At 43.0% G+C, this 277,506-nt stretch overlaps 2 protein-coding genes and 1 long non-coding RNA gene across 4 annotated transcripts; 1 reads left to right on the top strand and 2 right to left on the bottom strand.

The window, feature by feature from the left end:
• Positions 1-37,718: 37,718 nt before the first annotated feature.
• Positions 37,719-66,577, top strand: faxdc2 (fatty acid hydroxylase domain containing 2). The gene is made up of 9 exons (XM_084320679.1): positions 37,719-37,835; positions 38,678-38,706; positions 41,900-41,997; positions 42,596-42,699; positions 45,996-46,117; positions 54,319-54,524; positions 58,504-58,609; positions 62,004-62,170; positions 65,510-66,577. The coding sequence occupies exons 1-9, from the start codon at positions 37,808-37,810 to the stop codon at positions 65,664-65,666; spliced, it is 1,017 nt and encodes a 338-aa protein (XP_084176805.1). The 5' UTR covers positions 37,719-37,807; the 3' UTR covers positions 65,667-66,577.
• Positions 66,578-66,755: 178 nt separating this feature from the next.
• LOC311233685 lies at positions 66,756-69,216 on the bottom strand. The gene is made up of 2 exons (XR_014620029.1): positions 67,616-69,216; positions 66,756-67,528 (listed from the first exon to the last, which is right to left on the bottom strand). It is a non-coding gene; the product is annotated as an uncharacterized lncRNA (long non-coding RNA).
• Positions 69,217-88,010: 18,794 nt separating this feature from the next.
• Positions 88,011-261,617, bottom strand: larp1 (La ribonucleoprotein 1, translational regulator). 2 transcript variants are annotated; one of them, XM_084320915.1, is made up of 21 exons: positions 260,983-261,617; positions 159,226-159,290; positions 157,128-157,193; positions 145,154-145,348; positions 140,929-141,079; positions 136,601-136,741; positions 130,500-130,649; positions 125,632-125,794; positions 119,370-119,514; positions 115,115-115,289; positions 112,080-112,240; positions 109,135-109,236; positions 108,358-108,672; positions 100,498-100,621; positions 99,503-99,708; positions 98,576-98,682; positions 95,599-95,756; positions 95,150-95,294; positions 93,777-93,886; positions 91,461-91,588; positions 88,011-90,638 (listed from the first exon to the last, which is right to left on the bottom strand). In XM_084320915.1, exons 1-21 carry the CDS (start codon positions 261,395-261,397, stop codon positions 90,405-90,407), a joined length of 3,456 nt encoding a protein of 1,151 aa, XP_084177041.1. In that variant the 5' UTR covers positions 261,398-261,617; the 3' UTR covers positions 88,011-90,404. The 2 variants fall into 2 exon arrangements, with proteins under 2 accessions (XP_084177041.1, XP_084177042.1); XM_084320916.1 differs by having other exon boundaries at positions 109,135-109,221.
• Positions 261,618-277,506: the final 15,889 nt, after the last annotated feature.

The following is a 277,506-nucleotide window of genomic DNA, read 5'->3' as shown; positions in this document are numbered from 1 at the left end:
TGTTATGATTAATTGAAAATGGGGGACCCTGATGTAAACAAGACGAAAGTCTTTCTCTGGTCTGCATCCCCTTAACAATTGTGTGTATTGAGCTGTAGGCCTACTGTATTGTACCCATTCTGCAATCTGTTAATACAATTTTCAATCAATCAATCACGTATTGATCCCAAGCGAAGAAGATAGACCTCTTTTCACCACCTGTATGCTTTCTCAAATGAAACCATTGCTTACATAACTAATACTTATTCAGTATTATTGACCAAGTTATATTGTTGTCAGGCAATATCAACGTGTAATGGACTTGCTTGAATCACATGTATTTCTAATGTGCTCACAAGAGATAGCTTACAAGTCTGCCAGGTTCAGTGTATGAGAACATGTGGGCAATTTCAGGTAGACATGGGGAGCCTTGCAGCTGCCAGGTGACCCTTGAGATGATGAGTTGAATAGTAAATAGTCAAAGTAATTGAAAACAATAATGAAAGAATGCTTCACTCAGGTTAAATGGAATAAAGATGTACTTACTGTAGGCTATTGGAGTATGTCCAGACCGTCCAGACGGCACAGCGATGATGACAGGCGGATTGGTTATCATGTCTCCTGTGAGGGGGGGGCCCTGGAACATCTCCTTGAACATGGGAGCCTTGGGGGCAAAAAGGTTTAGAACCATGACTGTTCTGTTTTATGAGTGCCTTTAATTTTGATCATCCTGTTGTTCAAGTGTGGCCTCTAGGACTGTTCAAGTGTTGCCTTGAGGACATATTTTACAGCATTGTACAGTACTGTGGCACATTCTCCAGCATGGCGTCGAGACGATCTTATTGATGGAATGGCCTGTCTTTCAAACACTCCACCCCAATAGATGTTCATTCCATTTCATCTAGAGCTGGAATTTGATTCAACTTGGAATCACAGTTCCATTTCATCATGATTTCTTACACTACTCAGTCAACTCAAGTAGCCTAATTCAATCATCAAGCCCCCCATAACTATTGCCACATCAGAAGCAAGAATGATCTCTGTGTCCTGCGATAGACTTCGAATAATGTTGGCTACTATTAGGAGTTCATTGATATTGTAGGATCTCCAATGGCCGAGTTTGGGTAGGGAGGTAGGAATGATTATTTTAGGTTGAGGGTTCATATGGTTTGGATACAAGGTTGTAGTTTTTATGCTGTGTTGTTTGCTTTTTATTTCTTTAATGTCTCTCCTCTCTCTCTCTCTCTCTCTCTCTCTCTCTCTCTCTCTCTCTCTCTCTCTCTCTCTCTCTCTATGGCCACCCCTTGTCTGACTGTAAAAACCGGCAAGTCTTGCTGTAGCTTATATAATATTTATAGCCCTGTGACTGCTCAGTGCTGAGGGAACTGAATGTGCCAGTGAAAGAGGTGTGTGGAAAGAAAAAAATACTGGTGCAATAAAAAATACCCCCACTAGAGGTCACACCTGAAATGATTATTGAAACTTCAGTTAATGTGGCCAAAAAAACTAAACAAACAGACATCAACGGCTAGCAATTAGAATTGTATGTATTTCAGTTGTTGAATCCTCACTCTGTGTTCTGACAGAGATTAGAAGTCTGCATATATGGGAAAACATTTGGTTACCCTGTATGTAAACCTTGTCCTTGTATGATGCAGAATAGAATAGAATATAACCACAGCCACAGGAGTTCAAGCCCATGACAATGTTAAGGAGTTAGCCAGTGGCAACAGCTGTTTCAGATTCAGTTAATTTTTACATTTTGCACAGTTTAAAAATACTAAAGAGCTAATAATATACAGTGCAGAGAGAGGCACAAAACCCAATGGGCTTAAACAATGTTAAAATGCCATGGTGTTTTAAAAAAAAAAAAGGTTAGGGGCATCATTCTGTGCTTAAGGCGAGCACAGAAAGACTCAGAAGAAGCTTCTATCCCCAGGCCATCAGGCTGCTAAACGAACAATAAACACTATGCAACAACCATCAAATGCACACAGCACACACACCCACACGCACACACTCACTCAAACAAACAACACACTGCAGCACCCACTCTCCACACTTTAGATCACACAAACACACTTTACACTTTATATTTATTGATAAAGGATTTGCACTACAACTCGTACACCTACTGTGAATTGTACCTAAATTGCACCTCGTCCCATTTCTGCCTTGCACTATATAGTATTGTATATTAGTACACTGCACAGTATTGTATATTGTATGGTAACTACGTCTATTCTGCATCGAACATTGTACATATGTCTAAACTGAACACTGTGACCTCATTTTTTTACTTCTAATTTTACTATGTTATTTTATTTCATACTTATCTTGTCTTGCACAGTCTCTGGAGCGTAACAGTAAGAAGCATTTTGTATAAAAGTATTCTGTACTTCTGTATGACAAATATTAAAGAAACTTGAACTTGAACTTGAAACATAGCAAAATGCAGATTTACCCTGTTCCAAGCAAACTTGAGGGACCTTAATGACCAGCAAGTCACTAGAACGAGTTCCATAGGTACCAAAATTCCATTCCAATAATGATGATAATAATAATAATAATAATAATAATAATAATAATAATAATAATAATAATAATAATAATAATAATAATAATAATAATAATAATAATAATAATAATAATAATAATATTAATAATAATAACCATCATAATCATAATCATAATAATCATAACCGTAATAATAATAATAATAATAATAATAATAATAATAATAATAATAATAATAATAATAATAATAATAATAATAATAATAATAATAATAATAATAATAATAATAATAATAATAATAATGATGACCGAGGCCATGGATCAGCTTCTTACCGTCTTCTGTCTGTGGTCTGTCAACGTGGTTTAGACGTGGAGTTCATTGCTGGGTTAAGTACTTCTATTCTATTCACATAATATGCTTACTACATATATCTATTCTATTCATATATATGCTTACCACTTGTATCTATTGCTATGTCCGCCCATCACAATTACGCGAACTGTCTAACGCCTGTCCCGTCTCCCTGTCTCCCTGTGAGTGGCTGTCTCGGAGTGATGACCGGAGTGTTGGACGTCCCGTGATGATGACCTGGAGGATGTGACCCTCTCTGCGCTGCCCCTTTGCCTCAAATAGATCCGCCATCAGCTGGGAGTGTTGCATTTATTTAATCTTTTTTTTACTTTATGGTGTTTTTGTTTAGTTCTTGATTTATTGTGATGTTTCTTCTTGACTTGTTTAAAGAAGACGTGTCCGGCCCATGGGGACATTAACGTGTGTTGTCGGGCCTTACAAATACATTTGATTTTATTTGATTTGATTTATGATGTAGTATAAGGAGGTAGCTTACTAGTAAGAGCCCTAAAATTGAACAAATACCAGTGTTTGTTGCGCCTCTCCATCAGCGAGGCTCAACCAATCTTCTCACAAAGAACACAGTGATAAGTGTCATATCTATTAGTGATGAATCTGAAGGCAGAGTGATATACAGAGTCCAAGGATTTAAGGGTTGAGGCTGCAGCATGCCTATAAATTACATCACCATATAAGGACTGATAAGAAAACTGCTTTTGACAACTCTCTTCCTACTGATACAAAGAAAGCTGGTTCTGTTTCTGTATAGGAAGGCAATTTTCTGTTGCAACTTGAAGGCAAGGTTATCCACATGGAATTTAAATGTAAATGTCTCATCGAGCCACACACCAAGATATTTATATCCAGTGACTCTCTCAATGCTATAACCACTTGCCATCATATTCAATGTTTTTTTTATATAAGTATTTTTATTGCACATTACTTTAGTTACATTCCATAATGATGCACACATGCAATCTTATTTTTCTTCTTGTTCAAAAACAATTGTACAGCGGCATATAACAAAAAAGATTAAAAATAAAGCGGTCAGGTGGCGTAACGGAGATTGCGTTCGTCACCAACCCCGGAGCGGCTGGATTCGCCTAGCTCACAGCTCCGGGGTTGTCACCAGCTTGGCTGGCCGTTCACACTAATACAATTGGCAGTATTAGAGGGTGGGAGAAGCTGGCAGGGTGGGTCCGGGTCGTTGTAAACAGCGACTCCTACAGTTCGGTCGGGGCGCCTGCTAAGCGCGGATAGGATCTAAGTGGGATAGTGTGATCCTTCCACACACTACGCCCTCTCAGTGAGAATCCGCGCTGCCAGGTGAAAAGAAGCGGTTGATTGGCTGGACGTGGTAGCCTCCACTCTCCCAGACCGACTGTGGGGGGTAAGTGCGCAGTGACCAGGAAGGGGATTGGGAATTGGCATAACGACTAACATTGGGATGGGAGAAAATCGGAGGAAAAAAGGAGGGGGAAAAAGATTAAAAAAATAAAAAATAAAAATAAACATTCTTTCATTTGGCGGATTTATACATACAAATAAACAGGATAGTTAAATAAGCTAGATTCTTGCTGGGAAATAAGAGAGAGATCAAAAAATCAGAGCATTAGAAAAAGGCCAAAAGCCAAGACAAAACAGAGAATATACCTTCAGACATGACTGTAATAAGAGTAACACCTCATCATCATCATCATCATCATCATCATCATCATCATCATCATATTCAATGTTGCTGCCTCTAGAAAACAGCATACATTTAGTTTGACTAATATGTATTAAATATTACATAAATATTGTATATATATATTATATAAAAATAAAATAAAAATGCATACCCGAGCCGCTAGAGGTCGGCTAATTGGTGCGCCGTTGCACGTTAAGATGTTTAGATCTATTTGTACCTTATTTTTTAGCACTCGCTTGTATTTAAATTGTAAAATGTTTTAGTTAAGTATTGTGTGATTTTGTGTGAAGGGTGGACTAGCAAAGTAAGATTTTCATTGTACGGCAAACTGTCTGTTTAACTGTGCACATGACAATAAACAATCTTGAATCTTGAAATGCAAGACCAATTTAATTCTGGCTAGAAATAACACAATCGTCAACACTAATATGGGCGGGTAGTGAATTAGAGGTCTTGTTTTTCTTTAACTTAACTGCCTTCCAAAACTGAGCCGGGTTTGTGTAGAACTTGTAATTAAATCTAAATAGTAATCTGATTTTGACTTTCTCATAGCTGTGGTACATCTGCTTCTGAATTGTTTGAAGGCAAGCCAGGTTTGTGGATCATCTGAGCGTCTAGCACGCGACCAGGCCTTATTCCCGTCATTAAGCAGAGTTGACAGCTCATGCAAGAACCAGAGTGCTATTCTATCTTTAATTCTGAGCCTTTTAAGAGGAGCATGTTTATTTTGATCAGAGAAATAAAAGGTCAAGCCCGTTTGTGAAGAGGTCAAGGGTCACCTGAACATCGGCAGACTCTGCCGTGCAGTGGATGTTGCTATGCATAATATCATTCATGAAAGCTTGTTCATTTAAACATTATAAATTCCTTTTCATGACCGTATGTGACCTAATCTTTTCAATTTTTCGCACTCCTCACACGCATGCAATGAGACAGTGATCACTAGTACCTAGATCAAAAACACCAGTGGCCACAATTTAGTGTGGATTTTGAGCAGTCTAATTTGGGTCTATAATCACATTCATGGTCAGATTTATAGGACCAGTAGTGCCATCACAATGGATCAGACCCACCCCACTTCAGGCACAGAATGACTTGGCCGACCTAAGGGCAAGGTCTGGTTGATTGATTGATTGATTGATTGAAAACTTTATTAACAGATTTCAGATGTTTACAGGGGCCAGTTTCTAATTGCAGCCACCCATAGGTACTCTTTGAGAGCGGTTTTGAAGGAGGGTAGGGATTCACATTCCTTTACGGCTGTGGGTATGGCATTCCACATTATTGTGGCATAGTTGTGAAATGTGTTTAGTCCCTTGTTCTGGGTTGAACGTGATTTGTGGAACTCCCTCTGGTGTTGTGGTCGTGGATTGAAATTTGTCCACGTACTGTAGGGGATGCCTGATGAGCAGCAGTAACCAGATGTGGAGGCTGCTAAACATGGCATCCCCAAAGCAGGGAGAGGGGAGGGGACCTGAGATGATGACTCTTGCCAGAGTCCAAGAGAGCATTGCGGAGCGTTATGAAGTCAGATTTCAGACGTTCTGATTGTCAACAATTCTACCGTGGATGATAGCAGTGTTTATTAGGGGAATTCACCAAGCAGGAGGAATGGATGACATTGTTTATGTCCAGCATCTTTGCACCAGGGTAGCAGCAAGTCTCGGTGTTAGGGATGGTGACATGCCTGACCATAGAGGACCCCACCACAAGCACAGAGGGCCAGATGAGACAGTGACCTGGGAAGAGGGGTGTTTACTCACCGGCTCCAGCGCCAAGGTGCTAAACATGTTGGGGAGCTGTAGGACCTCCTTCAAAGGGGGTGGGGCACAGCGGGAACCCCTCTTCCTTCTTACAGCAGACCAGCCCTCTATCTGCACAGTCAAGCAGGCCAGCGCCTGTGTACCGCTAGCACAGTCACCACTGTCGCCAGGGAAATGTCAAATGTACTCAGTTTGAGTAAAATGTACTCTGTGAAATGTACTGTGTAACAGTTAACTGGAACCTGGGAGGCAGTATATGTTCACAGTGGTGTCCATGGTAGAGTGGGTTTATCCTCATCAACAGAGTCATAGGAGGTGGCGATGATGTATGGTGCAGGCTGATGAATTGAGCTGGCCAGATTGTCCAAGAGCTCTTCATCCTCTTTGATTTGGTAGAGGGGTTGAGATTGAAGTGGGCTCAACATGTTTCAGAGCCCACCGTATTTGTTTAACCTTTATTTACCCAGGGTAGGTTCGCTGAGCACAGATGCTCTTTTTCAGCTACGCCCTGCTTCACATTCACACAGTTCCATTCATACCTGGGAGCTGCCCAGTACAACCACAGTCTGACACCATTGGCCACTGAGCAACTCCACTGGAGCAGATGTCTCGTTAAAAAATACACAGGCGTTGTATGGATGTAGCTAACAGCTAAATAAAGGAGCAGATGAGCGGTGTGACTTTGATCGAGTTGCAATCCTAACAAAAGGTTTCTGGAGGACCAATATTTTGTGCAGAGTAGTAGAAAAAAACTATATTAGAATATGAAAGATAAGGGCGGCTGGGTGGCGCAGCGGAGATTGCGCTCGTCACCAATGCGAGAGACTCCGGTCTCTAATCCAGGTGTCAGCATTGCCACCGGCTTGGGCCAGCCGTCATACTAACTCGTTTGGCTGAGTTAGCGGGAGGGAAGTTGATGGGTGGTAATCTGGCGTTGTGGACAGCAACTCCTACAGGTCAGGTCTGGGCGCCTGCACAGCAAAAGACAGGAAGTGGTGAAGGCAGCGTGACCTCCCACGCGTTACACTTCACCAATGAGAGTCCGCGCTGTCAGGTGAAAAGAGAGCCGCTGGCTGTCTCCGCATTTGTCGGAGGAAGCATGTGGTAGACCTCAGGGCTCCCTAGACCGACCAGTAGGGAGCACATGCACACAACGACCAGGTAGGGGAGGGGGGAATTGGCATAACGACTAAATTGGGATGGGAGGAAAAAGCACAGAAAATCAGGCGGAGAAAAAGAGGATAAAAAAAAAATATATATATATATGAACGATAAGGATAGGGGGGGCTCCAGTAGCTCACCGCATATCTCGGCGCTATTTCTGCGTCGGGGAAAACCGTGCTGCGTCACGGATCTGGTGGACTCCGAGTTCGATTCCCGGACACGGCGTCATTTGCCAGAATGTCTTCCCCTGCTCTATATCCCGTTTCACCCTGTATCTGTCGGTCATGCTTGACCAGAAACTAAACTGGTTGGCGCGGCTAAACCCTCAACCTGTCTGTTTGACCCTCTTCCAGCAACTCTCATCAAAAAACTCTTCCCAACAAGTAGGCCCTGCCCTACTCAATATCTTCAACACCTCCTTGTCTACTGGCGTGGTGCCCCTGGCCTTTAAATCAACCGTCATTAAACCACTACTTAAAAAACCGAACCTCGACCCTCTAATCTTGAAAAATTACAGACCTATCTCCAATCTTCCGTTCCTATCCAAAGTGTTAGAACGGATCGTCGCAACGCAACTTACTGACCATTTATCAAACAATAATCTTAATGAATCTTTTCAATCTGGCTTTAGAGGGGTCCTACTAATCACACCAAAGTACCAGAAAATACCCCAAAATACCCCAAAGTATACCCCAAAATACCAGAAAATACCCCAAAGTATACCCCAAAATACCCCAAAGTACCAGAAAATACCCCAAAGTATACCCCAAAATACCAGAAAACACCCCAAAATACCCCAAAGTACCCCAAAATACACAGAAATACCACAAAGTACCCCAAAATACCCCAAAGTATACCCCAAAGTACCAGAAAATACCAGAAAATACCCTAAAATACCCCAAAATACCCCAAAATATCCCAAAATACCCTAAAATACCCCAAAGTATACCCCAAAGTACCAGAAAATACCAGAAAATACCCCAAAATACCCCAACGTATACCCCAAAGTACCAGAAAATACCAGAAAATACCCCCAAAATACCCTAGAATACCCCAAAGTATACCCCAAAGTACCAGAAAATACCAGAAAATACCCCAAAATACCCCAAAGTACCCCAACATACCCCAAAGTACCAGAAAATACCAGAAAATACCCCAAAATACCCTACAATACCCCAAAGTACCAGAAAATACCCCAAAATACCCTACAATACCCCAAAGTATACCCCAAAGTACCAGAAAATACCCCAAAGTACCCCAAAATACCCCAAAGTATACCCCAAAGTACCAGAAAATACCAGAGAATACCCCAAAATACCCCAAAATACCCTAAAATACCCCAAAGTATACCCCAAAGTACCAGAAAATACCAGAAAATACCCCCAAAATACCCCAAAGTATACCCCAAAGTACCAGAAAATACCAGAAAATACCCCAAAATACCCCAAAAGTACCCCAAAATACCCCAAAGTATACCCCAAAATACCAGAAAATACCCCAAAATACCCCCAAAGTACCCCAAAATACACAGAAATACCCCAAAGTACCCCAAAATACCCCAAAATATCCCAAAATACCCTAAAATACCCCAAAGTATACCCCAAAGTACCAGAAAATACCAGAAAATACCCCAAAGTATACCCCAAAGTACCAGAAAATACCAGAAAATACCCCCAAAATACCCTAGAATACCCCAAAGTATACCCCAAAGTACCAGAAAATACCAGAAAATACCCCAAAATACCCCAAAGTATACCCCAAAGTACCAGAAAATACCCCAAAATACCCTACAATACCCCAAAGTATACCCCAAAGTACCAGAAAATACCAGAAAATACCCCAAAATACCCTACAATACCCCAAAGTATACCCCAAAGTACCAGAAAATACCAGAAAATACCCCAAAATACCCCAAAATACCCAAAAGTATACCCCAAAGTACCAGAAAATACCAGAAAATACCCCAAAATACCCTAAAATACCCCAAAGTATACCCCAAAGTACCAGAAAATACCAGAAAATACCCCCAAAATACCCCAAAGTATACCCCAAAGTACCAGAAAAGACCAGAAAATACCCCAAAATACCCCAAAAGTACCCCAAAATACCCCAAAGTATACCCCAAAATACCCCAAAGTACCAGAAAATACCCCAAAATACCCCAAAGTACCCTAAAATACCCCAAAATACCCCAAAGTGCCTGGAAATATACCACTAAGTACCACAAAATACCTAAAATGAAAAACTAAAATGTGCACATTTTGTGTAATAGTGTAATAGTGTGTAATAGTGTAATAGTGTAATAGTGTGTAATAGTGTAATACTGTAATAGTGTGTAATAGTGTAATAGTGTGTAATAGTGTAATAGTGTGTAATAGTGTAATAGTGTGTAATAGTGTAATAGTGTGCTAGTGTAATAGTGTAATAGTGTGTAATAGTGTGCTAGTGTAATAGTGTAATAGTGTAATAGTGTGCTAGTGTGTAATAGTGTAATAGTGTAATAGTGTGTAATAGTGTAATAGTGTAATAGTGTGTAATAGTGTGTAATAGTGTAATAGTGTGCTAGTGTAATAGTGTAATGGTGTGTAATAGTGTAATAGTGTGTAGCGAGGGTATTTTGGGGGTATTTTCTGGTATTTTCTGGTACTTTGGGGTATACTTTGGGGTATTTTGGGGTACTTTGGGGGTATTTTCTGGTATTTTCTGGTACTTTGGGGTATACTTTGGGGTATTTTAGGGTAATTTTGGGATATTTTGGGGTATTTTCTGGTATTTTCTGGTACTTTGGGGTATACGTTGGGGTATTTTGGGGTATTTTCTGGTATTTTCTGGTACTTTGGGGTATACTTTGGGGTATTTTAGGGTATTTTGGGGGTATTTTGGGGTATTTTCTGGTACTTTGGGGTATACTTTGGGGTATTTTAGGGTATTTTGGGGTATTTTCTGGTATTTTCTGGTACTTTGGGGTATACTTTGGGGTATTTTAGGGTATTTGGGGGTATTTTGGGGTATTTTCTGGTATTTTCTGGTACTTTGGGGTATACTTTGGGGTATTTTAGTATATTTTGGGGGTATTTTGGGGTATTTTTCTGGTATTTTCTGGTACTTTGGGGTATTTTGGGGTACTTTGGGGTATTTTGGGGTATATTTTGGTATTTTGGGGTATACTTTGGGGTATTTTGGGGTATTTTCTGGTACTTTCTGGTATTTTGGGGTATACTTTGGGGTATTTTCTGGTATTTTGGAGTATACTTTGGGGTATTTTGGGGTATTTTCTGGTACTTTGGGGTGATTAGTAGGACCCCTTTAGGGTCTTACACTCCACCGAAACGGCGGTTACCAAAGTCACAAATGACTTACTGCTCTCTCTTGACTCAAACCTCACTTCTGTGCTCTTATTGCTTGATCTCAGTGCAGCCTTTGACACTATCGATCACTCGATTCTTCTAGGTCGGCTTGAGAATCATGTTGGCATTCGGGGTCTCGCACTAGCTTGGTTTAAATCCTATTTAACTGATAGAACACACTGCGTGGTCTATAATGATTTAACATCTGAGACCCTCCCAGTGCAATGTGGTGTCCCACAAGGCTCTGTCCTGGGCCCTTTGCTATTTTCGATTTACATGCTACCCCTCAGCGATATCATACGCAAATTTGGCATAAACTTTCATTTTTACGCTGATGACACCCAATTATATATACCTATTAAGCCAAATGATTCCTCCCAACTACAAAACCTTGAGGCCTGCTTGCTTGCCGTCAAAAAATGGATGTCGCAAAACTTTCTACTCCTTAATGCAGATAAAACTGAGATGTTAATTGTTGGCCCCCCAAACCACAGAGGCCTGTTTCAGGACATCTCCCTCAACTTTGATACCTGTCATGTATCCCAGAGCTCCACCATAAAAAACCTCAGAGTCATTTTTTATTCCTCCCTCTCATTTAATGCACACATTAATGTCACCAAAATTGCATTCTTCCATCTTCGTAATATCGCAAAAATTCGCCCCATTTTAACTCTGGCTGATGCTGAAACCCTGATTCATGCTTTTGTCTCATCACGTCTGGACTACTGTAATGCACTTTTTTCAGGCCTACCTAATTCAAGCATCAAAAATCTTCAACTCGTGCAAAATGCGGCTGCACGGATACTAACTAGAACTAGAAAATTTTATCACATCACACCAGTTTTGTCCGCCCTACACTGGCTTCCTATCCAAGCCCGATCTGACTTTAAAGTGCTACTCCTCACCTACAACATTTTAAATGGGCTTGCACCGCTCTATCTATCCGATCTCATCTCCCGATACTCGCCCGCTCGTGCTCTGCGCTCACAAAATGCGGGGCTTCTATCGATCCCTAGGGTTAAAAAGAAATCCGCCGGCCACAGAGCCTTTGTCTACCGCGCTCCCTACCTGTGGAACAAATTACCTGCCGTCATCAGGGGCGCCTGCTCTGTCGAAGCTTTTATCCCTGCTTAAGACTCATCTTTTCTCTCTCTCCTTCAACCTACCCTGATCTCACCTGGTCGGGGACTGACCTTTAGATTAATCTGTCTAGTTTAGTTAGGGTACAGGGTACTACATGGTACTACAGGGTACTACATGGTACTACATGGCACTACAGGGTACTACATGGTACTACATGGCACTACAGGGTACTACATGGTACTACATGGCACTACATGGCACTACAGGGTACTACATGGTACTACAGGGCACTACAGGGCACTACATGGCACTACAGGGTACTACAGGGTACTACAGGGTACTACATGGTACTACATGGCACTACAGGGTACTACATGGCACTACAGGGTACTACATGGTACTACATGGCACTACAGGGTACTACATGGTACTACATGGCACTACAGGGTACTACATGGCACTACAGGGTACTACATGGTACTACATGGCACTACAGGGTACTACATGTCTGCTCTTTTGCAGCACCACAAACATGGGAACTCTCTAACTCCTCCCCCCCCCTTCCCCCCCCCTTCTCCCCCCCCTCTTCCCTCCCCCATCTCTCTGAGTGCCCGTCTCCTAGCGCTGACTAAGGTGATGGATGCCTCGGGGTCTTGGCCAAGATTGCAGTGACTGCTCTACATGCACCACCGAGGCCTTGGATCAGTTATCTACCATCGTCTGTCCGTGGTCCTGTCAACTGATTAACAGTATTAACAGACTGTTAACAGATTAACAGTCAACGCGGTTTCATTGCTGGGTTAAGTACTTCTATTCTATTCACATAATATGCTTACTTCATATATCTACTCCATTCACATATATGCTTACCACTTGTATCTATTGCTATGTCCGCCCACTACAATCACATGAGCTGTCTAACGCCTGTCCCGTCTCCCTGTCCCCCTGTGAGTTGCCGTCCTGGAGTGCTGACCGGAGTGTCGGACGTCCCGTGATGAAGGCCGGGAGGTTGCGACCCCCTCTGCGTGCCCCCCTGTCTCCGGAGGTCTCGTAGTGGTGATCGGAGTGCCGGACGTCCCGCGATGATGTCGGGGAGTTCGCGACCCTCTCAGCGCCGCCCCCTATCTCCCTGTCTCCGGCTGTCCCTGAGCAATGACCGGAGTGTTGAATGTCCCGTGATTAAGACGGGGAGGACGCGACCCTCTCTGCGCCGCCCCTGTGCCTCAAATAGATTCGCTATCAGCTCTATCTTCAATCTTTCAAAATGTTCAGTTGCTATTGCATGCACTCATCTGTGTTTCACTACACACTTGAGTGCATGCTTACCAACTGTCCGTCTGCAACACTACTATCACCGACATCTAAGAAGGGAGATCCCCCCTTGAATGGCCCTTCTAAGGTTTCTCTCCTCCACACTGCCTGTGGAGCATTTTTACCTATTGTTAGGTTTTAGTGAGTTTTTCCTTACCTTCACGTGGGGTATGTCTGGGAGTGCTTGCATTCTTTCATTTATTTGCATTTATTTTAAATTTGTTGGACCTTATGGTGTCCTTGTTCTGTTCTTGACTTATTTATTTCTTTTTTTTTGATCCACTTTTTCTCCCATTTTCTATATTTTCTCCCATCCCAATTTCGTAACGTCCAATTCAACCCTCCCCTGTCACGAACGCTGTTTCTTGCCTCCCACAAGCCGGCTGCAATGTGGACTAAGTCATACATAGCACAAGTCCCCTCCGGTACTTGAGGTAACAGCAGTCGCATCTTTTCACCTGCGCAGCTCGATCTCTCAGTGGCGAGGAGTAACGCGTGGGAGGCTCACGCTGCCCCCGACACTTCCTGATTCTACTGCGCAGGCGCACCAACCGACCTGTAGGAGTCGCTGTCCACAACGCCCGATCCCCACCCATCAGTTTCCCACCCCCTAATACGGCCAATGTGTATTAGTATGGACGGCCAGCTAAACTGAAAGCAATGTGGAGCGCTGGGCTCGAACAGGCAAGCCCAGCGTCTCCGTCATTCGTGGCGAGCGCCTTGCCCACTACGCCACGTAGCCGCCCTTTCTTGACTTATTGTTATGTTTTCTTCTTGACTTGTTTAAAGAAGACCTGTACGGCCCATGGGGACATTAACGTGTGTTGTTGGGCCTTATAAATAAATTTGATTTGATATGATAAAGGTAATTGCAGCCACAAAGTTTTAACGTACAAGGTACATTGTAATGAAACGCTCCCCCTGTCCGAGCTGTAAGCCCTGCATGTAAATCAAACTCATTTGAATGTAATAGCGTAACAAAAAAGAGCCCAAGGGTCTGCCACCAATTCATTGTCAATGGACAAAATGTCACTTGATTACATCACAAATTCAAGTCTTGATGCTCTGATTTCTAGCTTAGGGAGATAGTCTGTATTTATAGATATTGACTTAGCTATCCTAGATCATTGAAATAGCACAATATAAATTATTTTTAAGTCACCTACTAGCTAAGCGGTTAAGAGTCAACGCAAAATTTGCAGATATAACTACCATTAAAACACAACAAGGACTTGTTACAGACCCTAAAAAAATCAACGAGACATTCAAAGAGTTCTACTCCAACTTGTATAAATCAGAAACCTTTGATCAAAAAGAAATGGACACATATCTTAATCAAATTAACCTCCCTAAACTATCAGAGGATGACGCTAAACAGTTAGAGACACCCATCACACTAGATGAACTTAAGGAGGCCATATCTGAAATGCAAAGTGGCAGGGCCCCTGGAAGAGACGGTATCCCACCAGAAATGTACCTCTCATGTTGGGACGTAATTGGACCCCTATTACTTAATATGATTTTATATTCAATCAAGGAGGGGAACTTCCATAAGAACGACAATATTGCACTCATAACAGTCCTCCTTAAAAAAGACAAAGACCCCACCGATTGCGGTAGTTATAGACCCTTAAGCCTCCTCGGAACCGATATCAAGCTGTACTCCAAGGTATTAGCCATCAGACTTCAAAAACATATGACGTCTTTAGTTCATCCTGATCAGACTGGCTTCATAAGAGGCCGCTTGATCACGGATAATATAAGACAGTTACTACATGTACTAGATGCCAGCAAGGATGACACCACACCTAAGGTGATGCTGTCCCTGGATGCGATGAAAGCTTTTGATAGGTTGGAATGGTCTTATCTATGGGCAGTATTAGAAAGGATGGGGGTAGGAAAAGGATTCATTGATATGATTAAAGTATTATACAAAGACCCATCGGCCATGATTACAACAGGTATAATCACCTCCGAAATCTTTCCGGTATCACGCTCTTCTAGACAGGGTTGCCCTCTTAGTCCCGGACTATTCGATTTATCATTAGAGCCTTTAGCACAATATATAAGACAATCCCAATCCATAGAACCAATCGCAATCAAGGGCACACAACATAAAATTAGTTTATATGCGGACAACGTAATACTGTTCATGCAAAACCCTAACACCTCAATACCTCATCTTCTCAAGTTGATTGATGACTTTGGCAATCTATCAGGATTTAGGATAAATTGGCCAAAGTCGGCTTTCCTTCCACTTAATGCCCCTGCAAAAAATACATTCCTTCCAGAAGAAATACCAATGGTTAAACACTTCAGATGTTTGGGAGTTGAAGTATTCCCTACTATAAGCCAAACGGTGAAGTACAATTACATAAGAATCCAAGATAAGATCAAATGCGACTTTGACAGGTGGTCAAAACTTAAAAACTCAGTACAGGCACAGGTATCAATAGTTAAGATGGATGTCCTACCTAGAATCAACTTCATTAGCTCAATGCTACCTGTTCTGAAGGATCAGATTAAACCGAATATATATATTTATTTATATATATATATTTAATTGTATTTGTATATCCCCTGATATTCCTTGTATATTCCTTGTAAATATGCATTGAATATCCCTTCTAGTCTACTGAACATCCCATAATAGTCTCCATTCTACCATTGGACGAGACCTTGGTGCCAGGTCGCCATACCCCTCAGACCAGGTTCAATCGTACCGCTCAACATGTATGGACAAGTCCTAGTTCCGCGTAGGAATATGTCTACCGCACCACTAATGGTACTATTTGTTCATAGTGCGTATATATACTGCGCTATTAAAGTAGAGCTTTCTTTTAGTCCAGTTCCTTACCCTCCAACAGAGTGACAGACGCAAAAGCCTCCCCGCGAACCACGTGTGGGCAGTAAGGCCAATTCGGCCCAGTATCGGCATTGAGACATCGTGTATATTAATATTTGAATAGTCATATTTGGCACTATATCGTCGAGTTGGACGTATTCTATTAAGCTAATAATAGTCTATTCATATATAGTGCCTCGTGCGGTAAGAGTTCTATAGTAATCAGCACCCCCATCGTTTCGGGCATCAGCTGGACGCTTATCCAGGGTGGTTGACCCCACGTGAAGCTGCACCCGAGGAGCTCCAGGCCAAAGAGCGAGTGGACCTGTATATTGGATTATTCTACCGACGACGGCTAGCCTTCCCCGGCTTGGATTATGCTTTGAGTACTTTGATTATTCTATGGATAAAGGCCAACACTGCGGTGTGTTGGAAATACCCCCCCCGGAGAGGACGACAGGTGAGACGGCGCTCTGCACAGTGAGGTCGCCTCACGTCTCTCCGTCGTGGACCGGAGGACGCCGGCCACAGAGGGTCCAACTGCATTCATCTGTGGATCGAGGATCGTTGGGCACCGTGTCGCACAACTGTGGACTCTCCCAAGATACCCTCGGCCAGACGGGATCCAGCCAGTGACTCTAACCCCCCCCCCCCCCTCCAGCTGTCCTACAAGCAGTCGGAACCTTCCCCTAGTGTATCCAGCTATATAATCATTCAAGTATCATTGTTATTGTTCCCTAAATATTCCAGGTTGTATATTTGCTTCCTGCGCAATCAGAGATTGGACATTCGATATTGATCTACCTACGAATACTCATTTGCCATAAAAGTGCATACTATTTCAAATCATAAATGTAATTAAGTGATCGTTGTACATACCTTTTGCTATGTATTAAAACTCAAACTTTCGATTTGGTACATTTGTGTTGGATCCGTTTATCAGGTGGGAGTGTTCAACATATTCATACCTAGTACTGGGTGGCCAGAGTCTAAAGTACAAGAGGTAGTGGTAGTAAGTATCATATCTAACCATACAGTCAGGGAATTGTACCCCTCAGTTACAATTGGTCCTTCGAGCCGGATGGTAATCAGTGTAATATTAATATAGTGTTATTAATATTAAAATGGCCTATGATGAACACTCCACGAAACGATCCTCCTAACCAACAACGCCCGCGGCGCAAACGACAGCTCCCTCAGTACCTAGAGGCTAACGCTGTCAGTCAACAACCTAGTCTTCTACCAACAGTAAACGCGGTAAAACTAGAAAGTAAAATTATGTCTAACCCTAACGACCAGGCTACCCCGACCATAGAGGCCCCTATGGGTTCTAATGTAACTGACCAAGCTCACGGTGGGGACCAGGGGGAACCAGACATGACTTTACACCCCGCCAATACCGAAGAAGTAGTCCCCGACGAGTCCCGGGAGGAAGACAACACTACCGAGACAGAACTCGGCACGGAAGAAGATGAGGAGAGCACCGTGGAGATAGAGCTCCAAGACTCCGCACGGAGTACCCCAAGGGACGGCTCCCCTATACAACCGTCTTCTCCCAGCGAGGCAGAGAGGACACTACAGCAGGCATTCCTCGTCAGCCTGAAAGCCTCTACTGAACGCGATAGACTCCAGGGTGAACGCGATCGATTGCAGATACAGCAACGGAGCGAAGAAGAGCACATACGCCTGGAAATAAGACGCATTCAGATGGAAGAGAATATGGCAAGAGACCGGGCCGACGCCCAGCGCGCCGCCACCGGTGCCCAGAGAGAATCGGATCTCACCAAGCGCGAAGCCGAGCGCGACAGAGCACAAGCGCAACTAATAGAACAGCTGATCAGAAGGACAACACCCCCTCCCTCCACCAGAGGCTCCAGGAACTCGTCTAGACATCACTCCAGGGCGGCATCCCCTAGCCGAGTAAGCGACCCTGAACTTGACCAACAGACGAGGTTTATACCCCCCGCAGACCCCCTTCCCCAACCGGTCCAAGCGAGACCCAGCCACCGGGAAGGAGCAGCATACACTGCGGAGAGGCTAAATCAGAGACTACAAGCCCTGGATGACCTAACGGAAGACGAAGAGGAAGAGGAGGAGAACCACGCCCGACGACAGCACAGTACTCTACCGGACCAGGAGGTCCAGTACAGCCCAGGCTATACCCCCGCGGAGCTGCGCTACAGACCCCCGACGCTATTCACGGGTGAGCACGACGCACGACCCGCACCGAGGAACAGCACCTGGACCAGCGGGCCATGGTACACAGCCGGTACCAGCCCACGCCAAGGAGCAGGAGGAGACTCGCCTAGGAGGCCTCTCCCCCAACGCTCGCCGATGTATCAACAATCCGCGTCATACATTGGCACACCTATGGTACCAGACTTCACCCAGGAGAACCGGGCCCAGTATACGGAGCTCCGCATGTGTCTGGAGACAATGTTGGTGGATGTCATTGATGAACGCCATAAATACGCGATACTACTGAAGCATTTAAAGGTACCCCGCGCGCACAACATAGCGCTCGCCTACGCCACTTCCACGACCCCATACACCGCAGCGCTGGTAGCGTTGGACCAGAGATATGGACGTATATGGGATTACGTGATCCAGGAGATCAGGCACATCGACCGCCTACCCCCAGCAATAGACAATCGAGCACTGGACGACCTGTCCATCAGAGTGCAGTCCCTGGTAGGGATGCTGGGAGCGCAGAGGGAAAAGGGTAGGCATGAACTATACGCCAACTCAAATGTAGAGAGGATCTTGGAGAAGCTACCGCCCGCCCGACAGGAGCGCTTTAGGCGGCAGAGAGACCACCGAGACCCTAATGGCCCCGAACCGAACCTCCTCGATCTAGCCGACTTCCTGGCGAGAGAAGTCAGCAGCTTACGGCTAGATACATTCGGACGGAGCACCCCTGGCTCCAGAGAAGGAACCAGGAGACTAAATGATGGAAGAAGATCGGTGACTGTCATGCACCAATCGGAGTCAGTGCCAAGCAGTAGGAGCCACAGTACCCCCTCAAGAAAGGAGAAGTGGAAGATAGTGTGCCCCTACTGTGAGAAAGAACACTGGCTGTCACAATGTGACTCATTCCCCAAGATGAATGCGGAGGAAGCGAGTCAATGGATAAAGTCCAACAGACGCTGTTTTCGCTGTGCGCGATCACACATGGCAGCCGAATGCCGCTTAAAGAAAAAGTGCAGTCGGTGCGATGGAGCCCATCTGGACATACTCCACGACAGTAACAGACGGCGGCCTCCACCCGCACCATCAAGCAGCAAAGCAAGCGTCATGTACATCGACCCCGCCAGCAGCAGCGGAGCCAGAGTGCTCTTAAAAGTAGTCCGTGTGACATTGAGCTACCAGAATAAAGTCATGGACACTTACGCCGTCCTTGATGACGGGTCAGAGAAGACCCTTCTGCTCGCGTCCGCTGCGGCCCAGCTAGGGCTGCGGGGGAGCGAAAACCAAATGACAATTCGGACAATAAGAAGAGATTTGAAAACGATAAAGGGCGAGAATGTCTCATTCTCTATCGCAGCAAGCGGCCAGCCCGAGCGACGGTACAGGATTACAGACGCTTTCACCAGCCAAGAAATAGGACTGTCGCGGTACACATACCCCGTAGCCAAGCTGATGGAGAAATATGTACATCTACGCAAGCTACCGATCCCACTCATAGACGGTGCTACCCCGACACTGTTGATAGGCTCCGACCATGCAGACCTCATTGTCCCGATAAACCGGGTTCATACCGGACCCAGAGGCTGTCCTGCAGCAGTCGAGACCCGCCTAGGATGGACTCTCCAAGGCCCACTCGCCAAATCTCTCAACCGAACCACAGCCACTAGCTGTCTCCACTCCCGAGTCACAGAGGGAGACACCGCACTCCTGCAGCATGTAGAGAGGCTATGGACCTTAGAACAAATGCCCTTTAAGAACGAAAAGAAAGACATTCGCTCTAAAGACGACATCTACGCCATTAACCTGCTCGAGACGGGAACAAAGAGAGTCCCAGTCAGCGGCGTGTTGAGATACGCCACGCCACTCCTGCGGCGGGAAGGGATGCCTACCTTTCACGCAAAGAAAGACGCCACAGAGCGGTACCTACTAAACACAGAGCGGCGCTTAGCCAAGGACCCCGCCCAAGAAAGTGTATACCGCGCTGAGATTGAGAAGCTCATCACAGCGGGACACGTCACAAAGATTGACATTAAAGAGGCCGACCAGACGACTGAATCGTGGTACGTGCCCCACCACAAGGTTCATCACAACGGCAAAGACTGCATCGTGTTTAACTGCAGCTACCAGATCGGATCCCAAAATCTGAATAAAGAGCTATTGCCCGGTCCTACACTCGGCCCCTCCCTACTAGGCGTACTACTCCGCTTCCGCCAGGACAAGGTGGCTATCAGCGGGGATATCAAAGGGATGTTCCTGCAGGTGAGATTAGTAGAGGAGGACAAGCCCCTGTTGCGGTTCCTATGGAGAGAGAGGCCAGGAGATGAGCACCCAGCCATCTACCAATGGGAAGTCCTCCCTTTCGGAACTACATGCAGCCCATGCTGTGCTACATTTGCACTACAGAGACATGTCGCAGAGGACCCAGCAGCGGACGAAGAGGTCCGACACAGTGTGAAGAACAGCTTCTACGTAGATAACTGTCTACAAAGCGTTTCGACCCAGGGAGAAGCCGAGGCTCTCCTACTTAAACTCCGCGCCTCTCTGATCAAAGGCGGCTTTGATCTCAGGCAGTGGGCCAGCAGCGATCCGCACGTACTGCGCAGCCTCTCCTCCGCGGACAAGGCAGCGAGCAGCGAGACCTGGATGGCCACAATCCCAGGAGAAGCCCAAGAGATGACACTAGGACTAGTGTGGCGCTTCAAAACAGATTCGCTCCACTATAGACACAAACCCCTGACCACGGAGCAGGGAAGGTCGACGGCAATACCGACCACCAGACGGAGTGTGTACAGAACACTCGCCCGACAATATGACCCGTTAGGATGTATACTACCGTACACCACCAGGGCAAAGATGATTGTACGAGCATTGTGGGACAAGGACCAGGGCTGGGACGACACCATTCCCGCACACCTTGCATCCACCTGGAGAGAGTGGGAGATGGAACTCCACTCACTCCCAGGCGTTAATATACGCCGAAGCTACTTCCCACCCACGGTGAGGCCAGAGACATGTAAAATGGATTTACACGTCTTCAGTGACGCCTCCGAGGTCGCCTACGGATCAGTAGCCTACTTGCGGGCCCAAGAAGAGGGGGGAGAGATCTACACAGCATTCATCCTCGCCCGCTCAAGAATAGCCCCACGCAAGCAACAGTCTATCCCACGTCTAGAGCTCTGCGCAGCCCTCGCAGGAGCGCATCTAGCCACGCTCATCCAACGTGAGCTCACCATTCCGGTGCATAGAACAATCCTGTGGTCAGATTCCACGACAGTACTCGCCTGGATCAAATCGGATTCATGCAAATACAAAGTCTTCGTGGGAGTCAGAGTCACTGAGATTCAAGAGTTAACCGGAGAGTTAACCGGAGAAGCAAACTGGCGCTATGTTGATACAAAACACAACCCAGCTGACGTCATCACCCGGGGAATGTCCCTAGATGACTTAACCCGTCATAACATCTACAGTGACGGACCAGCATTCCTCAAGCTCCCGGAAGGAGATTGGCCCACGCCCACCCCGAGGGAAGCAAGTGACGAGGAGGCTGAGAATAAGAAACCTATGTTCTGTGGATTGAGCACTGTTGTCTCCGCAGACCCCAACATAGACGATTGCATTACCATAGAGAGTGCGCAGCAACGGACATTCCTGCGGCACCACCCAGAGATTCAGTCCCCCGCTGATATGTCAGCAGCTGACTACGAGGAAGCAGAACTGCTTCTACTGCAACGAGCCCAGAGAGACTCGTTCCCCGATGAACTAGACTGTCTACAGGGAGGAAAGCCCGTCCCATCAGACAGCAGATTGATTCATCTGGCCCCCGAGAGTGACACACATACCCTCATCAGAGTGGGTGGTCGCCTGCGGAGAGCCCCCAATTTACCGGATGACATTAAGTACCCGATCGTATTGAACAGCCGACACAAGGTCACAGAGCTGATTATAAAGAAATACGACGAGGATGTACACCACGCAGGAGCAGAGAGAGTCTTCGCGGAGATCAGACGTCGTTACTGGATACTTCAAGGAAGAGAGGCGGTGCGACGCTTCCAGCGAACCTGTCTAGACTGCCGAAAGTGGCGCGCGCAGCCCAGCATACCACGGATGGCTGACCTACCTCCATGTCGCCTCCGACTTGGCGACAAGCCATTCCACTCAACAGGCATGGACTGTTTTGGCCCGCTGCACATAAAGAAAGGAAGAGGCACCGAGAAGCGGTGGGGTATTGTATTCAAATGCATGACCACCAGAGCGATACATATCGAGCTCCTTCCGACCATGAGCGCAGACTCATTCCTTATGGCCTTCCGAAGATTCACATCACGGAAAGGAAAACCGTCTACATTATTGTCCGATCACGGGACAAACTTCAAAGGCGGAGAAAGAGAGCTGAGGGAGAGCTTCCAAGCTATGGGCCCAGAACTTAAGACCCACCTCGCTCCAGCCCAGATTGACTCCAATTCAACCCCCCAAACGCACCCCACTTCGGTGGAACTTGGGAACGAGAAGTACGTTCTATAAAGACAGCCCTGTACGCAGTACTTGGGGCCCAGACTGTGGCGGAAGAAGTCCTAATGACAGTCCTCACGGAGATTGAGGGAGTATTGAACTCAAAGCCCCTCGGTTACGTCTCCAGTGATGTAGCAGATGTCGACCCAGTCACCCCCAACACCCTCCTGATGGGGCGGCTAGATCCCGCGTTACCCCAGACAATGTACCGGCCTGAAGAAGCAAACGGCCGACGAATGTGGAGGTACAGCCAAGTATTAGCCGACAAGTTTTGGAGCAGTTTCCTACTGCACTACCTACCGTCTCTACAGACCCGCCAGAAGTGGGTAAAAGAGAGAGACAATTTGACGGAAGGAACAGTCGTCATGATTATTGACCAGTCACTACCCAGAGCTATGTGGCCGGCTGGCCGCGTAAGCAAAGTGATCACCGGTGCCGATGGCAAGGTCCGAGCAGCTGAAGTACTCGTCCAAGGGCGCATTTACACCCGTCCTGTGGCGAGGCTCATAGAACTGCCCCGACTCCCAGACACAATCGATGATGACCATGACCCTATGACTTTGTGAGTTGACTGACCCTTACAGCGAACCCTTGAGTGGTAGACAGTGCGGTTAATCTGTCTCTGCTTAACTAATTAGGTTGGGACCAATTAGGGGGCGGCTGTTCTGAAGGATCAGATTAAACCGAATATATATATTTATTTATATATATATATTTAATTGTATTTGTATATCCCCTGATATTCCTTGTATATTCCTTGTAAATATGCATTGAATATCCCTTCTAGTCTACTGAACATCCCATAATAGTCTCCATTCTACCATTGGACGAGACCTTGGTGCCAGGTCGCCATACCCCTCAGACCAGGTTCAATCGTACCGCTCAACATGTATGGACAAGTCCTAGTTCCGCGTAGGAATATGTCTACCGCACCACTAATGGTACTATTTGTTCATAGTGCGTATATATACTGCGCTATTAAAGTAGAGCTTTCTTTTAGTCCAGTTCCTTACCCTCCAACAGAGTGACAGACGCAAAAGCCTCCCCGCGAACCACGTGTGGGCAGTAAGGCCAATTCGGCCCAGTATCGGCATTGAGACATCGTGTATATTAATATTTGAATAGTCATATTTGGCACTATATCGTCGAGTTGGACGTATTCTATTAAGCTAATAATAGTCTATTCATATATAGTGCCTCGTGCGGTAAGAGTTCTATAGTAATCAGCACCCCCATCGTTTCGGGCATCAGCTGGACGCTTATCCAGGGTGGTTGACCCCACGTGAAGCTGCACCCGAGGAGCTCCAGGCCAAAGAGCGAGTGGACCTGTATATTGGATTATTCTACCGACGACGGCTAGCCTTCCCCGGCTTGGATTATGCTTTGAGTACTTTGATTATTCTATGGATAAAGGCCAACACTGCAGTGTGTTGGAAATACCCCCCCCGGAGAGGACGACAGGTGAGACGGCGCTCTGCACAGTGAGGTCGCCTCACGTCTCTCCGTCGTGGACCGGAGGACGCCGGCCACAGAGGGTCCAACTGCATTCATCTGTGGATCGAGGATCGTTGGGCACCGTGTCGCACAACTGTGGACTCTCCCAAGATACCCTCGGCCAGACGGGATCCAGCCAGTGACTCTAACCCCCCCCCCCCCCCTCCAGCTGTCCTACAAGCAGTCGGAACCTTCCCCTAGTGTATCCAGCTATATAATCATTCAAGTATCATTGCTATTGTTCCCTAAATATTCCAGGTTGTATATTTGCTTCCTGCGCAATCAGAGATTGGACATTCGATATTGATCTACCTACGAATACTCATTTGCCATAAAAGTGCATACTATTTCAAATCATAAATGTAATTAAGTGATCGTTGTACATACCTTTTGCTATGTATTAAAACTCAAACTTTCGATTTGGTACATTTGTGTTGGATCCGTTTATCAGGTGGGAGTGTTCAACATATTCATACCTAGTACTGGGTGGCCAGAGTCTAAAGTACAAGAGGTAGTGGTAGTAAGTATCATATCTAACCATACAGTCAGGGAATTGTACCCCTCAGTTACACTACCGTTACCCCCTCCAGATGGTTACTGGAAAAAATTACACTCTACCGCATACAAATTTATTTGGAATAACAAACCTCCACGTATAAAAAGATCCACCGCACAGAGAAACAAAGCCGATGGAGGTATGGCATTTCCAGATTTCTACCACTATTTTAAGGCGTACACTTTAAGACCACTGACAACCTGGTTTGATTCCCAAGCATCAGTATCCTGGAGAAATTTAGAAGTAAATATAGTAGCACCACATAAACTGCAGGACATAGTATACACCAAATTATCAATTAAGCAATGCGAATTGAAATTTGGCCCCATTATTACTCATGCGATCCGGATATGGCGTGAAACACACAAAAAATATTCTAACCCACATAAATGGCATAGTCATACTCCCCTATTCAATAACAATGCACTCCTGATTGGAAAACGACCTATAAGATACCCTAAATGGGAAAAGCAGGGCATACACACATTAGGAGATGTTTTCAACAAACAGGGTTTTTGTAGATATGAAGACATACATAAAAAATTTAATCTCACCAGTTCCACATATTATTTTTACGCACAGTTATTGGTATGTTTGAAGGCTCATGGAGTCCCATTAAGGATACCAATTGAACACCACAGATACCACAAATTCTTCTATGAAAGAGAATCATCGAGAGGTTTTGTATCAGACTTTTATCATCAATTACTAACGTCCTCGTATGGAATCCTCCCCCTAGACTCAGTCTGGAGGAGGGATATACCAGACCTGGAAATAGATTTTGATTGGCAAGAAGCCTGGGCAAACGTTCGACTTGCGTCACGTAACCCGGACCATCAACAAATTAATCTCAACTATATTCATAAGACATACCTGACTCCTATAAGATTGAACAGAATGGGACTTAAACAAGACTCCAGATGCTCCTTATGTACAAATGGGGATGAGGGTACATTTATACATGTACTGGGATTGCCCACCAGTTAAGATATTCTGGAAAGAAGTGTCCCAGCAATTATCAAATTTCTTAATTCTGAATATACCTGTACACCCCTCTGTATTGCTGTTGAATGATGTTTTTGAGTTTGCAGTCCCTATACAGCTAAAGAGATTAGTTTTATCTGGTATCACAGCGGCTAAAAAGCTGATAGCATCAAGATGGTTTCAACCGGAAAAAATGTGTCGGAAGGTTTGGGTTCTTACATATCTCGACGTGATTTATCTAGAAATATCTACAGCAAGAACTCTAGGTGTCAGTGAAACCAAAATTGCAATGTGGTTAGAAGTGGTGGAGAGAATAAAAGCTAGCATATGAATAGTAGTGCCTGGTTAGGAGTGAATGATAATGGATGGATTATCCAAGTGGGGGTCCGGGGGGGGGGAGCGAGCGAGAGCATATGTATGTAGGGTATTAGATAGCAAGTATTAGGTGTATATCTCGTATGCTACATTTTTTTAAATGGTAATTCATTGGATGTGTACTGTTAATTAATGCTTGTATATCTAACTGTATGTTATGTTTAAAAAATTATACAAAAATAAACACAAAAAAAGATAATTTTTAGGGTGAATTTCCATTTTAACGTGCCAGTTCTTGGCATCTCTTTGTCAGTTTTGCATAAAATTTGGTTTGTCTTCCATATTATGTCCTGACAGGTGCATCATATTTCAACCTCTGTCAACGTGTTTAAAGCCACTCCCACACTGACCAATCACAACCAAACATCATGTGTTGACCAATAATCAAATTTCATATTTATTCAATCAAGTTTACATCTACATTTTGGCAATTATGGCTCCCCCTATTGGTCAATCTTTCTTTGTGTGATTCTCATAAAACTAAAAAACGTGAACTCAATAGCTTGTCTAATTATGACAACATTTAAAGTGTGTTGCTGCTTTGTTATTTTGTACTGGTATCAATATATATTAGTTTGATAGATGCCAAACCATACGACCCCCAGATCCAATCAAAAGCTGTAAGTAATGACAAAGTGGGGAGATTGTGAAGCCTTGGCTGAGGTCTGCACTCTACTCAGTATATCCTTCTAGTTTTATCCATGAAATATACAGCTTTTTCAAGCTGAACTAATTGAAATTCATAGTAGCCTGTGGATTACAGTCGCCTACATAGTATCAGATTGATGCAAGTTATAAAATAGGTTTTCAAATAGTGTTTTGTCATTATAATGTATTGGCCTCAAGGTGATCACCAACTGGACTCCTAGAACCCACCTCACCCCTGCCCACTTTGACAACCTAGGATGGCTTAGAGTAGACGACAGAGTACAGCAACTTGCAATGGGCCTGGTCTACAAGATACACTACACCACTAAGGTAAGGTACCCATGTACATGTCAAAATACTTCCCAAAGGTCAGTGAATACCATTGTAATTCCCTCTACTGCAATGATGACGCAACACGTTCTTGATATTACTGATTGGATTTATTTCAGTCCGAACCGAACCGCTTTCATCCGAACCGTGAAAACTGTGAACACATACATGAAATACAATAAATCACAGATCAAACCATAACAACATACATCCCTATTATCTCTACTTGTCTCGGCGTGGCATGTTGTTAACCCACTGAACTTAACCTACAAGCACATTACGGCCGTCAATCCTTGATGCGTAGCGAGCCTTTAGCTACATGGTACTACATGGCACTACAGGCCGCACTACATGGCACTACAGGGTACTACATGGTACTACATGGCACTACAGGGTACTACATGGTACTACATGGCACTACAGGGTACTACATGGTACTACATGGTACTACAGGGCACTACAGGGCACTACATGGCACTACAGGGTACTACAGGGTACTACATGGCACTACAGGGTACTACATGGTACTACATGGCACTACAGGGTACTACATGTCTGCTCTTTTGCAGCATCACAAACATGGGAACTCTCTAACTCTTCCCCCGCCCCCCTTCCCCCCCTCCCTCCCCCCCTTCCCTCCCCCATCTCTCTGAGTGCCCGTCTCCTAGCGCTGACTAAGGTGATGGATGCCTCGGGGTCTTGGCCAAGATTGCAGTGACTGCTCTACATGCACCTCCGAGGCCTTGGATCAGTTATTTACCGTCGTCTGTCCGTGGTCCTGTCAACTGATTAACAGTATTAACAGACTGTTAACAGATTAACAGTCAACGCGGTTTCATTGCTGGGTTAAGTACTTCTATTCTATTCGCATAATATGCTTACTTTATATATCTACTCCATTCACATATATGCTTACCACTTGTATCTATTGCTATGTCCGCCCACTACAATCACATGAGCTGTCTAACGCCTGTCCCGTCTCCCTGTCTCCCTGTGAGTTGCTGTCCTGGAGTGCTGACCGGAGTGTCGAACGTCCCGTGATGAAGGCCGGGAGGTTGCGACCCCCTCTGCGTGCCCCCCTGTCTCCGGAGGTCTCGTAGTGGTGACCGGAGTGCCGGACGTCCCGCGATGATGTTGGGGAGTTTGCGACCCTCTCTGCGCCGCCCCCTATCTCCCTGTCTCCGGCTGTCCCTGAGCAATGACCGGAGTGTTGAATGTCCCGTGACTAAGACGGGGAGGACGTGACCCTCTTTGCGCCGCCCCTGTGCCTCAAATAGATCCGCTATCAGCTCTATCTTTAATCTTTCAAAATGTTCATTTGCTATCGCTATTAGCTCTATCTTTAATCTTTCAAAATGTTCAGTTGCTATTGCATGCACTCATCTGTGTTCCACTACACACATGAGTGCATGCTTACCAACTGTCCGTCTGCAACACTACTATCACCAACATCTAAGAAGGGAGATCCCCCCTTGAATGGCCCTTCTAAGGTTTCTCTCCTCCACACTGCCTGTGGAGCTTTTTTCCCTATTGTTAGGTTTTAGTGAGTTTTTCCTTACCTTCGCATGGGGTATGTCTGGGAGTGCTTGCATTCTTTCATTTATTTGCATTTATCTTAAGTTTTTTGGACCTTATGGTGTTCTTGTTCTGTTCTTGACTTATTGTTATGTTTTCTTCTTGACTTGTTTAAAGAAGACCTGTACGGCCCATGGGGACATTAACGTGTGTTGTCGGGCCTTATAAATACATTTTATTTGATTTGATTTGATTTAACAGCTGCTCTTCACTAACCTTGATTGGAATCCCAGTGATTACCCCCTTGCAACCACCATCCCTTTTCTCCCCTACTACCACTACTCTACAGACATTCACTTTGTCAATGCTCTTCATTTCCCTTGCCTTCTCTACCTGCACTACACTTACACACCCTATAAACAAGTTCCCATCCCCCAACACCTTTCCGTACCTCACCTCTCCTAACTGTGCTCTAATGAGTTTTGACAGCTGACCCGGCTCTATATTCCTAACTCCTTCTTCTCCCTCAAAGCGCACCACTACATTCAACCCTTCTGCAACTTTCTTCCCTCTACCCTCATCCTCTGAACCACTCAAGCTATCTCCCCTCACTTTCTTCCTCTTACTCCCCTTTCCCTCACTTTCCCTACTCTTCTTCCCCACCTTTTCCCACCCTTCTCTCTCACTCTCCTCCCCACTATACTCCATTCTGTCACCACCCGACTCCTTCCCTTTGCCCTGGCTATTCTCACCCCTATCGCTGTCGCTCCTCCCCTCCCTGAGTGCTTGCGCCTCCTTTTCTCTTCTTCTTCTTCTTCTTCTTCTTCTTCTTCTTCTTCTTCTTCTTCTTCTTCTTCTTCTTCTTCTTCTTCTTCTTCTTCTTCTTCTTCTTCTTCTTCTTCTTCTTCTTCTTCTTCTTCTTCTTCTTCTTCTTCTTCTTCTTCTTCTTCTTCTTCTTCTTCTTCTTCTTCTTCTTCTTCTTCTTCTTCTTCTTCTTCTTCTTCTTCTTCTTCTTCTTCTTCTTCTTCTTTTGAATTTCCGGCAGTGTAGACGCATCGTGGCGTATTACTGCCCTCTGCAGTTCTTTTGATGAGCTCTTCTTCTTCTTTTCCCGCAGTCTACTGGAATCCGTCATCCCCTACATTGTCCATTGGAGTGCAGCTAATGCTGCTACTTCCTGTCTGAGCCCCCCTCTGCGAGACACTCCTTGCCCTCTGCGATCTTATTCTGGACTGCTTGGTCCCTCTCAACCCCCTCATCCAATTCCCTGACCACCTCCTCCCATTTCAGACCTTCCATTCCCAAATGTTGTACCGCTATCCTAACAATCATCTTTACCCTATCTGTTCTACCCTTAGCCTCTGCCGTACCATTAACTACCCCTGCCACGAAGGCCACAATATCAAATTTCTCCTCCCTTACCCTATCTCTATCCTCCTGCTCTACCCTCTCTGCCAAGAGCCCTTCTCCAACCCCATGCACCCTATCTTGACTTCCCTGTCCTACCCTGCTAGCCGCCTCAGCATACGATAACTTACCCTCCCTTCTCACTCTCTGAACCGCGACCTCCCTCTTCATCACCTCACACCCCCTAAATGCTACACTATGCTCCCCACCACAACTACAACACCTCAGCTGCACTCCCTCTCCACACTTCCCATATTCATGTTCCCCGCCACACCTAGCACACCTCTGCCCCTTCCTACACGTAATAGCTATATGGCCAAACTCCTGGCACCTATAACACCTAAGAGGACTCTGAACAAATTCCCTAACCCTATACATCCTACGCCCTACAAACACCTCACTAGGAACAACCCCACCCACAAACACCTCACTAGGAACAACCCCACCCTCAAACTTCTTCTTCTTCTTCTTTAAAATTTCCGGCAGTGTAGACGCATCGTGGCATATTACTGCCCTCCGCAGTTCTTTTGATTGAGCTCTTCTTCTTCTTTCTTCTTTTGAATTTCCCGCAGTGTAGATGCAACATGGCGTATTACTGCCCTCCTCAGTTCTTATACTACGCTAGTAGTATGGTTTGCATAGTATGGTCTCTGGTAAATCAACTTTTGATTGTTTACACTCTTCTTTTCTTCTCATCTTCAAAACACATTACTATCGTCTCTGTCTCCTTCTTCTCTGCTCCTCTTGTCTGTCTCCTTCTTCTCTGCTCTTGTCATACAATATTGTCAACACCCACCAAAAAAAATTAAATCACGCCCTCAGGCTCCGAAGCAGACCCAAACACGGAACAAAAAACACCCGACAGCCCACAAGTGCGGCCTCCACCCACAGCCGACCGCTCCAAAACAGCACCCAACCAGAACAAAGCAAAAACCTACTATGACATCATACTTAAACTTAACTTGAATTTACCACCCCAGTTCCAGCACTATTGGTGGAAATGGGGGAGTTGCCCTTAAACCTGAGGAGAGTAAAGTTAGGGCTACAGTACTGGGCAAAATTGAGTGGGACTAGCCTGTCCTTCCCAGCTAGGTGTTTACTTTCAGGAGATGGGGATAAGTATAGGCCTTTTTTGTCCAGTATTGATCAGTGGGCCAGGAAGTTGCGGTTGCATCAGGGGGAGGTTGCGGAGCACACTCGTTGGCTGTCAGTGTCATTTTGGCTAGTTCCTGATCGAGTTATTGAATTTAGGTTCTTGATGGAGATTGACAAGGACGTGATTGTGGGAGAAATAGAGAGGTTCCTTTTGGCCTCGGGGTCTCTGGAGGTTTTCACTGATGGCTCTGTGGATCCTGAAAGTGGGAGGGCATGCTTTGGGTGGTGTGTGCCTCGGTTAGGGATCGGTAAGGGACAGAGAATCTCTGATGGCAGCTCTGTATTTGTGACAGAGTTGCTTGCCATTCTCTGGGCATTGTGGTGGGTGGAGGAAGTGGGACCAAGCCAGGTGATCATATGTTCTGACTCGGCTGCTGCACTGATGGCTCTGAGTGCAGGGGGGTCTAAAGCTCGCCCTGATCTCATTCAGGAAATAATGTTGGTTTTATATAGGATTGCGAAGGCAGGCTGTTCAGTGGAGTTTTGTTGGGTTCCGGGGCATGCTGGGATTGCGGGAAATGAGATGGCTGACTCCCTTGCCAAACAGAGCCTGGGAAGGGAGGAAGAGATAGGCATTTCAATGGGAAGAGTAGAACTCAGAGAGAAGATAAAGAAAGGAGTTGAGGCTGAGTGGCAGGCTGAGTGGGAAAAGAGGACCAAGGGGAGGCACTATTTCTCTCTGCAGCCTCGGGTCAAAATCAAGGTGGATGGATATGGGTCTAGGAGCGATAGGGTGAAGATGTGTAGATTGAGGCTGGGACACTGTGGGTTGAACAGTACCTTGTGCATTGTGGGAAAACATCCAGATGGGCGGTGTGAATGTGGAGAGATTGAAACTGTCAGGCATGTTTTCCTAGAATGTGAAAGGTATAGGAAAGAGAGGGAAATCTTTTATAAAAGTTTGGTAGAGCTGGGAGTCTCTTCCTTCTCTCTTAAATCTTTCTTTGGCATGGATAATGAGAACCACCAGCTGATCATAGAGTCAGTGCTGACATTTCTGCATGTGTCAGAGTTGTATCAGAGGATATAGCGTTATTGTATTTATTAGTATTGGACAGGCAAGAGGAGCAGAGAAGGAGATAGAGACGATAGTAATGTGGTTTGAAGATGAGAAGAAGAAGAGTGTAAACAATCAAAAGTTGATTTACCAGAGACCTAACTATGGAAACCAAACCACTAGCGGAGTATAAGAACTGAGGAGGGCAGTAATACGCCATGTTGCATCTACACTGCGGGAAATTCAAAAGAAGAAAGAAGAAGAAGAGCTCGTCAAAAGAACTGCGGAGGGCAGTAATACGCCACGATGCGTCTACACTGCCGGAAATTCTAAAGAAGAAGAAGAACTTGAACACGGAGGCAGTTACAACCATAGATATATATAGAACACTAGATAGCTTGCCCGCGCTGCCGGCCAATGGAGAGCGACGTCACTGAACCGCCGCCATCTTGCCAGGGGCAGCCTTGAGTGAGAGTGAGTGAGCTGCACAGACAAAAATACTCATAACTCGCTGAAATATTGACGGATTTACAAACGGTTTGGTTTATTACAAGCATTATTAACATGGCTATGATTCAAGCGGTTTGTAAAAAAAAACATCTTTAAATTTTTTTTTATAAGTATGCAGTATCATAACTACATCTTTGATGTTTATAGCAAACCAACCCGTTTGTAAATCCGTCAATATTTCAGCGAGTTATGAGTATTTTTGTCTGTGCAGCTCACTCACTCTCACTCAAGGCTGCCCCTGGCAAGATGGCGGCGGTTCAGTGACGCTGGTGACTCCGCCTTAAGCTGAATGAATGAATGAATGAAAACTTTATTTAACAGATTGCAGAATGGGTACAATACAGTACGGCTCAATACATACAATTGTTAAGGGGATGCAGACCTGAGAAAGACGTTTGTCTTGTTTCCATCAGGGTCCCCCATTTTCAATTCATATAGACATTTATGACATACACAACATACATGACATTTATGGCATAGGGACATATAGGTATTTAGTACTGATACATTTGTGACACAAACGGTATTCAAATCTACAGTACTGTTACCCCTAGATCCTGACAGAGTATATACATATGATGGGGAGGGGACTGTACACTAGGAGGGGGTGGGTGGGTGGGAGAGAAATATACATACGGCGGGGAGGGAATATATACATGCGGTGGGGAGGAGACTGTTAAGCTATCTAGTGTTCTATAGATATCTATGGTTACAACCATGACCACAGATGAAAAAATTTACAATTCCCGCACTCACTTTTTCTCTGCTTTTATTGTCGTCAACGTTTCGGCTATTCAGCCTTCATCAGGACAGTGGCATGAAACAATGAGGTCTCACATTCATTTTATACAATTCCAAGGTCTGTTTTGGTTGATTGCATAACAGGGAGCACCTGTGCCTTCCTGTCAATAAACCAATTGGTTGAGCTTGCAGCCCCACTGGGTACTGCAGCAAAAAGAGAGACAGAGTTAGAAATGCAATAATTCAACCTCTGAACAAAACATTTTTGAAACATCGAACAGTCATATTTACAACACAATATAGTTTAGCATATTTAATATACAGCAATATGACCGAATCATTGTGAAACATTAAACCATCATCAATGGGATTCAGTGGAACAGTTTACAAACACACACTTAAATCCAGTTCATCATTGAGTCCAAAGGTGGTCCCAAATGTTTGAAGTTCCGTTATCCAATAGGCTTCTCTCTTGAGAAGCATCTGTTTCAGATCCCCCCCACGTCTAGAAAGGACCACTTTTTCAATACCACAGTAACTGAAAGCTGTGATTGGATGGTTGGCATCTTTAAAGTGGATGGCTATAGGGCTATCTGGATTATTATTACGAATAGCTGAACGGTGTTCAGATATTCGTGTTTTTAGTGCTCTTGTTGTCATTCCAACATAGGCTTTGGAGCAGCTGCATTTTATTAGATAAATGACCCCAGTTGTTGAGCATGTTATAACTCCACGAATTTTATAGATTTTCCCTTTAAGAGGGTGTGAGAAAGTCTTACTTCTAGTGGTACAATTACATTGTGCACATCGTCCACACTTGTGGTTGCCATCAGGCAGAGATGGCATGCTGCTTGATCTTTCAAATAAACAGTCTGCATGTACAAGTTTGTCTTTCAAATTCTTTCCTCTACGGTAAGTAATTATTGGTGGAGAACCAAATAAGTGGCCAGTACATTAGGATCACTTGAGAGGATATGCCAGTATTTCTTGATAGAATGTTTTATTTCATGTGATCTATCAGTATAATTAAGAACACAGACAGCTGATGGCTTTCTTTTTGTCTTTCTACCCCCTTGTGTTTTTGTTTTTACTTTCTGAAGGGCCCTGTCTATGCATTCATCTTCATATCCTCTTTGTTTAAAAACGTGATTTCATTACCTCAACTTGGTTGTCAAATAACAACCACGACCACAACACCAGAGGGAGCTCCACAAATCATGTTAAAACCCAGATTCGGCTCAAACAAGGGACTAAACACGTTTCGCAATTATGCCACATCAATGTGGAACGCCCTACCCACAGCCGTAAAGGAATGTGAATCACTACCCACTTTCAAAACCACTCTCAAAGAGCACCTACGGGAGACTGCAATTCGAAACTGGTCCCTGTGAATGTCAACCCCCTCCAATGTAGTTTCCCCCACCCCACCTACCCCCCCCCCCCCCCCCCCCACCTCCAATGTAGTTTCCCACCCCACCTCCTCCAATGTACAGTTTCTTCCCCCTCAAATGTATACTCTCTTTTCAGACTCCTTTTGTACACATAAACAGTACTGTATATTTGTAGATCTGGTATGTCATAAATGTCTAGATGCAACAGCCTGCCTACTGTCTCTACCCGTATGTCATGTTATGATGAATTGAAAATGGGGGACCAGGATGTAAACAAGACGAAAGTCTTTCTCTGGTCTGCATCCCCTTAACAATTGTGTGTATTGAGCTGTAGGCTACTGTATTGTACCCATTCTGCAATCTGTTAATACAAATGTTCAATCAATCAATCAATCAATCAATCAATCAATCGTGACCACGGATGATTAGGAGTTCAAGCCTGTAGCACAGCCTATGAGATTGTGGATGTTACACAATGATCATTGCGGCTTTCACAGATGTTGTTCAATGTAAAGTGTCGGTTCCTTATGATTCTAGCACGAAGTTGCATTGTTAATGTGGGCAATAGTAATGCAACTGCAGAGCCGCAGAGCCAGCGGCGCTCTCAGGTCCGGCAGCTTATAGCTTATCCGCAACAGTAAGTGACTTCCGGGGTAGGCCTGATTGGCCCCGACAGGCACGTGACGCGCAACTTTCTCTGCCGCGCGGCACGCTCCGCGGAGCGGAGCGGCAGAGCTTGCGGAATGATGTAACCGTCCAAATCCGCTATGACTTTCATTCTGTGCTTCAGCTCACCTCACAGAGCAGCGGTCCTGCGATCCTGCAGTCCGTTGTTGACGAGTTCAAATCCCATTGAATTTATTTTTTTTAACGTGATTTTTTTTTTAACGTGTATTCTTTCGCCGGTTAAGGTTAGGCATGGTTAAGGTTAAGGTTAAGGTTAGGCATTGTTTCGGAGTTGGTTAAGGTTAGAACGGTTAAGTTTAGGCGCTGTTAAGGAGCTGGTTAAGGTTAGAGTTTGTGTTAGAGAATGGCAATAGACAGCCTATTTCCGCGCGACAGCTCTCAGCAGCCTCGTTGCGCGTCCTGAGTTTGCCGCGTCACGTGCCTGTCGGGGCCAATCAGGCCTACCCCGGAAGTCACTTACTGTTGCGGAACAGTTACACGCGGTCCGGCAGTCTGAGGACCGCTCAGCAGCGCCACCCACCCAATGGCTGAATTGCCAATGGCTGAATTGGAGTATTGCACTGTGCGGGCAGAGCTGTGACAGATCCGCGCGAGGCCAGATATCTTGAATGAATGCGTTTATTTAAACTTTAATTAACAGATTGCAGAATGGGTACAGTACAGTACAGCTCAATACACACAATTGTTAAAGGGATGCAGACCAGAGAAAGACTTTCGTCTTGTTTACATCAGGGTCCCCCATTTTCAATTCATAATGACATTTATGACATACTCAATATACAGATATAAAAATCGAACCTAATCATTTAATCTAAACTAATCATGACATTTATGACATACATATATGCAGTAATGTTACATTTGTGACATACAAGATATGCAAATATACAGTACTGTTAAACAGAGATCCTAACAGTATAAATATATACAACAAGGGGGAGGGAACTGTACATTTATGATGAATTGCAAATGGGGGACCCTGATGTAAACAAGACGGAAGTCTTTCTCTGGTCTGCATCCCCCCAACAATTGTGTGTATTGAGCCGTACTGCAGATTTTGACAACAAAATTAACAATATGATGCCGCAAGTTCTGTTATATTTCAATTGCCTTACTTATTTACATAAATATAAGGTAACAGTATACTTTTGCTATATGCTATACACTACAGTCTATGTGATGTGGTGGGTATATGATGGTAATTAAGGAATGGTGAATATTATGTTTAATGTAAATATGTGTATACTGGATATGAACAGCAGTATTATAGGCCTACAGCAGTATTGTACTGTACTGGTTACTGTTAGGATCTCTGTTTAACAGTACTGTATATTTGCATATCTTGTATGTCACAAATTTAACAGTACTGCATATATGTATGTCATAAATGTAATGTCATGATTAGTTTAGATTAGATTAGATTTTTATATCTGTATATTGAGTATGTCATAAATGTCATTATGAATTGAAAATGGGGGACCCTGATGTAAACAAGACGAAAGTCTTTCTCTGATCTGCATCCCTTTAACAATTGTGTGTATTGAGCTGTACTGTACTGTACCCATTCTGCAATCTGTTAATTAAAGTTTAAATAAACGCATTCATTCAAGATATCTGGCCTCGCGCGGATCTCACAGCTGTGCCCGCACAGTGCAATACTCCAATTCAGCCATTGGGTGGGTGGCGCTGCTGAGCGGTCCCCAGACCGCCGGACCTGAGAGCGCCGCTGGCTCTGCGGCTCTGCAGTTGCATGCTTCTCAATGTTGGGGCAATAAAGGTTGGGGGCGCTGTGGTACAGGATGCGGATACCTTCAAATGTGTTTGTTGGGGCCGGATGCGTGCGTACCTTCAAATGTGTTTGTTCATGTCTTGATCTGTCTTGATGCAGGTGTTGGCTGCATGCCGCAGTTTGTGTTTCTTACACAAGTAGTATGTGTAATGTGTTGTTTTTCTAACAAAGTAGGCTCGCTATATAGTTATACTTTATCGCCATTCAAACCAAAAACACCTTAGCCTACTTTTTCAGATTTCTATTATATAAGCTATGCTGTTCAATAGGTTAGGCGATCACCCTTCACCCGACACGTCGAGCAGGCTTTGAGAAAACATCTCCCTGTCTGCAGAAAACAGGACAGTCAGGCCCCCCTCTTCTCGTCAGCTGACCAGTGATCCACCAATCCCGAGGCTCGCAGCGTTGTAAATATGTTTGCATCGTGTTATATAAAACAACAACAGCTTTTTTACACTCATTGGCAGCACTGACAGTAGAGATGATGACGGTCGATACCCGCAGCAACGGTAAGTGGATCTATTGCATATTGTTGATGTTGATCGTTGGAACCTTAATTCGCTATCATGCTTTGCCCGGAGTATCGGTGGCAGCAGCGGCTTCTTTGTTCTATAACTGCAGTGTGGAGGAGTTAAAGTGAACATTATGACCCAGTTTTTTTTTTTTTTTTTTTTTTTTATATTACAAGTGCATTCATCTGGTTTATGCACCGGATACTGGATAATGAATTTACGTGTTACCCATACCATGCTGTTTATGTTATAGTCTGGTCTACTATACTCTAATTGTTGGGCTATATTACCGTAGACTATTGTCTGAAAGTCTCCGAATAAAGTATTTGCTGATCTAAGACATTTCGGTTCCCCCCAGGGCCCAGGCTCTTATCCTCTAAGGATTTGGGGGAAATATCACATAGTCAAAGTATTTTAATAGGATTATGCATATGCCTGAACCGGCCAATGTACTCCTAGATGTTGCCCTAGGCTACAACTGTACTGAACTCAGATTATTGCTGTCACGTGATGGGATAACCAAGGTCATTAATAAGTGAAGTTCAAAATCAAGAATAAATGAACAATATGAATACATATGAATATTCCACTCACTCAATCAGCCTTGTTCATTGACCAATAATGCATTGAGGGGAATGACAGCTGGTTAATGCTATTTTAAAGATAGCTACCTTTGTGTTACTGATGGATACTTTTTACAATAGTTTTTACAAGCATTTGACCATGAACATCAGATATCTACCCCCTGGTATGGGGGGGGGGGGGGGGAATACCACATGGAGGAAACCTGCCATTAAAATAATGACATCAGATAACAGAGTGCTGTTCTTGCTTTACAGACATGAAGGCTGAAGTCACCACCAGACAGGCAAGAACACAACAAGACTATATACAGCTATACAGACTCTCATCCATACAAACACAGACTCTCATCCATACAAACAAATGACAATATTAGGCAGGCAGGCGACACTGCAGCAGTTCACAATGCAGTTGCAATGAATAAATGAGTCTGAACGTGTGCACAGAGTCAGGTTACCTCCAGTTACTGCCTGGTGGAGAGGCCTGTTACAATGTTAATAAAGAGTATTTAATACCAGTTACTGCCTGGTGGAGAGGCCTGTTACAATGTTAATAAAGAGTATTTAATACCAGTTACTGCCTGGTGGAGAGGCCTGTTACAATGTTAATAAAGAGTATTTAATACCAGTTACTGCCTGGTGGAGAGACACCTGTTACAATGTTAATAAAGAGTATTTAATACCAGTTACTGCCTGGTGGAGAGACACCTGTTACAATGTTAATAAAGAGTATTTAATACCAGTTACTGCCTGGTGGAGAGGCCTGTTACAATGTTAATAAAGAGTATTTAATACCAGTTACTGCCTGGTGGAGAGGCCTGTTACAATGTTAATAAAGAGTATTTAATACCAGTTACTGCCTGGTGGAGAGGCCTGTTACAATGTTAATAAAGAGTATTTAATACCAGTTACTGCCTGGTGGAGAGACGCCTGTTACAATGTTAATAAAGAGTATTTAATACCAGTTACTGCCTGGTGGAGAGACACCTGTTACAATGTTAATAAAGAGTATTTAATACCAGTTACTGCCTGGTGGAGAGGCCTGTTACAATGTTAATACATTATGAGTCTTTATTACAAGTCTTTATCTTGTAATAGCCTCCGATTGTGTCATGATGCTACTATTTCATTTACTTTTAGTTTTTTTTTTAACACAGCTACAAGGGGGAAAATGTGATCAACATATCTTCTATGATATGTAATATACCATGGACATAATATAGAAAATATATATATATAGAAAATGTGCAAGTGTGTCCACTGTACTTGTGACAATGTTGTGATTGTCAAGCAAGTAACAATAAAGACGCCTATAGGCCAGTAGTTTTAACTGGTGTGGTGAGGCATATTAGTGTGTTTTGTTAAGTAAATCATGATAGTGAGCATCATAATGCAGACTAATATTACTGCTCACTGAAATCTAGAGTGTTCTAAGAATATCCTAAATAGAATTATGAGGAAACGTTTGAAAAAGAAAAAAAAAAACAAGGAAGGGGAAAAAAGCACCCAAGGGCTTAAAATAGGTTCAATTGTTAAATATTTTCTCTCCAAGTGAACACAATTTGGACCAAGTCCAGCAGGCCCATTGTGTTTGCTTGGAATATTGTGTGACGTTCTCTCGTGCAAAACCAATAATTTAGTGTTCCGTGGAACTTGGTGGTTTTTGCCAGTGTACTTGAGAGGAGGCTCAGGTGTAAGATATCCTGTAAACAACTTGTAGGCAGATCCGTCACCTGGGCTCCAACCGCGGTGTGCTCTCTGGAAATAGTGCCTCTCATGCGGTGTGATCAAAACAGGCTCAACCTGAAGAGTAGCATTCTCCCCAGCCTAATTGTTCACTGCCGTGGGTGGAAATAGACTAGTCACGCACACAATAGACGGGTTAAGGTGAGAGTTTTAGACAGTGTTCTAATATAACTTGGTTGTTACAAGAGATAAAAGAGAGGGGGGTGAGTGTGAACGTGACTGTGAGTTCTTTAATGTGTCTGTATCCATGTGTGTGTGCGTGCGTAGGCCTGAGCCACCCGTGTTAAGTTGTTGCACTGCAAAAGTATCAGCTGTGAGGCCACTATTGCATAGTGAAACCATGTTGCCACTGACTGTTGCTATGGCCACAGGGTAACGGGTAAAAGTGACCATTTTAACAGTGCTATTGAAGGTGACATCAATCCCCAGAATTACGTTACTTAAAGGTATAATCTGTAATGCTGTCAAACATCGACCTCTAGGCAAAAGAGCCCCCCTTGATGTTGCTTTGCCTTGCTTGTTTACTTCTTTTGTTTGGGGGGTTGGAGTAGTTTAGTAACTTATACTGTGAATTTCCCCAGACCTCTCTTGGCCTGTGGTCTGGCCAGCAGTAGGAACCACTAGCCTATACCCGCTGAAACACGCCAGACAAAAATAAAAACTGTAAACGAAGTGCAGTACTATGTTGTCATCATTTGCCTAGAGGTCGCTATTTGACGCCATTACAGATTCTACCTTTTAATTGATTCAGCCTTAATTATTGGACCTTCCTTTGGTCCGCTTGGCAATGGATTTCAGATTAAAAAAAAAAGTGACTGAGGTTAGTATAAACTGCCTCTGCTTTGTATTTTAATGTGTTTATCATTTGCACTCCGACTCTATAGCAGAACAGAGGGCTGGTCCATATGGGCAAAATATCATGTCACAATATTTTTCCTAGTTTTGGCGGTATAACAGTATTTATTTAACAGTCATTAACTTGTAATGCAATTGTCATGGTGCTATTTAATTGAAAATACTAATACTGCTGCAAGGATTTCTTTTTTATTATCTTAAAGAATATATAGTGTATACAGGTGCAGCTCAATAAATTTGAATATTGTGGAAAAGTACATTTATTTCAGTAATTCAAAAAGCGAAACTCTCATAGATTATAGATTCATTACACACAAAGTGAAATATTTCAAGCCTTTATTTGTTTTAATTTAGATAATTATGGCTTACAGCTCATGAAAACCCCAAATTCAGTATCTCAGAAATGTTTTATATTCATAAGACCACGTGAGTTGTTGATGGATGGAAGTCACTTATCATGGACGACAGGTATAGTAAAAATCCACACCTTTGCATACATCCATGACTGTGTACCTTCATATTCAGTGGTGTATAGCTCCCTAGCTGAATCTATATAATCTATAGCTGAATATTTTCAGAAAACACTAAAAAGGAAGATGAACACCATACAATTCATACACTACAGACATGCATCAAGTATGGTGCTGAAGCACTTCACTGTAGCTCTATTTATTTTCTTATGTATCCCTCCACCTACCCCGTATGCTGTCTTTCTCTCCTAAGAGGTAGGGTTGTGTTATAAACCACACCTAACAGAGATCCCAGCAAATCAAAGGCTTATCTTTGTTTTAGCAGAGCAAAAGAAAACATGATGGATTGCACTGTTATTATGGGATTACATCAGAGTGTTTCATTCTCCTCTTGTCCCCTGCACCTCAGGAGGCTCCTGGAGGCCTGTGGGACTCGGTTAAGAAAGCAGCCTTCATCATCGGAAGCGGACTCTTAATCTTGGCCGCGTTCAGTAACTCGCTAACATGGTAGTGTTGTCTTAACCTTTTGAACAGTCTTTTCATTTGATGAACTCTGATTATTGCTACAATTCTGTATATAAAGCAATTTATTAATATTGTTTTGTAACCATTAATTGATTTTCACTAGTATTGAGAATTGTCCAGACAGGTTGAAACATTTTGACTACACTGTGCTACACTGTAACGCTACACTGTAACGCTACACTGTTTTCTCAACTTATATTTTGCGTTGGATTCTTTCCAGTTGAATCAACTAATTGACCTACCTCAAACCTGCCCTCTTTTCTTGATCCTCCAATCATAGCTGTTGCGAGGAAGCAGCAGTTGTGATTGGATGATCAAGAAAAGGGGGCGGGGCTTGAGGTAGGTAATTAAGCAAGCGTAAACCTGTGGCCTATTGCGCGACAGGAAACCTCCTCTTTCTTCCTTTCGTTCCTTTCTGCTTGGTATGGCCTGTGTGACCGTAGCATTGTAACAGCCCTGATATGTGCCTGATGTGTAGTATTCTTCTACGTTACCTGTGCAAAAAAACGTGCAATTCTATTATTACCATGTGAGCAAACAGATTCTCTAAAACACAACCTCGACTCCTCATCTCATCCAGGCACCTGCAGAGGTTTTGGGGAGCGTCGGGAGATTTCTGGCAGGACCAGTGGACCAGGCTGCACCAGCATTACGAAGGACACGACGCCTCCTTGTTCTTCCTGGGTAGGAAATCATCTATGACCAGCAATGTCACTCACTCACTCACTCACTCACTCACTCACTCACTCACTCACTCACTCACTCCTTCATTCAGTCAGCGATTTATTCACTCACCCCTGGTGGCATCTCAACGGCATGGCACTTTGTGTAAGACTAGTTCAATCTATACATGACATCAACCAGAGCTAACCACGGTATGAAAGCTCCTGGTAGAAAGTCATTAGAACACCATTCAAATGGACTGACATTCTGAGCTGTGTTTTATAGGTTAGCTAAGGATTTATGTTCGCTATTGCCTATTTGTACATACCGTATCTTCACCCTGGGAACTTCTTGATGACTGCAGCAACACCCTTCACACAAGCACCATGTGTACTAGTGTAGTATATCAATGAAGAGAGAGAGAGAGAAGAGAGGGTGAGAGAAGGGAGAGGGAGAGAGAGACTCATAACTCTCTCATACATAATAATAATAATAGAGGCCTACTTGGAATGCCCATTTGTCACCCATATTTTAAGAGAAACCAGTTGTGAAATGTGCGAGAGAGAGAGAGAGAGCGAGCTCAGCATTCAGCCAATACCACAGTCAATGCACGAGGATACTGTTTCATCACATATGTGTGTTTGTTGCTCTGGCACATCTGTGCACAAAGGTCACTAAGCTAAACACAACACCCTGAGCTAAACACAACACCCTGAGCTAAACACAACACCCTGAGCTAAACACAACACCTCAGCTCCCAAAGCATGCAAGGCTTCTCATCTATGACACTGTGTAATGGAGTCAACAACACAGTGTGGTGGGAGTTGGAGATCGGTGGTGCTGCTTTTGTGCTGGCAAGCACAGGGCTCACGCCTCACGGTTTGAACCTGGGGGTCGAGGAATAGGGTTCAACCTAGAAGAGGACGCTATTGTCCCTGGTAGCATGAATGACACCTGTAACGCTATACTGTGATGCTACACTGTGATGCTATACTGATGCTACACTGTAAAGCTACACTGTAATGCTTCACGGTAACACTACACTGTAACGCTACACTGTGATGCTACACTGTAATGCTACACTGTGATGCTACACTGTGATGCTACACTGTAATGCTTCACGGTAACACGGTAACACTACACTGTAACGCTACACTGTGATGCTACACTGTGATGCTACACTGTGATGCTACACTGTGATGCTACACTGTAATGCTACACTGTGATGCTACACTGTAATGCTACACTGTGATGCTACACTGTAATGCTACACTGTGATGCTACACTGTGATGCTACACTGTGATGCTACACTGTAATGCTACACTGTGATGCTACACTGTGATGCTACACTGTAATGCTTCACGGTAACACTGTAACACTACACTGTAATGCTACACTGTGATGCTACACTGTAATGCTACACTGTGATGCTACACTGTAATGCTACACTGTGATGCTACACTGTAATGCTACACTGTGATGCTACACTGTGATGCTACACTGTAATGCTTCACGGTAACACGGTAACACTACACTGTAACGCTACACTGTGATGCTACACTGTGATGCTACACTGTGATGCTACACTGTGATGCTACACTGTAATGCTACACTGTGATGCTACACTGTGATGCTACACTGTGATGCTACACTGTAATGCTTCACGGTAACACGGTAACACTACACTGTAACGCTACACTGTGATGCTACACTGTGATGCTACACTGTGATGCTACACTGTGATGCTACACTGTGATGCTACACTGTAATGCTACACTGTAATGCTACACTGTAATGCTACACTGTGATGCTACACTGTAATGCTACACTGTGATGCTACACTGTAATGCTACACTGTGATGCTACACTGTGATGCTACACTGTAATGCTTCACGGTAACACGGTAACACTACACTGTAACGCTACACTGTGATGCTACACTGTGATGCTACACTGTAATGCTACACTGTGATGCTACACTGTAATGCTACACTGTGATGCTACACTGTAATGCTACACTGTGATGCTACACTGTAATGCTATGCTACACTATAAAGCTACACTGTAATTCTACACTGTAATGCTACACTGTAACACTACACTGTGATGCTACACTGTGATGCTACACTGTGATGCTACACTGTGATGCTACACTGTAATGCTATGCTACACTATAAAGCTACACTGTAATTCTACACTGTAATGCTACACTGTAACACTACACTGTGATGCTACACTGTGATGCTACACTGTGATGCTACACTGTGATGCTACACTGTGATGCTACACTGTGATGCTACACTGTGATGCTACACTGTGATGCTACACTGTGATGCTACACTGTGATGCTATGCTACACTATAAAGCTACACTGTAATTCTACACTGTAATGCTACACTGTTTTTTCAACTTATATTTTCAAGGAGCTTTTTTGCATTGGATTCTTTCCAGTTGAATCAACTAAATTTAATCAAACCCTTTTCTTGATCCTCCAACCATGACTGTTGCATCCTCTAGAGCTGTGCCCAACAACAATAACAACGGCGACAATAACAACAACTAAACATTTCTGATGTGAAAAAGGCAGTGGGGCATAGTTATATTCACTGGTCAAGTGTTAATTCACAGCGCTATATGTCCATCACCGCCCACTTCATCAATTCTGATTGGCAGATGGAATCAAAATGCTTGAATCTTCCCTGAGATTATGACGTTAACTTTGTAGCAAAGGCCTGTGTCAAGCTAGCGACAACAACAATAAGGTCAGAATCTTTCATAACACAAGCTGCCACATATGCACCTTTTCAGCATTTTTCTGGACGATAATATAATTTATAGTTTTTCTTCAAGCAATATCATCAGTAGGGGAATTTTAATATCGCCCCAAGCCTAGTTCACGAGTTTGTTTCATCTGTTACGTCTTATATTCCTTAGGCACGTATCCTGTATCCTGTCTACTGTCTCTGTATTTACCTTAGTATGTAAGAGGTTAGAGGTCATGCAGTTCCCCGTGACCTTGAGGCTGATGGCGTGACAAGGATGTTTGTGTCTCTCACACAGAAAAGAAAAGTTGACTACTTCCATATGTTTCAGAAACTGATACTTTGTTTTACAATATAAATATGACTGTTGCTGTAAACTCATTGTCATTCTAATGCCTGTAATGACCTGAGCTTGCTTGCTTATTAAATGCCTGAATTTAACTAATTTAATTGCCTCCGGATTCTTCGTTTATATATGAATTGATCATTACAGATATTAGAATCATCCTGTATATTAGATAAATCATCATAACACACTCTGGTTTATTCAACAGGGACAATGTTGGTTCCGATGGTGACGTTCTGGGTGGCCAATGTTCTGCTCCTACTGGTGGACATAACCGACAAGCCTTCCTTCATCACCCGCTACCGCATCCAGACGGATAAGAACACCCCGGTAAGCTGTGCGCTCTCATTTTAGGGGCTGGACTAGGAGTGTACCAGCACTGATTAAGGGTGGGATGCAGGCCACGTGAGCGGATCGGCGCGGCCGAGAAATCCGCTCTTCGCTCTTTAAAGCTTGGTCCGCTCCGCTAATCGCTCATGTTGATCCCGCCCCCAAGGCGCTCCCCGCTCCCCGCGCCAGATCGCTCGGCTTTTTTTGATTTTTTTTGGAGCATGGTGTAAATTAGCTCAAACTACAACAGTCTACACCCCCTGGGCCCCTTAACAATTGTTTGTATTGAGCAGCATTGTAATTGTACCCATTCTGCAATGTTAAATAACGTTGTTTATCCATTCACTAGCTCTATTAAGCGATGATAGTTAGCCAAGCCACAATGCTATGGTCGCTGCCATTAACGTTAGCATGTAAGCTAACGACAACAACAATGGCGTCGATACTTTTCTAACAGGAGTGAGTGAAGGAGGAGGAGTGAAGCCTGAACAGGATATCACAGGTTCACCCTTCTCAATTCTCATTGGTTGAAAATGGCCTTCATGTTTGTACATCGCCATCTGTTGCTTTGGCATTGTACTACATGTATATTATTACATCAGTGTTAAACCACTGTGTGAGCGGCCCGGAGTGGATTGGAGCGGAGGAGAACTCTCGCTCCGGACGTCGCGCCGACCCATTTTAAAACCCACTCCTCGCTCACGTCAAAACCGCCCGCTCCGCTCCCTGCGCCGCTCATGCTCCGATCCGCTCACATGGCCTGGTGGGATGATGCACGTAACTCGTGATACTGTGACGAATTTGGCCCTTGATAACGATAATATCACAATACATGATATCTGGGATCATCAATATATTGCAAGCAATTTAATCTACGATACATCATGATATCTGTGTAACTGAAGAAGGAAAAATACCCATAAAAAGGCAAAAAGCAGGAATTATTTATTCATTCACAGAATTGACATGAAAGCCCATCAGATTCTTTAGTGTGCATCACAAACTGGCCAATTGTATATGAAACAATGTACAACATAGTGCCTCTTTAACACTTTGGGTGCCATGGGTTAAATTCATGATATACCATAGATTGCCAGCTCTATTTGTCTATGGAGAAGTACCCCTTCTTTGCATGGCTATAACTTTTTAAATTCTATTGCTACATTGCCATTATTAGGGCCCATTCAAAGTCCTATATGTATTGTTCATTGTGTAGCAACGTTAAACTTTTTCATTCACATATTCATAGTAAAGTATGGTCTAATGTATAAGTATGTTTTCATCTCTTTCTGCAGCTTTCTCCAGAACGTGATCTATAGCCCCAAATGCATTATATTGATGATGAAATACAGTTTGATGGCAATCGGGGCGATATAAAAAATTTCAATTGGACGTACTTCTAGAATGATCTACGTATGATCTGATGATGACCGGATGGGCGGGGGATCGTTTATAATTCCGTGGGCAGCGTTATATCATTCATCTAGTGTGGGTCATATGTTCATCATAACAGTTTATATGGAACACGTTCAAAAATAACGCTGAATCTTACCGGATCTTCCTCGCACCGTTGGACGATCAGCGTGGTGTAGACCGTTTTCGATTATGGGATGTTTATCCTGATGAACCATTTCCAGCTTGTATAATACTATATACGTCCAAATCATGTTGTTTATCGAGTTATTGGCAATGGATCGCTATATATTGTGACGAGCCAGAGTGCCGGTAGCCAAACCGAGTGGCCGGAAGTAATATGGCCGACCAGCACAACCTCCACAGCACTTCCTGTTTGGCGATTGCGCCGATCGGCCACCAGATGGCGCTCCTGAACCGCCAGAGAGCTCAGTGGGTCCTCCTGGTGGATCTCAGGCCAGCGGAGGGGAAATATGAATCCGATCACAGATTTTTGAAATATTGATATTAAAGACGCTGTAAAGCGTCCTTCGGCAACTTGAGCATGGCCGGGAATGACGCTGTAAAGCTTTTCCCGGCACCCAAAGTGTTAACACACACACTGACTGCAACGTGATTATTATTAACTATTAATCATGTCCCCAAAGGAAAACTTTGTTACCATCTGCAATAAAAATATATACATCTGTTTTATCTAATAAGATAACGTTGTCAGCCTGTTCACCTCATTCCAATCATTTTTATTGCAGTAAAATAGGATTGTCAAGCAAAAAAGAAATCGATGCCTAGTGCCAGTAGGGCTGCACGATTCTTGCTAAAATGTGAATCACAATTTTTCTCTCTAAGAATTGCGATCACGATTCTCTCACACGATTCTTATTTTTTGTCATGATTTAAAAAAGTAAAGTAAAAATATCTTATTTTTTTTATCGTCAACATTTTGAAATGAGATCGCATAGGGCTATAAATCGAGATCGTGATTGTTTCCCCGATTAATCGTACAGCCCTAAGTGCCAGTATATCGATAACATGTCGCAAGAGGAAGTACGGCGATATATCGCAGTATTGACTTGTTGTCCCTCCCATAGCACCAATGCCACCTCTTCATTTTCCATACATATTCTGAGTGCTAAACTTCAAAGATATACAATAGAGCTTTTACAGACGAGCACTCTGATTCTGAGCCCTTGGGGGTGGCTGCCCCAAGCAGTGGAACAGTTTACATATTAGATCTGCGTCTTAAAGACTCACCGCTTTTCATTCAAGTTGAGCCATACATCAGTGCTTCTATTTCTGTTGTATTTGTATTGTTATACATTTAGTCATTTAGCTGACGCTTTTATCCAAATTCATTGTCACTGTAAAATCAAATATTGTTAAATGATGGTGTATTATTGTATTGTGTGAGATGATGACTGAATAAACTACTACTACTACTACTACTACTACTACTACTACTACTACTACTACTACTACTACTACTACTACAAAGCGACTTACAAGTTCTGTACGACAAGTCATCAGGAAGGGCACAACTCTGTTATATGTGTAGTACTGTTTGCAGTATTATTTCTGTTTGTGTTAATTGTGCACCTTGTGTTGTATTTTTATTAGTATTGTATGTACAGTACTTTTGTACTTTGTATTGTGCAGCACTTTGGTCAACCTGGGTTGTTTTTAAATCTGACCTTGACCTAGATCAGTTCAACTTTCACCCAAATAAACTTTCGCGGTAGTTAGTGGTATAATTAGATAGTAAATAATAATAATAATAATACATTTGATTTGTAACGCACTTTATATTGTAACAATCTCAAAGTGCTACATGAAAGGAGATGAAGATAAAAAGAAAAAATTAAATGAATAAAACAATTCAAATTAATAAAACAACCAATGAAATGGAAGAAACATTCAGATCAAAATAAAAAAATAAAAAATAATTAGAAACACAAGGCATCAGTCGGTCCATTTAGGCAAATGCCTTAAAGAAATGTTTTTAGTCCCCTTTTGAAAGCCTCAACGGACTGTGGTGCTCTCATATTGTTTATTTGCCTGATAAACCCTTGTCATTACATTGGACTGGTGCAATTTGATTGCATCAATCATAGGCCTAAACAGATAATCAGTTAAAGTTTGGTATTTTATGACATTCTGTTTATGGCCCTCTGATAATTCCGTTGTAAGCAGTTCAAGCTGTTTATTGTATGGCATAATGTGTTATGTAAAGTAACAGATATTTAATTTCATTGTTATTACCTACTAGTTGGAATTTTCTATTAGTGAGATAACAGATAGCATAACCTTGTTAGATAACATAGCCTTGAATGAATGAATCAATAGTTTATTTCGAACAAGAAATAACAATGTAAAAAAAGAAAATACAAAGAATAAAATGATAAATAAAATAGGATGAAGCAATATGCTTATCAGGTCCTACACCTTATTGCAATATACCCTTAACAATTTTTCCAAACTCAGTGTTTTTCCTACAGAATGATCTGCAAACAAAATCAGTTGTCCATTGATCAGGTTAATATAATAATTACTGTTATTAAATAATAGTTATTTTACAATCAATAGGCTACTGTGCATCCAGTATTTATCAGAACAAAAACGGCAACAAATGAAAACAAGACAATAATTTCAACATCTCCAAAAATGTCTCCAACATCTCCTCTTTACTGTACCTTTCTAGGATCGCTCTTTTGTAATTGATTTTGAACTGTATGACGTTTTTGCTCAGTTTAATTTCATCATCCAATCCATTATTATCCATCATCCACCTTAACATTAGCTACCAAAGAGAGTAGTGATGTAAAAATTGCGCACTTTCATCAGTGTGTGTTTCTGTGTGCTGTCAAAAAGTATTCACTGATCAGTTGAATCCATTACTCATCAGGGCTGCCCCTCTCATAATATTGGTGTTCAACAGTCTTACTATTTATTGTTCACGTGAATCCATTGATCGTATTGATTAGGCTAACTGAAGTAGAGGACGAGGATTGTATTTTCATTTTCTGATCAACTGTAAGGCAAAGTTGCGTGTGTTAACATTTTATTTATCATCTGAATTTGATGATAAAATCTAAATATTCTGAAAAGCCAAGACAGTTTATTTTAAATCAGATGAAAACCCATCCCTGCCTTGTATGAAGCTAAGCCTTTCTTTCATACTCCCAGCGAGACCGAGTGGGAGGGAGGTACCGTTCTGAGTAGGAGCAGAGTAGATTGACAAAGTGTTCGCTGCTAGCTTGTCATCATTTGTGATTTATCATCTGAATCTGGCAAAAATAGTTATATGATATTCTGAAGGCCAAAACGTTGTTTATATAAAATCAAACAAAACCCCCAAAGTGACCAAAAATCTATATGTTGACATAAATCCACATTATCTAGACATGCGCCGTTGTAACATCCGACTGAGTTTGATAGAGCATGTTGCATACGTCCACCTGTCCAAAGTCCTCACACTGTGTTTGATTAATGAATGTCGTTGAACACTGGTCAATGGCCATTACGATAACCCACGTCTGACCCAATGTAACCCCTTGCTATGGGTTTACTATTGGCTTCCTAAAGGCTAACGCTGGTAGACCTGTGACCCGGGGGTTACCTAAATGTCTTCATACACGTTGCCTGTCTCGTGTTTGCGTTCCAAATCAGTGTAATGCTTTTGGATGTACCGGTACAGTGAAGATGTATTTATTTCCATGCGTGTGTCATCTGGGTTCAAAGTTGAAGAGGTATGTTAGGGCCATGGACTTTGAGCAGCTGTGTACACACATAAAGTAGTTTATCTGATATACCTTTCAACTATCACGTATCTACCTTGTAACTGGATCTGAGATGTACAGTATCTGATGCCATTTCTTTACTGCCAAATTCTACTAAACTTAAAAAGTATTGGCTGACACACTTACTGATGCAATCCGTTACTTTGACTAAATAGTATTCATAGTATTTGATTGTAGACATCTTGGTTGTAAACAACCGGTGATTGTAATCAAATAGCAGGTGGTAATCATTAAGTCAAGTCAGGTGTTCCTTTATTAATCCCCTTGGGGAAATCCAGGTGTCATGGCAGCATGGGGGAGGGGGGAGCTCTTCTCCATTAAAGAGCTCTAAGATGCTTCAGTGGCAAAACCCAGTCCCTCTGTTTTGATTTCTGATTGATTGATTGATTGAAAATTGTATTAACAGATTGCAGAATGGGTACAGTACAGCTCAATACATACAATTGTTAAGGGGATGCAGACCAGAGAAAGACGTTCGTCTTGTTTACATCAGGGTCCCCCATTTTCAATTCATCATAACATATATGACATACATGACATACAGATAGACAGTACTGCTACATCTATACATTTATGACATACCAGATTTGCAAATACAGTATTGTTTGTGATACGAAAAGAGTCCAGAAAAGAGAGTACCGGTATATACATTTGACATAGAAACTGTACATTGGAGGAGGTTGGGGGGGGGGGGGGGGGGGGGTAGGAGGAGTGGGTGGGGGACACTGTACAACTGAACAAGCAAAACTGTACATTGGAATATTGACAAGACCATACTTGGTAATTTACTGTACATTGGGAGGGGGGGGTTGTGTTAGGACATTTACAGGGGCCAGTTTAGAATTGCAGTCTCCCGTAGGTTTTTTTGTGTTTTTGAAAGTGGGTAGTGATTCACATTCCTTTACAGCTTTGGGTAGGGCGTTCCACATTGATGTGGCATAATTGCGAAACGTATTTAGTCCCTTGTTTGAGCCGAATCTGGGTTTAACATGATTTGTGGAGCTCCCTCTGGTGTTGTGATCGTGGTATTCACTGACCTTTGGGAAGTATTTTGACATGTACATGGGTACCTTGGTCGTGTAGTGTATCTTGTAGACCAGGCCCATTGCAAGTTGCTGTACTCTGTCGTCTACTCTAAGCCATCCTAGGTTGTCAAAGTGGGCAGGGGTGAGGTGGGTTGTAGGAGTAAGGTCAAGCAGTAGTCTGACCAGTTTGTTTTGAGATGTTTGTAATTTAGGGCGTTTTCACACCTGTAGTTCGTTTGCTTTGTTCCGATTCAGGGATTATTATGATACAATTGTTGCACTTGATTCTTAGTTCGTTTGTGTTCACACGGCTGTGTTCACACGGACCAAAACAAACGCACGCGCGAGCAAACTATCACTCATTGGTCAGATTTTGGGGTGTGCCCCCCCCCCCCCAACCCTGAATCTCCGCGTTACATTGAAATCGGGGAGGAGAGAGCGGGGGAGCAAATGAATGAATGTGGATGAGAGCCGTGATGTAAGTGGTTGCAGATACGGCTGTGGGGGTGCTAGAGACATGATCGAATAGTCTTTTATGCGCCTCAATCTCCTGAACACGGCGCGAGCCATTCCTAATCGATCAGAACTAAATCGGCAGCGAAAAAGCTCATTTTAAAGCACCTATTATTACCCATGCACATGCGCAGATTGCCCACAGAGTCTGGAGACGCGAGATGACGCACGAATGAATGTGGACTGTTCCATCAGAGGGGGGAGCTTCGGTGGCCAGTGTCCTTTCAGCCGACCAGGATAATGAAACAATGATCCCACTAAATGGCCAGAAGCGTCTTATGGCGACATCTACAATTACCTCATTGAGTCTCCAGGTAGACTAATGTTTATATTTAAGTGCAGCGGTCTGTAGCCACTCGCATTACCACCAAAGCTCCCCAATGGAACAGTCCACATTCATTCAGAGAGAGAGAGAGAGAGAGAGAGAGACCCCCCCGCACGGTGCTGCTGCTGTCACTACAGAGACCCCGGCTCCTCTCTCCTGTGCGCGGCTGACTGATATCAACGACGCAGTGTACCTCATCGCTGCTCCACGTTGACCCACGACGTATTATTATTATTAATTGTGTCGGTTTGTTAAATCGATTGCATTCTCACAGCGTACGAGTCCGCTTCGGGTTCGGTTGGAACTGCGCCGAGACCACCCTCTCCAGGTGGTCTCGGTCCGCTTGTTTTGTTCCGCAACAGAATGTAATTGCTGTGTTCACATATGCCCAACTGAACCGAAATAAGGGGTAAACGCTCCAGGTTCCGGAATAACAGCTCCAAACGAGCTAGGTGTGAAAACGCCCTTAGTCTTCAGGGTATTCTTGTTTACCAGTGAGGAGATCCGGTTCTGCTATGTTGTTCATTGCTCTTGGTATCATATTTTAATAATGGGGTAGATTCTCTGATATTCTGTGTTTTAACCTGTTATAGTTACATCAGAATCAAGAAATCGGAATCAGAAAGGTGTTTATTGCCAAGTAGTTTTCACATACACAGAATTTGATTTGGTCATTTTCGGTGCGACATTAACGGACAGACGATACAATAGAAAGGTGGAATCAAATTAAATGAAATATGAACTAAATTAAGATAGAAGCACAATAGAATAGGATATAATTATAAAATAAAAATAGGCCAGGGCTGTACAACTGTAAAATAAAGAGGTGTAATAAAATTAAATGGGATACAAATAAAAAAAACAACACAGGCTGGTGTCGGTGCTTCCTTACTGACCATCCATCACCTCCTTCTCTTCCTCTTTCCCTCTGCTTATATCATCTCGCTTCTCGCTCTCTTTTCTACTGTACTATACGTTTATTACCTGTATTATGTCTTCTACTATTACCATGTACCTGTACACCCCCCCCCCCCCCCACCCCCCATGCTGCTATGATGCCTGAATTTCCCCTAAGGGGATCAATACAGGAATAACTTAACTTATCTTATCTCTCTCTCTCTCTCTCTCCAGGTGGACCCGGTGAAATTACGGCACGCAGTAAAGACCGTCATGTTGAACCAGGTGTTCATCTCGGCGCCCATGGTGGTGGGGGTTTACTACATTATGACCTGGAGGGGGAACCCCTGCAGCCCAGAGCTGCCCACCTTCCACTGGGCCCTGGTGGAGATGGCGGCCGCCGGCATGGTGGAGGAGATCATGTTCTACTACTCACACAGGTAGGGTGGGCGGGGGGAGGGGTAGTAGCCCCAACAGTGCCCCAGCTTGCTAGTGTGTATTCTGGGCAGCAGAACATTTTATGTAATTTCAAACCGCCGCAGATTCTGAGGGTTAAGTCAATAACCCGTCCTAACTGATTATTGCAAGTTTGCATTGTGTTTTTGGAAGGGATCAACAGGAAGTGGTGAAAACACAAGCCGCTGCTGAAATACAGCAATACCCTTTTTACCGCAGCAATAAGTCTCCTTTCAAACCCTCCGCTCGGTGCTGCCACCACTGGTCGCCAATAAGATCAGCACCTTGACCTGACAGGTTAAAGGAACATGCCAACATTTTGGGAAATGTGCTTACCGTCTTACCGAGAGAGAGAGAGAGAGAGAGAGAGAGAGAGAGAGAGAGAGACGATAAGATAATAAGATAGATACCAGTCTCCTCTCTGTGCGTTCAATAGAAAGCTATCTGGCTGCATGTTAGCCAAGCTTAGCACAATGAATGGAAGTGGACATGACCGGTTAGCCTTCGGGAGAGGTGTTAGTTGGACAATGCCTAGGCTAACCGGTCATGTCCGCTTCCATTCATTGTGCTGTGCTAGGCTAACATGCAGCCAGATAGCTTTCTACTGAACAAACAGAGAGGAACTGGTATCTTATCTTCTTGTCTCTCTCTGGAGAAGAGGGTAAGCTAATTTCCCAAAATGTTGGAGTGTTCCTTTAACTCATTCAGCGCCACCGCTTAATGAGCCAGGGGGCGCTAGAACGCCATCGCTTTAATCAATGGGGAGAACTGCGAGATTTGCGAGTGCTTAAAATATATCTTATATTATAGCTATGGGTCTAATACACCCGTCGATTGTCAGTGAGTTGCTTCCAGTCAACATGTACGAAACAGATTGTTTTTTCATCCGTACATTTCCGTTTTATACCGTTTTGAATATGAGTATAGTTTTGGTGATTCTTAGTAATCCCAGGAAAAGACGTGATAATAGCCCTTTAGTGGAATACACTAAACATGTTGTCATTTTTCGCCTGATTATCAAATCTTCCTGAAATCAACGTTAGATTATCATTATTATCCTTCCTCGTGCATACATGAAATGGCCCTCGTAGCGCGGCGCTCCCCCCGCCACCTCCTGTACTCGACGGTAAACAGCCACACACACACACACACACACACACAGATAGCTTCGATCGCGGTAGAAAGAAATATCAGATCAACGCAAGATTTTATATATAGAGTCCTTACCTGGTCTCTGATGTAATGCAAAAGAAATAATCCAATTATCTGACAATACCGGCTGGAAGGCGTAGGCGGCGGTATTTGCCCTTTTGCGAGCTCAGACCCATTCCCAATGATAACATCTGGCTGGATGGATGAAAAATGAATGGATAATATAGCTAATAAAAGAAATAACGATTAAAACCCGACTTTACTCGTGATTGGCGCTGAACGGTTGGCGAGTTAACCCGACTTTACTCGTGACTGGTGCTGAATGATAGTGATAGTAATGTGTTTTATTGGTGACCAGTGGTGGCACCGAGCGTTCGTCGAGCTTTCCCAGAAAACCACAGAAAAACATCTAGGTTGGACCTCACACCTTGCAACAAGTTAGGTGTAGAGAGAGAGGAAAAAGGAAAACAACAATAAGAATAGTTTGGCCAGGGGGGGTAACTGCTGCCCAGACTGAAAAACCTGTGTAACCAGAAAAGAGTAGGTCAAAATGCAAGGGGGATAGAGTGCTAGTTCATTACCGGTTTAAGAACTTAATGGCTTCTGGAACAAATGAAAACCTAGATCTATTTTTAGTAAATGGAGGAGAGAGGGGGGGGGGGGGGGGGGTCGCCCAGATGGCATCAATTCAAACGAGGAGGCGAGGGTCACGCCTACAATGTTGTTTGCCTTATTCACCACAATGTCTCTGTAGATGCGTTCCATACGTTGTAATGTGATCCAGTTTACTGGCCCTTGTTACAGTTTTCCTGACAGTCTTTCCCTCAGTGGCATTGTGCCAAACCAGCAGAGGATGCAGAAGGTTTCAATAAAAGCACGAGAAAACATTTTGAGCATTTTGTTGTGGACAAGATATACAAGATAGCAATTCCTTTAGAAAGTTTGATGGCAATTTCTTAAAAAAAGTCCATTCTTTGTCGCGTCGTAGTGCACACGAGGTCAGTCCACACGAGGTCAGTCCACACGAGGTCAGTCCACACGAGGTCAGTCCACAGGAGGTCAGTCCACAGGCTCCCCACTTCCCACAATAAAAGTAGGTGTGCTTGGTGCGTGATTTGCACGTTGCGAGTTTGAGCAAAAATATTGCTAACTCATAAGAGTTCATAGGGGGATTGTGGGGAGGGTTGTTGCGGCTAGGACAGGAGCTGGCTTTAGGACAGGAGCTGGCTTTAGGACAGGAGCTGGCTTTAGGACAGGAGCTGGCTTTAGGACAGGAGCTGGCTTTAGGACAGGAGCTGGCTTTAGGACAGGAGCTGGCTTTAGGACAGGAGCTGGCTTCAGGACAGGAGCTGGCTTTAGGACAGGAGCTGGCTTTAGGACAGGAGCTGGCTTTAGGACAGGAGCTGGCTTTAGGACAGGAGCTGGCTTTAGGACAGGAGCTGGCTTTAGGACAGGAGCTGGCTTTAGGACAGGAGCTGGCTTTAGGACAGGAGCTGGCTTTAGGACAGGAGCTGGCTTTAGGACAGGAGCTGGCTTTAGGACAGGAGCTGGCTTTAGGACAGGAGCTGGCTTTAGGACAGGAGCTGGCTTTAGGACAGGAGCTGGCTTTAGGACAGGAGCTGGCTTTAGGACAGGAGCTGGCTTTAGGACAGGAGCTGGCTTCAGGACAGGAGCTGGCTTTAGGACAGGAGCTGGCTTTAGGACAGGAGCTGGCTTTAGGACAGGAGCTGGCTTTAGGACAGGAGCTGGCTTCAGGACAGGAGCTGGCTTTAGGACAGGAGCTGGCTTCAGGACAGGAGCTGGCTTTAGGACAGGAGCTGGCTTTAGGACAGGAGCTGGCTTCAGGACAGGAGCTGGCTTTAGGACAGGAGCTGGCTTTAGGACAGGAGCTGGCTTTAGGACAGGAGCTGGCTTTAGGACAGGAGCTGGCTTTAGGACAGGAGCTGGGGTTAGGGAGGAATACTAGGGTAGATGTATTCAGACCTTTCCCCTGAGCCTCCCTTTCAAGATTCTTAAGGACTTTTACAGGGAGGCAACACGTGAAACAATATCCATCTAATGTTAGCTGCCGCCAGGTTGGTCAGTGTCACCGGTTCCAAATAGAGACACCGCACAGCTATTTCCGAAGTCTGGATTTCAAGATTCATTAGGTCAAAATACCAACAAACAGACTGCTTGGCCAGCAAACAAGACAAGACAAACCTAAACTAAGACCCCATGTCCCTCCCTGATTCAAAATAATAATGGTAATAATTCAGTCCAAACTTGAACCGAGTATTAAGGGTTAACCTTTGTATGAGTCCAAACCTGAAGAAAGCCTGAAATAATTTACAATTCTCTCTGGTGTCTCCCCGACATTGCATGGAATGTAAGTTGTGTAATTGACTCATATAGTTGACTCTCTTCCAACATGGCTGCCTGTAATCACTGGTAACCACTTATGAAAGAAAATGCTGAATTTCTTTGCAGTGGTAATGATGTTACTGTTCCACTGTGATGTGTTTACAAGATCCAGTAATAATACATTTAAATAACGTTTATAAAATGTTTGTTTGATGTATTTCAAATATATACACACATAGCAACCATTGTTTCACACATTTTGCAACTGTTTTCTCTTCCAATATGGGGGGGGGGGGGGGGGGATGGGCATTCCAAGTATTCAGTGAAAGGACTCTATTGTAAAGGCAGTTATGAGACTGATCCCCTCCTTTCTCTCTCTCTCTCTCTCTCTCTCTCTCTCTCTCTTTCTTTCTTTCTCTCTCTCTCTCTCTCTCTCTCTCTCTCTCTCTCTCTCTCTCTCTCTCTCAGGCTCTTCCACCACCCTCTCCTGTATAAACACGTCCACAAGCAGCACCATGAGTGGACGGCCCCTGTCGGAGTGGTCTGCATCTACGCTCATCCTGTGGAGCATTTCGTATGTCCCATCATTCCCATCTCACATCATGATAATTTTAACCACAAGGAAAAGGTTATTTTCGTGCTCTGATCACAGTCCTCTGGGGATGCTTCCTTTAACATAGAGGCTTCAGTCATTGCTATGGTCTCTCTCTCTCTCTCTCTCTCTCTCTCTCTCTCTCTAGGAATGCATCAATTCCAGAATACATTTTTTAATAGATTTCTTTTGCATGATTCATACATTTTACTCTGATTTCCAAGCCAATACTGAGTACCAATCCCGTCAATTCCTTTTAGTAAACAGCAGAGACGTAGACCAACATTTTGCTGTCTTGGGATGGGAGACGGTCAAAATACGACCAATTTTCTCCATTAGACATTTACCGGTACATTTAGTCATTTAGCTGACGCTTTTATCCAAAGCGACTTACAAGTTTTGTATGACAAGTCAGCAGGAAGGGTACAACTCTTATCAGCTGAGTAACAATGTTCATCAAAGTGTTGAGTGCTACAGTGCAGGTTACATAGGCGGCGGGTGCGCCGAATATTAGGGTAGGCTATAATTGGGAGTCACGCAAGGGATTCCCCCCCCCCCCCCCCCACAATGGCGTAACAAAGAGTTAGTTTGCATAATTTGATCAATTTATACACACCACCACCGCCAGGATGAAATTGTAACGACTGATCATGAAATATGAACTAACTATGCAATTGCAATAGTATTAGAAAGGATATATAATAACAACACAACAAGGTTTGTTTCAAATTCAAGGACATTTATTAGAGACTCAAGAATCAAGAGGTTTATTTGTCACACATACCAGGGCAATGTGAAATGCGGGTGGTCATGCCGCATCGATTGTGCAAAATACAATAATAAAAGACGTTAAAAAAATGGTATTAAGAAGACATAATGTGCATGATAAAAATAGACATGCTAAATTCCTGAGAAGGCACTGGTTCCTATATACACTACTATACAATATATAATTTTAACTCCGTCATTATGCTATACTTATCTAAATAAACTATACAAGATGAACCACATCTGTTCCTTGCTTAAAGTGACTTTTACTTTCCTCCTTCCTTTAAGACCAGACATGTAGGTTATTATGAAATAATAATAATATCAGTAGTTGCAGTCAATATTGCAAATTTTATTTGCAAATTAAATCAGTAGCGGGCTGCGCATATGAAGCGGTAGTTCTCTTCGTCAGTCTGTCTCTCTCTCTTCTCTCGTCTTTCGTCTGTGTTGCTGTAATGGGGCAAGAATGGGGGGGGGGAGCGGTGACACAAATTAATTACTGTCCATGGTCCTGAATTTATACACACACACACACACTATACTACAGCGAGCTCCACTCATTTCATATACTGTAGTGCAAATTAAGTGTTCAAATTAAGGCATTCAATATGATTTAAATCAATCAGTCTTACCTTAATGCAGCAATATGCGACGTTTCGTCTTGGCATCGTAGGCAGCAATGATCTCTTCTGCTTCAAGTGTGTGTGTCGGATCACTTTCGATGTGAAGCAGACTCAGAGTTGTCAGTCTCTCCTGGCCCATGGTGGTTCTTAGCCAGTTCCGGATGCGTCTCATTGCTGAGAAAGATCGTTCACATGTTGCTGTGCCTACGGGCAATGACAGAGCCAAACTGAAAAGCTTTTCATAATTTGGATAATGTCCAGACACAAGTTCACTTCTGATGTTTTCAGTGGATCCGTTTTGGATTTGTGTTGACACCATTGTCATCTCAGTCAGTGTGAGTTTGGGGTTGATGTTGAGTATGTTTGCATACTGGCTGATCAGGCTCTCTGCACCCCCGTAATCACATTTGAACACAGCATCAACACTTTTAGCAATGGCCAGTGCCTGCGGGGAAAATCTGTCTCGACACTCGCCCAGAAGTGTGTCCAAAACAGGATAGAACAGCTGACTGGCCCATTTCTGTTTCATGGTGGTTGCTGTGCTTGCCTCGTACTCTCTCTGGCCTAGAGACTAGAGTGCTGGTGACGACGCTGTCTGCGAGAGCAGCTGGCTGTCTGATGGGGCGCTTGCGTGGTCGTCTCTCATCCCCGCTCTCCATACAAACGTCAACTGACTGGCAGAATATTTGGATTTTGCTCCAGATGTCATCCCACTTTTCACCGTCGGTCCTCATGTTTTCGAAGCTTTTCATCATTGATTCCAGGACACTTGCGTCTTTAGATAATGTTGTGTCTTTCCGTTGAAGTGCTGTGTGTGCGACATGGACCGTGCTGAGCAAATCATTAAAAATAATCAGACTCACGCAGAATATTTGGATTTTGCTCCAGATGTCATCCCACTTTTCACTGTCGGTCCTCATGTTTTATGTTTTATGGATTATTACCTGAAGCCTCAGGTGATCGGGTCAAGGTGTTATTATGCCCAGGGGCAGGGCTCGCTGTGGCTTCACGGATGCGATCTTCTAGAGCTTCTGAATTACTGTTATGATCCTCCTTTGCCTTGAAAAAATGATGTATATCCATTTTGCGTTTCTGCGGCCGTCGCTGGTGTTATCTGCAAAGAACTGGCGGGTGGAAATTCGAATGCAGATGTTTATACAAACGGGTGCGGCGTGATTGGTACTGCCTGCAGTCTGGAATGTTAAACGGTCACCACACCTACCCATTGACACATCGGTCGGCCGACCCCAGCCCCCCCCCCCCCCCCCCCCACACACACACACACACACAATATCGTAGCCTAGGCTGCCTATATAATAATTCTGCGACTGGGGCTGCCCACATATATTATTTATATATAAATGCTAAATATTTACATCAGACATGTACAGACAATGTACAAACAAACAATAATTCTACATATTAGGTACAGGCAAGCATATGGTGTTGGAGTTCTGCAGGGCTATGTTCACATGTGTAGTTATTTCTTAACCATGTTTTGAAGTGGGGGGGGGGGGGGGGGGGGCTATAAGCCCATGGAGGATTTTGAAGACCAGACATCGGTTTGATGATGCGGCGTGATTGGTTACTGCCTGCAGTCAAGTTCAAGTTCCTTTTATTGCCACACGGCCAGGCCGTCTGGAATGTTAAACAGACACCACACCTACCCATTGACACCTCGGTTGGCTGACCCTTGCGTATTGTCACCACCGGGCTGCAGCAGCCCACACACACACACAATATCGTAGCCATAGGCTGCCTATAATAATGCGCCGACTGGTCTGGGTCGGCATAGCCTACCCTGGCCTTACATACCCGCCGCCTATGGTAGGCTAGTATATTAGGACAAGTGCATGATGACCGTTCACTGTTTTTTTTCCCATTAGAGATCTAACGTGCTTATGTGCCCCCAAAATAATAAATAAAATACTTCACTTTCTTCTACTTTGACATGTATGTACTGGTTCATTCCTCCTCTCCTCTAGTTGTCCAACATGCTGCCAGCGGTAATGGGTCCTATGCTCGTTGGTTCCCACCTGTCCACCACTAGCCTGTGGTACTCCCTGGCCCTGCTCAGCACCACTATCTCCCACTGTGGATACCACCTCCCCCTCCTGCCCTCCCCAGAGTTCCACGACTTCCACCACCTCAAGTGAGTCAGCCTTTCTTTCTTTCTTTCTTTCTTTCTTTCTTTCTTTCTTTCTTTCTTTCTTTCTTTCTTTCTTTCTTTCTTTCTTTCTTTCTTTCTTTCTTTCTTTCTTTCTTTCTTTCTTTCTTTCTCTTTCTTTCTTTCTTTCTTTCTTTCTTTCTTTCTTTCTTTCTTTCTTTCTTTCTTTCTTTCTTTCTTTCTTTCTTTCTTTCTTTCTTTCTTTCTTTCTTTCTTTCTTTCTTTCTTTCTTTCTTTCTTTTCTTTCTTTCTTTCTAACCTAACCTAACCTAACAAAACCTTTACTATACTATATACTGTATCTCCATTTGCTTGACAAAATGGCCTCAAGGACCATAAAAGTCCTCCTGGCTTAAAGGTTTACCTTAGCTTAAAGGTAAATGAGTATACATTTGTGTCACACTTTATTTTGACGAGTTATATTTTATGAATAGTGTGTCAGTTGACCGTAGCCTGTCAACGGGGTAGTTGGGTAGCAGGAACAACAGGTTAGGGTTAACCCATTTTCACCTCACAAAGCCCCATGATTGAAAGCTGCGAGTTGAAACCAAGGATCACCACCTCGCGGTGCGTCTCTCCAATCAGCTGTTCGCAGTGTTTCCGTGGTGGTAGACTATGTTAAAACAATCAAATAAAAAAGCCCATAAGGCTGTGATCAGATTGGATTGGACTTTTTCTTGTACTGAAACACGAGGCGTGGCGCTGTGTATAGAGAATCTAAAGTGCACAGTGCATTGAGCAATAACAATAATTACCATTGCTACCTCAGCTAACGTTACATAAGTTACATAAATGACTACGGTTAACATTGATAGCGCTACGTTGGCTACTATCAAGTGCGTTTTCAACATTGATAATATTGACAGTATGTTACTCATGTGGAATCTGCACCACGCTGCTCACAGCCCTTCAGGCGTTGCTGTTCATATCTCGGTTGTGGTAAGACCTGTTAGACAGGTCGTACAAGCAAGGTTTGTCCGAAAACTGCCAACATTTGCTTAGGGAGAAGCACACAGACGTTGTACCCGGTCTTAACACAATGGACGCCAAACCAGAGAAAAGTCGGGTTTTGGTCGTTATTTCTTTTATTCGCTATATCCATTCATAATTCATCCATCCAGCCTGATGTTATCATTGGGAATGGGTCTGAGATCGCAAACGTCCAATACCGCCTCCTAACGCCTTGCGGCTGCTATTGCACTCCATTTGAAACGATGTGGCTTGTTGTCTGGGCCGAGCTGCGGCGTGCAGGTGGGGTCTAAATACTCGGGCAAGACAAGCAGTTATAACGGATGCATCGACGAGGGTCACCCCCCCCCATTACGTTGGAAACACGATCACGATCAGTATTTGGAATGGCGATCAGATAATTGGATTATTCTTTTTGCAGTTTAGGGGTGGACGGTATAAACGGTATACGGTATAAACGGTATGAATTTGCTCTACGGTATGGATTTTGACTATACCGTGTAACCGGTAGAGCAGCTCTAAAATAGCAATGACGTCATGTAACCACAGCGCGACTATTTCACTAGTTATTTAGGAGGCTTCGCGCAGTGGGCGTGTCAACACGCAATTGTCATTTCATAATAAACACATATCACTGCGGCGCACAGCAAGTTTAAATTTCAGTTCCTGGCATTTTTAACCAGTGGAGAAAGGTAAGAGATTTCCCTATCGTTTTTCTTATATGAATTATTCTACGTTAATAAAACATACCTGGTGATCAACTACAGTTTGCTGTAAACATTATGATATGTGTGTAGTGTTATGATAACGACGGCTGCAGCGGGAGGACGGCTGCAGCAGTGGATTGGAGTGCAATACTCCAATTCAGCCATTGGCAATTCAGCCGTTGGGTGGGGGGCGCTGTTGAGCGGGCCTGTGACCGGACCTGAAAGCGCCCCTACTCTGTGGCTCTGCACCTGCATATGCTTCTAGCAAAATCCAGCATCCAGCCCCGCTGTTGGCAATGGGAGCAGCACGGAGTCTCGACTCGGGACTTATTTTATTTGGAATATAATGTCTGTATACGCAAAAGTAGCCTAGTTTTAAGTTAAAATATTATAAATCTACATGCCTTGAGGATGTCATTCTTTATATAGCCTGCCTATCGGGCAAAAAAAAATATTCTAACGGAAACACTGATACCGTGATATATACCGTTACCGTCAATGCTTCAAATTATACCGTGATATAAATTTTAGACCATACCGTCCACCCCTACATCATAGACAAGGTAAGGGCTATATGTTATCAATCTTGCGTTGATCCGATAATTCTTTCCCCGCGATCGAAGCGTGTGTCTGTAATGTACTGTGTAACGTATTCCGTTGATGGCGATCGAAGCATAGAAGCCCCCCACCCTTTCATGCATGCATGATGAAACATAATACCGATAATCTAGCATTGATTTCAGATTGATTATTGATCCAGGCAAGGAATGGCACGATTTATAATGAAATGCAGTAAAACACTGTTTGGCGGCGTTTCCTGGGATTACACAGAATTACTCTAAAACTATACTCGTATTCACCACGGTATAAAACGGAAATGTATGGATGAAAAAATGGATCTGTTTTTTGCATCTTGACCGGAAGAAACTCAATGACAATCGACTATGTTATTAGATCCATAGCTATAATATTTAATATAGTTTTAGCACTGCCAACACCGGCATGTATCCCCAATGAACAAAGCGCTGGCACACACGGCCACAGCGACCTCTGGCGCTGAACCTGTAGACAAACAACTTTTTAACCCTTTCCAAACCACACTACAGAAGGTTAACCCTTTCACTACCACACTACAGACAGTGGCTTGAGGACTTAATTGCTCCCGATGAGCAGGTTGGCACCTTGCATGGTTGCCTCCACCGTCGGTGTGTGAATGTGTGAGTGAATGGGTAAAATGTGAGTAACAAATTGTAAAGCGCTTTGGATAAAAGCGCTATATAAAAAAGCAGCCATTTACAGATGGTTAACCGTCTGTAGTGTGGTAGTGAAAGGGTTAAGCTTCTGTATTGTGGCAGTGAACGGGTTAACCCTTTGGTAGTGTGGCAGTGAAAGGGTTAAGGTGAAAATGATGACGAGTTACAGCTTTTCACCTTAACCAACAAGTGACCCCTGCTGACAGTTACTTACTAGTCTACAACGGACTACCAAGCTAAAGGTTCAAAGTTACTTTCATTTTAATTAAACACTGTTTTAATGTAAGTGGATCCGTCTTTGAGATGAAAAGACGACAGTTTTCTCATTCCTTTTTAGACCAGAAATATTGAGAAACGGTGACACTGATAAACTAACACGCTCTTCCTGCTTCCAGGTTCAACCAGTGCTTCGGGGTCCTGGGCGTGCTGGACAGGCTGCATGGCACCGATGCAAAGTTCAGGAAAACCAAGCACTACGAGCGTCACGTCTTGCTCACCAACCTCACGCCTCTGTCCGAGAGCATTCCAGACGCACCCAAGAAGGCCCAGTGAAAACCTCTGACCCATGTACTTAAACCTCCATTCTAGCCTTTCTCAATCTTTTGGTCTCTCTGGACCCCATAATAGCCTAACGTCCCCCAATTCATAGTATTCCATCGCAGGGATCTTGGTAGGCAAGACGACGTGATTGTAATCAAATTCCATTAAATGACAACTGTGGCCAATGAGCTGTGACATTGCACCATATCGGTAGGCGTGACACGTCGTGAGAATACTACAAATATGAAAAGTTTTCCCTTGAAGAACTCAGAATCAATCTAGAATGGCTGTAATAGGGTCTGTTATTTTTTTTTTTAAGGGAAAAAAAGAGAGAGAGAAAAGTCTTAGGCTTTGGTTAACACCGATGCCACAGGGGAAAAACAGCCCGTCTACGCACAGATAACCCGACAAACATAGATTTCTGGATTTCCGTTCCTCCCAGTGAGGAATGGAAAGTAAAATCTTTGCATACCGTCATCAAGCATAGAAGAAGGTGTAGCTGCCTTAGATTCAATCCATCCTCGCATCCAGAGTGGCGTCTGGAGCTACCGCTCGTCCTCAGACTAATACTTCTCTGCTTCATTGCAGTCTATTGGTCCAGCCTCGGAGGTAATTGGATGTGCGTGACCACTATATATTGTTCATACTGTCTTCAAGCCACAGTATGATGTGAAAGATGTACAATTTTCACGTGTTTCTCACTGGTGGGGATCACAGGAAGGTCGCATGAACACATTTTAGGGCACTTTAATTTAAACTTTGGTCCTAGTTCTTTGTATAAAAAAAAAAAAAAAGTCTAAACTTCAATGGAATGTGAGGAATTGGCTGAGTTGATATAATAAGCTGTACACGTTCAGAGGTTGACTGAATATTCTTTTCTGCATTTTTCAGGGCATTTAATAAAGTAAATACTTTATTTTGTACCTATAATTTTCCTACTTGTCTGCAGCAGGGACACTTGGGTGAAACTACTTATCCTTAATTATGGAACAGGGATAGTCTTTGGTCATAGCTAGAAGGCATCCTCATTTTGTTGAAATGCATTATAACTTGGAAAATCTATGACAAAATCTACGATACGTGGATATTTTAACCATGACCCTGTTTTTCACCATGGGAATCTCACTATTCAATATAATCTCTTTTGCTAATTAATATTTGAAAACACAACATTTCAGTCGGGGTAATAGTGAATTCAGTTGGTAAATGTCATATATTTTCGCCCTGTCATGAGATGTAGTGTTTTCATAGCAACAGAATAGTGAAATAGAGCTACTGAAACGTTCAGATCAAGAACCATGTAAGTCACTTTAGAAATGTTGGCTAATAGGGCGACTGAGTGGCGCAGTGGGCAAGGCGCTCGCCACTAACGCAGGGGATGCTGGTATCGAGCCCAGCTCTCGCCGTTGCTACCGGCTTGGCCGGCCGTCATACTAACAATGGACCTATCTCAAACCCTGCCCTCTTTTCTTGATCCTCCAATCACAACTGTCGCTTGCCTCGGACAAACAAAGCTTGTCCGAGGCAAGAGACCGTTGTGATTGGAGGATCAAGAAAAGAGGGCAGGGTTTGAGATAGGTCTATTGCCAGTGTTAGAGGGTGGGAAAGCCGGTGGGTGGGGATTGGACGTTGTGGACAGCGACTCCTACAGGTCGGTTGGGTGACTGCGGTATGGCAGAAACAGGAAGTATCGGGGGCAGCGTGAGCCTCCCACGTGTTACTCCTCTCCACTGACCCAAACAGTGCATGCGTTTTGCAAATCTGATTGGCCACTGACGTTTCTGGTCATGTGACATGTGCGCCCAATCGTGTGACACGCCCATTTCCGGGTCTAACAGCCTGCAAACTACCTAACGCTTAGTTCACTGGTTAAGCTTAGGCGACTCTTTCGAAGTTGGTTATGGTTAGAGTTTGGAATCAGGGCTGGCGTTTTATCGCCATGCTCTAAGACAAACTCTAACCTTAACCAACTTCGAACGAGTGCCTAAGCTTAACCGGCGAAAGAACTTGCCGTCACACGATTGGTGCGACCAGAAACGGCAATGGCCAATCGGAGCGCAAAACGCGAACGCGAAAGCATGCACCGTTTGGGTTTCGAATAGACGCCTGACGCGACACGTGATGCAAGGCTTCTATCCTCACTACAGCCGACCAGTGGGAGGCATAGTCTAGCAACGTTCAAGACAGGGGAGGGAAGAATTGGAAATACGAAATTGGGATGGGAGAAAAATTGAAAAAATTAGGAGGAAAAAGTGGATTAAAAAAAAGAAATGTTGGCTAATGTTTTCAAATCCCACAATAAAAAAAATTGAAATAAAGAAAAGTGCAACTTGAGGGTTATGGATATTCATAGTTCGATTTTCAGGTATTCATTAAGAGATTTTAATCAACTATAAAATAAATTGGACTACCTTTAACATTTCACACCAACATTTATCTGAGGTTAGAAGTGGTACATGCTACTAATTTGGTTCAACATATTTCATTTCAATGATTAAGGAAAGATTTTGATACATCTGTTGATTTTCTCTTGGATAAAGAGACAGTGGACTTGGTTTTCATTTGCTGTACTACATGACTTCGTCATTGTTTTCATTTTACCTACTTGATCTGATAATGCAGACATTGTATTATTATTTTTTTTTTTAGTTTTTACAAGAATGTTTAAAGCAATAGCACTTTCTGTAACACTTAATTTAAAGCATACATTTATAAAGACATTCATAATAATTTATAATGCATTATAATGTTATATGCCTGTTTTAAGAACGTTGTGTCTAAGATGAATTTCCTTTGGGACACTAAAGTCTATCTTATCTTGCCTTGTCTTATTATAGCCATATGCCTTGAGTCAAGTGTTGCTGCACTTTCTGTAAATCAGTCTATTCCCATGTTCCACTGTATTATCTTGGTGCTTGGAAAGCAGGAAAAAAGGACATCCCAAATAGACTATTTTATAATCTGTTTGTATGCACTTTTAAAGGTGCTATAGATAACATTTTTACATAGAGTACTTGTTTTAAAAAAAATAAATAAAAATAATAATAATAACAATACATTCACAGCTTTTAGAAAGGTGCAGAATAAAAGTATTGCTCCCTCCCCAAAAATAATATTGATTAATAAAAAATTTGGTCTAAAATGCATGTATCCCCCCCTACTTCCCATCTCCCCACGTGGAATGCACGTGATTGGATACATTACATGCTGGTGCTCTAGTGCGATATCTAGCGGTTGAATGTTATCTATAGCGCCTTTTAATTAATTCATTGGCATTTATAAAACTGATGCATTTCCATGAATGCTGAATCATATTACAATAAAGGCCTTAGCAATGAGTAGAACTGTGTGTGTATATATATATATATATATATATTATACTGTATAAAATATGAAAACCTGTTCAAAATAATCATCCTCGAATCGTGACTGACAATCTCTGTATCACAATATTGGATGGTCCTTCAGCTCTGCCAGTTTGGACCTCTGGGTTGCAATTCAGGGACCAGCTTTGGCTTTTTAACAACATTCTAGACTGGATTGTTGCACAATTATAATAAAGATGTTGAAGAGATCACGTGTTGCACTTCCTACTTTTTCTATTATAGCCGATTTTCCAGAGCCTGTGTGGGACTGAGCAATGGCATGAAATATGAAACAAAAAGCTGAAGGCCGGACCAGCACTCTTCAGATTTTTTTTAAATTGTTTTTAATGGCAGCCTATAATACAGACATGTTTCAGAACAGGTGTTCCATCTTCAGTGTTAATAGGCTAGCAGTGATAGCTTGTAAAAATGGGAGCTACATATACCATGTGGACAGGAAGTGACATCATAGAGGTGAGCTTGAGGTGAGTCAACTTTGACCTCCAGAGTAAGGACTTAATAATGTAGAATGTTGAAAACAAATATAAACCAGAAACTTAGATAAGCCAATAGCAAACACAAAATTCTATAAGCAAAGAACAACAACAACAGAAGGAAAACTTTTCACCATTCGTAAAACTAATAATAATAGTAAAGATAATCATGATAATAAAAGTAAAAAAAATAATAGTAAAAAAAAGTCACTTGTAGAAAACAGGATAACACATTTTTTCATTCATTCCCTTTGGTGAAGTACCATACCATCAAATGAATATAGTAACCTGTCTCCCCCTCTAGAGGGCATTGTAAACAAGTCCCATCATAAACAATAAGATTGCATTAGGAGAAAAAGAGCTACGGTACAAACATTCACCCTTAAGAAAGGACATTGTGGTGCTAATCACTCAAATATGCATCTGCAATGTTTGTAATGGTGTATATCTCCGGGACCGATGAACTTTTCTTGCTTACTCCTCCGTGTCTTCCTTTGGCCCATCTCACCGGTCATGGTGGAAGGGGGCCGTCTGGAAACATCGTCTGTGTACGGAGGGAGTATTCTCCACTTGCACAAATTGAAAGTAGGCACTTCCGGCTGACTTCCGGTTGCCAATAGTACTTCCTGTCCCATCCAAATACATTGGTTTTAGCTACTTTTCTCCCCTTATTTAAACAACTTTGTCGGCACAGAGAGGCAATGAAACGTTTGTATTATTATAGTATAGAATGTATTTAATAAGCAAACGTTTGTCAGCAGGGTTTTTGGGCTGTATTTCATGTAAAAACGTTTACTGTTAGTTTCCTTGCTCAGCCAGCATTAGCCTTCATTAGCTAACAGAAGCTAGTGGTTAAACAGGCCGGATTAGCTTTGAGCTAACTATCTTTCCCGACCCATGTATTCATTCCATTCTAAACATAACGTCAGTTTACAAAACATGACCTGTCTATATAACGTTGAGGAACAAATTATAAGTGTGTGGGTGTGTGTTTTGGTGAACATTGGACTGCAAACAGAAAATGCATCACAGTTAGACAGTAGCTACTGTTAGCTGCCGTTCCGGATTAGCTTTGAGCTAACTATCTTTCCCGACCCATGTATTCATTCCATTCTAAACATAACGTCAGTTTACAAAACATGACCTGTCTATATGAGGAACGTTATCTCCCGGGACGAGTAGCCACGTTAGTTAGCCAGCAACCAGTCAAGCTAACGTTAGCTGGCTCCAGCAGCTTGTCGATGTCGTCGGGAGCATTTAGCCTGCTGGCTACCTAGCTCCACTTCAACCAGCATCGGGATTCGGGAGCTCCAGCAGCTTGTCGATGTGCTAATAGCCTCAGCAACCTAACGTTAGCTGGACTGGTTGCTGGCTAACTAACGTGGCTACTCGTCCCGGGAGATAACGGCGCTGCCTGGCTGGTTGTTGGCTAACTAACGTGGCTACTCGTCCCGGGAGATAACGTTCCTCAACGTTATATAGACAGGTCATGTTTTGTAAACTGACGTTATGTTTAGAATGGAATGAATACATGGGTCGGGAAAGATAGTTAGCTCAAAGCTAATCCGGAACGGCAGCTAACAGTAGCTACTGTCTAACTGATGCATTTTCTGTTTGCAGTCCAATGTTCACCAAAACACACACCCACACACTTATAATTTGTTCCTCAACGTTATATAGACAGGTCATGTTTTGTAAACTAACGTTATGTTTAGAATGGAATGAATACATGGGTCGGGAAAGATAGTTAGCTCAAAGCTAATCCGGCCTGTTTAACCACTAGCTTCTGTTAGCTAATGAAGGCTAATGCTGGCTGAGCAAGGAAACTAACAGTAAACGTTTTTACATGAAATACAGCCCAAAAACCCTGCTGACAAACGTTTGCTTATTAAATACATTCTATACTATAATAATACAAACGTTTCATTGCCTCTCTGTGCCGACAAAGTTGTTTAAATAAGGGGAGAAAAGTAGCTAAAACCAATGTATTTGGATGGGACAGGAAGTACTATTGGCAACCGGAAGTCAGCCGGAAGTGCCTACTTTCAATTTGTGCAAGTGGAGAATTGTGGAGACATCTCAGGTCGGTCTCTGGGCTGCCCAGTAGGCCTGTAGGAGGCACCATGTGTGTAGATACATGTCTGTATTATAGGCTGCCATTAAAAACAATTTTTTTTTTAATCTGAAGAGTGCTGGTCCGGCCTTTGGCTTTTTTCCTCATAATCCTTGGGATTTCAGCACCCAGTGTCACAGGGATCATCCCTATGTTCCCCGGGTCCTATGTTCCCCGGGTTCTATGTTCCCCGCTTTGATTGATTAATAGATTGACATTTTTTATTATTTTATTAATTATTAATGTCCGCCTTGTTTCGAACGGTTAAGCTTAGGCCCTCGTTTGAACTGGTTAAGGTTAGAGTTTGGAATCAGGGCTGGTGGTCTAAAATTTTCAATCTATCAATCAATCAAAGCGGGGAACATAGAACCCGGGGAACATAGGACCCGGGGAACATAGACATGCTACTGAGAGCGCGGTCTACCTTGACTATGAAATATGAAACAAAATGAACACTGTCCCAAATTTGTCAAATGCATAATTCTTATATACAGTAGTAAAGATGTTTTGATTGTTATTCAGTCTTTCATTTCAGCTGGTCATCATCTCCTTCAATGTGTCACTGTGTTGAGATATCTTTAGTCCTTGTACCTATTCTCTACATTCTCGGTCCTCACTCCACAATGGTGGAATGAACTTAGTTCCCACGGTCCCACCACAGTCACGACAGCCGAAACCCGACGATCTTTCGCTGTCGACTAAAAACAGACTTCTTCAATCAATACCTGAAATGAAGGAGAGAAAATAAAAACGAACCTTCGTACTGTCTTCTGCTATCATGCACTCTTCCACTAAATAATCGTCCTTGCCTATTGTAACTGAGGGGTACAATTCCCTGACTGTATTGTTAGATATGATACTTACTACCACTACCTCTTGTACTTTAGACTCTGGCCACCCAGTACTAGGCATAAATAATTATGGTAAACACTCCCACGTAGATGAAACGATCCAACACAAATGTACCAAGTCGAAAGTCTGCGTTTAATAATAATTAATACATAGCAAAAGGTATGTAGAGCAATCACTTAATTACATTTATGATTTGAAATAGGATGCACTTTTATGGCAAATGAGTATTCGTTGGTATATCAATAGAGAACGTCCAATCTCTGGTGGCGCAGGCGGTAAATATACAACCTGGAATATTTAAGGAATAATAGCAATGATACTTTAATGATTATAGAACTGGATACACTAGGGGGGAATTCCGGTCGCTTGTAAGACAACTGGAGAAGGGGGGGGGGGGGGTAGAGTCTGGCTGTATCCGTCTGGCCGAGGGTATCCTGGGAGAACCCACGGTTGTGCGGCTCGGTGCCTCAGCGATCCTCGATCCACAGATGAAAGCAGTTGGACTCTCTGTGGGCCGGCTTCCTCCGGTCCACGATGGAGAGACGTGAAACGACCTCGTCGTGTAGAGCGTCTCCTCACCTGTCGTCCTCTCCGGGGGGGGGTTTTCCAACACACGGCAGTGTTGGTCTTTATCCATAGAATAATCACTGTATACAAAGCATAATCCGTGCCTGGGAAGGCGGGCTGTCGTCGGTAGAATAATCCGGTATGCAGGTCCACTCGCTCGTCGGCTCTGGGGCTCCTCGGGTGCAGCCTCACATGGGGTCGGCCACCCTGGATAAGCAGCCAGTTCTACCCGAAACGATGGTGGTACTGACTACGATAGTATTCTCACCGCACGAAGCACTACATATGAATAGACTATTATTAGCTTAATAGACTACGTCCAACTCGACGATATAGTGCCAAATATGACTATTCAAATATTAATATACACGATGTCTCAATACCGATGGTAGGCCGAACTTGGCCTTACTCCCACACGTGGCGTCGCGGGGAGGCTTTACGTCTGTCACTCTATTGGAGGGTAAGAAACTGGACTAAAAGGAAGTCCTACTTTAGTAGCGCAGTATATATACGCACTATGAACAAATAGTACCATTAGTGGTGCGGTAGCCAGATTCCTACGCGGAACTAGGACTTGTTCGTACATGTTGAGCGGTACGTTTGAACTGGGTCTGGGGGGTATGGCAGCCTGGCACCAAGGTCTCGACCAATAGTAGAATGGAGACTATTATGGGATGTTCAGTAGGCTAGAATGGATATTCAATGCATATTGTACAAGGAATATACAAGGGATATCAGGGAATATTGGAGAATATACAAATACAATTAAATATATATATATAAATAAATATATATATTCGGTTTAATCTGGCCCTTCACAACAGCCACCCCCTGATTGGTCCCAGACCTAATCAGTTAAGCAGAGACAGATTAATCGCGTTGTCTATTTACACATAAGGATTTGCTGTAGGGGTCAGTCAACTTCACAAAGTCATAGGGTTATAGGGTCATGGTCATCATCGATTGTGTCTGGGAGTCGGGGCAGTTCTATGAGCCTCGCCACGGGACGGGTGTAAGTGCGACCCTGGACAAGCACTTCAGCTGCTCGGACCTTGCCGTCGGCACCGGTGATCACTTTGCTTACGCGGCCGGCCGGCCACATAGCTCTGGGCAGTGATTGATCAATAATCATGACGACTGTTCCTTCTGTCAAATTGTCTCTCTCCTTTACCCACTTCTGGCGGGTCTGTAGAGACGGTAGGTAGTGCAGTAGGAATGTCCTTTGTTGTGCACTCTCTATGGTAGTGCAATCATCTATGTTGGGGTCTGCGGAGATAACAGTGCTCAATCCACAGAACATAGGTTTCTTATTCTCAGCCTCCTCTTGACTGGCTTCCCTCGGGATAGGCGTGGGCCACTCTCCTTCCGGGAGCTTTAGGAATGCTGGGCCGTCACTGTAGACATTGCGACGGGTGAGGTCATCTAGGGGCATTCCCCGGGTGATGACGTCAGCTGGGTTCTGTTTTGTATCAACGTAGCGCCACTCTGTTTCTCCGGTTAACTCTTCGGTTAAGTCTTGAATCTCGGTGACTCTGACTCCCACGAAGACTTTGTACTTGCATGAGTCCGATTTGATCCAGGCGAGTACTGTCGTGGAATCTGACCACAGGATTGTTCTAGACACCGGTATGGTGAGCTCACGTTGGATGAGCGTGGCTAGGTGCGCTCCGGCTAGGGCTGCGCAGAGCTCTAGACGTGGGATAGATTGTTGCTTGCGTGGGGCTATTCTCGAGCGGGCGAGGACAAATGCTGTGTAGCTCTCTCCCCCCTCTTCTTGGGCCCGCAAGTAGGCTACTGATCCGTATGCGACCTCTGAGGCGTCACTGAAGACGTGTAAGTCCATTTTACATGTCTCTGGCCTCACCGTGGGTGGGAAGTAGCTTCGGCGCATATTAACGCCTGGGAGTGAGTGGAGCTCCATCTCCCACTCTCTCCAGGTGGATGCAAGGTGTGCGGGAATGGGGTCGTCCCAGCCCTGGTCCTTGTCCCACAATGCTCGTACAATCATTTTTGCCCTGGTGGTGTACGGTAGAATACATCCTAGCTGGTCATATTGTCGGGCGAGTGTTGTGTACACACTCCGTCTGGTGGTCGGCGCCGCCGCCGGCCTTCCCTGCTCCGTAGTCAGGGGCTTGTGTCTGTAGTGAAGCGAATCTGTTTTGAATCGCCACACCAATCCCAGGGTCATCTCCTGGGCTTCTCCCGGGATTGTAGCCATCCAGGTCTCGCTGCTGGCTGCCTTGTCCTCGGAGGAGAGGCTGCGCAGTACTTGCGGATCGCTGCTGGCCCACTGCCTGAGATCAAAGCCGCCTTTGATCAATGAGGCGCGGAGTTTAATCAGGAGAGCCTCGGCTTCTTCCTGGGTTGAAAGGCTTTGTAGACAGTTGTCTACGTAGAAGCTGTTCTTTACGCTGTGTCGGACCTCTTCGTCCGCTGCTGGGTCCTCTGCTACATGTTTCTGTAGTGCAAATGTAGCACAGCAGGGGCTGCACGTCGTTCGGAAGGGGAGGACTTCCCATTGGTAGATGGCTGGGTGCTCATCTCCTGGCTTCTCTCTCCATAGGAACCGTAACAGGGGCTTGTCCTCCTCTACTAATCTCACCTGCAGGAACATTCCTTTAATGTCCCCGCTGATGGCCACCTTTTCCTGGCGGAAGCGGAGTAGAACGCCGAGTAGGGAGGGGCCGAGTGTGGGACCGGGCAGTAACTCTTTATTCAGATTTTGGGATCCGATCTGGTAGCTGCAGTTGAATACTATGCGGTCTTTACCGTTGTGATGGACCTTGTGGTGAGGCACGTACCACGATTCAGTGGTCTGGTCAGCCTCTTTAATATCCATCTTTGTGACGTGTCCCGCTGTGATGAGCTTCTCAATCTCGGCGCGGTATACACTCTCTTGGGCGGGGTTCTTGGCTAAGCGCCGCTCCGTGTTCAGCAGGTACCGTTCTGTGGCGTCTGTCTTGGCGTGGAAAGTAGGCATTCCTTCTCGCCGCAGGAGTGGCGTGGCGTATCTCAACACGCCGTTGACCGGGACTCTCTTGGTCCCTGTCTCGAGGAGGTGAATGGCGTAAATGTCATCTTTAGAGCGAATGTCTTTCTTTCCGTTCTTAAAGGGCATTTGTTCCAAGGTCCATAGCCGCTCTACGTGTTGCAGGAGTGCGGTTTCTCCCTCTGTGACTCGGGAGTGGAGACATCTAGTGGCTGTACTTCGGTTGAGAGATTTGGCGAGCGGGCCTTGGAGAGTCCATCCCAAACGGGTCTCGACTGCTGCAGGACAGCCTCGGGGTCCGGTATGAACCCGGTCTATCGGGACAATGAGGTCTGCATGGTCGGAGCCTATCAACAGGGTCGGCATAGCATTGTCTATGAGCGGGATCGGTAACTTGCGCAGATGTGCATATTTCTCCATCAGCTTGGCGACGGGGTATGTGTACCGCGACAGTCCTATTTCTTGGCTGGTGAAAGCGTCTGTAATCTGGTACCGTCGCTCAGGCTGGCCGCTTGCTGCGATAGAGAATGAGACATTCTCGCCCTTTATCGTCTTCAAATCTCGTCTTATTGTCCGAATTGTCATTTGGGTTTCGCTTCCCCGCAGCCCTAGCTGGGCCGCAGCGGAGGCGAGCAGAAGGGTCTTCTCTGACCCGTCATCGAGGACGGCGTAAGTGTCCAGGACTTTATTCTGGTAGCTTAGTGTCACACGCACTACTTTTAGGAGTACTCGGGCTCCACTGCTGCTGGCGGGATCGATGTACATGACGCTCGCTTTGCTGCTGGATGGTGCGGGTGAAGGGCGCCGTCTGTTACTGTCGTGAAGTATGTCCAGATGGGCTCCATCGCACTTGGTGCACCTTTTCTTTAAGCGGCATTCGGCTGCCATGTGTGAGCGCGCACAGCAAAAGCAGCGCTTGTTGGACTTTATCCATTGACTTGCTTCCTCCGCGTTCAGCTTGGGGAAGGAGTCACATTGCGCTAGCCAGTGTTCTTTCTCACAGTAGGGGCACACTATCTTCCACTTCTCCGTTCTGGAGGGGGTACTGTGGCTCCTGCTGCTCGGTACTGACTCCGATTGGTGCATCACAGTCACCGATCTTCTTCCATCATTTAGTCGTCTGGTTCCTTCTCTGGAGCCAGGGGTGCTCCGTCCGAATGTATCTAGCCGTAGGCTGCTGACTTCTCTCGCCAGGAAGTCTGCTAGATCGAGGAGGTTCGGTTCGGGGCCATTCGGGTCTCGGTGGTCTCTCTGCCGCCTAAAACGCTCCTGTCGAGCGGGCGGCAGCTTCTCCAAGATCCTTTCCACATTTGAGTTGGCGTAAAGTTCATGCCTCCCCTTCTCTCTCTGCGCTCCCAACATCCCTACCAGGGACTGCACTCTGATGGACAGGTCGTCCAGTGCTCGATTGTCTATTGCTGGGGGTAAGCGGTCGATGTGTCGGATCTCCTGGATCACGTAATCCCATATGCGCCCATACCTCTGGTCCAATGCTACCAGCGCTGCTGTGTATGGGGTGGTGGAAGTCGCGTAGGCGAGCGCTATATTATGTGCGCGGGGTACCTTTAAGTGCTTCAGTAGGATGGCGTATTTATGGCGTTCATCCAATACATCCACCAACATGGTCTCCAGACACATGCGGAGTTCTGTATACTGGGCCCGGTTCTCTTGGGTGAAGTCGGGTACCATAGGCGTGCCAATGTATGACGCTGACTGTGGATACATCGGCGAGCGTTGGGGGAGAGGCCTCCTAGGCGAGTCTCCTCCCGCTCCTTGGTATGGGCTGGTACCGGCAGTGTACCATGGCCCGCTTGTCCAGGTGCTGTTCCTCGGTGCGGGTCGTGCGTCGTGCTCACCCGTGTATAGCGTCGGGGGTCTGTAGCGCAGCTCCGCGGGAGTATAGCCTGGGCTGTACCGGACCTCCTGGTCCGGTAGAGTACTGTGCTGTCGTCGGGCGTGGTTCTCCTCCTCTTCCTCTTCGTCTTCAATTAGGTCATCCAGTGCTTGTAGTCTCTGGTTTAGCCTCTCCACAGGATATGCTGCTCCTTCCCGGTTGCTAGGTCTCGCTTGGACCGGTGGGGGGAGGTGGTCTGTGGGGGGTATAGACCTCGTCTGTTGGTCAAGTTCAGGGTTGTTTACTCGGCTAGGGGATGCCGCCCTGGAGGTGTGTCTAGACGAGTTCCTGGAGCCTCTGGCGGAGGGAGAGGGTGTTGTCCGTCTGATCAGCTGTTCTATTAGTTGCGCTTGCTGTCTGTCGCGCTCTGCGTCCCGTAGAGCACCAGCAGCTGCTCGCTGGCTGTCTGCTCGGTCTCTGGCCACATTCTCTTCCATCTGAATGCGTCTTATTTCTAGACGTCTATGCTCTTCTTCGCTCCGCTGCTGGATCTGCAGTCGGTCGCGTTCGGCAGCGGCGTTCAGGCTGATGAGGAAGGCCTGCTGTAGGGTCCTCTCTGCCTCGCTGGGAGAAGGCGGTTGTATAGGGGAGCCTTCCCTCGGGGTACTCCTTGCGGAGCCTTGGAGCTCTATCTCCACGGTGCTCTCCCCGTCTTCTTCCGTGCCGAGTTCTCTCTCGGTAGCGTTGTATTCCTCCCGGGACTCATCGGGGACTACTTCTTCAGTACTGGCGGGGTGTGAAGTCATGTCTGGTTCCCACTGGTCCCCACCGTGAGCTTGGTCAGTTACATTAGAACCCGTAGGGGCCTCTATGGTCGGGGTAGTCTGGGCGTTGGGGTTAGACATACTTTTACTTTCTAGTTTTACCGCGTTTACTGTTAGTAGAAGACTAGGTTGTTGACTGACAGCGTAAGCCTCTAAGTACTGAGGGAGCCGTCGTTCGCGCTGCGGGTGTTGGTTAGGAGGATCGTTTCGTGGAGTGTTCATCATAGGCCATTTCAATATTAATAACACTATATTAATATTACACTAATTACCCTCCGGCTCGAAGGACCAATTGTAACTGAGGGGTACAATTCCCTGACTGTATTGTTAGATATGATACTTACTACCACTACCTCTTGTACTTTAGACTCTGGCCACCCAGTACTAGGCATAAATAATTATGGTAAACACTCCCACGTAGATGAAACGATCCAACACAAATGTACCAAGTCGAAAGTCTGCGTTTAATAATAATTAATACATAGCAAAAGGTATGTAGAGCAATCACTTAATTACATTTATGATTTGAAATAGGATGCACTTTTATGGCAAATGAGTATTCGTTGGTATATCAATAGAGAACGTCCAATCTCTGGTGGCGCAGGCGGTAAATATACAACCTGGAATATTTAAGGAATAATAGCAATGATACTTTAATGATTATAGAACTGGATACACTAGGGGGGAATTCCGGTCGCTTGTAAGACAACTGGAGAAGGGGGGGGGGGGGTAGAGTCTGGCTGTATCCGTCTGGCCGAGGGTATCCTGGGAGAACCCACGGTTGTGCGGCTCGGTGCCTCAGCGATCCTCGATCCACAGATGAAAGCAGTTGGACTCTCTGTGGGCCGGCTTCCTCCGGTCCACGATGGAGAGACGTGAAGCGACCTCGTCATGTAGAGCGTCTCCTCACCTGTCGTCCTCTCCGGGGGGGGGTTTTCCAACACACGGCAGTGTTGGTCTTTATCCATAGAATAATCACTGTATACAAAGCATAATCCGTGCCTGGGAAGGCGGGCTGTCGTCGGTAGAATAATCCGGTATGCAGGTCCACTCGCTCGTCGGCTCTGGGGCTCCTCGGGTGCAGCCTCACATGGGGTCGGCCACCCTGGATAAGCAGCCAGTTCTACCCGAAACGATGGTGGTACTGACTACGATAGTATTCTCACCGCACGAAGCACTACATATGAATAGACTATTATTAGCTTAATAGACTACGTCCAACTCGACGATATAGTGCCAAATATGACTATTCAAATATTAATATACACGATGTCTCAATACCGATGGTAGGCCGAACTTGGCCTTACTCCCACACGTGGCGTCGCGGGGAGGCTTTACGTCTGTCACTCTATTGGAGGGTAAGAAACTGGACTAAAAGGAAGTCCTACTTTAGTAGCGCAGTATATATACGCACTATGAACAAATAGTACCATTAGTGGTGCGGTAGCCAGATTCCTACGCGGAACTAGGACTTGTTCGTACATGTTGAGCGGTACGTTTGAACTGGGTCTGGGGGGTATGGCAGCCTGGCACCAAGGTCTCGACCAATAGTAGAATGGAGACTATTATGGGATGTTCAGTAGGCTAGAATGGATATTCAATGCATATTGTACAAGGAATATACAAGGGATATCAGGGAATATTGGAGAATATACAAATACAATTAAATATATATATATAAATAAATATATATATTCGGTTTAATCTGGCCCTTCACAACACCTATATTACTGGTCTACGATACTATTATGTCTTTACTACTATGCACTCAACACCATAGCACCCAAGTTTGAGTGGGGGGGGGGGGGGGTGAGTCTTAGCCAGGCTGAACATGCTCTTCATAATAATAATACATTTTATTTATAAAGCGCTTTTCAAGAACCCAAATACGCTGACAATGAGCAAAACAAATTAAGCAGGACATAAAACCACGGGTAACAAGTAACAAATACAGAGTCCAGTAGGGGAACAATCAGGGAAGTAAGGAAACCGAGGGGGGGGGGCAGGAGAAGAGAGAAAGTAGGGAAGGGGAGGGGGTAGGTAGGAGGAGGGTGGTTATGGGTAGGGAAGGTTGTATGCTTGGGAGAGTCTCGGACAGTCTGAGGGAGGGTGTTCCAAAGTTGGGGTTGTGAAAATGCCCGGTCACCAAAACATTTAAGTTTGGATGACGGGACAGTGAGGGAAGCAGTGGAAGAGGACCGGAAGGAACGGTGGGGCGGTAGGGGAGAAGGAGGTCAGTCAGTTAGGGGGGGGCCAGGCTATGAAGGGTTTTGAAGGTGAGGAGTAGTGTTTTGAAGTTTATGCGTTCCTTGATCGGGAGCCAGTGGAGAGAGTGGAGGACAGGAGTGATGTGGTCACGGGACCGGGTGTTAGTGAGGAGGCGGGCGGCTGAGTTCTGGACCATCTGCAGTTTATGGAGGGAGCGGGAGGTGATGCCAGTGAGGAGGGAGTTGCAATAGTCGAGGCGGGAGAAGATGAAGGTGTGTATGAGGGATTCAGCAGCAGGGGGGGGAGAGGCAATGTCTAATTTTGGCGATGTTGCAGAGGTGAAAGTAGGACGTTTTGACGATGGAGCGGACATGGGGGTAAAATGAGAGGGTGGGGCCCAGGATGACGCAGAGGTTGCGAACTAGGGGGGAGGGGGTGATGGTTGAGTCGTTAATAGTGAGTGTGATGGGTCCGGATCTGCTGAGGGTGGTTTTGGTGCCGATGATGAAAAGTTCTGTCTTGTCGCTATTGAGTTTGAGGAGGTTGTGAGTCAGCCAGGTTTGGAGTTCTGATATGCAGGACTCGATGTGGCTGAGGAGTGGGTTGTGGGGGGATTGTGTGCTGATGTAGATTTGGGTGTCGGCGTAGCAGTGGAAGTGGAGGTTGTATTTGAGGATGATGTGACCAAGGGGGAGTATATAGCAGATGAAGAGCAGGGGGCCGAGGACTGAGCCTTGGGGGACCCCCTGTGTGACTGAGGAGGTGGAAGAAGTGTGGCCAGAGAGGGAGATGAACTGATGTCTGTCGGTGAGGTAGGAGGAGAACCAGTCAAGTGCTGTGCCCTCAACACCCAGTTGGTGCAGCCTTTGGAGGAGGATGGAGTGACACACTGTGTCAAAGGCTGCATTAAGATCAAGTAGGATCAGGATGTTGAGGGCACCAGCATCAGCGGCGATGAGGAGGTTGTTGATGACTTTGACCAGTGCAGTTTCGGTGCTGTGAGATGGACGGAAGCCAGACTGACGGGGTTCGTAGAGGGTGTTGGACTGGAGATGGGAGTGAAGTTGGGAGGCAGCAATGCGCTCTAGTGTTTTGGAGAAAAAAGGGAGATTGGAGAAAGGGCGATAGTTGGAGCGGTTGGATGGGTCAAGGGTGTTTTTTTTTAGCACAGGGGTGACAGCGGCGAGTTTGTAGATGGAGGGAACTCCAGGTGTTCAGGTGAACTCCAAGGAACTTGTAGGACTCCACCATCTCTACCTCCTCCCCTCCGAGGATTATGAGAGAAGGGGGGCCTTTCCTACCTCTCCGATAGTCCACCACCTGACGTTGAGTTGGAGCTGGTTACTGTCGGACCACCCTATGAAGCTCTCCACCAGAGCCCTGTATTCAGCCTCATCGTCGTCCACAATGTAGCTGACGATGGAGGAGTCATCGGTGAACTTCTGCAGGTGGCACTTCCTTGTGTTGTAGCGGAAGTCGGAGGTGTAGAGGGTAAACAAAAATGGTGACAGCACGGTACCCTGGGGAGCGCCGGTGTTGCTCACCAGCACCTCTGAGGTCTGCTGGTGAGGTAGTCGGTGATCCCACCATTCTCCGGTCCAGCTGCATCCCAGTGAGCTTCTCCTGGCCGCAGTGGCTGGATGGTGTTAAATGCGCTGGAGAAGTTATAAGAGATAAGATAAGATAAGATATTCCTTTATTAATCCCCTTGGGGAAATTCCAGTGACACACACATACAGCTCATCATCTCATTAATAACAACAAATCACACTCATAAAATTTTTACAGTAACAACGGCACAACATAAATTCACACAGACATGTACATTTGTTGACACATGTCATCAGCAGAATGCCTGAGACGCCATATGCGATAGTCGGCTGCAACAACAACAAAGTGTCTGAAACAAAGTGTCGTCGCGCCAGGTGGCGGGAGGGAGGGCGGAAAAGATTGTCCAGAGGGAGGGGGCATGGACTGGGGGATAGGACTTTGGTGATGAAACAGTCTTAGGCCCCCCCCTCCAGCACGCGTACTAGTTGGCTGCCGTCATAGGCGCCAGGCGTACACGCGGGAGGGGGTGTAGACACCTACTGTCTGTATGATTATAGAGTGTAGACAGACACCTACTGTCTGGAGTGTAGACACCTACTGTCTGTATGATTATAGAGTGTAGACAGACACCTACTGTCTGTATGATTATAGAGTGTACTAGACACCTACTGTCTGTCTATGATTATAGAGTGTAGACACCTACTGTCTGGCTATGATTATAGTGTAGACAGTGTACCTACTGCCTGTCTATGATTATAGAGTGTAGACAGTGCCTACATTTGGTTGGTTTATAAAGAGAAGCCCCCCCCCCCCCAACTACATTCAGAAATCTGTAGAAATAACAGACAGAACACCTTCCTAGTGAGTTTTTCAAACAATACATGTGTTAGTTGTTGCAAGGCTTAAAGGGGCACTTCACCAAAAAAACTATGCTGATTTATATCTCACACATCCCAAAACTCTAAAACAGTTTTGCACATTCATTTAGTTTGACAGTTATTGAGAGTAAATGAGTTTGAATATGGCCACCAGTGATGTCATTGGGGACATTGAATCATTGTGTTGTGTTAATTACAGCTCAATTAAATGGTAACAGTCCCTATTAGTTTTTTACGACTGCTTTGATGCATTTTGCACATCAGTTTCAATGTGCAAAACTCAAAATGCAAATTGCCAAACTGACTTTCAAAATCCATACTCTAAGATACTAAATGCTATGCTTACATATAAAGTGCAAAACTGTTAATACAAAGTGCCAAACTCTAAATCATATGCTCCAGTCTCAGAATACAGCCACCTAATACTACGTCAATGTTCAATTGCTTATTGCTACACAGGCAGATCACTAAATCAATTCAACAAGTGTTTGTACTGTCTCATTACTTTCAACAACCTTGCCCAGGTGAGTAGCATTGCAATACAATTGATAATCTCTTCACCACTACATAAAAGGCTGCTTATAAACCTGAAGAAAGGAGCAACATGGAGCAAGTTGGTGCAGCTGAGGTTGGCAACGAAAGACAGGGTCATGGTCGTGGCCAAGGAGGCAGAAGAACATCTGTCTCAAATGAAATTATAACCACAATTGTTGACCACGTAATACAGTAAACCAAGGTCTAACACTGGCTGAAGCTGGCAGGGTTGTGCAGCCAAACCTGAACAGGTCAACGGTGGCATCCATTATACGATGTTTTACAGTAAGAGAGATAATTGGTCAATATGTGTAATTTACTGTACAGGAACTGTATTTTGAAATTACAGTAATTGTGAAATTGATATTGTTGTCTGTTACAGTATATTTCATAAAGGTGTGGGTGTGAATTATTTTTGTAATTGTTATCGTTACTGTACATTAGAACTGAACGAGCACCACCAAGTGGAGGACGTGGCCTTCTTCTCTCTGTGCAGCAGGAGAGGGCACTTGTAGACATGGCGGTCAGATGTGACGTCGATGAAATTCTTTGGCCAAAAGCAATTATTATATATATATTTTTTAACAATAGTTTGTTTACAGTAACTGTTTTTACTGTAAAATACAGCTTTACTGTATGTATTTTTCTTTACTGTAACAATTAAACTTCAAATAAAATAATATTTCATAAAAACACAAGCACTATTACTGCAGTCTATCACAGGGGTTATGAGGAAATTACCATTGCATAGTCTATTTTGGTAACAAGTATATTGTGTTTGACCGCATTATTTGATAATGACCATTGTATTTGAAAAGTGCACCAATAATTAAACTTCAACGATGAACATATCGACTGTTCTGACACTGATACACTTTTGCAGGACATATAATCTAATTTGGTTCAGTTGTTCACTTAATTGTTTGAAATATCTAATGTGATGGTGCTGTTATAATATTTTGCTTTTGCATATACTATTCTCTGATTTGACACTGGTATTTTAATTTTGCATGCTATATTGCATTTTTAACCCAAAATTAGCAGTATAGCATTCTGTGTTAAGAGTTTTGCACATTGAAACTCTGATGTGCTAAATGCTTCAAAGCAGTCGTAAAAAACTGTAAGACATGGTATTGCTATTTTCCCACCAACTGTACATAATTTCATGGAACTGTAATGAACACAACACAAGGATTCAATGTCCTGAATGACATCACTATTTCCATGCATTATTTCCTGGGAAGTATTGGATTTCACAGATTTGTTGATTAAATCAAGTCATGAAATTATTTGACAGTACTAAGACTATTAGTCCACTAATTAGTTGAGAACTACCCCAGCGCATGTATACATTCTCAACCATTCTTTTCCACTCACAAAACATGAATAACCAGTGGACAAGAAATGTATTCTACAGAAGTCAAGACAAAAAGTAATACATACAAACCACGAGGCAATGCCTGGAAAAGCTGTCAGAGCAACTCAAGAGACCCAAACCGAGGCCAGCAATCACTTGGAAGGAGCTGGAGTGGAGTAAAGGTGCACAATATAAAGGGTTCTGCATAAAACTGTCAAGAGGACAAGAGGAAAGCACGTCTGGAGTCTGTCAGAAAGCATTAGAGTGCCTCCATTAAGATGTGGGACAAGCTGTAGTGGTGATCAGATGAGACCAAAACTGACCAAAGTGTTATGTGGCACAAACCTAACATTGACCAAAGTGTTATGTGGCACAAACTTAACATTGACCAAAGTGTTGTGGCACAAACTTAACATTGACCAAAGTGTTGTGGCACAAACCTAACATCGACCAGTGTTGTGGCACAAACCTAACATTGACCAAAGTGTTGTGGCACAAACCTAACATCGACCAGTGCTGTGGCACAAACCTAACATTGACCAGTGTTATGTGGCACAAACCTAACATTGACCCAAGTGTTGTGGCACAAACCCAACATTGACCAGTGTTATGTGGCACAAACCTAACATTGACCCAAGTGTTGTGGCACAAACCTAACATTGACCAAAGTGTTATGTGGCACAAACCTAACATTGACCAAAGTGTTATGTGGCACAAACCTAACATTGACCAAAATGTTGTGGCAGACCTAACATTGACCAACATCCCTCCAGTGACGTATAGACATGGTGGCAGCGTCATGCAGGATGCTCTTCATCAGCAGGGATTGGACATATTTTATTTGAATGAAAAGGAATACAATACAACATATGGGGGAATACTGCATGAGAAGCTGCTTCAGTCCAACAAAAATAACTGAAGCTGGTGAGAAGGTTCCTGTTTCCAGCAGGACAACGATCAGAAGCTCAAGACCAAAGCAACATTGGAGTGACTTAATAAGACAAGTTGATGTACTACAGTGGCCCAGTCAGTCTGGATCTTCCCATTGTGGATCTGGTCCACAAGCACCATCCAGCCAACCTGAACAACCAGGCTCAAATCTGCCAAGAAAAGGCAAAAATCACTCCCAAACAGTGTGCAATGCTGGTAAATACTTAACCGAAAAGACTTAAATCCATTATTGCAGAAAAAAGTGGATTTAGTTTTTACCAAATATAAAACATGTAGGTTTTTAATTTATGCAAGCAGCCTATTTCAGTTCTCTTTAAAATATCTGCTGTACAATTAGTACAAAAATAACTAGCATGAGAGTTTGCAACAAAAACATTGATGAAGTATGTGAATGAAGACAGGTCATCATGTGGCCTCCTTGCTGGGCGCTCTGCCACAAGCAATAGATCAAGTCAAAGAATCCAAGTAAAACATTGACATTACAACAAAAAAACAAGACTTCATCTCAGCCACAATCCGGGGTCTGAATACTTTTGCAAGGCACTGTATATTTTAATCACATTACATTCACAATCATCCCCTCTCACTCAAAATATGAATAACCACTCGACAACAAAAGGGGTTAAGGTTTTTTTGTCCATTTTATGATTTTTTTTCTTTATTAAGGAAAAGCATAATTACTACAAATTACAAATAACACTAATAGCGAATCACATCAGCCTACAAAGCAGGTATTATGAATATTAAATGTTATAATACAAGATCTCATTCAAGTATTTTACATTTTTCTGTTTTATATATTTTTTTGTTCAATTTTCTTCATTTTCATCTTTTTTTTCATCTCATGATAAGCCTAAGATATTGAAATGGTAATGAACTATTAACATGTTTAATGGTTCATATACAGTTATGTAGGCTATTTATATGGCTTTATGGAATTTTGTCCTTTTTTTTCAGTCTCCAGACATCATAGCCAGCCATATTCCTCCGATCATAAAAACCCAAGATGGGTTTTTCCATTTCTCTTTCGCACCTTCTCTTTCTCCGTCTTTTCCTTCCTCCCCCTTTCCAATTAATTCCTCTAATCCATCTCTCCAGTGTCGGGGGCCTTCCGGCAAAGTCCACGTGAAACTGCCGAGGCACCAGGCATGGCTACCCCTACAGTTCAATTAAGAGTGCCATATAAGTAAGGCTCAGCAGAGTTTCTGGTGCTATTTTAATTAGAGAAGGCTGAAAACCAAAGCCACCTGCTCCCCCATTCCCAGTCCAATGTGTGTCTGGGGGGGGGGGGGCAGAGGTGAGAACAGTCACATTAGGGAAGGAAGAGAAGTGTGGCTTTCTGAGGAAGACGATCCCTGGTGGTCACCCACTAGTCCTACAGTCACACACCAACTCACACGTTCAAAGGACCGACTGGCTTGGGAAATGTATGGAGTTTCTTTTCTTTGTTATATCCCCCCCCCCCCTCATTCATTTTTTTGTCTTTAATCCTTGAGTAAATGATTCTTGAGTGAGTGATTTGTCAATTATAAAGTCTCCTGAATTCACCCGCAGCTCCCTTGAGTTAAGCCAACAAGACAGAAAAGAAGCTAAAAACAAAAGTTAATCCTCACTAACATTTTTTTTTCATCATCATCCAACAATGGCAGTTAAAAGAAATAAAATTAAATAAAAACAAAACATCAACATTAACATGACGAGACTGGACATCCTAACACAGGGAACTACCAGCCAATCACCACCAGATGGACAAGCTAATTTGTGTAATTCTGAAAAAAGAACCAATGCTTCGCGCAATGCTTATTGGGGGGGGGGGGGGGGGGGGGGGGGGGGGGGGGGGGGGTAGGATATTTAACCACTAGCTGTTTCACTCATGACTGTTAAAACAGTTTGCAGACAGTTGAAATGTCCGTTTAGTGGACAACACCTCAGTGTTCCGCATAAGCTCAAGCAATTTGTAAACAAGATTCATTAAGAAAATAAAAAATAAAATCCAGCAAATTAACTGATTTAAACATCAATTTCCACAGCTTGTCTGGCTATGCTTTTTCTTTCCTTTCTTTTGCATTGAATGTCTGTGTTGACGCCCTAATGTAAATTTTCCCTTTATTAATTTTTTCTTACTATGTTCCCATTTCTGAAGTCCACAGATGTTTCCACAAACGCAACACTTGAGACATAAACCATCTCCATAGCATAGCTAGAAATAAGTTGAAATAAAAAATAAAAAATAAAAAGTATGCACACATGTAAGGCGAATATATAATCTGTTCTATAAACAAGTAGCAGGGAGTCGTAATAATCCATCTTCATCTGTCGAATTCACATTTACATTAGTGGATAAAGGAAAAAAGAAAATAATAAAAATCACTCACCTATGTGATATCACCAGTACTCAGGTTGGATAAAGATTAAATTATCCATACTAGATTATTTAGAGTTCAGTTGACTGTATGGTAGACTGACCAGAATATTACCCCCCCTCCCCAATTGATTGACCTATCTCAAGCCCTGCCCTCTTTTCCTGATCCTTCAAGCACAACTGTTGCTTTCTCTGTCAAGAGGGGGAAGCAACAGTTGTGATTGGAGGATCAATAAAAGGGGGCAGGGCTTGAGACAGGTCAATGCGACAAGGTGTGTAGGAGGTGGAGCAGGTCATTCTTATTTCTTTTTTCTTTTCTCCCATTTGTCCATTGGTTACTCTAGTTCTTCAAATGGAACCCACTGTCTGCAGGAAGATACAGAGCGGTGTATGAATGTGTGTGTGATCCGTGTGTGAGATTCCTCTTCAGCGTGCTTGTGTGTGTCAATAATTGTTTTGTATGCATATGTATGTAAAAATAGGGAGAGGTGGTGAGGGCACAACGCCAAGCCAGGCTGGGGACCGAGCAAGTGCCTTGTCGTCCTGTAGCAGTGGTTGGATGAGGTCGCAGGGCCTCCGCCAATGTTGAAACCTCTAGCCCCGAGCCCCCCCCCCGCCACAGCCCACCACCCGTCTCCCCCAAAAGCACCCCACAGCAAAGCCAGCCCTCCTCTGATAACCCTGGTTTCTTCAAGTAATCCGGATTGGTGATTCCAGTCTTGTAGTCTCAACTCTCAATGGTGGTCAATCAATGGATGGATGGATGTATGTCGGATGGATGGATGGATGGAGAGAGTCCATGGGGGTAGAAAGTGGGTCGGGAGGGAGAGGGGTCCGAGGTGGGAGTAGGAGGGTGTGTGCCCCCGGTAAAGCGTTTTTTTTGTTTGTTTTTTTGGGAGGGTATGTGCCTCCATTGAAGCATTCTAGCACAAAAAGCCACAAGTCGCAAACACAGGGATGGGGGAATGAGAGGACTTGTAACAGACCATATGACACTTGGAAGACTGTTCAGAAAGGTGAGGGGGTCTAGGGGGCAGCCTTGGCACCATCCCATCAAGTCGCCATGGCTGGAGATGGTGACCACCATTGCGTGAATTGTAATTTTTCAATGCTGTACAATCGACGTTAAGGTGGCGGGCACAAGTTAAGCAAAAAAAACCGTTAAAATAAGGCAACTTTCAACGTTCATGTTCATACTGGGGATTGGTACAAGACTTTCACTTGTATTGTTTTTTTCTCTCTCCTCCTCTCTTGATCATTTGGTTTGGTGAAATTCTCATTGCGGTTCCTCTCATATGTTCCTAAACTAAATCCAATCTTTTAAAATGTTCAATTTTCAGTTTTTTCCAATCCCAGCAGTCGCTCCAAAGAAATAATGATCCGAGTGAGGAATCAGGCATCCTTCCACCAGCAGGATAGAGCCAATCAGATAGAGAGGGGGGAGGGGGGTCCAGTGACACAAAGGGAGAGGGCACAAGATGTATCTTTTCTGTCCTTTAAAAAACAAAAATAGCTAATCCTTTCCCCATGTACTAGTAATTCACCACGATTTTTCCAAAGAAAAGAAAAACATCAGACGCTTCATTCATTCCTTCAACCTTTGTCTCAACAAAGACAAATTGGTATATTTTTTTCTTTCTTAAAACCCAAAGAAATCAAATTGGAAGCGCCTTATTTTTAACCTTCTTCTTCCGTCTTCCTAAATCACAAGTTCATCATAGGAATAAAATATATATATATATTTTGAAAAACTCATGCTTGCATGAAGGGCTGGACCCCCGCCCCCCCCCCCATCTCCCCCTCCCCCTCCCGTGGCGACTAGATGACAGATGTATATAGATCCATGTGGGTCGGGTGTGTTTTGCGCAGTTTCACTTTAATGCCTTGGCATCTGATGCAGAGGCTGGGGCAGGAGGAGTTGCTGATGCGGCTTTCTGGCTGGTGTTTTTGGCATCGTTCCGGACAGTGGGGCCCGGGGCGAAGGGTGCAGGGCTGGGGCCGAAGCCGGCTTGGCTGTTGGGGCGGCTGGAGGGCTGGGAGGGGTGCCGGCGCCGGCCGTCCCCGCAGGACGAGTGTCTCCTGCGGCCACCTTCCTCCATCGGGGGCTGGGACCAAACATAATAAAAGTGAATGATTATGTATTTTATCTCATTTTAGCCAAGCTCGTCGAGCTGAAGGAAAATGTCCAAGTCGACGCAAATAAACAGAAAGTAAAAGTGGGCGTGTCTGTCACATGGACAAAACATGAAGCATCTTACTACAATGGAAATCAAAACACCCACCACAAGCTTCGGTATGGCTGAGCGATCTTATGCAATGGACCTGTCTCAAACCCTGCCCCTTTTCTTGATCCTCCAATCACAACTGTCGCTTACCTCGGACAAACTTGGTTTGTCCGAGGTAAGCGACAGTTGTGATTGGAGGATCAAGAAAAGGGGCAGGGTTTGAGACAGGTCTATTCATTCATCTAGAGAGATTAAGATTAAATACTCACTAAAGACAGATTTCTGCTCGTCTGGGGTCCTGTCCTGAACCATGTTGGTGGACTTTACCTGACTTTACCTGATAACCTAGTTGTTTGATGATTGTTGTAGTTTCTTACGCAGCCTTAAGCATTTACGTTCACAATGGTGATGAATGCAACCTAAAGAATCCTTGACTTATGGTACAAGCTTGAATGTGGAAGTGGTATATCTTTTTTATTGTTATTTTTTCTTTTTTTCCTCTATGTTTGTTTGTTTTTGTGTAATGGGGAGAGGGGGGGGGGGGGGGGGGGGCTAAAAGACATATTGTAAAATGGGAACTGATGTGAATTGAAATTATGTGAAATATACCGGTACTTGTTGGTATTCCCAAACTAAATACATAAAGAAAAAAAACATGAAGCGTTATACATCCACTGTAAAAAAAAAGAACCATCGACTCACATCAATTCTGAAATCCTCCAGACGCTTGAACTTGCTGAGGTGCTCCTGCAGCTCGGGGTCGATCTCCATGCTCTTGGCTTTGGAGTATTTGAGGAAGGCCCAGAACTTTTCTAATCCATAAAGCTGGCCTGCGAGTGAAAGAGAGAGACGGAGAGTGAGAGAGAGAGTGAGAGTGAGAGTGAGAGAGAGAGAGAGAGAGAGAGAGAGAGGGAATGATAACAAAGTGAGAATGCATTCAGAACAGCAAGTTTCCCAATTTGGTTTCAGAAAAGGCACCAAGCAGAGAAACACAGGGTACAATAAAGGGAAAATCCACCCTAAAACATAATTCACATTGTGCTATTCTAGTGATCTTGCACAGTTAAGTTAAGTGAAGTCAGTATTAATACTACAACTGTCTTCCTAAGCTGGAAATCGGAGCAAAAATACTTGAATGTCATCCAGAGTTGGTCCACAATGACAATGAATTCCTGACCAAAGTTGAGGCTCATAAAAATGTAGTTTGACCTACTACATCCAAATGAGCTTCGTTTAAATGTACGGCTTGCGAATCAGAACATGTACTCGAATCAAGTAAAATCACCACGGTTCACCGTCATAGTGTCCTAGGAGCTGGTCCACTATGCAGTATGCACTGTTCATGGAGTAGCTCCAGGATCTGTCGACTGTCGCACAATATGATACAACATGAGAACGAAAGCCTTTTTATGTGTCATCTGTGTGGCATAACACTTTCACCCGGACAGCGGAGCTAAAGGCGGGTTAGATAACAGGAAGCAGATAGACATCATGTCTATACATGGGTGTGAATATGTTGAGCTGGGCAAGCGGTGCAAGTGAAACTGATGCTGAAATGACGTGTCGGCCGGCCAGCCGGTGCCTCAGATCAGTCAGTGTGACGGCGGAAAGGCTCAAGTTGTCTGATGAGATCTTTACCTCTCTCCCATCACACCATTAGACTTGTAATAAATGTTGGTCTTTAGTGGATTAATCGGTTAGTTTGGTCTTAGTCAACAAAGATGTCAATTAGTGCAGAATGAGTTATTTTCAAAAAAAAATTTAGCACGTCTGTTAACTCAATCAGTGCCGGGCTATTAGACTGGGCCCGCTGCAGTTAAGTTTCAAGTTTCTTTAATAGTTGTCATACAGAAGTACAGAATACAGCTTTCCATTAAACCTTTTCACTGTGCATCACGTTGTTTGTAGAGCTAAATCTATATTCTGTTCCTGTTTTATACCGTGGTGAATATGAGTGTTATATCATAATGATCTGGGATAATTCCTGCAAGGCTATTTATAAGGCGCTAAGCTAATAACGTTAAATCCATTGGCGTTTCGTCCCTACACACGACAGTTAAAAATCCAAATGCATATGATCGGTATTATGTTCCATCATGAATGCATGAAAAGGGGGGGGGGGGTCGTTTCTGATTATTTGATCGCCATCTGGTAGATCATGTCCATTGGCCCATGCCATAATCCTTTACTGCATAATGAATTTCGGCATCCCAAGAAGTATTCCATGCGATCGAGTGAAGTCCTCGCTTCAGACTAACAGAAAAGTCTGCCCGGAGCGTAAACAGTGTGACACCAGGTCTGCAACAGGGGTTTACTGCATTCTCGAGACAGCGCCACTACCAGGATCTGGCCGGTACTGCACTTTCGGAGTCCCAATATGCCTTTTCCAGCTAAAATACAGCTCTGTGACAGTGAATAGGATATTAATAGAGAAAAAAAAAGAAAAACGAACCAAAAACGTAATATTACGTGGCTGGCACCCAACGGTTGTTGGGTAAACACGTAATATTACGTGGATGGCCCTGAATGAGTTAAGCACTAGATTTAAAATGATGAGCACGTCTGTTAAGCACTAGATTTAAAATGATAAGCACGTCTCTGGTAAGCACTAGACTGGGAAACACAATTTTACACATTTGTCGATTTAATCCACTAATTGATTAGTCAACAAAAGGTCCTATGACTATTAGTCAACTAGGAATTTAGTCAATGATGGCCCTAATAGTCTTACAAAGGAAAAACATTACTAAAGTTGATCCATAAGAGTTTTTAATGCCAATATGTGCAACACCTACTTTGGACATATTGGATGACATGGTGCGGGAATGCTGTGTCCCCAATATTGGTCTAAGTAAACGTGTGTGTGTGTGTGTTTATGTTTATTAGGACCCCATTAGTCATCATCGACGTGTTGACTATTCTTCCTGGGTTCCTCACAGATATACACATACAAATATGAAACATTCAGTATAAATCAGTCATATATCACATACATAATCAATGATAATAACATCTCACCAGCTTCGTAGTCCTTGACGGTCTCCTCCTGGAAGTCCTTGAAGATGTCTGGCCTGAACTTCCTCTCCAGGCCGTAGCTGTAGTACCTAAACAGGCACTCCAAACCATACCTGGGACCAACACACGGCTCATTTAGCTGTAGTACCTAAACAGGCACTCCAAACCATACCTGGGACCAACACACGGCTCATTTAGCTGTAGTACCTAAACAGGCACTCCAAACCATACCTGGGACCAACACACGGCTCATTTAGCTGTAGTACCTAAACAGGCACTCCAAACCATACCTGGGACCAACACACGGCTCATTTAGCGGTTCAATAAGCTCATATGAACATTTATGAGTTAAGCAGTGATGTAGTTATCAGAAAAGCAAAAGAGACTATAGTTCAATGTAATTTCTGCATAAGGAATCCATACCGCTATGGCTGCGTTCATCATCGTTTCCATGGACGCAGTGAATAAATAAGGCTGCAGACGCTGTGAAATTAACTTTTTTCAACACATTTTTGGTTCTTATTGATAAAAATAGACTAGACAAGAATATGGGGGGAACAATAATATTTCTTCAATATGTTGAGGGAAATATAGGTATAGTAGTGTAGGTAGTAGCATATAGGTATAGTAGTGTAGGTAGTAGCATATAGGTATAGTAGTGTAGGTAGTAGCATATAGGTATAGTAGTGTAGGTAGTAGCATATAGGTATAGTAGTGTAGGTAGTAGCATATAGGTATAATAGTGTAGGTAGTAGCATATAGGTATAATAGTGTAGGTAGTAGCATATAGGTATAGTAGTGTAGGTAGTAGCATATAGGTATAGTAGTGTAGGTAGTAGCATATACGGTAGGTATAGTAGTGTAGGTAGTAGCATATAGGTATAGTAGTGTAGGTAGTAGCATATAGGTATAATAGTGTAGGTAGTAGCATATAGGTATAGTAGTGTAGGTAGTAGCATATAGGTATAGTAGTGTAGGTAGTAGCATATAGGTATAGTAGTGTAGGTAGTAGCATATAGGTATAGTAGTGTAGGTAGTAGCATATAGGTATAGTAGTGTAGGTAGTAGCATATACGGTAGGTATAGTAGTGTAGGTAGTAGCATATAGGTATAGTAGTGTAGGTAGTAGCATATAGGTATAGTAGTGTAGGTAGTAGCATATAGGTATAGTAGTGTAGGTAGTAGCATATACGGTAGGTATAATAGTGTAGGTAGTAGCAGTTTGTTTACCTCTTTGGGCAGAGATGTTTTGAGGGTGAAACGCAAGTGGAATGTCCCAACTCATAGGACAATGCCATCTACCACCCTGGGACCGTCTTTTACTGTCCCAGACACTATTTTTATTGTCCCCGGGACGTCTCTGTGTTTCACTGTACCTGTAACCTTCCTTCCCGTCCTCTACCACCAGCTGTCGGAACTCCTCGTACATCTTCCTGTTGAAGTGATCCCGCAGGAAGAATGACCAGAAGCGGAACAGCGTGTTCATCTCCTGCGATTGGCCGATACCCAGCCGCTTCCGCTCTGTGATTGGTGGAGAGAGTGAGGGTTCAGTCAGAGACAATGATGAGAGTTGGCAACAAAGTCGCCCCATCTAGGATCTGAGCCGATAACCGGATGAGGGGAGTTTTTTCACAGGAGCCTCTGGTGTACAATCTCACACACAGAGAGGTCGAATTTTAAGGTAGGACTCTGAGAACATTTAAAAAAACGTTTCAGTGGGATGACGTGAACGTGAGGCAGTGAACAAGAGAGAGGAAGATACAAAGATGGTGAGAAAGAGAGACATCGAGAGAGAGATGGAGATGGAGAGATGCATTGAACGTACCATTTAGGCAGCGTCGGCGGTACTTGTGGTAAACGTGTTGCGTGAAGCCGTTCTCCTTAAGCAGCTCGTGGGAGGGGTGCTGGAACTTGGGGAGGGACTGGGGCGTACAGCCGATGTTCCCCAGGGCAGGGGTGCCCTCTGACGGACTGGCATTGGAGCTGGAGGAGGACAGGACACCATGGGACAAGGAAAGAGGGTTTTAAAAGGTTTAGATGCTGGTGTCTGTATACAAGGTTTAGATGCTGGTGTCTGTATACAAGGTTTACATGCTGGTGTCTGTATACAAGGTTTACATGCTGGTGTCTGTATACAAGGTTTACATGCTGGTGTCTGTATACAAGGTTTACATGCTGGTGTCTGTATACAAGGTTTAGATGCTGGTGTCTGTATACAAGGTTTAGATGCTGGTGTCTGTATACAAGGTTTAGATGCTGGTGTCTGTATACAAGGTTTACATGCTGGTGTCTGTATACAAGGTTTACATGCTGGTGTCTGTATACAAGGTTTAGATGCTGGTGTCTGTATACAAGGTTTAGATGCTGGTGTCTGTATACAAGGTTTACATGCTGGTGTCTGTATACAAGGTTTACATGCTGGTGTTTCTGTATACAAGGTTTACATGCTGGTGTTTCTGTATACAAGGTTTACATGCTGGTGTTTCTGTATACAAGGTTTACATGCTGGTGTCTGTATACAAGGTTTAGATGCTGGTGTCTGTATACAAGGTTTACATGCTGGTGTCTGTATACAAGGTTTACATGCTGGTGTTTCTGTATACAAGGTTTACATGCTGGTGTCTGTATACAAGGTTTACATGCTGGTGTTTCTGTATACAAGGTTTACATGCTGGTGTTTCTGTATACAAGGTTTACATGCTGGTGTCTGTATACAAGGTTTACATGCTGGTGTCTGTATACAAGGTTTACATGCTGGTGTTTCTGTATACAAGGTTTACATGCTGGTGTTTCTGTATACAAGGTTTACATGCTGGTGTCTGTATACAAGGTTTACATGCTGGTGTTTCTGTATACAAGGTTTACATGCTGGTGTTTCTGTATACAAGGTTTACATGCTGGTGTCTGTAGACAAGGTTTAGATGCTGGTGTCTGTATACAAGGTTTACATGCTGGTGTCTGTATACAAGGTTTACATGCTGGTGTCTGTATACAAGGTTTACATGCTGGTGTTTCTGTATACAAGGTTTACATGCTGGTGTCTGTATACAAGGTTTAGATGCTGGTGTCTGTATACAAGGTTTAGATGCTGGTGTCTGTATACAAGGTTTACATGCTGGTGTTTCTGTATACAAGGTTTACATGCTGGTGTCTGTATACAAGGTTTACATGCTGGTGTCTGTAGACAAGGTTTAGATGCTGGTGTTTCTGTATACAAGGTTTACATGCTGGTGTCTGTATACAAGGTTTACATGCTGGTGTCTGTATACAAGGTTTACATGCTGGTGTCTGTATACAAGGTTTAGATGCTGGTGTCTGTATACAAGGTTTACATGCTGGTGTCTGTATACAAGGTTTACATGCTGGTGTCTGTATACAAGGTTTACATGCTGGTGTCTGTATACAAGGTTTACATGCTGGTGTCTGTATACAAGGTTTACATGCTGGTGTCTGTATACAAGGTTTACATGCTGGTGTCTGTATACAAGGTTTACATGCTGGTGTCTGTATACAAGGTTTACATGCTGGTGTTTCTGTATACAAGGTTTAGATGCTGGTGTCTGTATACAAGGTTTACATGCTGGTGTCTGTATACAAGGTTTACATGCTGGTGTCTGTATACAAGGTTTACATGCTGGTGTTTCTGTATACAAGGTTTAGATGCTGGTGTCTGTATACAAGGTTTACATGCTGGTGTCTGTATACAAGGTTTAGATGCTGGTGTCTGTATACAAGGTTTACATGCTGGTGTCTGTATACAAGGTTTACATGCTGGTGTCTGTATACAAGGTTTAGATGCTGGTGTCTGTATACAAGGTTTACATGCTGGTGTTTCTGTATACAAGGTTTAGATGCTGGTGTCTGTATACAAGGTTTACATGCTGGTGTCTGTATACAAGGTTTACATGCTGGTGTTTCTGTATACACACAGATATAGTGCAATATGGACTTCCAAGCCAACGGTTATTTGTTACTAGTAGTGGGGGGGGGGGGAGGGGGGTCAATATATATATATATATCAATATATTTTGTGTGCATATTTATACACTATATATATATATACAATATTGATATTTTAAAACATTCATAAACTTTTGCTTGACAATCCCATTTTGCTACATTAAAATGATTGAGTGAGTTTAACAGACTGAAAACACAAGATACAGATGATGTATATATATATATATTCTTATTGTAGATGTTGACAATGTTTTCCAGTGGGGCCATCATTTGCAGTTGTACTGCCGTCTGTGATTATGAGGTTTGTGTACATTTGTAATTTGTCTGCTCTGTCCCCATTTCTTTTTGTGTTTTTGATCCACTTTTTCTCCTCTTTTTCAATTTTTCTCCCATCCCAATTCCACTGTGCCAATTCTCCCCTCCCCTGTCTTGAACGTTGCTCGCATATGCCCCCCACTGGCCGGTTGTAGGGAGGATAGAAGCCTTGCATCACGTGTCCCCTCCGATACACGAGGAGGCAGCCTGTCGCATCTTTTCACCTGCCAGCGCGGACTCTCATTGGCGAGGTGTCCCCGCCACTTCCTGTCTCTGCTGTGCAGGCGTCCCCAACCGACCTGTAGGAGTCGCTGTCCACAACATCCAGATTACCACCCATCGACTTCCACCCGCTAACTCTGCCAATTGAGTTAGTATGACGGCTGGCCCAAGCCGAAGGCAACGAGTCGAACCCGGTGTCTCTTGCGTTGGTGACAAGCGCAATGTCCGCTGCGCCACCCAGCCGCCACCTCTGCCCCCATTTCTATATTTAAAAAAAGATCCCCAGTAAATCCAGGCTCTCTCACCTGACAGAGGTGGTACGGGACCGGTGCTCTCTGGAGTCCATCACCCAGCCAACGTGGCACTCCATGGGAGGGTTGGAGCTGTGCCGGGTCTTCCTCTTCCTGGGGGTCTGGAGGAGGAGAAGAGAGGAGTTGTCACTCCATGTTCAACAGCAGGGCACAGTCATGTGATATTTTGGCAATAATCATCCGGCCCCAACTAAATTAATTTAACAAACGCCAGTCCATCTTGGATCCATCAGTGTTACAGGAAAAGCAACACGCCTGACGACTTGTTACATGGCCCTATATACCGTACTTTTCGGACTATAAGCCGCGGCTTTTTTCCCCATTTTTCGACCCTGCGGCTTATATAACGGTGCGGCTTATATGTGGACCAAACCCGAAGATATTGCTTTTTTTTACTGCATTGAAATGTTATTTATCTGTTCCCTTATTTGCTAAACTTAATACAACTTGTAAATGAGTTAATTCTTGTTATTTGTCCGACAGTATTGTGACAATCCCCTCTGTGCACGAACCCTTACATATGGTAATTAAACATTAAAACACCTGCGGCTTATAGTCCAGTGCGGCTTATAGTGCGAAAAGTATGGTACTGTAGCTCAATGGGTAATAATAATCTTTTATTCTATAGCACCTTTCATACGAGAATTGCAGCCCAAAGTGCTTCACAGCAGTAATGTAGACATAAAATAGACAGGCATAAAAGATTCATCATTAAAATCTATATGATAGATAAGAATAGATTTCAGACAACATGAAAAGCAAATTTTTGCCTTTCCACACTTAGTTTATAATAGATTTCTGACAATAAAATGTATTAGCAGGTTTCTGATGATATAAAACTAACACTGTCGAGGTTAGAGGTTCCATTCCTACTGGAGCCACCCGTACTAGACATGTAACCGAACCCATACAGGACGTTACCTTGGCATCGACGGGCCGGCTCTCCTTCACCACGGGGTAGAAGCGCGGCGTCATGGTGGGGTCCTTCCGGTGAGGGGTGCGAGGCGTGCGGGGCGTCCGGGCACTGCGGTAGTTGGGCGAGTCAGGCACGGTAGTTGGGAGCGAGCGCGCTATTGTCGAAGGTTCAGGGGCACCGAATAGTTTGTTCGCCAAGGCGTCTGTGGGAACTTAAGAGGCGAGAGGAGAGGAACGTGTAAAAGGACATTTTGGTGCACAGCAACAGCCATTCATCGAGATGATTTCTGACACGTTAAAAGCTGATAACAGATAATTGGCTAAAGTGTGCAGTGAAGCCAGCAAAGCAATTTCCACTTCAACAATTAAGGAGAAGACTCTTATTCCTCGCATTCACTTCATTGACTTAAAATATTGTGGCCTATAGACCTTCATCAAGTTTACCTTTTAGCAGATCGTTAGCCTCATACAATAATTGCCAAAGTAATTTTTTGGCCAAATTGAGATTTCTGCTTAACTGTCCTCTCCTCACACTGCTGCATCGCCCTGGCTCAGTGCCTCTGTCCTCAGCCAATCAGAACGCTTGTTACATAAAATAAATCCCCATCTGCCTAACTCACTTGTGTAATTTGTGCATTTTAACGTTACATACACAGACAACGATTGCATGACTTAGGCAAGTAAAACAACAGCCTAGTGTATGACATGTATATAAGAGGAAATAATGCCTAAGCCATGACATATTTTGTTACGCAATGGTTGTTGTTTTTGTATTTTTGCAAACTTGTTGATACACCTTGTGCCTTATTTTCAAAATATAAATGAAAAACTTACACATTTGCTGGAAAATTCGTTTTTTCTTCTTTTCCCCAAATCTTGAAAAATGAGTGGCAATTATCGTATGAGGCTAACGAGATGAAGGTCTAAGGACTGAAATGTTGTACGTTAATAAAGTGAGTGAATAAGCTTGTGTATGTGCTTGCGCGTGTGTTACGCCTTACTCTGCTGTGGCCGTGGGGGGCCTGGGGGGACCTCCTGGTTGGGGTCAACGGGGGGTTCTGGGGTCAGACAGTCAAACTCCTCGCGGCTGATCAGGTGGACCTTCTTGAAGTTCTCCACCTCTTGCTGCAAAGAAACACGACACCCCGGGTTAGTGGTTAGTTGGTGCACAACACATTGTACAACACCATGTATAACAGAACTGTCACTTGCATTAAACTACTCGTCATGGTAATTTTGCAGCTATAGCCAAGATAGTAGCAGATTTGTGACAAGCAGGTTGGCGCCTTGCATGATTGCCTCTGCCATCAGTGTGCGTGTGTGAGTGAATAATTGAACGTGAGGCTAAAGTTGTAAAGCGCTTTGGATAAAAGGACTAGATGAAAGGCAGCCCATTTAAAATGCAGGACATAGAGATCAGAGAATGTTAAGGGATAGCATGAGCCTCTGGTATACTGGTGAAGTGTATCATGAGTCTCTGCTATACTGATGAAGTGTATCATGAGCCTCTGGTATACTGGTGAAGTGTATCATGAGCCTCTGGTATACTGGTGAAGTGTATCATGAGCCTCTGGTATACTGGTGAAGTGTATCATGAGCCTCTGGTATACTGGTGAAGTGTATCATGAGCCTCTGGTATACTGGTGAAGTGTATCATGAGTCTCTGCTATACTGATGAAGTGTATCATGAGCCTCTGGTATACTGGTGAAGTGTATCATGAGCCTCTGGTATACTGGTGAAGTGTATCATGAGCCTCTGGTATACTGGTGAAGTGTATCATGAGCCTCTGGTATACTGGTGAAGTGTATCATGAGCCTCTGGTATACTGGTGAAGTGTATCATGAGCCTCTGGTATACTGGTGAAGTGTATCATGAGCCTCTGGTATACTGGTGAAGTGTATCATGAGTCTCTGGTATACTGGTGAAGTGTATCATGAGCCTCTGGTATACTGGTGAAGTGTATCATGAGCCTCTGGTATACTGGTGAAGTGTATCATGAGCCTCTGGTATACTGGTGAAGTGTATCATGAGTCTCTGGTATACTGATGAAGTGTATCATGAGCCTCTGGTATACTGGTGAAGTGTATCATGAGTCTCTGGTATACTGGTGAAGTGTATCATGAGCCTCTGGTATACTGGTGAAGTGTATCATGAGCCTCTGGTATACTGGTGAAGTGTATCATGAGTCTCTGGTATACTGATGAAGTGTATCATGAGCCTCTGGTATACTGGTGAAGTGTATCATGAGCCTCTGGTATACTGGTGAAGTGTATCATGAGCCTCTGGTATACTGGTGAAGTGTATCATGAGTCTCTGGTATACTGGTGAAGTGTATCATGAGCCTCTGGTATACTGGTGAAGTGTATCATGAGCCTCTGGTATACTGGTGAAGTGTATCATGAGCCTCTGGTATACTGGTGAAGTGTATCATGAGCCTCTGGTATACTGGTGAAGTGTATCATGAGCCTCTGGTATACTGGTGAAGTGTATCATGAGTCTCTGCTATACTGATGAAGTGTATCATGGCAGCACAAACAGGCTTTAGAGCTGTGCGTCCGCATAACGATGTTAATGCTGTATGCTGCCACTGCCAGCCTACCATGCTGTAAAGTGGACATGAATAGGCTAACCCGTTCTATATGCCTGTGGTTCACACCCAACTGATACACATTTGGCTGTGACCCCCCATTTGATAACATTTTGTATCAGGGACCCCATCCGAGAGGATTGCATATGACTCAGTCCAGAATGAAACAGTGACATTAAACTATGGAGCTAAGGACTCCCTGATGAAAATGAAGATGGGATGTTCAAAGTCAACACTAAAACATTGACCTCATTGACCCAATGAGTCAACACAACGCCAAACATGTCAGATAAGCCGTTTGTGGATTATACAAAATGAAAAGCCTTCTTTCTTCATAAAAACAAAACAAAAAGAGTGAACATGAGCGTACGAGAACCAATAGTACACGTATCTGATCCGTCTTTAGCAGAATAATAATTTCATTGTATCACACAAAATGGGAAATGTAAACCAAAAACAGCATCCCGATTCAAGAGTAAAAACAGACCTTTTCTGAAAGAGTTTAGAGATGGAGAGACAGCAGCAGAACATGGCTGCCAGGAACACCTTTTTCCCCTTCATGTTGACTTCCCTGCTGTTAGGCTCCTGTGACTGAGTGCTCCGCTGTGCTAAAGCAGGCCTATATCAATAACTGAGCAGTCCAGAGGTGACCTGAACCTTCCTTAAATACAATACTTACAATGCATTGCAAGTCATCTTTGCCAGCAACCCACAGGTGACAAAATGATCACAACATCATACCACATGACTTAGGGGTCACATTTCCCTCCATGTTAAACCAAGTCTCCAACCCAAACATTTAGGCAAGACTCACATATTTCTCCATGTTAAACAAAGTCTCCAACCCAAACATTTAGACAAGACTCACATATTTCTCCATGTTAAACCAAGTCTCCAACCCAAACATTTAGACAAGACTCACATATTTCTCCATGTTAAACCAAGTCTCCAACCCAAACATTTAGGCAAGACTCAAAATTTTTCTCCATGTTAAACCAAGTCTCCAACCCAAACATTTAGATAAGACTCACATTTTCTTCCAAGTCCCCTACCTGATCATACCCCATCACTTAGGCAAGACTCACATTTTCCTCCAAGTCCCCTACCTAATCATACTCCATCACTTAGGCAAGACTCACATTTTCCTCCATGTTTAACCAAGTCTCCTCAGATCTTTGAAGGTCCATCTTTGTTGTTGTTGTTTTTTTTTACCCCAGAAGCCCATCTGCTAGACCCCTCAGGCAGAGGCCTTGCCCATGGGGTTTATTTATAAACAAGAGCCCGTGTTCCACACGCCGCTGGATGTGTGAGCACGTGAGCATGTGAAGGCGCACAATGAGAGCAACAATGACAACAAACAAACAGGAGCTTTCTGTTCTGTGGGGGCTGCCATATCCAGAAACTGTCCGGCTAAAAGAATAATCCATTAACTAGCCTTGGGCAGAAACACCTCCAATATGGGAATCCATGTGCCATGGAAGCCTTCAGAATAACCCACTTGAGTTATGTATCTGTGATGCTGTGTATAATTGTATTGATTTGAGTACTATTGTCTAGGATAGAGTGTCAATATACAGGCATGACCTGGGGTATGGGCCTTTTGACAATGGAAAAGCCAAGGGAGAAACTTCACTTTGAACAAGAGCTTTGAGTCAGCTATTTTATACAGCATAGATAAAAAATGTGTGGGGTGGGGGGGAATCACAATTTAAAATCATTAAAGCTTTGGTTTAAGAGTTGAATGCCAGTTTAAATAGGTATCCAAAAGGGGTTTCTTGTAAACAACTCACTTTAATTTATATTCATATTTCCACCCAAATAGACAAGAGGTTTCTGTTGTTCTATAGTGGTTGCCCTGATGAAGGTCTAATGACCGAAAGCTTGGCTTTGTTTGATTAAAGAAACTTGCAAGTGTGCAGAACTTTCTTTCTTAATGTTGTTCTATATAGCCTACAAGCTGAATACATTTCCTACCTCATAACCTTTGCAAAGTCCATTTTCTTTGCTCTTGCAATGTTTATACCCCATCCATGTTACGTTTCACTTTCAGGTTTGGCAAAGTTATTATGAGTCATACCGCTTTGCTTGACAGGCACTCAAACAGCTTGTTAAGATTTCAAGAAAGATCATAATAGACCAATCAAATTGAAGTGCAAGGGCATGTTTACCTACCTCTAGTGCACCCTGTGCTTGCTTGTGCTGGAAGAATATGTGATACACAATATTCAGGGACCCCTTTCCTCCTACTGTGCTCTATAGCGCAGTAAGGCAACATTACAGTTATTGGTTGAGTTAAAGAACATTTGTCTAAATATTAGGGATGGGTATGAGTAATCGATTACTCGTTATCCAACTACATACTCCATTAGTGAAACATCACTCAAAATTAACACAAATTGATTTATTGTCTGTATAGAGAAAGTATATTTTCACCCTCAGCTGAAACATGCAGTTACAATTAAATCCATGGGGTGGCACTGTGGTTATGTTGTGTTAGTGAAGAGAAGAGGGTGGGAGAGAAGGAGGAGGATGGGAGAGGAGGAGAGGATGGGAGAGGAGGAGACGATGGAAGAGGAGGAGAGGATGGAAGAGGAGAGCATGGGAGAGGAGGAGAGGATGGAAGAGGAGAGCATGGGAGAGGAGGAGAGGAGGAGGATGGGAGAGGAGGAGATGATGGGAGAGGATGAAAGAGGAGAGGATGGGAGACGAGGAGAGGAGAGGATGTGAGAGGAGCCGAGCTAGCAGCATTTTGTCGGTCGGTAGGCCGATTGCTCCAATTGTGGAGTTGATTCTATTTAATTTATTAACTTTACTTGCTGCAGTTTTTATTTGCATTGTTTACTTTTACTTACAATGTTACGTATCAACTGTCACTGTGTCAATGTTGCAATGTTAAGTCTTGTTCCTGTTTTTTGTTTTGATTTCGTTACCCCTATACATCGTCTGTTCGATTGTTGGTGCCTTTGTGTGATTATTTAATGCTTGTTTGTTAGTTGTGAATAAATTCGTATTCAAAATGTTAACTGTGACTGTTTTGAATGACAATAAGCATTAAACACCGGTACATTGCTGTGCATCGTTATTGCTGGTGCCATGCTTTTTAAGATGCAGTCTAAAAATGTATTTCCCTGCACAAGTAATAATTTAAATCAAGTAAATCATGCAGGGAAATACTTTTAAATGGCCATCTAAATATCCCCTACTAAACACGTTTATTCATGTAAAAGATCCTGTCCTTAATGACATTAATCACTATAACAGTCTAGAGCCAGGGTCTGAAGTTAAATGAACTTGCCACAGTGTATTGAGCTACTTGATTTGTTGGGCTGGACTAATTTAGGCTGTATAAAGATAGAATGCCAATTTCTATGTTGAAAGTAATTTAGACTGCAGCTGTATTATGATGCTAGTTCTAGTGCAGCGTTCGATACGATTGACCATAATATCTTGATCAGTCGTCTAGAAAGACTGGTTGGCTTTTCCGATCATGTACTAAATTGGCTCATAACATACATTAAGGGGAGAAGGTTCTATGTTAAGCTTGGAGACAATGTATCCGAGGAACATGACAGCAATTTTGGAGTCGCACAAGGAAGCTGCCTTGGTCCATTACTCTTCTCACTATATATGCTGCCCCTCGGGGACATCATTCGAGACCACAATGTATGCTTCCATAGTTATGCTGATGATACACAACTATATATCTCCGCAGAACCAAATAACACTACAGCCATACAGTCCATTACAAATTGTCTGTTAGCAATAAACAAGTGGATGAACAATAACTTCCTAAAATTAAACGAAAGCAAGACCGAAATCCTATTGATCGGCCCAAAAGCGAAAAGGGAAGTGCTTTGTAAAAACCTGGGGAGTCTGTCATCCTATGTAAAGACTGAGGTTACAAGCCTAGGTGTCATCTTGGACTCAGACCTGACCTTTAAGTCTCATATAAATAAGGCCATGAAAACGTCATTCTTCCACCTAAGAAACATAGCGAAAGTAAGACCTTTCGTAAATAAAAAGGATGCAGAGAAACTTATTCATGCTTTTGTATCAAGTCGGCTTGACTATTGTAATGCACTGTTCACTGGTCTTCCCAAAGCAACCATTGGGAAGCTTCAGCTTATCCAAAACTCTGCAGCTCGATTACTAACTCATACAAGGAGAAGAGAACATATCACTCCAGTCCTGGCCACTCTGCACTGGCTTCCAATAACTCATAGAATTGATTTTAAGGTCCTTTTCCTAACATATAAAGCTCTTAATGAGCAAGGCCCAAAATACATAGCAAATTCCCTAGTTAGTTATCTGCCCTCAAGAACGCTACGGTCATCCACTACAGGTTTACTAGACACGCCCAGAAACCAAAAAAGGATAGGAAGTATGGCATTTGCCAACTATGCCCCAAAACTATGGAACACACTACCAACACAAATCAGAAACGCCAGCTCTATACACATTTTTAAAGGAAAATTAAAAACGTACCTATACAGTCTAGCTTACAAATAGTTATGGCTTGGAAAAACCTGATGGATCCATGAGGCTAGGATAAGCCTTGTGGACCCAACTTTTTAGATGAAGGAACGGGTACATAGGAGACACGCCTCCAGTTTTTCAAAAGTTTTTGACACGCCTCAGCTTCTGAGCTGAAGGCGTGTTTTTGCGGACCTCCCAAACTTTCAAACTTTTTAGATGAAGGAATGGGTACAATAGGAGACACGCCTCCAGTTTTTCAAACGTTTTTGACACGCCTCAGCTTCTGAGCTGAAGGCGTGTTTTTGCGGACCTCCCAAACTTTCAAACTTTTTAGATGAAGGAATGGGTACAATAGGAGACACGCCTCCAGTTTTTAAAAAGTTTTTGACACGCCTCAGCTTCTGAGCTGAAGGCGTGTTTTTGCGGACCTCCCAAACTTTCAAACTTTAGACTGTTTTCTTTATACGTTTTTCTTTTTCTTTCTTTCTACCACAAGACGCGGCCACTGATGGGTCCATGGGACTTGGATAAATCCTGTGGACCCAACTCTGGCCACTGACCACATGAGCGAACGGGTACATACGCACACAATACACGGCCACTGATGGATCCATGGGACTTGGTAAAGCACTATGGACCCAACTATGACCACTGATAAAAACGTAACTACACTAGCATTATAAGACCTAAACATTGCTACCTACCATACAAGTGCATTGGTTTAGTGCACTTCCGGTTGCCACTGAGCGGAAATGTTTGTGCGGACCTGTTCTCCCAAACTGGTAAGCAAATGACTGTTTTTACGTTATTTTCATTTTTACGTTACTATTATTATTATTTTTTTTTTTTTAAACATTGATCTTAACTGATCACTATGACTTTATTGCTTTTATCGTTATATATGCCTATAATTGTGTACAGCACTTTGAGCTACATGACATGTATGAAAGGTGCTTTATAAATACTTACTTACTTACTTACTTACTTACTCTGTGTCTCCGTTTATATGTGGCTTTTAAATAAACAACTACATCCCCAATCTAAATGCAAAATAAGAACGGTCACGTTTAGCCAACAGGCAAACCGTTGTCATAATTAATCTAGTAAACGTCCTCTTGTAGATTGGATTGATGATTGCCCCACTTTTTACAGCTCGTCTTTTGCCCAGATATTGGTGGAGTTGGGACAATTATTTACCCGGCAATATTTCCTACTCATGATCAAGTAAAATTTACAGTATGTTCTGAATAGCGAGAGGGACCGAGCATCACCAGTTCAAATGACCGCTGTCATGACGACACACACATAACTATCACGAATGAGACTGAAAAACTGGAGATCAAGGGGAGAAATGAGAGCACAGGGCGGGGCCCTGCGGGAACCGGTCTGCAGGTTAGCTAACTAGCTAGGTTGATTACCATGGATACAGATGTAGATGCAACAGGCTAGCAGCACGCCAGAGAGGATGGTGGTCACTAAGGGACAACGTTTGAGAAACAAAGACCAAAGACTGTAAGGTGAAAACAGAGGCATTCAAACTCTGATGCATTTTACAGGCATGTAATGCTTGGTGTTAATCTATGATCCTGCTTAAAGCAATCAATATATACATATTTTTGCCAATGAGGTTGAATGTTCATTTAGTTGAAAATGAAAATGTTTCTCCAAAGTGAAATAACCAAATTTCACTAATATATATTGTGTAGCACATGCTCGTACAAACTGTAAAATGGCCTCACCACATGATGCTTAAAAAGCCCATGAGTAGCTCACAGGTGACCAACAGCATGACCTCACCTTGATGGTGGCGTACTCCGGCTCGAAGGTGTCGTCCCACAGGTCCTGCTCGTAGTAGGCCAGGCCGTCGTTGATCACCTTGCCCAGCTCGCTGGTCAGCTTGGAGCGGGACGTGTGCTGCCCCGTGCGGTCACCTCCCGGGTGCTTCCTCAGGTAGGGCGGCGTCTGCGTCACGATGAGGATCTTGTTGACGTCGTGATCGTCGATCTCGCAGTCCGAGTCCTCGTCCGACCAGTCGGTGAAGGTGTTGCGGCGTCCGTCGATCTGCGCCATCTCCTCGTCGAACATGAAGTCCAGCTCCTCCGGCTCGTCCTCCTGAGCACAACCGTGATGTTCAATTGAAACGCTTGGCTAAATCAAGCACATGGCCGTAATGTTTTGTTTTTATAATACTTTAAAAAAATATATATAATTTTTTTTTTATTAATAACGATTTTACCACTGCAATCTTTGCAGTCAGCAAGGTTGCAGATTATTGCTCGTCGTAAAATTTTATTACACGTCATTATAGGCCGTTTCAAATTTCAAACATGGTCCAATTTTATGTTGCAGTAGTAGTGGTAGTAGGAGGAGGAGGAGGAAGGAGGAATCTACAGACATCTGCATTATGTACAAGAAACCCGTATTTAAGAGTGAACCCAACATTTTCATCCACAAGCCATTATAAACATCACTACCAGCCAGAGTACAACTATCAATTTCTCAGATATCACGTCTTCTCAGAGTATCAACAAGGCAGTCGGACAGCAGGTTCTTGTTTCACAGCTTGATCTGTACCTTAGTGGCCGAGGCCGCCGGTGAGGGGCCAGACTGGGGCACTGGGGAGTGATCCAACTCCTCCTTCTCCTTCTGCTGCTGCTGCTGCTGCAATGAGGGGGTCTACGTCAGTAAACCAACACCGCCCAGTTAGTAGGATGGAGGAGATGGACAGAAACCGAGGTGGAGGGAAGAATGAAAAAGAGAAGAACAAATGAAGTACAGAACAGATGAGGGTGAAAGAGGTGAACTGTGAAGGACAGGACAAATGTATAAAAGATAAATAAATTCAAATTAAAATAAAAAAAAAAAGGACGATCAAACTAAAAAAGGCTGAGCGAGGCGGACGGGACGTGTGAGAGATGAACTCCTTCATAGACCAAAGTGAATAGAGATCTTTTCAGTTAGGGATGCAGCTAGGGCTGTACCGAATGCTTCGAAGCTTCGATCATAGAAAAATTACACCTCTTAACTCTTTGGACGCCAGACCCGAGGATATTCGGGTTATCTCGCCGACCGTTCAGCGCCAGACCTGAATATAGGTGGGTTTTCATCGTTATTTATTTTATTCGATATTTCCATTCATTACAGGCACACGGACTCGGGGTTAACATGGGGAATCATGCTGAGAAATGCCAAAGTGCAATACCGGCCGCATCCACCCAGGTGGCAGTATCGAGCACCCTTTGAAACATTATATCTTGGCCTGTGAGTCGATCAAATGTCTCCGGGCGCACTTTTCTTTGTCGGGCGAGGCGGGCAGGTATCCCGATCGCATTGAGAAGCGTCAAATGCCTCCGATGCATCTGTTGTGGTTAGGTGTTAGGTTATGCTTTGATCCAACCATGATTTTACCTCGATCGCAACGTGTGTGTGTAACGATACTCCACAACGTATGCCGTTGGTGACGATCAAAGCATCAAAAAACGACCCCCCCCCCCCCCACCCTTCATGCATTTATGATGAAACATAATACCTTATATATATTTGATTTGGAAATAGTAGCGTGTCCAGGCGAGAAACGGCAACGCTTTTAGTGAAATTCACGTTTTGCTGCATATCGTAGTTTTCTGGGACTAGACAGGATCACTCAATTAATTAATTCATTATTTTTCACATATTGAACGATAGATACCGTATTTGATGTCAAATGGGCCATAGTATTGTATCCATAGCTATAATATATATATATAGCCCTGCAAACACCGCCACTTACTCCTATCTTTTAGAGCGTTGGCGTGGTAGGAACTAAGATGCTCTAGGCCTCCGGCGCTCAAAGAGTTAATACCATTTGTTGTGGCGCACTTTAATGTATGCAGTTATGTGTTATGGTTTTGTTATTGCATCACATTGTTCCGTATGTCTTTTTACATTCAGTTCCGTTTTCATTCGCTTTTTCAACCTAATATTGAAGAGACGTGAGCAGGGCTTGACATTAACACCCGCCACCAGCCAAATGTGGCATGTAACTCCGTCACTCTTACCAGACACTTTGGCGGGTGACCTTTTGGTAGCATTTTCTATGAATGAAAAATCTCATTGGATCGTCACCCCACTCAACCTATTGCGTGCTTCGAGTCTCAAGTTACAAGACCAAACATCCGACGAGCGTCATTTGACAAAGCATTCGGTTTGGCCGGGTCCTGAACGGACCAGTCACCGCTGATGGTGAAAATGATTGACCACCTTTGTAGCCAATTCAATTCTGGAGCCAACGGTATATTACATGAGGGCTGATTCCAATGGTAAACGGAGACGAAGAGGTTGTTTGTTTGGAGAATTTCTCATTCGCCATCCAAATCAATAAGCGGTCTGCCATTTTGGACGAATTATTACCGACACAAGGATTACAAAAACATCTGTAAAACACAAATTTTTCGTGGGATTTTATTTATATATTTTTTTAAACCTTTATTTTACCAGGTAGTCACTTGAGATCAAAGATCTCTTTTTCGAGCAAGACCTGGCTGGTTATAAACTTTGGACCTGTACTGTAGATGGAACTGTTATGTTTTCCAGCTCCTACCTCTCAGCTGGAACTCAAAACCAGGTATCTGGCAACAAGTAAACAAGACTTTACTTTATTTATTTTATGACCTTTATTTTCATTTCAGTGTGTTCAAACCTCTAACTATTACATTAGCACTCAGTGATTCTTCTCCTGTTGTGGATGAAAGTTCAGAATGTTTCCTTTCAAAGGAGACCAGACTCATGCATGTGCTATACCGGTAAGTGGTTCAAGTAATAAATTACTATTACTTTGGGTATGCAATAGTCAGGCGTTTTATGCTAAATGTGCCCTCAGCATAAGGGGTTATAGCCTGTTCCCAAACCCTCAGTCCAAGGTTTTTATTACCCGTACGTACATTGTCTATTATTATTGCACTTTACTGTTACATTTGCACTCTGGTTGGAAGCCAGACTCTGTTTTGTTGTACTGTACTTGTGCTGCATGATGACAATACATTTGAATTTAATCTAAACAGAATGCTGAGTAGCTAGTGACTTTGGAAAACCACTAGCCACAGTGGCTGGTGAGCCAAAAAGTTAATGTCAAGCCCTGGACGTGAGTAATGATTCAAGTGAACTTATTACAAATGGACCTATCTCAAACCCTGACCTCTTTTCGTGATGATGAGTGGCCAGAATGATAACATGTCCTACAAATTTTCTGAACAGACTTTTGGATTAAACCAAGTTGTAAGCACAATCTTTCTACCTGAGGTCGGAGACAGAGAGAGAGAGGCCGGGATCCAACTAGTGCCGCTATCTCCTAGGGCTATTTAATCTCCGCTAATCAACTCTGCGAGGCACAGTGGTGCAACATTCCTGCCCTCGACGGCAATGCATTCCACTGAAGCTTAAGTGTTAATCTTCTGGATTGTTCTGCAATTCATTTGTGATGTAAACGCATTTTTATTTAGATTCTTAGCTAAAAACCAATAAATAAATCCCTCTCTGCTGACCTTAGGCCTGGCTGGGGAGGGCCTGGGCCGTTTCTTGACCTCGATCCAGGATTCCGAGTCCAGGTCTGGGAGACTGGCCGACAAGCCTTTGGGCATGGTCTTCAGGTTGGAGGTATCTAGGTCCGTCTTGGTCTGGTGCTGCGCTGCTTTCCTGGGGGAACCTGGAGTCAATCAGGGGGAAGAATTTGACGGTTACACCAGGGGCTGAACATTAGGAATAATCTACGCCTTAGACCAGCCTGAAATAAGGCATAGAATAACAGTCTGTTGTACACACAAAAAGCCAAACAAGAAATAGCTCTAGTGTTCCTCACGTCTATCATGAACAACATTTAATAGATTTCTTAGATAAGTTCCTTCAGTCTAAAACACTGACAGCTAGATAGAGCTAGCAAGCTACATCCTTCACCTTTAGCGTCAATGCTGAATAAAATGACATGTAGATATCCTGGATTTAACCATTCATACACTAAAATATATTTTAAATAGCTGGTTTCACATGATATATTATGTATATTATATACCGTAATTCCTCTAATAGTAACCCCGGCTTGTATTTGTTTCAACTGTAGCGGATACCAGGCTTGTATTAGGAGGAGGCATGTATAAGAGAGAGGCCTATATTTCTAATTTTCAAACGGATCATAATGAATAAATCAACATTTTGTGTCAGTTTGAACCCAGTAAAATGTACTGGGTTCATTTATTGAAACCAAGTACTGTATGAAATACGGTAGTAAACAGTGCAATTACATGTGGTCAAAAAAAGTTAAATAAAGTAAAATAGTGCAATCACAATACTGGTATAATAATAATAACTTCGTTTTATACAATTCTGAGGTAGGCTTACTCTCTTGGTAAACATTAACACCATACCATTATATGGTATTTACTGCACAGCCAGGCCAGCATATAACAACAATAACAAAATATATTGCCTATGGTAAATCCGTTGAGGGAAATACCGTAATTCCTCTAATATACATGAAACCCGGCTTGTATTAGGAGGCCGGCTTATAATTGCTTAGCTCAACAGCGCACCCGGTCATTAATAGAGACCCGGTTTTTAATTGAATACCGGTTACTATTAGAGGAATTACGGTATACAGTATATTCACGCTTGCTTAAAAAATGTGCCCGCAAACAGCAGGATATCAATGGGTAACCAAAGGCAACGACAATCTCTGTCCAACACGGCACCATATCAATAGCGGACAGGAAATAAATGTGGTGTTGCAGTGTTTGCTAATAATATCAATATCAAATAAACTGCCACTGCAAACCTCTACACTGGTTCAAACACAAACACTAAATGCTACAGTACAGCCTTTTTTGCGATAGCCCACAACAATATGAAAAAACCCACCACAAATAGATTTCCCAAACTGATACATTACACACTTTCTTTGCTCCCATCCTGCAATTTTGTCATTATGGTCATTGCATTAAACTACTGTCGGTCTGGGGAGGGTGTAGACTAGTCGCCAGCCGCTTCCTTTCACCTGACAGCTAGGAGTTTCACTGGGAGAGCACAACGCATGTGGAGGTTCACGGCCATTTCCCCCGGATCCCATCCCTGCTGAACAGGTGCCCTAAACCACCAGAACCATGTCCAGACGAAAACGATTGATATTTTTAGTTTCATTTTCATTTACAAAAAGGTTTCCGTAAAAACGAAAACATCTCAAGAAATAAGTGTGTGCCACAAATCTACAAAATAAATGTCTTTCCTGTTTTAGACGTCGCTCTTTTATTTTGAAAACCCCCGACCGGAAGTGTTTTCGATAACTTGTCCCCCCGTGTCGTCCGGTTCTGTGCTCTTTTTTTTTGCTGACGCTAGTTTCCAACGGATAGGAGAGACGACACCACGGCGCAAAGGAGGAGGAAGAGCTGCGGATTTTAATCGGCAGGAGAGAGAGAGCTCAAAGCCGTATATAATATAATAGCCCTGTGGTGCGGTCGGAGGCAGCTCAAACTACCCGTGTTGTATTCAATTAATTGATTGATGTTTAACTTGTCCGTGTCCAGTCTGTATTGTCTGTATTTAACGTTACCTCAGGATACCACTGTCTATTGTATTTAGTTGGTTAGCTAATGTTGATAGCATAGCATCAACGCTAGCTCGCTGGCTACAGCTCAACACCAGCCATGGGAATACTATTTACTAAATGGAGGCTTTTTAATCGTCAAGGTAAGAGAGGATTTGTCATGATCAACTGAAGGCGTATGCTATGGAACAGTATGTGCTTGGCTACTACTTGGGTTTTCAGATAAAGCCCTGTAACTGTAAAATAGCTTCTGTAACACTGTAAGGGAGATGTTCTGTTGTTGACGGTGGTTGTGATGTTTGGCTGAGTTTGCACATGCGGGTTAAGGGAGAGGTGGGCTATCGCGTCATCGGTTCAGGAAAAGACTTGTATCGCATGTAAAGACGGCCATGCGCACTCTGGAAGCCGGTTACAGAAAATAGCGTCTTCAGGCTGCCACAATGCAGTTCCGTGTGGATGAAAGGTGCATACGATCAATTACTTTGACTGATATGACCGAAATCGGTTTCGTCTGGACACGACCAGGACTCATACCCCACCGGCTTCCCACCCGCGAACACTGCCAATTGTGTTCCTAGGGACGACTGACCCAAGCTGGAAATTTAACCCCCGGCGCTCCGTGGCGGTGCTTAGACCTCTACACTACCCAGCCGCTCTATTAACACATGGGGCGGACCTCTACACTACCCAGCCGCTCTATTAACACATGGGGCTTAGACCTCTACACTACCCAGCCGCTCTATTAACACATGGGGCTTAGACCTCTACACTACCCAGCCGCTCTATTAACACATGGGGCTTAGACCTCTACACTACCCAGCCGCTCTATTAACACATGGGGCGGACCTCTACACTACCCAGCCGCACTATTAACACATGGATGATGTCTCATCGTGGAGTCCGGTGAGTGCTTAGACCTCTACACTACCCAGCCGCTCTAAATAACACATGGATGATGTCTCATCGTGGAGTCTGGTGAGGGCTTACCTGCAGGCTGCTCAGGCGGCTGTCGAGGGACGAACTCGGGGCAGTTGATGAGCTGGGAGAAGTCCGTCTGGGCGAGGTCAGGCATGGCCAGGCCCGGCAGAGGCCATTTCTCTGGTTCTACTTTCCGGCGGATCTTCATATCTATCACCTCCACCTCCTTACTGTCCTTCAGGGACTTTTTTGTGATGAAAGGAGAAGACGGGTCAAAGAAGTGAGTGGAGAGAGAGTGACAGCAAATTAAGACCAATACGAGTTACGATGCAAACACATGGTCTAAGAACATCAGCCAAGGGAGCGACTGTGGGTATAGGAGAGAGGAAGATCCTAATATCTAGGAAAGAGCTAGATATACGAGTGCTGTGAATCACCTCGGAATAATGATGGCAACTTTTACAAGGAGAGAAATAGAAAAAAATATAGATCTCTGAGCGTCCTGGTGACACAGCGGACTAACACCAGAGACACACCAGAGACACACCGGATGCCGAAGGACCCCAAAGCGCCGGGAAGAGCATTCACTTTCCTTGCGCCACCTGTGTTAAGACATTGGACCCTTCATACCAGCCCCACCACGGCTGGCTCACAATCTTCATCCATAGTTTCATCCACCCCCCCACACCCCTCCACTATACTCTATCTCAGGGGTAGGCAACCCTAGGCACGCGTGCCTGCATAGGCACGCGGGGGCATTTGCATAGGCACAGGGGGCAGCATATAAAAAAATTAAAAATAAATAAATAAAAATGAAAATTATTTTTTTTATTTTTTTGCTTTGAAATATTATAGTGAACTATTTTGCACTGTTGTCGCATTTATCTTGTTGAAATCCTCCCACAGGTTCTTTTTACTACCACATATTTAATTGAGACCCTTTATTTGTTTATTATTTCAATTTAGCTGGAAATACATTGCTACATCATTCAGTAACATTTGCAGAGCCTTATAACAAAAACATTATTACGGTCACCATTGTGACCAGTGGGATTAATCAACAAATTGTATTATTTATTTTTCTATTTCATTGAACATTGCACATGTTAAAAGCCATTTTTTTTACTCAAAATGTGAGTATTACCAAGTCAACTTGTGTTCTTAAAACAATGACAATAAACATAGTTTTATTAGGTTGAAATAATGTGGTTGTGTACTTATTTTTCTGTTAACTTATTATGGATTGAAAACTGAAAACCTTAATGCACAGTAACTGAACTCAATATTTTTAAGTTCTGGTAACTTATTATATTTTTTTTACAGTGTAGTCTTGCGATCAATCAAAACTTATTTACACGATATACCTCACATTCACCCTCCTTCACATCCTGGTGTTCTCCTGGTGTTCTCCTTTAGGCCTGTAGGTGGAGCTATGACAGCACACGTACAGTACACACACCGATGGTGTGTGATGTGTCCAAAAATGAATGGGCAAATGTGAGTGAAATGGTCGCACTGTATGCAGCTGTTTGTCTGCATTGCATTCCCCCCCCCCCAACTCAGATTTAGGGTTGATACAACCATCATAATAATATTGTTAATAACAATAACAATAATGATGTAATAATGTAAAAATTATCATTAAAAATACCTGATTATGAGAAAAAATTATTACGATGCATGGAATATTGTTGAGGCACACTAGTTACAACTATATTTCAAACAGGCACTCCATGTCAAAAAGGTTGCTGACCCCTGCTCTATCTGATCAAGTTATCTTTTAATAAAAAAAAGGTAAAACTGTCCACTCAGTAAGGTATTTGACCCGTTTGGAAAGAGAACCATGAAGCACTACATTTAATTATGTGGAATAAGCACATGATTTAATGGCCGAGTGCAATCCGTCCTCACTATTATGGACCGTTAAAATTACTATTCCATGTAATGGAATGTGGCTCGAGTCCACGTGGATTGAACACATTTAGCTTAAAACCTTCCTCAAAACCCTGTGTTAGCAATCTGCGCATGCGGAGTTCTGGAGTAGGTGCGGAATAGTGACTATGGGGGCTTTTACACTAGCCATTCGGGGTCGAATCAGAGCACGATCGCACCAAAATAGAGTGCGATGAGCGCTGTAATGCTTTCACGCTTGCTTGAATTTTGGGCAGATAAAAACACACAGCAACAACTGGACAATACCCACAAAAACTATATTTATGGTCAATTTAGCGAGTTCAGACCTCAACCAAACAAGCATGTTGAGCCTCACGGCTCAGTGGATGATGAAAACTTCGAGATGAAGCCGCGTCCCAAGACTTCCCTGGCTCACATTAGGCCTGGCAATTTTTTTGCCATTGCTATGTCTATACATTGGTTTCTTGTTCGAATGCATTTATTTCTATAGACTGATGTATTTTTCTGCCACGAAAAATGGAGCCTCTAATAATTGCCCAAAACGTAAGCTGTAAAAGATAAGCTAAAACGCGTACAAAGCCACTTATTCTGAGTTGATAATTCATGTATCTGGATAACCAATGCACAGATTTTGTCGAGACAGGTAGCGTTATTTCGGGAAGATTGTCTGGTGTAGTTTTCGTCCACGAAAAATGGAGGCTCTAATTATTATTATTCATATCTATCCGGTTAGCCCATCCAAAGCAATTGGGAGCCCGATGTTGTGACTAGTTGTGTTCAGCGTAACCTCGTTCCCTCGTTCCCAGCTTTATCTCAAGAGATAGAGCCTGGTAAAGCACTACGGCCGAAAGTGGGAATCGGGTAGGGAGTCCCGCCCCCGAAATCACGACAGGTGCTCGTGAAAATGCACTCCCCCCGATCCTGTCGGCAAACAAGCGAGAACGTCCCGGTCATATAGCAAATTCTTCAGGCAAAGCCGTTGCAGTGGCTTAAACGAGGAAATATTGTGCACTTCACACGTTTCTATAATTGTTTTGTTGAAAATGTCCGCTGATAACTCCATTGTCTTGTTTTCGAGATGTACGAGCGTCTGCTTGTTGTTTGTTTCCCTGGGGACTATAAACAGATCAGGGGGTGCCCGGAAACCGGAAAGCCTGTAGCCGGTATTTCTGTATTTCCGATTAACACTTTAGGAGGCATAGCTTTACCAGCCTATGTTCAGCGGGACTATAGCGATCAAGTATATATGCATATTATCTTTTACGTTGTTCGTTATATGTTTTGTCTATCTGTCTGTAATCTACCGTACTTTTCGCACTATAAGCCGCACCTGACTATAAGCCGCAGCAGCTAAATTTAATGATGTGTACATATATAAGCCGCACTGGACTATAAGCCGCAGGTGTTTTAATGTTTAATTACCATATGTAAGGGTTCGTGCACAGAGGGGATTGTCACAATACTGTCGGACAAATAACAAGAATTAACTCATTTACAAGTTGTATTAAGTTTAGCAAATAAGGGAACAGATAAATAACACTTCAATGCAGTAAAAAAAGCAATATTTTAGGGTTTGGTCCACATATAAGCCGCACCGTTATATAAGCCGCAGGGTCGAAAAATGGGGAAAAAAGCCGCGGCTTATAGTCCGAAAAGTACGGTATGTGGTTAGTGCGCGGCATGGCCATAATGTTTTTAGTGTAGGAAAAGTATCCAAAACCCATCGTGTAGGTTTAGCTGGTACATTACTTCCCGAGGTACAGCGAAAATGTCCTGTGTAACTGTTTTGGTTATTCATAAAAATATAGACTATAGAGAGTTGCTCTTCTCAATTGTTCCTGGCTGGGAGCGAACCAAGACTGCAGTGTGTACGCAAACCAGAGGGGGAGTTCACACTCAAGGACGGAGCGGAGCACCCGTTCCTAATGAGAAGACACTCTATAGCTCGGCCGAGAAAGTGCCGATCGACTTGCGATTGGTCTCTCCATGTTCAGGAGACTCATGCGTATAAAAGTCTATTGGATCATGTCTCCCGCACCCCCACAGCCATAGCTACAACCACTTAATGTCAAGGCTCTCATCCACATTCCTTCATTTTCTCCCCCCCCCCCCCCCCCCTCTCTCTACCATGATTTCAGAATACCGGAAGTGTTGCAGTGGTCTATAGACGGTGTCAGATGCATGGTGACGCTGGGGAGCAGCTTGAACCGCAGTTTATTTCCTGCTTTGATATCAGCATCAACACTGGTCCATTTAGAATGTTTTGTGTTGTCGAGTTGAAACCGTCTAGACTCCACACCCATTGTGACACGAGCATTAGAATTCTCTAAACTCTAAAATGAAACCAGCGTGGTCATGCACCCGACGGGGTTCATCTATAAACAGAGGATAATATGGATCTGATCTTCACCTCCATGATAAGGTTGACGTCGGTGGTGAGGGCCTGCACCCTGTGGAAGCTGGCCACCAGGGCGATGTGGAGGAAGCCCTCCTGGTCCATCTTCCTCCGCAGGAAGAAGTCACGCTCCAGGTTGTCCAGGCTGAAGTAATACTCACTACAGAGAGAGAGAGAGAGAGAGAGAGAGAGAGAGAGAGAGAGAGAGAGAGAGAGAGAGAGAGAGAGAGAGAGAGAGAGAGAGAGAGAGAGAGATTTTTAAATCAACATTGGCAATCACTTTAACACTTTGGCTGCCATGGGTTAAATTCATGATATACCATAGATTGCCAGCTCTATTTGTCTATGGAGAAAGTCCCCTTCTTTGCAGGGCTATAACTTTTTAAATTCTATTGCTACATTGCCATTATTAGGGCCCATTCAAAGTCCTATATGTATTGTTCATTGTGTAGCAACGTTAAACTTTTTCATTCACATATTCATAGTAAAGTATGGTCTAATGTATAAGTATGTTTTCATCTCTTTCTGCAGCTTTCTCCAGAACGTGATATATAGCCCCAAATGCATTATATTGATGATGAAATACAGTTTGATGGCAATCAGCGCGATATAAAAAATTCCAACTAGACGTACTTCTAGAAGTTACTACACGTCATCTGATGTTGACCGGATGGGCGAGGGGGCGTTTATAATTCCGTGGGCAGCGTTATACCAATCATCTAATGTGGGTCAAATGTTGATAATAGCAGTTAGTATCGAAGACGGTAACGTTACACGCTAAAACTCACCCCAGTCTCCGCGCGCCGTTGGGCGATCATCGTAGAGTAGACATTTTATCATTATGGGATGGCGATTTACCCGGTCCATCTCCAGCTTGTATAATGGTATATACGTCCAAATCATGTTGTTTATCGAGTTATTGGCAATCGATCGCTATGTAGCGTGACGAGCCAGAGTCCCGGGACATGTACCGAGTGCCCGGAAGCAATACGGCCGTCCAGCAAAACCTCTACTGCGCTTCCTGTTAAGCGATTGCGCCGATCGGCCACCAGATGGCGCTCCTGAACCGCCAGAGAGCTCAGTTGGTCCTCCTGGTGGATCTCAGGCCAGCGGAGGGGAAATATGAATCAGATTCCAGATTTTTGAAATATTGATATTAAAGACGCTGTAAAGCGTCATCGGCAACTTGAGCATGGCCGGGAATGACGCTTTAACATGGCTCCTGGCAGCCAAAGTGTTAAGAAATCTTAATCACAACAGACAGATAGACAAACAAAGGAAACAAACCATGACGAAAACATAACCTTCTTGGCAGAGATTAAGATCCGAGTAAATATCTCAGTTCTTCATAAGATCAGAGTACTTCATTTTTTTTGATCCACTTTTTCTCCCATTTTCTATATTTTCTCCCATCCCAATTTCGTATCATCCAATTCAACCCTCCCCTGTCACGAACGCTGTTTCTTGCCTCCCACAAGCCGGCTGCAATGTGGACTAAGTCATACATAGCACAAGTCCCCTCCGGTACTTGAGGTAACAGCAGTCGCATCTTTTCACCTGCGCAGCTCGATCTCTAAGTGGCGAGGAGTAACGCGTGGGAGGCTCACGCTGCCCCCGACACTTCCTGATTCTACTGCGCAGGCGCACCAACCGACCTGTAGGAGTCGCTGTCCACAACGCCCGATCCCCACCCATCAGTTTCCCACCCCCTAATACGGCCAATGTGTATTAGTACGGACGGCCAGCTAAACTGAAAGCAATGTGGAGCGCTGGGCTCGAACAGGCAAGCCCAGCGTCTCTGTCATTCGTGGCGAGCGCCTTGCCCACTACGCCACGTAGCCGCCGAAAATCAGAGTACTTCATAAGGTTATTTGAATGGTGCTGAATAAATCTTTATCTATTAAAAGGTATAATCTGTAATGCCACCAAACAGCGACCTCTAGACAAAAGAGCCCCACTTGGGGTCGTGCTTTTAATTTGATACCCGTTTTGTTGTGGTCTGACCAACGTGTGGGTTGGAGTTTAGTAGCGTAACTCATAGTGAATTTCTCCAGACCTTAGCAGAGCCTGTGGTGTGGCCCACGCACACACACACACTCAAACCACACAAACAAAAAGCTGTAAACAAAGCAGTACCACGTTGTCCTCTTTTGCCTAGAGGCCGCCATTTGACAACAGTACAGATTACGTCTTTAATAACATTACAGATGTAGGTGAGATTAGATTAACACCCTTGTCTTTAAATATAACAAAGCCCTCTCACATGTCAGAGTAGCCGTTCCCACAGAGAGCTTGTGTAGCCAGCCGCTCAGGCCCTTATTACACACACTGTTTTTGTGCTCGTTTTTATACGTTTTTGAATACGTTTGCTGTCCCTATTAGATAGAAATGCCGTTTTTGCCGGAAACGTTGTGGCCCTACTGAAAACGCTAAATTGTGTTTCCGTTTTGGAATAGCGCCAAAAACTCGCCGACAACATGTCGTGTAATCTGCGCGGAGCCGTTGTTGCTCAACGCCCATGCACAGTAGATACCATCTGCGTGCCCTTCCGGTGACAACAGAGCTGTCCCAAATAGCTGCAGCTACCATGTGTTGTCAAGTTATTGTTATAAGGACCCCAGTCCAAGCTACAACAGTCTGCATTCCCTTAACAATTGTTTGTATTGAGCCGTATAGTATTGTACCCATTATGCAATATGTTAAATAAAGTTTACATCCATTCATTCTGCTAGCATTACCGATTGCATGAGCACTGCAGCTGGCTAACGTGAGCTAGCGTTAGCTATCAGACCCTGTTAGCTCAAGCTCCTCTTTCAATCTTAACAAGCATTAAACAAAATGGCCCAGTCATCTATTCACCTTTGTTTAATACACACGGCAGGGTTAGAAATTAACATTTTTTTTAAAGGGCTTTTTTTGCCCCCCTTAATTGCTTTTCGGGGGCTTTTTTTTGTATTTCGGGGGCACAACATTTTTATAATGAAAATTAACATAAAGATTATAAAACATTCTTGACACTTTTTTTTACAGTCTTCGTCCCTATGTTTGATAACGTAATGTTAATGTCTCCATATATAGGGCTCTACGCTAACCTTTTTCCCAAGGAGCACATGTGCTCCTAAATAAAATGTTAATAAATAAAATCTAAATACAAATTTAGGAGCACACAGAAATTTAGGAGCACAGTGACAATTGTTCAAGTAACACACGCACACGATGTGTGACATCATGGCTTGGTTTCATGTTTTGAGGTACCTTCAATTATCTGTAAATAATACATACATACTCTATCTAAATAGATTAAATATTATTGTCCCTGAGTGAGGGCAAGTTGTGTTGTCTTGATATAATAACCGGTTGCCTCTGGATCAATGAATGTCTAATATTGAATAATATTATTAGATATTTTATTTTTAACATCCCTAATTCCAACAGTCAAGAGGCTTGTTTCAAATTGATGAAAAACCCCACACACGCAACGTTTGTGAGTATAGGCTCTGGCCAGATCGATCAATGAAATACTTAACGTTACACAGGTCGCGCTATGCAGATGCTTAGCTTGCTAACGTTAAGATAGCAGTGTAATGCTTGATGAGAGCAGAGCGCTCTCTCTGTGTTCGCAGCGGGCCCCGCCTCCCTCCTCCTTGGAACAAACATTCCACCCAAAAACTGAATTTCAGTCCAGTTTCAATTAGAGCTGCCGCGATTACCGCATTACCGCGGTATCGCTGTTACATCACGGCCACCGCAGAGTAGGCTGAATACCGCATCACCGCTGTTTTTTATAATAATAATAATGAAGTACCCTCCTCTTGTTGGGCTTGCGGCTCTGCAGATATACCCTACTCCTCCATCGAGGTTCCAAGCGACCCTATTGGCTACCAGAAAAGTCACGTGAAACATTGCAGACCACTGATTGGTCAGAAGAGAGACGCGTCACACGTTGGGAGCGTCCTGCAGTTTTTTACATCCTGAATGTCAGCCATTGATCAGAGCTCATCACAATACGGCTAATAACGTTAGCTTTAGCTCCCCGCCGGAGTGGACTACCATCGCTCATCAGGAGTACTAAACGAGACATAATGATTTTACTGTCTGCAACGAATGTTATAATAAAAGCCCTTCGTTCTATACACTGATTGAAAACTTTATTAACAGACCGCAGAATGGGACAACTCAGCACGCTCTGAGCAAAGAAAGGAACTGAGATGGTCCGGTAAATACGCTGATGTTATTGAACGTATAACTATATAATGGTAATGCCACAAAACGAATGCCTTTATTATAAAGTAGTAACTTTATAGTAATAATAATAAGAAAGGGTCGGGGGGGTAACCACCCCTGCCCGCGACACCGAGTGAACGGCGCACGACCAGAGGGTAAACTTCGAATCCGTGTTTCACTTTCAATAACTAATGCGTGCTTGCCGAATCCCAAACAATATTCATGCTGCAAAGTCATCCTCTAAAGATCGACATTTAGACTAGAGGCAGGCTATATGCTATAAAAAGTAGACTACTACTAAAAAAAAAATGCATTCAAACTTTTTTTTTTTTGTGCGTGCGGTAATAACCGCGCGGTAGGAAATATTTTGCAAATCCGTGCGGTAAGGAAAACATCAACAGCGGAGCTGTTTTGTAATCTTCACAATCACTTGTCTGTCTCGCACACTGCAAGTAAATGATTTTTCCGGTTTGCACACACACATTATTAGGGGCAATACGAGGGAAATGCTCGCACTGTAGAGCATATATATAATTATATATATAATTAGTAAACTGTCGGGGGCTTTTTTTGCCCCCCCTTAACTGAGTTTCGAGGGCATTTGGTCAATTTTCGAGGGCATTTTGCCCCAAGCCCCCGTTAATTTCGAACCCTGACACACGGCGTTGTCTCTAATGTTATCTAGCTACTGATAGCTCCCGATATCATCAGTTTGGTGCTGGCTGGTTAACGTGAGCTAGCGTTAGCTTCTAGCCACAATGCTATACTGTTATACTGGCATATTCCATTCACGTTAGCATGTAGCTAACAATGTAGCTAACAACATCGCCGATCCTTTTTTGAGACTAAACTATCCGCTCTTGGTGGTCACTTGTGTTGATGTTAGTTTTGTTTCATCAACAAATGAGAGGCAGAGCACACAGTGAATGTATCCGTTTTGTTTATTGCACTTTTATTACACTTTGCTGAAAAATAAGTGCTGCATTGGGTAAATAGGCATTTAAAGATGGCGGCGCCTTGTTGACATTTTCTTTGCAGGAAGTGTATTGGCACATTCAAATTCTGATTGGTTGAAAATTGCCTTCATGTACGCCACCTACTGCCACCTACTGCTTTGGCAGTGTACTACATCACTGTGCTCCGGTTGCAAAACGTATGTCTCACTCGGCTAACGCTACGTTGCGACCTGGAAAAGCGAAACTCATCTGAAAACGAAAATGTAACCGCAGCCTCAGTCTCAACGCAGACACACCCTCATGTTCTGGCAAAAAGCCCTGTTGTAAAGCTGGCTTGAGTTTCCAGCTGGAAGCTGGAGGTGGTGCAGCGTAGCAGTGAACACGTCACTCTGTGCAGCACGGAGTGTGTGATCCGTCAACCATTTACACAACAGGAAGGCGGAGGAGAGAGTTCGGCCGAGATAATCGATATGTCAAACTCTGAGGTTTTGATGGGATAGATTTATATAAAAAAAATAATAATAAAAAAGAAATTTGGACATCCGAGTTGTGTGCTTTACGTTATTTTTAATATTTACGACACCCTTGTGGGGGATAGTGTGTCACTCAAACAAAAAGCACCCGCCCCTTTTCATGCACAATACTAAACACATGCCTTCAGAGCAGAGTGGATGGAAAGCCTGTGTGACGAAGGCTATTCCTACAGAGGCAGAAGGAAAGAGGGAGGGGCCGACACACAAGGGAGAGGCGGAGACTACTAAACTAAATAAGCCAATAGAGAGGGGGTGGTGCTGCTGGAAGTAGCACTCAAACCCCTCCTCTTTTTTAGGATACACGTTCTACTTGATGGGCTACCCAGAGAGGACACGCGTTGGAAAATAAACCGAGAGAAGTAAAAAGGAAAAGAAAACGCAAAAAATATATAAAAGAAAGATGAGAAAGGAGAGCGAAAGTAAGATAGAGAAAAGGAAAGGGGAAAGGAGAAAGAAGAGAAAGGAGATATAAAGAAAAACAGAAAGGATGGACAGAAAGAAAGAGAAAAAGAAAGGAGAGAGAAAGAAAGAAAGAGAAAGGAGAGAGGGAGAGCGAGAACTCACATCTGTCTCTTGATGTAGTCCTTGAGCAGGTCCTGGTCCACAGAGAACAGGTCATTGCTGCTCATGTTGTCGTAGTAGTAGGTGACCGTGTTGGTGGGCTTCTGGCCGTAGGCCCCTTCTTTCATGTCGTAGGCCTTGTAGCCGTAATGGTAGTCGTAGTGGCCTTCAGGTCAGAGTGACAAGATGATACAGGTGGGGAAACAGAGACGGGGAGGGAGAGAGACATTTAAGCATCACGGGTGTCAACAGCGCTGTACATAATAATACAGTGGTAAATGGAGGTAGTCAGTGTGACATGTATAGTGCAGCCGGCACGAAATCTGTATCCGCGTGTGTGTGCATTTGTATAGGCGGGGCTCATCATGTGGGGTGAACTGAGGTCCAGAGCAGGGGGTAAAATGCATTTAAAAAGTTAATTGGAGAAGTATGAAACAAAACCAAGAACGCTGAAGCCCTCTCCATATCCTCGTTTTGACTTAAGAAAACATCTTTGTTTGTTACAAATCCCAACAAAAATCACACCATGATCATTTTAATATGTTTTTCAATGGAAATGAGAATAATGAGGCTAATATGGTGAATCATATAGAAGGGGAAGGTATTCACTATGTTCCCAGTGTTTTCTCTAAGGCGACCTGACACGACCCAGCTTTGAGAAGGGCAGACGGGAAGGAGGCCCGAAAGAGAAAGATAGAAGTAGAGAGAAAGAGAAAAGATGAAAGTCACAGAAAAAGAGTGAGAGAAAAAGTGTATGTGTGAGAGAGAGAGAGAGAGAGAGAGAGAGAGAGAGAGAGAGAGAGAGAGAGAGAGAGAGAGGCCAAGGTATAGAGAGACAGGGCGGAATAAAAAAGAGCAGAAGAACGAAAGAGAAACCGATGAAAGATAAGAGTGTAATAGGGCGAGGAGGGACAGAGTGTAGCAGAACGAGAAAGAGAGCCAGGTTGCCAAAACAAACAGGCCTTCGGGTAGCCTATGCCACCCCCCCCCCCCCCCCCCCCCAATGGCCTATAGGGATCACAGGCCTTGCCTCACACTAACCCACTCCGGTTGTTATTCCACTGCTTTGTTTTTCCTGCAGCCTCAGCGGGGGGAGGGGGGGGGGGGGGGGGGAGGCTAGATCAGGGTCACTGCCATAATAATCTTTGCGGATAGAACCGGTCTTTCCTATAGTGTAGCATTAGGGTTACAACATTTCAGTTATATTCAAATATATGGGAATTTGCAGAAACAAAATGTAAATGTAGGCTGTGTTCACCATGTCAAATGCAGATAGAAACACTCCTTTTACCATATACGCAGATATAATTGCAAACGGCTCTAATAGAAATAAAGAAAATCAATTGATTTAGTTATCAATTAAACTTTTTATTAAATGAGTTGACTCTTTACATTGTATTACCGTATATATTGTATTGGTAGTAGGGGTGGAACGGTATGCATTCGAACCGTACCGTACCGTATACACAACAGAAATGTAGATTTATTTCAGTAATGAGACAATAATCTGAATCTTCACCCAAAGCATATTCTCAAAGTACATTCATTATTGTGACTCAAAAAGTGTGAATGTTTCTCAAAACTGCCATCGGAATCACAATATTTTTTTTTATCTACCTTTTTCTCCCATTTTCTATTTTTCTCCCATCCCAATTTCCTTATCGTCCAATTCTACCCTCCCCTGTCTCGAACGCTGTTAGGCCATGCCTCCCACAAGCCGGCTGCAATGTGGACGAAGCCTTACATCACGTGTCCCCTCCGGTACTCGAGGAAGCAGCCGTCGCATCTTTTCACCTGCACAGCGCGATCTCTCAGCGGCGGGGGTCTGCGTGGGAGGGACACGCCGGCCCCGTCGCTTCCTGATTCTGCTGCGCAGGCGCACCAACCGACCTGTAGGAGTCGCTGTCCACAACGTCCGATCCCCACCCATCAGCTTTCCCACCCCTAACACTGCCAATTGTGTTAGTATGAACAACCAGCCAAGCTGATAGCAATGCCGAGAGCTGGGCTTGAACCCAGCGTCTCATGCATTGGTGGCGAGCGCCTTGCCCACTACACCACCTAGCCGCCCCAATCAGAATCACAATTTAGATTTTTTTCGCCAATGTAAATAGATACACCAGAATTTGACGTAGTCATCAGCGCAACGACATTTGCGAGCCATTTTCACGTGTGCCAGTTACAGGAACCACTTGACAATTGACCTATCTCAAACCCGCGTGATTACCAAACGTAGCCGCCTTTCTGGCAGACGTTTCTGGTCATGTGACATGTGCGCCCAATAGCGTGACGAGCTGTGTCTTTGCCCATTTCCACGTCAAACAGCCTGCAAACTACCTGGCGTTCTATCGCCATGCTCTAAGACAAACTCTAACCTTAACCAACTTCGAAGAGTGCCTAAACTTAACCAGTGTAGAAACTGACGTCGGTCAATCAGAGAGCGTCTGCCAGAAATGCGGCTATGTTTGGTAGTCACGCCTCAAACCCTGCTCTCTTTTCCTCGATCCTTCAATTGGAGGATCAAGAAAAGAAGGTGGAGTGTATGAGATCATCTAGATTTTAATGAACCAATGGCCCTTCTATCGATTCCAGCTCCATGGTCACCACTACCCAGGAACAAGTCGGACCAAACCCAACTACTGGCAGAGCATGAGCTGGAGTTTTACCTCCAAAGAAGTTATTTGTCTCTGTAAAAAAAAGATTTATAAATATTTTATTTTAACCACTTAATTTTTATATATTTTTTTACTGTTGTTTGGGGGGGGGGGGGGGGTCCCCACACGCAATTTATTTAATATTACGTGTTCACCTTCCAACGAACACAATGCTCTTTTGTTTTTTGTTGTTGATTGAGTCATTTTACACATACTATTCCCTATTTCTTAACCTCTGTTAAGGTGTTATGGGGAAATGAGATTCCTTTCTTGAACTATGCCCATATTTCTCCAGGGAATTTAACCAATGTGAATGACCCACATGCACTAGGGATGGGCGTGAGTAATCGAATAGATTACTCGTAGCTGAGAAAAATCGATCGCAAATTATTAATAATTTGTATGAATTTAATTTTTTTTACTTAGAAAAGAAATAAGAATAGGTAGATGCATTTTTGTCATGTAAATAACAAAATCTGGTTTTGAATAATAGGGCTTTAGGGGTTGGCCACACTCATCAGTTGCATCTGTCTGTCTATGTTTGTTTTAATTACTTTTGAATGAGGAGTGTCTATTTGTTGGACAGGGCTGATGACGTGTCCATCTCCCACAAATGTCCGTTTTGGCTTTTTTCGAACTCAACTGATAACCTTCCCGTCTGTTTTCGCCAGCAAAGCTGTTTTTCCTAAGTTCTAAATTTAAAAACAATCAGTCAACCCTTTCACTGCCGCACTACCAAACGGTTAACACTTTCACTGCGACAACACACAGAAGGTTAACCCTTTCACTGCCACACAACAGAAGGTTAACCCTTAAAGGGTTAATCTTCTGTTGTGTGGCAGTGAAAGGGTTAAGGCAACAATACGGTCTGTTTTCTGGAGTGGGGCTCGTCTGTTTTCTGGAGGCTTCTCAGCGCGGCTGCTCCCTCGGCTGGCCTCCTCTAGAGTAGAGTGGTGTAAATAGGCCACTGTCTCTGCCCGCCTCTACAGCCCAACAAGAGCACGGCCGGGGTGAAGGACACATGGGCGCCTTCATATACCAGTATTGTTCTATGGGGGGAGCAGACATGTTTCACCACCACATGAATCCAGTCCAAGAAAAGAGGTTTCTCTTTCCACCCTTTAGTTTTCCAAGTTGGGATCTCTCAACGTTTCACTGATGATTTATCACGCTGCATGCGTGTGTGTGTGTGTGTGTGTGTACACACAGCGTATTACTAGTACTATAGAGTGGGACAGTCATGTCATCACTTTGTATGTCTTAAGTCAGCATTTACACCTTTGTAGGGTGTAGTCCTACATCGCTATGGAAAATATGAACGGGATATGAACTTTGCGAGTCCTATACATATTTTCCATAGGGGTACACTAGGTCAGTGGTTCCCAAAGTCGGGGTCGCGACCCAAAGGTGGGCCGCGAGATGATTTAAAAAAAAATAAAAAAAAAATAAAAAAAAATATTTTTTTAATTTTTAATTTTTTAATTTTTAATTTTTTAATTTTAATTTTTTTTGTCAGGCCACTGAACTTAGAAGCAGGCCAGGACAGTGTTTCTAGTTGTATTCTAAAATTCTATTCTATTGTATTCTAAAATGTGACTATATGGTTTTATATTAACTTAATAAATAAACAAAAACGAAAAATCTACTTATTTCAACGAACATTTCAAACTAAATAACAGATTATGCACATAAAACGCTGAAAACAACCGAAGCAACAATAGTATTTTAATGAGGCTATTATTATTATCATTATTATTTTGCAACAAGTTAGCCCTCTCATAAATAGCACATATAAATGAATAACTAACTTGAACTAACTTAATAGGATTGAAGTGATATTTGGCTTAAAAAATCAGTCGCCTGGCAAAAAAAAAAAAAAAAGAAAGCCCGACGATGTGCATTGGGCCGCGGCTCTCTGACGCCTTATTTTCTGGGCCCTGGCCTGAAAAGTTTGGGAACCCCTGCTCTAGGTAACAACAGGAAAGTTCATTCTACAAACTGTATCAGACTTGGCCATACTTGCGAGGACTAAAGTTTGAGTTCTGGACAAACAAAAGAATAGGACTTTCCCGGGGTGAGAACCATTTTGACCCGTTAGGCATGTTGTTGTAATGGTTATAATGGTTGTAATGAGCGACTGCACGTGTGTGTGTGTGTGTGTGTGTGTGTGTGTGTGTGTGTGTGTGTGTGTGTGTGTGTGTGTGTATGAACACGTACCTCTGCCGCCCCTGCCTCGTCCCCGGCCCCTCCCCCTTCCGCGCCCACGACCTCTGAAGCCGCCACGGAAGGGCGCTCCCTCGCTCTTCACGCTCGACACCTCGTCGTGGTCGTCACGCCACTCGCGTTCGTACTTCTGACTGTGCCAGTCTGGAAAACAATGACAAGAGAAATTACTACAAGGCTTTTTAATGTGTTAGACCTGCAGAGGGAGGGGCCTTGTTTGCTCTCGGGGGTCCACGTGTTTACACCCTTGAATATGGGTCTAGGTGGGTTTTTAACATTGCTGGCAGGGGAGACATCTCCAGCATCACATAGGACTGTCCTCCACATAAGGACATTCTCAGTCGACTAATAGTCTAGGCAGGGATTAAAGCAACTGAACTTTTTCTGGCCAAGTCATATTCTTATTTTAACCTCCACTGTATTTTTTTTTTAATAGCGTTAGCGTTTTAAGGGAGCCTACTTGTAGAGCCTACTGTCCTGACTGTGACTATAGACCCTACTGTTGTGGTTGTTGTGCCAGGCAGGGAGGCTGTGTGCTGGAGAGCGTGAATGCAAGTCTTGTGGCTAGCTTCTGATTGATGGCGAACTAGCACCCTTTTCCCATTACTTTGAACCATGAACTAAATGGCTTGTTATCATACAAATAAGGGACTAAACACGTTTCGCAATTATGCCACAACAACAATGGACAGTCTCCTCCCCACCATTTGTATATATTTTTTTACCACCCACCCCCTCCTAATGTACAGTCTCCTCCTCATCATATGTATATATTTACTGTTAGGATCTCTGGGTAACAGTACTGTATATTTGCATATCGTATATGTGACAAATGTAACAGTACTATATACCTGTAAGTCATGTATGTCCCTATGTCATAAATGTCATGTATGTTGTGTATGTCATAAATGTCACTATGAATTGAAAATGGGGGACCCTGATGATGTAAACAAGACAAACGCCTTTCTCTGGTCTGCATCCCCTTAACAATTGTGTGTATTGTATTAGTCAATAAAGTCCTAGACTGTCTAGGACTTTATTGACTAATTGATTTTTGATCCGTAAAGATCCCCACATACAATAACACAGAGGGAGCTCTTTAAATGTAGTGCTTAACCCTTTCACTGCCGCACTACCAAACGGTTAACCCTTTCACTGTGACAATACACAGGTTAACCCTTTCACTGCCACACAACAGCAGGTTAACCCTTTCACTGCCACACTACAGAAGGTTAACCCTTTACTATCACACGGTAGTAGTGATAGCAGTGAAAGGGTTGAAAGGGTTAAAAGGGTTAAAAGTGGTATTCCTTTGTTGAAATAAGTGTTAAGATTGTTGAGGAATGCCTTTTGGTCACCCCAAACAATAGCTTAAATCTCACACCTTGGTGAGAGTCAAAAGGTTACAGCCCCCACCCCTCTACTCTTAAGATCAGTGTCTCCCAGCTGGCCAGGATGCGTGAATGCCACCTACAACAGAATTGTACAGAACGGCATTTCCGCGTTGCTCTGATTGGCCACTGACCCCACGTGACCCTACCCTATTACACGCCCCCTTATCGACGCGCGTTATGCGACGCTCTACAGCTCTTTCGCTCGCAGAACAGCTGTTTCCGTATTTATAATATTGGAAACGCCGCGCTGTGAGCGCTGTGAAGCACCTCTGCCAGTAAAATCTGTAATACCCAAACACTTCTCAGCTGCCTTCACAACTGCTCTAATCCTACCTGACTTATAGTCTTGTGCTTTGCCACACCATTTAGAAAAGTGCAGAATAAAAGTATTGCTTTCCCCCAAAAATATACAAGATACAAGATACTTTAATGCCACACATTAATATATTGATGAATGAATGTATCATTTAAAAATCATTCCGGATCCTAAATGAATGTTGTTGTTTACATGTTGTGTGCATGTATCCCTTCCCTACTTCCCATTTCCCCACGTGGAACACACCTAATAGGATAAATTACATGCTGGTGCTCTAGTGCAACATTGAGTGGCTGAATGTTATCTATAGCACATTTAAGTCCAAACCTAAGAAAACTCTCCCTTTCAGTGTCTCTTTTGACATGATTCTTGTACCGGATCTCCTCTCTGGTCCTCTCTGGTCAAGGGTACTATGACTATGCTTGCACCTCATGGTACCAAAGCACCTCAAAGGCGCTAAAAACAAAATACTCCTATACTTCCTGAGTAACTTGACCAAACACTGCTTAATGGTTGTTTAAATATTTTACATGGGGCACGTATAATCAGGATTTCTTTAGTTACATAGACTTAATTTCCTGCATTCTGTATCAGACAAAGTCTGCCACCGCGCCCTCTACAACAAACAGCCATCAGTCGTTAATTGACTTTACAATTTTTAGACAGTAGAGGTTGAGTACTTTATTATCTAAAGATGTTAAGTTAGAGTGTTGTGTTCATTCATAGTTAGACATTAGTAGAATAGACACAACGTGAGGTAATCACCATCCATTTTAAACCGGTTATTACCTAATGCTAACGTTAGCAGATAGACGCGAGAGCGGTAACATTACAGCTTGGCGTTATCGTTAATGTTGTTATTGATTGATTGATGAGTCGGCATTTAATACAGAGGTGCTGTCGGCATTTAATACAGCGCGGCGTTTCCATTATTATTATACGGAAATAGCTGTTCTGCGAGCGAAAGAGCTGTAGAGCGTCGCATAACGCGCGTCGATAAGGGGGCGTGTAATAGGGTAGGGTCACGTGGGGTCAGTGGCCAATCAGAGCAACGCGGAAATGCAGTTCTGTACAATTCTGTTGTAGGTGGCATTCACGCGGCCAGGATGAGAGCACTGCTCTCAGCCAAAGCTCATGTAACCTACACGTACCGTACCCACTACCTAGTTATGCGTTTTAACTATTAAACCTATATTGATCATTAAGATCCGTCTACGACATAATTGAGTTTGGTTCCACCACAGTAGCTCTACATTCGGACTGACAGCCATCACTGATATAGTGTGTCTGGTCAGTAACATGGGTCTCCCAGTCCCTCCACTCTGTGCGTGAGAAATCATCACTCTGTAAACACAAAATAAATTTTCTGGTATCCCGTTCTCACTTTATCCAATTACATTTATTTGAATTTCTTTTTATACTTGCAGAGCTTATTTCAAGCACATATGTTTTTGTTTCTAATTTTTTGCAGTGTGGAGTTTGCTCTCCTGGATAAAGTGTGTAAAATGAACTTCAAATAACTTATGTTAACTTAATATATATTTTCTTTCATAAACACAGATCACAGAGTTACTGGCCCGAATTACAACAAAGCAGGAATCCCTCCTAACTGACAAATAAATCTGAACGTGTTTCTAGCTAGATGGCTGGTTCACCAATTTAATTTCCTCCAAGCATGACACAAACTCAGCCATTTGTACTGAATCCATCTGAAGTAGATGTTTTAGAAATGCACAGGTAGCTGATCTTGACACACACACACACACACACACACACACACACACACACACACACTATGACTAGTGGTTGGCACGGAACACACTGTCCACATCCTGGTGCAGAGGCATGGGTTGGTTAAAGAGGGCAGCTACATGTTTCAGGAAGCTCGTTTTCTGCCGTTTTAAGCAGTCGTCTTGTTGGCCAAGCTGCGATGCCTAATCCGACTCAAAAGTGTTCACCTCAAAAGTTGTTTATAAACCACCCAACCACTACCTTAACACATTGACCGCCGGGCATTGTGCCCATCTCATACCCCTCTCTGCCACCGTTAAGCCTATGGAGATGTTTACCTTCTTTGCAGGGCTATAACTTTTTTAATTGTATTGCTAAATTGACATTACTATGGCCCATTCAACATCGATTATCTATCGTTCAGGATGTGGGAACGTTATACTTTTTCATTCATACATTGTTGTGTTAATACCTTCTAGAATATAAGTATGTTTTAATCTTTTCTGCTGTAATTCCAAAAACGCTAGTTATAGGCCCAAACGCATATGATAGATTATCGATTGCCGTTTCTTTCCCATACACGCTATATTAAAAAATTCAAATGTATATGATCGGTATACATTATGCTTCATCATGCGTGGAGGAAAGGGGGGGGGGGGGGTAGTTTATAATTCCTTGATCATCAGTAACAGCTTTATGTAGTATGAGTGATATATTGATCAGATGGTTTGCAGTGAAATGAATAAACAATCGGGCTGAAAATAACGTTATATTCCCCTTACCGTGGGCCGATGAGACTGGCGGTGAAAGATCCCAATTATTCGACGCTGATCGCCTAGGTCCATTTTTCTACGGTTTTTATTAGAGATGTTCCGATACCATTTTTTCCTTTCAGATCCGATTCCAATACCTAAGCTTTGGGTATCGGCCGATACCGATACTGATCCGATACCAGTGCATTCATTAAAAAAAATTAAATAAAAAAAGAAATGTATATAAATTATAATTTTTATTTATTTTTTTATACAGCTACTGTTTTATATATACTGTTTTTTAGAAATATAAAGTAAAGTAATGGTATTTATTCAACAACAGGTGATTGTATAGATTAGTATTAGTATCAGTAATTGAAAACTATCTCAATGAGTTCACCCACGGAAAGGTTGTTGGCACATTAGTTCCACACGGACATTATACGTTGCTGCACTTGCTTCCACAAGGCTCCGTTGAAGTAGCAGAGGATCTGTTGTGATTTTTGCACAATAAATATTCAACATTCTCTTTTGAGACTCCGCCTCAGACTCTTATCATTTGGCACTAAAAGCTAAACATTGTAACCGATATGGCTGTCCGCAACATGTCATTAATTGTGTACGCGACGTGGTCGATCACTAGTGACGACGTTAACGTGAGCTAGGTTAGCTAGCATGAGCTACCGGTAGATGAAAAGACTAACTTTACTGGTGAAAATGTGATTTACGTTGGAATACTCTTTGGCCAACTTGCTGTACTTTGCTTGCAGGTCTGCAGCCATTATTGCTGGATTATGAATAGCCCCAACTTTAGCCAAGGTAACGTTTAAGCTAAACCTTTAACGTTAGTTAACGCTAGCTTTCGGTTAGCTGTTCAATGCTAACACCACCAAGCGAACCCATCTGAGCTCCCCGTCAACACCGCTCTGTCGGGAGGATGGCATTTAAGAAAGTATCTGCTGTTAAAATGACAAACAGCATTGACACTTTAATTCACGGTCGGTTAAACACACGTTTGTTTTATAATGCTCACTCAACAGACCGCAGTGTTGTTGATAAATTACGTCATATGGTATCGGAGCGCAGAATTAGAGGGTATCGGCCGATACCAATACCAGCATTTTAGGCAGTATCGGCGGCATTTCCGATACTGGCATCGGTATCGGAACAACTCTAGTTTTTATGGAGCAATAAACGCCGAAATCATATCGATTATTAAGTTTAGAGAGCGATCCATATGTACTATTGTGTCTGTCAGGAGTCCCGTAGCGAGATGTGACTGCCGGAGGAATTTCATCGATGCACCGATGGCACTTCCGGTTTTTGCGAGAGTGTAACTCGCCGACCATCCACCACGCGGCGGTATTGAGCCGTTGCAGTCACATCTAGGGTCCCGCTAGGGCATCGGGGGTTGGCTGGATGAATTATGAATGCCATGGCGAAAAAATGAAATATTGATCTCAAAAACGAACGCATGGCGGGCAATAACGCTGGACAGCGTTTCCGGCCCTGGATGTGTTAAAGTTTAAACCCCATCACTAACCTGACTGGAGACCTCACACCTAAACCCCCCCCACTCATCACAGTCATAAATCATCATGTTTTGGTCCGGCTTGACAGGAGAACAGAACACAGCACATGCTAACCCTGTGGGTCCCCCCCCGTAGGCCCCAAAGTAACAAATATATACAAGATTCCAGTAGAGCAAGGGGGCTAATAATACCATAGACTGTACACACACAGAGCCCACCTGCAAGACATCCAGTCCCCCTCTATAGGCGGTGTGATTTCAGAGTGATGCTTACATGCTTAGTCAGCGTGCCATCATTGCTGGGCGCCTGTTGATGACATCACAGACTACACCTTGATTTGGTACTTGTATAATAAATGCGTCAGACTGACCTCGGAGGTCGTTCCTGGTGTTGGGGGGCATGCGGGAGGTCTCGTTCTGCCGGCTGTTGTTTTTGGACGCCGAGCGTTCCCTGGGACCCTCGGACTTCACCTCGATCATCAGAGGAAGGCGAAGCCACTTCTGCTTGTTGCCTAGGAAGAGACAAGACACAAGCAACGGTGTTAGGAAGCAGCATAATATAACAAGCCATTACACATTATTATACATGTAGCAGACATTCGGTTTTAGCACCGGTGGCCTCGTGGGAATTGTATTCGTTTTCAGCACTTGCACTTTCTTCATCAAGTGATTGATGCATTTGTACAGACACTGTCCCCAAGACCGGTCTTAGTATTGAATTATTTGATGACGAATGTGCTTTATATGGGAAAATAAAAGCCATTTGGTGTATGGCTCCATCCAAGGTAACTTACACAACGATTCAGAAGGTCATGACTTTGTTATACTGGAGCATAACATTTTGTGAGTGGTGAATGGAACATCTCAAGACAAGTTGGCATCATGGAAAATAAAGTTCTACCCTTATGTGTGACACAACGGTTAACAGTATCAAAGATGGCTGTCCCGCATTTGACATCCTTCAGTCCTACTGGTCTACCCCACAGTGCAGTTTCCACTTCAGTTAGCAACTGGCGAATATACTAGAGACAGGAAATGTTAAAAGACCCGAAAGTATTTGTTACTAGTAAGATTAGCTAATGTTAGGTCTAAAAGCTTGGTAACGTGTCCATCTTTGATTTGGTAGCAAACAGCAAAAGCAGATGTGTTCCATGTATGTCTGGGAGGTATACAGTATATTAACTCATTCAGAGCCACGCCCATATGACCAAATTAGGTCCAGATTGCCACCGCTTTAATCAATGGGAGGACGGGGATATTTGCGAACGCTTAAACTATATCTTAAATTATGGCTATGGGTCTAATACACCCGTTGCTTATCAATGACTTGCTTGCAGTCAACATGAAGAAACGGATTGTTTTTTCATCGGTACATTTCCGTTTTGAATAAGAGTATAGTTTGAGATTTCTAGTAATTCCAGATAAAGACACGATAATAGCCCTTTAGTGGAATACACTTCATGGAAACGGAGTAACGTTAACGTTATGTCGAGTTCATACGTGTAGTGTAGTATGAACTCGACATAACGTTAACATTACTCCGTGTCCACTGTTGCTGCCACTGTTGCGTCGCAGATGGATGGTACACTCTGTTAGCTCCGTAGCTAATCCGCTCATAGACTAACTTACCGATAGCAGTAGCGTTAACGTCAGAGCTTACTCCTGGGTTTCAGGGGGAAATCCCTAGCACCGAGCCACCGCCTCTCTGTCTCTGGCTAGGTGTGTGCGCTTGCGTGCGTGTATGTACGTGTAGATGACATAATTTGGGCACGTGTGTGTGTGACTGACTTTTTTTTTTCTGCGAGAGGGAGCGGCGAGAGGGAGAGGAAAGCATTTAGCACTGCGCTTGTAAGTCTCATCTCAGCCGCGGCGGCCTCTAACGCGAGGGCAAAACATCACGATATCCACGATACGTTTAAAAAGTGTATCGTTAATGAACTGTACCCGATATTTATATAATATCGTCATATCGCCCAGCCCTAAGTTGGACCATATCACCAGCCCTGGTTAACCACTTTGCACTGTGGGGTAGTTCAGAGGCACTGGATGACATCAACAAACATGGGGGCAGACATGTTTTATATACAGATGTCCATTCCTCCCACTGCTCGACTGTTGCAGTTCCTTTTTTAGCCACCAGGCAGCCTCAGCCGCCTGCTTGCTGAGAGAGAGAGAGCGGTGTGCATTATGTGTGTGTAGAAGTGTGTCAGACACTGGGAATGTTTGACGCCACAGTGGAAGCTAGCAGTTTAAAGTGACGTGGCCCTGCGCCTATCTATCTGCTGACTGGATAGAGGTAAAGAGAAAGAGAGAGAGAGAGAGAGAGAGAGAGAGAGAGAGAGAGAGAGAGAGAGAGAGAGAGAGACACACACACAGAGGTAGAGAGAGAGGATAAGAGTGAAAAGAAAAGCACACGGAAGAGGCAGAGGTTTCTTCCTTTTTAACCTCCCACCCCCTCTCTCTAACCTAAGAAGGACAATCCAGTTTTGAAGGTCAGAAAAATCTCAAGTGGCTAACTGGCGGAGTAGCTGGCTGGCTAGTGGAATTTAAACCTTTTACTGCTGCCAAAACAGCTCCCAGCTATCAGGACCTTCCTAGTACTTTCTCTGCTGTAGGCTGGAGTTCAAACGGTGCCCGTGTTAAACGTCCCAAGTACAGATCGTTAACAGCCCTTCAAAGCTGCCAATCTGTCATCCCACTGCTTTGCACGTCATTCACAACGTGGTTGAGAGATAACACAACAAATGAACGACGTTGAGAGGGGAAGTCAAATAATTATGTCTAAAAGGGCCATGCGGCCTGAAATATCCCATCACAATATCTCGCATTTTTGATGGTGTAACTGTGTTTGTTATGACCTTCTGCAGTCAGAGACCTGCTACTTTGAGACTGGGGTCTGGAGTCTCTCTGGCGTCACGTGGTAAACCTACAGTTCTGGCTGACTTGACTACTAGCACCTCAGATCTTATTTATATACGCATATTTTACATTTACAGATCTGTATGGAGTGTTGCACATTGTACAGAGTAGACTTAGGTTAGCTATATATATATTTGTGCATGGGGTTGACTTACAATATGGGGGGGGGGGGGGGGGGGGGGTGTACATAGTTGCATTGTGTCATTATTGATAGAGTAACATACAGTATGTCTCACCTGTCATTGTGTTATCATTATTGATAGAGTAACATATGTCTTACCTGTCATTGTGTTATTATCATTATTGATAGAGTAACATATGACTCACCTGTCCGGCAGATTAGACCCCCATCTTTATTATTTTTATACACATCTTGTTCTCACATTTATTCTTATTCACATATTTTTACCTCCATTACCCTGCCTATACCTCCGCTCCCCCTCCGCTGTGCTGCTATGACCCCTGAATTTGCTCAAGGGGATTAATAAAAGGAACATCTCATCTTAGATCAGTTTCCATTCTGTGCCATTGACCAGACAAGAGCTTTTTGGACAGAACGCGCCAGTAAATATGGCTTGTGGCTTTTAAGCTGGTATATTATTCATTATAATCCTTTGGAAATGCCAAGATAAGATAAGATATTCCTTTATTGATTATTTCCATCTTGGGGAAATTTGGGATAATAAAGGCATTTAAAAAAAGGAACACGCCAACATTATCGGAAATGCGCCGACAGTCTTCTCCAGAGTCAGACAAGAAGATGGATACCAATTTCCTCTCTGTGCGTTCGGTAGAAAGCTACCCAGCTGCAAGCTAGCCTAGCTTAGCACAAATGAACAAAAGCGGATACAGACCACTAACCGAGCTTAAAAATCTGGGAGGGGTGTTTTTGGCCAACAGCTAGCCTAGCTGGTCCGTATCTGCTTCCATTAATTTGTGCTAAGTTAGGATAGCTTTCTACTGAATGCATAAGAGAGGAAAGTGGTATCTATCTTCTTGTCTGACTCTGGAGAAGACTAAGCACATTTCCTATTATGTTGGCGTGTTCCTTTAACACAAGTGTTTTTGAAGTGCACTAGTTCTCCTTTTCTTCCCAGATCACCTTACTCTGCATACTGGAACTGAGCCGAGAACGACCACTTCTTCTCTTTTAGAAATAGTTAACAACTGTTTGGAGGTAGAATTCTTAAAGTCCCCATGAAACGGCTAGCAGAATGCAATTTGATTCAGATTGATTTATGAGTTTCTTCTAGGGAGCTAGGGAGGGACTCGTCACGGATAATTGATTGGCGTTTACAGTAGCCAATAGTGCTGAATACGCTGTTACGGTCAACCCATTAGCTAGCAAGCTTGACATTAGCAACGTTATGCAACGTTAGTAACATTAGAAAGCTGATGTAAGCATCATTAGCTAGCAAGCTACAATGTGCTGTCAATGTCAATGAAAAGCATTTAATTCGAAGCAAAATTAGTACATGACTCAACAACATTTTTTTATCGTCTTCCAGGAAATGACAAACTCTAAAATACCATTAAGAATACCTACAAAAGCTTTTTGTCATTGTTGGGACAGATACTGGCGTATAGGTGACAATCAGCACAAGAACAAGAACTTAAACATCTATTTTGATTTCATGGGGTAACATGGTGTGGTAAACCGTGACACCAGTGCAGAAAGAGGTTGTCATCCACACCAACACGTCGCCACAACGCCACTGACTGTGAAAAGCCTCTAGTCGAATAGTCACGGAAAAAAGACAAACGAAAAGAAAAAGGTCACCTTTCTTCTTCTGTCCGTTCTTCTGAGAGTCATCCTCGCCGTTCTTCTCCTCCCCCGAGTCATCAGACTTGGCCTTCAGGTTCTCCTTGCTCTCCTCATTGCTCTCTCGCTTCTCCTTCGACTCCTTCTTGGCTACGGTTCTCTTCGGGGCCTGGGGAGAGGAGGCGGGTTAACACAAGAGGCGAGACACTTAGAAAAAGGGGTGACCTGGATTTGCACACTGGTTCTATCACCAAGGGACTGGATTACATAGAACTGGGCATGACATGACTGGCCACGTGTAAATGTGGAGAAAAAAAACAAGTGTTTTACATGGCCTATATAAATAGAATCTATTTAAAGCGAGAGGTGGGCCTACACTTCTTTGCTGCAACAGTGTTGCTATTCTAGAGGTCAAGAAAGTGACAGGGACGACTTCCCAGGCGCTTTGGTCTTTTTTATTAAACGTCTCTTGATTCGGTCTCATTGTAATGATTGATTGGAGGAGCAGAGTGCCTGAACAGGTCACTTCTCTCCTGGTCAAGCACACAGCTCTGAGCTAAGAGCTAACTTCTTCTCCTGGTCAAGTCCAAGTCTCTGAGCTAACAGCTAACTTCTTCTCCTGGTCAAGTCCAAGGCTCTTAGCTAACTGGTAACTACTACCCCTGATCAAGCCCAAGGCTCTGAGCTAACGGCTAACTTCTTCTCCCCCTGGTCAAGCCCAAGGCTCTGAGCTAACGGCTAACTTCTTCTCCCCCTGGTCAAGCCCAATGCTCTGAGCTAACGGCTAACTTCTTCTCCCCCTCGTCAAGCCCAATGCTCTGAGCTAACAGCTAACTTCTTCTCCCCCCTGATCAAGCCCAAGGCTCTGAACTAACAGCTAACTTCTTCTCCCCCTGGTCAAGCCCAAGGCTCTGAGCCAACAGGTAACTACTACCCCTGATCAAGCCCAAGGCTCTGAACTAACAGCTAACTTCTTCTCCCCCTGGTCAAGCCCAAGGCTCTGAGCCAACAGGTAACTACTACCCCTGATCAAGTCCAAGGCTCTGAGCTAACAGCTAACTTATTCTCCCCCTGGTCAAGCCCAAGGCTCTGAGCTAACGGGTAACTACTACCCCTGATCAAGCCCAAGGCTCTGAGCTAACAGCTAACTTCTTCTCCCCCTGATCAAGCCCAAGGCTCTGAGCTAACAGCTAACTTCTTCTCCCCCTGATCAAGCCCAAGGCTCTGAGCTAACAGCTAACTTCTTCTCCCCCTGATCAAGCCCAAGGCTCTGAGCTAACAGCTAACTTCTTCTCCCCCTGGTCAAGGCCAAGGCTCTGAGCCAACAGGTAACTACTACCCCTGATCAAGTCCAAGGCTCTGAGCTAACAGCTAACTTCTTCTCCCCCTGGTCAAGGCCAAGGCTCTGAGCTAACAGGTAACTACTACCCCTGATCAAGCCCAAGGCTCTGAGCTAACAGCTAACTTCTTCTCCCCCTGATCAAGCCCAAGGCTCTGAGCTAACAGCTAACTTCTTCTCCCCCTGATCAAGCCCAAGGCTCTGAGCTAACAGCTAACTTCTTCTCCCCCTGATCAAGCCCAAGGCTCTGAGCTAACAGCTAACTTCTTCTCCCCCTGATCAAGCCCAAGGCTCTGAGCTAACAGCTAACTTCTTCTCCCCCTGGTCAAGGCCAAGGCTCTGAGCTAACAGGTAACTACTACCCCTGATCAAGCCCAAGGCTCTGAGCTAACAGCTAACTTCTTCTCCCCCTGGTCAAGGCCAAGGCTCTGAGCTAACAGGTAACTACTACCCCTGATCAAGCCCAAGGCTCTGAGCTAACAGCTAACTTCTTCTCCCCCTGATCAAGCCCAAGGCTCTGAGCTAACAGCTAACTTCTTCTCCCCCTGGTCAAGGCCAAGGCTCTGAGCTAACAGGTAACTACTACCCCTGATCAAGCCCAAGGCTCTGAGCTAACACACAAAACAAGTCTGGGAAGAGTTCATTGTACATAGTGTAGTAGTAGTAGCACATTTTAATGATCTTCTTTCACATGGTGGATATTTGAGTTTAGTCAAATCAAACAACATTCCAACCTGTTCTGCATGTTACTGTAGCTCAACTACCATCGACGGATCCATCTGCAAAGCTTGATGGTCCAAAACATTTTGCATAAACACACCATGCAAAGCATTGTTTTAAGCTCACTTAAGTTGAGTTTGTTTAGTCTAATGCGGCGGTAGTTACTTAGTCAAAGACTCACAACTGCTCCACATGATGGAGGTTTCCTTATTTCAACCTGCTCAAACATCCTCATTCACTGCAGCAATAATTCCAGCATGCAATGGTAGTTCCTTGCTTGACAACATCAACAGCAAGTGAAGTACAGGACGTGCAATTTAACTGTTCTGGGGATGCAATATTGACCATTATGCATATTAATCGTTCGCCATCCAGGCAATGGCACGTGACCAAGTACAATATTATAATTCACAAACAGATACTCCTAATGGTGATCACCTGTGGTTGAGTCGAGTTAATCAAGGCTGCACATCAAAGTTACAATTAAAGGGGAACACCATGAATCCCTGTATGTTATTTACACGGCCTAGGAAGGTTTATTCAATATTTGTGAACATGAGCTACTCTCCCAGAAAGGCAGAAACCAGAGAAGTAAGACTCAAATGTGTGATGTCATCAGGTATAAAGTCTGGAGCTGCTCTATTGAGAATGAATGGGAGACTGATTTTGTGGACCCACTGAATTTTTATTTTCCTTTTTTTTTTTTTATATATCCAATTGAGCTTTATTCTATAGTAGGGTTCTCTGTTCTAAAACAGAAAATGTAGGCTACCTGTATTCTTAAGAGCATTCCCCTGGGTGCTCTCGGTGTCATCTATAAAATCTTTCATCATCATCTATAGATTATTTTTGTCTATGGAGCAGCTCCACACTGTACACCCGATGACATCACAAGTTTGAGTTAGCAGCACTCTGCTTTTGGGAGAGTCTCGTTTGTGTTCATTAACATTGCTTGGGCTGTCTTAGACCAGACCATAGGAATAACATTATATGCATTCAGACAACGGCCATTAGTTCTTCTAATATCACAACAGTAACAACAATCCCATTATCGGTAGATCATTCCATAAATTCCACCACCACCATACAGATTCCCCCCCAGTCCGTGGCCTTGTCAGCCCCCCCCCCCCCCCCCCCCCCCCACACTCTGCAGATCTGCTCTGGGAGGGGAGGTGCCCTGGATTGCTAATTAGGGGACCAGCTTTCACAACCCCAGACTTCACCATTAAAAGAAAAAAAGGGATATACAATACCTTGACATTCTGAATTGCAGTGTATTATTTGCACTTCGTCACATTGCAGGGAAAAAAGCGTCCCTATTTGGAATTCAAGTTACAGTAACACAGAAAAACGGTGTGAGCTTTGTTAGCATTCCTCTCTGAGACCAACGTTTAAATGCACACATTGGTTTCAGTGATAAAACGCCAACAACACTTTTTTTCTCTCTCCTGTTAACTTAGCAGCCAACACACAAGAGAAACTCTTCGCCCCCAACATGACAAGGTATCAAGTTGTCAAGGTATCCCCCTAGCAAAGCTTACAGCGTATCAAAGGGGGGGGGGGGGGGGGGTGAGACATCATTATCAGAGGCCGTGAGAACTGGGGATACAGCAGGTGTGCCACAGAGTCTCACCAGTCTGTAGCAAACCCCACCTGCAGCCGGTGACGGCAAGTGTGTCCTGTATTCCCACTTCTAACAGCCTCGGTGACAATGTTATCTCCTCCTCATCTCTCCACTCAAAGAGCAGGAAGCTGGGTTACACAGTTAGCCAGAAGAAGAAAAAAAAGCTGTAAGAAATGTTTTCGACTATATGGCTTATGTTGACGTTTTGGTCATCTAATAAAACTAAAACTTGAATATTAAGATATTTCCATATCAATCAGGCATACATAACGATGACAACAAATTGTGAGATTCTAATTCTAAAGTTATCTAGTTGACTGTGTAATCCCGCTTCCCAGAACCCCTTAATCAGCATCCCAGGATCCCAGCAGTCACAGACGCTTTGTCTGAAAGCTCATACTGTATCCAACCCGCTAAATTATATGCAGAAAAAAATTATAAAAACACACACACTCAAAGATCCATCATTTAAAAAAACGGGGTGGTTGGTATAATGCATGTGATCATGTATCGTGTCAAGATGTTCTGAGCGAGTACCGGTAAATACACCAAATGCCTACTGAAATAGAATGCAGGCAGCGTGAGCTTTCAGACAGGCACGTCTCTCCACAGGCAGACTGTCTCTCCAGGCTGGGACTGGGCTGTTCTCCCCTGGGGCTGGAGGAGGACGGCACACTTACGGGGGGGACTCTCCGAGAGTCTCGGACCTGTTTGACTGTGCCGGGGCAGGACACGGTCCGTGTCACTACCTCCATCTGAGCAGAGGAGGGTGGAGGGAGGGGGGTGGAGGGAGGAGGAGATGAGGAGGGGGGAGGGAGGGAGGGGAGTTTAGAGGGGAGATGGACAGAGATGTGTACTCGCACACACACATGTTGACAGACACGGAATGGTATGCATGGGAACACATACACGCAGACGGACGGACAAGGCTAACTCTAAAACCTTAACCTTAAAGAGACGGTTTACTGTGGCACTCCATTAGGTATTAACCCTTTCACCGCCGCACTACCAAAACAGTTAACCCTTTCACTGCGACAATACACAGACGGTTAACACTTTCACTGCCGCACGGCAGCCGGTTAACCCTTTCACTGCCACACGACAGAAGGTTACCCCTTTACTATCACACAACCGACGGCGACCCGTGTGGCAGTGAAAGGGTTAAAGGAGCACTTCGACCACTTTCAACATTAATCACAGGAGGACGTGTGATAATCAGGACATGTGTTTAGTGCCCGAGAGCTCAGCCGCAGCCAGAGAAATTCCTCCAGGTGATCACCGAGGAGAGCAGACATCTAGCGAACTGCAGACACTAATTTTCTCAACTATTTCCAACTGTATTAGGCCCAACTGGAACGTTGAAGAAATGGTTGAGGAAACAAGTTGTCTGCGGTTCGCTAGAGGTCCGCTCTACTCCGGGTGACATAACTCTGAGGAATTTCTCGGCTGAGCTCTCGAGGAACAGAACAAGTCGGCGAGTTACACGTCCAATTATCACACGTACAAGAAAACCATAGGATTAAGGTTGAACTGCCCCCTTTGACTGCTGCAATCAAGCATATTGAAAATGCTTGAAAGTGCTCTCCATGCTATATATAGGGTAACAAGCATCAGCTAAATGCCTCAGGGTCATGGGTTCATGATTATGGTATCTGCCAAGAATAACTTCTACCATCGTTATTAAAAGGGGCTGTAATGATTAATCATTTAAAAAGGTGATGCAAGTGGTTTATTTGTTAAAATAAGTGTTAAATAGCTCTACATTCTGACAGCCATCACTGATAAGAGTGTTTGGTCAGTAACCTTCGTCTCTCAGTCCCTCTGCTCTGCAGTAAACACAAAATACATGTTCTGGTATTGCTCCCCCCTTTATTCAATCAAGAGAGAGAAGTTAGAACCCTAGATTTTTTTTACTTGTTTCAAGAAATATTGTCAAGCCAAATCTGCTTATTTATTTTACTTGTTTCAAAAACACATTTGCTTATTTCTTATTTATTTCTTATTTTTGTCAGAATTTTTTTGCAGTTCTGTCTCCTGATTGGATAAAGTGAAAACAAGATACCAGAAAATTCATTTTCTGTTTATTGCAGAGTGGAGGGACAGGTAGACCCATGTTGCTGACAACTCTATATCAGCGATGGCTGTCGGAATGTAGAGCTATTCAACACGTAAAAAAACACAAAAAAACACCACTTGCATCACCGTTAAATGATTAATCGTTTTTTCATTGAAACAAGTCAACCATCCTCATTTCGAAGCCATTCATTTATAGAATTATAAATTTCTCCAACGTGAATTTACATCATCTTACATAAGGTATACCAATAAAGCCACATATACAACTTTTGGGAAATTAAAAAAAGTAATTTCAGTAGAGAGGCAGAGTTGACACGGATGTGTAGAATGATGAAGAACAATGCTTTGAAAACAGGATGTCAGCGTTTCAATGTCCGAGTGTGAGTGTGTGTTGTGAATCAATCACGGCACGGACAGCACGTTGGCCGAGACAATGGCGATGAGATCAGCATGCTGAATCATTCTGCAGAATCCGCTGTCGTTGGCCATATTCACATTGCGGCCATTTTGCTCTATATGTCATGGGGAACCCAACCTGAGCATGACATAAAGAGAAAAATGGCCACTGTGTGAATATGGTCAATTCAACACAGGAACATGGATGTAGACAATGGATACCACTGTAGTATACCGTTACATTAAAAGGGGACATATTATGTATCTTTAGTGATGCACGATATATCGGCCGCCGATATGGCCGTTTTTTTACACAACGGTATCGGTCCGATATCAAGATAGGGCCGATATTTATAAAAAAAAAAAAAAAAAAAAAAATCTTTTTACATGTTTTGACCTTAAATAGTTTCAAAATATCAGTCATTTCTGAAAATAAGTTACAAAAGTAAAGAAATTATGCGTTTTGGAAAATAGCTCTTTATTTGATTATCATAAAAAAGTGTTTTCTATACAGAGATATCGACATCGGTAAATATCGGTATCGGCCAGAACAGCAATATTAATATCGGTTATCGGTATCGGCCACAATTTTCACATCGGTGCATCACTATGTATCTTCTCAACTATTTTAATACGACTTCCTTGAAATTTGTGGACTTGTAGTAAAAGATTTTGTTGGGTGTAGCACACAGCAAATAATTTATTAAATATTTCCATCCCTGCCTGGCTATGCAACACCCAAGAGTAAAGAAAACGCTTACAAACTGGGCAGTATATTAGGTAGACAGACAGTGTTCCTGGCTCCAAAAAGTTAATTGATAAATCAAAGCCAACTCATCCTATTGTGACATCATCGAGGGGAAGAAATTCTAAACAGCTCGTTAAGGCTTGTTAATCTGAAGACTTTACACCCTGGCAAAACTGCAAGGAGAACATAATGTAATTTCCCCCGGCAACTAAGTAACATTTCAGACTGCCAAGTCCATACAAAACTAGGCAACACATATTTTCCATAATATGTCCCCTTTAAGATCTGAATAAACTACACTACACAGAATCCATTTTCATTTTCCAGGAAGAGCAGAGAATATTGCATTAGCCTAGATTAAAACAATGAGGAAATATTGAGGGGGGGGGGGGGGGGTTGGGTTAGGGAGGGTGGTGCTGGAGAACCAGAATGATAGGCCAGGTAGTGTCTGGATCCACTTTTTTTTTTTATTTTATATTTTAATGAATTGAATTAAAAAAAATTAGGAAGTGGGAATGGTTTGAGCTGGGGTAAGTTTAGGGATAGGTTCATGAATAACTTTTTTGGTGAAAATGATGCAGAGTTATCGGCAAAAAGTGACGACCCCTGGCTCCAGTGTTGACTATTGGGGCTTCACAAGATAAATGTGAAGTGACGACCCCCCCCCCCCCCCCCGTTCACCTCTGATCCATCCCCTCAGTTCAGGTTGTCTGTTAGCAGGGAATGTCCCACAGTCCTCAGTCATTCTGAAGCATTTTCCTTCTCATTACTTGTAGAGATGGTATCACTAGAAATGCAACGATATGAACATTTTGGCCCAATACCGATATCGATATGTATAAATAAAACACATTTCATTCTATTTTTGTACATACTGAAACAATGTTAGCCCACGATCCTGTGCTGCGCGGCATCGTCACATGCAAGTAACGTTACCAAATGCACACAAAATCATTTGTTCACATCGACCAGCAGATATATCTTTGCCCAATTTTGCTCATCGGACCGATACGGATATGAAAAAAATCATTATCAGCCAATATATTGTGCATCCCTAGGTATCACGTTGTGAGGCAGCCACTGTTTCACACTAGGGATGGGGAAAACTCATCAAATTGCTATTCGATAGTCACTGGACTAATCGACCTTGTGATCTTTTATACAATTTAGCTTGTTTTAAGTGATTGTCCTTTTTAGCGCAATGACTGCTTTTTTATTTGGATCGTTAAGGCAGTAAACCTGGTTTTTCTTATCAAAACGTCCTTCCGGGTGATTCTAGACACTACCGACTGTTGGAATGCGACCTTCTTTCTTTTTTGTTACCAAACGTGTAAGATCTGGGGCAATAGGAAGGCTTCGTCCCTCACTATCCCAGCACACCACTCTCTGAAGCCTCAATACCAAAACCAATCTTAAGTCTCAAGTTTCAGTCGTTCACAGAGAGGGTAGTCCGTACGGTTAAGAGAGTGATTTATAGCTTTAAATGTTACGTGGTGAGCAACGTACTGCTGCTACGGCCAGCCAGGCCCCCCTAAGAATAGCAGCAGCACAGATTCAGGGGTGCCTTCATTGTAGGGGATCCCTAAAAGGACATCCCTTCCCTCCCATAGACAGGCCAGTGGCCCCAGTCGCCGCTAGCTCCCGCTACCAGCCCCCTTGGCTATTCCTGGCCACAGTGACGTGACCAGGATCTTCCTCGTCAGGGACTTGGCGAAACCCCAGGACCACACGCCCCCCCCCCCCCCCCCCCTCTTCATGCTCACGCTTAGACTTTACTGGCTAAAAAGGTGGGGTTACGCGGGTCATTGGACCAGTGACAGACACACTATCGTGGAGCTCGACCAGGGTTCCGAAATAGAACCTGCCACCTGCCCTGTTCTGAGGGGTTGATGGGCTACTGTTGCTACTGTAAGATGAGTCAAATAAGACACATCCGTCGTGGGGGGGTTGGGCCCGACCCCCGTCTCTGGGAACGACGGGGGCGCGGCAGGTGCGCAGTCAGTGGCTGCACGAAGGCCTGATATTAGGGCTGTCGCGGTATGACTAATCACTGCGGGATGCGGTGGTACCGCACTTCTATTAAAAAAATAAACGGTTTTCACTTTATATTTTTATATACCTGTATATATATATTTTTTTTTTTATTATTAACACTTTCAGTACCGGCCATTAACATGGTGAAGCATGGTTAAATGCCACCACCCACTTCAATGATAGCGTTGTGAACGCATAATCTCGGTCTTAAATTATGGCTATGTGTCTAATCTGCCTGTCGCTTATCAATGACTTGTTTGCTGTCAACATTGTCGAAATAGTTTTTTTTATCTGTTCATTTCTGTTTTATAGCATTTTGAAAAGCCCTCGTTTTCTTGGAAAATATATAGATTCCGTGATAAACGGCATTTACTGGAATATTGTGGCATACACAAAAAACTTTGCCATTTTTCGGCCTATTTATGAATCGTTTTCAAATAAACGCTAGATTATCGATAGTATATGTGTACTTATGCACGCTAGAGAAGCGAGCTGAAAAATATATTCTCTCATTTCCTGATCTCTCTCACACACACACACACACATCTGTGAAAATAGATCCGATTACCCCAAGACTGGTAAAATAAATTGCTTACCTCAGATCAGATGTTCTCCAAAAAGATTATTCCAATTCCTGATTGCCATTTCAAATATCGATCGCGTTTATTGATCCGCGTGTGCCTTGACACACCGCGGGATTGCGGTGATGCGGTTACCGCGACAGCCCTACCTGATATGGGTTAGTCTAGGCTGGACTGTAGCTAGGCCAGAAATTGGTACGACTAGGCTGGAGTTTAGCTAGGCCCGATATGAGTTAAGTCTAGGTTGGACCTTAGCTAGGCCTGATATGGGTTAGTCTAGGTTTGACTTTAGCTAGGCCCAATATGAGTTAATCTAGGCTGGACTTTAGCTAGGTCTGATATGGGTTAGGGCCCTTTCTCACTCACCCTATTCGTTTCTATTCCGTTCCGTTCTGGCCCGTTCCGAGATCTGATGCGAACCCCCCCCCCCCCCCCCTCTCCCCCCTCTAGTTTGCGTACACACTGCAGTCTTGTTTCGTTCCGGGTTCTGTTTACGGTTTGCCTTTTGAACGTTTCCGCTTGCCGTAGGCGATGTCACTTTCGAAAATGTAAACACAGGAAGTGTTAACATGGCGCTGGAGACTGGATGCTGATATAAAATGAATAAATAAGCAATAAATATGAAGTTATATTTGAACCTCTGTTGTCAAGCCTAGTCAATATAACCCACCCCATTTTATCACGAATGGATGGTGTTGTAGAGTTAGCTTTTGAGCGTTTCCCAGGGCTAACGCTAAGCTAACGGCTGACGCTAGTTAGCTTAGCCTAGTCTAGTATAGCCTGTAGCACTTTTTCTTTTCAGCAAAGAACGTGCAATAAACAAAACGGATACATTCACTGTGTGTTCTGCCTCTTTTCTCACGAATGGAACTCTGTTGTAGAGTCCGCTTTTGAGCGTTTTGCAGGGTTAACGTTAACGCTAAGCTAACGGCTAACGCAAGTTATCTTAGCCTTTTACTAGTAACATTGCTGCATCGATTATATTGAATGTCATTGATCTACTGGTCGACCACGGCCGACTGGTTGGGCACCACTGGTCTAATAGAAATAAATGCATTCAAACAAGAAACTAATGTATAGAAAATAGCATGGCAAACAAAAATTGCCAGGCCTAATGCGAGCCAGGGAAGTGCTGTGCGTTTGTAACGTGGCTTCATGTTTTCATCCACTTGTTTTTGGTTGAGGTCTGAACTCTCAAATTGCCCATAAATATCGTTTTTGTGGGTATTCTCCAGTTGTTGCTGTGTGGTGTTATCTGCCCAAAATTCAAGCAAGCATGACAGTAACGACGTTGTGTGTGTCACGCCCCACGCTCCCACGGCCGATTCCGAGACCACCTAATCCAACCGGCCCCGTTCAGCGGGGGGTAAAACGAATCAGCGCCGTTTCGCATCCCAAAATGGGTGAGTGAGTCTAGGCTGGACTTTAGCTAGGTCTCAGTTTTAGCCTCCAATTCTGTGCAGCCAGGGTAATCCCTAAAGTAATCAAATGTAATCAGGTTATGCTATTGTGTTGGAGTAATCCAATAAATCACCAATTACAATTCTAGACAGGTAATAACTAAACAAACAAATTCATTGTTTTTCAAGTAACCTTCCCAACCCTGGTAAATATATCTATAATTTTTTTCTTTAGGAGCTTGTCTTGTGTGTATGTTCTTTACTTTACTTTATTTGGATGGGACAATGCAAAATTAATGAACACGGGTGTAAAAATTGCCAGATTTAGCACAAGGCTAATTTCCATCCGTTGTCCCCAAACATAAAAACAGGACTCATAAAAACAGTAAGAAATGTACAAATACATAAAAACAGGACACATGTGTTGTCCTATTTGTTAGGCATGTTGTTGTGAGTTTGTATGGGTTACGTTCACCGTTAAGCTTTTGTGTGGAACCCCAGGAAGATTAGCTGCTATGATGCAGTAGCTAATTGGGTTCCTAATCAGCTCAAGTCAACAGTATTATAATGGATATTCAAATGTGGATTCAAATTGTCTGTTTAATGGCACAGATAATTGTACCTTTAACTTCATGCATCAAGGTAGATCCTCTTCCCGACTTCTACGCTAAATTAAAAATATTTCGTTAACTTTTGCGACTGTTTTCTGCGGAGCAAAGACCCTTGGCTGGATGAATCTCTCTCACCCTTTAACTTGCATTTATCAAAAACACAATACTCCTGTTCCTGCATTTCCCTGCTAAATCAAGTGTAGTAGGGGGTTTGTGCGCACAGCAGAGAACTCCTGAGTGTCTGTTATGGCTCTACACAGTCGGCACACAGGCCCTGCTGGGGTGGTGGTATGACTGGACTAACTCCTAAAAACACAATAAAAAAACAACCCTGAGGACACAAAGAGCAACAAGCAGCTCCAGACTGCTCTCTGCGTGCTACTGTGTAATTACACCCACTAAGCGCCTATTCTAGTAAGCTACACACATCCCATAGAGCAGTAGTTTGACAACTGGTGTTGCCTTGAAGTGAGGTCAAGCGTGCTGTGGAATCCCGAGCCTGCCAATACAGCCCTAGCACATTTCATCCACGCTCCACTTATTTCAGAAGGAGTTGTAAATACTTGCTTTTCTAAAAGTGTCCTTGGGTTCTCGTCTCGATGAAGGGGGATAATTATCATTGCTGGCCATCGGTACTCGGCCAGTCTGTGGTCAAAGTTGGTCAGATGTTGGATATTTCCTCTGACGAGACATTCAGATTGGACGGTCTGGACCTCTGTCCATTACCCAACATCAAGCCAACTTTACTGCTAATACAATCTCGTAAATTAGATTTCTGGCACATAGGCCACCTCAAACAGCTAACAAAAAGGAAGGCGGCCTGCATCAAGAAAAGAGAACAAAAAGATTATGGAAATAACCTGCCGTTTGGACAGGAGATCTGTTGCTATGAACAGAACGCATAATGGAGAGGATTGCCACATTTTTAAAAAGGGGATTTGCCATTTCTCTTATTGCAATGTGCAAATTAAATTATTCGACTTTCCAGATAATATAATGGAGTATAGCCACATTTTTTGAATTTCTCAATATTGCTCCCGTTTTCAGTGAGAGAAAATTAATGCCCTCTCACATGACTGCAATAGGCCTATGCGTTGTCATATTAGGCTAATGTTATACATACATAGTAGGCTAATGTTACATAGTAGGGAAATGTTGTACGTAGTAGGTTAAGTGAATAGAATAGCTGCTCTCAACCAAAGTGCATCTGCAGAGAAGAATTTTAATGCTGAGGCACTTGCAAATTAAGCAACCAAAAAAAAACTTGACATTGGGTTATCACTATTGTAGCTCAATAATCATTTTTGCTGGTCTTTAATCTGAACACTAGCGTATAATAATACATTTGCCTTGCAAGCTCTTGCTGTGTTCCATGTAAACAAATATTTTTTAATGAATGATGCGATTGCTGGTTGTCGGATGTGAATTATCCGATCACTATTTGTCAGTCTGCAATATGTGCTGCAGGGCTAATTAATATCACTAGAACCACTGCCTTAGAGCGAACTCTAGCATGGAGATGTCACCGTTTCCCCTTGGGGTTTTAGTGGTAGCAGGGAAGCTGGGTTCTGGTTTTGTTCTGTCCCGTCAGCTATGACTCCAACCACAGGAGACCATTAGCCTTGATACTCACTTTGAGTCCTCACTTACATCAAAGTAGTGTCAAACCGTGACTCTAAGTGGTGACGAAAAGAACGACAAACAGGATTTTCTTTTTTTAATGATATTTTCTCCCCTCCCAATGTTAGTCGTTATGCCAATTCCCAATCCCCTTCCTGGTCGTTGCGCACTCTACCCCCTACCGTCGGTCTGGGAGGGCGGAGACTATCACATGCTTCCTCCGACACATGTGTAGCCAGCCCACCGCTTCTTTTCACCTGACAGCGCGGACTCTCACTGGGAGAGTGTAACGTGTGGAAGGTCACACTACCTCTCCCAGATCCTTCCCTTGCTGTGCAGGCGCCCCGACCGAACTGTAGGAGTCACTGTTTACAACGACCAGGACCCACCCACGCCAGCTTCCCACCCGCTAACACTGCCAATTGTGTTAGTATGGACGGTCGGCCAAGCCGGAGGCACCACAGCCGGATTCGATCTCACTGGCTCTGTGGTGGTAGACAGACGCTTAGTCCGCTGCACTACCAGGCCGCCGCGACAAACAGGAAATTAAATAATAATCTCACATCTTGGACTTGCGTTTAAAAAAATATTCAAACATCAAACTTTAGGGAACACTGCTATAAAAATGGTATCGGGGTAGATTTCTTTTTCCTGCCAACTCCATGCTTCCTTGGGTAGTTCTGCTAGCTGTGTCGCAAGGTTAGTCTAGTCTGCAGGAAGCAAGACCTTGCCAGCTGCAGCAAGCCATCGCCTAGCTAACGCTATACAAGTTATTAACACAAAATCTATGTATATTTGGCGATCTTGCTAGCTAGCTCTCCGATGTCACTGCAAGTTTGTGAGTGTTCCGTCTAGCTCATCTAGCAACTCTTTCCATGATGCAATACAGAATTTACAGGGAGCAGGAATCAATACTGACACCACCCCCAACGCCAAGTGTTGCGTTTCCGGATGTTTGAAGTAGGCCTACGTGGAGCGATTCGGGAAATGCATTGGTCTCCAAGATTAACCTCTTGGTAAATCTCTCTATCCTCTATTCCACCGTCAAGCTGCCTCCCTCGCTCCCCTCTCATGCCCCTCAACTTCTCCTTTTCTACTCCTATCCTCAGTAGAACAAAGAACTCCCGCACACCCTCCCCTTCACCTGCTAACAGATTTATTCACAACAACCTCGTCAGCCCACAGCTTTATCCTATGCACATGTCAACCTACAGGTTGTGCAAAAGTTCTACTGTTTTCTACTCTTATCCTTTCCTGTTGGATGTAAAAATCAACAACTTTACAAAGACATTGTAAAACAAGGCAATGCCCTCACTCACAGCAGCTGTAATATTTCACTGACCGGCCAGAATCTTGCTTTCGTTTAGTGACCTTGACTCAATGAGCCCACAGTGGCAGTTTAACAGTGTGCAGACTCTATTCATTTTGGTTTAATTAACCGAGACCAGACGATAGCCACATGATCGAGCTGGGAGGTATACTGAATGTGAAGCATCATGGATCCATGCAAAGGTATGGATTTTTACTATACCGTCGTCCACAATATATAGATATGGAAAAGAATATATACATACTGTATATTTTTTGGTAAAATAAAATGTGTTCCTTGTGCAAGTATTAAAAAGGTTAAAGAAAATACCTTTTTGAATTAAATAGCACCAAGACAATTACATGATTACAGGATAAAGACATACAAATATGTCATATCACACTTTTACTGGAAAATGGAATACGGTCATATAAAAGGCATATACCGTACCATTAAAAACACCCAAAAAAGAAGACCTTTAAACCTGCCAAAGACAAGTTGTGGAAAGATTGCGCATCAAAATAAACTCATTGCAGCACTGGACGCAGTGTATTTCTCTCCGCCCGCCCCCTTTATTTTTTTTCTGGTAGGATGACTCCAGCACTCAAACATTTTGGAATGTACATATGCTCTTTGTATGTACACACAGTGTGATTAGAAATGTGTCGCTGGAGCAGTCTTTGCTCAACCAAAAGTACCTTTTAAATAAACAAATAGTGTTAATGGCCATTTCCCATATCATGTGGCCTGGCCAACAGTGTGTGTGTGTGTGTGTGTGTGTGTGTGTGTGTGTGTGTGTGTGTGTGTGTGTGTGTGTGTAAAGGAAGGTTCACCACACAAGTCCCCTCTCTTTGGACAATCAAAGCATTTTCACGCAGGTGTTTTTGTAGCTGAGAAATACACAATAGCCTCTATTTACATGATGCAGACACTTAGTTTTGGAGGGAATTCTGTGATTAGGGTGGAGTCAGAATGAGTGGGCGCAAAGCAGAGCACCCCAGAAAAACGGGGGGGGGGGGGGGGGGGGGGCATAGGGTCTAGGTTGAAAATAACTGAAATGATCCTTTAACATTACCATAGCTTAGGGAAGTAAATGAAACGGCTTGAATTTGACTCAGAACATTTTGTTTTAATCTTGTATTGGCAATGATCAGCCTGCAGATAAGCTACGAGTCTCTCCAAAACAAAAACACCAGCCAAGAAACACTCTGAATATCATTAAGAGGGTGGTTTAGTTGGTGATAAATAGTGATATGTCATGCTCAGGTTGGGATTCCTTTCCCCTCCAGAGGGTGGGAAGGAATCCCAACCGGATCATGACATAAGCGCAAACTCGCTGCTGTGTGGATATGGTCAATAGGATAGAAGTCCTGAGCCCTATGGTGCACTATGCAGCCTGGGGAGACACATGTGTTTACATTAGCAGGGCCCGTCATTAATGTGCCAAAAACAAAATATATTAAGCCTACATGCAATTCTTACAATCATTGTATTCAATCTCATCATGAATCACAACAACAGTATTTTGAGGTACGTGTTGCAGGGACAGTTTTACTCTGAGGGATGGTTCATTTATTCAGATGTGAAAATATACATCAAAGAATTTTTCCCACTTCCGAGTTTCACATTTATCTCCCAAAAAAGCACAGTGCATCTTTGATATTTGAAATGTAAAGTCTTGTAAAGGTAAAGTCTTGTAAAGGTAAAGTCTTGTAAAGGTAAAGTCTTGTAAAGGTAAAGTCTTGTAAAGAGAACACACCTGCATGTCTTTAGTAGCCATCTCTCCCGGAGTCGGCCAGTTGTTGGCGTCGCCAAAATCTCCAACCTGCCCAACACAACCAAACATACAGAGAGGATGAGGACAAATAAAAGCTTGGCTAGGTTTGCTAGGCTCTTAATCATTATTATTATTTTTTTTATATAGTTGAGATACTTGCTTTATGGTTGAATATTCCCGTCAAGTTTTATATATTTATTTTTAATTCTTCCATCTTAGCATCAAGATTCAAGACAAATGGTTGCTAAGGCGTCATAATAATTCTTTAAATTTTTTAACATGTTTTATAACTTTTTCATTTGTATGTTTACAACATTAGTGACAGAGAAGATAAGGTAAGAACCTTATTGTGGAGAATTTGTATAATTTAAAATCTTATTGTAATTTTACACTGAAGTTGTAAATAAGTGTAAATGTACTTAAAAGATCAGGCTTCTTTACTCTGCTGAGGTGTGGCACCAGACCTATAGTCCTATAGGCCACTGATTATCTCAAACAAACAATGTGGTAAGTTTGTGAATAAAGTGCTTTAGGGAGGCTTTATCATCAGCTTCATATCTGCCGTAGGATTGGCTTACCAGGAACTAGCATTTGCATACCAGGAAGTGAGCAAGTCTTTCTACACACAGCTCTAGGCATAACACACACACGAATGCACCCAGACACGCCATACATTACATGAACACGCAGAGATTATGGAAATATGTGGTGGCCACTGGATTGTCTAAAGCATTTTATATTCAAGGCGGACTACCTTAACAAAAGAAAGACCCCACCTTAAGTGGAGATCACTATAAAATCCAAAATTCCATTATTATCCTTGAGACCACCAATTCTTGGATAAATCCAACTTGTATTATATTACAATTTGTAATACACAGACAGCACATTGTAGTGTTACAGATATTATATCAAGAATGTACTCACTCCGTTTTAATGCACATGCATTCATAATGTTGTTTTCAATTCAGTTTAGTTTCAGTTTGTTTCCAGAGTGGGTTTACTAGTTTCAGAAACTTTCAGTTTAGTTTAGTTTAAAATTGCATTGTTTTATTTTCTTTTATTAGTTTCAGTATTTGTTTAATGTAAGATGGGGGGTATTTGTAATTTGTAAGGCAAACAGACAGACACAGATATAGGCTAAATACAGACAAGTCAGGTGCATGAAGAGACACACACCTACTATTAGGAGTAGGGATGCACCGATCCGACTTTTTCAGTCCCAATAACGATACCTGGCTTTGGGTATCGGCCGATACCGAGTACCGATACCATTATCTAAAGAAAATATGTATATATCTAACCCTAACTAATCTTACTGTCATGCAATTGTCCTAATATACTAACCTACACTGTCTGTAGCACTCAACACTTTGATGGACATTGTTACTCAGCTGATAGAGTTGTGCCCTTCCTGATGACTTGTCGTACAGAACTTGTAAGTCACTTTGGCTAAAAGAGTTAGCTAAATGACTAAATGTAAATGTAAATACCCATCGTTCAATTAATAAACGGTATGCCTCACTGTGTGGAAGAGACTGGGATCATCAGGCTTGACTTAAAACATTACTTTCCTAACTTAGTGAAACTAAATGTAACTAATTAACACAGATATAAATGTACTGAATTGTTATTTCTTATTTTATTTCTTATAATATTATATATTAAATAATATATTTAAATTTTTTAAGCCGATGTATATATATATATATATATATATATATATATATATATATATATATATATATATATATATATATATATATATATATATATATATATATATATATATTTTTTTTTTTTCTTGATAACTGATCCAGCTATTTTAGTGATATCGGCGCCGATATCAATATCGGAGCATCCCTAATTAGGAGAATGTCTTTAGATATCCATCTTTGGGTTTAGTAACATCACCGAGTTTGACTACAAACTCCGGTGTCTCCATTGAGCCCTCCGGTCAATTTGAATCACTGTGGTCGGCATTTTCAGGAGAGCGGTGTGGATGTGTGTCATCAGCCGTCATGATGACCGGATAACCACAGTGAGGGAGGCAGCGGCTGGACAGAGAGCAGGACGTTACCTTTCCTCCTCGTCTGGCTCGGGACGGGTTGCCCGCTCGCACCACCTTGGCCGGGCCCGTGGACTCTGTGGACAAAATGAAAATAAGAAATTAGAAAACGGTTACACAGGATCACTTCATCATCTTTGTGAGCATGACTCAAGTCTAGTACAGTTAGAAGAAGTAGTCGAAAGCATCGTGTCAACGTCTCCAAATGCAGGCTGACTGAAATACCATATCCCCAATTCTCAAGCGGACCTTTGCTCACATGCCCTGGTCCTCCTGCTCACACCAACTTGGCCAGAGTTTGACAGACAAAATGCATACAGAATGCTAATTAATTAATTAATTAATTAATTAATTAAGTAAACTGACGTGCAAAGGTCTACTCTGGTAATACAATACAAAATTACAGATGGCCTAATCTTGAAAATGATACTTTAAAAAAAAAAAAAATTAACAGCAAATCACTGAGGCGAGAAGTGAGATTAGCCAGACATTTGTTCAACGCACGGAAACAGACACTATTTAAATGATGCTTTGGTTTCACTGGGTCAGTGAGCACAGCCAAAGCGAGGCAGAGGTAGAGGCAGTTCTCCGGGGTGAGCATTAGGACATTAGACACACCGACAGGCATGCATAAACACAGCCAGCCGCGCACTCCCAGCCAGCCCTCTCGCTTTGGGAAAGTAGTCCAAGTCTGGCTACTATAATGAGGCCAAAGCTCATCAGACAGTTGCGTCTTGGTCCTGCTGTGTCACTATGAGTTCACTGTGGTTTAAACTTTTAACTCTGTTGGGAGGTGCGCTGAGTGACCGAAAGGTCACCGATTGAACCAGAATAAAAAAAAATTGAGAGAGTGCGTCGCCAATGGGTTCTACACACAATTAAGTAGCACATCCACTCCTGGCCGCCTTGAACGTAGATATTTTCTCTTCCTTTGAAGGGGCAAACCGAGAAGCTGATAGTTGAGTTTTGTTTAGTTTATTAGGATCCCCAATTAACTACAGCATTGCAGTATTCTTCCTGGGGTCCCCAAAAAAAACACACATTGTGAGTGACTGTGCAACACAACACCATCACAACATGACATTACAAATAAACAGGACAAAGGACTAGTCTAGTACACACACACGCTCCAATATACAAGGGGGCACATTAGGACACAAGGACACTAGTCTCGCTAGGGGAAAGCACTCCGTCTGGCTACTATAATGAGGCTAAAGCCATGGCGCCACAGGCCAGCGGGCCTCACCGTGCCCTCGCCAAGCCGCTGACACCAAGTGCAAATCTTAGTAGTAATCTCCTTAGGACTGATCGTGGCTAGGGACATAGTAGAGACCCACAGCAGGGAGAGGGAGGGGAGGGGGAGAGAGAGAGACTGAGAGAAAGAGACAGAGAGAAAGAGAGACAGAGAGGAAGACAGAGAGAAAGAGAGAAAAATACAGAGTGAGGGAGAGAGAGAAGAAGGGAGGGAGAGAGAAATCCCTAACTGACTAGCAACACAGACAGTGGTTGTGTGTTTGTTCTTAAATACAGACATGTGCACATGTAGGCTACAGGTCAACTCGTCCTTTAAATCCGAAGATCAGATCACACATCTGGATAAAAATATTACAGATATGCTCTGGAGGACATCTAAAAGCATCTTCTCCACCACACTGTCTGGATTACAGCAGGTGGTGATGGATCTAAAGCCTTGTCCAGGCGAAGAAGATTTTGATCTTTTTCGTTTTTCATTTAAAAAAAAGTTTTCCGTAAAAACGAAATCGTCCAAGAAATAAGTGTGTGCCGCACAAATGTACAAAATAAATGTCTTTCCTGTTTTAGACGTCGCTCTTTTATTTCGAAACCCCCCGACCGGAAGTGTTATCCTGTTTCCGTTAGCGGAGTAACTTGTGTTGTCCGGTTCTGTGCTTTTGAGCTGACGCTAGTTTCCAAAGGATAGGAGAGAAGACACCGTGGGGCAAAATGCAGCTACAGCCTACAGGCAATCGATGATAAGGAAGAGCTGCTGATTTTAATCGGCAGGAGAGAGAGAACGCGTCAAAGCCGCATAATATATAATATAATAGCCCCGTGGTGCAGTCGGAGGCAGCTCGAACTACCTGTTGTATTAAATTAATTGATTGATGTTTAACTCGTCTCTGTGTCCAGTCCTTTCGACTAGCTCCACCCGTGCATTGTAAACAATGAATGATGCATGTAATTGTATTAACGTTCAGTGTTTCCCCTGAAAAAAAATTCAACACGCTGCCGGAACCCATATTTGTGCACGCGCACGTGCCATCGGAATCCATATTTGTACACTGCAAAAATATTTATCTTATCAAGTGAAAATATTGAGTAGAATTATCTTGAATTATCTTATTACACTGCCAGATAATTTTGCTTATTTTCCTCTTGATGTCAATTTAATCTTGTTTTAAGAAAATGTTAACCTTGTTTTCTTAACAAGATTACATTGACAATTCAGGAAAAAAAGCTAAATTATCTGCCAGTGGGATAAGATAATTCAAGATAATTCTACTCAATATTAGACTTATTGTACCAACTACAAGATATGTTCACTTGATAAGATTACATTTGTTTGCAGTGTAGTTGTAATCAGGGTAAATGTCAAGATTAATGACATGCCTCAACACTTAAGAAAATGTACCCTATTTGTATTGAACATAGATAGATGATTTAATAGATAATATGAATAGAAAACAGACAGATACATAGAACATACCAACTGTCTAACATACACAAATCATAACACTACAACAGCACTTTACACCTAAGAAGTCTCAGTGGCATAGGCTACATTCTGCCTTAGAGCATTTAATTTTCCTGGGCTTTTGAAAAAAAAGCTCCAGGGCTCTTTGGTGGGGAATTCACTGGTAGGGGGTCCATTGATGCTGAGACACATACAAGCGGCCAGATGGTCTCTCTGCAGCCTGTTCCTCAGGTCAGTCTTCACCTGTAAATACGGAATCAATCACTGCATCAATTTCAAGATCCTCCTCATGACCTACAAAGACCTTCACTCCCTTGCCCTCCTCCATCCCTCCATCCCGCTCCGGAGGCTGCAGTCCTGACTCCGGTCTCCTCTCCATCCCCACCACCAACATGCGGACTGTTGGTCTCAGAGCCTTCTCTGTTGCCGCACCCACCCTCTGGAACTCACTCCCTCCAAACATCCGTAGTGCTACATCCCTGCACAGAGGATTTCACCTGTCTAATGAACACACTAGACAAATATCAAGATGTATCCATCTGGTGGACCAATTGCATGCTTTCGCAGGGGACAAGAAGCCGCAGCGCCGTTGTTGAATGCATATAAGGGAAACACTGACGTTACTGTGGGCTAGATCCACAAAAAATGGATTGCACGGTGCTAGTTGCACCCTTACTTACAATTCATTATGAATTGAAAATGGGGGACCCTGATGTAAACAAGCCAAAAGTATTTCTCTTGTCTGCATTCCCTTAACAATTGTGTGTATTGAGCCGTAGTGTATTGTACCCATTCTGCAATCTGTTAATACAATTTTCATTCAATCAATCACCGTGGCGACACAAGGGGGGAGTCTTCAGATTTGCCCACTCTGGGAGCCGGTCTCAGAAAATAGCGTATTCAGGCTCCCAGAACGCAGTTCCGTGTGGATGAAAGGTGCATACGATAAAATACGTTGACTGATACGACCGAAATTGTAGGCTAGAACGCAGTGAATTATGACTCAGTAACCACTACAGTAACATCATTAAGGCCCTGTTTAGACGGAAACGCTAGCAGGTGAATCCGCAAAAATATTTTTTCGGATGTGCCTTTCGTTTATACGGAGACGCCGTTTTTACGGGGTGAAACCGTAAAAAAGTGAGACCACCTTCCAGGGTGGAATTCCTAGAAACGATAAACCTTTGCGCTCTCATCTAAACTGTCAAACCGCATAAAACGATGACGAAAGGGTTGTCAAGGCTCTCGTCGCGCGTACTGCTTACATCACAGGCATGCGCCAGTAGCCTAGAAGCGTAAACAAAGCATGTCTGATTCTATCCATGGCGATCACCTGAAGGCTACATTGGCAGTACTTTTAAATACACAAGAATCTGTCCCGCGGCTATCACAACTATTAGTGACTGGACCCACTGTCTGTGAGTGACTCTGCTTTGGTCCAATCACATTCCCCCACCCACAGTCTGCGAATCAGAGGCAGAGTAGGGCGGGTCTTCACAGCACGTCATGTGACATATGCGCCAATCGTGTGACAGCGGGGCTCCGTCGTCTCGAGTCGTTACAGCTTCGTCTGCACGCAGAATTCCATCCCAAAACGCTAGTCTAAATGCAAAATTAAAAGTGAGACCGCAAGACGACTTTTGCAGTTTCTGTTCAGACTCTCTCCGTCTAAACGTAGCCTAAGTCTGCTATAAGCTATTCTCCCTTTCGTGTGTGTCTTTATGCAGATCTTTATGCAGTTTTAAAGCACCCTGGCTTTGTTCTGAATGCACTTTGTTGTAGTTATCCTACAGAGAAAAGAAAATGCACTTGACTTTAATGCACATTTTGTTGTATGCAAAGAGAAAATGTTTAAATTGTACAATCTTTCAGCAGTCAGTCTGGAATTAATGTATGCATTCAAAAGTGCTGAATAAATGTTTTATGGGCCCATAAGTGATTATTAATATTATTTAAGTTGAGTTTTGCCATAATCATGTCTTTTGCCATAATCAGGTAGCTAAAAAAAACAAAAACAAAAAAAGAACATAAATATTTATTAATCATTTTTGGCCTTTGGGCATTCGGCCAACTGTTTCCTATTTTCGGTATCGGCCAAGAATTTCCCATTCGGTGCATCCCTAGTCTGAACATGGCCTAAATCTTACTGTCTGGCCCAAACACAGTCAACTTGAATTTAAGTGCAACAGGACACACACGCTTTGTGCTTAGCAAACGTCACAATGTTTCTTCATCAGCTTAGGCCTAACAAAAATAATAGTTGGTTTCAGGTTGGTTGTCAGTTTGGCCATGGGTAGGTAGGGAATTTATTTTATTTTATTTTTTTATTTTATTCTTTCCCACGGCGACTATGGATAGGGAATTTCTTTATTTAATTAAAATGTTCACAACAACATGGATGCATGTACTCTGCCAGCATGTTTAATATCCATAATACTAAATGTTTGACTAAGATTTCTATGAAACTTTATTCAAAAAAAAAAAAAAAAAAAAAAATGATTTTTTTTTTTTTTTAATATATATTTTTTTTTAAAAACTCATAAAATATATTGGGTCGCACCTAAATCGGCAGGGTCGGTCGGCAACCTGAAACCAACCATTATTTTTGTTAGGCCTTATATGTGGTGGTACGATTCTTGACATGCCTGAGGCAAGACAGTGGATGGAGGGGGGGAAAAGGAGCGAATTTCCAATCTTGTCAACCTTGGTGTTGTGTATGTTACTACATACACAAGCACAAAAGCACTGTGAAATACATCAAAGGTATTGGTGTTCGTAGAATTTGACTGACCTATAGAGTTGGATAATTCCATCTTTTTATCCAGCTACGGTAAGGTATGCAGAAGCTAGGGCTGGGCGATAAAACGATAACGATAACTATCGCAATAAATTATTTCCTCGAAATAAACATGAAACGTGGTCGCAAACAGGGACCGAAACTAGAGAGCGCCACCCGCCATTTGCGCTCAGTTTTTACGTTTGGCGCCTCCCACTGAGACGTCTGAGCGCCGTGTGACGGGCAATCAAATAGTCATGTGAAAACAGAAAATCATGATCCAATTCTTTAGCTGAGTTCTCACTCGCTGTCTCAGCCGACATGAAGCGCGCACCGCGCACTGCTGCTAGCCCCTCCACCTGTTTCTGTATGCCTGCATGTAAACAGAGGCTATTGCCTCACTGTGACGTTAGTCTAGTCAGTGTGGGACCTTCGTGAGATAACGTTAGCTACCGTTACAAAATGACCCAGTCAACTATTCACTTAGTTTAATACACGAGGCATTGTGTAACGTTATCTAGCCGGCTAGCTACGGATAGCTCCCGACATCAACAAATCCTCCAGCAATAGTCCAGTGCATAATACCTCCGTTGGCTAGGTAACTAGTCACTACGAAATGTCGCAGTAAACTAAATAGTTCACTGAGGCGTTGTCCCAACGCCATCCAGCAGTAGCTACAGATAGCTCTTGGCATCAATGTCCTACAACAACAACATGCGTATTCGAGTCCCTGGTTTACATCGCATGAGTGAGGGCTGCTGACTAGGGTCCAGGTGCAGCGCCGGAGAATTATTTTGCATGCTGAATGTAGCGTTTAGGTCCAGCTGCACCCCCGGAGAATCCTTGCTGGAGCTGGAGGCCACTCGAGTATACACACAGACAGTGGAGCTGTTTGCAGACAGCGAGGTGGCGATGTCTCGCAGATAACACAATCACAAGTATGATTATATAATATATATATTTTATTAAAAAAAAATCGATATAAAATAATAAAAAAAAAAATTGTATCAAAAAAAAGTTGGCGGGTAAGAAATATGCTTGGCGGGTAGATTCTTCCCATCTACCCGCAACTGGCCGGTGAGTCAAAAAGTTAATTTCGCTCCCTGGTCGCAAAGTTTCGATATATCGATTTTCCAAGCTTGGCTCCGTTCAGCCTCGGCTCAGCACACTCACTAACAACAACCAACGTTACGTGATGACGTGCTTACGCACAACAGCTAACAACCAATCAGTGAAGGAGATGGCCGAGAGCGAAGTAGACCCGGAAGGAGACCCAGAGGTAGGAATCACTCAACAACAAGGCTTGCTAGGCTAATTAGCTTGCACAGCGATGTTTTATATATTTACGTGCCGAGTATGTGTGTGGCGTGAATTCTGAGGCCACGTTTATAGTAGTGGGGGTATACAGTGGACGTCGTTTCAATATATTGTGGCGGAAGAGAGTATTTTAGTGTCATATTTAGCACATTGTCATGGAATACACCGCTTAGATACAACAGGCTGGCTAGGATAACTAGCTTGCACGGCACTGTTTTATATATTTACGTGCCGAGTATGTGTGTGTTTTGAATTCTGAGGCCACGTTTATAGTAGTGTGGGGTAGGGCTGGGCGATATAACGATAACGATAAATATCGCGATATATTTTAATAATCGATATCGAATATCGAAAAAAAAAAAAAAAAAAAACGTTTTTTTTTTTTTACCTGCAACAGGGCAGTTTTAAAACCAGAGACAGTGGACAGACTTGTCTTTCTTGCCTGCAACTTAAAGTAATGGCTTTGCTTGTCCAAATGACAATACTGACCAAATTCAGATTTCTTTTTCTCTTGTCCATTTATTTTGTATGCTTTCTAATTTAAAATACATTTTGAAACCGTCTGTACACAGTAGGCTATGTGTGCTAGCAGAACTAGACTCCAGTCACGAGTCAGTGCACACGTGCGGTGGTTTGTCCACCAAAAAAGCGCCAAAAGATCGAAAATAAACTAGCAGAGCCAGAACTGTTCAACTCCTCTGAAGCCACAGCCAGCAGAGAAGCCGGTTTACTTTAGCTTTTAAACCAGCTGCAGCCTGAGAACTGTAGTGTGAGGGGATGTAACACTAAAGATGGCGGCAATGACAAAGAATTGCTGCAAAATAAACATACATCTGTTGTTAAAAAAAAAAAAATGTTTTTTTTTTATACTTATAACAATTCGATAATTATCGATATCGAGAAATAAAATAAAATTATCATATCGTTATCGCGATATGATTTTTTTCCATATCGCCCAGCCCTAGTGTGGGGTATACAGTTCGTTTCAATATATTGTGGCGGAAGAGAGTATTTTAGTGTCATATTTATTGTCATGAGATACTCCGCTTGTCGGATAACTGCTAACGTGCGCGGACTGATGACGACATCAACTCGACTTGAGACATTCGCAGCAGCATAAGAAGTTAATTAAACTTGACAGACATTATATCGACGATAATTATCGATATCGAATTATATGAAAATAATTTTATAATTTTATCGCGATAACGTTTTTGGTCATATCGCCCAGCCCTAGCAGAAGCTGTATGGCAAACACTGTTTTCAAAACGGCAACATTACATGGATTCCGAGAGGGACTTATGGGTCCCAATTTGTCACCGTGGGTTGTCCTAGCGTGTTTATTACAAAGATCAGGGGTCTCATCTCGCCGTGTGCTTTTTGGTAGGGTTGGGCATTGTTTGGATTTGAACGATTCCGGTTCTGATTCTCCATTTCGATTCCTGTTCTAAACGATTCTCGATTCTTTGAGGTGCAGGTCAAAACAGGTCACAGCTTATTTCGCAGGAGTTTTTTTTTTTTTTTTATCTTTACTTTTTTTCATACTATTCACATTGTCAGTTGAATTGATACAGTTTAATTTGGTTGCTGTACTGTAACTAGGGTATTAATTAACAAAGTAATAAACCCTACTTTTTGAGTTTCAAATGTTTAGGCTTTGCCAAAGCTGTGCACTGCACAGCACATCAAATGTCACATCTGTTAGGTTATGGGGGAAACATTTTATATATCACATTTTACGGACGACTGTATCCAAACTTTCTAGCTATCATGAAGGTTCTGTGTAATCAATAAATGGCCATACTCCTCCGTTTGAAATAGCAGATATTTGCGGATGTGATGTCATCTTAGGGCCCTTTCTCACTCACTGTTCGGGGTCGAATCAGACCCGGCTCGCATCAGAAAAGGGTGTGTCTGTCTGAGTGAGAACGCTGTCCCCCGTCCCCGCCCCCCGCTGATTCGTCCCCTGGGGCGCTGAACCTGGGCCGGTGAAATGTGGTCTCGGGTGCGCACTAGTGGGAGCGGGGGGCGTGACACAACATCGCATGTGGAGCCTCACAGCTCAGTGGATGAAAACATGAAGCCACGTTACAAAGAACAAAGCGCAACACTTCCCTGGCTCGCATTAGGCCTGGCAATTTTGTTTGCCATTGCTATGTCTATACATTGTTCGAATGCATTTATTTCTATTAGACCAGTGGTGCCCAACCAGTCGGCCGTGGTCGACCAGTAGATCAATGACATGCAATATAATTGCCACGAGCGATGGGATAATGTTAGCTGCTGAACAGGCTAAGCTAACTAGCGTTAGCCGTTAGCTTAGCGTTTGCCACAATGCTATACTATTATATTCCATTCACGTTAGCATGTAAGCTAACAAAATCAGGGCATATGAGACTAAACTCCGCTTTTGGTGTTCAATTGTGTTGATGTTAGTTTTGTTTCATCAACAAATGAGAGGCAGAACACAGTGAATGTATCCGTTTTGTTTATTGCACGTTCTTTGCTGAAAAATAAGTGCTACAGTGGCTATACTAGACTAGTACTAGGCTAAGCTAACTAGCGTTAGCCGTTAGCTTAGCGTTAGCCCTGGGAAACGCTCAAACGCGAACTCTACAACACCATCCATTCGTGAGAAAAGGGGGTGGGTTATATTGACAAGGCTTGACAACAGAGGTTCAAATATAACTTCATTGTATTGGTTATTTGTTTATTTTATATCCGCATCCAGTCTCCACCGTGTGTTAAACGGCTTCCTGTTTACATTTTCGAGCGTGACATCATCGCCTACGATTGGGGTGAGTGAGAAAGGCCCCTTATAGTATACGTGCCAGCCGTCCCGGGTTCCCCAATTTCAACCCATTTTAGAATAGTCTGTTAATCTTTAGAGAAACTCCCATGCACTCGTCACTTGTAAGTCGGGTAAGTCGCATATACCTGCGAACAACTGTATGCACTAAAAGAATATGTAAAAGATAATGCCGGGAAACCTTCGCAAATGACAAGCTGCAAAAAGTGTGACTCAAATCATGAAGATCTAATCTAAAAGAGGAAGTTGACAATAAGATTTATTGTGACAAGAGATGTAGGCTAAATTAGATTTTTCATTTGCCAATAATTTTTTTCTAAAATAGAAACAGAAATAGAGAACCACCATAACACACCTGAGGTCTAAATTACTTTCAGTATAGAAACTGGCGTGTGTGTGTATTGTGTGGGGGGTATGGCTTTGTGTGTGTGTGGGTTGCTTTATGTGTGTTGTGCAGGGCTCTACGCTAACCTTTTTCACTAGGGGCACACCCAAAAATATTTAGGAGCACAGTGAAAATATTTCAAGTAAAATAATTATTTTTTTCAAAAATAAATGTATATTTGTACTGTGAGTGCATGTGTGTAAATTAGCTCTTGCTACAACCCTGCATGTTTACATTTTGTATTTTGTACTTGATGTTCATTAACATGTGCTGTCCCTATCAAATAAACTATCAAATCAAACTACTGCTACAAAAGTAACAGTCACTTAACTTTAGCGTTTGCCCCTTTTATGCATACAATGCCTATGTTTTGGCTGTGTTGCTCTTCTAGAGAAATAATCCTTTCAGGGTTGCCTATTGAAATACTGTACACCTCCAGTACAGAAACATTGTTTATGAGTTTGCGTGTCAGGTAGACCATTGATTGACAGTCGAGTCTGCCAATTACGTCACACCGCTTGCACTCCGGCCGTCCGGCGCTGCAGCTGGACCCTATTGCCCACCTCTGCTGTTCATAACGCTAGCCAAGTTAGCTGTACACACATACACATTACACTCTCCCGGTGAGAATCTGCGCAGCCAGGCTGGCTGCCGGCTGGCTGCACATGTGTTGGAGGAAAACATGTGACAGTATCCGGCCTCCCGGACCAACAGTAGGGGGGGGTGCGCAACAACCAGGAAGGGGGTTGGGAATTGGCATAACGACTAACAGTGGGATGGGAGAAAAATCGGAAAAAAGGAGGGGGAAATAAATTATAAAAAAATTATAAAAAAGAAATACACGATACTAGCGTCACAAAGCTGGCCTTTTTCTAAAAACACAAGTAGTAGCCAAGCACATATTGTTCCATAGCATACCCCTTCAGTTGATCATGACAAATCCTCTCTTACCTTGACGATTAAAAAGCCTCCATAATTTAGTAAATAGTATTCCCATGGCTGGTGTTGAGCTGTAGCCAGCTAGCGTTGATGCTATCCAATGCTATCAACATTAGCTAAATACTAAGCTAACCAACTAAATACAATAGACAGTGGTATCCTGAGGTAATGTTAAATAACAACGTTTGCTAGTCGAAATGACTGGACACACAGGGACAAGTTAAACATCAATCAATAAATTTATTCCAACAGGTAGTTTGAGCTGCATGTGAGCCGCAGTCTTTCTCTCCTCTCCTTTGGAAACTAATGTTACGTTAGCTCGAAAAGCACAGAACCGGCCGGCACAAGTTAAGCTGCTAGCAACAGACACTAACACTTCCGGTCGGGGTTTTCAAAATAAAAGAGCGACATCTAAAACAGGAAAGACATTTATTTTGTAAATTTGTGGAACGCACTTATTATCTTGAGACGTTTTCGTTTTTGCGGAAACCTTTTTTTAAATGAAAACAAAACAAAAACGAAAAAGCTCAAAATCTTTTTAGTCTGGACAAGGCCAAAGTCTCAAAGTTTGATCGTTGAGTGTTACGTTTGTGGCTTCTGTGAGTTGAGCAGAAGATAAGATAAGATGTTCCTTTATTAATCCCATTGGGAAAATTCAGGGGGTCATAGCAGCAGAGGGGATGGGGAGGTAAAGGCAGGATAACAGAAAGGACAATACAAATATGAAAATAAAAAATATAAGCATAAAAGATAAAGATGATAAAATATAATTACAAATAAATAAAAGGTGAGGGTCTGGTCAAGGTTAAGAGTCTTATTTATGACGTCACCAAGCAACACTTTGAGACGACTCGTTTTGTCGTTTCGTTTTCGTATGTGATGATGATATATACAGTCAGGCCTATAAATATTTGGACATCAACACAATTTATCATTTTGGCTCTGTACACCACCACAATGGATTTTAAATGAAACAATCAAGATGTGTTTTATGTGCAGACATTCAGCTTTAATGTGAGGGCTGCTGTTCCATGGCCAGATGTGTTATTCCCTCATTATTTCATTTACAAGGAGCAGATAAAAGGTCTAGAGTTCAAGTGTGGTATTTGCATTTGGATTCTGTTGCCGTCCACTCTCAATATGAGGTCCAAAGAGCTGTCACTATCAGTGAAGCAAGCCCTTATTAGGCTGAGAAATCAACCCATCAGAGAGATAGCAACAACATTAGGTGTGACCAAATCAACTGTTTGGTACATTCTAAAAATAAATAATGCACTGGTGAGCTCAGCAACACCAAAAGACATGGAAGACCATGGAAAACAACTGTGGTGGATGACTGAAGAAAACCCCCTTCACAACAGTTGGTCATATGAAGGACACTCCAGAAGGTACAGTACCAGTTACACGTTTGGACAAATCTTCTCATTCAGTTCAATGATAAGGTGTGTGCAAACCTGACTGGTACTGTAGGTGTATCGGTGTAAATGCAACAATCAATAGAAGACTTCACCATAGTGAATAGTACACCACAAAATGTAAACCATTGGTGAGCCTCAAAAGCAGGAAGACCAGATTAGATTTTTATTTTAAAAGTACAGGAACAACATCCTATACTTGTACCAGAATGATGGGAAGAGAAGAGTATGGAGAAGGAAGGAACTGCTTATGATCCATCAGTGAAGCATGGTGGTGGTAGTTGTAGTGATATGCAGTAGGTACCATATAATGCCGGTGTGTAACCCGGACGAGATATAAGAGTGCACCAGTATGTATGAGCGTCGCTATGTCAACCAAGTAAACTTGAGTCCAGTCTGCAACTCGGTGTCTTCATTGTCTCGATAACACTTCATGGTGACAGCGGTAACAGTAGTGGATTGCTACAAGCAGGACGGGAGATTGTCTGAGGATAATTCTGCATCGGCACGTAGGAAACCCGTCACTCCGTCAGCGCTATCCTCGGCTAATCAATGCTATAGACAGCACAGAGGCTGATGAAGAAGGGGAGTATCAAACAAAATTCTACTCAATCACCATCAGTGAGAAGTGCATGCACAGCATTGAGAGCAAGCCACCCAGAGAAGAGGCATACACAACACTGAACGTGAGACCACCTGACCTACCAGGCCACAGACATACACTCCGTCTAAAAATAGACACAGGGGCATCAGGCAATACTCTTCCACTACGCACCTTCAGACAGATGTATGGCAAGGATGCGTGTGCGCAGGAAAAGCTGAGGAAAAATTACAGGAGGCTATCGGCATACAGTGGTCATCAGATTCCCTGTATGGGTACTATCGACATTCCATGCCAGTACAAAGACTCACAATGGATCAATGCCAGGTTCTATGTTGTGGATGTGCCAGGTCCAGCTGTAGTTGGACTGCCAACCAGCGAGCTGTTAAACCTGGTAACGGTCAATGTTGATACAGTAAACAAGAAGGTTAACAACAGCCAGAGACCACTGAAGAGGATATCAAACATTGCGGAGCTAAAGAAAGCTTACCCAGACCAGTTTGATAAATTAGGCAATTTTAGTGGAACCGCTAAGCTCTTTTTGAAAAAGGATGCTGAACCTTTCATTGACCCACCACGGAAATGCAGTATCCACATCAAAGACAAGCTAAAATCAGAGCTGGATAAAATGGTGGAGCAAGAGGTGATAAGAAAGGTGGAAGAACACACAGACTGGTGCTCCAGTCTGACGTACGGCACGAAAAAAGACGGCTCCCTTAGGCTATGCCTAGATCCTCAAAAACTGAATGCCAGCCTTAGGAGATGCCCACACAAAATTCCAACTGTGGAGGAATTAAACCCAGAATTTGCTAATGCCAAAATATTTAGCAAGCTTGACGCAAAAGCAGGGTATTGGTCTATACACCTGGATAAAGACTCACAACTCCTAACAACATTCCGGACTCCATTTGGCCGGTACTGCTGGAAGCGCTTACCATTCGGTCTGAGTGTCTCTCAAGACCTCTTCCAGGCCAAGATGGACCAGATCCTAGAGGGGCTCCAAGGTGTGGTCAGCATAGCTGATGACATAGCAGTATATGGAGCAAACGAGGAAGAGCATGACAAGAACCTGATCAACCTGATGCAACGAGCTGGCGAGGCAGGTGTTTTCAACAGCGACAAGTGCACCATAAAACAAAGCAGCATTTCCTTCTTCGGCAACCTGTACACAGGCAAAGGCATCATGCCAGACCCGGATAAGATCAGGGACATACAACACATGCCAACACCCCAAAACAAAGATGATCTGCACAGATTCATGGGAATGCTAACATACCTGTCCCCCTATATACCAAAGTTTGCAGATAAGGCTCACACCTTGAGGGGGCTGCTAAAAACGAAGCTCCATGGATATGAGACACTGACCACCAGAAATGCTTCGAGGACCTGAAGTCAACAGTCACAGAGCATGCATGTCTGAAGTACTATGACCCAAACACACGTTTAACCCTTGAAGTGGATGCATCACAGTCGCTATGTCAACCAAGTAAACTTGAGTCCAGTCTGCAACTCGGTGTCTTCATTGTCTCGATAACACTTCAGTAGTGTTATGGCATGGGCATGTGGCAATGGAACTGGATACCTTGTATTTATTTGACGATGTGACTGCTATTTTAAGGCAAAGAAGTGGAATGTTATGCAATGGCCAAGTCAATCACCGGACTTGAATCCAATTTAGCATGCATTTGACTTTCAAGACAAAAATACCACAAGAACAAGCAGGAACTGAAGACAGTTGCAGTAGAGGCCTAGCAGCAGGGCTGTACAGTGCGACATATATATTGCACGTGCTACAGCAACAGCGGTCTGTGCGATGGATGGATTTACTTCAGTAGCACTGGTGCGATAGGGATTCGGTTCATATAGATACTCTTATTTTGAAAATCCTGTAGCGGGTCTCATTTCTGCCCACGCGCAGCTCCAGCTAGGCTCCGAAAGCTAGCAACGTTCAGGTGCATATGATACTCTTATTTTGAAAAAACTCTGTGACAACTCGACGAGTCATATCCGCCCTATCCGTTCTTCTGCAAGCAGAGCAGCGCGTTGGTCGGTTGGTGCGCACTGCTGCGTTAACACAGCAGTGCGCCTACACGTCCCGAAATAAGTCCGTGGTGTTTTTTTTCTCTCGCAACGGGTCAAATGCATCTACATGCTTTGCACCGTCGCCATTCCTTTATGCGCACATCGCCCGAAATTAACGTTTATGTACCATTACAATCACTACAACGTTAGCAAGCTAACAAGCTAATCCTGATAAGAGGCAGAGGCGCAGAGCCAGCAGACACAGTGTGGACTGGGGAAAGGGAAATGGGGGGGCACTCTCTCCCCTTCCCTGTGTGTGTGTGTGCGTGCGTGCGTTTGGAAAGACGATGAAGTCACTAGTCAGGACTCAGTATATTATAGTAAACTGAGGATGGACAGATAATGTTGATATTCAAATATAAACAAGTTTCGAGAGGAGTGGAAGTTTGAAGACAGACTAGACTACAATATGATGCAGGGGTGGTGAGTTGAAACAGTGTGTGTGAATGAATGAATGAATACTTTATTTAACAGATTGCAGAATGGGTACAGTACAGTACGGCTCAATACACACAATTGTTAAGGGGATGCAGACCAGAGAAAGATGTTTGTCTTGTTTACATCAGGGTCCCCCATTGTGTGTGTGTGTGTCCCAACCGACCCCACTTCTATGTTTCAATAAATTATTTGCATTTAAAACTATTAACGCTGACTCATTCCTTCAGTCCACTCAATTATGCTAATATTCCTTATGTTGTTTATGATATTAATTGAAAATAGCATATGAGAGTATCATAGTAATAATAACACACAGCGATATACTAAATGACAGCCAAACATGGCACTGCAACTAAATAACACAAATACAATAGGCACATTTGTGACTGTTACAAATATAACACGTTTTATACTTGTGCTACAAGATTTTGGCCTGTGCTACAAAACTATCAACCTCTGTAGCACCAGTGCTATGTGCAAAAAAAGTTAACGTACAGCCCTGCCTAGCAGAGCATCACAAGGGATGAAAACCAGCATCTGGTGATGTCTATGGGTTCCAGACTTCAGGGTGTCATTGACTGCAAAGCATTTGCAACCCAGTATTAAAAGTGAGTTTGATTTATTATTATTGTTAGTTTGTCGCAATTACTTTTGGTCCCTTAAAAAGGGGGGTGCACATGTAGAAACTGCTAGTGTTCACCTGATTTGGATGTAAATGTGGTGTAGAGCCACAATTGTGAAAATAAGTTGTCATTGTCTGAATATTTATGGACCTTATTATATATGATTATATTATATATTATATATGATTATATATGACTATGATGATATAAGAGAGAGGGTAGGTTAATGCCTAATTGTTGATATTAATATATATACAGTATGAGAAAGACAGACGGAGAAAGACAGGGAAGAGAGAAAGAAAGAGATATGAGAGATTTAGGCCTATTGTCAAGTCTTGCTGACACAACTAGTCTCATTATTTTGATTATAAATGATCAAGACGACATTCTAGGAGTCAACCTCCCATTCACTATCAGGGGAGCAGCTCCAGATAAGTGACATACGTTACACCCCCCCCCCCCCCCCCCCCCACACACACACACACAAGCTGACCAGGATTTCATACAGCAGTGTAGTGGCAGGGCTCTACGCTAACCTTTTTCACTAGGGGCACAGGTGCTCCTAAATGAAAAAAGTTAGGAGCACACAAAGAAATTTAGGAGCACCCAAAAATATTTAGGAGCACAGTGAAAATATTTCAAGTAAAATAATAAAAAAAAAAATAAAAAAAATGTATATTTGTACTGTGAGTGCATGTGTGTAAATTAGCTCTTGCTACAACCCTGCATGTTTACATTTTGTATTTTGTACTTGATGTTCATTAACATGTGCTGTCCCTATCAAATAAACTATCAAATCAAACTACTGCTACAAAAGTAACAGTCACTTAACTTTAGCTTTTGCCCCTTTTATGCATACAATGCCTATGTTTTGGCTGTGTTGCTCTTAATAATCCTTTCAGGGTTGCCTATTGAAATACTGTACACCTCCAGTACAGAAACATTGTTTATGAGTTTGCGTGTCAGGTAGACCATTGATTGACAGTCCAGTCTGCCAATTACGTCACACCGCTTGCACTCCGGCCGTCCAGCGCTGCAGCTGGACCCTATTGCCCACCTCTGCTGTTCATAACGCTAGCCAAGTTAGCTGTACACACATACACAGTGGGCCGGCAGTTACTTTGGTGTAGGGGTGTAACAATGCATCGATCCTAAGGGGAAAATTCAACTGCATCGATTTGAAAATGTTAGAATCGATTATCGCAATTTGAATGTGTACACCGTGTTATGTTGTTATCATGTCCGTTACAGTCAACACAACGGCATACGCTACTGCATCAACGTTATGATTAACAAAGCAAGGCATTCGTTTTGTTGCATTAACGTTATATTACTATTGCTATCGCTAAATCTAGGTGTTCTAAAATATATTGCTATTGGTAAGACTAGAAGTTACATGTCTCGGGAAACTCTCGCATATCGCAATGGTGGCGTTTCAGGAAGTAAACAAGCCAAATGAGAGCTTCCGATTGGTCATTTGCCTTCTTTCTCATGAAACCAGTCACGTCACTCCTGTGATTGGACCGTTGGCTTGAGTGCAATGTGGGACTTGTAGTTTTTTAACGATTCTCGCGGCGGAGGAAAAAAAAGACGAGAGGCTGTAATCTGTACTCGCACAGCGTGCACGTAATTGATTTTTACGGTTCGCACACACATATTTTTAGGGGCATATGCAAGCAATTTGGTCGCACTGTAGAGCCCTGAGTGGGGACACTCAGTTGAGCGGCAAGCTTTATCTGCAGGGCATTCTGGAACATGGCATTGTTCTGACTCACGGATCTGCAGGGGATGGTGTTACTCATTCACTTCCCTTCCACAGATATAGGCCTATATTTCTATCAGAAGTCACTTGGGTCATAATGTATTTTATTTATCATTTAAAAACATACGTGAGAACCACAGCAGAATCATCTCTTTCATCTCATTGGCTGCAGCTCATCCAAGTCCTCATTGCATGTCAGAACATTTCCCACACAACAGGGTTTGGACTCCCGACAGTTCCAGATATGTAGATTAGCCTCTGTTCTAGGGCTGTCTTAAATACTTCGAAGCTTCGTTCGATGGGCATGGGATTCGAATATGAAAATAAAATTCGATTATAAAAAAACTAAAAAGGTTTAAACTTTACAGCACTGACAAAGTTGAACAAAGTGCTGTACAAGTCCCACAACATTAAAAAAATTTAATTTAAATTTAAAATGCGTTTACAATTTAAGAAAACACATTTTTATTTCAAAGCTTCGAATTAAACCCGAATCTCGGCCCTGAAGCTTCGAATTCCAAAAAAAATAATCGAATGTCAGGCCTACTCTGGTCCGTGGCTTTTTGTCTGCGATCTCCAAAAACTGTTGCAGAGTTGAAAAATCAGGGCTATAATAATTGTTACAAAGGATCAGATTAAACCGAATATATATATTTATTGATTGATATATATTGCATAGTATTTGTATATCGTTTGATATCCCTTGTATATTCCTTGTACATATACACGGAATATCCCTTTAGCCTAGACCAGACCATAATATTTCATTCTCCTATTGGACAGCGGTCCACAGGCGCCAGAGCCATGCCTCCAGAGTCAGGTTCAAGGCCACCGTCAAGACATGTCTGTACATGCCCGGCCTTGCCCAGGGATACGAGACAGAAATGAGGTTGGCACTAGATTGTTCGCCGTGCATATAAATATGGCGCAGGTGAATACAGAAGTAGAGTTACCCAATAAGTTGAAGCCTCACCCACGATACAACGTGCGGTGAAGTATGGCCTGTTTGGCCCCAAATAGAGCATTGAGACCGCATGCGAATTAATAACTGAATTGTCAGAGTTTGGCGCTATACCGTCGAGTGCGACATATTTCTATTAAGTCAGTAATAGTCTATTTGTGTATAGTGTATCGTGCGGCTAAAGTTCTACAGTGACCAGCATCACCAACGCTTCCTCGTACCAGCTAGAGTGCTTATCCAGGCTGGGCTGCTTTCATGGCGCTTTCACCCGAGGAGACCTAGACGAGAACCGTGTGGACATGTACACTGGATTAATCTACCCGACGACTACATAGCCCTTTGCGGCTGGATTATATTTGTTTTGGTCCTGTGATTTATGGAGCGGAGAATCGCCGACGCCTACACGTGTGGGATTTACCCTGTGAGGAGCCAAGTCGAGTCTGCGCCTCAGAGAGCCTGAGGCCGGCTAGCTTTCTTCACTGTGGAGCTACAGTCTACGGAGAACAGCTGTATTCGTCTGTGGATCAAGAGACTATTGCACCGTCTCCTGTACTTGGAGTCTCCTTAGTCATCGTTGACCAGACTCTCTACTACCGACAGATCCTCTACCTACCCCTGCTGGCTTACAACCGGGGGGACCCTTCCAGTATCTCCCGCTATATATTACTAGTGTACCATAGATATAATTCCCTAAGATTCAGGTTGTATAATTACCTCCTGCGTAACCAGAGAATGGACATTCATTATTGATTTGCCTACGCACATTCCTTTGCCTTATAAGCGCATCCAAAGTATAACTAGAGAAGTATATTATGTACCTTTTGCTGCAATAAATACTTAATTACCATTTGTGTGGAACCGATTCATTGTGGGAAGTGTTCATCATATTTATATATCATGTACTGTATGGCCAGTAATTAAAGTACATAAAGCGGTAGTGGTTTAATGATACCATACTTATCAATACAGTCAGGGAATTGTACCCCTCAGTTACAATAATGTTGTCTGAACTCTGCTTTATACGTCCAACAGCCATACAAAGTGGCTTACAAAGTCACAAGCTTACTTCTCTAAACTTTAGGCTTCCACCAGCCCCATACAACTTCATGAAGTTGACCTCCCAATTAACTTTACTTGCATACAAGTTGTTAAGTAAGCTCCTTAGATGTGGCAGTGAGAACTGGTGCTACTAGCAGTAGCTCAACATCTCATATTGAACACCGTTTGATGCTTATCCTATTCATGGCTGTGATACAGTGAGGTGAACCTACCCTTCGGCCAAAAATTACTTTACCAAGGGTGGATGATGTACAGTGATATTTATTTAACTAATAATAACTAACTATACGTTTGGATCTCAGCTTCATTTTCAAGATCAGTGTATACAGTAAACCAAGATATAACTGGATTGGTGTCATCATAAACATTGGATAGGTGTGCTGCGCCAATGTCTTTTCCAGGCATGCACAACAAAAAGTCAAAACCTTCAAGTGTATGATCAAATGAAGGCATTTCATTTGTGTTTTGGTATTTGATCCTTTTAGTGCTAAACTTCCACCAGATGTGAGTGTGCACTATTTGACAGTTTGAGTTTCTGTTTCTCTCATTTCCACTGGTTTTATTGCAGAACTATAACTCACATTAATGACACGATGATGTACTTACTGAGACTCCATATAGCGCCACACAAATAAACATTGACTATAGCGCCAGATTAATCAACTAGTGGTCAAAAACTCCACTGGATAAGTTTGTTTGTCTCATTTCCACTGGTTTTATTGCACATCTATAACTCACACATTGACAGGGTATACTTAATGAGATTCCATAGTGCCACACACACACCAATTCAAACACTAGAGCTCTGGGCGGAGTGACAGGGGAATGGGGTGGGTTGGGTTTTAGTGCGACCCCCAGGAAATGACCGTTCGAAGCGATGGCGTTGGATTATTCCAAAGGTAGCAGCTATATTAACAACTTGAACATGAACACACGCCGCTGTCATTATAAATGGGGAGTGAGCAGCTGGCATCGCTGTAGTGCTCCAGGCACCTCCCCAGCACTTCTGGATCCGTATCCTAGTAGTAAGCCTACTGACAGGAGTTAACTTGTAGTAGGTTGTGTGTTAACTTGTAACTTATTTCGTTGTGCATGCATGTATGTATGCAAGTAAGTATATGTATTCGATTAAAATGTATTGTCATTATACAGCACAAGTACAATGAAAAAGTTTGGCATCCAACCAGAGTGCAAATGTATAACAGGTGACAGTGAAATACAATATATGTATGCAATGCATATATATATATTATATATATATATACACACAAACACCTTTAATATGAATTTGATGTGCTGTTGTGTCCAATTATACCTTGAGTAGGGTTGGTATTGTTAATATCTTCAGTATTGTTTGAACATTCAATGTCGATACTAGTGGTCGACCAATATGGGTTTTTCAGTGGATTTTCTTTGCATCTGATAAAATAAAATTTAATAACAATAACAAACAAGACACATAATCACTGAAATTAAATTAACATTTATTTAACACTAATGTTATTGTCTGTCTGCGTTGTCGGTTTGCTTCGGTCGATCTGCACTCAGGCGTCTGTTACACTGCCTGATGTTTTCGTTTCGTTTTCAAGATGAGTTTCGCTTTCCAGGTCGCAACGTAGTGGCAGCCGAGTTAGACATTTGTTTGCAACCTGAGCACTTTCGTTTTGCCTCCTGAGCACAGTGATGTAGTACAATGCCAAAGCAGTAGGTGGCAAACATGAAGGCAAATTTCAACCAATCAGAACTTGAATGTGCCAATACACTTCCTGCAAAAAAAAATCAACAAGCCGCCATCTTTAAATGCCTCCGTGAGCTATGTAGCCAATGTAGCACTTATTTTTCAGCAAAGTGCAATAAAAGTGCAATAAACAAAACGGATACATTCACTGTGTGTTCTGCCTCTCATTTGTTGATGAAACAAAACTAACATCAACACAATTGACCACCAAGAGCGGATAGTTTAGTCTCACAAAAAGATCTCTGATGTTGTTAGCTACATGCTAACGTGAATGGAATATGCCAGTATAACAGTATAGCATTGTGGCTAGCAGCTAACGTTATCTCACGTTAGTTAGCCAGCCAGCCAGTTATCTAGCTATCAGTAGCTAGATAACATTAGACAACGCCTCGTGTATTAAACAAGGTGAATAGATGACTGGGCCATTTTGTTTAATGCTCGTTAAGATTGAAAGAGGAGCTCTGAGCTAACAGGGTCTGATAGCTAACGTTAGCTCACGTTAGCCAGCTGCTCATGCAATCGTTAATGCTAGCAGAATGAATGGATGTAAACTTTATTTAACATATTGCAGAATGGGTACAATACAATACAATACGCAGGGCTGTACGCTAAGCTTTTTCACTAGGGGCACACTTGCCCCTAAATGAGAAATTTAGGGGCAAACAATATTTTTTAGGGGCAAATTTTTAAATAACTATTTTACCATTATAGTAGGGCTGGGCGATATGGCCTCTAAATGATATCGCAATATTTTGACATTTCCTCTAAAGCACTTAAAAATGCTTGATTTAACCCTTTGATGCATACACGCCAATATGATGATTATAATAAGTCCCTGCAACATATGTTTGCATTATTAAACCATGAAGATGCTTTAAAAAATAATTTAATGAAAATGTACTAAGAGTAGTCTACTGACACACTAATACAAATAATTATTTACATCTAAGACAATTTATATAAAAACTCTTGGGTGCCTTTTACACAGTACTGTGTTTTCTATCCACTTTAGCCAAACACACACACACACACACACACACACACACACACACACACACACACATATATATATATACAGTAACACACACACTACTGTGAGAAAATAATAATCACACAGACTTAATGATTTTAGAATATTTCAGATAATGAAATTAAATGTTTATATCATCAACTATCCAGTTAGTATTTATACTGTGTGTAACATTTGGCTACTTTAAATTATTGAATGTAGAGAGAGAGAGAGAGAGAGAGAGAGAGAGAGAGAGAGAGAGAGAGAGAGAGAGAGAGAGAGAGAGAGAGAGAGAGAGGGAGAGAGGGAGGGAGAGGGAGGGAGGGAGAGAGAGGGAGAGAGCGAGAGGGAGAGAGAGGGAGAGAGAGAGAGAGAGGGAGAGAGAGAGAGAGGGAGAGAGAGAGAGAGAGAGACCCTTCGCGTTTTGATAGTCTAAGCTGCCGTAGGTGATGACGTCACTCTCGAATGTAAACAGGAAGAGATGGAGACACACGGAGATGGCAATTCAATGATATACAGAAATGAATAACCAATAAATATGAAGTTATGTTTAAACTTCTGTTGTCAAGCGTTGTATATATATATATAATATAACCCACCCCCTTTCCTCACGAATGGAACTAGTCTTGTGGAGTCCGCTTTGACCGTTTTCCAGGGTTAGCAGAGATCGCTAGTTAGCTTAGCATAATCCTAATGGTAACCTTGGTTAGAAGCTACCGTTAGCTCATTGCTCGTGTCAATTAAATTGCATGTTATTAAAGGTCCGCGCTGGTCTGTCTAATGAAATTACAACCGCAACATTATATTGCACTGTACAGCCCTGGTTGTAGGCTAATGTTTTACTACAATTTGTATGGATTAATTTAGGAGTGAAATGCGAATGAAGGGTTGAAATTACCACTCGCAAGCTTGCCCCCAGATATTATTTTAAACTCGCACGGACCAAATTAGGGGGCAATTTGCGATCATATCATCGCAGTGTACAGGCCTGATACGGCTCAATACAAACAATTGTTAAGGGAATGCAGACTGTTGTAGCTTGGACTGGGGTCCTTATAACAATAACTTGACAACACATGGTAGCTGCAGCTATTTGGGACAGCTCTGTCGTCACCGGACGTTGGTGAGGGCACGCAGATGTCGGTATCTACTGCGCATGGGCGTTGAGCAACAACGGCTCCGCGCAGATTACACGACACGTTGTCTGCGAGTTTTGTCGAGTAAAACACCTTTTCAGCGTTCCCGCTAGGGCAACGCGTTTTCCTGCCAAAACGGCATTTCTATTTAACAGGGACAGCAAACGTATTCATTCAGCAACAAAACAAAAACACCTAGTGTAACCATGGCCTCAGTCTCTGCAGTGCACTTATTTTAAGTTGCTCACTGACGTTGCACAGCCTGCTCATATCATCTACCAAGTGACTAATGTTAGAGGTGACAACAATGTGATATAGTGGAGATTCTGTCCCACGGATCCCCTTGAGAGACCACTACTATCTGTCATTAAACACTGTGCCAAGTTAGCTTGGTGTATTGAAGCACACACACACACGGAAAATCGGCATGCAGAAATTTTTCGTTTGTTGTGATGTAAACTCATGAATCGGCCAATGCAGATGATCTCAAAATGTAAAATATTGGCCTGATTAATCTGTTTACCACTAATTGATACCTTGCATTCAATACCATTATGACAATGTACTATCTCCCACAAGTGAACAGGGACTGTCGCCCTGGGCTATGTGTGGCAAAGTGTGGTCACTCACTCAAGTCACAGACAATCTGGCAGGGACATTTAGTCCAACATGTGCAGTAGTGACCCTTTCCTGCTCGCGTGAATATTTTAGGCAACCAACTTGTGTTTAGCGTTTCTCTGATTGGCCAATACGCCCATGTGACCACGGCAGCGCGAGAGAGTTGCAGCGCGGAAATAGGCTGTCTATTGCCATTCTCTAAGACCAACTCTAACCTTAACCAGCTCATTAACAGCGCCTAAACTTAACCCTTCTAACCTTAAGCAACTCCGAAACAATGCCTAACCTTAACCAACTCCGAAACAATGCCTAAACTTAACCGGCGAAAGAATGCACGTTAAAAAATATTGCCATTCTCTAAGACAAACTCTAACCTTAACCAGCTCCTTAACAGCGCCTAAACGTAACCCTTCTAACCTTAAGCAACTCCGAAACAATGCCTAACCTTAACCAACTCCGAAACAATGCTTAAAGTTATGCCTAAACTTAACGGCGAAAGAATGCGAATGCACGTTAAAAAAAGAAAGAAAAAAAATTGAAGGGAATCGAACTTGCCAGCAACGGGCCGTAGGATCCACAGCAATGCAGCGCTGCCAATTGAGCTAGTTCTGGATAGTAAAAAAGGGGGGATTACTGCTACATAATGCTGCCGCAACGCTCTGCTGCTGCCGCGTCGCTGCGGGGGCGTGGCTAGACGCAAGTTGGGCGTGGTTAGACACAAGTTGGTTGCCTTTAATATTTAGGCTTCCTGCTCTGGCAGAGCACTAACATGGTGTGGGAAGAGGTCAGATTGAGAAGCCTTTCTCTGCATCTATCTCAATCAACCTTGAATGCAATTGCAAGATATTAACAACCAGGGAACAAAATAAGTACCCGCCAAGCGCCAATGGCGGGCAGATTTAAGGTTTGGCGACTAACAATGAGAGGTCTGCCCGCCACCTGGCGTGTAGTTCATATCGATAACTCTTATTTTGAAAATCCTGTGCGGGTCTCATTTCCGCTCCAAGCGCAGCTCCAGTCATAATATCTATGGCTCCGGCAGCTAGCAACGTTCGGTTCATATGATACTCTTATTTTGAAAAAACCCATGGCAACTCCGCGAGTCATATCCGCCCAGTCCGTGCTTCTGCTCGCATTAAAGCCGAGCAGGGCTACACAGCAGTGCGCCTATTTTGCGAGCCAGCCAATCTATGGCGGTTTTTCTTGTTTGTTCAATACGTTGTACTGTGCATGCATGTACTGCTTTCTGGTGAAGGCAGGCCTTGTCTTTTCTAGAGCCATATGAAATCCGCGATCACGGAATCGCGGACGGAATCGCGGAATTGAGCAATAAAAATGGAATTACCTGTAAAACGTGGAATATTGCAGAATTTGCCATAATTTGGACTGTAATTCCGTTTTCGGGATAACGGTGGAACGTTTGGTGCAAAGCAAACATGACCGGGACGCTAAAGCGTGTTACACCGCGCGCGTCACTTCCACACTGCTTCACAACAACACAGCAATGTCCAAGCGTGTAGCTGCTCCGGTATTAACAGCATCCAAAAAGCTACGAAATACCACACTAAACCCTAAATTCAGAGCAGAGCAGTATCCTAATGACTTTTATGCCTCCGGTGATAAGGTGTTTTGCTAATTCTGTCAACGTTCCGTGGACTGGACCCGCAAAAAAATAAATAGCTATAACGTTAGGTCATGATAGCTTCTAGCTAAATCTAGTGCACCCATCCATTTGTTTAATGCAAACGATTGTCATTATACACTGCCCTTTATAATCTAAATAAACTTAAATAGCTATGAAACGTTACAGTACATAAGACTATAGATGGAAATGATAGCTTCTTGCTAAATCTAGTGCACCCATCCATTTGTTTAATGCAAACGATTGTCATTATACACTGTCCTTTATAAACGAAATAAACTAAACTAAAAGGTGCCTAAATTATGCATTACTATATTTCATCACAATATAATAGATATAGCTAGGTTACTGACATTGTCATTGTGATAATGTCAGTAGTAGCTAGCTGTATCTATTGTTTACACTTGAAATATGTATTTTTATTTTGTCACAATATGAATTGAGTATTGAGAATATTGTGTAAAATTGAACTGTATTTCTGAGTTGCAGCACTTAAAAACATTAAATGGACTGTTATATCTTATTCAATTGTGGACATTTATTCATTCCCACTTATTAGACACTATTTCTGATGGTAAAATGAGCATAAAAAGCAAAATACAGAATTCTGAAATATTAAAATGGAAAAAATGGAATTTGGGAAAAAATAAAATGGAATTTGGAAAATAATAAAACGGATTTCATATGGCTCTAGTCTTTTCCAGTTCCAAGACAATTAAGGCAGGGCTGTACGTTAACTTTTTTTGCACATAGCACTGGTGCTACAGAGGTTGATAGTTTTGTAGCACAGGCCAATATCTTGTAGCACAAGTATAAAACGTGTTATATTTGTAACAGTCACAAATGTGCCTATTGTATTTGTGTTATTTAGTTGCAGTGCCATGGTTGGCTGTCATTTTCATGCTGACAAGTTGACGTCACACAGCCAGACACGTTACGTGTAAGTAGGCCTGCCGCGATAAGCAATAAATCGATTAATTGCCGCGATAATTAAAATGAATGCAATGATTTTGACGGGCGCGATTAATTGCTATTTGCGCGTTTGTTTTAATGAGGCGGACCCAGTGCCCCTTGTCAGTCACTGTCCGTGTTGGGAGGCGGGCCGCTGGCTTTCTATTCTACTAGCATTAACGTTACTCATACAAACAGAGTAAACACAGTTTTCAATCAATCAATCAATAACAACATTAACGAGACCCTCGTTGTGTCTATTCTGCTAACGCTAACGTTACCTCTCATTGTGTCTATTCTACAAGCGTTAACGTTAGCTGTAACGTTACCAGTCGCGTCTATTTGCTAACGTTAGCATTAGGTAATAACCGGTTTAAAATGGATGGTGATTACCTCACGTTGTGTCTATTCTACTAGCATTAACGTTACTCATACAAACAATCAATAGCGAGTTATATTGATCACGCTATGTACGATAGCCATGCTAAAACGCTAGCACAACATTAGCACCTAACCTAACAACAAGCCTTAACAAGTCAGCGATCTTTTTGCGAGACTAAACTCTCCGCTCGGTGGCAAATTGTGTTGATGTCGGTTTTGTTTAATCAATAAATGAGGCAGAATACACAGTGACTGTATCCTTTGTTTATTGCACTTGTGCCTGCTGCAAACATAATGCTTATGAAATCCTAGAGACGCGTCTCTATTCTGACCAATCAGTGGTCTGCAGTGTTTCACGTGACTTTTCTGGTACCCAAAGTACCTGATAATCGCAACAATACTTCCGGTCCGGTCGGTGGGCTTCAAAATAAAAGTCTAAAACACCGGAAAAGACGGAGCGGTGGGCTTCAAAATAAAAGTTTTGGGAAATAAATTTCTCCAAAAAAAAAATTCTCTAACCGGTCGCAATAATATCGCTTATCGCGATATTTTCGGGGGCAATTAATCGCCCAGCAAAATGTGTTATCGTGGCAGGCCTACGTGTAAGGAATTATGGGATTTGGTGTTGGGTGTATGGACTCTACTAGGGGTGGGAATCACCAGTTTCATCACGATACGATATCGATTCTTTGGACAACGATACGATAATTGCCGATATCTGCCACGATACGATACAATGCAAGTGCCTGCAATCGATATGAGATGATATCATAAGCCCATTTAACACAATCGGTAACATTTAGATCAACTCAAAAGGTAACAAATATAATTTGGAAAAAAAAAATTTAGCTCTTCCAGACATTTAAATGAAAAACTATTTATTGTTTTTAATACAAATATACCTCCTGTTCACTATAAAGTGCCACGTTTTGATATATTGAGCTTTAAACTTTAAGTACATTCTTTTTGGAACATGCAACCTAAAACCCCTTTCTCTCCCAAACCGTTCCTGCCAGGGTTAGAAATAAAAAAAAAAATTCAAGGGCTTTTTTTGCCCCCCTTAATTGATTTTCGGGGGCTTTTTTTTGTATTTCGGGGGCACAATTTTTATAATGAAAATTAACATAAAGATTATAAAACATTGTTGACACTTTTTTTTACAGTCTTCGTCCCTATGTTTGATAACGTAATGTTAATGTCTCCATATATAGGGCTCTACACTAACCTTTTTCCCAAGGAGCACATGTGCTCCTAAATAAAATGTTAATAAATAAAATCTAAATACAAATTTAGGAGCACACAGAAATTTAGGAGCACAGTGACAATTGTTCAAGTAACACACACACACACACGCACACGATGTGTGACATCATGGCTTGGTTTCATGTTTTGAGGTACCTTCAATTATCTGTAAATAATACATACTCTTATCTAAATAGATTAAATATTATTGTCCCTGAGGGCAAGTTGTGTTGTTGTCTTGATATATCTACAAATAGCATTGATTGATTGATTGATTGAAAACTTTATTAACAGATTGCAGAATGGGTACAATACAGTACAGCTCAATACACACAATTGTTAAGGGGATGCAGACCAGAGAAAGACTTTCGTCTTGTTTACATCAGGGTCCCCCATTTTCAATTCATCAGCAGACGAATAACCGGTTGCCTCTGGATCAATGAATGTCTAATATTGAATAATATTATTAGATTTTTAACATCCCTAATTCCAACAGTCAAGAGGCTTGTTTCAAATTGATGAAAAACCCCACACACGCAACGTTTGTGAGTATAGGCTCTGGCCAGATCGATCAATGAAATACGTTGCGCGCTCAGCGCTGTGGAATGAAGGAAATGCGCATCGGGATCGGATTTGGATGTTACAAATTGGAGTTGTGTTACAAATGGAACGGTCTTTCCCCGCCGAACACAAGTTACTTAACGTTACACAGGTCGCGCTATGCAGATGCTTAGCTTGCTAACGTTAAGATAGCAGTGTAATGCTTGACGAGAGCAGAGCGCTCCGTCTGTGTTCGCACCTCAAGTGCCTGGAAGCATCTCCCTGTAAACACGCAGCGGGCCCCGCCTCCCTCCTCCTTGGAACAAACATTCCACCCAAAAACTGAATTTCAGTCCAGTTTCAATCTGAACTATTAACAGCGGAGCTGTTTTGTAATCTTCACAATCACTCGTCTGTCTCGCACACTGCAAGAAAATGATTTTTCCGGTTTGCACACACACATATTATTGGGGGCAAATACGAGGGAAATGCTCGCACTGTAGAGCATATATATAATTATATATATAATTAGTAAACTGTCTGGGGCTTTTTTTGCCCCCCTTAACTGATTATCGAGGGCATTTGGTCAATTTTCGAGGGCATTTTGCCCCAAGCCCCCGTTAATTTCGAACCCTGGTTCCTGCAATTGTTTTATGTTGCATGATGATCATGCATACATTTATTATGTATTGTATTTTTTATGTTTAAATGTCAACATTATCTGTCCACCCTCAGTACATTTACTATCAATATAATATACTCGTCTGACTTCATATCTTTTCAAACGCACACACACAGAAGGGAGAATGCCCCCCCCCCCCCTCCTTCCCAGTCCCCACTCTGCTGTTCTCTGTCGCTCTGAACAGGGTTTTAGCTTGTTGTTAGCTTATTCTAACTAGGGATGTCCCGATCCGATCACGTGATCGGGGCCGATCACGTGATTTTCCGAAGATCGGGATCGGCAAAAATAAATAAAAAAATCTGCATTTTTTATTTTATTTTTTTTAACTTTTTTTTTTATTCAACAAACATGACCATGTTCACGTCTTAAACTCATACTGAGGCCTTAGTTTTGGTTTTAAATTGCATATCATCATTCATTTATTTATTGTCACAGAGCAGAAGAATTTAGCCAAAACAAACCAATAGTATCCAGCTGCAGAACGGCAGACCAGCCACAATCTCAGACCCAATTTTTTTAATTTTTTTTTAATCCTAATTTCTCACATTACATTTACCCTGAATGTTGACGTTATCCAGGTGAAAAGTTAACTTCATAAATCATTTGATGTATAATTAAATCAAAGGAAATGCGTTTGGGTCTGAGAGTGTGGCTGGTCTGCCGTTCAGCAGCTGGATACTATTGGTTTGTTTTGGCAAAATGCTGTCGATTGCCACCTCAGGCGACAAAATCCGTTCAGCGATTCTCGAGTTACATGCAGATATGTGAGGTGTGCGCCATTGTACACGGCAGTCAGATTACCACCCCCGACTCCCAAGGCTCTAGCTCCGTCAATCATTTGGCAATCTCGAAAAGTCACAAGCGAAAACCGGAAGAGAAAAAAAAACACAGAATGAATTGAATTACTTTTGTACAGTTTACCTAAATCGCTCCTAATTTGGACATGTACTACATAAGACTTCAGGCTATGGGCCCAGGGTGTTTTCCAGCTTATACAAATGTTTTGGGATATACACATTTTTGGATATTGCAACTACTACAGAAAAACGTGAGTAACAAGTTTTTCTACAACTCAAGTTCAGACCTATGTTACTCTATTCTATTTCCTTTAGGGCTGACCTTCAAATTTTCTTTTGGAATTCGAAGTTTCAGGGCCGAGATTCGAAGCTTCAAGATAAAATATATATATATATATAAATAAATCTCTCTTTTTTTTTAAATGTTGTGTGGGACTTGTACATCACTTTGTTCAACTTTGTCAGTGCTGTAAAGTTTAAACATTTTTAAATCTTAGACAAACAAAACACTTTGCTTTCATGAAATATTGTAAGCCGTCATTTGAGGCTTTATAAAAGCAGCACAATGAACACAAATCTGTCAGTGCCAAGTCCGACCCCATCTTAAATTACAAACAGCATTGCTTGTTGTAATTAACAAGAGGCAGAGTTGATTTTGCAAAATAAATATATTCGAATTTTATTTTCATATTCGAATCCCATTCGAATCCCATGCTCATCAAACGAAGCTTCAAAGTATTTAAGACAGCCCTAATTTCCTTAGCACTAAAAGTGATTATTATTATCTTTATTGTGTAAGAAACTTCAGAATGTTATCTTTCAAAAGAGGCTTATGCATGTATGCAGTCCTCTAGGGATGCACCGATATGAAAATTTGCGGCCGATACCGATTGTTCAACTAACACAATCCGCCGATACCGATATTTGTGGCAAAATCTATTTATATATACTTTTTTATTTTTATGAAACTACTGTATATTTGTATGTCTCTAAATGTTTTGATGAATTGAAAATGGAGGACCCTTATGTAAAAAAGCCGAAAGTATTTTTCTGGTCTTCATCCTCCAGTCTTAGCACTGTTGTTGTATTGAGCTGTACTGTATTGTACCCATTCTGTAATCTGTTAATAAAGTTTTCAATCAATCAATCAGACAAATGTATAGAAAAGCTTTTATTATAACCATATAACAAAAAATGATATTATTGTTTATGCAAATGTGTTAGCCCTATGCTTGACTATTATTTTAGGCATGGCAACAAATAATAATAATAAAATGAATAAATAAAATATTAAATAAATAAATAGGCTACACGTCTCTTTTTGTGTTACAAATTGTGCTCACCGATATGAACATAGGCCTCTTTACTTACTTAAAAAAGGAAACATCAAGAAATATGTTTATGGTATTCCATCATGCCATGTGTGTTTTTATATATTTTATAATGCTCATGATTATTGCTGAAGTCTGAGTCATACAATACCCACTGGCTTTCATCTTCAACAGACTAACTTGACTAAAAAGACTAGAAAAGTTTATGAGTTTTAAGAGTTTAAGAGACAGCACTCACTGTATCTCTCTCAAACAAAGCTCTGTGTTCTCCAGTAATATCTCCATAATCCGAGTTTGCAATGCATGTGTCGTGTCAGGTACAACAGAACAATTTTGATTGACAGTCGATTCTGCCAATTACGTCACACCGCTAGCACCCAACTCCTGCTGTTCTTACCACCAATCGGCAAGCGCTTATTCGTTTTTTACTTCCGGGAAGTCCGCCATTGATTTTCAGGAGAGATCAACAACAAAGCTAATAAAGTTAGCTCCCCGCGGGCCACGAGTAGATTACCAGCGCTCCGCAGGAGTACTAAACGAGGCATAATGATTTTACTGCAACGAATGTTATAATAAAAGCTTTTCTATAAATTTGTCTGATTGAAAACTTTATTAACAGATTGCAGAATGGGTACAATTCAGTACGGGCTCTCTGAGCAAAGGAAGGAAGTGAGAGATATGAATGAGTAATGCTTGCTATGGTCGACTCGGGTAAATATGCTGATGTTATTGAACGTGTAACTATACAACGTTAATGCCACAAAACGAATACCTTTGTTAATCATAAGTAACGTGTGTGTGGGGGTGGCGTTGTGCAGGCCGCTTGGACTGAAACTTTTTTCAAAGTTTTGAACGTGTGGACCAGATTGGCGCAACACAAATTGACGGATATTTATCGGCCACTGCCATCGGAAAATTTGAGCTTATCGGCCGATACCCGACCGATATATCGGTGCACCCCTACAGTCCTCAAGTTCAAAAATTGCCACTTTTCTGGGCGCCAGTTAAGTGGTTCATGGAAGTATTGCATCACAATACCTTTGTGTAGCACAAAACATTAGGAAATGCAAGATTATCATACTGTATCAATGCTATTGTATTGGAAGCTTTCTGGCAATACCAAAGCCTACTTCAGCATTTAAAAAATATTCAAATTAAAAAGATATTTAAACGCAAACACTTCTGGGAAAATGTCAAAAACTACTACAGAGAGATTGGCACATTGTAAAGCTGTACTTTCTGTGCTCAAGACTGTAAAACAGATTAACTACCAAAGACAAATATCCCAGATTCTACAGAACTATGCTAAAAATAGACTAATATCAGTGACGCTGATTGCAAACTCAAGGTGATCTGAAGTGACCTTCAGAGCACAAGGCATTACCTGCTGGTCACTAACAAAATTTGGAGGCGTCCTTGGTTAAAACTAGGGATGCACCGATCCGATATTGATATCTGCCTCAATATGACTAAAATAGCTGGATCGGGTATAAATATTTTTTATAATTTTTTTTATCTTTAACACTATGGGTGCCGGAGGTTAAATTCATGCTATACCATGGGTTGCCAGCTCTATTTGTCTATGGATAAGTACCCCTTCTTTGCATGGCTATAACTTTTTAAATTCTATTGCTACATTGCCATTATTAGGGCCCATTCAAAGTCCTATATGTATTGTTCATTGTGTAGCAACGTTAAACTTTTTCATTCACATATTCATAGTAAAGTATGGTCTAATGTATAAGTATGTTTTCATCTCTTTCTGCAGCTTTCTCCAGAACGTGATCTATAGCCCCAAATGCATTATATTGATGATGAAATACAGTTTGATGGCAATCGGGGCGATATAAAAAATTTCAATTGGACGTACTTCTAGAATGATCTACGTATGATCTGATGATGACCGGATGGGCGGGGGATCGTTTATAATTCCGTGGGCAGCGTTATATCATTCATCTAGTGTGGGTCATATGTTCATCATAACAGTTTATATGGAACACGTTCAAGAATAACGCTGAATCTCACCGGATCTTCCTCGCGCCGTTGGACGATCAGCGTGGTGTAGACCGTTTTCGATTATGGGATGTTTATCCTGATGAACCATTTCCAGCTTGTATAATACTATATACGTCCAAATCATGTTGTTTATCGAGTTATTGGCAATGGATCGCTATTATATTGTGACGAGCCAGAGTGCCGGCAGCCAAACCGAGTGCCCGGAAGTAATATGGCCGACCAGCACAACCTCCATAGCACTTCCTGTTTGGCGATTGCGCCGATCGGCCACCAGATGGCGCTCCTGAACCGCCAGAGAGCTCAGTGGGTCCTCCTGGTGGATCTCAGGCCAGCGGAGGGGAAATATGAATCCGATCACAGATTTTTGAAATATTGATATTAAAGACGCTGTAAAGCGTCCTTCGGCAACTTGAGCATGGCCGGGAATGACTCTGTAAAGCGTTTCCCGGCAGTTAAAGTATTAACACATTCAATAATACAATAATGCAGGACCTGCTCAGAGGTCTTTAATTGGCTTTGGCTATTATCCACAACACACACACACACACCGGAACACACACGCATGCATTGTCTGTAGGATCGCTGATGCGATTCGTCTCTGCGATTAACCCATCCCGTCGTCCTTCCCCCCAAGGGCAGCCGGGAGCAGACAGGCGTCAACGTGAGCCGCGCCAGGGGACCAATCCAAGTGCTCCTGTCCGTCTTCGTCAAGGACGCCACAGCGTTAGCGATCTGTTGTTGTGCATGTTTTTCCATTGGGTTTATCTTATCGGGGGGGAAACCCTTGCGAGCACGGGGAGAACATGCAAACTCCACACAGAAAGGCCTGGGAGATACCCCACCTGGGTACCTGGCATCATGGAAACCTGGTCCCCAAGCGGGAATCGAACCCTGGACCTTCTTGCTGTGAGGCGACAGTGTTAACCACTACACCACCGTGCCGCACATTCGGCACCAGACCCGAGATATCCCGGGTTAACTCGCCATGCGTTGGGCGCCAAGACCCGAGATTTCTCAGGTTTTGGTCGTTTATTCCTTTATTCGATATTTGTATTCATTATTCATCCACGGACCTCTGTGTTACCATAGGGAATGAGTCTGAGGTCGCCAAAGTGCAATACCGGTCGCATCCCGCTAGACGGCGGTATCGAGCACTTTTTTTTTTGTGTAGCTCACAGCTCCGGGGTTGGTGACGAACGCAATCTCCGCTACGCCACCTAACCGCCTATCGAGCACCCTTTGTAACCTTGTATCTTGGCCTGTATAATGGCCAAACGTCTCCGGTTTCATGTTTCCTTGTCGGGCGAGGGCAGCCGTTCTCCCGGTTCCATTGAAGCGCGTCAAATATCCCCGATCCATATGTTGTGGTGGATTATGCCGTGGGCCAAATGGACATTGGATGTACCAGATGGCGATCAAACAATTGGAATATTATTTTTGGAATACGATCCGACGTCAATTTTAGCTTGATCCTGCAATGCTTTTATACCGATCAGGCTGATAAGCATTTTAGTGTTCAATACAAATGCCATTACTGACAATCAAATGATCAGAAACGACCCCCCCCCCCCCCCCCCCCTTTCATGCATTCATGATGGAACATAATACCTATGATTAGGGATGGGAATTGATAGGATTTTATCGATACGATTCCATTATCGATTCTGCTTATCGATTCGGTTCTTTATCGATTCCCTTATCGCTACCTGATCAATTTATAATTTAAATAAATTAATTGGAAATGCAACAGAACTACATTTACATTTAGTCATTTAGCTTACGCTTTTATCCAAAGCGACTTACAAGTTCTGTACGACAAGCCATCAGGAAGGGCACAACTCTATCGGCTGAGCAACAATGTTCATCAAAGTGTTGAGTGCTACAGTGTAGGTTAGTTTATTAGGACAAGTGCATGACAGTACGGTTAGTTAGGGTTAGATTTTTTTTTTGTATTCAGATAATGGTTGAAGAAGTGAGTCTTTAGTCGACGGCGAAAGATTGGACGTGATTCGGCTGTCCTAACTGGGGTGGGTAGTTCATTCCACCATTGTGGGGCAAGGACTGAGAATAGGCGACTTCTCTTTGATGACCCTCCCGGAGCTTGGATAGGAGTAGGTCTGAGGCGGCCAGAAGATGCAGAGCGTAGGGGTCTAAGCTGGTTAGAATAACAACATGCAATTTGACATTTCTGATTGTCATTTATTGTTGAGCCCCCATGTCAGAAAAATACAAAAACTGTAAAAAATAAAACATTAACTATAGCCTACACTTAAATAAAATAATGTATTTGAGATTCTCTTAAAATGTATTTATTTTTTTATTCTTAAACTAATTTAATCTATTGAATAACAGGTCGTTATTCCTCTGACTTCTGTCTCACACACACACACACACACACACACACACACACACACACACACACACACACACACACAGAGAGCTCCCTCCCCGGGCCCCTGTCCTATAAGGTATTGGCTTGTGTTGCTACACGGACACATTTGTATGTTGCACCACCGTACTTCCTGGCTTACAGACTAGTAAACAAACACTCCGTCTCTTATTATATGTGAACTAAATAGTACAAGGTTTACACAACAGCCCCCACCTGCTGTTTTATTGTATTTGTACCTGTACTATCCGCTGTCAGCTGTTTATCTCTCTTTGTGAGCTTGATTAAATAGTGTTAGCTCACGTTAGCTAGCGTTAGCTCCGCGGCTAATTTGAGCTCACCCTGAACTAAATCAATGACTAGGTTCTAAAGCATTCAAGTAGTTTTCACTGCACATAGAAGTAGCCAAACAGCGGGAGCATTTCGGGAGCATATTACCAAAACCCAGGCAATTTCGAGCCCTTAAGGAATCAAATAGAGTCTGCCATGGCTACATGCTAACGTTATTGCGCAACTGTAGGAAAAACCTGGCAGCGATAAGGGAATCGAAAGTCACGGGAGCCACACGGTTCCAGGCATCGGCCAACGGGAACCGGTTTTCGATTCCCATCCCTACCTATGATATAGATTTGATTTTGGAATAATAGCGGATACAGGCAAGAAATGGCAACGTCTATAGTGGAATTGACGTATAGGGCTATAACTCAGCATGTCAAGAATTACCCTAGACCTAGGGCTGGGCGATATGGCCAAAAACGTTAGTGATAAAATTATAAAATAATTTTCATATAACTCGATATCGATAATTATCGTCGATATAATGTCTGTCAAGTTTAATTAACGTCTTATGCCCGGCGCCGATGGACGGGCTATTAATAAGACTTGTTTCAGCCTCGTTTCCAAGCGATGTATTCCATGTAGGGGTGCACCGATATGAAAATTGGCCACCGATACCGATACCGATTGTTCAACTAACACAATCGGCCGATACCGATACCGATACCGATAATTGTGGCAAAAAATAAGTATTTTTAATTTTTTTTAATATTTTTTTTAATATTTTTTTTTATTTTTTTAATGAAACTACTGTATATTTGTATGTGTGTTTGTATTTGTAGGCCTCTTTACTTACTTAAAAAAGGAAACATCAAGAAATATGTTTATGGTATCACTGATCCCTCTCCCAGTATCGTCTGGCGGCCTGCAGAGGGATACTATTTTCTCAACCAGAGCTTTCAACCAATGCAATGGAACCATTCTGGCGGCCTGCAGCGGGATACTATTCTCTCAACCAGAGCTTTCAACCAATGCAATGGAACCATTTTGATTGACAGTCGATTCGGCCAATTACGCCACACCGCTAGCACCCACCTCCTGCTTACCACCAAGCGTTTATTCATTTTTCTACTTCGGGGCATGCCGCCATTGATGATCTGCTTGCGAGAATGCGAGTCAAACTCAGAACCACAACAAGCTAATACGTTAGCTGCCCGGCAGTGCCCGCCGACCAGCGCGCTCCACAGGATGGCCAAACGAGACACAATGATTTTACTGCAACAAATGTTATAATAAAACAAAGCCTTTCTATACATTTGTCTGGTTGAAAACTTTATTAACAGATTGCAGAATGTGTAGTTGTGTACGGAATGAGCAACGGAATGTAACCGAGCTATGCACGGCTTGCTTGCTATCTTCGGGTAAATACTATGCTGATGTAATTGAACGTGTAACTAACTATAATAACGTTAATGCCACAAAACGAATGTTTGTGTCATTTTAACAGCAGATACTTTCTTAAATGCCATCCTCCCGACAGAGCGGTGTTGATGGGGAGCTCTGATGGATTCGCTTGGTTGTGTTATTACTATGCATTGAACAGCTAACCGAAAGCTAGGGTTAACTAATGTTAAAGGTTTAGCCATAACGTTACGTTGGCTAAAGTTGGGGCTATTCTTAATCCAGTAATAATGGCTGCAGACCTGCAAGCAAAGTACAGCAAGTTGGCAAAGGAGTATTCCAACGTAAATCACATTTTCACCAGTAACGTTAGTCTTCTGCCTCCCGGCTATGAACGGACTCGGAGTAATGCCTTGCTGCTATGGGTAATAATAATATGCTGATGTTATTGTCCGTGTAACACTAACTATATAACGTTAATGCCACAAAACGAATGCCTTGTTAATCATAAATAGTAACTTTGATGCAGTAGCTTGTGTGTGTGTGGGGGGGACGGCGGGCGTTGTGCAGGTGGGTCGCGAGTGAACCTTTTTTTTTTTTTTTGCCTTTTGACGCTACACAAATGGATGGTTAGTTATCGGCGACTGCTATCGGCACATTTGAGCTTATCGGCCGATAGGCCGATAGCAGTCAACAAGGCACTTATCGGCCGATACCGATACCCGACCGATATATCGGTGCACCCCTAATTCCATGACAATTTACTAAATATGACCATAAAATACTCTGTTCCGCCCCAATACATTGCAACGACGTCCACCGTATACCCCACACTACTATAACAGTTACCCTCAGAATTCAAAACACACACCAACTCGGCAGGTAAACTGTAAAATAGCGCCGTGCAAGCTAATTATCCTAGCCAGCCTCGTTTCCAAGCGATGTATTCCATGACAATTTACTAAATATGACGATAAAATACTCTGTTACGCCCCAATACATCCCAACGACGTCCACCGTATACCCCACACTCCTATAACAGTTACCCTCAGAATTCAAAACACACACCAACTCGGCAGGTAAACTGTAAAATAGCGCTGTGCAAGCTAATTAGCCTAGCCAGCCTTGTTTACTGAGTCCTACCTCCGGGTCTCCTTCCGCTGTCGGCCATCTCCTTCACTGATTGGTTGTTAGTGTGTGTGCTCATATCCAAGCTTGGAAAATCGATATATCGAAACTTTGCGACCACGTTTCATGTTTATTTCGAGGAAATAATTTATCGCGATAGTTATCGTTTTATCGCCCAGCCCTACCTAGACCGCTCTAAAACCATACTTATATTCACCACAGTATAACACGGGAACGTATGGATGGAAAAATCTATTCTTTTTCACATATTGAACGATAGATAGGTGATGTCAAATGGGCCATAGTATTGTATCCATAGCGATCATATAGAATAGTTATAGCTCTACAAACAAGGTGACGCAGTCCTATCGTTTAAAGCGCGGCCTAGCTTTAATTTACCGATGTCGATATCTCTGTATAGAAAACACTTTTTTATGATAACCAAATAAAGAGCTATTTTCCTAAATGCATTTTTTTTTTTTTTTTACTTTTGTAACTTATTTTCAGAAATGACAGATATTTTGAAACTATTTAAGGCCAAAACATGTATATAATAAAAAAAAATATTATTGTGCATCACTAATTCTGGGACATTTCATGGGAATTTTTTGCAGCTGTCCCCAAACCTGTTTTTGGGATTTGAACATTCGCCATAGTTTTTAATCATGCAAAACATTTTCTCCTAAATACTTTTTCTGGTTCAGTACTGTCGAGTGTTGACTTTAGGCACATAGCGCACATTGCTGCGGTATATAGTAGTACCTACTTACTCGTCAAGGGAGGCTTCAATAACGTTTGGATGATAATCCGTTTTGTGAATACATTTGTTGAAACAACATCTTTGTTGGCCGACGGCTCCTGCCATCTTAACGTTAGCAAGCTAAAGCTCTGCTGCTGCATAGCTTAATTAACATACATAACATACCTGTGTAACGTTAAGTAACTTGTGTTCCGCTGGGAAAGAATCAGCATCACAGCACTTTGTTTAATCCAAACGTCCATTCGGAAACGTATTATGAAATAAGACGAGTGAGACTGGGAGTCACTCAACTCTCTTTTTTGCATGATTGATTAATTTCCTGATAATGTATGACGGTGACCCCTCCTCATCCCGACTAGACGGTTGTTGTGACCTGTGTTCGCACGCGACTTTCAAATTATTGTAAACACAACATAGTACTGTGATATTGTGATATATATCACAATATTCTGATATTTGTGTACATAAAAAAATTTAAAATAAAAATAAAGATTTATAAAATAAAAAAGCGGAGGTTCGAACTAGGGATGCCCCGATCATGTTTTTTGACACAGATACCCGATCGTTTATGAGCCATATCGGCCGATACACTGCTGATACCGATCGTTTTTGTTATACTGTAAAAACTGGGATTGGGAATTTGGGGTTAATTAATATTTATTAAATAATTATTAGTAACCTATAATAAAATAGACTGCCGTTTGAAATCGAATTGAGCTGAATTCAATTAATTTGAACCATTTATGAATTGCATTTTACTAGGGATGCACCGAATGGGAAATTCTTGGCCGAAACCGATACCGAAAATAGGAAACAGTTGGCCGAAAACCGAATGCCGAAAGGCCGAAAATGATTCATAGAATAGATTTTTTTTTTACCAATGTTGTTCAGCTACCTGATTATGGAAAAATATATGATTATGGAAAAACTTTACTTAAATAATCACTATTATGAGTCTATAAAACATTTATTCAGCACATTAATTCCAAGTCAAGTGCATTTTCTTTTCTTTGTAGGATAACTACAAAGTGCATTCATAACAAAGCCAATGTGCTTTAAAACTGCATAAAGATCTGCACACATGAGAGGGAGAATAGCTTATAGCAGACTTAATGATGTTACTGTAGTGGCTACAGTAAGCATTTTATATAAAAGTACCCCCTCCAATGTACAGTAAATTACCTAGTATGGTTGTCAATATTCCAATGTACAGCTTTGCTTGTACAGTTGTACAGTGTTTCCCCCCCAACCCCTCCTACCCCCCCCCCCACCACCTCCTTCAATGTACAGTTTCTACGTCAAATGTATATACTCCCTTTTCTAGACTCTTTTTGTATCACAAACAGCACTGTATTTGCAAATCTGGTATGTCATAAATGTATAGATGTAGCAGTACTGTCTATCTGTATGTCATATGTCCTGATGAATTGAAAATGGGGGACCCTGATGTAAACAAGACGAAAGTCTTTCTCTGGTCTGCATCCCCTTAACAATTGTGTGTATTGAGCTGTACTGTATTGTACCCATTCTGCAATCTGTTAATAAAGTTTTCAATCAATCAATCAGAGAGAGAGAAAGAGAGAGAGAGAGAGAGAGGTAGATAGATAGAGAGAGAGAAGACATGTGTGGCTGCCGCCATGGCGGACATCTGTGCTCTACTGAGCGCACCTTTCTAGTCCCCAGATGAATGTGCTCTCTTGACTTTGGCACAGTAGACGCGCGACGTGTATTCTCGAGAATGATAATAATAATAATGCTCTTCAGATTATATTATCAATGTGAGAAACACAATCCCTCCCCCTCTCGCTCTGATGAATATGCACATTAGATCACTCAGTGAATAACCGCAACGGGCATATAGTAAATAAGGATATAAAGCATGTTAACACTTTCAGTGCCACCAGGGGGCGCACGACTTAGTGCTTGAATGGCACCATCGGCGCCAATGTTAACCTTAATATCGCCTAATCTATGTTTTAAATTATGGCTGTGTCTAATCTGCCCGTCGCTTATCAAAGAATCATTTTCCAGTCAGTGCTGTCAAGGCAGATTGGTTTTTTATCGCTTCATTTCCGTTTGAGAGCATTTTGAAAAGCACCCGTTTTGAGGTAAAAAAAACAGCCCATTCTGTGATAATCGTCTTTTACTGGAATATTCCAGAACGTTGATATTTGTCGGCCTATTTATGAATCGTTTTCAAATAAACGCTAGATGATCAATAGTATAGGTGCCCGCACGCACATTCGAGGCGCGCGCTGATAATAGCCGTTTATTTCCTCATGGATTTTACAGTGAAACCGCTGGAGCACATATCAGAAAAAAGCTTATATCTTCATCAAAATGAGTCTGATTATCCTAACACTGATAACATAGATTCATTACCTGACATCAGATGGTATCCAACTGGTATATTCCAATTCCTGATCACCATTAGAAAAAATCGATAAGTGTATAGATCTAACGTGTATACAGTAGAACTCATGCTTGCAGCGGCTCAGAGTCTCCAGAATGAACTCTGGTAACCCCGGCTGCATCAGTGGACTGGAAAATGTGGACTGGAATATTTTTTCACATCTGATCGCCGGCGGCCCTTGGGTAGGCTAGGGTAGGCTCGCGTGATGCAATATGATTTCAGATCGCAAAAAAAAGGAAATCTCGTGAGTGGCTTTCAACGTAACTATCGTAAATCCGAGAAAAGCCGTGAGTGGCATAGAAAGTGTTAAAGACGCATTTATTGGATGAAAAACGTTTTGTTTTGTTTTCTACAATTTTTTTAAATATAAAGTTTGCCAATAGGGATGTATCAGTAGTATTGGCAGTGGTAGTAGTCGTAATAGTAATCCACTATATTTTTTTATTTTCTAAAAAATAAACCAGTTCAACACAGGTAACCGATTTTGCTTCATTTCTTTGATGGCTCAAATGTATGCTCTCTAGTAGTCCAGTGGTTCCCAATCCTCTCCTCGAGACACCCCAGCCCAGCCGTTACATGTATTTGTTAAATTCCACCACCACCACCTGATTCAAATAATAAAGGGCTAGTTAAGTTGAATCAGGTGTGCTGGTGGTGGAATTGAACAAATACATTGAATGGCTGGGGTGCTTCGAGAAAACGATTGGGAAGCACTAGTCTAGTCGATTGTGTTTTGAGCACAAAGTTCATCATAGATCTAGCCTCTTTATTTTGCTCTCAAAGTGCACCAGATTGATGCATTTAAAGGAAAACTCCAACATTTTGGGAAATTTGCTTATTTGCCATCTACCCTGGAGTTAGACAAGAAGATACATACCTTTTTCTTTTCTGTGCATGCAGTAGGAGTAGGAAGACACGCACCGTTAGCCTAGCTTAGCGTCAGTCACTGGAAGTAGGTTCCTCCATTAGTCTAGTTCCCAACGTCTTCCTACTCCTACTGCATGCACAGAGAAGAAAAAGGTATGCATCTTCTTGTCTAACTGCAGTTCCTAAAATGTTGGTGTTAAGATACATACCTTTTTCTTCTCTGTGCATGCAGTAGGAGTAGGAAGACGCGCACGGTTAGCCTAGCTTAGCATCAGTCACTGGAAGTAGGTTCCTCCATTAGCCTAGTTCCCAACGTCTTCCTACTCCTACTGCATGCACAAAGAAGAAAAAGGTATGCATCGTCTTGTCTAACTCCAGGGTAGATGGCAAATAAGCTAATTTCCCAAAATGTTGGAGTTTTCCTTTAACTTTAAAATGTACAAAAAAAATCCTGTGGGAAACACTGAGCTGACGAGTGGACGCTCAGATTTGACCAGCTGGCAGTATTATACTGTAGGTCTAACACAGGCATTTTCAAAGTCAAGACTCCGGTCCAGATCTAACCACAACTGTCTCTGGACAAATTATACTTTTCATATGTATTATCTGTATTATCAGCGCCAACATGCAACGAGTCTAAATTCTCCGCTATCTCAACTGCAAGCAGGAGCAGCGTCTCTGTCTGCAATATGTCAACTGCGCCACTGTCTGTGTGTCTGTCAACTCTGCTTTGGTCCAATCACATTCCCCCACCCACAGTCTGCGAATCAGAGGCAGAGTAGGGCAGGTCTTCACGGCATATTTGGTTGTCTCTCAGCGACCTGGGGCAGTGTAGCGCATATGTTTATTATATCTATGGTGTAGCGTATGTTAGCTGGGCTCCGTCGTCTCGAGTAACTTACTCTCATGCTCGCGCGCACACACACGCGCACACACACACACACACACACACACACACACACGCACACGCACACGCACGCTCTCTCATGCTCTCGTTCCAACTCTGCTGGATCATGTTTTTCGCGTGCATCATCGATCGGTTTTCACAATCGGCGCCTAGAAAGCATTATCGGAATTCCCCAATCTCATTTATACTGAATCAGGGTTTCCGTTATCCAGTAATTACTGTTTTTTTACCGGGAAAATCTGTTGAAGTCCGACATATTTAGATCTCTCTGGTCATAATGTCCTGTGCGCATTCAGGCCAGAATGGAAAGGCAAATGCAACCAACCAGAAGGCGAGATTGTTCTGAGTTTACAGCGCTTTCACCCGCCTCTTCTGTGCTCAGCACCAATGGGAAGAGACTATTTGCTTTTTGAGTTTCTGAAAGTCGGCCATTGCTTTAGCTCTACTCGAGAGTAAACTTGACTCAACAACACTGACATGCGTCAACTTTTCCGAGACAGTAAGTTCATTTTACTTATTCTAGTCTAAAGAAACATATATTTACTATTGCTATTGATAAATCTAGTTACGTGAATGCCACAAAACGAATGCCTTTTGTTAATCAGAACGTTATTTACGCGACAACCAGTGTGTGTGTGTGCTTGCGCCGCTCGCTTTCTGTGTATGATAAATGTATGAATGTTGATAAATCTAGGTAACGTTAATGCCACAAAACGAATGCCTTTGTTAATCAGAACGTTATTTGCGTTATCAATTGTTTTTAAGCTCAATAAACTCTGACCGGAATGTCTCCCATTTGTCCGGGAGATTGAAATCTTCAAGGACACAGAGACCGGCACACATTTTTTCTAACGGAAACCCTCTACTTACTGAATATCGGCCGATACCGATCGCTGGCCGATCGATCGGGGCATCCCTAGTTCGAACCCATTAATTAAGATTCAAATGCCAACGTAACAAACAAAGCCCTATCTGGCCCTCATTCTCATCCTAACCCTAACCTTCCTAACCTAACGCAATGTAACAAGGACACAGTGAAACACACTCGCGTATATTGAAACGGTCTCTACTAAAGTGCCATGACTGTGAGTTGCCACCAGGGGTAACAGTGAGTGAGTGAGTGAGTGTCAATACGATAGGAGAGTCGAGTAAAACACAGGATTACGAGGCATGTGACAGATAGCCTAGATGGAGACAGATAGGTAGGCTGTCAGCTGAGCAGCAGTAGACTGTGTTGTTCTCTGGACATGGCTGGCACGGCTCACAGTCCTCAGTGTTGCTGCTCAGTGTGAATCAGCTCACAGCTAGAGAGGCCAGTGGGGGGGGGGGGGGGGGAAGAGAGAGAGAGAGAGAGAGAGAGAGAGAGAGAGAGAGAGAGAGAGAGAGAGAGAGAGAGAGAGAGAGAGGCTCAGGGGCCAGGGTGGCTACCAAACTGTGAGCCGTTGCCGTCGCCAAGTCTAGCGTCCCATAGTCTGGCGTCCCACAGTCCAGTGTCCCATAGTGTGTGTGGCACCAACACTACCAGGGTTAGGGGTTCCATTCCCTCTATAGCTCAATAGAGCGTAACACTGCCAGGGTTAGGGTTTAATTCCCAGGGAAAACGGATACTAAAATGAGCCTGGCAGCCGAGGTAAGGCAGCAGATGTGATGGACAATGGGCAGCGCTGGAAAACGCAGGTATGAAGGCATGACAGACCACAGCACCAACACTAATCAATACGGTTCCTTTTACGGTGTTAAACATAGGAAAACGGGTAAACGGGTTAAATTTCACTGTCAATTCTATTCTGAACACATTGGAGCCTGCTTTTTATTATATAAATATATGGTGGCACTCTATCTAAAGAGCACGCAGCGGGGCTCTGCAGTGACACTTTTCTAAATTCTGAATCTGTGAGTGAAACTGCATCAATGACTTTCTAGGAACAGAATATGCTACTGAAGTGGCAGCACACAGAAGAACACAGACAGTATTTTATAGTCTCTATATTATAACCTAAGCAGCTTCTCCAGCCTAATTTTAAAGTGTTAAAACCCCTTTGAGTTGGTGAGTGACAAAGTGTCAATACAGTGAGTGAGGAAGAGAATGAGAAAAATAGGATTAAGAGGCATGTGACGGACAGAATAAACAGAGACAGATAGGCAGGTGAGTGGGATATAAAGAGAGGCAGAACGACGGAGAGAGAATGCACCAGAGGGATGCACTTTGAAAAGTGAATGACGAGAAAGAGGAGAGAGAAAGGATGATTTAGAAAGAGAGAGAACTAACGCAAGAGACTAAGAGAAAGATATGCAACATTAGTACTAGAGATGGGGTATTGTTAAGATTTGAATGGTACTACTACTCTTACCGATACTGGTTATCAATCCAGTACTTTAACAGTACTCCTAAGTTTCTTTTTGTTCTTTTTTAAGTGATCGCCTATACTTGTTTCATGTTTTGTTTAAATAAAAATAAAAAAGGCACACAATTCCTTTTTTTTATTTAAATCATCTGGCGACCCCCCCGCGGCGGCTCGCAACCCGCGACCCCGACTTTGGGAACCCCTAACTGAATCAAACCGATACTGCCTAAAATGCTGGTATCGGTATCGGTGAGTACCCTCTAATTCTGCGCTCCGATACCATATGACATAATTTATCAACAACACATGCGGTATCCTCCTGCTGAGAGTGAGCATTATAAAACAAACGTGTTTTTAACCGACGTGAATTAAAGTGTCAATGCCATTTGTCATTTTAACAGCAGATACTTTCCAGATACTTTGCCATCGTCCCGACAGAGCGCTGTTGACGGGGAGCTCTGATGGGTTCGCTTGGTGGTGTTATTAGCATTGAACAGCTAACCGAAAGCTAGCGTTAACTAACGTTAAAGTTTTAGCTTTAACGTTACCTTGGCTAAAGTTGGGGCTATTCATAATCCAGCAATAAAGTACAAAGTACAGCAAGTTGGCAAAGGAGTATTTCAAGTTAAATCACATTTTCACCAGTAACCAGGGGAGGAAACTAACTTTTTGGCTTACCAGCCAACTGGCGAGTATCTGATTTTTTTTACCAGACAAACTGATTTTTTACCAGCCAAAAAAAATCGCTAATTGTGATAATTACTTCTTTGTATGTCTTCGTCTAAATTGATTTTCAATCATAGTAATAATCACACCGTGTCTCTACTCTTTAAAATATTTATTAGCATAAAACATTAATAACAGTCTCTACTCTTCACAATATTAGCATAACACATATTAACATGAAAGAGGGATCTATTCTGGACTGGGTTGGGCTGAACTGGGCAGTGAAAGATGCTGGGTTGGACTGGGTTGGGCAGTGAAAGAAAAAAACCGAAGTATGTTGTGAAGTGTATAGATAGATAGATGTGAAATGTATAGATGTAGCAGTACTGTCTATCTGTATGTCGTGTATGTCATATGTTATGATGAATTGAAAATGGGGGACCCTGATGTAAACAAGACGAAAGTCTTTCTCTGGTCTGCATCCCCTTAACAATTGTGTGTATTGAGCCGTACTGTATTGTACCCATTCTGCAATCTGTTAATAAAGTTTTCAATCAGTCAATCAAGTTAACTTTGAACCTCGGTTGTCAAGCCACGTCAATGTTGTGTATGCATCCGAGTGTTCACTGTGCCTTTAAGACGGCACGGTGGCCTTACGACAGTGCTGTGAAGTACCGTCGAGTGTTGTGGTAACGTCAGTTGGGTTGGTCTGCTGTTGTGCACTGGTTGAGCTAGCCGCTATCGTGACTGCGATGTGCAAGCCAGGGGCTTTTGAGCATGAAATAAAATGTCTAACCTTACGTCGTAGTCCGGTGCGCAATAGACTAACATACACCTCTGTAATTTAAATGTGTCCTTGCCTTGGACTCGAGAGTTGTACTAGGGTTGGATGCAGTTCCCCGTTGCTCAGTCTGTCTGTTTTCCATCTTCTGTGTTTAACGTTATCTGTTTGCGAGTGCTTCCTTGACTGATGGCCAGTACCACGGGACTTTTATTCAACATTCTATATTTCCGCGGGTTGGCCAGTACTGCAGGAACTTTTATTAAACATTATATATGTCCGCGGGTTGGCCAGTACTGCGGGAACTTTTATTAAACATTATATATGTCCGCGGGTTGGCCAGTACTGCGGGAACTTTTATTAAACATTATATATGTCCGCGGGTTGGCCAGTACTGCGGGAACTTTTATTAAACATTATATATGTCCGCGGGTTGGCCAGTACTGCGGGAACTTTTATTAAACATTATATATGTCCGCGGGTTGGCCAGTACTGCGGGAACTTTTATTAAACATTATATATGTCCGCGGGTCTTGTGCAGTGCTCTCGTGGCACTGTCAACTCGCCAGACTGGCGAGTGGTCTTCATGAATCACTCGCCAAACGTAAAAAATACTCGCATTTGGCGAGTAAAGTGGCCTAATTTCCTCCCCTGCCAGTAACGTTAGTCTTTCCATCTACCGGTAGCTCATGCTAGCTAACCTAACGTTAGCTCACGTTAACGTCGTCACTGATCGACCACCTCGCATACACAATTAATGACATGTTGCGGACAGCCATATCGGTGACAATGTTTAGCTTTTAGTGCCAAATGATAAGAGTCTGAGGCGGAGTCTCAAAAGAGAATGTTGAATATTTATTGTGCAAAAATCACACGGAGACTTGTGGAAGCAAGTGCAGCAACGAATAATGTCCGTGTGGAACTAATGTGCCAACAACCTTTCCGTGGGTGAACTCATTGAGATAGTTTTCAATTACTGATACTAATACTAATCTATACAATTATCACCTGTTGTTGAATAAATACCATTACTTTATAGTTATTACAAAAAAAAACAGTATATATAAAACAGTAGCTGTATAAAATTTTAAAAATGTAAAAGTTTTATAATTTATATAATATTTAATTTTTTTTAATTTTTTTAATGTATGCACTGGTATCGGATCATAGGGCTGGCCAAAAACGTTATCGCGATAAAATTAAATTATTTTCATATAACTCGATATCGATAATTATCGTCGATATGTCTGTCAAGTTTAATTAACTTCTTATGCCCGGCGCCGATGGACGGGCTATTAATAGACTTGTTTTTCTGCTGCGAATGTCTCGGGTTGATGTCGTCATCAGTCCGTGCACATTAGCAGTTAGCCAGAGCGAGCAGTGTATCCCATGACAATGTACTAAATATCCCTAAAATACTCTGTTCCGCCCCAATACATTGCAACGACGTCCACCGTATACCACACACTACTATAACCGTGGCATCAGAATTCACGCCACACACATACTCGGCACGTAAATATATAAAATAGCGCCGTGCAAGCTAATTATCCTAGCCAGCCAAACTATAAAATTGCGCCGTGCAAGCTAATTATCCTAGCCAGCCATATTTCCAATGTACTAAATATCCCTAAAATACTCTGTTCCGCCCCAATACATTGCAACGACGTCCACCGTATACCACACACTACTATAACCGTGGCATCAGAATTCACGCCACACACATACTCGGCACGTAAATATATAAAATAGCGCTGTGCAAGCTAATTATCCTAGCCAGCCTTGAGTCCTACCTCTCTACCCAGAGGTGCAGCGCGGGTCTCCTTCGCTCTCGGCCATCTCCTTCACTGATTGGTTGTTAGTGTGTGTGCTCATATCCAAGCTGGGAAAATCGATATATCGAAACTTTGCGACCACGTTTCATGTTTATTTCGAGGAAATTATTTATCGCGATAGTTATCGTTATCGTTTTATCGCCCAGCCCTATCGGATCAGTATCGGTATCGGCCGATACCCAAAGCTTAGGTATCGGAATCGGATCGGGAAGGAAAAAATGGTATCGGAACATCTCTAAATCAAACCATAAACAATGTGGCCTGTTGTGATGTTAGATCCTAATGTGAAAAACTGTCTGCACTTTGTGCTCATTTTATGCCTCTTTTTTTCTGTTGTGAAGCACTTTGAGCTGCAGTTTCTGTATGAAAGGTGCTATGCAAATAAAGTTTATTATTAATATTAGTATACCACCAAAGTCACTGGCCCACTGTGTGCATGTGTGTATGTGCAAACGGGACAAACATCTGTGCAATAGCACACACCAAAGTCACTGGCCAACTGTGTGCGTGTGTGTGTGCGTAAGTGTGTGTGCAAACGGGACCAACATCTGTGCAATAGCACATACCACCAAAGTCTCTTTCGCTCAAAATAAAAATGAATGGGCTTCATGGCTGGCTGAATCTTTAGCGTTGTCTGAATGTATAACTTGCCTATGGTACTGTGACTTTCTTTTCCAGCGTGTACTGCAGGGCTATTCAACTGGCGGCCCGCGGGATGATTCTGACCGGCCCGCCAAAGATTACATGATAATAATTTTTTTTTTAATTAAAAAAAAATTTTTTTTTAATTTTTTTTTTTTTTTTACTTTTTTCTTTTCATGTCAACGTTAACACGCACAATTGAGCCAAAAGTCACTCAATTAATGACAGATTTCATTGATAAATTGAGGGAAAACTTTGCAAGTCGATTTGATGAATTTGACATGTCCAGAGAATTGATGCATTTTGTGAGCAACCCATTTGCCAATGTAGCTGCTATTTCCACAAAAGGACAAGAGTTCCTTGCATCACTTCACATTGATGAAGGTCTCCTGCAACTTGAAATAATTGACATGCAAGTAGAGCTGCCGCGATTACCGCATTACCGCGGTATCGCTGTTACATCACGGCCACCGCAGAGTAGGCTGAATACCGCGTCACCGCTGTTTTTTATAATAATAATAATAAATTACCCTCCTCTCGTTGGGCTTGCGGCTCTGCAGATATACCATACTCATCTATCGAGGTTCCAAGCGACCCTATTGGGTACCAGAAAAGTCACGTGAAACATTGCAGACCACTGATTGGTCAGAAGAGACGCGTCACACGTTGTAGCGTCATGCAGTGTGTTACCACCAATCGGCAAGCGCGTATTAGGTTTTTACTTCCTGAATGTCAGATCATCACAACACGGCTAATAACGTTAGCTTTAACTCTCCGCCGGAGTGGACTACATCGCTCCTAAGGAGTACTAAACGAGACATAATGATTTTACTGTCTGCAACGAATGTTATAATAAAAGCCCTTCGTTCTATACACTTGTCTGATTGAAAACTTTATTAACAGACCGCAGAATGGGACAACTCAGCACGCTCTGAGCAAAGAAAGGAACTGAGATATGAATAGAGTATTGCTTGCCTTGCTATTGTCCGGTAAATACGCTGATGTTATTGAACGTATAACTATATAATGTTAATGCCACAAAACGAATGCCTTTATTATAAAGTAGTAACTTTATAGTAATAATAATAAGAAAGGGTCGGGGGGGTTAGGGGTAACCACCCCTGCCCGCGACACCGAGTGAACGGCGCACGACCAGATGTGAAACTTCGAATCCGTGTTTCACTTTCAATAACTAATGCGTGCTTGCCGAATCCCAAACAATATTCATGCTGCAAAGTCATCCTCTAAAAATAGACATTTAGACTAGAGGCAGGCTATATGCTATAAAGAGTAGACTACTACTAAAAAAAAAATGCATTCAAACTTTTTTTTTTTATTTTTTGTGTGCATGCGGTAATAACCGCGGCGGTAGGAAATATTTTGCAAATTTGTGCGGTAAGGAAATAATCAATACCGCGGCAGCTCTACATGCAAGCATCATCTGCTCTGAAGCAGGCACTTGAGAATGAATCCACCACAACATTTTGGATAAAGTGTATTCATGTCAAGACATTCCCCAAAATAAAAACGCTGGCAATATCTGTGCTAACAATGTTTGGCTCAACATACACCTGTGAATCCAGTTTCTCTCACATGAATGCCATTAAAACAAGCAACGTGCCTCCTTGACAAATGAGCATTTGCATCACTGTTTGCGGGTAGCCCTCACTTCCTATGAACCCTCTTTCTCTGCCATTGCCCAGTCAAAGAAGTGCAATCGCTCTCATTAGATGTGTGTATGTAGGCTAGGCCTGTCTGCCCCCCACCCCCCTGATGTTTGAGAGTTAAGAGTGGACAATAAGTGCTAATAAGATGCTGTGATTTGCTGTTGTTGCACAGACATGAAGCACTTTTTCATAAGCTCAGCTGCACTATAAATGTGTTTTTTTGTTCAAGTGTTGATGTTAGAATGTTCAGATGCACATCATGCACTTGTTTGTTTTTAATTTTATTTTTATATTGAAATGTTGAAGAGGAGATGTTGCAGTTGTTGCACAGTCATAAATGAAGCACTTTCTGCAGGAGATGTTGCAGATGTGGCACATAAATGAAGCACTTTTTTTGAAAAGTATACTACTTTTGCAATGTAGTTAAATAAAAGTTGTGAAAATGTGGTTGCGTGTTGTGTCAAGTGTACATATATTCATAGCACGGGGAGGCGCCGTGGCAGTCCGGCCCCTGGCCCCTTGGGTTTCTGACAATGTGGCCCCCTGAACAATTTAGTTGAATAGCCCTGGTGTACTGTGTTCTCATTTCCTTTCTCTCGCATGAAACCAGTCGAGTCACCACAGGAAACTCTACTGTGATTGGAACGTTTATGCGGCTTGTGGAACTTGTAGTTTTTTAACGATTAGCAGCGGAGCGGAAAAAGCACTACTGAGGTTGTAATCTTCACTCGCACACTCGCTCGACTCGAGTAAATGATTTTTCCGGTTGTGTCACACATATTTTTAGGGGAAAATACGAGTGAAATGTAGAGCACTGTAGAGCCCTGAGATGAACTAGGAGCTAGACAGTGGAGATTAACTAGGAGCTAGACAGTGGAGATGAACTAGGAGCTAGACAGCGGAGATGAACTAGGAGCTAGACCAGTGCTTCTCAAACTTTTTCTGTCAGGCCCCCCTTTGGCGGACCAAAATATTTTGCCCCCCCCCCCCCCCCCCCCCTCGCCCCAACAAAATAGTCATGAAATGGGCCATGTTTAAATTTATTGAAATAACACCAATATCGTGACCTTTCAAATTGGCCCTATATTTTGTTTTCAGAGCTGTCATGGATGAAAAGCCAGCTTCACACAGATACTGTATGTGGTGCTGAATGGTATCAACACCTTAACTGCTGCATCATGAGATACTTGGTGGGCCATGAGATGAGATACTTGGTACTCAGCACCACACTCTGAAACTAGCTCTCTAGGTGGTATCAGATGAGATTTCAAAGAGTTCTTCCAAGAGTTTGGATGGAGATGTGTCAGGAAGCTTTGTCTCAATGTTGTCTGTAAAGTTTTTTTTTATCCAGAGTAACTTGGTGATCCTTTTCTGTGTTTTATTAAATAATGATTTTCAGATTTTGAGAAATGGTATTTTCATGGAGAACAGTGCAGCTGCAACAGATAGCACTTTAGTGATAATTTTCTGTAATCCAAAAAAAATACTAAAAATCTCAAGGCCCCCCCTGTCATGCCTCTGCACCCCCCCCTGGGGGGCGCGCCCCCCACTTTGAAAAACACTGAGCTAGACAGTGGAGATTAACTAGGAGCTAGACAGTGGAGATTAACTAGGAGCTAGACAGTGGAGATGAACTAGGAGCTAGACAGTGGAGATGAACTAGGAGCTAGACAGTAGAGATGAACTAGGAGCTAGACAGTGGAGATGAACTAGGAGCTAGACAGTAGAGATGAACTAGGAGCTAGACAGTGGAGATGAACTAGGAGCTAGACAGTGGAGATTAACTAGGACCTAGACAGTGGAGATGAACTAGGAGCTAGACAGTGGAGATGAACTAGGAGCTAGACAGTAGAGATGAACTAGGAGCTAGACAGTAGAGATGAACTAGGAGCTAGACAGTAGAGATGAACTAGGAGCTAGACAGTGGAGATTAACTAGGACCTAGACCAGGGGTGGGCAATTATTTTTCCCAGGGGGCCGAATGAGCAACTGAAAATATGTTGGAGGGCCGGGCCAAAATTCCAAACTCAATTATGCATAATATACATTTTATTTCTATATAAAAAGCAGTAAATGGCATTGTTTTGACCCCTGGTAAGAGTATGTTATTATTTGGCAATTAAAAGGTGAGGTTAGCTTTCAAAAATATCATTTATTCAAATAGAATTTATTTCCAAAATGATAAACAAAATGTGAAACATTAATAACAAAGGGCATTTTGAGTTTCATATACTATTGAAACAAGGATTTTCTTAGCTTTCTAAAGACATCACATCATCTTATAGCCAAAATAAACAAGACATGTCACTGAACTGTGTAAAGAAAAGTGTCCCAGTTTTGTTTTTACTTTACATGCCTATATTAAACATTTTATGTTTTCAGAACTGTGCAAAAAAAAGAAAAAAAAAGATCAAGTGTCCCATTTCACTTGCTATATTTCCACATTTTAGTGTTCTTCAGTTATTTATTTCTTTCATTCAGTGTGAGAAATCCAGTCTCTGTTGAGCTTTAACAAGTCCATCAAAGTCAGGTTGCATGTCTGAGGTGGAGATGCGAAGCACAGCTGCCAGATGTTCATCAGTGAGAGAGGATCTGTACCTGGACTTGGTAAACGTCATGACTGAGAATGTCTGTTCACATGTAGGTGGGGCCTAACAAAAATAATAGTTGGTTTCAGGTTGGTTGTCAGTTTGGCCATGGGTAGGTAGGGATTTTTTTTTTTTTTTTTTTTTTTAATATATAATTTTTTTTTAAAAACTCATAAAATATATTGGGTCGCACCTAAATCGGCAGGGTCGGTCGGCAACCTGAAACCAACCATTATTTTTGTTAGGCCCGGATCCAAAGAGAACCAACATCTTCTGAGCATGTCTCCTCATGTTTGGAAAGTTCTCCTCCTTGAGAGCAGAGTAGAACTCTAGCAGTGATGCTGACTTAAAGTGCTCTTTCAGTAGTGAATCAGACTGCAGGTCAATGAGTTCAAGCTGAACAACTATCAACACTGCAGGTAAAGGGAGAGGAAACCAGCTGCATTTCATCCTCAACCTTTTTGAAATCTTGAAAACGCCTTGAAAATTCATCATGCAGTGCTCCCAACATGGATGAGTACCTGTGCCGGTGATCAGCTGATGGTTTGACTTCTTTCAGGGTTTTCATGTGTTTGAGATTGTTGCTGCCTAGTTGCCTTGAAATTAATTGCAACTTTGTCATGAAGGCTTTCACATGGCTATGCATTTCATGAGCAAAAATCCCTTGCCCTGCAGTTGTGTGTTCAGTAGGGATGGGTACCGTTTACATTTGAACCGATACGGTACCGGTACCTGTGAATCGATACCTTTTTTCTGTACTTTAGTCTCTAAAAATGTAATCTACCTACCTCAGTTGTGAAAAAATAATCGTATCGTATCGTGGCAGACTTTTGATATCGGCAAATATCGTATCGTTGTCCAAAGAATCGATATCGTATCGTATCGTGATGAAACTGGCGATTCCCACCCCTACTAGGCAGTAGCGAGATTAGGCTAATTTGAGATGACTTTCGGCTCGCCTCGAATATATATATATAGTAGCATCATCAGCATCACCTCTAGTGAAGTGTAATCATCACACTTATAAGCATTTAGTTCTCTCCGCCATTGTCATGAAGATCAGGGCTCGAGTGTGTGAGAGAGCTGGCCCCCAGTCCTCGCCCCTCGCGTGTATGACTCAGGGAGAGCGATCTCTCTTCTGGATTAATATTATAGCAAATAAGAAGCGGAGTTGGATAAAAGGTGCAAGATAACGTTTATGTAGCCTAAATAGGACATTTTATTTTCTCAAATTCTCCAATAACAATAGCAGAAACGGTATCGCCAGATGCTCATCAATACTAGGCTCTTCGCCCCGGGGCACATTTAACACCGGGTTTCGGTACCCATCCCTAATAATTAGCACAGAAAACGATAGACGGAGAGAGAATGGACTGCAATTATATAGCACTTTTATCCAAAATGCTTAACAACTTACATTCACACACACCATGGCGGAGGCAACCATGCAAGGTCAGGGCTGTACGCTAAGCTTTTTCACTAGGGGCACACTTGCCCCTAAATGAGAAATTTAGGGGCAAAAAATATTTTGTAGGGGCAAATTTTTAAATAACAATTTTACCATTATTTATATCGATTGTTTTTTATTTATAAAAAAAAAGATAAAAAATTTTTTTATATATTTTTTTTAATAGAATATATATATTATAGAATCATACTTGTAGTTGTATTATCTGCGAGACATCGCCACCACGCAACAAGTCTAAATGCTCGCTATATGCAACCAGCTCCACTGTCTGTGTGTACTGAGTAGCCTCCAGCTACGGCCAGGATTCTCCGGAGCTGCAGCTGGGCCCTATACTGTAGCCTCCAGCTACGGCCAGGATTCTCCGGCGCTGCAGCTGGTCCCTATTGACTATATTCAGCGTGCCCTCAGCTCGAATACGCATCGACTCAGTGTTATAAGACATTGATATCAGGACGGAGCTATCTGAACTATTTAGTTTAATGGGACGTTTCGTTTTGAACAGTAAGCTAACGCAAGCTATCATGCACTACTAGACTTACTGGAGCATTTGTTGATAGCTATCAGTAGCTAGCCGGCTGGCAGGCTCACCGAGGTCCCAGTGTTTACAACAGTCACGGGTGCGAGAGCGCTGGAGGAGGAGCAGACGCCGCAGCTCGCTGATCATACCTGCTGAGTGCTCACTGCTCAGCTCGCGTGAGTGACGTCATCGCGTCATCACACGCCTTGGATAATTTAGGAGTGAAATGCGAATCCAAGGCTTGAAAGCACTACTCGCAAGCCCGCCCCCAGATAATATTTACCAATCGCAACGGCCAATTAAAGGGGCAATTCGCGACGATATCATCGCACTGTACAGCCCTGAAGGTGCCAACCTGCTCATCAGGAGCAGTTAGGGGTTAAGGACACTCCGACACGCTGCCGGGAGGACTGGGAATTTAACCGGGAACCTACAGATTACCCAACGACCGGACTACCTCCTGAGCCACTGTGGCTCAGAGAGAGAGAGAAGTTATCTCCCAGCTAGCGAGCAGACAAGAGTGAGCTACAGTGAAGTAGCTCCACCTGTGAGGGGCCATCAGCACACGGGCCACAAGGCAGTGACAGCTCCTGGGAACAGAAACACCCTGCAGACTTTTTTTTCTCAGTCTCTCCTTCTCCCTCTCCAGGAAAACCCGCCCTCGCTTTCCATCTTTCTCTCCCTCCCTCTCTCAAATGGTAAATTAACTCCATTTATATAGAGCTTTTAATTAACCAAAGCACTTATGCCTTGCATTCACTCAAACACACACAACGGCAGAGGCGAAGTGTCTTGCTCAAGGACACTTCCGACACACTGCCAGGTGGAGCCGAAAATCAAACTGGGAGCATTCAGATTACCAGACGACCACTCGACCTCCCGGGAAGTCTTTACTCTTGCCGTCGCCTCCCATTTTCATCACTCCAGTGCAGGGGTGTACAGTGCGACATATATCTTGCACGTGCTACAGCAACAGCTGTCTGTGCGATGGATGGATTTACTTCAGTAGCACTGGTGCGATAGGGATTCGGTTCATATAGATACTCTTATTTTGAAAATCCTGTAGCGGGTCTCATTTCTGCCCACGCGCAGCTCCAGCTAGGCTCCGAAAGCTAGCAACGTTCAGGTGCATATGATACTCTTATTTTGAAAAAACTCTTGTGACAACTCGACGAGTCATATCCGCCCTATCCGTGCTTCTGCTAGAAGAGCAGCGCGTTGGTCGGTTGGTGCACGTTAACACAGCAGTGCGCCTACACGTCCCGAAATAAGTCCGTGGTGTTTTTTCTTTCTCGCAACGGGTCAAATGCATCTACATGCTTTGCACCGTCGCCATTCCTTTATGCGCACATCGCCCGAAATTAACGTTTATGTACCATTACAATCACTACAACGTTAGCAAGCTAACAAGCTAATCCTGATCAGAGGGCGCAGAGCCAGCAGACACAGTGTGGAAAGGGAAATGGGGGGCACTCTCTCCCCTTCCCTGTGTGTGTGTGTGCGTGCGTGCGTTTGGAAAGACGATGAAGTCACTAGTCAGGACAGGAGTATATTATAGTAAACTGAGGATGGACAGATAATGATGATATTCAAATACAAGTTTCGAGAGGAGTGGAAGTTTGAAGACAGACTAGACTACAATATGATGCGGGGGTGGTGAGTTGAAACAGTGTGTGTGAATGAATGAATGAAAACTTTATTTAACAGATTGCAGAATGGGTACAGTACGGCTCAATACACACAATTGTTAAGGGGATGCAGACCAGAGAAAGACGTTTGTCTTGTTTACATCAGGGTCCCCCATTGTGTGTGTGTGTGTCCCAACCGACCCCACTTCTATGTTTCAATAAATTATTTGCATTTAAAACTATTAACGCTGACTCATTCCTTCAGTCCACTCAAAATTATGCTAAAAAATAAATTTAAAATAGCATATGAGAGTATCATAGTAATAATAACACATGGCGATATACCAAATGACAGCCAAACATGGCACTGCAACTAAATAACACAAATACATTAGGCACATTTGTGACTGTTACAAATATAACACGTTTTATACTTGTGCTACAAGATTTTGGCCTGTGCTACAAAACTATCAACCTCTGTAGCACCAGTGCTATGTGCAAAAAAAGTTAACGTCCAGTGTCCAGTCCCTTCTCCTCTTCCACTCCCCCCCTCTCTCCCTCCTCTCTTTATCATTCCCTCCCTACCTCCCAGCAGTCAGAGCAAGTTGCTACAGTATGCTTTGCACAGCGACTGCCAGAGGGTACGATTCGCATCTGCCACACTTACTGTAATCACCCCCCCCCCCCCCCCCCACACACACACTGCACAGACTACCAGTCCTCAGGTGGCGTCCCAAGCCAAATTCTCAAGCGTGTTGCAGGAAAACCAGTTGAAAATCCCAAAGGATATCGGTAGCTGAGGCTATAAATAAGTCTTGTGCCACGTAAGCACAGAGGTCTTGAATAAACACATGGTGCAGGCCAACATTCAAACATCTTCTCAAGGCCCCTCAACAAAGAGAAACATACAAGACAATACGGGGGCCGTCATGTCTTTGAGTGGTGCTGAGACGGTAGGGGTCTGATATGGACTAATGAGGGATGGCACCGATCCGATACTCAGTAAAAACTGAAGTATTTTCCGATCCGATACATGCCTTAAAGCGTGCCATCACGTTAACTCATCATCATGTTCTACCAGTCTGTGGTTGCTGGTGCCCTCTTCTTCACTGTGGTATGCTGGGGGGGGGCAACATCAACACAGACAAAATAAACAAACTGGTCAAAAAAGCAAGCTCTGTGGTGGGAGCGGACCTGGACAGTCTGGAGGTGGTGGCAGAGGGGAGGACGAGGAGGAAGCTGTATGCTATCCTTGACCTTGAGAACCCCTGCCACCCCCTCCATGATGAGCTGACCACAATGCGGTAGGGCTGTACCGAATGTCATTTTTTAACATTCGAAGCTTCTATTGAAGTATTCGAACGAAGCTTCGAATGTCTGTAAAAAAATGAAATCTTTTTAAACTAAATCCTCAATTTGAATAAAGTGACTAATCTGATTAAATGAGTCTTTTTGTTTATTAAATCAACTTTATTTAACCCCCTGAAGTCTAAAGTTTCTAGCTCCACCTTCTCAGAATATTCTCTTTTTTTTGTGTTACATAATGTAAAATTACAGATTCATACCTTCAAAATAAGCCATCAATTGTCAAATTTGAGACGATAGTTTTCAATCAATGTCCTATCAAACATTCTGGTAAAATCCTAACAACTTTTCAGTATAGGACTTGAACTAGATCCAAGTTCATTCAGCTATCTGATGAGAGAACTACACTCCCAGAATTCAATGTGATCAGGGGAGGAAATTAGGCCACTTTACTCGCCAAATGCGAGTATTTTTTACGTTTGGCGAGTGAATCATGAAGACCACTCGCCAGTCTGGCGAGTATACAAAAAAATAAAACATTCTGCAATCACTGCACTGGCAAACGGTGCGCGTCTTCTGAGTGTTCGCTTTAGTTGACAGTGCCACGAGAGCACTGCACAAGACCACCCGCGGACATATAATGTTTAATAAACGTTTGCGCAGTACTGGCCAACCTGCGGACATATAATAATAAAAGTCCCGCGGTACTACTAGGCTAGCCATCAGGAGCACTCGCAAACAGATAACGTTAAACACAGCAGAATATGGAAAACAGACAGACTGACCAACGGGGAACTGCATCCAACCCTAGTACAACCATCGAGTATAAGTTACTAAGGACACATTTAAATCACAGAGGTGTAATGTTGTCTACTGGAACTGTATACAGTGGTTAGCTTCTAGTTAGCGTTTTAGCTAACGTTAGCCCTGTGTGCTCAAAGCAGCCAGCTAGGTGTATATCTGTTATGACTATAATGTTTCCAAAAAAGCACCGGACTACGACGTAAGGTTAAACATTTTATTTCATGCTCAAAAGCCCCTGGCTTGCACATCGCAGTCACGAAAGGGGCTAGCTCAACCAGTGCAGTGTGCACAACGTCAACAGCACACCAAACCCAACTGACGTTACCACAACACTTGACGGTACTTCACAGCACTGTCGTAAGACCACCGTGCTGTCTTAAAGGCACAGTGTGCCTACCCAGATGCATACACAACATTGACGCGGCTTGACATACAAAGAAGTAATTATCACAATTAGCGATTTTTTTTGTCTGGTAAAAAATCTGTTTGGCTGGTAAAAAAAATCAGATACTCGCCAGTTGGCTGGTAAGCCAAAAAGTTAGTTTCCTCCCCTGAATGTGATCATTGTCACTAGAACCATTTCACACCTGGAGCAAAGGCCCAGTCATTCCTTTGTTATTCCAGTGAATGGACCCAGCAGGAGGTCTAGCCTAGCGACAAGCGGCCACTACATAGTTGGGTATTGAAAAAATGCTCATATACACATAGAGAATAATAATCAACAAGAAACATCAACTGTATCAATTGTATTGTACAATGAACAACCCTATATATTGCTTTTGGATTACAATAGTAATACAAGGTAATGTACTGATTTCTTTTGATTTCTCTGTTTGAGAGAGAGAGAGAGAGTGTGTGTGTGTGTGTGTGTGTGTGCAGGGGAGTAGCTGGGGGGGGGGGGGGTTAGGATGATTCCAAGGGCCCAGCAAATGCCCCAAATTTTTTTATAGATTGGGGGCCCACAAATTGATTCTTTTCATGGGGCCCAGAATCTCCAGCTACGCCCCTGTGAGCGCACCTTTCTCTAGAGAGCTGTCATCACCGTGATGCGCGCTTGAATGAACTGCGAGATAACTCATAACTCGTACACACACGCACTCTGTCTCTGCCAGTTATGTTGATGAAAAGCATGTTAGACTACTTTTAATACATAAATTAACGTTCCGTCGGGTCCCGTGTATTCTAGAGAATGATAATAATAATAATAATAATAATAATAATAATAATAATAATAATAATAATAATAATAATAATAATAATAATAATAATAATAATAATAATGCAGGACGCGCTGAAGAAGCATACATAGAAGCAGACTCGACATTAACGTTCCGTCGGGTCCCGTGTATTCTAGAGAATGATAATAATAATAATAATAATAATGCAGGACGCGCTGAAGAAGCATACATAGAAGCAGACTCGACACAAGTTTCGTCTCGACGCTGCGTCTCAGCGCACACACACACATACACGCACACCACATTATTCTGCAAAGCAGCTCAGTGTCCCGTGGATATTATTGCAAGAGATAATTCATACATATTATGAAAAGCCGATGCCGATCTGTTGTTTAGAATTTGGATGGGGGGTAGCGAGTCTCTGATACCTCTCACCTCTGCGCGGGGGTCTAACACCTATTCACAGTGCACACGCTTCTCTTGTGTGTGTGCGCGCGTGCGTGTATGTGTGTTTCGTGACGCGCTGTAGTTCTCTCGCAAACGGAAATAATTACAAGCATACCATCTAGCAAGAATTAAACGTATTTACAAGTCGTATTATGTTTAGCAAGTAATGAGACAAATATAGTACATCTCAAAGCACTCGAAATTGTAATTTTTCTATTTTTATCGATTTCTGAAAATATGTACGTTTAGAGCATTTAGAAGACATTCTAATTCTTTTGTTCTCCGCCCACGGGAGCAATACGCCCCGTTGACTCCTACGTTAAGTCAAATATAAAGAATCCAATAAGGGCACGGTTGGTACGAAAGTGATGGTGACGTCTTATAGTATAATATTATAATATTAGTGTAGCCTAAACTTTATCTGCAACTGTAAAGAAAAACACCATTGGTTTAAACAGATTGAATAGACATATATAGGCCTGCCGCGATAAGCAATAAATCGATTAATTGCCGCGATAATTTAAATGAATGCAATGATTTTGACGGACGCGATTAATTGCTATTTGCGCGTTTGTTTTAATGAGGCGGAACCAGTGCCCCTTGTCAGTCACTGTCCGTGTTGGGAGGCGGGCCGCTGGCTTTACTACAGAGCACAGCACAGGAGCTCCGTGGGGCAACACCACATAGCTTAACTACATTTCTCAATAGTGTTGCTCCTTTTAACCAAGTAGCGTTATTTGTAGTGTAACGTTAGAATAACACAGAATAACGTTAATACAATTACATGCATCATTGTTTACAATGAACGGGTGGGGCTAGTCAAAGGACTGGAGACGGGGACAAGTTAAACATGAATTAATTTATTATAACAGGTCGTTTTCGAGTCGTGCTGCAGTGCCTACGCACCACAGCTATTCTATTATATACTGCTTTGACGCTTCCTCCTCATCGTTGATTGCCTGTAGTAGCTGCATCTAACGTTAGTAGCTAACGTTAAAACTAAAAAACACAACCGGACGAGACAAGTTGTCGGCTAGGATAATCACAACAATACTTCCGGTCCGGTCGGTGGGCTTCAAAATAAAAGTCTTAAACACCGGAAAAGACGGAGCGGTGGGCTTCAAAATAAAAGTTTTGGGAAATAAATTTCTCAAAAAAATTCTCTAACCGGTCGCAATAATATCGCTTATCGCGATATTTTCGGGGGCAATTAATCGCCCAGCAAAATGTGTTATCGTGGCAGGCCTAGACATATACAATAGATTTTTTAATTTTTTTTTCGAATGTTGATCTAGAATTTGAATGTCAACATTATGATCGAAGCTTCGAAGCATTCGGTACAGCCCTACAATGCGGTCCATGTTTAGCCACAGACTGTTTGCTTTCTAATTTAAAATACAGTTTGAAACCGTCTGTACACAGTAGGCTATGTGTGCTAGCAGAGCTAGACTCCAGTCACGAGTCACGGTGCACATGTGCGTGGTTTGTCCACCAAAAAAGCGCCAAAAGATAGAAAATAAACTAGCAGAGCCAGAACTGTTCAACTCCCCTGGAGCCACAGCCAGCAGAGAAGCCGGTTTACTTTAGCTTTTAAACCAGCTGCAGCCTGAGAACTAGAGTGTTTTTTTTATATACTTAACAATTTCGATAATTATCGATATCGAGAAATATGATAACATTATCATATCGTTATCGCGATATGATTTTTTGCCATATCGCCCAGCCCTAATTTAACGCGACGTGGGCATAAAGGAATGGCGACGATGCAAAGCATGTTCGATGCATTTGACCCGTTGCGGGGAAAAAACGGCACAGACTTATATCGGGTCGCAAAATAGACGCTCTGTAGCGCTGTTCTGCTGTAATGTCTACACAGAGTTTCACAATACTGGGCGCCGGCGGATATGACTTGCGGGATTTTCAAAATAAGAGTATCGCAATATGAATCGATCTTTTTACGTTGCATCGATCCTATTTGATTATTGATAATAGATCGATATATCGATCTTGATCGATGTATCGTCCCACCCCTACACAGAAGCAGTGTGTAAAGAACATGCTAGAGAGGTTTGACATGCAGAACTGTAAACCCAGATCAACACCTTGTGAGCGGGCACTCGATTACACTGAAGGGGCAGGACTAATGAGTGATGTCACCCGGGATTCTGGCTACCATTCTGAGAGCTAACGATAGTAGCACTCGGATGCTGCGGGCTAACTGGCCATCTCTGTGATTTGTTTACTTGGTAACACGGGTTGCTATGAAAATGAAAGTCATACCGTCATATACCGTATACCGGGGTATTAGGTCAACAAGGTATGACGGTATGAAAAAAATTATACCGCCCAAGCCTAGAGTCAGCAGTTGTACTAGGTGTAAACACTCTTGGGTGGTTGCAGCTAGTGCCATGTACTCTGCTTCACATGTGGACAATGCCACCGTCGGTTGCTTTTTGGTCTTCCATGAGACCAATGGACCAGTTGCATGTAGACTTACACAGTACTAGGGCTGTCTTAAATAAAGAAGTAAAAAAAAAAATGATTTTATAATTTTTTGCCTCAAATCTTGCGCCTCCATTCCAATGAAACGAAAGTAAGCGGCGCCTCAACTCCACCTCTCTACAACAAGCACGTGGAGATTATCTGTGTTCAGGGGGCGAAATTAAAGCCCGCCGCCCGCCAGGGTAGTGTTGTCAAAAATATCGAAGTATCGATACATATCGATACTGAATATTTAAAAAGGCTTCGATACTCATTTCCCGAAGTACCGATACTTTCTGCAGTATCGGTACCACCAGCTGGCGAGTGTTCTACCGCAAGTTGTTGACGCGCTGTTCAGAGCGCTCAGCGTGCTTGCCCCCCCCGGCTCCTCCGAGTCCAGCCCTCCCCCTCACAGAGTCACAGAGAGCCGTCTTCTTCAGTTAGTAAACAAACATTTTAGCTGAAGATGGTAAATGCAGAGCCTCCGCAACTTGTGCTTGTGGATAAAGAAAACAGCAGAAGTGCTGTTTGGAGGTACTTCGGGTTTCAAGTAAACAACGAAGGACAAGCTACAAATGCCCCAATGCTATTTGCAAGCGGTGTTATAGCAGTGCCAGCGCCGATCTCCATAAAGAAATGAAAGAGGTTCGTGACAGCTGCTCTTTCAACATCACTGTGACTGAAGCATTAAACCATTAACTCTAGTTTAATACATGATACGTTGTCTACTGATGGCGCATAATATCAACAGCTGCTTCGTTGTAACGTTACAGCTACCAGCTAAAGTTAGCCCCCTTAGCTTAGCTGGCCACCGTTATAAATACTGCATGGAAACGGAGTAACGTTAACGTGTAAACGTTATGTCGAGGTCATACAATACTAGAGATGTTCCGATACCATTTTTTCCTTCCCGATCCGATTCCGATACCTAAGCTTTGGGTATCGGCCGATACCGATACTGATCCGATACCAGTGCATACATAAAAAACTATATTATATAAATTCAACTTACATTTTTTTTTTCTTTTTTATATATACTGTTTTTTAGTAATAACTAGAAAGTAATGGTATTTATTCAACAACAGGTGATTGTATAGATTAGTATTAGTATCATTAATCAATGAGTATGGGGCTGCGGCACTGCAGATATACCCTACTCCAATGATCCGCACGGACATTAGACGGTGTTGCACTCGCTACCCAGCCTGTAAGCTAGTAGCAGATAGAACGTTCATGTTGTGATTTTCGATGCAAAATAAATATTCAACATTCTCTTTTGAGACTCCGCCTCAGACTCTTATCCTTTGGCACTTGGAACTTGCTGTACTTTGCTTGCAGGTCTGCATCCATTATTGCTGGATTATGAATAGCACCAACTTTAGCCACGGTACCGGTATCAAGCTAAGCTAGCTGACCTAGCTCGTATTCCCCGCATTGACATTTGATAACGTTAGTCAGCTAACGCTAGTCAGTAGCTACTTAACTTAAATACGATTCACCGTGGGTGTATTATTGTTGATAGACGGACAGTGTCAGGTCCTGGAGAAAGGACAGGCGATCATCTGATTTGATGTAACGTTAAAGCGGATGTTGTTCCAACTAGCTAGCTTTTCAGCTAATGCTACCATAACACCAGAAAGCAAAACACATCCCGTCCGAGCTCCCCGTCACATGCTCTGTCGGGGACAATGGAATTTAAGAAAGTGTATCTGCTGTTAAAATGACAAACAGCATCACACTTTAAAACACGTTCATTTTATAATCCTCACTCTCCGCAGGAGATAAATGACGTCATGGGATCGGAGGCTAGAATTTACGTGTACTCGCCGATACCGATACCAGCATTTTAGGCAGTATCGGCGGCATTTCCGATACTGGTATCGGTATCGGAACAACTCTATACAATACTACAGTCGACATAAGGTTAACGTTACCCCGTTTCCACCAAGTGTTTAAATAGCAGCAATCTTGTTGAAAATGTAACATTACTAAAATGCTCCGAGCATAGCCTCTCTGTCTCTCTCCATCTACCGCTACCTCTCTCTCTCTCTCTCGCTCTCTCTCTCTCTCTCTCTCTATCTACCGCTACCTCTCTCTCTCTCTCGCTCTCTCTCTCTCTCTCTCTATCTACCGCTACCTCTCTCTCTCTCTATCTACCGATACCTCTCTCTCTCTCTCGCTTGCTCTCGTTATCTTTAAATAAAAACTGTTACTAACTGTTCAGTTTGTGAGGTACATGCAACACAGATTACAGTGTTTACATCTGTCTGCTTGAGAAAATACCATGTTCTGCATTTGCAATAAAAATGATTGAAGTGAGATGAACAGTTATTTTTAAATGTGTGATCTAAAGATAAACAAAGGGTTTTAAAAGTGTTATATTTATCTTCTCTTATAGTACCAGACTCGAAGCTGAGGAGAATCAACCAGCAACAAAAGCTAAATTTGTTAAAAAAATATATATATATATATATATATATATATATATATATAATATATATATATATATATTTTTTTTGTATCGAAATGGTATCGAAGTATACTTTTCAAGGTATCGTATCGAAGTCGAAATTCCAGTATCGTGACAACACTACGCCAGGGGCGCTCAGTTTTTACCTTTGGCGCTTGCCACAGAGCCCTGCCCGCCGTGTGGCGTGTGGACGTGTAGTTCATAACGATACTCTTATTTTGAAAATCTGTACGGGTCTCATTTCCGGCCCAAGCGCAGCTAGAGTCATAATATCGATGGCTCCGGCAGTTAGCAGCATTCGGTTCGTATGATATTCTTATTTTGAAAAAAAACGTGGCAACAAGTCATATCCGCCCAGCCGGGCCAGCCCTGCAGTGGGATACTATTGGCTTCTGCTCGTATCAACACAGAGCGGCCCGCAGCTCTAGTGCCACTGCTAACGTTAAGCTCTCAGAATGGTAGCAGCTCGCCCGCAGCATCTAGTGCTAACGTTAAGCTCTCAGAATGGTAGCAGCTCGCCCGCAGCTCTAGTGCTAACGTTAAGCTCTCAGAATGGTAGCAGTCTGCTCTAGTCTAGATCGGACCTCCATGAGCTGCATAATACCTCCGTTCCCTCGTTAGCTAGCTCGCGTTAGCTAGCTCACTTAGATCGATCTGTCCCAGTAAACTAAATTGTCTTAACGTTATCTACCGGGCTAGCAGTAGCTACAGATAGCTCCTGATATCAATGTCTTATAACATTGATTGAATGCGTATTCTAGCTGAGGGCATGTTGAATGTGATTTGACAAAATAACCGTAACGTTAAAAAATGGGGTCCAGCTGCATCGCCGGAGAATCCTTGCATGCTGAATGTAGGGTCTAGCTGAATATAGGGTCTAGCTGCAGGGCCGGAGAATCCTTGCTGGAGCTGGAGGCTACTCAAGTATACACACAGACAGTGGAGCTGTTTGCAGATAGCAAGCATTTTGACTTATTGCGTGGTGGCGATGTCTCGCAGATAATACAACTACAAGTATGATTATATAATATATATTTTATTTAAAAAAAAAATTTATATAAAATATATATATATTTTTAATCAAAAGAATTTTGGCAGGTAAGACATATGCTTGGCGGGTAGACTCTTCCCATCTACCCGCCACTGGCCGGTGAGTCAAAAAGTTAATTTCGCTCCCTGTCTGTGTTGAAAACAACAAGGACATGTGCAGCAGACATGTCGATGAAAAAGTCATCAGACGTGTGGTTACACTTTAAAATATGCAAAGACAATGCTCAAAAAGCCGAGTGCCAGATATGCCAGAAGAAAATGGCATATCACAACTCTACAACAACTTTGTCAAATCACCTAAAAAACTAAATTATCGTTGTACACGACGGCGACGCTACACAAAACATTAATAAGGCTATGCCTATGCTGCTATGACTAATGTGTGACCAAGTTGGCTAATTTAATTGTAATCATCTGCTTTGGTAGGTGCATTGTCTGATATAATTATAAATTAAATATAATATAATTGTTTGCTTGATAGACGAAGGTTGCAACATAATTATGTAATGTCATTAGGGATGGGTACCTTTCACATTTGAACCGATACCGGTACCTGTGAATCGATACCGGTACCCAACGGTACCTTTTTTCGGTACTTTAGTCTCAAGACATTTTATTTACCTACCTCAAAATCCAAACTTCAAATAACTACAATTGACAGTTTTCGGCTCGTCATTGCTCCGACTGCTTTGTTGTTGAATCAAGTCAAATCCTAGGTAAGCATATATTGTGCGTGTGAACGTTGACATGAAAAGAAAAAAGTTTAAAAAAAAAGTTTAAAATTTTTTTATTTTTTTTTTTTGGTTTCTCACTTGATTCGATACTCGGTAGTACCGACGTGTTTCGGTTCGGTACCTCAAAAGTACCGAATTCGGTACCCATCCCTAAATGTCATGTCGTTGGCTGTGAGAGCAGCCCCACTGCACCCAGGCAGCGCAGCCGAGTGAAACCTTGTTGGCTGCGTCACAGTCACGAAAGGGGCTACTTAATTAATTAATCCAATCCACTTTATTTATAGAGCACATTTAAAAACAACAAAGTTTACCAAAGTGCTGTACAAGTCCCACAACATGATAAAAAAAAATATATATATATATATATATATATATATATATATATATATATATATATGAAAGAAATGTATTATTATTATTATTTTTAAGCTTCGAATTAAGCTTCGAAGCTCGGCCCCGAAGCTTTGATTGCCAAAAAAAGCTTCGAAGGTCAGCCCTACTGATGTGTTTACCAAACCAGTAACAAGGACAAATTGAATAAGTGGTCAAATTTTTTTGTTTTCTTTTATTTCAAATTGTTATAAGAGAATGCCAGTGAAAAACTGAAATTTAATGATTTATGTTCTTGTTTCACTCAGGAGAGGAACCATATCAGTGACGGCCTTCGTTTGTTTGATTAATGGAATGTAAAAGTGTTACAAAAAGTGTAGGCTACTGATTATTAAATTTTTTATTTTATTTTTTCTCCAGCTTAGATAAGTCAGTGGAGACTAGAGAGCAAGTGGGGGTGTTGACAATCATGAGTGTGCTCTCCCTTCATCCATGGGAATGATTGACTCATTGACACCAGCTGAGTGTGTATATTAACACTTTGATTACCAGCCATGCGGTGCGCCTTACCCCTGTTAAATGCCACCACCCACTTCAATGATAGCGTTGTGAACGCATAATCTCTGTTTTAAATTATGGCTATGCGTCTAATCTGCCCCGTCGTTTATCAATGACTTGTTTGCAGTCAACATCGAAACAGATTTTTTTCTTTCTTTTTTTTTTTTTTTTTTTTAAATAATCGGTTCATTTCCGTTTTATAGCATTTTGAAAAGCCCTCGTTTAAGGAAAATATAAAGATTCTGTGATAATCGGCATTTACTGGAATATTCTGGCATACACAAAAACTTTGTAATTTTTCGGCCTATTTATGAATCGTTTTCAAATAAACGCTAGATTATCGATAGTATATGTGTACTTATGCACGCTAGAGAAGCGATCTGAAAAGCATATTCTCTCATTTCCTGATCAGCGATCACAGCCACACACACACAGGGCAAACGCTGATATATAGGTGACAATAGCTCTGATTATCCTAAGACTGGTAAAATAAATTCCTTACCTCAGATCAGATGTTATCCAAAAAGATTATTCCAAAATTCCTGATCGCCATTCCAAATATCGATCGCGTTTATTGATTCAGCGTTGGGTACTGTAAATACATAATCCATGCGTTTTCCGGGCCGGCGATCACAATGGATTCTTCAGATGCCTCGTCGGAAAAGTAAAATGAGGAAACTGCCCCCCCCCCCTTCATCAGTCTAAAGCAGTGGTCACCAACCTTTTTAAGCCAAAGATCACTTTTTTTTTTTTTGGTGAAGGCAAGATCTACCTATTGAAGCGTTGAGAGAAAAAGACAGCCAAGATTGTACTTTAAACTAAATGACTTTTATTTGCCTGTATTCTAATTACATGCAATGCTTTGGTCCAACATTAAAACGTCAAAGTAGAACTATTATGTACTTTCTCAGTCAGTGCTAAGTGCAGTCATCTTATGCAGCATCACTTTTCACATCAAAACAAAAGTAGAACTGTAATGTGGACATTCTCATATTATTAACATTGACAAACATATTTACAATTAGCATTTTATAAAGTAGAACTGTAATGTGTACTTTCTCAGTCAGTGCTAAGTGCAGTCAGTGCTAAGTGCAGCATCATTTTCACATCAAAACAAAAGTAGAACTGTATGTGTAACTTTCTCAGTCAGTGCTAAGTGCAGCATCACGTTTCACATCAAAACAAACGTAGAACTGTAATGTGGACTCTCGGGGTAAGATTTAAAAAAAAAAAAAAAAAAAAAAAAATGTCATGGAAAGATCTACAGGGACAGTCTCAAAGATCGACCAGTCGATCAAGATCGACGGGTTGGTGACCACTGGTCTAAAGTAATGGGGTGCAGTTACACAGGGAGAGACGATAGGGGGCGGCATCTTCCCAATTGAGCTCAGAGAGAGTCTGCAACACTAACCTGAGGCTCGATTGATGAAATATGAATTAAAATCAGCAATAAAAAAAAATACGGCAAACAAACGCTATATAGCGTTGGCGGGCACTCAACGGTTGGCATGAACTAACGACAAAACGCGTGGCTGGCATCTAAAGTGTTAAGAGCGACCTTCACAAAATAAAATTGTTGCTTCCTTGATACACGGATCCTGTTTGTCAGCATTTTATTCATTCTTCTATACTGTGTAGTCTGTGTTATGATGTCTAGCCAATACGCAATAGCCGACATTCAACAGAGTTCCCACATCCGGAACGATAGATCGATGTTGAATGGGCCATAGTAATGTCAATATAGCAATAATATTTAAAAAGTTATAGCCCTGCAAAGAAGGTAAACATCTCCATAGGCTCACAGTGCTGGCAGACTGGGTATAATGATGGGCACAATGCCCGGCGCCCAAAATGTTTTAACCATTCATTTACCAGAAAAATCTATTTCAATTTAATCTTTCAAAATGTTTAATGAGTATCCTCATACTTTTTAGCTTTAGATTTAAACCAGCCAGAGAGATTATTACCGGCCAAAAATAGCTTTTTAGTATATTTCCATGAATTATTATGTATCGTGTTTTATCTCTCCACTCCACGCTATGGTAGTGCTTGTGCAAGCACAGGAGATCCGATTAAAATATTTTATATATAGGCTGTGTATATTTAAATCAATATCTTCCTTTTGAATAAAATAGGCTCAGGAATCAGGATTGTTAACTAATTAACCTAATCCATGTGAAAAAGAGCAGAATATAGTAAATGTATCCACACACACATGAGGGAGAATAGCTTATAGCAGACTTAATGATGTTACAATATTTTCGGTAATGAAGTGAAATATTTATTGCAATCAACTATCAAGTTCATTTTTACCGTGTACATTTTGGCTACTTCATTGATCATAATCATTGAACGTACAGAGAGAAAGAGAGAGACCCCCCCCCCAGGGCTCCAGACTAACTTTTTTCACCACCGTCCCAGAACCGTCCCGAAATACAGTTTTAACCGTCCCAAAGTGAATGTAAACCGTCCCAATTTTTTTTTAATATATATAATATATCAACGTCAATTTGATCATATGGGGACATATTTTGTGCTGATAATGGCACAGAGGGTGAGACCAACTGTGTACCGTACCTTTTGATTATTGTAAGCACAAAGATAATAAGCAGCTATAACTAGAATGTGTTGATAACTATATACAGTTCCAATAATAATAATAATAATAATAGATCAAATTTATATAGCGCCTTTCATAGAACCCAAGGTCGCTTCACAATCAGGACAAAAAATAGGGCTAGGGAAATAGGGGGGAAAAAGGGGATGAGGGAATGTTAGGGATAATGGACCTAATCTAATCTAAACTAATTGATGGGGAAAAGCCTTGGTCAAGAGGTGTGTTTTTAGAGCAGTTTTGAAGGTGTCCAGGGTTGGGGCGTTGCGGATAACATTACACTTCTGTTATTTAAATGTGTCCTTACGTTAGAGTCAGGGGTTGTATTGTTGGATGCAGTTCCCTGTTGGTCAGTGTGTGTCTGTTCTCCATCTTCTTCTGCTGTGTTTATCCTCTTCAAATAGCGCAGCATATTTGCGGTGCTCTCTTCACTGAGAGGATGCCAGTATAGCGTTTTTTTTTTTTATATAACATTCTGATATTTTCGCGGTTCTTGTATAATGGTCTTGTGCGACTGTCAACTATAATAAATATGGGCTGTTTTAAATTGTGTGAATAGTTGTTGTGAGTGCTCGCACTATGTTTCAATATAATCCGTTTTACCATTCATTCATTCATTATAAACACAGACGTAAGGTGTCCACCGCGCGTCCACCGTGCTTTTTTAATAAGCTCCGGCCAAAATGCATGGTGACGTGTTGACCAATTTCGGAGGGGGATCCCAATGATATATCAATAAAAACGTACCGTCAATTAAGGCTGGGCGATATGACGATATTATATAAATATCGGGTACAGTTCATTAACGATACACTTTTTTAACGTATTGTGGATATCGTGATGTTTTGCCCAAGAGGATTGTGTCGCGTCAATCTGGTCCACACCCGTTCAAACTTTTGAACAACGCCGCCCCCACACACACTACTGCATCAAAGTTACTAATTATTATTAACAAAGGCATTCGTTTTGTGGCATTAACGTTATATAGTTAGTTACACGTTCAATAACATTAGCGTATTTACCCAAACATAGCAACGTCCGATGACGACATAGATAGCAAGCGTTACTGTTCATATCTCAGCCCGTGCGGAGTTGTGCATGCCCATTCTGCGGTCTGTTAATAAAGTTTTCAATCAGACAGATGTATGGAAAGGCTTTTATTATAACATTCGTTGCAATAAAATCATTATGGCTTGTTTAGTCATGCTGCGGTGCGCTGGTAATCACTCGTCTGCCGCAGGGAGCTGTTGTTGTCGTTGAGCTGAGCTCAGCTCTCGTCAAAATCAATTGCGGAAGTAAAAAACGCATAGAGCTTGCCGATTGGTGCTAAGAACAGCAGGGCGGGTTCAATCGGTGTGACGTAATTGGCAGACTCGACTGTCAATCAAAATTATGCTGTTGCCGGCTGAATGATCGAATGAATGAAAACGTTATTAACGATTGCAGAATGGGTACAATACAGTACAGCTCAATACAACAACAGTGGACTGGGGGATGAAGACCAGAAAAAGACTTTCGGCTTTTTTACATAAGGGTCCTCCATTTTCAATTCATCAAAACATTTAGAGACATACAAATATACAGTAGTTTCATAAAAATGCTAAAATGCTATTTATTGATTGATTGATTGATTGATTTAAAACTTTATTAACATATTGCAGAATGGGTACAGTACAGCTCAATACATACAATTGTTAAGGGGATGCAGACCAGAGAAAGTCTTTCGTCTTGTTTACATCAGGGTCCCCCATTTTCAATTAATCATATTTCATATCTAAATCATATAATATCTCATTGCTAAATATATGCAATATATAATCTAATAATCCAATAATCTAAATCTAATATAATATAAAAATGCTAAATGCATGGGTATTTTATTTAGTCTTTAATGTTAGCTTGCAAACTCAAATACTGTCTTCAGTGTCTTGGTAAGCCTCATAATGAATTGTTTGGGGAAAAAAAGAAAAACATCGTGATGTGTATCGTGTATCGCCGAAAGGTCAGAAAATATCGTGATATCATATTTAGGCCATATCGCCCAGCCCTACCGTCAATTCATGTCCAAGGGATTATGTTCACGCACACAGCAAGTATCACCAGTTCCTGGCATTTTTTGACTTCTTTCTTTTTCGATGTCGAGATAAATTTGGGGCTGCTGCAGCGCAACCTGTGGTTTGCTGATCAGAATGGATTAGCGTATCGCTGCGTTGGGAGGCGGAGATAGTCATTGGATTCGGCAAATCACGCAACGTTTAGACTTCAGTGAACCCCACATGATAATGTTGCCGTCTCTCTGTCAACTAAGTCGGCACGAGACACGCACCGTTTGACAGCAATATGTGCGCGCACTGACAGTCGGCTAATTGACATTTCCTGTGAAAAAAAAATCCTCTTCGTCCCGTTTGTGTCTCGGCAATGATTTCTGTTCGTCCCAAATCAATATTTGATCGTCCCCGGGATGACGGGACATCGTTAGTCTCGAGCCCTGGACCCCCCCCCGCCCTTTCCTCACTATTAGAACTCCATGAAACTGATTTCTCCTGTGCCTGTGAGCTAGCTTAGCTAGCAGCTAATGTTAGTTAAAAAGGTTTTTAACGGCAACGGGAATATAGTAATGGCAAGGATATAAAGCATGTTAAAGACGCATTTATTGGACCCGTTGCTCTATCAGTTTACATAGAAACAGTGCGACTCCCAAGAGGAGTTATCACAGACTGTAGAACGCAGGGCTGAAGAGCTGCCAAGCTGCTTCTAAACTGTAGGGCTCAGCCCCTCCCTTCCAGCTGGAGCGAAACACGGAAGTTATGTGACTGTCGAGTCCTGGCTCTAGGCAGAATCACGAATAGTGGTCTAAGAGAAGTTAATTCTATTTTGAACGTGATGAATCATTCATTAGCATTAGTTAGATTACACGTTGCGCATGTTATGACTTCTGCCATTTCCACTGCAAAAGGCACATACCATTAACAATACGACGTGGTCGATCATGAATATGCAAATCGACTAAATTTACTCGCCGACTAGGTCGACGAATCGTGACAGCCCTAATTACATCCTCAATTTTATAATCTATATTACTGCACATGGCTACTTTTTCATCAATTAATACAAGCATTCAGATGAATGAATGAATGAATGAAAACTTTATTTAACAGATTGCAGAATGGGTGCAATACAGTACGGCTCAATACATACAATTGTTAAGGGGATGCAGACCTGAGAAAGACGTTTGTCTTGTTTCCATCAGGGTCCCCCATTTACTTTTATTTAGAAAGTTAAATCAGAATGTCAAAATAAATGTCTTTACTAGTGTTGCATGATACAGATACTACAAAGGTATCCCGATACCCAGTTGATAAAAAAAACTGATCTATACTCCATTTTATTAGTATCAATACTTTTAGAATGGCCTAATGCTGTATTTTCTATGAGTTGAGTGGATGCATGACCAGAGCACTAGTTTTGCGTAGTGGGCATGTCAACAGTGTCAGCTGAACACAGACCAACTTACTTACTTAGGCCCATCGCTCCCAATGGAGCATAGGCCATAGACCTGACGGCCTGATCTCAAACCTACCGAAGTCGGCCCATGTCACCCCACTTCTTAGGGACCTGCACTGGCTCCCCATTGCTGCACGAATCCGCTTAAAGGCCCTCGACCTAGCATACCGTGCAGCAAAGGGAACCGCTCCCGCCTACCTCCGGTCAATGGTCTCTAACTAGTAACTACACACCCTCAAGACCCCTACGCTCTGCATCTTCTGGCCGCCTCAGACCTACTCCTATCCAAGCTCCGGGAGGGTCATCAAAGAGAAGTCGCCTATTCTAAGTCCTTGGCCCACAATGGTGGAATGAACTACCCACCCCAGTTAGGACAGCCGAAACCCGTCCAATCTTTCGCGGTCGACTAAAGACGCACTTCTTCAACCATTATCTGAATAAAAAAAATAAAAAATATCTAACCCTAACTAACCTTACCGTCATGCACTTGTCCTAATAAACTAACCTACACTGTAGCACTCAACACTTTAATGAACATTGTTACTCAGCTGATAGAGTTGTGCCCTTCCTGATGACTTGTCGTACAGAACTTGTAAGTCGCTTTGGATAAAAGAGTCAGCTAAATGACTAAATGTAAATGTAAATGTAAATGTAAATGTAAATGTACGACTATTCTCCATCCAACACGGCTTTGGGCTGTCCTTGTACACAGACCAAGGCATAGGAATATTCACAGATATCGCCAAATGTCTTATTTCTAGGGCTGTCAATTTATTTTAACTTGATTAATTTAAATTATTTAAAGCATTAAAATAAATGAATCTTGATTAATCTAGTGAAAAATCTTCCAACGTTCTAAACTTTCAGCAGTATATTTGCTTCTTTTTTTGCATCGACTCATGCACCTTTTTGAAAATCATCTGACATGAAGATGCCGGAACACATTTTTGTTGTTAATATGATTTATATTACTGGGGTAGTTCATACAAAACATTATCGTCCTCCAAGCCAATCTGCACTTTAACATAGGCCTGGGTTGTTTTTATTTCTGTTAGCGCCGCGGATATAAGAAAGAGGTCTAGCTGAGTCAATGTTGATGGTTTTGTTGAACATTTGTATTTCACAGGAGAGAAACTGTATTCAAAGAAAGCTATTAAAATAGTCTTTGAATCTAAATATACTTTCTTTGTGTTGCTTTTACATTACTTCCATGATTTTACTCAAGTAAATATCTGTTACAAGCTTCAGTCTTAAGTAGAAAAATGCTATTTTTAATATAGACTAATTACAGAAAATTGTGAGATTAATTAGTAAAAAAGAAAAATGTTATCTATTGACAGCACTACTTATTTCATAATAAAGTTTCTGAATGGACGTTTGGATTAAACCAAGTTGTATGCAGTGATGAACAGTCTTTCCCAGCGGAACACAAGTTAATTAATGTTACACAGGTCGCGCTATGTATGCATGCTTACTTAGCTTGCTAACGTTAAGATAGCAGGAGCAGTCTGCCAACAAAGATGTTTCAACAAATGGATTCACAAAATGGATTAGCATCCGAATGTTATTGAAGACTCCTGTGACCAGTAAGTAGGTAATACGTACGTCTAACTTTTACTAACCATTTTTCACCGCAGCAATTTTGAAAGAATCGTCCACGTCACAATGCATCTTAGAATAGAGAAATGTCCACACCCCTATCGATAAGGTTGATTTTGTTTCATGTAAAATAAAATAAAATAAAACTAGGCCTATATTAATACAAAGGTCAAGATGGATGGCTACTAGTTATTATTTGGTTAGGCAACACCTCTTGCCAAGTTGCACTTGACTAACCATCTTTGTTCCACCCAGGGCCATCCTCGACTAAAGAGACTAAAGTCGACTAGGGGCGTTTAGTTTACCCCGGTGGTACGGTTCGTTTGGGCTGGTGTGATCACAGTAATCAAACGCAGGTCCGCACCAAACAACCGCACCATGGTCCGCCTGTTTTAGGTGGTCTCGGCCTGCTTCAAAGTGAACCCTGGAGTGGTTCGAGGTTCGAATGCAAACAGGACCAATAGCAGGATAGGACCCGGAAACTTGTGCATGTGATGAAGCTGATTTGGCTGTTTTTGTTGACATTTCCTGTATATTTCCAAAGTTGTCGTATTTCATCATCATATAACGTTATTATTTTCACAGCTGGCAAGTTAAAAATAGCCAAATAATGTCATAATACTAAACAAATACGTTGCATGCATAATTCAGGTGACAGTGGTCTAGACAGTGGTGCATCATTTATTATCAACAGTGAATTGGAAAATGTATTGTATTTCATAATATTTGTGCAACAAGCCATGGTGGAGATCACATGATTTTTTTGTCCACATGATATTTTCTGCCATATATCAAAAAGGTTTTTAATTAAGTTCTATAATGAGATGAATGAAATTGGTCTATGTATGTGGGATATGTGTGCGCCAGATTAGATTGAGAAACCGTCTGATCCCCTCATACATTACCCTTAATTATTCCTGCACATCCTGGCAACCCAGAGTAAACATTCATCTTCTCAGTGCCTGTGCGCAGTCAGCCTCAGGCTGAGGTTAGACTAGTGTATTCCTGGCGTTTTTTTATACGTTTTTGACGACGTATCATGTCCTATCTACACAGAAACGCGTTTTTTGGCGTTTTTTTGTGGATACGGCTGAAACGCAAAATTGTGTTTGCGTTTGGAGATACGCAAAAAAAACGCCAGGAATACAGCGTGTAGTAAGCACGGAGCAGTTGTTGCGAAAACGCCCATGCGCAGTAGATACCATCTGCGTGCCCTTCCTGTGTACAGTGTGTGTGTTTGGGACAGAGCTCCGTGTCCCAAATAGCTTCAGCTACCATGTGTTGTCAAGTTATTGTTATAAGGACCCCAGTCCAAGCTACAACAGTCTGCATTCCCTTAACAATTGTTTGTATTGAGCCGTATTGTATTGTACCCATATGCAATATGTTAAATAAAGTTTACATCCATTCATTCTGCTAGCATTACCGATTGCATGAACTGGCTAACGTGAGCTATCAGGATTCAGACCCTGTTAGCTCAGAGTTCCTCTTTCAACTTAACAAGCATTAAACAAAATGGCCCAGTCATCTATTCACCTTTGTTTAATACACACAGCGTTGTCTCTAATGTTATCTAACTACTGATAGCTCGCGATATCATCAGTTTCGTGCTGGCTAAGTAGCGTGAGCTAACGTTAGCTTCTAGCCACAATGCTATAGTTATAATGGCATACTCCATTGACGTTAGCATGCAGCTAACAATGCTACCGATCGTTTTTAGACTAAACTATCTGCTCTTGGTGGTCACTTGTGTTGATGTTAGTTTTGTTTCATCAACAAATGACAGGCAGAACACACAGTGAATGTATCCGTTTTGTTTATTGCACTTTTATTAGGCTTTGCTGAAAAAAGAATTGCTGCATTGAGTGAGCAAGCAAGATGGTGGCGCGGCATAGGCGCCTGCCTTATTGACATTTCTTTGCTGGAGCTTCCACCAGGAAGTGTATTGGCACATTCGTTCTGATTGGTTGAAATTGCCTTCATGTTTGCCACCTACTGCCACCTACTGCTTTGGCAGTGTACTACATCAGTGTGCTTGGCTGACAAAAACGAAAAAAAAACGAAAGTGTGACTCAGGCGCACGACGTCGCGGCGATACGCATAAGAAAACAATACGAAGATGATACGAAAGGTGTAACCTCTGCCTCAGATGAAAGGGATGTGAAGGATGAAAGACACTACCAAAACTAAAGAAATACTACTACAAGTTTGAAGCCCCTTTCTCACAGCATAAAGGGGCTGTATTGGGGAAAGAAAAGCTGACATGTGTTTAGAAAGTTTGGTTTGTTTGTCAATGTGAACTACAACCGAACCAATAAAAATGGCAACAAATTTGGGCGGCTACGTGGCGTAGTGGGCAAGGCGCTCGCCACGAATGCGGAGACGCTGGGCTCGCCTGTTTGAGCCCAGCGCTCCACATTGCTTTCTGTTTAGCTGGTCGTTCATACTAATACACATTGGCCGTATTAGGGGGTGGGAAACTGATGGGTGGGGATCGGGCGTTGTGGACAGCGACTCCTACAGGTCGGTTGGTGCACCTGCGCAGTAGAATCAGGAAGTGCCGGGGGCCGTGTGAGCCTCCCACGCGTTACTCCTCCCCACTGAGAGATCGAGCTGCACAGGTGAAAAGATGCGACTGCTGTTACCTCAAGTACCGGAGGGGACTTGTGCTATGTATGCAGGGACCGAAACCAGAGAGCGCCACCCGCCATTTGCGCTCAGTTTTTACGTTTGGCGCCTCCCACTGAGACGGGAGCGCCGTGTGACGGGCAATCAAATAGTCATGTGAAAACCAAAAATCATGATCCAATTCTTTAGCGGAGTTCTCACTTGCTGTCTCAGCAGACATGAAGCGCGCACCGCGCACTGCTGCTGCTACCCCCTCCCCACCTGTTTCTGTATGCCTGCATGTAAACAGAGGCTATTGCCTCCGAGTCACCGTGACGTTAGTTAGCACTGCTGCTCCTACCCCTGTATGCCTGCATGTAAACAGAGGCTATTGCCTCACCGTGACGTTAGTCTAGTCAGTGTGGGACCTTCGTGAGATAACGTTAGCTACCGTTACAAAATGACCCAGTCAACTATTCACTTAGTTTAATACACAAGGCATTGTGTAACGTTATCCAGCCGGCTAGCTACGGATAGCTCCCGACATCAACAAATCCTCCAGCAATAGTCCAGTGCATAATACCTCCGTTGGCTAGGTAACTAGTCACTACGAAATGTCGCAGTAAACTAAATAGTTCACTGAGGCGTTGTCCCAACGCCATCCAGCAGTAGCTACAGATAGCTCTTGGCATCAATGTCCTACAACAACAACATGCGTATTTGAGTCCCTGGTTTACATCGCATGAGTGAGGGCTGCTGACTAGGGTCCAGGTGCAGCGCCGGAGAATTATTTTGCTTAGGGTCCAGCTGCACCCCCGGAGAATCCTTGCTGGAGCTGGAGGCCACTCGAGTATACACACAGACAGTGGAGCTGTTTGCAGACAGCGAGGTGGCGATGTCTCGCAGATAACACAACCACAAGTATGATTATATAATATATATATTTTATAAAAAAAAAATCTATATAAAATAATAATAAAAAAAAAAAATTATCAAAAAAAAGTTGGCGGGTAAGAAATATGCTTGGCGGGTAGATTCTTCCCATCTACCCGCCACTGGCCGGTGAGTCAAAAAGTTAATTTCGCTCCCTGTATGTATGACTTAGTCCACATTAGTGTTGTCAAAAATATCGAAGTATCGATACATATCGATACTGAATATTTAAAATGGTTTCGATACTCATTTCCCGAAATACCGATACTTTCTGCAGTATCGGTACCAGCTGGCGAGTGTTCTAGTGCAAGTTGTTGACACTCTGTTCAGAGCACGCTTGCCCCTCCGCCTCCTCCGAGCCCAGCCCTCCCCCTCACAGAGCCGTCTTCAGTTTGTAAACAAACATTTAGCTGAAGATGGCAAATGCAGAGCCTCCGCAACTTGTGCTTGTGGATAAAGAAAACAGCAGAAGTGCTATTTGGAGGTACTTCGGGTTTCAAGTAAACAACGAAGGACAAGCTAAAGATGTCCCAATGCTATTTGCAAGCGGTGTTACAGAGCAGTGCCAACGAGGATCTCCATAAAGAAATGAAAGAGGTTCAGCTGCTCTTTCAACGTCACTGTGACTGAAGCATTAAACCATTAACTCTAGTTTAATAGATACGTTGTCTACTGATGGCGCATAATATCAACAGCTGATTCGTTGTTAGTAACGTTACAGCTTTCAGCAAACGTTAGCTACTGCTAGCCGTTAGCTCCGTTAGCTTAGCTGGCCACTTTTATAATTACTGCATGGAAACGGAGTAACGTTAACGTTTAAACGTTATGTCGAGGTCATACAATACTACAGTCGACATAAGGTTAACGTTACACCGTTTCCATTAAGTGTTTAAATAGCAGCAATCTTGTTGAAAATGTAACTAGAGTTGTTCCGATACCGATACTGGTATCGGAAATGCCGCCGATACTGCCTAAACTGCTGGTATCGGTATCGGCGAGTACACGTAAATTCTAGCCTCCGATCCCATGATGTAATTTATCTCCTGCCGAGTCCTGCGGAGAGTGAGGATTATAAAATGAACATGTTTTAAAGTGTGATGCTGTGTCATTTTAACAGCAGATACACTTTCTTAAATTCCATTGTCCCCGACAGTGCGGTGTGACGGGGAGCTCGGACGGGAATCGGGATGTGTTTGGCTGGTGTTATGATAGCATTAGCTGGAAAGATAGCTAGTTGGAACAACATCCGCTTTTAACGTTACATCAAATCAGATGATCGCCTGTCCTTTCTCCAGGACCTAACACTGTCCGTGACCGTCTATCAACAATAATGCACCCACGGTGAATTGTATTTAAGTTAAGTAGCTACGGACTAGCGTTAGCTGACTATTACTAACGTTATCTTAATGTCGATGCGGGAAGACGAGCTAGGTCAGTTAGCTTAGCTTGATAACGTTACCGTGTCTAAAGTTGGTGCTATTCACATAATCCAGCAATAATGGCTGCAGACCTGCAAGCAAAGTACAGCAAGTGCCAAAGGATAAGAGTCTGAGGCGGAGTTTCAAAAGAGAATGTTGAATATTTATTTTGCATCAAAAATCACAACATGAACGTTCTATCTGCCACTAGCTTACAGACTGAATAGGGTATATCCTAATAAACTAACCTACACTGTAACACGCAACACTTTGATGAACATTGTTACTCAGCTGATAGAGTTATACCCTTCTTGCTGTCTTGTCGCACAGAACTTGTAAGTCGCTTTGGATAAAAGCGTCAGCTAAATGACTAAATGTAAATGTAAATGTAAATGTATATCTGCAGAGCCACTGAGTAGCGAGTGCAACACCGTTTAATGTCCGTGTGGATCATTGGAGAATAGAATAGAATAGATCTTTATTTGTCATTGTTGGTACAACGAAATTTGTTAGGAACATCACCACTGGCATACAACATAAGATATAACATGTGCAAAATAATAATGTCAATAATAATAGTAATATAGTAATAAAGTAATAGAGTATCAATGTCCCAATGTCCCAATATATAACATACCATCATTGTCCCAAGTGCATCTAGTGCTTGTGCAAATAAATTAATAAATATAAATATTTCAGTCCAGTGAGTTGATGGAAGGAGGGGGGGGGGGGGGGGCGTTGACTTGCAAAGGATGAAGTATTGTATAGTGCAGCAATGCAAGTCCGGTTCACAGTTATTGTTGTAATGTGGGAGTGGGAGTTATGTCACCGGGGGTGGGATGCGGGGGGGGGCAAGTTGATGTTCGTCGTTGAGCAGCCTGACAGCCCGTGGGTAGAGGCTGTTGGTCAGTCTGCTGGTTCCGGACTGGATGGATCTGTACCTTCGACCAGAGGGCAGCAGTTGAAAGAGATGGTTTGCTGGGTGGTACTGGTCTAGTAAGATGTTATTTATACGCCGTAGGCAGCGGGAGGTAAAGACTGTGGAGATATCTGGGAGGCTAGCTCCAGTGATCCTCCTCGCAGCCTTGACCACTCTGTGGAGGGCCTCCTTCTCTGCCCTGGTGCAGCCAGTAAACCACACCAGTAGTCCGTACGTGAGTACACTCTCTACTGCGCAGTGGTAGAAGTTGGCCATCAGTCCCTGTGGGAGTTTAGCCCATTTAAGCTTCCTGAGATAGAAAAGGCGCTGCTGTGCTTTGCCCACAGCAGAGGCAATGCTGACCCCCCAGGACAGGTCATCAGACATTGTCACGCCCAGAAACTTAAATTTTGAAACCCTCTCCACCTCCTCATTCCCAATGAGGAGTGGAGAGTGGCTGAGGTCACCAGTCCTGCGGAAATCGATGATCATCTCCTTGGTCTTCGTGGGGTTGAGAGCAAGGTTATGACCATCGCACCACTCCACTAGTTGCTCAACCTCCCTCCTGTATGAGGTCTCATCATTCCCTCTGATGAGGCCAAGCACTGTTGTGTCATCTGCAAATTTTACTATGAGGTTAGATGGAGAGGAGGAACAACAGTAGGGTATATCTGCAGTGCTGCAGCCCATACTCATTGATTAATGATACTAATACAAATCTATACAATCACCCGTTGTTGAATAAATACTATACGTTCTAGTTATTACTAAAAAACAGTATAACAGTATCTTAAAAAAAAAAAAAAAAAAGTATAATTTATATAATTTTTTTTTTATGCACTGGTATCGGATAAATATCGGTATCGGCCGATACCCAAAGCTTAGGTATCGGAATCGGATCGGAAAGGGAAAAATGGTATCGGAACATCTCTAAATGTAACGTTACTCAAATGCTCCGAGCATAGCCTCTCTCTCTCTCTCTCTCTCTCTCTCTCTCTTTATCTTTAAATAAAAATCGAAACTGTTACTAACTGTAATACGAACAGTTCAGTTTGTCAGGTACATGCAACACAGATTACAGTGTTTACATCCGTCTGCTTGAGAAAATACCATGTTCTGCAATAAAAATTATTGAAGTGAGATGAACAGTTAGTTTTAAATGTGTGATCTAAAGATAAACAAAGGGTTTTAAAAGTGTTATATTTATCTTCTCTTAGGTCGCTTTCACACAGGGGCTGTTTGGTCCGGACTTTCGGACCAGAATTCGATAGTCCGGTTTTTCGGGTCTGTGTGAATGCGCGTCGAACTCGGTTCGCGGACCAAACAGTCGAACTCTGGTCCGCCTGAAAACGTAGGTCTCGGTTCGGCTTCATCGAACCAAACGCGAACCAAATATAGGAAGTGATTATTATTACCACTGCTCGCAGCACTCACTGCAAAACAAGCACACTGCATCTAATCTCTCTATCTATCTATCTATATATCTGTGCATCTTGGGAAGAAGGAAGAAAAAACGCGGCTTATTATTATTACCGAGGCGCGCGGCTTATTATATTATTAATAAAACAGCTACTTGTGGGCACTCATAAAAACACCGTGGTCTACAAGTTGTTTAGCGAGAGGATGGTGGTAATGTGCTTCAATAGAACAATGGATCAATGCCATGTCAAAACTCGGCTCCGCTGATCTGGAGGACTCGCAGTCCACACAGACACACACGCGCGCGCGCGCGCGCACACACGGGATCGCAGCCACACACACATTTCCACTGTCCAATAGACAAGCGCCCTTTTCGACCGCGTGACATTGTTCAGAAGGTCTCGGTCCGCCTGACAGATATCTGTGTGAAAGCAGGCGAACCAAATGAAGAATGCAACAATGTTGCAACTTCACCCCCAGAACCGCACCGAGTCCACCAAAACTATATGTGAAAGCGACCTTATAGTACCAGAGAGAAGCTGAGGAGAATCAACCAGCAACAAAAGCTAAATTTGTTTATATAAAAAAAAAAAAATTATATATATATATATATATATATATATATATATATATATATTATTTAATTTTTTTGGGTATCGAAATGGTATCGAAGTATTGATACTTTTCAAGGTATCGTATCGAAGTCGAAATTCCAGTATCGTGACAACACTAGTCCACATTGCAGCCGGCTTGTGGGAGGCAAGAAACAGCGTTCGTGACAGGGGAGGGTTGAATTGGATGATACGAAATTGGGATGAGAGAAAATATAGAAAATGGGAGAAAAAGTGGATAAAAAAAAATAAAAAAATGGCAACAAATTTTAAGAAATGTCCACGATTAGGCTAGTTGATTTGACCAACAACTCTGTGAAATTGTGTTTCCCTCAAACGCAGGACCTCTTTAAATCCAGAGCTTACCAGATATGTACTTCAGGAAATAACTCAATTCAGCATGGAAAATATTATCCAAAAACAACTCTGACTAACAAAGTATTTTTTAATACCAAACTAAGACCAATCAGACCCATCAGTGGTCACCAACCCGTCGATCTTTGAGACCTTCCCTGTAGATCTTTCCCTAAAAAAAATTTACAGTTCTACTTTTGTTTTGATGTGAAAACATAAGATTAATAAGATTACTGCACTTAGCACTGACTGAGAAAGTACATATTACAGTTCTACTTTGACAAACGTATTACAATTAGCATTTTCTAATGTTAACACTTTGATCGCCATGGGTTAAATTCATAATTTACCATCCCTAGCCAGCTCTATTTGTCTATGGAGAAGTTCCCCTTCTTTGCAGGGCTATAACTTTTTAAATTCTATTGCTAAATTGCCATTATTATGGCCCATTCAATGTCCTATATGTATTGTTCAGGGTGTAGCAACGTTAAACTTTTTCATTCACATATTCATACTAAAATATGGTCTAAAGTAGAAGTATGTTTTATCGTTTTCTGCAGCTTTCTCCAGAACTTGATTTATAGCTCCAAATGCATTATATTGATGATGAAATACAGTTTGATAGCAATCGGCACGAGATAAAAAATGTCAACTGGACGTGGTTCTAGAAGTTACTACGTATCATCTGATGATGACCGGATGGGCGGGGGGCCGTTTATAATTCCGTGGGCAGCGTTAGATGATTCATCCAGTGTGGGTCATATGTTCATCATAGCAGTTTATATGGAACACGTTAGAATATAACGCTGCCTGCAACTCACCGTGGCTTCCTCGCGCCGCTGGCAGATGAGCGTGGAACAGAATTTTTTCTATTATGGGATGGAGAAATGCCCGATCCATTTCCAGGTTGTATAATAGTATATACGTCCAAATCATGTTGTTTTTTCGAGTTATTTGCACCGATCGATGTTCACTGTGTCAAGACGGAGTCTCTCTCGCACTTCAGGTTCAAAGGGTCATTTCCGGTTGGCGATCTGCCGATCGGCCACCAGATGGCGCTCTTGAACCGCTAGAGAGTTGAGTGGAGCTTTGCAGTGTATCTCAGGGCTCCGGAGGGGAAATATGATTTTGATCACAGATTTTTGAAATATTGACAATGACATCAAAGACGAGTTACGGCGTCTTCGGCAGAATGAGCATGGCTAGGAATGACGTCTAAACTCGTCATCGGCGACCATAGTGTTAATAATATGAGAGTCCACATTACAGTTCTACTTTTGTTTTGATGTGAAAAGTGATGCTGCATAAGAGGACTGCACTTAGCACTGACTGAGAAAGTCCACATTACAGTTCTACTTTATAAAATGCTAATTGTAAATATGTTTGGCAATGTTAATTAATAGGAGAAGGTCCACATTACAGTTCTACTTTTGTTTTGATGTGAAAAGTGATGCTGCATAAGATGACTGCACTTAGCACTGACTGAGAAAGTCCACATTACAGTTCTACTTTATAAAATGCTCATTTTAAATATGTTTGTCAATGTTAATAATATGAGAAAGTCCACATTACAGTTCTACTTTTGTTTTGATGTGAAAAGTGATGCTGCATAAGATGACTTAGCACCGACTGAGAAAGTACATATTACAGTTCTACTTTGACGTTTTAATGTTGGACCAAAGCATTGCATGTAATTAGAATACAGGCAAATAAAAGTAATTTAGTTTAAAGTACAATCTTGGCTGTCTTTTTCTCTCAACGCTTCAATAGGTAGATCTTGCCTTCACCAAAAAAAAAGTGAACTTGGGCTTAAAAAGGTTGGTGACCACTGCATTAACACTATGGTCGCCAAAAACGCCTTACCACGTCATTCCTCGCCATGCTCATTCTGCCAAAGACGCCGTACCACGTCTTTGATATCAATATTTCAAAAATCTGTGATCGCAATCATATTTCTCCCCCGGAGACTTGAGATCTACTGTTGATCCCCTCTCAACTCTCCAACGGTTCAAGAGCGCCATCTGGTGGCCGATCGGCGGATCGCCCAGACCGGAAACAGGAAATGGAAGCTGGTGCTCATTCCAATTCGGTCCGATCACTCGCTAATAGTCCCAGGACTCGAGCTAGACGCAATGGATAGCAATCCGTTACCAATAACTCGATAAACAACATGATTTGGACGTATATACTATTATACAACCTGGAGATGGATCGCATAATTATTTCTACATCCCACAATAGGAATATTTCTGCTCCACGCTCATCGCCCAACGGCCCGAGGAGACTGGGGTAAGATTCAGCGTTATTTAGATGAATCATCTAACGTTGGCCACGGAATTATAAACGACCCCCCCCCCCCTTCCGGTCAACATCAGATGATAAGTAGTAACTTCTAGAAGCACGTCCATTTGACATTTTTTATCTCGCGCCGATTGCCATTAAACTGTATACAATCATCAATATAATGCATTTAGGGCTATAAATCACGTTCTAGAGAAAGCTGCAGAAAACGATAAAAACATACTTGTACTTTAGACCGTATTTTAGTATGAATATGTGAATGAAAAAGTATAACGTTGCTACACCTTGAACAATAGATACTTGATGTTGAATGGGCCATAGTAATGTCAATTTAGCAATACAATTTAAAAAGTTATAGCCCTGCAAAGAAGGGGAACTTCTCCATAGACGAATAGAGCTGGCGTGGGATGGTTTATTAAGAATATAAGCCTGGCGACCAAAGTGTTAATGGATTAATGGGCTATGGGGCGGCCCTAGTTCCAATTGAAATGTTCATGAGGCTTCACGCAGACTGCAGCATCACTCCCAAAAGTTTTTTTCTCCATCTCATAAGCTATTTCAGGAAGGATAAACCTTTACCAACGCTCCAGACAAACTGCCGATGTACACAAGGAGTGGTCAACTAGCGCGGCTGGGTGGCGCAGCGGACATTGCGCTCGTCACCAACGCATGACTAGGGCGGCTGGGTGGCGCAGAGGACATTGCGCTCGTCACCAACGCAAGAGACACCGGTATCGAATCCGGCTGTCAGTGTTGCCCCCGGCTTGGGCCGGCTGTCATACTGACTCAATTGGCAGAGTTAGCGGGAGGGGAGTCGATGGGTGGTAATCTGGACATTGTAAACAGCGACTCCTACATGTCAGTCAGGGCGCCTGCACAGCAAAGACAGGAAAATGGGGGGGGGGGGGGGGGGCAGTGTGAGCAGGGCACGAAATTTACTTTTTGACTCACCGGCCAGTGGCGGGTAGATGGGAAAAATCTACCCGCCAAGCATATTTCTTACCAGCCAAAAAAAACGCATTTGTGTCACATACATTTTATTTTATTTTTTTTATAATCTAATTTTATTAATCAAGATCTACTTGAAATCAGCCCGCGATCTACCTGTCGATCGCGATCGACTGGTTGGGCACCACTGCAGTAGAGTGACGTATTTCATGGGAAATAAAGCAAATGACCAATCGGAAGCTCTCATTTAGCTTGTTTACTTCCTGAAAGTCTGCCATTGCGATATGCGAGCGTTTTCCGAGCAGCAGAACTCCGTGGAGTCCAGTCCGAGTACAGTCCGCTCGACTATGGGAGCACCTTTATTATAGTCTTTAGGGATGCACCGAAATTTCGGCTACCGAAAGTTTTCGGCCGAAAATGGCAAAAAATTGCCTTTCGGCTTTCGGCCGAAAGAGTTTTTTCACCGAAAATATAATACCGAAACAGAAACAACCTGTAACCTAACGCGTGTTGTTGTGATGATGTCGTGCTGTCGGGAGTCGCGCTGTTTCTATGTAAACTCTGCGCGCAACGCGTCCAATAAATGCGTCTTTAACATCCTTATTTACTATATGGCCTCGCGGTTAATCACTGAGTGATCTAATATGCATATTCTTCAGAGCGAGAGGGGGGGGGGGGGGGATAGTGTTTCTCACATTGACGCTGTCTGTCGTTGATAATACAATCTTTCTCGAGCATACACATCGCGCGTCTACTGTGCCGAGAAAGCACATTCAACTGGGGACTAGAAAGGTGCGCTCAGTAGAGCACAGATGTCCGCCGCGGCAGCCAGAGAAAAGATGGAATTAATGTGCTGTATGCATTCAGAAGTGCTGAATAAATGTTTTATGGACCCATAAGTGATTATTTATTATTTAAGTTAAGTTTTGCCATAATCATATATTTTTCGATAATCATAATGTTCCACAACATTGGTAAAAAAAATCTATTCTATGAATCATTTTCGGCCTTTCGGCATTCGGTTTTCGGCCAACTGTTTTCTATTTTCGGTATCTGTTTCGGCCAAGAATTTCCCATTCGGTGCATCCCTAATAGTCTTACCAATAGCAATAGATTTTGGAACACCTAGATTTAGCGATAGCAATAGTAATATAACGTTAATGCAACTAAACGAATGCCTTGCTTCAGGGTTAGAAATTAACGGGGGCTTGGGTAGGGATGGGTATCGTTAGGATTTTATCGATACTACTACTCTTATCGATACTGCTTAACGGTTCGGTACTTTATCGATACTCTTATCGGTTCTTTTTGGTTCTTTTTTTGCAAGAAAAAAAGACAATTAATTAAGAACAGAATCAACATTGCTTTATTATTTATAAATACAACTTTATAAATAAGTATTATAAATAAATATAATTTCTTCAGCAACAGCAGCAGCAATGTTCTTTTATATAACTTTATAAATAAATAAATATAATAAATTAATATAATTTCTTCAGCAACAGCAGCAACAATGTTTTAAATGTGTCCGACTCTGAATTATAGACTTTTTATAATAAACAACAAATGCAAAAGGCTAACAGAACTGTGACACTGGTTCACCCTATCCTCTGTCATCCTTCCTCTAGCTGCTAGGGATAAAGGACTTTGGGTGGTGGAGGGAGGTAGAGGGAGGATGTGGTGGCCCTGGGCTCACTGGCCTGGGACATAGTGGCTGACGCCTCAGCTTGACGATCTATAAAAAGTTTAGATTGTAGTATTTGTAGCTAAACAATTGTTTTGTTTATTAGCCTATTTGTAATAATTCGTTATTAGCCTAGGCAACTCCGTATCTTGGCTTACGGTTACGGCTGCAGTGGATGCAGATGGAACACTGCGCGCAAGGCAGTCGAATACGCGCATTTCTGCACACTAATATCATGTTTTGCCAACAGATGTTTTGATAAATTGATTTGCTCGTATTGCCACCCTTACTGGCAAATGTTTTGTTGCACTTGTGGCAACGTGCATTGTCGGCATTGACCCTTGTAAAGTATATCCATACTTTAGAACGCTTCGCTCTATCCGCCATGATCACGACTCAGTGCATGCAGAGCTGCTGTCTGTGTGCAGAGCGCTATAGCACGGGGCGTCGGGGACTTTCATTAAGGAGTACCCGTATGTAGTACCCGGATGTCTATGTGTAGCACTAGCGAGCGACTCGCGAGGAGTGTGTGTAATAATTGACTCGCTGGCTGCGGCTCGCTTCTCGTGCAGAGACAGAGAGGATCGTTCGCAACTTTTAAATAATAATAATAATAATAATAATTTCTCTAGAGTATCGATAGCAGTACCGAGGACGTCAGAGCTTATAAATACTCCGGTATTTTCTAATATAGTACCGGTTCCCGTTTAAAACCGGGGTCCGGGGGGCATCCCTAGGCTTGGGGCATAATGCCCTTGAAAATGGACAAAATGCCCTCGAAAATCAGTTAAGGGGGGCACAAAATGCCCCCGACAGTTTACTAATTATATATATATATTTATCCGGTAATGGCGCGTCTGTATCGTACGGTTCAGATGACGCGCAAATAAAAAAAAATCATTTGGCGGAGGTGAGCACTGGCTGCAGCAGCAGCACTGCAGCTAAGCCAGGTGCTAGTCAGTTTGTGTACAAATGGCAAGCACAATCTAAATCAATCTTCATTACGACTTTAAAAACATAGCCATTAACATTACATAGGCATACACACATCTTGCCATAGCGTTAGCAGTTTGTACAACACGACGCACGTTTTAACTATAGAATCAGCCCGCGAAGTAATACAGTCAACGAAATGTTACCGTAGCTACTAGCTAGCAGAGGAGGAAATGGGAGTCTGAGAGGCGGGGTGTTTAAAGACAATGATAGGCGTTTATTCAACATCCAAGAAGGCTAACATACAACTGTGTTTTACTAACTCCAACCGGGACTATTGCCGCTTTCCCACTGCATGCCATCACCTCCTAACGTTACCGGAGCTACCGGAGCTGATAATAACATTGCCTGAGCTGAAGGTGCGTGACACTAAAATGTCCGTGGGGACCCGGCGCCAACCCATAGATAGTTCCAACTCACCGAATTACGTAATCCACCACAGTTGCACTCAATATTTAAATAATGTTAGTCTAAATAAATGTAGACAGATACATAATAATTTCAAGCAGAACACGAATCTTTCCATTAAGAACTGACAATCAGGGAATTTAAACATGGTTGACATTGTTTTTTTGTGTTTATATTAAAGAAAGGAAAGTCTAGTGCTGGCTGAGCATATTGTTTGTTTGCACTAAGTTAATACTACAAATGTAGCCTATATTTTTCAGTCAGTTCGGTCTTTGTGTGCCAAACATTATTTAAGGCTGTAAACACTGTAAACTTTTTTATTTTTTTTTAATAAATGAGAAGCATGTTTAGATTTGAGTGTTACATTTTTTTTATAAAAATTTACGTATATCGAACCGAACTGAAAACCGTGACCCCAAAACCGTGATACGAACCGAACAGTCTATTTTGTGAACCGTCCCACCCCTACCGTTTATCATAAAAATTCAGTGCCCCCGAAATACAAAAAAAAGCCCCCGAAAATCAATTAAGGGGGGCAAAAAAAGCCCTTGAAAAAAAATGTTAATTTCTAACCCTGCCTTGCTTTGTTAATCATAATGTTGATGCAGTAGCGTATATGTTGTTGTGTTGACTGTAACGGACATGATAACAACATAACACATTCAAATTGCGATAATCGATTCTAACATTTTCAAATCGATGCAGTTGAATTTTCCCCTTAGGATCAATGCATTGTTACACGGTACCCCTACCAAAGTAACTGGCCCACTGTGTATGTGTGTACAGCTAACTTGGCTAGCGTTATCAACAGCAGAGGTGGGCAATAGGGTCCAGCTGCAGCGCCGGACGGCCGGAGTGCAAGCGGTGTGACGTAATTGGCAGAATCGACTGTCAATCAATGGTCTACCTGACACGCAAACTCATAAACAATGTTTCTGTACTGGAGGTGTACAGTAGGGGTGGACGGTATAAACGGTATACGGTATAAACGGTATGAATTTGCTCTACGGTATGGATTTTGCCTATACCGTGTAACCGGTAGTACAGCTCTAAAATAGCAATGACGTCATGTAACCACAGCGCGACTATTTCACTCGCATTTGCCCCTAAAAATAGATAGAATTAGTCATAGATAATAGATATGTGCGAACTGGAAAAAGTTATTTAGGAGGCTTCGCGCAGTGGGCGTGCCAGCCCCTCCCGCACGCATGTAAACACGGGTCTACTAGTAGCCTAGTGGGACGGGACGTCTCCCTGAGCTAACGTTAGCTTAGCTACCGTTACAAAATGACCCAGTCAACTATTCACTTTTAGTTTAATACATGATGAGGCATTGTCTAACCGAACGGTATCTAGTCGGCCAGCTACCGATAGCTCCTGACATCAACAAACGCTCCATCAAGTCTAGTAGAGAGTAGACGTGTATGATAGCTCCGTTAGCCGTTAGCTCACGTTAACACAAGTTAGTTCACCGTTCAAAACGAAATGTCCCATTGAACTAAATAATTCACTGAGGCGTTGTATTAACGTTATATATCCGGCTAGCAGTAGCTACAGATAGCTCCTGATATCTATGTCTTATAACACTGATTCGATGCGTATTCGAGCTGAGGGCTTGTGAATGTGATTTAACGTTATACCAATACTAGGGCCCAGCTGCAGCGCCGGTGAATCCTGGCCGTAGCTCGAGGCTACTCGAGTATAGGTCCAGCTGCAGCTCCGGAGAATCCTGGCCGTAGCTAGAGGCTACTAATGTACACACAGACAGTGGAGCTTGTTGCGTGGTGGCGATGTCTCGCAGATAATACAAGTACAAGTCTAATTATATAATATATATATTTTATATAAAAAAAAAAAAAATTATATAAAATTAAAAAAAAAATTTATCAAAAACGATGATACCGTGATATATACCGTTACCGTCTATGCTTCAAATTATACCGTGATATAAATTTTAGACCATACCGTCCACCCCTAGTGTACAGTATTTCAATAGGCAACCCTGAAAGGATTATTTTTCTAGAAGAGCAACACAGCCAAAAGATAGGCATTGTATGCATAAAAGGGGCAAAAGCTAAAGTTAAGTGACTGTTACTTTTGTAGTCAGTAGTTTGATTTGATAGTTTATTTGATAGGGACAGCACATGTTAATAAACATCAAGTACAAAATACAAAATGTAAACATGCAGGGTTGTAGCAAGAGCTAATTTACACCAGGAGACAGCAAAACTCTTTCAATAAATATATAGCCTGCTTAGGGTAAAAGCATGGTGACAATCAATGATAAAAACAAGAAACAAGTTACATAAACTAAATCAGATTAAAAATGATCACAGTTCTGGTTTGCCTTAAGATGCAGTTTAAGATGAGTCTTGAACATGGAGTATGTAGGGCACTCTCTAATCACAACTGGTAGGCTATTCCAGTAGTTACCACCTTTAACAGAGAACACAGTTTTAGCAAAGGTAGTATACCGAAAGGGCACCTTACAGTCCCCTCTACTGATGGCCCTGGTGGTAATGCCAGTGTCTCCTTTTTGTTCAATGTCACTGCCTTTCTTATTAAGCCTAGTTGTTGGCTACAACTTTGCCACAGTAGGCATTAATCACTTAATAGTTCAAATGTCTGTGTCCCATTCCCGTTTGCACATGCAGATACACACACACACAGTGGGCCAGTGACTTTGGTGGTATGTGCTATTGCACAGATGTGTGTCCCGTTCCAGTTTGCACATGCACGCATAGTACAAATATACATTTAAAAAGAAAAATCAGCTGAGGGTGGAGGGTTATTCATTCACTTCCCCCTGACCAGATTATCTGCCAATCCAGGGAGGATCGAACCGGTGACCTTCCAAACACAAGCCTGATTTTCAGTATCCGACTCAAAAGTCCTGTACCGGTTAGTCCCAGGCGAGCTTGTACAAGTCTTTCCAAGCCAACAGTAATGTTCTACATAAGACCCAGGGAGTGGGAGCAGTAGTGGTAACAGTAGCAGCAGCACAGAGCTGGGCGATGAGAGAGAGGGAGAGGAGTTCCCTCTTTCAGTGAGAACCAAATATGGAGGAAATGACAAGCAGAGAGCGCAAGCCGACAGACTTGCCTGCCTGCCTGCCTGCCTGCCAGCCACACACGCCTCAAAAGACTCTCACTAGCGTCACATGATCAGTCTGGTGACATCACCTCCTGCTGAGTAAAAAGGCTCAGACAGTCGGGGGTTGAGCAGCTTGGGGAGGAGTTGTTCTGCACTGCACAGCATACAGAATATAGGGACTATTACCCCCATTTTACAAACAGTGACACTGCGATTAAGAAGAGTTTTATTTTCTCTGCACAACCCCTTGACCAAGACACAGATGCATGTGTCTGGAGAAGACTGAGGAGCACAGAGCCATTTAGGGCACCACTGTGCAAGGCAAGCTTCCAGTGACAATGGTCACATACAGCAGGGATCAAACCTGCGATTCCCCAGCCACGGGACCATTCTTTCCAACTTCCAGGAAATAAGACACAAAGACACATGCGCTTCGAGATATTTGAACAGGCAACCAAACGAGATATTCAGAATAGACCAACCTACGTGGAATCGTGGACTTGCACGAAACAAACATGTTTGATTTTGACTAGGCCCATTATGAATTATTTCAAATGATCTTCAGTTACCGCCAAGGGCGTCGGCGAACAAGAGACGTGGTTACTGAAACGTTTGTAAACCAGCAGCCACATGCTGATGCACACACACCCTAGGGCACACAGGCCTAGAACCCCTCTCTGAAGAGCAGTGTCTTCACAGGCATGTGGCCATATCACAGAGTCCAGACACCCCCGTTAACCAGATAAAGAACCAGCTCAAGATGGGAGACCTCAAAAGACATGATGTCTGATAATCAGCTGAGTGTATGTATGCATGCGTGTTGGGAGGGAGGGAGTGGGAGATAAAGAAAAAAAGGAGAGAGAGATAAAGCAAGGGCACTGGGTCACAGACCTAAACTAACACCCCATAGCATCTCTTTTGTTATTTACACTGGTTACTAACAGAGTCAAAGTGACCAAAAGAAACCCAATATCACTTTGGAAACTGATCTCGGTGTTAACAGGAGGTACAAAATCTGTACTTCACCTTTCAGTTGTATGGCATAATTATTTATCTTGCCAATTGCCTCTCATTCGTCAAGAGAATAAGTGAGTAGAATGTCTGTCTAGGTCTAAATGTAGCAAAATGTAGGATGTTCAGTTAGTCCTCTTTTTTGTCATAATGTAATTCAAATAACTTTGGATGGCAATTGCACCAATTCTGTAGTCGAGTAGTTCTCCCTGCAGGTCCGGTGATTCAAACCAGAGATGTCACGATTACCATTCTGTTGAGCTTCAGAGCGTCAGTGGTCATCGTTGAATAATCAAAGCTTCAGTGGTCGTCATCGTTGAATAATCAAAGCTTCGCTCTTCTCGTGCAACAGTCTCAATGTGGCGGGAAACCGAGAGCTGTGGTGTGACCGTGTTTTGTCTGAAGAAACGATTCTCTAAATCAATGTTGAATTATTATACCTGTAAGGTACTCCTTATGCCGATGTAGGCACCTTTTTGGAGGGGTAAAAAAAAAACACAACCGAGAACAAAGAAAACAAAAGCGTTCGAATGATCGATTTGATTTTGATCGAGTACCATTACAGCGACTGAAGCTCCAAAGCATTGGGGGTCAGCCCCTATACCTTACAGTAGCAAACCTCAAGGCTGCTCTGCCTCTAACATTTCATTTTTTAGGCTATTTATTTACACAATAGATTTCATTAGGGCCAGGGAAAAAAAACTTGGGAAGATTTCTAGCTCGTCCCCCGTCCTGCGGATGTTTCTAGTTTGCCTGGCACAGAGTTTCTGCTGAACCACAACAGAAATCAAACTCAGTTCACCAAATGATATCTTTTGACAACAATGAAAAGGTGCTGACCCCCTGAAACCAGTGGCACCAAGCCAAACTGAAATATCAAATCTAAATCAAAGTGGGACCTTGTGGATCAAAATCTATTTCAGTTATCGGTGCAGATAACCAGCCCTAAATTTCATGTCACAGCCAAGTCGGCAACAGCTGTTTCTGCTGCGCAGTGTACAGAGGCAGGAATTCAAACAGCGTTCAAAGGGACATACACATAAGTAATTTTGTATGTAGGCCAAAAATAAGTTAAAACAGAACAGCCCCTCGGTTCAGATTAACCTTATCACTGCATCGCTTTAACAGCGTGAGGAGATAATTCACACTGACTGACCGACCAGATGGACCAACAATGCAGTACAACCACTCACTCAGAGGCCGAGGAGGACCTTCTGTCTGCTGAATAGTATGCAGTAGGAATGCACAAAAACTATCCCAGGAAAAAAACCTTTTAGTAAACTGTTTTTCCCCACAGTACTGCAGACTTACCGACGTGGGCTGTAAGTCGCAAATTGTGGACACTCACTCACTCATGGATGTTTAGTCAATGGCGTAGTGTCGCCTACTTTCAAATTGATGACACAGAATGGACTATATGTACAGTATACATGTGTTGTATGACTGGCTGTCGTAGTGCTCGTTAGGAAATAGGAGAGCAGTTGAACACTGGTTGGTTTCCTGAAAGTAGTTAGTAGAGTTGACACTGACAGACACAGCCGATATTATGTACCAGCAGCATTAGAGTGTTAAATTCAAGCCATAATAATAATAATAATAGCAGCATGGATTTATATGGCCTTTCATGAAACCCAAGGACACTTTACAAAGCAACAAAAACACAAATAAAACCAAAATAGAAAAATAATAATGACAACAATGACGGTCAGGGAGACGACTAGAGGCTATGATGTCCATGATTAAACATCAACTTTTAGAGTCAAGTTTGGTGCGATCTGCGAGTCATTCGTTTTTCGATGGCATTCTACTGTTAACCACGTGTCAAAATCCTCTGGGCTTGTATACTCAAAATGTGGAAACGGTAGCTTCAACACCAATCCTGCCGTGAAAAGGTGGACCCACTTCAGCCTTTTGCGCATCAGCAACGCTTCCCAAGTTCATGACCTCCAGACAGGGTACCAGTCAGCCCCTCGTAAACTAGGGTACACTACACACAGCTGCTAGAGTAAATCCCCAAAGGGAGGGTGGCTTCCTTCACAGGGGTGACGTTGAATGAATGAAGACCGTGGGATGAGCAGAGAGAAAAGTGTCCATGCTAATTTAGAACTCACCCTACTATGTGAACCCAACAACCAAGTGCTTCAAGTATGCCAGGAACATTTAAAGCACCATAGCCTGATTCAATGTCCAGTTCAAGATTTTGCTACGCCTCAACTTTTTGCTTACATGGAATACCATCTGCACCGAGCCCTTTTGTGAATGTAGTTACATTTAAAATAAACTGTTTATTTTGCTCTCTCTCTCGCTCTAAATACCATTAAAACAGAAGGCGTCAATTTGCACTTGTTTGCGAGGTTTCCCAGGCACTAGAAGAATGCTAATGTGTCAGACTGAACCTGCCACTCATTCCTGACCCGATTCCTTGGCCAGCAGTCGCAAACGAGTGAGCTACAGGTTAACTTTAAAGACTCTTACCATTCAACCCGGGACATTTCTTCCCCAGGCGAAGCATGTGGGTCATGGCTAGAAGGTATCTGTGTTTTGTTGAAAAGCATTATATTATTATTATACACACAAATAATTTATTTCACCTCTATTTTAGGTTAAGGTGCAGCATGATGTCTTGAGGTTATGGTTAATGTTGGGTTTATCAACTACTTTTAAAGGGGGAAAACAGAATACGGATACCTCCTGAATTGCTCCTAAATTCAACAAGTGTGAATCCGCGATAGCTGCAACTAGAGGGTAACATTTTGAGCTAGACCCTTTTGGACCAGATGTGAAATTGGTGGCAGTCAGACATTAAAGTCCAATACAGCCAGAAGCACTTTTCCATAGGGGTAGGAATCTTTCAGAATCCCACTTCCTCCTCTCTCCTCCTACTTTTTTTCGTACCATTTCAGATTTGAATGCACAGCAGCACCAAGCATTGCATTAGAAGATTAACGTATTTCAACTTATAGGTGCCGACGTGCCGTTGTGTTTTTGTTGTTGTTAAAAGAAGTGATCTACATGTTAAAATAATAGCTCTACATTCCGACAGCCATCACTGATTGTTTTGGTCAGTAACATGGGTCTCCCAGTCCCTCCGCTCTGCAGTAAACGCAAAATACATGTTCAGGTATCCCATTTCCACTTCTATCCCATCAAAAATGGTTTGACAAAAATAAGAACTAGTTTTAAACAAATATTATGTGCTTGAAACAAGTCACATAAACTGCCAGTGAACTAAGCAAATCTGATTTCGCAAGATTTCTTTAAATAAGTCAAAATATCTAGGGTTCCCTCTCCTGATTGGATAAAGTGGGAAACGGGATCCCAGGAAATTTATTTTCCGTTTACTGCAGAGCGGAGGGACTGGGAGACTCATTACTACTAACCAAACAGTCTATATCAGTGATGGGTGTCAGAATGTAGAGCTATTTAACACTTTATTTGAAGACAAAAATACCACTTACAGCATTAATTAAACCACAGCTCCTTCTGCCGTTATCGCTAATGTCTGGGGGTTGGACTTCCTCTGTGTGAAATCTGTTTATTAGGTTATAATGGTAGGTGCCTACCAAGGTATCAAGTAAACACAACATGAGCATTAAGCTGTAAATGTAGCTGCTAGTACCATTTGGTCGATTCGTCTTATGATGATTCGTCCCAGAAGAAGATGGCCTGTGGCCCATTTTGGGCCCAATCCCATTGTTTGAAAAACCAGGGACTAGACACTGGATAGGTCACTTGCCTGCATCTGACAATGCACTTGTCCATATCGACTGGTCAAAAGGGCGTTTTCTGGATCTGGGCAGCATCTCTACACGGGGGGGGGGGGGGGGAACCACGCATCCACCCAGCCATCCAGACTTTAGAGTACAAACTGTGCTGCGTGGGGGGAGGGGATGACATGGCGAGACCCTGCAGCTGCATTGTTTACGCACGTTTTAACCCCCCAAACCCCGCTGGAAAACAAGACTCCCGTTATAACGTGACGCAGCGGCGTCAATGTGCTAAAAGCTACCCAGCATGAGTAGCAGTAGCGTTATTATATGATCATGCGGCGGTCGGAGCCACGATGGATCACATCGCTAGCCGTAGTAGCTTCCAGGCTAACGTTATACCAACCGGGCACTCGTCGGGGGGAACGACAATCAACACATGGCATGATGACAACTCATCCCCGTTTCTCTTACTATACAACATGTATATATGCGCCACGTTTACACACAACCAAGTCGTGCGAATTGGATTTTTCGATCGCCGCATTGTTCCCCTTGCATTTCGCCCAGGGAACACGTGGAGTGAACACGTGACGTCCCATAACAAAAAATGTGTTAGTTTTCTTCTAGACTTTTACAAGATACAACAATAAACGCAGCGACTGAACGCTTCGCCGTTCCGTGTTGAGTTTAAGCGCCGAGATGCGACCGCGGTGTGTTCGGGTCGGCGGCGCACTGTAGCCGTTAGTGGACACGATACACCCGGGGCTGGTGTCGCCGTGCTGCCGCTTAGCTTAGCCAGCCAGGAGGCGGAGGGCTGGGGGTCTGACTAGGCCCCGACTGGGAGCTGCTCCCCCATCAAGCCTGTTTACAGTCGTGTTGTTGTATTTGTCACATTATATAATGTACATGACCGTGACATGCTTGGTTATGTATGAGCCCCCTAGAGAGATCGTGCTTCATACAATTAAATGTCAAAAGAATAAGCCAAACCCTAGTAATACAAACTACTAAAGTACAAAATGCAACAAATGTTGGGATGTAGTGTAAATCTTTGGTAATGAATATATAAAACGGTTAAAGTGTCTAAGACTTTAGACTCTAGGTGAATGTAAAAGAGTGTGTGCAGTATGTGGGTGTGTGTGTGTGTGTGTGCAGTGACTAGATGGAGGAGTCGGCCAGTAAGAGCCAGTCCACACCTCTCCTCCGAAGAAGCAGTCTCCTAAACAAACCGATGATACAGTCGAGGCCTCATAGATAATGACGTTAAATCGAGGACTTGGGACACACTAAGCGGGTGTGGTGGATCCTGTGGTGTTGCATTGCCAGATGGTGAAAGTAGTAACTTGGGACACTTGAGGGATGGTCCTCACGGTGACTCAACACTCAGTCGGTACACCGGGTTGTTGTTGCTGCTTCTTCACACACCTCACATGGCAGCCATCGACCCCCCCCCCACCCCCCGTGATGTAACCTTACATCAGATTCGGTGTGAATGAATGACAGATTGCAGAATGGGTACAATACAGTACGGCTCAATACACACAATTGTATTGAGCTGTACTGTACCCATTCTGTAATCTGTTAATAAAGTTTTCAATCAAGGGGATGCAGACCAGAGAAAGACGTTTGTCTTGTTTACATTACATCAGGGTCCCCCATTTTCAATTCATAGTGTCTTTAACAACGCTGTTAAAAAGCCTCGCCCCACGTTAACTTATTAACATGTTCAAATTGAGCCCCGTTTCTTCGCATTGACATGCAACAAATACACAAGTGTATGCATGCGTGTGTTCCGCATGTTCCAATTCCAATGCCTCCGAAGAGTCAGGGTCCACACACACTGCTCCAGGAATAGCAGAGAGAGCGGCCCTCGGGTCTAAATATAGTGCATCTAGCGACCATCACACAGCAGGAGGTGCTACTAAAGTGCCACATAATGATTAATGACAGCTGTTTGTAGTGTAGTGGTTCAGGTGAAGACGCACCCTGGACCAGATCAACACAACAAGAAGAAGAGAAGAACAAACAGGGAGGAGGGTACAAACCATGGTGTGCTGCTTGTCCGTTCACGCTGACCACGGTCACCACCGCGTTGTTCATTTTCTTAGTCCATGGGTTCACCTTGGGCGGGGGAGCTTCAGTAAATTCCTGTTTGTTGCCACCCTTAACGCCGTCCTCCGTGTGCTTGTTGTTCGAGGAGCCCGCCTGGTCCAGGCTGTCCTTCGCCTGGTTGTTGCTCTCCTCCTTCGCCTGTTTCGAGCTCGGCTGCCCGGGGTGCTCTCCCCCCTTGTTGCTCCCCTCGTCGTCGACAACACCACCACCAACACCGCCCGCCTGCTTCGCCCCTTTCTCCAGGCACTCCTCTCCGTGGATCATCGTGCTCGCATGTCCTCCGTGCTCCTCCTGTTTGATAACAAGGGGATTGTTGGGCAGGAGAGGAGCCTCCACCTGAGTGGCCATTTCCCCTTTTTCTCCTCACGGATACCCCCAAATTCGCCTTCAAGTCAGGGACGACAAATGTGAAGTATTCCGCGGAATCTTCTTCTCCACTCCACCCCTAGACCAAATAACCTTCAGTCTAAGACGCAGAGTGGCCAGTACTAAATTAAAACATATAAAAAAGCGTCCGAAAGCCTCTCAAAATTACAACCGTATCTCCACAACTAGCAGTAATATGGATGATCACCACCACCACCACGCGATAGAAGGGCACGCGCACGCACAGCGTAGGGGGAGTGAGCACGTAAAGGGTGCGCGCGCAGCTGGGCTGTGATGCGTGATTCTTTTCCCGTAGCCTTCTCTTCCGCAACTTCCGCCTTGTACATAATATTCTCTGCTTCAAAGTGGTTATGCTTTGTATTTTGGCCCTCTTTCGAAGTGGGTTATGCTTAGAGTTAGGGTTAGGGTTAAGGTTAAGGTTAGGGTTAGGGGGAAGAGACCCTTCGGCGCTAAACCAATCAGAGAGGGTCTTCGCTGTACGTGGCTAGCCAATCAGAGAGCGTCTTCGCACACATAGGCTACGGGAAAAAATCACTCGGCTGTGACGTTAGCATCGCCTCGAGCCTCCTTGGAGGAAGTAGGAACGTATTTCTAAATGGTAGACACTAGGGATCCCACGGGCCACGGCACGGAAGAAACATGTTTACTACTATTTATTTTTAATTGTAGGTAGTGGGAGTGGTCAAGGTTAGGGGTAGGGTTATAAACAACTTCACGACGACTTGTGGCTTCGCAACTTGGGCCAAAACTGACCTCTTCTTTGGTGTGATCTAGCACCTGACAATTAAATCCACCGAATGCAACGATTCAGATTCACCATTCCTACACTCGAGCACGTGTCAATAAGGCAGTACCACGTGTTTCTGGACAATACTATACATTTAAATTAACATGGTTTAGGATCACTTCTGATCATCATCACACACTATCATGTGCATTGAATCGCGATTATGTTTGGCCTGTATATCAATATATTTTGTATATTCAGTCAGATATTTATAGCCCTTTTATGTATAGTCGATTATATAATCAAGCCAAGGAGTTCAAATCAGGACTATGATGACATTTGGGATGTAAAAAGTACCCAGAAATTATACTAATAATCCTAATTTATGCAAATGACATGTCGTCATCTTGTGACTGCAACTTGTTCCTGTTTCCGGACGACTCAGCCCTGCTGGCAGGGGCTGACCTAGCCCATTTGGCGCCCTAGGCGAGATTCACCACTTTTTTTTTTTTTGTATTTTTTTTTTGTATTTTTTTTTTGTATTTTTTGGCTTTTTTCTTCATAGTTCTCTAACGTTAGTCTTTCTTTCCTCAACGTTCAATTCTATAACCACTTGACCGATACCCATCAATGCACAGCACTCTAGCATGTTCTGACTGTGAACACCTAAAGCTGAGGCTCAGACCGACCGACCGTTTTAGATTTTTGGCTCATTTTCCCTTATGTTAGAATTTTTTTAATGTAAAAATAATGGTTGCAGATATAGAGGGGGGCGCCAAAACTGCACATAAAAAAAAATTTTTTTTTTTTTTTTTTTTGCGCCACCCTCTGGGTGGCGCTCTAGGCGACCGCCTATATCGCCTGTAGGAAGGTCCGCCCCTGCCTGCTGGTCTCTGACAAGAACAAGTTACAGGTTGAAAAAACCCTCAGCTCGGAACTAGGCAGAATCTGCATATGGCTCGCTGATAACAAACTATCATTACACATGGGCAAAACAGAGTCCATTCTCTTCGGTTCAAATAACAAACTCAGCAAGACCGATGGCTTCTCAGTTACAGTGGGTGACAATATTGTCACAAGGAAAGATGAAATTACCTACCTGGGTTCCATCCTAGAGGCTAATCTTTCCTGTGACAAAATGGCATGGTGATAAAAAAAAGTCAACCAACAAACTCGATTCTTGTACCGGATCTCCTCTCTGGTAAACAAGAATACCCTGAAGACTCTGGCAGGAGCACTCATTCAAGGGTACTACGACTATGCTTGCACCTCATGGTACCAAAGCACCTCAAATGCGCTAAAAACAAAATTACAAACATCTCAAAACAAACTGGTCAGACTACTGCTTGACCTTACTCCTAGAACCCACCTCACCCCTGCCCACTTTGACAACCTAGGATGGCCTAGAGTAGACAACAGAGTACAGCAACTTGCAATGGGCCTGGTCTACAAGATACACTACACGACCAAGGTACCCATGTACATGTCAAAATACTTCCCAAAGGTCAGTGAATACCACGATCGCAACACCAGAGGGAGCTTCACAAATCATGTTAAACCCAGATTCGGCTCAAACAAGGGACTAAACACGTTTCACAATTATGCCACATCAATGTGGAACGCCCTACCCAAAGCTGTAAAGGAATGTGAATCACTACCCACTTTCAAAACCACTCTCAAAGAACACCTACGGGAGACTGCAATTCGAAACTGGCCCCTGTAAATGTCCTAACCCAACCCCCTCCAATGTACAGTAAATTACCTAGTATGGTTTTGTCAATATTCCAATGTACAGTTTTGCTTGTACAGTTGTACAGTGCCCCCCCCCCCCCCCACCCACCCACCCACCCAACCCCACCCAACCTCCAATTATACAGTTTTTACATCAAATGTATATACTCTCTTTTCTGGACTCTTTTTGTATCACAAACAGTACTGTATTTGCAAATCTGGTATGTCATAAATGTATAGATGTAGCAGTACTGTCTATCTGTATGTCATGTATGTCATATATGTCCTGATGAATTGAAAATGGGGGACCCTGATGTAAACAAGACGAAAGTCTTTCTCTGGTCTGCATCCCCTTAACAATTGTGTGTATTGAGATGTACTGTATTGTACCCATTCTGCAATCTGTTAATAAAGTTTTCAATCAATCAATCAATACTTAAGTGAAAGTATGGGTACCGTCTCAAAATCGTACTCAAGTAAAAGTAGAGTATCTGTCTAAAAACACACTTTCATTATGAATTGAAAATGGGGGACCCTGATGTAAACAAGACAAACGTCTTTCTCTGGTCTACCTCCCCTTAACAATTGTGTGTAGTGAGCCGTACTGTATTGTACCCATTCTGCAATCTGTTAAATAAAGTTTTCATTCATTCATTCATTCATTCATTCATTCATTCATTCATTCATTCATTCATTCACTTGAGTAAAAGTAAAAAAGTTAACTTTTAAATGTACTAAAAAGTAAAAAAAAAAAAAAAAAAACTTTTTTCTGATAGTCTATTCTTCTGATAGAAGGTGTTTAATCAATGATCCCCGCTTTCTAGTCTTGCACAAGAACCAATCAGCATGGGTAGGGTATAGGCGGGTTCATTTTCCATTAATGGGGATTTGATTGGCTCTTTTTAAATAAAGTGTGGCCGCAGGATTAATAACGTTAACGTTAGTTCAGCCAGAGAAACAAATATACTAATTAAAATAGTTGGACCTGCAAGATTTGTACCTTGTAGGTCTGCATTTTAAATGTAAGGAGTAAAAAGTATGTTTTTTCTCTCTGAAATGTAATTGAGTAAAAGTACAAGTATACAAACCTAATAATACTTGAGTAAAGTACAAATCCCCAAAAACAGTACTTAAGTATTGTAACAAAGTACAATTACTCAAGTACTTTACACCCCTGCATTTGAGAACACGTCTACCTCTGTATTCCCTTTAGCCCCTTTTAGGACTGATGCATGCCAACATTGTTGGATGAGTGAATACACAGCCCCTTATATGACCATTGAAAGATTTCACAATTAACTCTGAAGAACTGGTCCTCAGCAAAACGCTTGTCGTACAAGTATCGCAGAGAAATTTCAAAGGTACTCACAGTTGCATGAGGGTTTCGGACAGACAAACGCTAGGGCTTGAAAGCTTGGCGTTGCTGATAACATTTAAAATAATTTTAATAAACTGGTCAACACAGCTCAAAACGGCTTTATTCCCGGCTTTGGCTGCCTGATGCGCCTGCGCTGTCATCTCGTTTAACTGTGAGTACCGTTGAAATTTCTTTGCAACACCTGTGCGACAAGCGTTTTGATAGAGAAAAGCGAGACAGACTTAAGACAGGACAGTTGCCATAGGTTAAGGCACGTCAAAGTGACCTTGGATAAAGGGGAGCACCCTACACAGTGGCAAACTTGATGGTCTAAGTCATGTTTATACAACAAGTATCAGGTTTCATGACTATTGGACAAATTGTACAGGATTGTATAGATTTTGACTTTTGTCATGTTGCAAAGTTAGCATGTAACATCTTGCAAGAAATTATGAAAACAATAGTGGAAGAGAATATAGCCCCTTTCGGGACTGTAAAATCATGCCAACATTGTTGGACGAGCGAATCGCTCCGTGAATACACAGTCCCTTCTACGATGATGTAAAAATCCTACAATTAAACTAAAAAAGTCTCAAATTCTTACCAACCAATATTATAAAAATATATATCTGCCTACCATAATTTCATGACCGAGACAGAATAGAGAAACATAGAGTTATGACAATAATCTCCATGGATGATGTTCTTATATGTATTCTAGAATAATTATGGTTAGGAACTCAAACTATGCACCTTTTTTAATATAGCATATCATTTTTATGTGCAGTAATAGTTGACTGACAGCAATCATATACTAACTGCTACAAGCTACAGTGGAGTGCAGCATATAGCAACAGCCAGACAGTTATATTATCGTATAGCTTACAATCTGCACTCTAGTGGAACCACATCCCTTATAAATCTAATACTGAATAATTTTCTTCACATGTACACACCCATCCGCCTGGCCACACCCACATCCACTCCTCTACATAAGCGGGGTCGTGGCCATACTAACAGCTCCTTCCCTATTTTCACCACCGTAGAAGTGACTGTATACACCACTTTGAGTTTAGTGCCAAAATAGTTGTTGGAAAGGAGCTACGTGGACATTGTATCTTATTTTTCTCTCTCTCGCAATTTTACGAGAAAAGCTAAGAAATAATGTTTGCACCTTCGGAGGGTTTGGACGCTCGCAACGTCACCCTTCACCAGCGCTTCACCATCGCCGCGTCCTCCGTGCGTCGTGGGGCGTCTCTGGTTCCGCGGTCGTGGCAGCCAGATACGCCTGGGTGGTGCCCGGTGGTGAGTTTGCCTCGCAGAGGGGCCGTTGAGCCTCCATCTCCTGTGAGATGGCCTGGTTCTGGCCCTAGTTCCCCCTCCAGTGGACAGTCGGCCGACAGTGAGGGACGCGAGTGACGTGGAGGGAGGTACGCAAGGGGAGTTGCTTGCCTTGTTCCGCTAATGGCGTGGCTAAACATCGCGCAGCTAGTGCGCTACATGTCGGGGCTGATGGCGGGCAAGTCGGTATTGGATGACCATCAACGATACCTTCACGCCCAGGCGGCTGGAGCCATCCTGCACCTAACCCAGCTGCAGGCAATAGCCGCGGGGAAGGAGCGTGCCCTGGCCACTCTCTCCCAGCGCCACCTTTGGCTAGAACAGGCGCGGGTGCCGGAACAGAGGAGGATTCCACTGCTCATGGCCCCCCTCTCTGATGCTGGGCTATTAGGGTCGGCCATGCAACAGATGACGGCTGCCTGCAGGGAGATGGAGGAGGAGCGCTCCGTGCTCCAACCCCATTTCCCCCGACCTGATGCCACGGTGATGTCCGGAAGAAGCCATGCCGGCAGAGGACCGCGACCGTTGCCTCCGCCACCACCGCCGCCGCTGCTGGACCTTCGGCGAAGAAGGCCAGGAGTGGAGGGAGTGCCTCGTCCGCTGCAGCCAGCCGCACCACGCCCGGAGGTAACGGTAGGGATCGTCGTGATCAGGCTCCCCAGAACCGTTCCTCCGGGCCGGCTCCCCGTGGGGGCAAACAGCGCTCTGCACGTGGCAGGCGCCGCTAGTGATTCCCCTGTTTACCCCTGCCCCCCCGCCCCCCCCCCCCCCCCCCCAACATATGATTTTGTTATTAAATAAAAAAGTCCCTCCTGGTGAGGGACTGGTTTTTGTTACAAAATGTGTGTTTATTCACTATATATTGGGGATACGATGTATAACCCTCACCTAGCTGTGGGGTTGTGTGTTTGCTTAGGGAGTAGGACAGTTTTCTTGAAAATTGTGTTCTGGTCGCTTTACATGTGTGCTTACTGTAGCAAGGCCTGTGGCTAGCACTCGGTCCAAATACTTGTCTTCCCTCATCATGAAGAAGACGGTGTTCTTCTTGCAGTATTAAGAGTGAACTTTACCTTTTTTATCTGAGGGGGTTGTGTGTATTCTGTTACGTTTGGGAAACATGGCATCGAGTCCACAACCAGGTTAGAGTGTTAACCTGCAGAAGTAATCACATATGTAGCTTGTACCGAGGTCTTTGACCCTCTCTTTAAACGTCTGTTGTTTTCTCTTTACTTGGTGAAGTATGAAAACACGGGTGACGTGTTCGCACATGAGCCTAAAGCCTTGTATAAAAACCAGTTTTTTTCACAAACGAGTTTATCGTCTGTGACTGGCGTGCAATCGTTGAGCTTATCTTAGTGGATATACGCTTTTTCATGTAGCATGCTAGATAACTGGTCATCATGTTGTTTGTTTTCATCGTATCCGGGGTATGAGGTCATAAGGGGGTGAACTGATAAACCCCCCCCCCCCTTTTTTTTACTGATTGGCCAGGGGGTTTGACCTCCTGTTCTTCGGTCTTCCTGTCACGCTGTCGGGTCAGCGCGTCACAGGGTGGGGAGGGGGAGGGGGGAGTTCCCTGGTCCCACGCCATATTTGGGCAGGTGGGTCACAGAATTTCCCCGGCCATAGAATACGTCACTGGGCGCGTTTCTATTGTCGTGAGACTTCCATGAGTTTTTTTCAGGCTCCATGTTGTGGACCGCTGTCATTGTCAAGATTGAGTTATGCGGTGCATTGGAAACTGTTGTTTTCTGCTCTGCTCTCTATTGCATATGTGTTGAGCTTTTGGTCACGTGGCTCAATGTTTACATATATATTTTCAATTATTACTCACATGGGAGGTCTCTCTGGGGGTTCCCTGTCTCCTCTCTTTTATACAGAGCAGTGTTGACAGGGTTTTTTCCCTCAGACGCGTCATATGGGACCCATATCTGTGTCTTTTGGCCAGCTTCCTGCCGCTCGTCCCAGGCGGCGTGGAGGGAACGTTATCTGGTTTCTTGTTAGAATTACCATTGATGTGTTTTGGGTCTCGACGTGTACATGGCGCTGGCCCTGGGTGCTTTCAGTGTGGAACCACGCATGGGCTGGCGCGCCTTGGTTGCTCATTATAAAAACAGATCTGAGTCACGCCCCTCATAAAAAAACCAACCCTGAACCCCACCGTCATAGCCAACTATCGTCCTGTCTCTCTTCTCTCCTTCCTTTCTAAAACACTTGAACGTGCTGTATCCAACCAACTTACTGCATATCTCTTACAGAATGACCTCCTAGACCCCAATCAGTCTGGCTTCCGGACTGGCCACTCCACAGAAACGGCCCTCATTGCGGTCACAGAGGCACTTCACTTAGCAAAAGCGAAAGGCCTCTCCTCTGTCCTGATTCTCCTAGATCTATCTGCAGCCTTCGACACAGTCAACCATCAGATCCTCCTCACGGCCCTCGCAGGAATGGGAGTGGCTGGATCTGCGCTGACATGGCTGACATCATACCTCAATGACCGCTCCTACCAAGTGTCATGGAGAGGGACTCTGTCGGCCACCCGCCCCCTCCGGACGGGTGTCCCCCAGGGCTCGGTCCTAGGACCCCTTCTCTTCTCCCTCTACACTAAATCACTGGGTAACATTATCACGTCTCATGGCTTCTCATATCATTGTTATGCCGATGATACTCAACTCTTCCTCTCCTTCCCTCCCTCAGATATCCACGTCTCTGAGCGGATCTCGGCCTGTCTGTCCCACATCTCCGCCTGGATGACGACCAACCACCTCAAACTGAACCTAAGCAAAACAGAATTGCTCCACCTGCCGGCCAAATCCTCCCCCCTGACCGACCTCTCCATCACAGTCGAGAATGCAGCTGTGACCGTGTCGCCGACCGCCAAGAACCTTGGTGTTGTCCTCGACGACCAGTTGAACTTCTCTGCTCACATCGCAGCGACAACCAGAACCTGCAGATTCCTCCTGAGCAACGTCAGAAGGATACGCCCCTTCCTGACAAAAGAAGCCACCCAACTCCTCGTCCAATCAACAGTCATCTCCCGCCTCGACTACTGCAACGCACTCCTAGCTGGCCTCCCGGCCACTGCCACCAAGCCTCTTCAACTCATTCAAAACGCAGCGGCCCGCCTGATCTCAAACCTACCGAAGTCGGCCCATGTCACCCCACTTCTTAGGGACCTGCACTGGCTCCCCATTGCTGCACAAATCCGCTTCAAGGCCCTCGACCTAGCATACCGTGCGGCAAAGGGAACCGCTCCCGCCTACCTCCGGTCAATGGTCTCTAACTACACACCCTCAAGACCCCTACGCTCTGCATCTTCTGGCCGCCTCAGATCTACTCCTATCCAAGCTCCCGGAGGGTCATCAAAGAGAAGCCGACTATTCTCAGTCCTTGCCCCACAATGGTGGAATGAACTACCCATCCCAGTTAGGACAGCCGAATCCCGTCCAATCTTTCGCCGTCGACTAAAGACTCACTTCTTCAACCATTATCTGAAATGATAAAAAAAAAAAAAAAAAAAAATCTAACCCTGACTAACCTTACTGTCATGCACTTGTCCTAATAAACTAACCTACACTGTAACACGCAACACTTTGATGAACATTGTTACTCAGCTGATAGAGTTATACCCTTCTTGCTGTCTTGTCGCACAGAACTTGTAAGTCGCTTTGGATAAGCTAAATGACTAAATGTAAATGTAAATGTAAATGGTGCCCTGAAGGACTTTGTGCTTTTTCGGGGGGAAAATGCCGGGTTGGCCCGGGCGTCGCAGGGATTGATGTTATGGAGGTGTGTGTTGTGGTTACGTCACTACAAGTTATCCTTCGCAGTTGCTTGGTCAATATTGTGTTGTACCTTGCGCTGTGCTAAGGGTCCTGGTCCTTCTCCATTATTTTTTGCCTCTCCCTTCCCTTGCTCGGTGGGGCTGGGAGGGGGCTGTCGAGGTGGTTCTATTGTACCCCTCTGGCATCCCTGTGTATGTCCTGGTCCACCGGGCCCAGGTCCGGACTCTTTCTCGTCAACCTGTTGGCCTGGGTTAACCCCTTCTTGAAAACTGAAACACTTGTACTGCCTGTATAGCCGGTGTATACGTGCAGTTGTGTTTCAGAGTTTTTTTCTTGGGGGGGTTAAGGGAACAACCACCTCCTGTTAAACTAAACATAGGGGGGTGGTTGATTCCCCGGTGTGTTGGTAGAAGAGTCGACTCTCTGGTTTAGGCCGGGCTTGACCCTGTCTGCCTGCGAGTGTGCCCCCGCACTTTTCATGACGTCTGCCAATCGTGTCAGCCTTCTCTACCTCGACCTCTCTAGGGGGTCGGGTTTTGTGGAGGCTGCGACATGGTGCACAGCATACCGAACGCCCCTTCCACCGGGGTGCTGTTCACAGTAGACCCCTTAGGCGCCTGTCTAGTCCGACCTGTAGGAGTCGCTGTCCACAACGCCCGATCCCCACCCATCAGTTTCCCACCCCCTAATACTGCCAATGTGTATTAGTACGGACGACCAGTTAAACTGAAAGCAATGTGGAGCGCTGGGCTCAAACAGGCAAACCCAGCGTCTCCAGTATTCGTGGTGAGCGCCTTGCCCACTGCACCACGTAGCCGCCCAGAAATGGGATGCTTCTTTATACTGCAATATGAGGGCATGACAGGTCAACTTTTACTTTTGCTTCTTGAGTATGTTTAATATCAAGTAATACTTTTAGAATTTTGCATGTAGGCCTTTTACTTTTTACCAGAGTACAAGTCAAGTGTTCCTTTATTAATTATCTTGGGGAAATTCAGGCATCATAGCAGCATAAGGGATGGGGGAGGGGAGGTACAGGCAGGAAAAAAGAATAATATAAATATAAATAATAATAATAATATATAATGTAAAAATATAAATAATAATGTAAAAAATAATATCTGGTTATTTCTACTTTCACTTGATTTTATGTTGTGTGTATTTGTCCTTTATCTATACAGATAAGCACTATGGGACCGAGATCTCCTTTTCATCAGCGACCTGTTTAAAATAGACATACAAACACATTGGAAAAACAAGTACAGTTTCAACAAAGATTCAGTAGAATATCAACAAACATGTATTTCAAATGAAACAAGTAACAAGCATATCTAAAATATCAGAGAATAATCAAGGACTCTAGCCACCCAAACAATGGCCACTTTTCACTGCTGCAGTCAGGCACGCACAAAAGGAGCTTCCATCCCCAGGCCATCAGGCTGCTCAATGTAGCATTAACTCATCCATTCTAATATTCATTGCACACAACATCCACATGCACACACTCACTTTAAACACTTTTCTTTTTATCAAATCTTTTTTATTTTATTTTTTCCAACATGAAACAAAACATATCACAATACAATAATAACAATAATACACAAAAAGACATCCCAGGACAATAACCTAACACAACAATGACTAGACAATAATTGAGACAGACCGTACAGTTATCATCCCGAGCCCCCTCCATCACCATCCACAGCAGCCACGATCCCCAACCCTCGAGGGCCCCGAGTCTGGCACCCCAGCGAGTCAAAGCATCATGCCTCTTTAACACCATGACCCGCCGAGGCCCCGAACCAGGGCCCCCCCCCACCCCGAGCCCGTGACCACTTTAAACACTTTTTAAACATTACACCATAATATATATATTTATTCCTACACATTTGCACTACCTCTTTTTTTTTGATCTTTTTCCCCCTCCATTTTCCTCCGATTTTCTCCCATCCCAATGTTAGTCGTTATGCCAATTCCCAATCCCCTTCCTGGTCGCTGCACACTTACCCCCCACAGTCAGATCATCTGGGAGAGTGGAGGCTACCACGTGCTTCCTCCGACACACGTCCAGCCAATCAACCGCTTCTTTTCACCTGGCAGCGCGGATATTCTCCGAGAGGGCGTAGCGTGTGGAAGGATCACACTATCCCACTCAGGTCCCATCCGCGCTTAGCAGGCGCCCCGACTGAACTGTAGGAGTCGCTGTTTACAACGACCCGGACCCACCCCGCCAGCTTCTCCCACCCTCTAATACTGCCAATTGTATTAGTGTGAGCGGCCAGCCAAGCTGGTGACAACCCCGGAGCTGTGAGCTGGATTCGAACAGGCGAATCCAGCTCACAGCTCCGGGGTTGGTGACGAACGCAATCTCCGCTACGCCACCTAACCGCCCCTGCACTACCTCTTCTACCTAATTTGTGCAATTAGCATTTTGTACATTTTAGTCTTGTATATTGTTTGGTCTTTACATTTTATTGTTGTATGAAGCACAATCTCAGGAGGGTCATACAGATCCAAGCATTTCACTATACTGTAGATGTACCTTATATGTGACAAATAAAACTAAACTTGAACTTCAAACTTGAGAGTTTAAAATTAACAGAAATTGAACAGAATTGAATGTTCTAACTTCAAGGTGTTCTGTAGTTCATTCAAGTCAAGTGTTCCTTTATTAATCCCCTTGGGGAAATTCAGGTGTCATAGCAGCATTCCTTTTTTATGGGACATAATATCTAAAACCAAGCTCAGTTTTTAGTTACACGTGGTGTATCTAAAGCTAAGTCATCCTGGGACTTTCCATCTCGAAAGTCATGGAAATTTTTTTCTATGAACAGGTCGAAAAGTACCTTGTGGAAAAAAATCGAATCTACGAATTTCAATCTGGCTTCAGAACATCCCACTTTACTGACACATGCCTTCTCTATTTGAACGACCACATAAAACAAGAGGTGGACACGGGCAAATACTGCGGCATGGTCATGCTGGACCTACAAAAGGCCTTCGACACTGTCAATCACCCCATTCTGATTGACAATCTAAAAGCAATAGGTTTTGATAGTTTATCAGTGAGCTGGATACAATCCTACCTGGAGGGGAGAGAACAGATGGTAGAGGTAAACGCCAACGGTACTCTACCCCCCCCCCCCCTCCCAGTGAGCTGTGGTGTTCCACAAGGAAGCATACTAGGACCGTTACTGTTCCTAATTTATGCAAATGACATGTCGTCAGCTTGTGACTGCAACTTGTTCCTGTTTGCGGACGACTCAGCCCTGCTGGTCTCTGACAAGATCAAGTTACAGGTTGAAAAAACCCTCAGCTCAGAACTCGGCAGAATCTGCACCTGGCTCGCTGATAACAAACTATCATTACACATGGGTAAAACAGAGTCCATTCTCTTTGGTTCAAATAACAAACTCAGCAAGGCCAACGGCTTCTCTGTTATAGTGGGTGATAATATTGTCACAAGGAAAGATGAAATTACATACCTGGGTTTGATCTTAGAGGCACATCTTTCCTGTGACAAAATGGCATTCAATGTAATAAAAAAAGTCAACCAAAGAACAAGATTCTTGTACCGGATCTCCTCTCTGGTAAACATGAATACCCTGAAGACTCTAGCAGGAGCACTCATTCAAGGGTACTATGACTATGCTTGCACCTCATGGTACCAAAGCACCTCAAATGCACTAAAAACAAGATTACAAACATCACAAAACAAACTGGTCAGACTACTGCTTGACCTTACTCCTAGAACCCACCTCACCCCTGCTCATTTTTACAACCTAGGATGGCTTAGAGTAGACGACAGAGTACAGCAACTTGCAATGGGCCTGGTCTACAAGATACACTACACCACTAAGGTACCCATGTACTAGGGCTGTCCCCGACTAAGGATTTGGATGGTCGACTAGGATTGGCCAAAATTTGCCGTTAGTCGACTATTGGTTGACTAAAAAAAATATATATATATTATTTTTTTATTTTTTTTATTTTTAAATTTTTTATCATTCCATTTGGGCTGTGGGGGGTGCTTAATGTCTGAAGGAGTCGACTGAAGGCTTCTTGTCCTCTGCAAAAGCATGTAATTGGTCCACTGATGGATACATCTTGATATTTGTCTAGTCTAGTGTGTTCATTAGATGGGTGAAATCCTCTTTCAGTGCCTCTGTGCCTGTTTTCGTAGGCAGTTAGCCTCTGGTATGCGTGCCATTAGCGTTAGCCACGCTTCTAGGCCTCTTTTCTTTTGGAAAGAATGATAATAAAAAAAAAAATATTAAAGGGGACATGCGTTGCTATTCCTAGCACTATTTGGGCAACTTTACACAATTCCTGTGAGTCTATTGAAGACATCTGTAAGGTTCTTTTCCAAAAAATGCATTGTTTTATATTTCTAATCAAGTACTCAAAACCATAATCTTTCAGCTTCAAGATTTCAGGCTGTTATGGCCTGGCTCCGCCCATAAGCACTTTGAGTGACAGTCAGTTCACACAGTCTGCGACTGGTAGACAGAGAGAGATAGAGAGAGAGAGAGAGAGAGAGAGAGAGAGAGAGAGAGGGAGGGGGTGGGAGAGAGAGAGAGAGAGAGAGAGAGAGAGAGAGAGAGAGAGAGAGAGAGAGAGAGAGAGAGAGAGAGAAAAAAAAAAGACAGGCCGTTATTGATAAGGCCCCCTCTCTCCCTCCCTCCCTCTCTCCTCCTCTCCCTCTCTCTCTCCCTCTCGGGTGTGCCGCGCGGCAGCTTGTGGGGGGGGGGCCTCTCTTCCTCCCTCTCTCTTCCTTTTTTTCCCTCACTCACTCTCCCGTTCGGAGGTGTGTGCCGCACGGCAGGCCCCCCCCCCCATCCCCCCCAAGTGCTCCTGAATGCTCTCTATCTCTCTCTCTCTCTCCCTCCAGAGTGCATGCAGAGTATGAGGAAGTGGTTTCCACTCAGTCTAGGTAGATTGTGGGCGGGCATTAGCTACAACCACAGAGCCAATCACATCACTGTCTGCTACCCAGAGCCTGAGTAACGTCACGCAGGCCTTCAAATCAGGATGGCCTAATTTACTGGAGCAGGAAATGATCTGAGCTGAATCAGAGCAATCCACCAATATGGTATTTAGACACTAAAACACATTGATACTAACTCCTATTACTATAATACAATGCTAGAGACTGAAAAATGACATTTATAATGCATGTCACCTTTAATATTTATTTTTTATTTTATTTTTTAATTATATTCGACTAAGAGGTTGGCCAGTCGACCAAGGCTCCTTTCGACCGATTAGTAGACTAATCGATTAATAGGGGTCAGCCCTACCATGTACATGTCGAAATACTTCCCAAAGGTCAGTGAATACCACAACCACAACACCAGAGGGAGTTCCACAAATCATGTTCAACCCAGATTCGGCTCAAACAAGGGACTAAACATGTTTCGCAATTATGCGAAATCAATGTGGAACGCCCTACCTACAGGCGTAAAATTATGTGAATCCCTACCCACCTTCAAAACCGCTCTCAAAGAGCAACCTACGGGAGGCTGCAATTCGAAACTGGCCCCCGTAAATGTCCAACACCCCCCCCCCTCCCTATGCTTGCATCCCCCTCCCCCCACCCACAACCCCTCCCCCCACCCACCCCTTCCCAATGTACAGTCTCCTCCCCCTAGAATGTATACTGTATATTTTCTGTTAGGATCTCTGTAAATGTCCGAACACCCTCACCCACCCTCCCCCTCCTAATGTACATTTCCCTCCCCCTCGTATGTATATATTTACTGTTAGGATCTGTTTACCAGTACTGTATATTTGCATAATATGCAAATATTATCTTGTATGTCACAAATGTAACTGTACTGTATATCTGTATGTCATGTATGTCTTATATGTCATGATTAGATTAGTTTAGATCAGGGGTAGGCAACCCTAGGCACATAGGCACGCGGGGGCATTTTCATAGGCACAGGGGGCAGCATTAAAAAAAATTATATATATATATATATTTTTTTTTGCTTTGAAATATTATAGTGAAATATTTTGCACTGTTGTCGCATTTATCTTGTTGAAATCCTCCGACAGGTTCTTTTTACTACCACATATTTAATTGAGACCCTTTATTTGTTTATTATTTCAATTTAGCTGGAAATACATTGCTACATCATTCAGTAACATTTGCAGAGCCTTATAACAAAAACATTATTACGGTCACCATTGTGACCAGTGGGATTAATCAACAAATTTTATTATTTATTTTTCTATTTCATTGAACATTGCACATGTTAAAAGCCTTTTTTTTTACTCAAAATGTGAGTATTACCAAGTCAACTTGTGTTCTTAAAACAATGACAATTAACATAGTTTTATTAGGTTGAAATAATGTGGTTGTGTACTTATTTTTGACTACAGTGTAGTCTTGCGATCAATCAAAACTTATTTACACGATATACCTCACATTCACCCTCCATTCACATCCTGGTGTTCTCCTGGTGTTCTCCATTAGGCCTGTAGGTGGAGCTATGACAGCACACGTACAGTACAAACACCGATGGTGTGTGATGTGTCCAAAAATGAATGGGCAAATGTGAGTGAAATGGTCTGTATGCAGCTGTTTGTCTGCATTGCACCCCCCCCCCCAACTCAGATTTAGGGTTGATACAACCATCATAATAATATAGTTAATAATAACAATAACAATAATGATAATGATAATGATGGTAATAATGTAAAAATTATCATTAAAAATACCTGATTATGAGAAAAAAATTACGATGCATGGAATATTGTTGAGGCACACTAGTTACAACTATATTTCAAACAGGCACTCCATGTCAAAAAGGTTGCTGACCCCTGGTTTAGATGATTAGATTAGATTCTTATATACCTGTATGTTGTGTATGTCATAAATGTCATTATGAATTGAAAATGGGGGACCCTGATGTAAACAAGACAAAAGTCTTTCTCTGGTCTGCATCCCCTTAACAATTGTGTGTATTGAGCCGTACTGTATTGTACCCATTCTGCAATCTGTTAATTAAAATGTTCAATCAATCAATCAAACCTAGTACTATTATGTGCTGTATTTAAAAGCAACCAAAGAGCAGAGATAATAGGGACGTTTCAAAAGCAGAGCCTTACAGATACATAAAAT

Source organism: Notolepis coatsorum (assembly GCF_963971535.1).
Source record: "Notolepis coatsorum genome assembly, chromosome: 8".
Classification (NCBI taxonomy): domain Eukaryota; kingdom Metazoa; phylum Chordata; class Actinopteri; order Aulopiformes; family Paralepididae; genus Notolepis; species Notolepis coatsorum.
The sequence above is the reverse complement of the archived record's forward strand: the minus strand, read 5'-3'. Positions and strand labels throughout refer to the sequence as shown.

Coding starts and splice junctions, on each gene's coding strand:
- faxdc2 (XM_084320679.1), top strand. CDS start 37,808: ATGATGACGGTCGATACCCGCAGCAACG. Junction 42,700..45,995: donor CGCCTCCTTGTTCTTCCTGG/GTAGGAAATCAT, acceptor TTTATTCAACAG/GGACAATGTTGGTTCCGATG. Junction 54,525..58,503: donor ATGTTCTACTACTCACACAG/GTAGGGTGGGCG, acceptor TCTCTCTCTCAG/GCTCTTCCACCACCCTCTCC.
- larp1 (XM_084320915.1), bottom strand. CDS start 261,397: ATGGCCACTCAGGTGGAGGCTCCTCTCCTGCCCAACAATCCCCTTGTT. Junction 157,194..159,225: donor GAGCCAGACGAGGAGGAAAG/GTAACGTCCTGC, acceptor TGTGTTGGGCAG/GTTGGAGATTTTGGCGACGC. Junction 145,349..157,127: donor TGGCTACTAAAGACATGCAG/GTGTGTTCTCTT, acceptor TCCTCTGCTCAG/ATGGAGGTAGTGACACGGAC.